General features: G+C 39.5%; 2 protein-coding genes across 5 annotated transcripts; both read right to left on the bottom strand.

Moving 5' to 3' along the window:
* Window positions 1-35,540: 35,540 nt before the first annotated feature.
* Window positions 35,541-41,419, bottom strand: LOC124555663 (gastrula zinc finger protein XlCGF52.1-like). Of its 4 annotated transcripts, none has more exons than XM_047129649.1 (2): window positions 41,290-41,419; window positions 35,541-37,820 (listed from the first exon to the last, which is right to left on the bottom strand). In XM_047129649.1, exon 2 carries the CDS (start codon window positions 37,691-37,693, stop codon window positions 36,758-36,760), a length of 936 nt encoding a protein of 311 aa, XP_046985605.1. In that variant the 5' UTR covers window positions 37,694-37,820; window positions 41,290-41,419; the 3' UTR covers window positions 35,541-36,757. The 4 variants fall into 4 exon arrangements, with proteins under 4 accessions (XP_046985605.1, XP_046985604.1, XP_046985606.1 ...); XM_047129648.1 differs by having other exon boundaries at window positions 39,147-41,413; XM_047129650.1 differs by having other exon boundaries at window positions 40,452-41,413.
* A 51,413-nt stretch (window positions 41,420-92,832) lies between these two features.
* Window positions 92,833-260,715, bottom strand: LOC124555112 (dual specificity mitogen-activated protein kinase kinase 7-like). Its single transcript, XM_047128915.1, has 11 exons — window positions 260,536-260,715; window positions 260,122-260,270; window positions 211,457-211,570; window positions 193,632-193,859; window positions 179,229-179,408; window positions 178,581-178,804; window positions 178,254-178,400; window positions 156,027-156,248; window positions 111,217-111,765; window positions 104,511-104,669; window positions 92,833-94,975 (listed from the first exon to the last, which is right to left on the bottom strand). Exons 1-10 carry the CDS (start codon window positions 260,684-260,686, stop codon window positions 104,516-104,518), a joined length of 2,118 nt encoding a protein of 705 aa, XP_046984871.1. The 5' UTR covers window positions 260,687-260,715; the 3' UTR covers window positions 92,833-94,975; window positions 104,511-104,515.
* Window positions 260,716-288,358: the final 27,643 nt, after the last annotated feature.

Below are 288,358 nucleotides of genomic sequence, written 5' to 3'. Positions count from 1 at the left end.
TGAAAATACTAACGTGTTGAATGGGTGTTGTGTGATGTCCTTAGGTTAGTTAGGTTTAAGTTGTTCTAAGTTCTAGGGGACTGATGATCATAGATGCTAAGTTCCATAGTGCTCAGAGCCATTTGAACCATTTTTTTTTTAATTTAATTTTTTTTTTTTAAATACCAAGCCAATAAGATTTGTTGTCAAGTCTCAGGGGGCTCTTATACCCTTTACCTAATGGATTTCTGGAGTTCAGAATATCAAAAATCCTATCAGTATTATACAAAAATTCTACTGTTGCTTCACTTCCTTTAATATTTGGATCAACAACCCTCCTCAAAAACCCTATACTATCTGCCACACTAGAACTCAAAGTCTGTGGAGCTAATGAAACATTCATTTTTCTATTTACATAACTTATATGTTGTCCTGATAGTTTGTTGGCAAATGTCATACCTTCTTCTTGTTGTACCTTGTTCAATTGCTCAATGAAATGCCATCTAATAATGCCAGTTGGAGACTCAATAGCAGATACTTCTGCTAGAGCATTTCTGGCAAACTTCATCATATGACATGTCCAACATACAATAAACATTGTAGCTCTTAAAATCACCCTTGGAAAAATTTAAAGTACAGCCAAGTGTACATAAAGTGCTTATATTTACCTTCCAAACCCTAATGCCAGAACTATGCAGCCTCTCTAAAGCAGATTTCATCAGTGTGGCCTGATTATTTGCCTGTACACCGTTGATAAAGAAATATGCAATCGGGCATATAAATTTGCCTTTAATAGAGACAAGCATGAAAACCAGAGCCTCAGATGCCTCTATTACCTCTTTTGACTGAGGCACTTCCCCACCAAACTCTAAAAAACCTGTGTATTGCTTAGTTCCTTGGTCCCAAACTACTTGCTTCCTAAGTGCCACACTGTCTACAATTAGACATGAATCGCTGAACTGGTCCCTTACGATTGGGTTCGAATCAACGTACTTAAAAACATCTTTTAAGAAGCCAGTTTCACAGTCGACACTTGCCACCCATTTGGAAATCAATGATTTATGGGTCAGAGGCATTAATTTTTGCAGGTATTCATATGCTGCTGGTGAATAAAAGTACACAGTCATTGCAAACATTTTCACATTTGTTGTGTATCTATTACCCTTTGACGAGAGAGAGTTGTCCACTAAATTGCACACTAATTCCACTTGTGTTCCTTTCTGATGATTGAAGAAGTTATGTAACTTCTCAGGAAGATGCCCCTTCTCCTTCAATGAACTTATGATGTCATCCATGGAAAACACTTTCTTCTCTCTTCTTCGAAGTTTTTCACGGACACACTTCACATTTCAGTTAACGTTTTAATTCGTGCACAATGTCTGAGAAAAAATTGCAAGTTTTGGTCGCCTTGTCTTCCATTTCTACTTTCGACTGTATACCACAATCAATTACTTGAGAACCAACTGCACTCTGAAATAAAGAAATAATTTCCTTATATATGATTGAAATAACTCAAGGCTTGATGAGAAAATATTATAAGAAAACTTTAGGGGTGTGAAAACATCCTTATACAAACGAATTCGACACAATTCGCAGCTTCTGCATTGGATAAATGGGACATGCTTTCCACGGAAGAATTCTCATTGACAAAATTCTCCACGCAATCAGTAGCTTCTGCAGAGGGCAAATCAAGCACGGATTCCAGGACAGAACGCTAAAAACAAAACTATGGAACTGTATTACAACATTGCTTAGACCTATGTAGCCCATTTGTGTCCGCACGAAATAAATTCACAAAAGTCAAAACCACACACATAGCAAGGAAATTAATTAGCTACCTCAAATGGAGAAGCATCGTTGTCACTCAAAATCCTAACATGTCGTCGTGGCTGTTTATTTGGTGGCATCAAATGTGTCGGAAAGTCAAAAATTGATGGCACTGCTTCGCGTCTGAGACGTTTCTTCCACGTTCCAGGGCTCACTACGTAATCATCTTGCCGGAAAAGGTTTCCGCAAAGAAAACTGCAAGACGTAGGTTTAAAATCTTTCCGCTTCACGGAAGTAATCCACTTCTTTAGTAGCTCTGGGTGCTTTAGAGGAAACCTGTTCAAAAACATCGAATTAGCAAACGCACTAAGTCTGTATTGTTGTCGTATTGTATCGGTAGTCCTATTACCTGTGAAATGGTAAGTCACTTTCCTTACTCCATCGCTTCGTACGCTTGAAAGCGGAACAAGAAATCACCATTTCGATAATCCTTAATTCCTTATACACCGTACAGACCGAAAGAAACTTCTTGCCAAATTCGAATATGGCGGGCAATACAGACGACAGTAATCAGCTGGTAGAGCCATCTATCGGTAGGTCCGGTAGTTGAGCATCCCTCATTTCGCTAGCTTTAGACGCCTGTGCTAACCCCGGCCAGCGATCACACACGGAAACAACCGCCTAACGCCAAAGCGCCATCTGAGTGAAAACTCAGCACTAAGATCGATACTGTCCTGGAAATAAGCGAGCACCGTAACAGTTATTATGCAAAACTTATTTATATACCGTGTTATTCCGCTAACTACGGACTTCTTCGATGAAAGAACGTAATTTTTAAGGGTCATCGATAGCTGATGAAACGAGAAATGTTGTGGGTTTTGGAGCAACATAAGCGCAGACATTACCCATTTATTTTGACCGAGGAAGTGCTTCTTAATAAGATACTGACCTTACTTTTCGTCAATTCCTCACTTAATAAACCACTGTTTCAGAATTCTCTCGCAATTGCGTCTGCAAAACATCTTAGTGAGGTGAGACTGTAAACTGCGCTGTGTTTTGGCAAAAGAAGGAAATTTTAACATGCTAACAAGAGAAATGTGTAGGTTTTACTCATAATTCGCCACTCGTGACACTCCTCTGAAAGTTACAAATGGTTAACAAGACAGGTGAATCCTTGCATTTTCGGCGGAATTCTTTTTAGATACTAACCATAGCAGATGTGACAGGTCTTTTTGAATGGTCACCATGCACGTGTGCAAGTGTGGGTGTGGAGAGGCCCCGCTTAATATTTACAAAAAAATGTAAATGAAGGCTTCAGTTTAGAATGGCAGTTCCCCTCCAGCGCTCAGCATTTCCGCTATAGCTCCCGCACCACTACCGCTCTTTCTAGGCGTGCCCTGGCAGCTGCGCATCTGCTGGCCATGCTATTCTGCGTGGACTATACTCCATTGTTTGATATGGGGCTTTTCTCCATTATTCGTAAATTTTTACTAACGAGATTTTCATGAAAAATTAATAGTATAAAAATAGATGAGTCACTATATTTTCTGTATGCTCCAACATCCATGTAAGTAAACTTATAATCAAAAATGGCTCTGAGCACTATGGGACTTAACAGATGTGGTCATCAGTCCCCCAAAACTTAGAACGACTTAAACCTAACTAACCTAAGTGTGGTGTCACCGCCAGACACCACACTTGCTAGGTGGTAGCTTTTAAATCGGCCGCGGTCCGATAGTATACGTCGGACCCGCGTGTCGCCACTGTCAGTGATCGCAGACCGAGCGCCACCACACGGCAGGTCTAGAGAGACGTACTAGCACTCGCCCCAGTTGTACAGCCGACTTTGCCTGAGATGGATTACTGACAATTACGCTCTCATTAGCCGAGACGATAGTTAGCATAGCCTTCAGCTAAGTCATTTGCTACGACCTAGCAAGGCGCCGTTATCCTTTGTTATATTGCTATTATACTTCTGTATCATCAAGAGCGATGTTCTACAAATGTGGATTAAAGTTAAGTATTCCAGAAGCTACGTACTTTTCTTTATAGCATTCATTAAGTATCCTGTTTCAGACCTCACGCCAGCCTGCGTGAGTTTAAGCGCGTGCTTTTCGGCTTCCTCTCATTGTGTCTAGGCTGTCTTGTCTAGACACAACACTAAGGACATCACACACATCCATGCCCGAGGCAGGATTCGAACCTGCGACCGTAGCAGTCGCGCGGTTCCGGACTGCGCGCCTAGAACCGCGAGACCACCGCGGCCGGCAAAACTTATAATCCGCAGCGTATAAAGCAAGTCAAACGACCGAAAAATATATTTATGATTATAGAAAATTACGTTTGTTATGAGAAAATAGGCGTAACATATTTCATGTCCATTTCGCTTGGCTGAACAGACGACTGACCGTCAGCCAGCTGACAAAATTGCCTGCTAAACATTGCGGCTGCCTAGTGCGTTATAGCCCAAACCGCTGAGGCTATTCGTCTATTTTTGTTTCATTTGTTGTGCTCTAAATCAAGAGAAGCTGTGCTCAATTTGAAGTATGGTTTCGACGCTGCAGTGCTTTACTAGGCATGGTGATGTGCCCTTGATTGCCTCCCACCTCTGAACAAACATATATACTGGGATCTACATTTGCACATGTACTCCAAAATATGGTGCAATTTAACTTGACATTATTGTCATTGTTATATGAAAGAAGCGACAAGAACAGGGAATTTTGTAGCCTGGAACTCAAGTCACTGAGCCACAAAGGCACGTTTCTGGACAAACCATTAACAAGTTATTTATCAATGGAACAAATACTGAAGGAAGTAATCAACGAAAATACCGCGGCATTGTATGTTGTTCGTTATTTAATTTACAGATAATTTGTTGGCGGATAAATTTGTTTCAATGATCTGTTTATTATAATAATTATCTAGCTACCTTAACTTTTTTGTTGATTTGTTAAGTTTTTTGTTAATTATGAACAAAGCTGACTGTTATATTCTGTCGCCACACTTCTCAACGTAAATCTTTTTAATTGGCTCTGTTCAGAATATGTCTAAATGTCAGTGAGATTTAGCAGCTGACTGAAAGCGAACTTTAATTCATCAGCTAAGGTTTCACGAAAATATGCAGTTCCACAACTGAAACAATGACCTCCGACAACATTCAATATTCGGTTATCACTTTAATTTTCGTTATACTGTGGTAACACTTGGTCAATCCCAGGTATACAGCACACATATTCTCCACAGAGAACATGGAAGATCGTCATCTGAAAAGAAATTCTAATTCTAAATGCATTTGATAACTTGCCAGGCCCATTAGTGCCGCTATGTTTGTCGAAGCTGTATAGACTCTAGAGGCTATGTTTCCTTATCCGTGTGGCAAGGGCACGCGGTTATTGTCTGTCACTCCATTAATGATCGCCCCATGATACCGAGTGAGCCAACTGACAGCTGAGCTTACGTATAGCAAATCGGCAACTTCCGCCAATGTTTGTGAAGTGTATTTGCGCTCTCTTGGAGACCATAGGCACGTGCAGACCGTGCGCTTGCGTGGCTTTACCTAACTCTACAGCACTACAGTAATCACGCATTGTTCATGTCAGGGCAGCGACACCATCTAGCAACCAGCCAGACAGCCTGTCAGCCAGCAAGTACCTTTCACTCGTTATATGTTTTTTTAAAGTTTAACAAGTACTGCAGTGCAACAGTTAATATACTATAGCTGCAAAGTTTTTATTGGAGAACGTGTTATTGGTGGGAGTTAGTACAACACAGTAATACCCAAATGTGAGATATATTGCAGAAGGTTTCTTTTTGCACATTTATGTTACGCATCTGCAACTTTTACTGGGGTCTGCCTATAGCTTTAATGATATACATATCAGTAGTGGCCACAGGCCAGTCCAAAGGCAAAGATCCCATTGTTCCACTCAGATGCCCTAGCTCCCCTTATGTAAACAAACGGCTCACTTGTGCTTATATTTTTTTATTTGAGACATAATCAATGGGCAATTATTGCCCTTATGATTTGTGTAATTTATACGCAAAATGGTGGTTGAGTGGGGGACTTGGGTTCATGTGTACCCTCGTGTCCAAACGCTTTTAGTGTAAAGTAATAACTTTCATTTTAATTATGGTAATTAATTACCCAAAAAATTGGCATCTTCTCGTTTGTGGTCCTATGGGACCTTCCCCAACATCGCCCCCACTGCTTCTTACCACCCTAAGCATCCTGAGAACAACATTTTTAATCTGTATGTCACTCGAGCACACCACCTCCATGAAGTGTCTTCAATTTCCAGCACAATAGTGCAGCCCAGTGCTATTTACTGATTTACATTTTTTAAAAAGAATATACTTTTAATGTGGAACTTAACACCACAGTGCACTAAAAAATACGCCCTAGCAAGAGCATTGTAATATAATGCTACTGCAACTAACATCACAATGCATAACCTGCAATCATGCGTAAAAAAATGCCAAAGTAACATCACTCTCATCCGACAAAATATGCTCTTGCTCCCCTTATATCACAGTAAGTAAAAGTGGAATAGGTTATCTGTCTACTTTAATTTTTCACACACTGACACTGTGCTCGACCAGTGGCATGTGGGTGAGTTACAGAGTTGCAGCAGCACACAGGTGTCTCCGAGAGTGAACTGCAGCTGCCAGCACATGCGGCAGACAGTGGTGGATCGGTGAGTGACAGGGGCACATGGCTGCAATCCAGGTGGAGGTGGTGGGGGCAGTGTGTGCTAGCCATTGTCCCTCCTCCTCCAAGATGGATGATAGAGTAAACACTCAGCCCTCACTGTAGGGATCCCCAAGGGGCTCACTGATCTTTGGTGAGTAGGTGCTTGGCTACTACGGGGCCCCAGCCTTTGCAGCACTGCCTCCTTTTCTGTGCTACAAACCTACAGTTCGACATCTCTTACCTTCTCGTTGGATGATCTTTTGTGCAGACCCCGCCTGGACTTCGTTCACGATTCTGGTCTTGTTTTCTACACTCGTGCTCATAAATTAAGGATAACTGCAGAATGTTGTGCCACACAACGTGACACTACACAAAACTGGCGCTAATAGCATAGGCTCATAGGGAACACAAACGACACAGATCTGTAAGTCCACGGTATTGGTAATAAGTTAAGAAAATCGCCCAGAAACACATTTGCTACAAAACACCATTGTTTCCTGCGCATGTACCCCGACATCAATATGGGATATGATCACCACACATACATACACAGGCCGCACAATGGGTTGGCATACTCTGGATCAGGTGGTCGAGCAGCTGCTGGGGTATAGTCTCCCATTGTTGCACCAGTGCCTGTCAGAGTTCCTGAAGTGTCCTAGGGGTTTGAAAACGTGCAGCGATATGTCGACTGAGAGCATCCCAGACGTGCTCGATGGGGTTTAGGTCCGGAGAACAGGCAGCCCACTCCATTCGCCTGATATCTTCTGTTTCAAGGTACTCCTCCACGATGGCAGCTCGGTGGGACAGTGCGTTATCATCCACCAGGGGGAAGGTGATACCCACTGCACCCCTGATGCAAAATGACGTCCTGATACACTTGACCTGTTACAGTTCCTCTGTCAAAGACATGCATGGGTCTACATGCACCAATCATAATCTCACCTCACACCATCAAACCACGACCTCCATACAGGTCCCTTTCAAGGACATTAAGGGGTTGGTATTTGGTTCCTGGTTCACGCCAGATGAGAACCCGGCGAGAATCACTGTTCAGACTATTCCTGGACTCGTCCGTGAACATAACCTGGAACCACTGTTCCAATGACCATGTACTGTGTTCTTGACACCAGGCTGTACAGGCTCTCCTGTGACCAGGGGTCTGTGGAATGCACCTTGCAGGTCTCCGGGCGAATAAACCGTGTCTGTTCAGTCTTATTTAGACTGTGTGTCTGGAGACAACTGTTCCAGTGGCTGCGGTAAGGTCTCGAGCAAGGCTACCTGCAGTACTCTGTGGCCGTCTGCGGGCACTGATGATGAGATATCGGTCTTCTTGTGGTGTTGTACACTGTGGACGTCCCGTGCTGTAGCGCCTGGACACGTTTCCTGTCTGCTGGAATCGTTGCCATAATCTTGAGATCACACTTTGTGGCACACAGAGGGCCCGTGTTTGGCCAGCCTCCAGTCGCCATAGTATTCTACCCCTCATAACGTCATCAATATGTGTTCTTTGAGCCATTTTCAACACACAGTCACCATTAGCACGTCTGAAAAAGTCTGCACACTTACTTGCTGCACCGTACTCTGACATGCACCAACACACCTCTGTGTATGTGGCCTGCTGCCAGCACCACCGTGTGACGACCGCAGGTCAAACGCACCGCATGGTCATACCCCGAGGTGATTTAAACCCGCAAACCGCGCACCAGAATGTTGTTTCACCACGTATCAGTATTAGCCTTAATTTATGAGCATGATTGTAGATTCAGTCCCGGTGCTATCTTCACCATCTTAACGATTACATGGTCCTCATTATTGGGTTTGACTTGCCATTTTTCCAAAATCTACAGAAGTTCATGTCGTGCAGGCAAGGCCACCCACTGCCACCTCTGTGCACTTACACCCTGGCACTGTTCCTTACTTTTGTCATAAGCCCAAAATCCAGCACAGTAGCCATCCTGTTATGGGGTGGTTGTAAAGTACCTGCACAGTGGTAGTCCCTGACCATACAGGAATCACACTGTTGGTGCCTGTGCTCCATTCTCTCCGTGTATGCCATAGAGTATTTGCCCACTATGACTGCGGCGTGGGGACTCCTGGCAATGACTTGCTGGCAAGGTAGCCATTGCTGTGGCTGGGTGGCACCCATGGTGAGAGCCCCCATTCAGAGTGGATGGCAACACAGTGGATAGTTCGCACTTTAAGTGACTTAAACTTTCTCCCACTGGTGGTTGCAGGGCCCCAGCAGTCTCTTCACATGGAAAGGCCTAGTATAATGCAACTGTATAATACAAATGCGTTCCCTTCCATGGCTACACTATGGGAGGAACGCAGGGCAAGACAACAAGGAGCAAAATCCTTCCCCCAATACCTGGTCTGTACCACGGACGCCTTTTTGGCAACAAAGCCTTTATTTTTTGTTGAAAACCTTGAGAACACATACAGGGAAACTGCAGCCATCTCTGAGACGAAGAGCAGTTCCCTCCTGATTAAAATGTCATCTCCTGCCCCACGCTGCTCTATTGGGGAAAGTTGGGTGGCATTTCCATGACTGTCATTCCCCACAAGAGTCTCAAGATCGTCCAAGGTGTCATAGTTCACTGTGATCTTCTTTTGCAATCTGACAATGAGCTGTGGGCCATCTTAGAGCGACAGGGTGTGTGCTTCATCCCTTGTGTCCTTAGGGGACCAAGGGAAAACAGTTTCTATCAAGGCCTTCATATTGGCCTTTAAGGGTGGTACGTTACCTGATAAGGTCAAGGTGATGGTCTACTGGTGTGACTTAAAACGCTATGTTACTACTGCTATGAGATGCTTCAGGTGTATGAAGTTCAGACATATGTCTTCCCGTTGCACTATCTGCAGGGATTGTGGACATCTTCTGCATTTGAATGTTCCTTGTGCCCTCTCCTCATCTGTGCAATCTGCAGCGAACTAAGCTCTCCCTGCTCACCAGATTGCTCCATTTTTATGTGCGAGAATAAAATCCAGGCTCACGTATCAAGAGGCCAGAAAAAAAGTATGAACATCTTAGTCTCATACAAATGACACAATCTTACGCTACAGCCGCAACATCACCACCTTGTCCGTCGATGGCATATTTTTTCTGATGGTGCTTTCTGTTGCGCCTCTTACAATGAGCCCTCAGAGCCGCCTGCAAATAGCTGCCCCCCATTGCCGAGGGCAACTGGAGGCTCAGAAGTCATAGAGACATCTGAAGAAGACGAAATATGACGTTAGTGCAACCTGGCGGTCGTCCTATGATGACGATGCTGGGGAGGCGAATGTGGTAGTGCATGAGCTGTCGCCACTTGCGGTCTTGCCAAGAGTCGTTCGTTAGCCACATGTGCAATTTGGATGAATGAGCAATATGGAAGATGTCCTCTAACGACAGGATTATCCAATTTCAACGCTGCCTTGCGAACCTCCAGGTCAGATGCCAGTTGAACCACCACATCGTGAATCAAGGAATCAGCGTAGGAAGCCTTACAACCTTGATTAGCGCAATAAAAATCACGTTTTTGACTAAGTCCTTGTAAGTCAGTGACCCCACAAGTAGAATGACTGTCCCAGCTGTTTATGATATTGATGAAACTCTAGCCTGGTGGCAACCACATGGTACCACTGGGAATAATAATTAGTCAGCAGAGCGCAGATCTCCTGAGAAAAGAGGGCAATAGGGTCAGACAGGTGCGCCAATTTCGGAGTAGAAAAAAGTTGTCCAGCGACGCCCAAGACAGAAAGAGCGACCGCTGCAGTGAGTCGTCTGTGACTTTAAACGCCGTGAAATGTTGCTTCAGTCGATGCAAATATGTGTCCCAGTCCTCCATAGCGTCATTGAAAGGAGGAAACGACGGAGGACAGGATGTGGTGTCGAGTGCAGGGGGCGCCGGTCCTTGGGGCGCAGCAGCTTCCTGCACACGAAGCGTGTCCACTAAGACCTGAAGTGGCTTTTGTAACAAGTCCTTCTGTATCTGCTGCTGGTGCATCAGCTGGTGCTGTTGCTGGAGCAGGCTAACCAATTTAGCTTCCATGCTAAGAAGCAACTTCCTTTTCCCTCGTCGCCAGTTGTTACATTCGCGAGTTGCCGGACACTGGTGCACCTGTCAGCGAACAGGCGAGAAATAATGCTGACGCAAGGCGAGAAGACCGCCTGCGGTCAGGACTCAAACCCACTCCGGCGAACCCTACACAAGAGTACGGCAATCTAACCCACAACAAAAAGTGCGATGATCCGTTGACACAGCGCTGTCAATAGATCAAGTACAACCACAATCCAAAACGAGACCAGCGGGAAGAACCAAAATCAAACTGAAGTCGTCTGCAAGTAGTCAGTAGTACGGTGGAGACTAAAAGCGAACGCTATCGGACAACGGACACGACTGACTGAGCGGTCTTTTTTTTTTTTTCTTTATTGTAAATTCATTCCTCATACGAGGCGGTCCGGTAGCGCCCTACATATGCCACTCTTCAGCCAATAGGTACAACGTTAGATACAATAAAAGACAAAGAATAGAAAAAAAATGCCTGGCAAAACATGATGATAAACGTAACATGATAAAAATGAAGCCATTCGTCTGAAGGCACTGGGCACACAAAGGAGGTCAACAGTTAAAACAAAGGTAGACATCCAGTTGGATACATGAACGTAGGACACTGATGAAAACACTGTTGCACAAAGCGAAGAAACACTGGCGCACAAAGCCACTGTGGTGATAATCATCAGCGAAACAGACACCAACACACTGATGAAGGGGGGGGGGGGGGGGCTGCCACTGGGTGTAGGGGAAAGGCAGGGGGGAAGGAGGCAGTGGGAGAAAGAAGGGAGGAGGAGGGGAGAGGGTAGGGGTTGGAAGCCCAGAGAGGGGGAGGGGAGGAAGAGGGATACAAGGGAGAGAGGAGGGGGGAGAAAAGAATGTGGGAAGAAGAGAGGGAGCCCAGGAGGAAAAAGGGGGAGAGGGAGGGGGGTTAGATCTGGTAGGAGGGGTAGATGGAGGGAACAAGGATATTATCAGGGAGAGGAAGTTGATGGAAGCCACCTGGAGCAAGGGTATGGAGAGTGTGAAGATGGAGAGCAGGCAGGATGGAAGAAGACAGATGCGGCAACAGGCCAGGATGGGTGAGAATTGGAGAAATAAGCAGGTGTGGAGGATAGAGCTTGCGGGAGGTGTAAACGATTCGTATCCATTCGAGGAAAAGGAGAAGGTGTGGAAAGGAATCAAGTCGTAAAAGATCCGTGCGGGGGATGGGAGGTGGATGCGATAGGCAAGGTGGAGTGCATGGCGTTTCAAGGATTTGGATGGACTTATAGTAGGTGGGAGGGGCAGAAACCCAGGTGGGATGGGCATAGCAGAGGATGGGGCAGATGAGGGATTTATAAGTGCAGAGGATAGTGGAGGGGTCCAAACCCCACGTTTGGCGAGAGAGGAGTTTAAGGAGACAGGTATGTGCCTTGGCTTGGACTGTCCAGAGATGGGGGGTCCAGGAAAGGTGGCGGTCGAGGGTGACACCAAGGTACTTGAGGGTAGGGTTGAGGTTAATGAGGTGGCCATATATGGTTAGATAAAAATCTAGGAGACAAAAGGTAGGGCTGGTGTTGCCTACGATGATTGCCTGATTCAGCGGTCGAGATGTGGTGGTATTTATCCAGACACGAGGGAGACTATTTGCCAGTGCATTCACGTGATGACATGGTGGCGCACTGACTAGGCGAGTGCAACACTGCGCCAACACTGCCCTCTACTGGCCATCGACATCAGTCAAAGTCATTCAAAAGTATTTTAGGATTTACTCTGAGTAAGCTTGTCTTTGGAATATGAAATAGTTTTTCGATCCGTTTTTCATCTGTGCAGCTATATAGAGTTCAGAGATTCAAAAATTTCAGAAGAGACACTGGGTTTGAGCACATAAGAGCTCATAATATTGCAGCACACTGTCAACTTTTGTATCACAAAAGTGTAAAGAGATGATTGAAGAAATTTCTCGCCATCTGCACCAACTGTAATTGTTGTAGCAATGTCTTACCCACAATTTAAAAACTAGTGGTTAATCTGCGTAGCTGTCGGTGACCAAGGGATGGTTACAAAAACGGCAGACATATAACAGCCAAAGAACTGTAAAAGAAATTGAGTCATGAATCTCAACTAATATAATGTAAAAAGATTTTTTTTTTTGGAAGTGATTTGAGAAGTGAAGTTAATGTGGAATTGCAATCAATTATTAGCCAAAACCTACAGTGGTTCTGATCATTTCTCAATACTTGACGACAAAGATTGGAAGTTGGAAGTCAAATATTGTTATGAAATAAAGATTAATTCAGGAGATACATTTAATGCACTGATATGCTTTTTCGTGTGTAGAACGTATTTTCTTTAGTTTCACAATGGCAGATATTCGAAAATCAGACAAAGATTCTGATACGTTTGACAAAAAACTAATTTAAAAGAAACAAAAAGTATATTCGTTTGAAAAATGACAAAGAATTGGAGTAGTAAATGGCACTGGAGTTTGAATTTATCTATTATTTGTCACACATTTTATTCGCAGATGACAAATAAGTGTTTTTGTGTAAGTGCATATTCGTGAATAACAAATATTATTCGAAACAATAAGAATAATAATTTATATCTGTATTCATCATTCACATAAATTTCGCCCAACTCTGGTGGTAAGTAAAGTGTGTTGTGTTGTGTCCTGCCTACTCATCAAGTATGGGGTGCCTAGGAAATCTGCTTTCTCGAATTGCTAGACAACAATTCAATCAAATCGTATTACTGAATTTTATTTACAGAAAATGAATGACAATACTTAACTCTAAGAAATACCGATGTGTCGTGAGCAAAGGGCGACAGAGAAACAAGAAATCTCTTCAGTATATACAACTTGTAACACAAGACAAGTAATACAGTGAATGCTTCTGTCCAGCTCGCTGGTCTTTACACTTCCCGTAGAACTCCTAGAACTCGCCGCCGCTGCTAGGCATCGCGGCGCTTATGTCATCTTCATGTTGAGGGCGCTGCCATTACATTGTCATCCTGGAGAGGGTTCGGTCAGTGTGCAATTGGCTGACATTGTCTCGCAGCCTTCTCTGCGCTAACATTCCCTCCTCGTGTACCAGCGCTTGACTTTATGCCGGAACACATCGAGCATGTGCATGTTGCAAATTCCCTATGTGCAAGTGAATTTAGGCACGAGAAACCTGTGTGGCTGTGAATAAGCGGTTGTGCCAGCCACGTGGCCTGTCGGCATGGTCCACATGCGCCTACGTTGTGTGAATGAGAGTGCGAATACGCTTGGCGAACGTTGGCAGAAGTTGCTGAAGATTACTTATTTTAAAGACAGTCGTGTAAGTGCATGTACAGCAGCCACGCAGTTGGCACATCCGTGTGAGGGCTTGTCTGCAGCCATGTGAGTTTCATAAGCTTGCACACACTTGCAGATAGGATGCGCATTTGCGCTTAGCTTTGTGCCTCACTTGGGCGAAATTTACGCGAATGATGAAAAACGCTTACAGATATAAATTATTACTTGTTATTCGTGAATAACAAATATTATTCGAAACATTATTCCCTTCCACAAATAAAAAGACTTATTCGTCATCTGTGAATAAAAAGTGTTAAGAATAATAGACAAACTTGAAATCCAATTGCACTTATTGCTCCAATTCTTTGTCATTTTTTAAACGAAAATGCTTTTCATTTCGTTTAAATTGGATTTCAGAACAGCTGCTTTTTTTTAAACGCTTCATCAGAAACTTAGATTTACGGAGATTTACCTAAGTGACACTAAAGAAAATAGTTCCACACATGCAATGCTCTCCTGAGTTCGTCGTTAATGGTGACTTTGATGTATGACTTTCAGCTGACGATTTTCTTCAGCAAAAACTGAAAAATCATCAGTTCCACTGCAGTTTCTAGCAAATAATTCTTTTTGATTCCACTTTAACTTCACTTCTCAAATCAAATACAAAATAAACTCGTCTTTTTAGGTGATAAAGTCATTCGAAACTCGTGACCCGATTTCTTTGACATTTCTTTGGCCCTTATACGTCTTACGTTTGCTGTAAGTCTTCCTTGACAATGGCTTCGTTTAAATGTGTGTAGAGCTTCTTGCTTTCCGCCTGTGAACATCTACTGCCCCCTGTAGAAACCAGCAGTAATCTCCCATCATGTTCGGACTAGAGCGGCCTTGGTATCTTGCTTCCATGGTGGAGATCTTCAGGTGGAATCTTTCACCATGCTCGTCATTCACAGTTCCCATATTTGACAGAAAGGAGGTGAGATGCGAATGCAAGAAACACATCTTTAGTGGCATTCGGCAACCGAGATGCTGGAAGGCTCCTAGCAAGTTGTCCACAGTTTCTGCGTAGTTGTCTGCTCTGTGGTTCCCAAAAAAGTTGTGCACGACAAGCACAAATGCTTCCTAACCAGCTAGTTCTCGTTCTGTGAGCTCCAACGTGAATTGTGGATCTGGTCCAACGAAGACTCACACTTTCAACTTTGCATCAGTTTTAGTCTTTCCAAACTTCCCGTTTAGGTACTGAAAAACGCAATTTGTTTTATCCATCGCTGCAACAGACCCTTCCATAAGACCCAGTTGGATATGGAGTGGGGATAAGTAAATCTTATTACGATCCACAAGAGGTACATGTTGAACGTTGTGCTGTCTGACTACATGTAAATTTCTGGGTGGCCAATTTTTCACTATGTAGTGATTCTCGTCATCACGACTATTTCATAGGCAAAGAAAGAACATGTACTTTGTATACCCATACTGCATTCGTAACAGAAGGGCTACAACCTTCAAGTCACCGTAAATGTTCCAATTATGCTCAGAGTACTTAATCAGCACGAAGAGAGTGTTCATTGTTTCATAGGTCTCCTTCATTCCCACAGCATGAGCAATTGAAATAGATAGTCTGGTTGCCATTGAGCCATATAATGCTCCATTCAGTGAATGAGAACTCTCCAGTACCATAGCCCATTGCCTGGGTATTGCCCCAGGGCAGACCGCATCTACAACCAAATGCTGAAACATCTCTCAGTGTATTGTCAGCATTACATCATTGCTCTCTTTAATCGGATATGGAATGAGGGTAAGATCCCATCTGAGTGGCGAGAAAGCGCGATAGTTCTGGTACTGAAACCAGGCAAAAACCCTGTCAAGATGGACAGTTATCGCCCAATCAACCTTACTCACATTTTCTGTAAGGCTGTTTTGGCTCCTCGAATCTCAGGGCCTTTCGGTTGCATCTCAGTAGGGTTTTCGCCAAGGCCGCTCCACTGCTGATTATTTGGTTCACCTAGAGTCCACCATCCGGACGGCCTTTGCACACTGTCAGCACCTGATCACTCTCTTTTTCGATCTACAGAAGGCTTATGACACATGGCGTCACCACATCCTTACTACGTTACTTGAGTGGGGTCTTTCTGGTGGCCATTAATGGTCTAACGGCGGCTGTAGGGTCTTTGGTGTCGCCTTCTTTCTTCTTTATATGTTCGGCGATTTTTGCGTCTATTATTGTTCCTCTAGTTTGGTTGTTGCTGGCTCAAATGGCTCTGAGCACTATGGGACTTAACATCTGTGGTCATCAGTCCCCTAGAACATAGAACTATTTAAACCTAACTAACCTAAGGACGTCACACACATCCATGCCCGAGGCAGGATTCGAACCTGCGACTGTAGCGGACACGCGGTTCCGGACTGAAGTGCCTAGAACCGCACGGCCACACTGGCCAGCGGTTGTTGCTGAGCATAGCCTACAGGGCCCCATACTAATGGCGCAGTCATGGGCTCTAACCCATGGTATTCAGTTTTCAGCTGCCAAGCATCATGTCATGCGCTTTTGTCGCCATCGTACTGCCCAGCCACACCCAGAACTTTACCTAGTCTATCAATTACTTCTTGTAGTTGAGACACACCACTTTCTGGGATTAGTCTTCGATTCCCAGCTGACATGGCCAACTTAAATGAAAGTGCTGGCGACACCTCAGTACCTCACTGGCACAGTAACAATAGCTGGGGTGCAGATCACTCTACGGCTTTGTGGTTCTAAGAAGCCGTGACTCAATCGTCTTGATTATGGGAGTCTTGCATACGTTTCAGCATCACCCTCAGCATTGCGGACACTGGACCCCATTCACCATTGTGGGGTCTGATTTGCGACAGGAGCCTTCCAAACTAGCCTTGTGAAGAGCCTACTAGTCGAGACTGGAATCCCTCCATTACCTATCAGGCAACAACATAGCTACTGAAATATGCTATAAACGTTCGTAGCTTCTATGAACATCCCAACCATTGTGTCTTTTTCCCTGGAATGGAGCTCCACCTCCCACAGCAGTGACCCAGAACTGGGTTTACAATTACTGCATGCCTCCATTGTCTCTGGTCAGAACTGCAACTTCCTCAACTGTCGCCTCTGATCAGGGAGACATTGAATCTGCCCAAATGGCTTGTGCCCCAACCTCAAATTTGCCTCCAAGTCTCGTTTGGTTGAAAAGATTCCATTGACCCGTATCTGGGCCCAGAAGTGGTACTCACCGATAGCTCAGCAGTCTATGGATAAACAGGCTTTGCATACACATATGTATAGTCGCAGAGTCTTTACTGCTGAATTGATGGCCATTAAATTAGCCCTTATCCATGTTCGTTCTTGCACTGGGAAGAGTATCCTAATCTGTAGTGTCTCCCTTAGCAGCCTTCAGGCTATAGAGGAGTGCTTCTCATCCACTGGTTGCAGCTATCCAGGATCTGGTCTCTGACCTCCATCAAGCTGGGCAGCCAGTCGTTTTCATGTGTACCCCTGGGCACCTTGGGATTCTGGGGAAATGAATAAGCTGACAGTTGGCCGAACTGGCCACCAAGATGCTGATTCTGGCAATGGGGGTTCCAGACTGGACCTTTGGTCGTTTGTATGTCATCAATTGTTGGAAGTGTGGAACTCAGATTGGTCTGTCCTGATCTCCCAAAACAGACTTAGGACAATCAATGAGACCACGACCACATGGCAGTCTTCCCTGTGTGTTTCTCACAGGGCATCCATCATCCTCTGTAGCCTCTGCATTGGCCACTTTTGGCTGACCCATGGCCACATTCTCAGACATGAAGACCGCCCTCACTGCTGATGTGGAGCCTACCTAACAGTGGCCCACTTACTCATAGACTGCCGTAATTTGGCTGCTTTGAGGTGGCATCTTAACCTTCCTGACACGCTACCTCTGGCACTAGCAGATGACACCAACTTGGTAGACCTTGTGTTACATTTTGCCTGCGATGATGGTTTCTGTTCATCCCTGTTGGGTAGGGCTTTTTGGCCTCATTGACCACCTGAGAGGTTGGTGGGGCACATCTCTGTCTCCCTCCCCCCCTCTTCCCCCAGGGTCCCATGGCAACCCTTGCTGGGTGGCCAGCTTGTCCTCTACCATTTCCACCTATTTATTCTCTTTACTCTTTTTCATTTCTTGGCTTTAATGTCTTGTCTTGCCTGATCTTTTAATAACTTATCTGTGCTGCCTTTTTTCCGGGCTTTGTTTTTTGTTGTATAAGTTACACCTAGGCTTTCAAGGATTTGCCTTTCGCCTCCTTCCTTTGACGACTACTCCTGGTTTACCACTTAATGGATGAAAGGACTGACCACCTCACATTTTAGCCCCTTTCACTCCAAACCAACCAGCCAATCAATCACTGTAGGATCTAAACTTTATTAAAAGACAGCGGAGACATGCAACTAGTTTAGCACAGTCAGTAGGTACTTGCAAACATAGAAAAGGGCGTTGCCTCCACCATCGCTAAAAAATCCCATTTTCCATTTGGTCCCTTTTTTACAATCTTAACATCGTAGTTTAATAGGTGGTGTACCATTAGCCTCGCAGTGCCCATCCAACTGAAAATACTTATCACAACATTCGTCATACTTGAAAATGAACTCATCACTCTGAAACACTGGCAATAGCTTGTGAAATTTGTGTGTAATATTACACAAAGCAGGTATCATTCTTTAGGAAACAGGCACAGATCCACAGGAATCAAATTATAGTACTTGTCCATACGTTTCTTACAAATTTCAAGAATCATGTTAGATACATTTGCAGATCTAAGCCATTTGCATATTAATATGCATCAACACTCTCCTTGTCGAATCCATAGTCTTCTGGCTGCACTATCATCATGTATTCTGGTATAATTTGTTCCGAAGTGTTTAGAATGGCTGGACTGAGAAAATTCCTCGAAAACACCAGTGTCCTACAATCTTCATTCTGCATTAGCAGCAACTTAACAGTTGACTGCAGTGTGTTGAATGATGTTTTGGTGCTGAGAACTTGCAATATACACCTGTTACCTGCATGTAAATTAATGAATAATACCACTACTCTCTTATTGTCGCATTTAGCGTCTAATTCCATGACTTTATTCAATGTATGTCATGTGATGTACTAACTGTGGCGCTCTCGGTATGGTTCTTATATACCTGAAACCAAAGATGATAAACATATAGTTTTTTCTTCTTTAATGTTTCATACACTGCTGCAAACAGCGGTTTAAAATGGCGGTATACGAGTTGAGTAAGAAGTCTAAAGCGAGAATAGGTTGAACCATGCATCACATCTCACCTTGATGCAGGCACCAAATAAGTATTAGTCATAGTGGAGTTAGTAAAAGAAAAAGAAACCAAAGAAAAAGAGGACTGTAACCACAGATTTATAGCCCCCAGGGACCCCACAGCTCTTTTGCGGGAGTTAGTAAAAGAAAAAGAAACCAAAGAAAAAAGAGGACTGTAACCACAGATTTATAGCCCCCAGGGACCCCACAGCTCTTTTGCGTGTGTTTGTGTTGTGCACATGGGGTCCCAGGCTATTGCAGCCCCTCTTATCTCCCAGGCTATATTTCCTTCCCCATATCCAATTATTCTAGTTGCTCCTCCTCTTTCCTCCCTGTTTCTCCCTCAGTGTTCCCCTTTACAACGACCCAGCTATTCCCTCTGTTCCACTATTACTTTACAGACTTCTCTCGTGTTTCGACTCTGCCATATTTTTCGGATTATTCTCATTGTCGTTGGGGTCTGACCCCTCTAAATTGTTTCCTTACTGTGAGCCATCTGTGGAACAACTCTCTTTCTAGCGTCTCTGGCATGCGTTCCTCTCCTCCGTCAAGCTACTGCACTATACTGGGCAAAATGAGATACGACACGATATTAGGAGGTATCCCATTTCTCTTGTCTCCTCAATGTATGTAGATGTAAAGTGCTCCACTTCTTATTTGGTAGTTGCTCGTCATTCTAACATGTGGTAATTTTTTCTTCTAGTACATGGACACTTTGGAAAACTTGAAGCACGCCATCAAGTTCAAATGACCAGGGATGTTGATGGACAGTATCTTTTAGTTAGAGTATAATGCCTGCCCACATGTTGCCAAGGTTGTTTAAGAGTAAGCTGTAGACATTTCGCTGTGAAGTCGTTACACATCTTCCTTATGGTCTCGATCTCTCCCCACCAATTTGCACATTTTTGGAGCCCTGAAGACAGGCACTTGTGGCTGTCCATTTGCTTTATACACATAGAGGAAGACTGTTTCAAACAAGCGAACATGCTTATCAGGGCGGTTAGAAAGTGACTTGCACCTCTGCTCCTCCATAATGCAGAATGGGCAAAACAAAACTTGCTCTGAAATATTTCGTGCACCTTAAGACAGGCAAACCAACTCACATTATACACATCTGGGGACGGGGTTGCTTAAGACACATGAAATATTTTAAGACCAAGTTTTGTTTTGGGCATCCTGTATAATACCAGCAGTATTGCGATCAACTGCCTTTTCTCTATCTCTAATCTGCTCCTTCCCATCCATCTTTTCTGCAAATTTCCAGTACCACTTACCATGTTTCCACCAACTAGGCGTGAATAGCAATTTTCTTTTCAGTTCTTACACCAGCTACTCCTGTTGTATAAGTTGTAATACCAACAAAAATGTGTTTACTCTCTTAGTGATGATGCCCCCATCCACTAACAAATTACTTACCACAGGTATCTCATCTTCCAATGCCGCTAGTATTTCTAACCGAAGAGTAACCTTCGAGTATAAAACTGCATTATACAGGGTGTCTGTTAAAAATCGTCAGGCTCATTTTCTCTGGTGTTTCAGCAGATATTTGAAACTTCAGTTTTGCACTGTATAGCTGGAAACAGTCTGCTGCTCGCGGTAGAGTTCTCGCTTCCCGAGCAAGGGGTCCCGGGTTCGATTCCCGGCGGGTCAGGGAATTTTCCTGCCTCGAGATGACTGGGTGTTGTTGTGTCGTCTTCATCATCATCATCATTCATCTCCATTACGGTCGGAGGAAGGCAATGGCAAACCACCTTCACTAGGACCTTGCCTAGTACGGCGGTGCGGGTCTCCTGCATTGTTCCCCTACGCTCCATCATGGAGTATGGGGCTTCATCATCATCATCATCATCATCATCATCATCAGCCTAAAAAAATAGTGTTCATCATGTCTTTCGTGCGACAGTGCGACGGAAGGCGTCGGTTTGTTTCCCTTAAAAACAAAATTATTTTTAAAGCTGAACTTTACATGCCTATTCGACAGAGCGATCTCAGATTAGTGTAGTATGATATTTTTTGTGAATATGTATTAACACGGACTGTGGAACACTAAGAACAACCAGTACTCCAGCAGCAACAGAAATGTCCTGACCCACGCTGACTGCTACCACCAAGCATGTAGAGGTACTGTGTCGCTATTTGTTTGGGCCAACTCCAACTACACAATGCAAGAAACGAAATTTCAGATATACTGAAATACCAGATACAATGCGTCTGGCGATTCTTTGGAGACATCTCATATACAATAAACAAAATCACTGCAGGATATTCATTAGAATCACAAACTCAGGGAGATTATACTAATACAAAGAAAATAAGAAATTTCCTTTGCATTACATTTAAACTACATGGTCCAATCACAATGTGACCACCATCTATGCTTGACGTCAACGTGCAATAACCACTCACAGACGGCATGTGGCAGCACTAGCAGTGAAGGGTATAGACGCATGTCTGAGGGATGCAGTAAACATTGCAGTCGTTATAACATAGGGAAAATAGCGATCTACCTGACGCCAAAAGGGCATGATCATTGACTTTATGGCCAAGTGTGGAAGCATTTCCGAAACAACTAAACTTGTAAACTGTTCGTGTGCCACTGTGGTTATATTATACCGTGCATGGCAAAGTGGAGTTGTCAAACACTGGGGCCGAGGAAACTGTGGTGCACCACAGGCCACAGACAACAGGTGAACGATGGCTGCGGAGGTGTGTACAGGTGAACAGATGTGCAACTGACTGATAAAATGAACCAAGGGACTACCAATGGAGTCTTCTCAATGACCATTGTGCTAGCATTGCTACGTAAGGGCCTCCGCAGCTGGCGTGTTCATACACCCGTGCCAGCTGCTGTTCATCCCCAATAACACAACTGAACGTCCATCAAGTGGCGATAGGTAGCCTTTTCAAATGAATGATGTTTTATGCTCCATCAGACATAGAGCCTTTGGCACACTGAAAGCAAACTCCCTGCAACAATTGTCGTAAGTATCCATGGCAGAGCAGGGAGCATTAGAGGAAAGGTGCCTAATATGAGACACACTTTTGTAAACCCATTTGAAAGACCTAAAAGTAAGTGCAATTGTATGTTTCATCATGGTAATAAGATCTTACATTATTTAATTTTATCATACAATTATCGTATTTGCAATAATAAATAATCTTTCAGAGTAGTTATTAAATCTTCACAAATAAGGCATTTCACAGAAATGAGATCAAGGTTTCCTAATATGAGACAGTAATAATATTTTGCTTTAATTATTTTATTACATAATAATGACTTATTAATACACAATTTTACATGTTCATTCATTTCTGTTATCCTTCACTCATTTCACACTACTTAGGTTTATACACTCCTGGAAATTGAAATAAGAACACCGTGAATTCATTGTCCCAGGAAGGGGAAACTTTATTGACACATTCCTGGGGTCAGATACATCACATGATCACACTGACAGAACCACAGGCACATAGACACAGGCAACAGAGCATGCACAATGTCGGCACTAGTACAGTGTATATCCACCTTTCGCAGCAATGCAGGCTGCTATTCTCCCATGGAGACGATCGTAGAGATGCTGGATGTAGTCCTGTGGAACGGCTTGCCATGCCATTTCCACCTGGCGCCTCAGTTGGACCAGCGTTCGTGCTGGACGTGCAGACCGCGTGAGACGACGCTTCATCCAGTCCCAAACATGCTCAATGGGGGACAGATCCGGAGATCTTGCTGGCCAGGGTAGTTGACTTACACCTTCTAGAGCACGTTGGGTGGCACGGGATACATGCGGACGTGCGTTGTCCTGTTGGAACAGCAAGTTCCCTTGCCGGTCTAGGAATGGTAGAATGATGGGTTCGATGACGGTTTGGATGTACCGTGCACTCTTCAGTGTCCCCTCGACGATCACCAGTGGTGTACGGCCAGTGTAGGAGATCGCTCCCCACACCATGATGCCGGGTGTTGGCCCTGTGTGCCTCGGTCGTATGCAGTCCTGATTGTGGCGCTCACCTGCACGGCGCCAAACACGCATACGACCATCATTGGCACCAAGGCAGAAGCGACTCTCATCGCTGAAGACGACATGTCTCCATTCGTCCCTCCATTCACGCCTGTCGCGACACCACTGGAGGCGGGCTGCACGATGTTGGGGTGTGAGCGGAAGACGGCCTAACGGTGTGCGGGACCGTAGCCCAGCTTCATGGAGACAGTTGCGAATGGTCCTCGCCGATACCCCAGGAGCAACAGTGTCCCTAATTTGCTGGGAAGTGGCGGTGCGGTCCCATACGGCACTGCGTAGGATCCTACGGTCTTGGCGTGCATCCGTGCGTCGCTGCGGTCCGATCCCAGGTCGACGGGCACGTGCACCTTCCGCCGACCACTGGCGACAACATCGATGTACTGTGGAGACCTCACGCCCCACGTGCTGAGCAATTCGGCGGTACGTCCACCCGGCCTCCAGCATGCCCACTTTACGCCCTCGCTCAAAGTCCGTCAACTGCACATACGGGTCACGTCCACACTGTCGCGGCATGCTACCAGTGTTAAAGACTGCGATGGAGCTCCGTATGCCACGGCAAACTGGCTGACACTGACGGCGGCGGTGCACAAATGCTGCGCAGCTAGCGCCATTCGACGGCCAACACCGCTGTTCCTGGTGTGTCCGCTGTGCCGTGCGTGTGATCATTGCTTGTACAGCCCTCTCGCAGTGTCCGGAGCAAGTATGGTGGGTCTGACACACCGGTGTCAATGTGTTCTTTTTTCCATTTCCAGGAGTGTATTTATGACATCCGGGGCAAACAAAATTGTCTTCTGTGACACTGCAATCTTCATGAGCCCAGCGATAACATTTCGTGCACTGTGCCCATTTCTCCCCGTGTTTGCTTTCAGAAAAACGCCCAGTACAGAACAGACACTCTGCGTCATCGCCATCACTGCTGTCTGAATCCCCACTGTCATCAAGATGGACATCGGATGCCGAGTTACTAGACGATTCTTCTGCTTTAGGTCTACGATTGGAAGATTTTCCTCTCTTGTCCTGAAGTAACTTTCTCGCTGTTTTCTTAGCTTCAGCCTCTGATTTCTTCTGTTTAGATTCTTGCAATTGCTTCACATAAGGAATTGAAGTTAGTAATGCAGCAGAGCACGAATGTGATGTTTGACCTATTTGACTAACTCCAGGTGGTTTTGCGATGTGTGGGAGAGGTCTGATGTCTGCCGGGCTGACAGCCTGACCATCACAGTCAGTAGTTTCATTTTCGTTTTTGGCATCTCTTTCTTGAAGAGCGTTAGCATGGTGATGAATTGAAAATTCATGTTCCCTAAAGGTGTTTCTGTTGCATGGGATGAGACCTGTTTTTCTGAAGGCATTCACAGATGCTTCCATTTTTGCTGTTCAGTTGTAAGCTGCCCCAAATAACTTGGCTATTAATAATGGGGTGATAACATGACCTGGGTTACTTGCCAACCACGTTTCTACCTATTGGGCATAGTAGGTTTTCAAAGGCCCCATAAATTGGACGTCAAGTGGCTGCATTTTATGCGTCGAGTGAGGTGGCAAACATACAATATGAACATTATTTTCACGTGCTTTATCTAACACATCGAGATTCTTTGTGTGGGAATAATGCCCATCAAGAATCAAAATGACAGGGTCATTTGAAGATGGCTTTACATGACTCACAAAATGATCAAACCACTGAGTAAAAATGTAAGTTTGTATCCAGCCACTTGGATGACAAGCTGCTATTGATCCTGCAGGTGTACCGTCCATCAAGCTGCAGAAAATATTCCAATTTCTGATCATAAGACTAGTCAAAATAATCCCTGTTTATGATAATTTAATCGAATTAAAATAAACGCAGTTGCCAAAATTTTACTACAATAAATGATGAAATATTGTTATCTCATGACAGTATTGCGTGAATTACATATAAAAATTCGTGAGAGAACGAGTTCCCCCAATATGCGATAGGTATCGTAATATGCGACAATGTCGCGTATTTGGATCCCCATACTATCGCATATTAGGAATTTCGCCATCTTACACAAAGAATCACGCACTTGCTAACAACGTTCGTTGGAAAATGAACCTAATTGTCAATAATTATAGGTAATACATTACAAATAACAACAATAAAAGAGTGCAGTAATGTCCACTCACCTTTAAGCTGAAATACTGTCTCAACACCGATGTCGCAAAAACTCCAAACACAAGAAATTTTGTATCAACCTCTACGTACTGTGTCCGGCTCAGCTATGGCGTCCTGCTCGCTGTGTTGTCGTCTGACACGCAATAGATGTGTTTAAGAAACTCTCCACCAGAGTGTAACCCCTAACATGAGCACAGTTGGGTTGTCTCATATCAGCGAATTATCGCATAATAGGCACCTCTCCTCTATGGTCCAGAGAATGTTTTTGTAGCATTCTATGGATGATCTCATCATTCTGGAAGCCACAATGGATCAATACAATCCTTGGAGACCAGTTCCATCCTTACATACAGTTTGTTTTTCCAAAGTACAATGGAATTTACCAGCAGGACAATGCATCGATTCACACAGCTTGCAGTGTATGCGCATGGTTCAAAGAGCAGCTTGATGAGTTAATCATAGTCCCCTGGTCACCAAACTCCCTGGATTTAAACCTAATCTAAAATCTGTGGAACATGTCAGTTGGACTGTTTGTGTCATGAATCCTCAAGTGAGAAACCTAGCACAGCTAGTCATGACACTGGAATTGGCATAGCTCCATATCGCTGTCACTACCTTCCATAACCTCACTGACACTCTTCCAGCACATCTCACAGCAGTCCACAGAGCAAAAGGCAGTTATTTAGGCTTTTGGTCACAATAATGAGACTGGACCGTGAATATATTCTTACAGGTGTACACTGTCTCAGAAATTTTCATTCTTTCACATGTCCTGAACCTATTTAAACCCCATTAATATGGTAAGCATTTGAATGAGCATGTCACTCATTGTTCATTCTGCAAAAGTGGGCTGCATCTACCACTTGCAAAATAGTGGTTCATCTCCACTCTTTCTTCTGGGATAAACCAATGTTATCATTGCTTATGTTTTTAACTACTATATCTTAAGACTGTGTAGAGAACATGCCAATGGGCACTGGAAATCTTTGACAGCATTGTTTTGGCAGAAACTAACCTATCCAGGAACATTGATTCCACAGTTTGCACATCGTACTGGTATTAGCTATGTCCATATACATTTTACATTGAATTTTGGTTAGGAAATAACTGAACATGCCAACAGGGTGCTTTAATGTCTAAAACGAGTTGCTCTGCATTGAGCTGCTAACAATGCAGCACAAATGTCAGGAATATGGTAAAAGGGTAGGAGAGTGGGAAGGGGGGGGACTTCAAAACTCACTTTGTTATTCACATCCCAAAGCTGTAGGCATTAAGTTACTGGTAAAACCTGTTGAAAAAAGCATGTAAACTCTTACCTACCCCCAATCAAACACCTGCAATGACATGGGATAAAATACCTCTAACATTGTCCTCAAGTGGCTCATCATGTGATAACCAATTTAGGCAAATAAAAGCAATCATATGACAGTATGATATAATTTTAATCAGCAGTTTCTTTGAACAAGGAGCAAGCATTTAGAAGTGCAGTGGCCTATCACTGCACAAAACTGATGGGATCCTGTTTCCAATAACTGCCACAGATACTGACAGCACCATAACACAAAAGAATTGCCACTACTTGCACTGTGAAGGAACTATTTGTTATGGCGTATTAGTGAACATTTTTACCTTAATAGTGGCCTTATATTGTGACAAGTTTCACTAAAATGAATCACCTCCGTGGCAGTGAACGAGCAGTTTAATACAGACACCACTGGAAGCTGAAGTGTCAGATTTCATGTACAGTCTCAAAGAAAACATACAACTACATTTTGAGCATCAGAAGGCACAACTGCACAATGAGTGGACTGAAAATGAGCCTTGCTTCAAAGGCAACCACCACTAACTCCACACATTTGGTAAGTACGTAAGTAAGTAGAACCAGTATCATTCTTTTGATATCAGATCTTTTAAATGACACTTTCAGCAGGTTGCAAACATACACTTCTTGTTCACTGCCACAGAGTTGAATAATACTTTATACAGCACAGGGACATAGTTCCTTGTTGTTGCAGAGTCCAATTTCTTTGTATGGACCATATGGCAAGAGCAATTACGTCCTCGAGTGTAGACACGGTTATAATTGATTCTGCAAGTGTTTACATACAACCTAAAAAGTTTTGTGCATTGTCTGCCCCTATCTATAGCCATAGCAGGCACTCCAATCTCTGCACTGTGGTTTGATTCTCTTGCCTTTTACACAGACTTCCATAATGTGTAAACGCAGTAGGAACAAAAGAAACCCTGTACTGGCATACGCCTTCACCATCACACCGGTCAGCACTATGAAACATTTTATAGCAGGTGCTGAACTAGGCATGCCTTTGACAAGATAAGGCCAAGACATACCCCAGGTTACGTGGCAATAACGCCCGCTGGGCATCGTGCATATAGGCCATCTCTCAATTGCAGTACGTCACTACGTGGCATCAGGACTCAGTTCGCATTGCACCTCAACATGTCACACTGTGCTCTAGTCTTCCACACTGATAGTCATCACCTCGCACCTTAGCTAGCTGTGAGGGAACGTTGGTCATTGTATATAGTTGTGACATGGACACGGACAAGATTCAAGAATTAGTATATGTTATTTGATTGCTGTTAACCACAGAACTTCAGATTGGACATCATTGAAGTTAAGAACTCAATTAGTTCCTTTAATTAAGTGTATTTTAAACACCTGTGCATTTTGTGTTGTTGTGAGAGGAAACCGGCCACCCACCTCATCTGCCCACCCTCTCCTCATCCAGCCAGGAAACACTAAAAATTACAGAAGGGCACAGCCACAAAAACCCAGTGTGAATAATTACACAAATATCTCATTGTACACAGAAAGTAAGTTGCTTTTTTTATCATCTTAATTAATGACTCAAACAAAACCTTCTATATTCCACTTTAAAAAAACAGCAGTTTATAAAATAAATCAACTATTAGTTTGCATTACTGTCTGACAAGGATTATGTTTAAAAACTGTTTAAACTTCCTTCAAAGCCTATCAACCAAAACTGGGGGTAAGAATTGCAGTTCATTGCGGAGTTATCTGACTAACGTTAACTTATAAAGCTGGCAGAAAACTATACAATAGCTGCATCATTACTTGATTGTGTTAAAACCTGAAGTAAACAAAAGAACATGCACCAAATTAAGCAACACAGAAAGACTAAGGCAAAAAGATAAAGCTGTCATCAGATTGAACACCATAGTGATTTATCAGGCATGGTTCTATCCAAGAAAGGTGTGCCCTTGCCTTCCTCAAACCTTTAAACTGTATTGGTCAGACCATTCATAAAGGGACCTACAGTTCAACATGGACTTCAAATCAAGCTGCAACTAGGAATTTTTCCACATCAACAGACATTGTCCCAGGTGAAAGAAATGATAAATGACAAAAGTCCTACGACTGGTTGGGGATCCTCAGACCTTTGGATTTTGTGGCCTGGCACTTAACCCCTGAGCCCCACATAACTACGTAAAAATGATATTATTATACAATTTGAGTTGGGGCACTTCTACAGACATCAGTTTTATACTCCATATTTCCAACAATGTAAACCAATTTATAGCATATAAGTCAATTTTCATGAGCTATTTGCAACATCAATGACTTCACATGGACCAATATGGTGACACTTTTACCAACTTTTGCTAAGGACACCTAACTGACAGACAGTATCTACAGTTTTTAGAAATAACTAAGATTGTTGTCCTAGTAACTCCAGGAAATACAGAGTACACATGACTGACTAGCAAATAAAACACAGGTGTTAAGCTACTACATTTCCATTACACATAACAAGACTGTCTGGACACCAGACTGAGTTTGCTAAGTGATTTATACCATAAATAGTACTGCAACAGAACTGACAGACCCAATCCAAGTTCCACTGGCACTTTGCACATGCTTAATCAAACTGGATGTCTAAAAATAGTCACTAAACAATGAACACCAAGATCTCTCTTTCCACTGACTACTGGTTCCTTTCATACAGACAGCATGTGTATTGATTGTGCACTGGATACAGTAAAAATTCAGCAGTCAGCTATCCCCATTTTTCTTCACAATGGTTTTCTCAATTCCAAATAACTGGTTGGTTCTTTGTGATAAGCCATAGCAAAACTTCCACACTTCTTACACATTACTAAACTGTCAAATACAAAAATTTTCACTTTTGTATTTTAATGTTGTGATTTTCTTCTAAAAAGACCTATGACATTTCAACTCGTCTAAAAACTTTTCAGGTCTCATTCACAATATCAAACAACTATACACAAGTGAAATGATGGAAAAGTAGGGAGTGTTTCACTGAGCACCTACATTGCCCATAATGAACATTTTTCACCATCTTCTGATCTCCAACATCCTGGAAGCAGGGACTCCTTTCATTACCCAAAGAGGATTCTGCCAAAGGATCTTCAGATTACAGACCCATTTGCATTCTACCAGAATTACCTAAACCTTTAGAATATGTAGTAAATCAGCTTAGTAGTTACTTAACCTCAACTAACCTTTTACATGAATACCAGTCAGGCTTCCAGAAAAAGCTCAGCACGACATCCACTCTAATTAAAGTGACTGATGAACTGACATAAGCTATGGACAGACAAGAGGCGACTTATGTGCTGCTTGGATTTCAGCAAAGCTTTCAACACTCGACTGACATTCTACTAACAAAATTTACAGGTCAATTTTTCTTCAAGCACTGTACAATGATTGCATTCATACCGTATGTCCCACCAAATGTGTGTAATAATCAGAACAAAAATTTCAAAATGGAGGGATGCAGTATCATCGGTCCCTCGGGGATCAATATCAAGTCCATTACTTTTCTCATCATATAAGAAATGACATGTGTGCTACTCTCTCCCACTGAAAATATCACTTATGTGAAGATGACCTTCAGTTATACATAAGTTCAAGTCCAACAAGCCTATACACAGCCATCCAGTATGTAAATATTAACATATTTGCCTGATCAGATTGGGCATAGAATACAAACTTGAAACAAAAGCCTTATTCATATAATCTACCCTACCCTTAATCCTAAATGCTATAGAAATAACTTCCTCTTCATTTTCTTTGTCTACAAAGACTTTGCAGGTAATTCTCAACCATCGTTTAAACTGAACACACAACAGCAATGTTTAACGTGCCAGAGTCACTTCATTCACTACAGCAACATAAAATAATATTTCCTCTTGAGCTTTAACAAACTCTGCTTATGGTAATTTTAGTCTTCAAAGACTTTCATATTAGAACTCTCACTAGCTGGAACTGGTGATGAATGCCTGTGTGCGATACATTTCTGACATTTGTTATTTTTACTAAATCACATCTGTACGATCTTAACATAACAGGAGAAATGTTCATTGCCAATAAAGTAAAATCCTCTCTATACTACTACATAACACAGCCAATTTCTGTATCAATAACACGACTTCAGAACAATCTTTCTCAAAAAATCAGAACAATTAAATTCTTTTCAAAACTCAAGAGACTGTTAATGGTACATTCACCACAACAGCTATTTCTTTGATATATTTGTGGACTGCTCACTCATCACACTTCCCTACCACTTTTCCCTTCACCTAAGAGTCCTCTATTGAAAGTCTAACAGTTCTTATCACTCTTTTCTGTGGAAAACTGTGCTAGTTTTGTTGATAGTCTAAGTAATTAAGCCTGGTTAGAAGATCTTTCACTATCAGGTACTAACAATGCTTTCTTTTCTGTATTCATGACAAATTTTGAAATGTGTTTTCTGACGAAAGTGAGCAGAGTCCATTCTAGGCTAATCACTAAATCTATTTCCTGGATTACATCAGGCATTAAGACCTCCTGTAGGATTATAAAAAGGCTCATTTCTAAAATGTAGGGCTTCACAGTTCACAGAATATGTAAAGACTAATCAGAAATATATGAACAGGTAATTGCAGAGGCCAAACTACTTGGCCTTTGTAGTGAAGGTGATGCAAAGGCTCAAGTCCAACATGTCAGCAGGTTTGGCTGAAGTATCTGTGTCACTTATAATCCATACTGCTTCACACATTGCAAAGTGTGTAATTTATCATTCACCAATGAAGTGCTCCTCCACATATTAAGACTGTTGGGCAATAAATTAAAATCTGTACGGGATATTCTAGAAAGTCAAACAGGGAAGATTTAGGGAAAGCAAGAAATTACACTTACAAAGGATGATAACACTAATATTGGTAAAAAAGACCCACCAAACTACATAAACGAATACCTTATAAATGCTTCACAAACACTTAAGTTTCACTAATCAGGATAAACTTAACTATCTTACACCTGCATACAGCAAGAGATTAGTTCCTACTAGTGAACATGAAGTAGTGAAGGTGATGCAAAGGCTCAAGTCCAACATGTCAGCAGGTTTGGCTGAAGTATCTGTGTCACTTATAATCCATACTGCTTCACACATTGCAAAGTGTGTAATTTATCATTCACCAATGAAGTGCTCCTCCACATATTAAAAATCTCAAGCGATACCTTTAATCCAATGGTGGTAATAGGCATATAGTAGAACATTATCACCTCTTTTCACCCCTCTCATCATTCTCTAAAGTAACAGATTAATAAAACAACAAATCACCAAGTACTTAAACCAACCACAATCTACTGAATAGTAACCAGTATAGCTTTTTAACATTCATGAATACAGAAAGAGGAATAATGGATTACACAGATAAAAATTAGAAACCTGGATAACAACAGTGCTGTAGGAGTTAATTTAGATCCTCCTAAAACTTCTGGCACGGTTAGTCACATTTTTTTGACAAGATGGAATCATTGGGGATAAAAGGTTCGATTTACATCTGTAAAATAGATCAGAGGTTGTGGAACTCATCAGTACACTCTAATCATACAATCAGATTAGTATCTGATAAAAGAAAAAGTCTTATCACAGGTTAATATGTCAGGCCCCCTTCTTACTTATTTAGATAAAGTACTTACACCTCATACTGCAGCTAAGATCACATTATTTGCAGTTGATAGTGTAATATTGAGCACATAAGAATTCCCTTTCCAAAGTGACTGATCAAGTCCTCAACTGCTTACATTCTTCGTCCAATGCCAATAGGCAGATCCTTAACGTGATGAAAACAAATTATATTCAATACGCAAAAGTGAATCGAAACCAAGGTCTCCAACTGGTACTGGGCAGAAAACTTTGCACAAAACTTTGAGGAGTGTATGTCGATCAACGCAAATTGGAAGACCATGTAACTATACTCTCCCAGAGACTCAGTTCTACAAGTTTTCTCTGAGAATTATTTATAAAGTTTGCTCCTCAGAAGGTGTTAGAATGGATTAATTTGGTTACTTCCAGTCTCTTGTAGATTATGGATTAGTTTTTTGGGAGGTAAAACTTATAGTCAACTAAAAGAAATTTTTACATTACAGAACAGAGCTACTCAAATAAGTTGCATGAACTTACTGGACCCTCCCTGAATATATACAAATGTGTGTTGATATGGTAGAGCTAAATTTGGAAACCTACAGTCCAATAGTGATTACCACAAATATAACATCCATAACTGTGGGTTCTTCTACGAAGAAAAACTTCTACTCCACGACATGTGAGCAACTTTGGTGTCATTCTTCCTAATGCTCTGCCACCACATATTAAGATGTTGGAGAAGAAAGAAGCAACTTTCATAGCAGTTAATAATCATTTTTTGTTGGGAAGTGTTTCTGCAAGATAAGTGAATATGTTAGCTTGCACTAATACTATGCCCTCACTTAGCCTGAGCACTTTTTAATCCTAATTGATATATCATTTATGCTGCATTTGTCTTTGAAAAAGAATGTTTCTGCTGTTAGTTTTCTGTTTTCCCTGCTTCATAGAGGGCATCCCCTGCAAGATCAGTTGTGATGGGTATAGTTTCAGCAGATGTTCAGGTGCTTGCATGTTATTCTCTTCAGCAGTATAATATAATGTACTCAAGTGTATTTTTCATAACTGTAATACAATGCAGTACCATGTCCAGCTATATTGTTTATCCATCTTTCGCACACACTAATATTTTTTCTTTATGCATTTATTTTACCTGGCAACATATCTCTGTAGACCAGGTATATGTGGTTATCTTTCCTCGTAATATACAAAGGTGGCTAAGCCAGTGAATGTATTGGACTAGCATTCGGGAGGAGCGGGATTTGCACCCAGGTCAGTCACCCCGACATGGGTTTTCCCAGCTTGCCAAGGCAAATGCTGCAATGGTCACACCCTACTTCCTGCCCTACCCTACTTTTGTTTATGTTTCATATATGCATTTATTATTTCTGTATTTATTACATGTCTGGTATTATACTTAGTGGTGCAAGGACAAATAAACAAATACAATTTCAGTCATATCTTTCACTATCCATTGCATTTCTCATAACATGGCCTCAAAGTGTTAAACTAAGCAATATTATTGATGTACTTAATGTCCATCATTGCCAATAATTATTATAGCACACATTATTTGTATCAGTGATTGTTCTCACAAAATCTATCAGAGGTACATGACTTAACTGGAAATATGCATAAAAATTAGTAATTTTTTAAAAAATTGTATGTGCTGTTCCTGGTCTGATGTAAGAGAGGACCCTAAAGCTCTTATGTGGTCAGGCTAAATAAGTTATGAATACCTGATAAACAGTGCATAAAAGATGAGTGTGCCTTTCAAGTAAAATCCAGGAAATTAAGGAATACTGGACACATCTTTCTGTAGTAGCAACACTATGTTAAGTTGTCTTTGAGAACTTCAGATACAAATGAAATCCAAGGATTAACCTGATGCCAAATAAATAATTATTAATTCCTATACACAGTAATGTCTTTATAGTGTGCATGATTCACCCAAGACACTCCACCTATTTTTCATAACCAATCAAAAATTTACAAGAATGGTTTTCATTTCACACTAATACAACAAGAGGTAAGTATTTTACAATCCATGCATTCCCTGACAAGATGTATTGATGTACTTTTGGTATTTAACTACACATAACAAGAAACACACCACGATTGCCACATCACTATTAACGCTTCAGTTTACCTCGAAGAAAGAAAAATCTGCGAACTGTATAGTTCCAGTTTCTTGCAAATATAACATCAGATTGTGTCTGAAGAGCAAGCAAAGTGAGCAATAATAGAGGTAAACACTGTATCACAGCTCACATGTAAATAGTGAAGTACGATTAAAAATGCTACTTACCACAAATACAAATGACCATTTCGTTAAACATTTATTAATAACCTGTCACAGATGCAGTACATGTGTTTGGCAACTAGTTTCAAATTAGCTGGCTCTTTTTTGAGGCTACACTGCACAAGTTTGATTCTGACTTGATAAGATGGCACATGTTTATTGCAACCATCATCTGTGAACATTTAATAAAGTATGTATTGCCATTTTGATGGTTGTTATTAACATGAGCCAAAACGAAATCATAATCAACCAGTGTCATAAAAGAAATTTAATTTCTTTACTGACTTCAGGCACTTAGTGCCCTTCTTCAGAAGTTTATACATATTCCATTATTTGTGTCAACAATAAGAGGCATACAGCAAAATACCATGGTCATGTGGCTCATAGTGCTTGTACAAAATGAAGGACATGACCATGGCATTTTATGCATATTATTGTTGACACTCCATGTGATAGGTACAGCCTTCTGCAGAAGGGCTCCAAGTGCCCAAAGCCAGTAAAGAAACTTAATTTTTTTTGTGCAGCTAGTTACTTCTTATTTCATTATATAGAACTACTGTTGTTGAGGGTGGATGAAACAACATCAGGCACTTTCAGAGCAGCCTCAGTAAGCCAGGCTTGAGAATGAACCAGCTAGTTCAAAACTAGTTGCCGAACTTACGTGCTCCAACTTTGACAAATTGTTAAACACTTCATGAAATATTTAAAATGTTGCTGCTCCTGTGTCAACAAAATGTTGAAATTGAAAAAAAATGACCAATTTGGTTTTACAGGAAACTTCTCATTTACAGAGGATATTTAAAATTACAATGTGGCAATGTCTAGCAATTTTTACACTGAAGCAAGGCTTGAGATTACTTTTTGCCTTACCTGTCAACATACCACTAAGCAAAGCTCTCTGGATAGTCCAGAGTTACTCAGTTATATGACGATTGATGAAACAGGATACAAACTTACTACATCACATTTCAATCTTTCCAAATGCCATTACTGTTTTCAGTGCCAAATAATACAGATGTCCTTTAAGCCACTGACCAACTACTAACATTGAATACCACAAGTAACAAATGCTTGAAGAAATAAAACATAAAACCACTAGCATGATTTTTCAAAGTAATTTTGTATACAGAGTAATAGAAGAAGATTAACTTTTTACAACAGATGTATTTCCCCTTTTGTGCGCAGCAAAAATGTCTGGTTTTTCACATTGTTACAAAAATTTCAACATTAATAGTCAGGAACAAAAATTCATTCAATACTACATCAGCCTCACTCAGAAATTCATTATCCTTTAAGCTTTTGCTTTCTTTCCTTCTTTCTTTCAGATAAGATTTTGTACAAGTGATTAAGTTCAAATCTTAGTGAAACAAAACACACACACAAAGTACTATCACTAACACAGTGCAAGGGCTGAAAGGGTAAGGAAAGGAGAGGAAAATAAAGGGGGTAAATTAGAGGGAAATGGTGATGTGTGCACGTGCAGAGGAAGATCATGTTAATCTTGTGAACATTTTGTTGTCAGTTGCTGGAAATGACTGAATTTTGTGCTGCACAAGTAACTACAAGCATTAAGAAATAATATTAAACAGGGAACTCAAAGTTATGAATTCGAAATACTATTACAGCTTGTGAATTTGGGACACCATTATCACTTTTCAGCCACCACCTATATAATATACAAATGCCAACAAAACCACCAAATTGTACTGTATGTTATGAGAAAACAGCCTGAGACATTGGAAAACAGCAGATAAAACTATCTGATGGCAACAAGAAAGTAAAGTATAAATCCTTAGGCTTCCCTGGCACTGTGGCTGCAAAAAAATTCCTCACACATGCAGCTGGAAAACAAAACATTCACATATCACAATGTCAATGGGGGGTTTCACAATATATAGATTTACTGCTTCCTAATAAACGCAGTATCAGGTAAAGATAAAGTAAGTCACACAACTAACATGAAGTTTTGGATTCACAAATATTCACCGTAGAAAAACATCTAACAGACATTTGACTTGTCACTTGCATTGATGCAAGTGTGCCGGCACATACAGAGTAAAGTGTTACATTTTTTGTGTGATGGTGTATATTTTGAATTCCACCACATGATTTCCAGTTAAGCACATCAGAAACATTGCTTACAGATGGATACCCATCTTTATTAACAACAGACACCCATAATAAATAACATGAAAATACATAATCATGTAACAGATATAAAATGTGTAAACAGCAACATGGAAAAGCATAATATACTAATTAACTACAACAGCAGAAGCTCACAATTGGGCTACTTAAGTTATTTTTGCTTGCACATAATTTACATTTTATTTTACGACATCATGTCCCCTTACAGGAAATTCAGTACATATGACTCTTTATGTGTTTTTTCATCTGGTCCTTTCTAATGAACGAACTTCCACAGTGGTCGCACGTAAAATTTTTTACACCAGCATGTATCTTCATATGGCGACTAAGTTGTGTGCTGGAATAATATCCTTTCTGGCAAAGGCGGCAAACATAAGGTCGTTCACCAGTATGGCCTCGCAAATGGATTTCTAAAGACTCCTTGCGTGCATAAGTCTTTTGACATTCATTGCAAGTGAAAATTTCATCCCTTGCATGGCTTCTAAAGTGCCTTGTTAGATGGTGACTCAGTGAAAATGATTTTCCACAAATTTTGCATGGGTACGGTTTGCTTCCTGCATGGGAGACAAGATGCCTTGCAAGTTCTGCACTCGAAGAGAGAGTTTTTTTACAGTAATCACATGCAAATTGAGCCTTTCCTGCATGCTGAGCCTCATGCCGCACTAGAGAACGCTTTGATGATAATGCTTTTCTACAAATCTTACAGGAAAATTTTTTAGATATCCTGTGCACCTTTTGATGCAATTTGAGTTGCTCTTTGAAGAAAAATTGTTTCGTACATTTCTTGCAAGAAAATTTTTTCTCTTCCTTATGAATATTTTCATGTCTTCTAAGCAGATTTTTCCGAGAAAAACACTTTTTGCATATAATGCATGAAAATGGCTTGTCTTTAATGTGTACAGCATGATGTTTACTTAAGTCACCTTTACAGTAAAAACTGCTGTTACAAATATCACAACGGAAATTCCTTTCTCTGTCATGATTGCTTTCATGAATAATTAGTAACTGCTCTAGAGGAAATGATCTGTCACATCGCTTACATGGAAAAATATTTTTAGCCCCATCACCAATGCCGCAGGATGATATATCTTCTGAAAAATTAATTATACGAGGATCCACATCAACCACTAAGGATTCAGATTCTTCCATGACCAGAGATCTTGTCTATTGCTACACTCACTTATCACAGTCACACTGTTTTACATTGATGTTTGATTTCAAACACTTCATTTCATAACAACCAATTTGTGGTAACCACAGTTCATAAACTACTTCCCTGAAAACACATTATCAAGATAAGCACAATGATCTAAATCAAAAGAAAAATACATTAACAGTAAAAGTGCAACATGTACATCCTATCAAAACAATAAAACATTTTTTCAGGGGATGCATCGAATTAGTGTTCTATTGGCATCATGATATTTGGTTAAAATGTATACACAACAGATCAGCACAGATATGGTTATTAGGCCTACATCCAGAATAGAAATTACTATACATAAATTAAGCAAAAAGATTGTTTACAAGCTAATCGTTCCTACAAAATGGTTTTCAGATAAAAATGAAATCTAAAGGAAAGATTCAGTCACTGTTTTACAAGCACCCTCTGACCTTGTGACTTAAAATATCACAAGGGGCTCAAGCATGGCATGACAATATTTATCTCACATTATCAATTAATGTAATAACTAACATAACCACATTACTGGCATGAAATCAGTACTTTGTTGGTCACAGGCAGTAGTAAGAGCCTCCATATTGTGTGCACAGTATCAAGACACTTTAGTTGTCAGTCACACCAATTTGTACTGTGTTCAAAACTTTCTGGACAACAATGACTGTTATGTGGGAGTTTAATCTAACATCAGTGGCAAGCACCCAAATCAGAAAATGTTACGGTCTTGCTCCAAAAAAGATTTGAACATTTTGGTCAGGAGTATCAGAAGCCAAATATTGTAACATGAGTAAGTGAAACAAACAAACTTCAGCTACTGCAATTCTGAGATACAGGTTTCAGTCTGTAAAAATTTTAACACTGCCAAACTTAAGCAATTCTCAGTACATGCATCCCACATCACAGAACATCCCCACAAACACTAATGAAAACAAGCAAAAAACCAACTACCACATTGAGCTTACGGCAAACTTGGGCTAATAGTATCATGCCAGAAACAATATGATTTGCAAAGTTACCATGCACCACCTGCAACTACTCTAAGCACTTTGTGCAGTGTGGTCATGAATTCCAGATTTTAATGCAAGAGTGGTGACAAAATTTACGTGCATGTAGAATCGGAGTACAAGAGTGACTGTACTATATGACCCAGTACTTAAGGTGCAGGATGGCTGGTCTGAATGGAAAACACACACACACACACACACACACACACACACACACACACACACACACACACTCTCTCTCTCTCTCTCTCTCTCTCTCTCTCTCTCTCTCTCTCTCTCTCTTGCCTTTGGTTCAAAATACTAATTTTGTGCCAGTAATGGGTGTTATTTTGGTATGAAGATTTGACTGGCTGTTTATCACTTAATCACTGGCAGTGAACACTATGTTCTAAAACATTTTTAAAATTAGGTAACTTACTGCAAATAACTTGGCAGAAATTCTTTAGCAGTGTTTGGCATTCTTTTCTTAAAATGAGCTTAAGATGAAATGTCACGTTTATTGCATATGCACCCAAAATCAAATACATCCATGTATTCAAAAACATCCAGAAAGTCTACTGTAGGGAACAACTACACATACTTTCTGCACCAATTATTTTCTGGTAGTCTCATTCAGCACAAAACATACTTGAAAAAGTTCTTTTTCCTCATTTATTTTGTGATCACATAACTATTTACTTCTAAAAAGCTTGATATCTAAAATAATGTAAATAGAATAAAAGACCAAGTACATACTAACAATGCAGAAAAAAACTCCAGTCAGACTACATGAAAAACACCAAGTTAACATTAACAGAAGGCAAAGTTTCAGAGTCAAGCCCATCTGATACAGTTTTAATCTGCCATAAAGCTTCAAGGCTTTACTATTATAGTAAAAAATTGCAAATACAATTGTAAACCTAAAAACATTATGTGAAAAGAGAGGCATGGGAAGTGGGAGGAGGGCGGGGCCTCTTATACATATTCATCATCTTCATCTCAAAAAAATTCTGATTACTCAGAGTAATGGAACGTCAATATAAGATTTGCTATTAATATTTTATGCATTTCACAAAAATAGTGGTGGAAACCAAACTTTTAGCATCTGAAGTTTATTAGTGTACCAGAGAATGTTATTGATGAAACTCTCAACCAAGTATTAATATTTGTACGCGTGTCTCAAACAGTATTTTATAAACTGGAATGCAGCCAATACAATGCTGCACCTCAGTGTATTAAACAAGATTATACGGTTTTACGACTAGGAATTTCATACTTCTGAACCGATTCATTAGGTTACATATCATTTACAATGAAAAATTACTGAAATACCTCATTTATAAAAATTATCAATGGCCATGTATTCAACTGAGTGAACATTAATTCTTTGCACAATAATGCTCAGATATAGCACCCATGAGGAAGATAACTATTCCATTCTCTGTGGCCACTTAAATGTTCATCACTCTAAAATTCTAACATTCACTGCATATTTGAGCAGAGTTTATTTCCCACCATTTGTTTCTTTCAGTTTCTAGTTGCCCTTTAGCTTGTGAAAAATATATTGCTTTAAGAATTGGTTTTCAGAGACATTTGGGATATTCTCTAGCCCCTTGCTTGCCATTTACACAGAGGCTTTTGGGATGATCGGCCTTAATGATCTCATGGATGTATACTCATCCAACCTGGACTGCATGTGTGAATGGACTGCGGGAAAAAGGCTATAATACACACAACAACTTACACTGATTTGCATCTTACAAGTTTAGATGTGTCCTTCACAGTCAACGTTTCCTAATGGCATATTAGCACTAATTTGTGTTACACTTTCATTAAGGCAGTTCCATCGCAATTCATGTAGGTGTAAACATTGTTGTCATTACGGACAGAACCACTTAAACACTTGATTTGACTGAAACGGGGCTAAACAGTCCTGCGACAGAAAAACAACAATACTCCTGTGCGTGCTGCTAGACGCTACTGACGTCACACTGGTCTTCCATCTATCGGCTGAATCGGGTTCTACAATATAAAATCTCTCGTGCGACGTCAGTTTCTCCCTTTCGCTTATTCTGTTCCGTTGTCAAAAATGACATCACTGTATTAAACAGCTCGTTTTTCTCACTGATTTCTTGTCGCGAGCTTTCGACATTGCACGAAAAGGATCAGAAGTTGTAAGTAGTAGCTATAGTCTTCTTCGACAGGGGTTTTTCGAGAACGCCTTATAATACTATCCTTAATGTGGCATTTCCGTAATCCATATATCGTATCCGCTGCCGCCGCCCTAACACATTTCGCAGTCATAGTAAAAAAAGAATGAGAGGTGGGGTTACATTACATTTGATTTACACCACCGATCATCGCAAAAGCTATAAAAACTGGCCAACAAGGTATTCATTACTAGGAACTCTCTGACACTTCATTTGAAACTCCTTCCCCACAGAAATGAAATCATGGTCGACTTATTATTTAAAAACACCGGGTAGTTTGCTATCATAATCCATTCCGCAATGATTTACGCCTAAAGTAAGTTTAACATTAGAACGTAAGAAAAAGAAGCCCAAGCTTACACGGTCACGAACCTAATTATGTTCGCTTGTATAGAGAACTGAAACGTGAAACAGTAGACAGCTGTTTCCAACAACTATGATTCGGTTGGTAACAGCACACAACACCCTCTTACATTACTACTACACTGGTGACTGACAAATAGAGGTGGCAAAAAATAACGTAACTGATAGAAATAACCGGTTACTGAGAAGTAACGGTTACTGCGATAACCGTTCCTCTGATTCTGGCAGTTATTTCAATAACTGTTTGGTGTCAACAGTGCCTCGCGCCATCTGTTGACCGAAGATCGTACTGCGCATTTAGAGGCGTTCTATAGACCATGGGAATAACTGTGAGACTGCGCGCCATCTGTTGATAAGAACTGTGTACTATTTCGTGGGCCTTCGTTACTTTTAGCATAAACAATTAAATAAAGTTAATGTCCGAGCCGTGGCTGATAGGAGCTGCAGTACAGGCATTAACAAGTGCGGTCGTTCCCTTAAGTCACCGCCTTACGTGTTAATTTAGCTTGGACGGGTAGTACAAGGAAAGTTACTAAGGAATTCGAGCGACTATGGAAATAACTGTCAGAGCCGGTATTCTCCTCTGGCAGTTATCGTTATTGGCTCGTAGTTCTAGTTCTCTGGTAGTTATCGGGCTACCACTACAGATAACCTGGAAGCTGGTAACGGAATAACTGTGTGTCTAGACGTTCCTGACTCGGTGACTCCAGTTAAAGGTCGTAGTTCCAGGTGATATTTCCAGAGAGGATAGCAACTGGAGCGAACAAATATTTTCGTACTGCTACGGAAATAGCCGCTGGCCATCACGAATGACAAATAACATGTCAGAAAGTATAACATAATACAGTGGAATATAATAATTATTATCCTCATCATTTGTCAGGAGATTGTCAAAATACGTGAATATATCACAGTAACTGCTAATATTTACAGAATTGGCACACTGACAGAATAAAACACAGTTACGTACTTTTAATAAATTTATCGTACACAGAATACCCGATCTTGACTGTTGCAACCAAGTGCTGTCAAAACTGAAATATAGCAGAATTTTTACCTAAGCTGGTCCATCAGTCTCTGTTACGATATTCATCTACAGAGTAGAAGGAGGGGTCACTGGAAGCGTCTGATTCCATCCGTCTGCTTCGACGTAAAGGTGTTGTGGTGTGTGAATGTCATTACGGCACGGTGTTTATGAGTTGGTTTTTTTGTGTGTGTGTGTGGGGGGCGGGGGGGGGGTGTCGATCTAGGTTGCAGTGCCGGAATTTGCTGGTGGTAATTAATTTTTTTTTTCTTTCTAGCTGTGATGTTTTGTGTATTTATGAAGTATTGAATGTGATTTAATTTATGTAGGGATGATTGATTTGTGGACTTTTGGGATTGTGGTTTTATTTTTCGCAGTTGTAGGTGTTGATCTTTTGGTATCAGTAGCTGTGGTGGACCTACATAGGTCACCGGATAATGACCGATTCCCATTTTCATAATTGTGTGTGTTGATGTTTTAGTATCGTCATCTGAGGTTGACCTATGTAGGTCAAGGGAAATGTCTGATTCCAATTTTCGTACTTTTAGTTGTGGGTATTGGTGTTTTGGTATGGTCACCTATAGTTGACCTATATTGTTCAAGGGAAGTGTCCGATTCCTGCAGATTTTTGTTGGTGTAGCAGAATGCTGTATTTTTTTTCATTTTGTTCTTCATTTTGTGTCTTGGGATCATGGTGTGTTTTTTTTACTAGCTTGTCCTCACCCTAAAACCCCCAACTTCCCGCAGTTGTCCCATTGGTTTGATTGTATTTTTGGTGGGAAATGTTATTGTATTATTTATATGTATCTTCGTGTTTGTTGCCATGTGTATGTAGTGACGTCATAGATACACTTAAAATAGACATTTCCGGCATATTGATGATGGGTGGAATCAGACACGTATGTATCAAATAGTCATTCAAACACACTGTAAACCGTGCCTTATCTGAAACCAAGTTTTTAATGGTTGCTGACTTGCTGGCAGCTTATTGAAAATGCATGTTCCTGAATATTGGACCCCTTTTGGACCAAGGTAAGTAATTTTAGGTCTTTATGTAGATTGCTGTTCCCATTTCTAGTACTGATATTATGTATTAAGCTATTGGTTGGAGATACTTGTAACAAATTTCATTAAGGAATAAATATACTAGGAAGCAGTGGTTAGAATACAAAGTTCCTTGAACAGGTTCCTACATGATGTTCCTGAATTGATACCACAAACGATTTTTATTACACGCTTTTACATGCGAAAAACTTTTGCTACGTTTGATGAGTTACCACAGAATATGTTCCCTTATGAAATAATAGAATGAAAAAATGTGGTATGCCCTCCCCAACTGAATTTATTATCGAGTTGTAGTCCCAGAAATGTAACACTGTCAACCTTTTCGATCTGCATGTCTTCATATGTTATAAACATGCTGTCGCTGGAGAAATCGAGCAGTTTGCAAATCTGACATAAAACTTGGATTAGCGTACTCACACTTTCCCCAATAGGACTAGCTTTTACAGCACAGGAGTAAACGAATCTGTCACATTACGTATATTTTTTGTTGTATTACAAGGCTGTACACTTTATTCTATTATGTGAGCAGCACAAGAAATTAAGCTTCGAATTTAACCTACAGTACTCAGTTTACATATTACTTCATACTTAAAAACGCACGTTGTTAACATTTTACTTAAACATTGCTTTGGCGAAGTTCCGCGTACTTTCTGTCGCAGCTGCGAAGATAATATTTCTAATTGCGACCGATAACCTACAAACATCGAATCTGAAACACTAATAATCGTTCTAACATCAACTAAAATGTACCCGGAGTTAATAAGCTGCGGTTATGACACGATTCATACGACATTCCTGCTATTTCACACTATTCGCAGTTATACTGATAACTAAACTGATGGATTCCAACTAAGTCGTTATTTAACTGTCGGAGTTATCGGTATTCGCTAGCGAAAAATAACTTGGCAGTTATTAATAACCGTTAACGATAACGGTTATCAAAGAATAACTGGAACTGTGATAACGGTTACTCCAGAATAACCGTTTGGCCCACCTCTACTGACAAATATTGCAAACCCGTCTGTTTTCGCATGGTTCTCTTTCATTCCCTACTGTCTCTGTCAAAAAGTCGATCTTTCACTAAATGGTACGCAAAAATGATATCGAGAATCGTTGGCTGCACTTTGCGAGTGGCTAAATTTGGGTAAGTGCAGACACCCTCCCAACACATTAAAAAATATTTGAACGTTTGTGGGCCTATCTAAAATTTACTCCAGCTCTTTATGTAGGAACTAATTTTTTAGGACTTCTTAAAGTTTACTTCTCCTGTCGGTGCGAGACCAGTAAGACGAAGCGTGCTGGTGAGTCAAATTTGATTAATTTGTCGTGGTCTTGTTAAAGGAACCATGTTGATATTTGCCTGGAGAAATTTGACAAAATCCAGATGGCCAGGGCGACGTCTGAACTCTACTAACCTCAGTTAGGAAACCAGTGTCCGTTAGCACTGACTGTCCAATAATTCTCTATGGTACGAAACTACTAAAACATCAGCTTCGTGTTGGTAATTGCGCACCTCCTTGGTTTACCAGATATAAACGTAACTGACTATTCGAATTTATGTTTATTCTATGGAAAGTCCCCTTTGGAAGAAGTAATGGAGCCAAAAAAATTACTCACTACATATTTCTATAGAAGTGTAAGAAACGGAAACGGCAACAACATTTTAGATGAATTAGGAATAACGCAAACGAATTTTCAGAATAACAGCTCCTTTTAATAACCTTGAATAACAGTTATGAGATGAAATCTGATAGTGCGTTTTACTGGAGAACAGAACAGTATAAGAAAAATTTAGCATACTCTGTATATATGGACGTGGATTGAGTTATATTGTGAGAATACTAAAAAAGCTACGTCTAATGTACTGTTATAACAGTTGCGTTTTTCTCGAAGAGAGCAATTATGCCACGCAATGTTGCCATTGCATAACATTTAAAGTCGCTAGCCAGTGTTAAAAATCTACTAGGTAAGTAAAATAAGGTTCACTAAAAATTCGTTAGATGCCGCTAAACTTTATTTAGAGCAAATATATTTTGGGGGTTAGAAATTATTTTCGGCTCTTGGGCATTGCCAGACGATAATGTAGGCTACTACAAGAGATTTTTTAATTATACTGTTTAGCTTTTATTCTAATGATATTTAACAAACTTTGTACGAAAGATTACAAATTATATTAATTTACAGATACATGGTACTGAAAGCATGTTATTATTTTAACAACAAAATTGTTTTTAACATATGCAGAGTTACAAAAACCTGAAAAAAATTACATTTGTGAACCATACCTTTAACTAAAACTGCAATTATTTGGGCCTCAGGCTCTCGATTTAAAAGAAAGAACATAAAAGTATCTTTTTGGCTATTAAAATTTTCTATTTGTTACTATACAAATGAGATCATTACTAAAATAAAATATGTACATTGTGACCTTTTAAACATGTTACATTCAAAGCCCAGATAATGCACGCTTATCTCCGATTTTTATTATAAGACCATTCCTGAAACTTCCAAAAGAATCGCCTGTTCCGTATATAAACGTCAGTCCCACTCAAACTATGTAAGGAACAGCCAACATTTGGCGATTTCACTGCTGGTCGCTTAGTAAAAGTTATTTACAAATATGAGTACACTGTTTGAACTTTTGATGTTACATGTCATGGTGTATATATTACACTTTGCTTTCACAGCAGAAAATATATTTACCTAAATTTCAAAATCATATAAGAAATTTCCAAGATTATCAACTACATTAACTAAAGAAGAAGTTGAAGCCTCTACAGTTTCTGCTGGTCTTCCTTTACCGACTTGATTAATTACTTCTTCTGGGAGATCATAAGTCGAGCAACATACGTTTTTAATATACAGTTGAGCTCAGATGAGAAGAAGAGAATATGCAGTTTGTTCAGAGTCTGTTCCAAAATTTCTCATAATATTCATTGAGCAAAACATCCTTCTTTCTTTAGCTTTAGAATATGATAAGAATAGAATGGCAATAACTAAATTACTTAAATCCTGGAAGATGTTTATTCTAATGGTATTAGTATATTTGGCTCCATTAGCCCAAAAGAAAATAGTGTCCCCATTTAGCGGCTTTCAATGAATCAAGTGAGTAGTTTGCCACTGCTGCAAGATTATGACAACTTTTTCTTCTGAGTATCCCATTTCCTTTACAAGATCAATTAATGAACTGTCTTTTGGATGCTTCAAAGTTTATTCCTCACTCATATACATCATTTTTTCTAAAGCTTTGTCACTGACTGGATGTGATTTTTGGATTTCTTCTCCTAACTTCACATAAAAATAAACACAGCTTTTTTCCTTCAATACAGAAATTATGATTTACGAGAAGTTTCTGCACATATGACTCAAAAAGATATCTGCAGTAGAGGACAAGATTGAGGTGGTCTCTAATTTTGAGATCTGTGTAGTCCTGGTCAGTTGCTGCTGCCATCGGCAACAGAATTATTTGGCAGAATGAACATAAAAAAGCCATTAAAGAACTTAACAGTTTTATAGGGTTTGCTTTTTCACTCTCGAAGATTTTGATTGTCTGCTGTACCTTACCAATAATAGTTTTCAGAAAGTAAATATAGATTCGATTCTGTTCATGTGAGTACGTATCACAAAGCATCTCTGCTGTGTAACATCGATCATTGGTAGTCATACAATGTAATTTTAGTTCATCCCACTTTGATAAAATTCTTGCCATAGCCAGGTCGGTAGAGAGTTACCATATGTCACATGCCTTCAGTGTTTTTAATGGTACATCTCTGCAATTTATTAGCTCAAAAATATTTTTGTGCTCAATTTGGCACTCTGACGAGTATTAGAACCAATTGTGGGTTTCCCTGGTAAGAAACTCTATTTTCGTGGCAAAGTAATTTCTTATACATGTGTTACTGCCACCTGTAATGAGTGACAGACACAAGATATCAAAATTAGGTGTGGAAGATTATGTTGCGTTTTCAGAATTGTATACACCTGGAACCAATCATGATCAACTTTGATTCCTTCAGGAACTGTTGTGCACAGCGACCATAAAATGTAAGGGAGGAGAAGCACACAGCAGTGAGTCCCAATGCCATTAGTTTTTGTTATACTTGCAAACATAGATATTGGCTATAAATAGCCATCTTCAGTGCATTTTCGTTACAACTCAACAGATTCGCAGCACAGTCTGTTGAGTCCTAACGAAAATGCACCAATATGGCTATTTATAGCCAGAAGCTAGATTTGCAAGTAAAATAAAAACTAATGGGATTGTGACTGACTACTGTGTGCCTCTCTTTCGTACTAATCATGATAGCTGCATGGTTGGTTCCTGTGCGATTAAATTTTGTGATTTAAGGTCATGAACTTTTAAACACTGTATCAGTGCTGATACCACCCTAACAACACCAGAACTCTCCGGCGACTGTAAAGGTAAAAACGCAGACACTCCTTTTTTCTTTTAAACTAAATTATCTTATGATGATCCCGAGATATTTCCTGATGCTTACATCTGTTGACTCATGTAATAATAAACTATATTTCTGATCACCTGTGTCACTTGGGAGTGCCTTTCTGAAATGAGCTTCTAGAATATAATTTATCAGCTCTGTGAATTTTCTTCTGTGTAATTGCATGTCGTTTGTCGATTTCGAATCGTTAAAGTATTTTTTACACACATCATTCAAGTGATCGATATTGGAAATTGATCCATTTCAGCAATGTACAAAGCTAATGTACACTCAGGTGTCGCACAAGAATTACGTGTTGTTACTGGTACTAGAGAAAATGTTGTTTTGAGAAGTTAGTTCATATTTTGCTCTATGATTTTTCGTTTCAAAATACTTCTTCAAATGTTAAGTTTTGGATACATTTCGGACTGACAATAGCTACAATAGGCTTTTGTTGAGTTATCTGGCATAGGCTTCAACCTATGCTTGAACTCCACACAGTTTTCCCACTCTTGTCTGTTACTCTGTCTGTAGATCTTTGTTTTAGGTGGCACTTCCATGATTTTTTTATAACTACATTAAATCCACGCAATAACTATCGTTACACAATCAAAACAGATAATTTGTAAACAACTGTAAGAACTAATTACACTGCAACACAATGACACAGCTAAAATCAATATAACTTTTCAAACATTCTAATGTATACAACTATGAGAACTAATGTCACTGCAACACATCGATATAGCGAAAATGAATATGACAATCCAAACAGTCCAGTTCCAATACATTATTTGTGTTCTCACTCATTGTTGAGCCATGAAGCTCCCACAGTTTCTCTGCAGGTTCTCTACTGTAGTGCCACCTAGCATATGACATGTGAAACGATTGTGCACTGTGTAAATGAAGAGCAGAAGCAAATTCAAAATAAAAATGCAGTCATATTTTTAACTCCTTATGGCACTATAAATTGCAGCAGTTGTCAAAAATGTAACTTTTTCTATTTCCAAAGAATGCTGATAGAAACGTGAATAATTATTATAGGGATTAAAAGAAATGCTCATTTCAGTGTACTTACACTTTTTAGGCTTGTGAGAAACTGTTTAACATTTCTGTTCATTCTTACTGTCATCAGAAATTTGATTCTTATGTCACATAAGACAGCATTATGCGAATATAACCTAAGAGTTAATTAACATCTCTAGCAGATACTGGAATGTAAAAGTGTTTTGCGGTACAGTACGCATGTTTTGAGGTTTTTTCCCATGGAGTAATTTTTTTTCCATCCCAAAAGGGTAATTAGGGACGTAAAGAACTGTTGATATTTACTAGGAATAGAAAATTAGTACAACACTACCATACATTAACTTCTGAAGGGATTTTATATTTCGAGAGGCCTTAATGTGCTCCAGAGCAGGACTCTAACTTCTTCTGCTTGTATTACAAAATTGAAGATAGACAGAGTATGAGTTAACTTTCTTTGTATCATGTGTGTTACTCTCTAAATCATCATATTAAACTCTGAACTATTTTAAGCTGGTGAATATTTCGTGTACTGAGATTAATAAATGGACTTAGTTTGACTACAATTTGGTTTGGGGATTTTGCTACCCTTCTTGTGATGCTCTCTACATAACTCTATCAAATTTCATAAGGGTATTTACTGTCTCTACTTTAATTGAATATCGTAGGACGTCTTCCTGTTTATTTGAGATGTCCCTTCTTATATAAACATTATTCAACACAATTTTCTGTTATCTACATCAATTACAGTTACAATAGAACTCTTGTTATTACATTATTCATTTAACTTTTATTGTATATTAAGTGTATTTTATTAACTCACAATTCTAGCGAATACATAGAATATTTGACTGCATGATCACAGCTACAGATAATTATCTGCAGCGAATTAGCTGTGGGGCATGAAGACAGACAAGCACAGCTCGACACAATGACTAACTCGAACTAGTCTTTGTAAACAGAGGTCTGCATAGCCCAAGTAACTAAAAATATGAGTAACCACGGGTAGAGATGCAGCAGGTTTACTTGTATTTGATGTTTTTAGAGCAACTACCCTAACAGTAACCGTTTGGAACTGTTGTATTATGTGCCCATGAACATTGTTGAACATAAGGTATTTGACTCTGAATCACAATACACTACACTCAAAGATAAATTCAGCTTTTGTGGACTTGATGGTATAGTTAATCATTGGATACTGCCATACTTAACCAAAAGAATGCACCTACTTTTACTTAATAATTCAACTAATACAAGCAGAGGTTATTTTTCTGACAGTGTAGAAATCACTTATGGGTTTCCACAAGGTTCAATCTTAGGCCCACTAATGTTTCCTATGAATGTAAATGACCTTCTGCCTAATATACAAAAGAGCAATTATTTCTTTTTGCAGGCAACACTAGTATTTAAATCAATCCAGACACATATGCAGCAATAGAAGAAATGATAAATAATATTCTTATAAGTACCGTTGAGTGATTTTCTGGAAATGGTCTTACTCTTAATTTAAAAAAAGTACAACATATTCAGTTCTGCACATCTAGAAATAGTACAGCAGTGGTGAATGTAATACATGGCATGTAAATCATAACTAGAATGAAAAATTCAAAAATTTTAAGTGTCCATAATGATGAGAATTGAACTGGAAAAACACATATATAGATACCTCAAATAAGTCAGTTCAGCCATATTTGCACGTCAAAGCATTGTAAATCTTGAGGAGACACAAATCAGTTAACATATTTTGCATATTTTTCAGTCAGAAACGAAATATAGAATTAATAATTTTCGGTTATAACTCATCATGAAGAAAGAAAATATTTATTGTTAAAAATGTCCTGCAAGAGTAATATGTTGTGGTCACTCGTGATCGTCTTGTAGACATCTGTTTAAAATTTTTAGGTATTTTAATTACTACTTGACAACACATCTACCCCCTTTTTAAGTTTGTCATCCGCCCCCATAACTGAGTGGTCAGCGTGACAGAATGTCAATCCTAATTGCCTGGGTTCGATTCCGGGCTGGGTTGGAGATTTTCTCCGCTCAGGGACTGGGTGTTGTGTTGTCCTAATCATCTTCATTTCATCCCCATCGACGCGCAAGTCGCCGAAGTGGCGTCAAATCGAAAAATTTGCACTGGGCGAATGGTCTACCCGATGGGAGGCCCTAGTCACACGACATTTACAGTTACATTAAGTTCGCCATAAATAAATCACTACAGCGCAACAGAGACAGTGATATACATAATTATGATTTGAGAAGAAAAAGTGGCATTCATTATTTTCAGAATGAAATTTTCACTCTGCAGCTGAGTGTGTGCTGATATGAAACGCCCTGGAAGATTAAAACTGTGTGCCGGCCCGAGACTCGAACTCGGGATTGTTGCCTTTTGTGGGCACATTCTCTACCAACTGAGCTATCCAAGCACGACTCACGACCCATCCTCACAGTTTTACTTCCACCAGTATCTCGTCTCCTACCTTCCAAACTTCATAGAAGCTCTCCTACGAAACTTGCAGAACTAGCACTTCTGGAAGAAAGGCTATTGCAGAGACATGGCTTTGCCACAGCCTGGGGGACGTTTCTAGAATTAAATTTTCACTCTGCAGTGGAGTGTGGGCTGGTATGCTTCTGTGAAGTTTGGAAGGTTGGAGACAAGGCACATTCATTATTTCAATTATGGTTGTCTTTAGCTGAAAAGGGTGCTCAGCACTTCTAACAAATTTTTTGTTACTTACCCATAGATATAAAACGTCAGACACACAGCAAAATCAACTTTAAAAGCAGACTGAAAAAATTGCTCCTAGACAACTCCTATTCCATAGAATAATTTCTATTTATATAGGTTGGTAAAGGTGTTGTGTGTGAATTACTAATTCACAGCTGCATTAACAAAATATATCTACATCTATATCTACATGACTATTCTACAATTCCCACTTACCTTCCTGGCAGAGGGGTCATCGAACCAACTTCAGACTATTTCTCTAGCGCTCCACTCTCGAATAGCTCTTGGGAAAATTGAATGCTAATCGTTCTCTACGAGCTCTGATTACTCTTATTTTATTATGATGATCATTGCTTCCTATGTAGCTTGGCGTCAATAAAATATTTTCGCATTCATGGGAGAAAGTTGGTGATGGAAATTTCGTGAAAAGATCTCGTCGCAGTGAAAAACGCCTCTGTTTTAATGATTGTCACCCGAACTCACTTATAATATCTGTGATACTCTCTCCCCTATATCGCGATAATACAAAACGAGCTGCCCCTTCTTTGGACGTTTCCAATGTCCTCCAGCAATTCTATCTTGTAAGGAACCCATAACACACAGCAATACTGTAGCTGAGGATGGACATGCTTAGTGTAGGCAGTCTCTTTTAGTAGACCTGTTTCAGTTCTGGTTTTAGTTGTTTGTAATCGTAATTCCTAGGCATTTAGTTGAATTGACAGCCTTTAGATTTGTGTGATTTATTGTGTAACCGAAATTTAACGGGTTTCTGTTAGTACACATGTGCATGACCTCACTCTTTTCCCTTTTTAGAGTCAACTGCCTCTATTTGTGCCACACAGATATTGTGTCTAAGTCCTTTTGCAATTGGTTTTGATGTTCTGATGGCTTTACTTGTTGGTTAATGACAGCACCATGTGCAAACAATCAAAGAGGGCTGCTCAGAGTGCCTCCTAAATCGTTTATATAGATTACGAGCAGCAGAGGGCCTATAAAACTTCCTTGAGGAACACCAGATATCATTTGTGTTTTGTGTAATAACTTTCTGTCGATTACTATGTACTGTGAGCGTTGTGACAGGAAGTCACTAGTCCTCTCACACAACTGAGATGATACTTCATAGACACGCAGTTTGATGGGAAGTCTCTTTGTCAGGAACGGTGTCATAAGCCGTCTGGAAATCTCGAAATATATAATCATACTGAAATCCCCTGTCGATAGCAGTCATTACCTCACGTGAATAAAGAGCTGGTTGTATTTCACAAGACAATATTTTCTAAATCCGTGCTGACAATGTGTTTCTTTAGGTAATTCATAATGTTTGGAGGCAGTATATGTTCCGTAATTCTACTGCAAATCAGCATCAGTGATAAGGGTCTGTAATTCATCAAATTATTCCTGTTTCCTTTTTTTATGCTATTAATGTGGTCTGCGCAACTTTCCTATCTTTAGGTAAGGATCTTTCATGGAGTGACCACTGTGTATGATTCCTGAGTATTTAGCTGTTACATCAGCACACTCTTAAAGGAACTTAACTGGTATACATTCTGTACTGGGGGACTTGCCTTTATTAAGTCATTTGAGTTGCTTCGTTACACTGAGGATATCTAATTCTAAGTTCATGTTGTAACATCTACTTTGTCTTCTTTGTTGAAGGAATTTCGGAAAACTGTGTTTAGTAACTCTGTTTTAGTGGCAATGTCATCAATAATATTACCGTTTGTATCACATTGCTATTGATTGTGTCTTGTAAATGCTCAACATGTAGCCATATTTACATGTGAATATGTAATATGAATGTAAAACGACTAGTTCCACATCATTACAAATAATCATATAAATGAAACATTGAAATAAAAAACTAATTAGCTAATGCCACTGAAACTTTTATGTATATCATTCATGTTTGCAGTGATGTGAGAATTAAGTTGGGTCAGCACTTGTGGTTCTTCCTTTGCAGAGGAAATTTCTTCTATTGTTTCATGTCCTCAATTTCTGTTTCTGTGTCACCTGTGAGTGTCTGTAAGAACTTTGGTAGCAGTTACAGCTTTTACATATGACCAGATTTTCTTCAGGTTTTATGTGGATTCTTTTGTTCTGATTCTGCAGCGGTACTCTTTGAAGGATTTGACACTCAAATGTGTTTCATTTGTAGTCCTATGCTTTGCTTTAGACCAACAGTGTAGCAGTCACTATTTGTTGTAGACGTATCTTTACAGAGACAGTGTTGCATGAAGAGCCCTTTCTCACTCATTGCCTATATGCCTTTATTGCCTTCTGCTTCGGTCTCCATACTCAATTTGATGTTGTATGAATGGATTTCCTATCCCCAAGGAAGTCATAGAGTTTGTTCCTTCCATGTAGACAAATGATGAATGTGCCGTCTTTATAATGGGAAAAGAAAGTGGATTTGATTCGAATGACTTCAGGGCTTCTTTGGTGAAGTGCTCCATATACAAATTCGATGAGTGGCGATGCGATTTTAATTCTGGAGCAGAGACTTAACATTGCTTCCACCCCTGTGTTCTCATCCTTCGTGGACATTGGCAGCGCAGTTGAATTGATGCTGGTGCGACTACTGCTGGAAACAGATGAAGAAGTTCGTCGTGAAACCTGCCATGCTCTGAGGAGAGATAAGCCTGTCAACTGGTGAACGAACAGGTTCTCTATGCGATATTACAGCAGTGTTCTGTTTCTAGCTAACGTAGTCTGAGGTTCCTTGCCTTCCAGAGTGCTCCATTGTGAATAGCGACTTTTCTGTGTGCTACTGTGTAGAATCAAAACTGCCGCTATGTCCCACAGATGTGTTAACAACTCCATCAATTTTTGTTACGCATGAGGAGATGCAGTTTTTGGACAAAGAAAACAAACATTGTCCCAAGCAGCATATTTCGGATGACATATAGGGGACGAATGAAGACATGGGCTCCTCCTGTTTGTTGTACAATATTTTCATTAACTATACGAGCATGAATGAAAGGAAAAAAATTTCCATGCGTTTTGCAGTGCAGGCCATTTGGCGCGAATCTACGAACCATATAAAGGATGGCTGCTTCTGCTTGGTGCCTCCGCTTAGTAAAGGATTTAACAAGAAAAAGAAGAGCGTCATACAGTATCTTAATGTACCAAGTGTGATGCGACGAGTGGGTGGAGTGGGTGTTCCAAATCCTCCAGTAGTTACAACAATAAATTTCTACAGTGACAGTGAAGATGAAGACCAGTCAGATACATACCATCCTTCCACATCTAACGACCCATGTTTACACCATCATCATCTAGTGAAATAAACAAAATCACGCAAAGTAAACTCAGAGATCTTGTTAGACAGTTGGACCTTCCGAAACATAAGGCTGAACTGTTGTTATCTCCTCGTGTAATGGACTGGAATCTTCTGGAAAATACAGCTCGAGAATGTTCTTTTCACCAGTGTCAAAACCCACTCGAAAGATTTTTCAACGCAACAAATGTAATAACATTCTGAACAAATTTTGAGAGTTTAATGCAAGAACTCAGTATCACTTATATAAACAGGACGATTGGAGGCTTTTCATAGATGGTTCCAAAATTGTTTTGATGGCTGTGCTATTACATAATGGCAACATACTTCTTCCCATCCTAGTGCCATATTCAGCCCTAAAACGGAAAGTTAAATCATGATGACAGATATTTTACACAGTATCGACAATAATAAGCATCAATGGCTCATATAATGAGGTGACAAAAGTAATGGATATGTCCTAATATCGTGTTGGACCTCTTTTGCTCGATGTAGCATGGAGTCAACAAGTCGTTGGAAGTCTCCTGCAGAAATATTGAGCCATGCTGGCTCTACAGCCATCCATAATTGCGGAAGTGCTGCTGGTGTAGGATTTCGTGCTTGAACTGACCTCTCAATAATGTCCCGTAAATGTTCTATGGGGTTCATGTTGGGCGATCTGGGTGACCATATCATTTGCTCAAATTTTCAATAACGTCCTTGAAACTAATTGTGAACAACTGTGGCCGAATGTCATGGCATGTTGCCATCCATAAAAACTCTATTGTTGTTTTGGAACCTGAAGTCCATGAATGGCTGCAAATGGTCTCCAAGTAACCAATAATAACCATTTCCAGTCAATGATGGGATCAGCTGGACCAGAGGACCCTGTCCATTCCATTCAAACACAGCTCATACCATTGTGGAGCCACCACTACCAGTGCCTTGTCGAGAACTTGGATCCATGGCTCTGTGGATTCTGTGCTACACTCGAACCCTACCATAAGCTCTTACCAACTGAAATTGTGACTCATCTGATCAAGCTATGGTTTTTCAGTCATCTATAGTCCAACCGATATGTCACCAGCACAGGAGAGGCACTGCAGGCAATGCCGTGCTGTTAGCAAAGGCACTCGTGTGAATCATCTGCTGCCATAGCCCATTAACATCACATTTTGCTGTAGTGTCCTACGGGATGCATTCGTCATATGCCCCACGTTGATTTCTGCTATTATTTAATGCAGTGTTGCTTGTCTTTTATCACTGACAACTCTACGCAAATGCAGTTGCTCTCTATCGTTAAGTGAAGGCAGTCGGCCACTGCTTTGTCTGTGGTGGGAGGTAATGCCCGAAATTTGGTATTCTCAGCACACTCTTGACCTGTGGATCTTGGAATATTAAGTTCCCTAATGATTTCCAAAATGGAATGTTCCATGCTCTAACTACTCTTCCATGTTCAAGGTCTGTGAATCCTCATCTTGTGGGTTTATGTTCATGTGACATAGCCTACCAAACATTTAAAAAGACTGGAGTCTATCTGACAAAATTGATGTGATATATTGCTTTGGCTCCCCTTAAATTGTACAAATAAATTAGATATTTTTGTCAATATTAAAAATAGTGAATAAAATATGAAAAAATATGTGTATCAGTATTTCAGTAAAGTAAAAACTTCAACACCTGGCCACAATGAAAAACTGTATTGCCTGGCAAGAAAAATGTCTCATGGGAGGCATTTGTAAATCCCAGTTGAGTTCTGTTACCACCACTACAGGTGAAGCTTGATATGTCATTTGCAAAAGTAGTTAATAAGATCAACAAATAAGCATTTGAATACTTGCATGGGGAAAATTCCCTGGATTGAGTGCTAAGACTGTCATGCAGGGAGTATTCATATCATTGGTCCACAAGTATGTAGGGTACATGGAGATCAGAAATTCGGGTGTTCATAAAGCTATGTCATTGTTCTTGGGCAGTAGGAGGGCTTTAAATTAAATTTAACTTGTAAATGACATGTATGTGCCTATGAAAACTGAAATGCAACATCTCAACATCTCACAATACATTTAATTCACTCTCATATCGATGTTTTCTCTGAAAGTTGTGTGGCATTTAGGGATGAACATGGTAATAGGTTTCACCAACAAATCTCTGGAATGGAACATCGATACAAAGAAAGATACAGTGCTTTAACGTTGGTATATTTCTGCTGGACTGTGCAGTAAGACTTGCATGTTCCCCCTAAGGGGTATGCAAGGAGAAAACGTTTGATATAAAGAAGGTAACTGTTAATATTGTGTCTTTGAATGAATTAAATTGATTGTAGCTATTCATGTACTTAGTCTAAAGTACTTTGATTTGTGAATAGCTTAGACGTATATTTCAGTGACATAGCCTATGAAACATTTAAAAAGACTGGAGCCTATCTGACAAAATTGATGTGATATATTGCTTTGGCTCCCCTTAAATTGTACAAATAAATTAGATATTTTTGTCAATATTAAAAATAGTGAATAAAATATTAAAAAATATGTGTATCAGTATTTCAGTAAAGTAAAAACTTCAACACCTTGCGTCTAAAAACCTAGAGCCATCTTTGTGATCAGAGTACCAAATTAACTCCAAAACTGTGTCAAATGTGTGGTAAGCAAATGTGTGTTGGGCGCTGCAATGCTTGTCTAATACAGATTTTTAATTGCTATTTTTCAACTTCAGCACACTCAAATCAACATGAATCAACATTTTGACCTTTGTAAAAAAAAATAAAGTTAAAATTTGTCATCTAGTGTTGCTTTCTGTTTATTGGAGAATACTATTAACAAACAGAGGGCAGCCCACTCTCGCCTAGAGATGCACATCTATTTGGAAATCGACTTGTTTCTTTTGTTACACATGACTGCAAGTTTGTTCTCTGGTCCCACCTAGAAGGAACAGGTACTTTTCATATTCTATTCCACATTTCTAATAATGACATTTAAACTCCATTCATCCCAGCATCAAATTGACTATAGAGATCGAAGCAGGAGGAAGACTACCATTCCTTGATGTTATGGTCAAGAGATAAGCTGATGACACCCTTGGCCATATTGCGTTTCAGGACCTGTACTAGCTCACAGACAACTGCCATCACATTGCACATTGTGCAGAGGAATGGGGTATTAAAAATGATAGTATACAGGACGCACACAATCTCAAATGCATAGATTCTTACCTGGGAACTGGAACACCTCGATTAGTTAAGTAATTAGTTCGTTAGTTACATAATCCATAGAAGATTTCAATGATTCTGTTATCGAAATGATGTGAAACGAGTTAGTTTACAGACATACATGATTCATGTTAACATCAATGAACACATTTTTTACTACTACTCATGCAACTACGCTTAAAAAGAAGTTTCTTCTGGCTACTAGCTTTTAAGTAGAAATTCATCAATGGTAGAGAAGGAGTTGTGCAGGAGAAATGATTTAAAGTTAGATCTGAAAGCTGCTCTTTGCTACCAATCAGGCATTTTATGTTATGGGAAAATGATCCAAAATTTATGTAGTAGCATATTAAACTCGTTTCTCACTGACATGTTTAGTGATGGATAATAAAGATGATTTTTCTGACATCACTGTTCTTCTCAAATTGTGATGGATTATTTGTGATAAATTTCATTAACAAATGTATGTATTATCACAGCTCCTTGAAGAGGTACCTACATGATGTCTGTGACTGAACACCACATTGTTCTTACTGCTGGCTTTTTGGCAATCAGTACTTTCCTTATAAGTGATGAGTTACACTCAGAAATTATTCTGTAATACATTATTGAGTGGAAATATGCAAAATATGTTTGGAGGTTGTCTCCTGTTTGAGGAGCTCAATAATATGTTTCTTCAAGTTCAAGTTTTCATCAATATGTTCACCCATAATTTTGGCGCATTGGACCCTATTGACTGACTGCTCATGTGCTACATCAATTGTTTGTACAACTCGTATTTGCTGTACAGAACTAAATATAGTGTTTTTTCTTCAAAATTTAGGGAGGGATCGTTTTGTCAGAACCACTTTATAATCCTTTGGAAAATATCATTTGGCATATCTTCTGTCGATTTTTCTCTAATGGGGTATATTATAACACTAGCATCATCTGCAAAAACTGTCAATTCTGCTTGCTGAATGTTAAGTGGAAGGTCATTCACACACATATAAAGAATAGGAGTGGACCCAAAATTGAACCCTCTGGGAGTTTCTTTGTGATTTCTGCCCAATCACTAAAATTTTCTAACCTTTTAGCATTCTCTGAATTCTTCAGCACAGGCCTTTGCATTCTTTTTATAAGTATGATTCAAACCAGCTGTGCAGAAAGCCATCAATTCTTTAAAACTTGAGTTTTTCTAAGGGAGTAACATGCTGTACACAATCAAACGCCTTGGAAAGATTACAAAAAAATAGCAAATGGCGATATTTTATTATTTGAGACTTGTATTATTTGCTGAGTGAATGTATAAGTAGCGTTTTCAGTCTAGCAACCCTTCAGGAATCCAGACTGTGGTATGCTAAGTAAATTGTTTCCATGTAAGTGTGAGACTCTCTTGAGTACAGAACCAAGGAAATCTCATCAACTGGGACTATGGCAATAATCTCAGCTGGACTTGGGAATGGAAGATTACAAGCACTCTGCCACCCTGCGCTACTGTATAACCTGTGGAGATGGCAGAAGTCATAAATAAAGGGGTAACCACTGCCTTTTAACTGTACATCAGCACACTGTTGGGAAAAAACAGGCATGTACTGGAAAGGCACCAAGTAGGAATTTTATTTTGCCTACCCAATACAACATGGGCATTATTGGGATGCGTCAAAGAAGGCCTAGGTTTACAGAAGGCTGGGGTATTTCAGATTCCATGCCTAAATGGCAAGACATACATTGGACAAACACTGCACACCATCAAAGATCAAAGCAGACAACACCAGTAACACACTCATCTAATGTATCCTAACAATTGATGGTTACAGAGCACTAGTTGTCTGAGACTTGTGTTTTGGAATATGAAAGTACCAGGATTTTGGCATGGAAATTCTGGGACAGTGTCACAGAGAAGCCATTGAAATATGTACCAGGGAAATCTCATCAGCTGAGACTATGGCGATAATCTCAGATGGACTTGGGAATCAGCACTACATCTAATTAAGAAGACAGTCAGGAAACACTATGTTCTGGTGGGCAGAGTGGAATGAGTAACTTCACCCACGCTTCTACAACTGGGGTGGCCTCCAGGGCAGTGCCTGTCACATATGCTGACGCAATCACCTCTGCAGCCATAGACACGTGCCCTCAGGTGCAGACTTTGTAGAGAATGGCTCATGGTGGGAGGGGATATACACTGGTGGTGTGGCTGCAGATGGTCGGTTTAGCAGTGCACCTGAGGATGGCAAAATGTTATATCGCCAAAATGTTGTGTCCATTGGACACTATCAACTGGCAGTACATCCTTGGTCTGTTTGATCAACAAATAAGCCGAGAGAAAATGAAGAACTAAAATATTTCCTGTTTAAATTTAGACCAAGTACTTTATACACTAATAACATCTGAATGAATCGAGGTAGGATATGGTTTGCTAAGCAGAAAACCTAGGAATTGTGTGAGATTACACTAATAAACTTTTTTTCAAGGAACCAAAATCGACATAAGGCAACAATCTGCACTCATAGTATGAGTAGTCATGATCATACAGTTATTGATAATGTACTTTCATTTACTTCAAATATTTGCAGACTGGGGAGAGAAACAAGTCATCACATTTAATATGAACAAAAATTGTCAAATTCGTTAAATTTAGATAAATAAACATTAATGAGCTACTACTTTGCATATAGGTACTCAGTACCAGTTATACATAAAAGAAAGAGAGCAGTCAATTACAGAAAGCTATAGCAGACCCCAGCATAGACACCTCAACATGAACAACTGGTAGAACTCTGACGAACATATGAAGTATGAAACTCGACTATTTGACCACAAAAACCACATACATATTAATGAAAAATCACATGCATTTTAGACAAACACTGATCATGCAAACACTTATGAAAAACTACAGGAGCTAACAAAATCGGCCCTGTCACAATATTCGGTCATGTGGTCACCAAAACCTGAAAATTATAGGAATGCAATGTACAATAAGTGACAGTTTCCTTGAGTGTCAATAGCTTGAATAGCATTGCTTACTGTATCAAGATCAAGTTTTGCATGGGTACTGTTCAATCTCGCCCAACTTTACAACAACATCACAATGAAGTGTTTCCTAAATATGACACTGATGCAACAGAGTTAGGAGGAGGCAACCTGAAATACTTACCTTCATCTCCAAATTTTGTAACTAACACATCGACACCTGGCTGAAAATGATTTACAAGTTCGTAGCGCCCCCTATCGGTAATGTTGGAATTCAGTATGGTGTTGTCCCACCCTTTGCCTTGATGACAGCTTCCACTCTCGCAGGCATACGTTCAATCAGATGCTGAAAGGTTTCGTGGGGAATGGCAGCCTATTCTTCCCAGAGTGCTGCACTGAGGAGAGTTATCGATCTCAGTCGGTGAGGCCTGGCATGAAGTCAGTGTTCGAAACACTCCAAAGGTGTTCTATAGGATTCAGGTCAGGACACTTGGCAGGCCAGTCCATTACAGCGATGTTATTGTCGTGTAACCACTCCACCATAGACCATGCATTATGAACAGGTGCTCAATCTTGTTGAAAAATGCAATCGCCCTCCACGAATTTCTCTTCAACAGTGGGAAGCAAGAAGGTGCTTTAAACATCAATAAAGACCTGTGCTGTGATAGTGCCAGGCAGAACAACAAGAGGTGCAAGTCCCCTCCATGAAAAACACTACCCCCCATAACACCACCGCCTCCGAATTTTACTTTTGGCACTACACACGCTGGCAATGATGTTCAGCGGGCATTCCCCATTTACCCTCCTTACACCAAGCGAGGCATAGTTTGGCATTTACCAACGTGATATGTGGCTTATGCGCAGCCGCTCGACCATGAAATCCAAGTTTTCTCACCTCCCACCTAACTGTCATAGTACTTGCAGTGGATCCTGATTTAGTTTGGAATTTCTGTGTGATGGTCTGGATAGATGTCTGCATATTACACATTACGACCCTCTTCAACTGTCGGCAGTCTCGGTCAGTCAACAGATGAGGTCGGTCTCTATGCTTTTGTGCTGAACGTATCCGTTCACGTTTCCACTTCACTATCACATCGGAAACAGTGGACCTGGGGATGTTTAAGAGTGTAGAAAACTCGCATACAAACGTATGACACAAGTGACACCCAATCAGCTGACCATGTTCAAAGTCCATGAGTTCCGCTGAGTGCCCCATTCTGCTCTCTCACGATGTCTTAATGACTACTGAGGTTGCTGAAGTGGAGTACCTGGCAGTAGATGGCAGCACAACGCAGCTAATATGAAAAACGTATGTTTTTGGGGGTGTCCGGATACTTTTGATCACATAGTGTGTGTCAATATATATATATATATATATATATATATATATATATATATATATATATATATATTTTGCTTGAAGCAATAAAATGCTATAATTTACTTTCTTTAGTATTGACTACTAGGTTTCATGGTATAGACTTGATTTAAGTACCTGAAATAATAAAAAAACTTTGTAGAAATTAAATGCTATAGTATACCTAGTTATCTTGTATCAGACTGTGCTGTACAAATCACTTTTCATAGATTAATAAAATCTAAATTAATAAAATCCACAACACACTACGAAAAGAAGATCCAAGTTTAATTTCCAGTCGACATCGAAGTCATTACAGGTGGAGCATAAGTGTGGAATATTTCAAGTATGTGGAAGAAAACTGGCTGTGCCGTTCCAATGGGCCATATAGAATTTGCTTGGTTTGTTTTAGAGAAATCACAAAAAACCTAAATCTGGATGGCCAGACGCAGCAGAACACACTATAACAACTTCTGGAACTACAATATAAAATGCTTAAAATGTGCCAAACCTAGTACGACTGACTAGTTGTTCAATCGTGAAGTAGCAAATTAGAAATGCAACACTTTCAGTTCTGATTTGGTTTGGTGCAATTATTTATAGCAACTTTAATACATTCTTGCTTGCTCTTTATTGTGCATGCAAAATAAGTTATTTTCTGTAGTTCATTTGCAGCCTATAGCATTCCATAACTGATATTAAGATTCAACTGTGTGAAAGACTTTGGAGGTGGCAAAGTGAAACACATACTCACAGCTGCCCGCAAAACTCAAAGGTCTCAAGTTCGAGTCTCGGTCTGGCACACAGTTTTAATCTGCCAGGAAGTTTCATATCAGCACACACTCCCCTGCAGAGTGAAAATCTCATTCTGGAAACATCCCCCAGGCTGTGGCTAAGCCATGTCTCCGCAATATCCTTTGTTTCAGGAGTGTTAGTCCTGCAAGGTTCGCAGGAGAGCTTCTGTAAAGTTTGGAAGGTAGTAGACGAGGTACTGGCGGAAGTGAAGCTGTGAGGACGGGTCCTGAGTCGTGCTTGAGTAGCTCAGTTGGTAGAGCACTTGCCCGCAAAAGGCAAAGGTCCCGAGCTCGGGTCTCGGTCCGGCACACAGTTTTAATCTGCCAGGAAGTTTCATGTCATATGTGATTCTGTACAAAAGTCTGATTTTCAAACTGGACAGTACGGGACACGTGTAAAATACAGGATTTGTAATTGGGAATAGATGGGGTGCTTTTATACTCAGTTTTTCCATGGCTTTCCTACATACCTTCATGTATGAGGCTGTTCAAAAGGTAAGGTGGCTCTTCAAATTGTGCGGGCAATGTACATTCGATTATCAATGTTTTTTTGTTATGTTGGTACACACGTACCTAACATATGTTCACAGTTTCAAGTGTGCAGCATACTTCGTTTGTTTTTGACATATTGAACGGTTAGACATGTTTTGATTATTATAAAAAGTGGAGCAAAGAAATTGCATCAAATTTTCCGTGAAAAATGGAATCAAGTGCTCTAAAACACTTGAAATGTTGACAGTGGCACACGGTGAGTCTGCTCTAGGTAAAAAAAAAATAAACGAGTGGTACGGTACAAGCTCTTCCAAGATGGCCGAGAAGATGCCATTGACGAACCTCGCTCTGGACGCCCCAGCACATCAGCAACACATGATAATGTCGAAGCTGTGAAGAAAATTGTTTTGGAAAATCGTCGAATTACCGTAAGAGAAGTTGCTGAGGCTTTTGGCATAAGGGTCGGCTCGTGTCGTGCACTTTTTTCGGATGTTTTTTTTGCATGAGACATGTGTCAGCGAAGTTCGTTCCAGAACTTCTCAGTTCTGATCAGAAGAACCGTCGCATGGGCATCACTCAGGAGCTCTTGAATGTCGTCAGTGATGATCCTGATTTGCTCAAAAGGTTCATAACTGACGACGAAACATGGGTTTACAGTTATGACGTCAAAACCAAAGCCCAGTCGTCCCAATGGAAGTATCCTGGAGAGTCAAGACCGAAAAAAGCACGCCAAGTTCGATCAATTGTCAATGTTTTTCTCACTATGTTTTTTTTCAATTACCGTGGCGTAGTGCATCATGAATTTTTTGTCTCAAGGTCGTACGGTCAATAAGGAGTATTAAATTGACATTATGCGCCGTTTACGAGAAGCAGTAAGCAACAAACGTCCTGAATTGTGGAAAAACAATTCATGGCTTTTGCTTTATGACAATGGACCTTCTCATTCATCGATGCTTGTGAGATTTTTTGGCAAAAAACCAATACGACAATCATGTCTCAGCTACCATATTCATCGAGTTTGGCCACCTGCGATTTTTCCTGTACACAAAACTAAAGAGATCTCTGAAAGGACGAATATTTCAACGATTGAGGAAATAAAAACTGCATCGCTGGAGGTACTCAAGGCTGTACCAAAAAGTGCTTATGAGAAGTTCTTCGAGGATTGGAAGAAGTGTTGGCACAAGTTTATTGTATCTCAGGGGGATTACTTTGAAGGGGACAGCATGAATATTGATGAATAAATAACTACTTTTTCATAAAAATATAAAGTTACCTTACTTTTTGAACACACCTCGTATATATCATAATAATTCATTCAACATTGCTACAACTTCTTGCTTCCCTAGTAGAAATCAATAACCAGCAACAAAACAGTTTCATATGGTAACAAATTTATCCTTATCATAGAATTAAAAAATCATAAGAAGACACCAATGTATAAAAACTTAAAAGACTTATCTTACATGAAAAAGAGAGGTAGTTGCCATATTCACAAATACCACATACATGGCTCTATGTAGTAGTAGCAGTAGTACTAGCTTTATTCATCTGTAGATCTCTTTTTACAAGGATATTGGACATGTCAAAGTATTTACAAGTTTAGATCAATTTAAAATATGGTAATTCGTATACACATATATTTACAGACTTCTAGTTAGCGGCAGTCATTAGATACACTCCTGGTATACAATACTCTTTTACAAACAACTTATTAAATATTGTAATGACATATTGTTCACTCATCTCTCTATCAGTCACTGCAAACACAATACACACATTGTTTTATAACACTTCGCTCAACACACACACACACACACACACACACACACATACACACATACATACACACTGGTGATCTCTGGGCCATTTTCTGTACCGCAACTTCCCATTTGTTATCCTGAAAAACTGAGCCAGCATCCCTCCATAATGAGTGAGATGTTGAGCTCAGAAAGAGGAAGAGGTGTTAGTATTGTGCCATGTATAGCTTGAGGGTAAGTATTCCTAGAAAGGAAAAAAAGAAGGAAAAAAACCAAGTGAAAGTATTATGTGAAATGTCAGATATTTTATGATCATTATTATTATTATTATTTATTTGTGTAACATTTTTGTCAAACCCCTACTCTGTTTTAGCTAAGTAATCCTTCGATGTATAAAATGTATTGCATAACAGGTACTTTTAAGCTGCCTTTTTAAATAAGTGTATTTTTCAAATTTCCTTAATCTCTTTTGGCAATTTATTGTACAGTTTTATTCCTTGGTAGAAAATGTTGTTTTGAGTTTTATGTTTATTTTTTATTGGTAAATGTAAATTGAGTCTCTCTCTTGTTGCATGGTCAGGAACAGAGCTGTTTTTTATGCAGTAATTACCAATGTTATTTTGATGTGTACAACTGACTTGTAAATGTATTCACATGGAGTAGTTAAAATTCCCAGTGTTCTGAACACATCTTTACAATGAGCTTGACTAGTATTTTTGGTTATTATTCTTATGGTTCTTTTCTGGAGTTTGAAAAATTGTGTTATATTTTGTGCATTTGTTCCCCAAAAAAGAATGCCATAGCTAAGAATTGAGTGTACATATGAATAATAGGATTCTAAGGGCATAACATGCTGGTGACATTCTGTTTGAAAGTACCTTTGTGTGTTCACACCATTTCAACTGAGAATCAGTATTTATTCATAGAAATTTTGCATTTGTTACACAGTCTATAGAGGTGCCATATACATTTAATTTAACATTGTCATTTTTCCCCTTCAAACTGAAATTTATGGCATTAGTTTTCTTTATGTTCAATGTCTCTTTATTACTTGTTGACCAATCATAAACTTCCTTGAGAGTTTCATTTGCTTTCTCAACAAGGAGCTCTCCTGTTTTCTCAGTGACTATAATATTGCTGTCATCAGTGAAGAGGATTTTTTCACCATGAGTAACACTACTGGGAAAGTCATTGATGTACATCAGGAACAGTATTGGTCCTAATGTGCTACCTTGTGGAACCCCTGTATTAATGTATTTTGGTTCTGATAAGTGTTTTCGAAATGTTTAGATCTGTTTGAAGTATGTGTTACCTCTACTCTTTGTACCCTATCTATCAGGTATGATCGTAACCAGTCATTAGCTACCCCTCTTATTCCTAATGCTTCTAATTTGTTTAATACAATCTTGTGGTCGACTGTATCAAACGCCTTAGAGAGACCCAAAAATATGCCTGTGACACACTCATCTTTATCAAGAGCATCAAATACAACTTTTGTTAATTCTACTATGGCTGACGCCGTATTTTTGGCACTTTGAAAACCAAACTGTGATTTGCTTAAAAGATTGTATTTATTCAGGTACTTCATTAATCTGTCTTTCATAATTGCTTCTGTTATTTTTCAGAATGCTGACAGCATGATTTCTCTTATCTTGTCTTCACAATCCTTCTATGAAAAGTATGTTGGTGGCAGTAGAATAATTCTGCAGTCAGCCATAAATACTGGTTCTTTAAATTTTCTCAATGGTTTTTAGTGAAAAGGAAGTCATCTTCCCTCCAGGAACTTCCATTTGAGTTCATAAAATCATCTATGTAATCCTCACATGTTGATCGAACTGACTGGTAACAAATATAGCAGCATGCCTCTGAATTGCCTCCCTCCCTGCCTAATATTTGTTATTACCCATGTAGGTTTCACCTTAAAAGTTCCCATCTCAGTCTGCAGTCCATGTCAAAATTCTTCTTTTTCTTGTGCCTTTATCCTGAATTATTGCAAGATTGGCTTGGTTATTAACAGATTTGGCACACTTAATTTAACAGGGGCTGAAGGCTCTTCCTGTTGCACACCTTCCCCACCCCCTCCCCTCACTGAAGATGGAATACATGTACCCCAACTGTCTGTGGGCAGTGTTATTCATATGAAAGTGAGAAAAAGTTTTCGAAACGTTTGTGAATCCTGTAACTGAGGTGAAACTTGGGCACCAGCTCAGTATTCACAGTATTCACATACTGAGATGTGGGAAACTGGCTAAAAATCATATCCAGACTGGCCAACACACTGACTGTTATTATTAATCAGCCAGGCGGATTTGATCTGGGGCTGGCACACTTGCCCATCCAAGAAGTGGCTATCAGGGCATCTAATCCACGTTTCTACAACTTTCATTCACACATTGCAAGCTAATCAATGTCAACTCTCACCAACAGTATCCTTGACCTACACATTGCCTCATCCAATCACCACTCCTAGCAGCTCCTGCTTCTCTTGAAACTCAACCACTTATTAGCCCCCAGCTCTGCACATTTTTCTTGGAAGTCAGCTGTAAACTAGGATGAACAGCATTACATCACTTGAGGAAACTTTGTATCATGGACATCTCAGAAGTGACATCGTTCACCAACTTTCCCCTCCCACAACCGCCATCCACAACACTTCTGCATCTCCTGCTCCTAGCAAACAAACCTGATCTGGTCTCTGTACTTCATCTCCCACATCCAGCACATTTTGCACCTTGGTCCAATTGCAGTTGTACTCATGTGTAAATCCCTAACAGTCCTAACCTCATTTTGAAACTCTTTTCTGATTTAATTCCCATCATATTTGGTTATGTTTCTCCTCAGACATTATTTATCACTATTTCTGTACGTTTTGAGTGACCTGCTCTTTCCTCTCTGCAACCTCTCTCAACTCATTCTGTTTCTGTCCCAAAGCTACGAGTACTGTCTTAAAATACAGGAAAGTTCTTGGTGGAATATAAATATTTTATGGAGTGAAAGTAACAACTCAGTTTGTGGCAGCTGGACCTTCTGAAAGTAAGTTATGGCCAGACCATGTGTTTCTTTGTGGAGTTTATGAAATTTATATGCTGCCTACTGCATTACTGAGGCTCAGTAAATTGTTGTGTGCAAATCCCATTTTATACACACCTATAGTCTGGTAATGTTACACTGTGTTAAGCTGCAAAACAAGGTAACTAAAGAAAATTTCAGTCGTTTAGGAGTAAATTTTATACATTATCAAACTCAAAATTTCTGTTAAAAATGAGAGATGGCTAACACTAGCAAAAAGTAACACCATAGACAGACAGAGATGACAAACAAGAAAAGAGATCTGTACTGACAAGTTCTAAGAATTGCTGCATCTACTGCATCTATGCTTCACCTTCTGTTTATGGTGTCATCAGATGGCAATACAGATGAGACACATTATCAATGAACTTCTCTTCTGACCATTTGTGTCAGGTTTCAAAATCAGAGCTGCTGTTTCTCTTGTGAGTAGCTCCCAATTGCATTCGTGGGGCTAAAAAGGACTCTGTTCCTCCCCTCCCACCAACAAAATATCATTGCCAATACTGTTGGTGAAACTGAGGTCCTCTCTGTGGCAGTAGGACACACAGTCCACTTTGACAGAGTAATACACTACTGTGTTATTTGGCAATATGTAGCATTGCCCTTTGAAATTCTACGCCAATCATCACACTAAATGATACTCCTGTTGTACTCTGTCATAAAAAATCATGTGACTTGTGCCATTATATTGCAATTTGATAATGTAGATTTAGCTTTGTGGCTGTGGGTCTACTGTAGGAAGATCTGTAGTTGTCCAGAATAAATATGTGTTCCACATTCACGAGCAGATTATTTGGTAGTGTTCTGCAAACTTCTTATTGTTACAGAATGTACTTCATAGCATCATCTGTCTTGTGTATGTGACTTATGTGGACATGTTAATTTGCTCTGTATCTTATGGTTTAAGCCCTGAATAGTCTGCAACTGATGCTCTAGTGGCTAGTGTTGCTACATCTTTAAATTCTGACCAGGCCAAATATTTTCTCTGCTGAGGGAGAGGGTGTTCCTGTTGTCCTAATCAATTCATCTCATTTTCATCGACATGAAAGTCATGGAAGTGGTGTCAAATGGCAAGACATACCAGGTGGCTGAAAACCACAGATGGTGTCTTCCAGCCAATAATGCCATACAACCATTTCATTTCAGTCCAAAATAAAAATACTAATACTAAAAAATGTTCCAAACTGGAAAAGCCATCATTACAGAGGAAACCACAATAAGATGAAAACTATGCGTGAAAATGTCAACTGGAAATCAATTTGTGACTCATGTTATTTTCAAATCTTAATTGTAATACAATTCAAAAACTAAAAAACAAAAAGTCAACAGGCATAGATGAAATACCAATGTGTGTACTGAAACAATACATAGGGATTATACAAGGCACCTTAACAAATATAATAAATGAATCCACATCAGGGACATTTCCAGAGAAGTTACAACAGGCAAGAGTTGTACCTTTCCTTAAGAAAGGTAATGCAGAAGACACAGAAAATTACTGGCCACCATAGTTGTGGAATGAGTCAGCACATGAAATTAATTTCAAAGAACTGGTAATAAAAATGCACAAATCCTAAGCAGATGACAAACAGTGAAAATATATATTAATCAACAATATAATAATAGAACTAGATTTTTTCCAGGAATTCCCCTACAGAATAGAAGGAGCGAGAATTACAGGTAAAACCTCTTTTCGAAGGATTATCCAAATTCAGATTGGATTTCTGCCTAGTATTAACTGAGTGAAAGCCACTAATTCTTGGGAATAAGCTTATTGTTAACAGCAAACAGTATCATATTGTTAACCGGAAACAGCAGTAAGGAAAATACATATTGACATGCCAGAGTCAGAATTCCCATCCTCCTGAACAGGGTCAACAAGAGATTCGAGAACTTACACCACATATTACTCGAACTGCCCATTTCTGGGCCCAAAATCCCCTCTGTGAGCAGGAAAAGTTACCCAAAAATATGTGCAAATGAAAATAAGGAAAGTAGACTAATTTTCACAAAGAGCAGTTGACCAGCGTTGCCTGGTGAAACGTTGTTGTGATGCCTCGTTGTAAGGAAGAGAAATGCGTACCATCACGTTTCCGACTTTGATAAAGGCCGGATTGTAGCCTATCGCGATTGCGGTTTATCGTATCGCGACATTGCTGCTCGCATTGATCGAAATCCAATGACTGTGAGCAGAATATGGAATCGGTGGGTTCAGGAGGGTAATACGGAACGCTGTGCTGGATCCCAATGGCCTCGTATCAGTAGCAGTCGAGATGACAGGCATCTTATCCGCATGGCTGTAACGGATCGTGCAGCCACGTCTCGATCACTGAGTCAACAGATGGCGACGTTTGCAAGACAACAACCATCTGCACGAACATTTCGACGACGTTTGCAGCAGCATGGACTATCAGCTCGGAGACCATGGCTACGGTTACCCTTGACACTGCATCACAGACAGGAGCGCCTGCGATGGTGTACTCAACGACGAACCTGGGTGCACAAATGGCAAAACGTCATTTTTTCGGATGAATCCAGGTTCTGTTTACAGCACCATAATGGTCGCATCCGTGTTTGGCGACATCGCGATGAACGCACATTGGAAGCGTGTATTCGTCATCGCCATATTGGCGTATCACCCGGCGTGATGGTATGGGATGCCACTGGTTACACGTCTCGGTCACCTCTTGTTCGCATTGACGGCACTTTGAATAGTGGACGTTACATTTCAGATGTGTTACAACCCGTAGCTCTACTATTCAGCCGATCCCTGCGAAACCCTACATTTCAGCAGGATAATGCACGACCGCATGTTGCAGGTCCTGTACGGGCCTTTCTGGATACAGAAAATGTTTGACTGCTGCCCTGGCCAGCACATTCTCCAGATATCTCACCAATTGAAAACGTCTGGTCAATGGTGGCCGAGCAACTGGCTCGTCACAATACGCCAGTCACTACTCTTGATGAACTGTGGTATCGTGTTGAAGCTGCATGGGCAGCTGCACCTGCACACGCCATCCAAGCTCTATTTGACTCAATGCTCAGGCGTATCAAGGCCGTTATTACGGCCATAGGTGGTTGTTCTGGGTACTGATTTCTCAGGATCTATGCACCCAAATTGCGTGAAAATGTGATCACATGTCAGTTATAGTATAATACATTTGTCCAATGAATACCCGTTTATCATCTGCGTTTCTTCTTGGTGTATTTTAATGGGCAGTAGTGTATCTATCTGAACACCTAGCAACTGGAATTGTTCAGGCTCGCTAATCATATGCTAATTCTTTGTAATCACAATCTCAGTTTTAGTTGAAATGTGTGTTATTAACTGTAAAAACTGAGTCTTATTATGATTTAGCATCAATTTATTTTCTACAAGCCATGAAGTTATGTCATGAATTGCACTATTTAATGCACTGCCTCTGTTGCACTCGATATCTATAATTACCAAGCTAGTGTAATCAGCAAACAGAAATATTTTAGAGTCATCTGTCGTATCAGAAGGCATATCATTTATGTATATATAAGAGACAGTCGTGGTTACAGCACTGACCCCTAAGGCCCTTCCCCCCCCCCCCCCCCCCCCACTTAACCACGCCTCGATTAGGTGCCACCTCGTAGCCATTCTCATTACTGTGGAGAATGACCCTTTACTATCTCTTCATAATGTATACAATGAATGAGTTGCAAGCTACGCAACTTATTTGCAGTAATATTTTGTTATCAACACAATCAAATACCTTAGTTAATTCAAAAAAGATACATAGTGTTCACAACTTTTTGTTTAATCCCTCCAGTGTCTTACAGAGAAAAGAGACTATAGCATTTTCAGTTGTTCAGCCTTTTCTGCAATCAAACTGTACATTTAACAGCAAATAATTTGAACTGAAATGATCAATTACCCTTATAAATACAGTCATTTCAGTAACTTTCACAGACACCAATGGCATAGAAATAGGTCTATAATTGACTAAGCTATCCTTGCCTCCTTTTTTATGACGCGGTTTCACTATTGAGTATTTAAATAGTTCGGGAAACACTATTCCTACAGGAAACATTACAAATGTGGCTAAGTATTAAGCTACCATATGCAGCACAGTGCTTTAGTATGCTGCCAAATACCCCATCTGGTCATCCTGATTTAGGTTTTTCATGATTTCCATAAACTGCTCCAGGCAAATGCCAGGATGGTTCCTTTGAACGGGCATGGCCAATTTTCTTCTACATCTAAACCTATCTACAAACTTCGCAAGCCACTGTACAGTGTGTTACAACTACTAGTCGTTTTCACTCATAAATGCCTCTGAGCACTATGGGACTTAACATCTGTGGTCATCAGTCCCCTAGAACTTAGAACTACTTAAACTTAACTAAGGACATCACACACATCCATGCCCGAGGCAGGATACAAACCTGCGACCATAGTGGTCATGCAGTTCCAGACTGAAGCGCCTAGAACCGCACGGCCACACCGGCTGGCTTCCACTTATATTCCACTGGCAAGCAGATAGGAGGAAAACGACTGTCTGTATGCCTCTGTAAGACCCTAATTTCTCATATTTTATCTTTGTGGTCCTTACACATAATGTGTGGTTCAAATAGCTCTGAGCACTATGGGACTTAACTTCTGAGGTCATCAGACCCCTAGAATTTAGAACTACTTAAACCTAACTAACCTAAGGACATCACACTCATTCATGCCTGAGGCAGAATTCGAACCTGCAACCGTAGCGGTCGCGCGGTTCCAGACTGTAGCGCCTAGAGCCGCTCGGTCACCCCGGCCGACCAAAATGTATGATGGCGGCAGTAGGATCATTCTGCTTTCAGCTTCAAATGAAGGTTCTCAAAATTTTCTCAGTAATGTTCCTCGAAAAGAACAGTGCCTTCCCTCCAGGGATCCCTATTTGAGTTCACGAAGCACTTCCATAATACTAGTGTGTTGCTTGAACCTACAGGTAAGAAACATAGTGGCCCATATTTGAATTGCTTCGGTGTCTTCCTTTTAATCTGATTTGATGCAGATGCCAAACAGTCTAGCGGTACTCAAGAATCGGTCAAACAAGTTTCCTATTTGCAGTCTCCTTCACAGATGGACCACACTTCCCCAAAATTCTCCCAGTAAACGGAAGTTCCCTATTACAAACCTTATATGCTCAATCAGTTTCATATAACTTTGCAACTTCATGCCCATATATTTAAACGATGTGACTGTGTCAAGCAGCACACTACTAAAAATGTACTCAAACATTACGGGTGTGTCTTTCCAAGTCCTCTGCATTACCTTACATTTTTCTACATTTAGAACTAGATGCCATTCATCACACCAACTAGAAGTTTTGTCTAAGTCATCTTGTATCCTCCTACAGCCACTTAACGACAACACCTTCCGCAACACCTCACCATCATCAGCAAACACTGCAGATTGCTGCCCACCCAGTATGCCAAATCATTTATATATATAGAAAATAATAGTGGTCCTATCTAGTCTATGATGAACCCCAGCCATCGAGGGCAACATAACTGGGTTCTCTTACTTAAGAAATCTTCAAGGCACACACATATCTAGGAAGCAGTTCCATATGCTTGTACCGGCAGTCTGCACTGAGGCACTGTGTCAAATGCTTTTCAGAAATCTAGAACTCTGATATCTGCCTGTTGCCCTTCGTCCATAGTTTTCAGTATATCATGTGAGAAAAGGACAAGCTAAGTTTTGCACAAGTGATGCTCTCTAAAACCGTGTTGATTCATGAATTTATGCTTTTCAGTCTCTAGCAGTGTCAGGCGCTGAGGCATTCCATTGGTGGTCTCAAAAAAAAAAAAAAAAAGAAAAAACTTGAAACCATCTAATTTATTACGGAATTTTGTCGATAATTCATATATTTCATAAGATATTACATCAAACAAATCGTATAGAGAAACAGAAATAAACACTTATTACAGCAGCGCCCTTATTATAACACTAAGAGTTTGGACAACGTGATAGCAAGTGTTTGTGTGTGTGTGTGTGTGTGTGTGTGTGTGTGTGTGTGTGTGAGAGAGAGAGAGAGAGAGGTTGCTTTAGCTATCTTTTTCACATGTCTGCATGAGATATAAACCGTAACACGAACTCTGAAAATCTCTCTCGCACACACAAATGCACATGCGTGCACACATATCAACTGCAAAATTCTTCACTCTTCACTGCGTATATTCGGTCACTTTTGCGTGGCAGTCGTAAGCAGGGTGTGTTTTGGTATATAGTTGCTTAAGATACCGATGGAGATCCGGCCTGAACTACCACATAACGACACGACCAACCTCAGCTGACAATTGCGCTCTAGCCGTTACCAAATGATTTATGTGCTCCGCTTTGCTTTGAGTTGTGTTTGCTGGTTGTTTTCTTTCCTGATTTTGAAATGAGTACTGAGAACAATCTTGTTCTGTCACAGGTTTCGAATGTAACCATCACAACACCAGATGGAATCAGCGATCCACATGTCTATTATTACATCGGGTCTGCCGTCCCAGGAGCAAAGAACACGGACGTAGGCTGCCAGCCCTGTGAGAGGGAGGCGTGACTTGTCCCCCCCCCCCCCCCCCATCCACTCTTCACCCCTCCAGAGTCAAAACTCCTCGTTTGTTTTTCGTTCGCGGCGGACTGCCAGAAAAGTGTCCGCTACATGAGTACCAGTACAAGAAATAATAGAGCATGTATAAATTATTCGAACCTGTCATCTGAATTTTGCGAAGCAAATTTAATCAAATTATCAACATTTAAAACTAAAAGCATCGTACTCACCAAAAGCAGCAACTCCGTGGCTTTGGGAAGACAGCTTCAAAACAATTAGTGGGAACGATATTGTAAATCGATCATTCCCTCCTCCTTGTTGGCAAATAAATCTGTCATCTCAAATTGAAATGTCAATTTTACACACGAATGGCTTTTCACAGGATAGCATCCCTAAGGCACTCAGTCATTCTTCTTTCAAGGTGTTTCGTAGGGACGTTTTAATTCTCTTGGGTATTGAAACGCACCGCTCAGCGTCTGGCGTCAGATAGGCGTCGCGATTAGCAGTTTCAAAAGTTTAACAGTTTCGTCGAATCACGAAGTTCATCCTCTAGAATCAGCGTAAGAAACGGGACTGCGTCAGCAACTGCTCTCAACTCAGGTCTAGCATAGAAGACTTGAAGCTCCCCCTTTAACTTTCTTTTTTCAAAAAATGTATATGTGTCTTTAATTTCAAGGTATTTGTTTGGAAAATCTGTGATCTGTCAAACTGATTTACGTCAAATAAATTGGCTGCAATGAGGTGTCCACAGAACCGAAAACGTTATTTTATTTCAGAGAGGACGTCATCGCACGCTTCTAAAGTAACTCTTTTTTTATTCCCATCAAGAATCCGTGGCTTCTTGGCAAGCATCGTTTCGTCATTTTCGAAATTAATCTCGTTAGGGATGGAGTCAAGCTCATCGCTGATGTCTTGCATTACCGATTCTGTTCTGGTTGTCTTGCGTTGCTGTTGTCGATTCGGTTATCTTCTTCTGCAGCTGATTAAAAAGTATGTCAGTATGAGGCACTTATAGAAAAATGATGGCCAGAAAATTAATTCGTTATCTTGCAGTCTTTGTTTGTATGAACCAGCTTTTTCATTAGTAGAAGATAATTTTATGCTATCACTTCGTTTCAGTGATTTCCGTAACTGTAATAAGATTTTTCCCTGTTTTCGAAAACATCTTTTACTACTCGCGAATGGTAATCCCATCTCGTCACACACTCGGGGAAAGCTTTTCTGAATAATGCTATGCAACACTTTTGACACCTGTGGCGAGTCGCATTCGGGAGAACGACGGTTCAATCCCGCGTCCGGCCATCCTGATTTAGGTTTTCCGTGATTTCCCTAAATCACTCCAGGCAAATGCCGGGATGGTTCCTCTGAAAGGGCGCGCCCGACTTCCTTCCCCATCCTTCCCTAATCCGATGAGACCGATGACCACGCTGTCTGGTCTCCTACCCCAACCAACCAACCCTGTGGCGAGTTAGAAATGAAAGAAGAACTAGCTGAAAGGTGTGCAAAAAAGATGCGGGCTTTGCGATTAACAGACGTTGCCGTAGACATAACGTTGAACTGATACGCATAACAATGGATGTAGTTTGCATTTTGATATTTGTCTTTAATTTATTTCTGAACCCCATTCGACTTGCCTCTGATAACGTTTGCACCATCGAGCTGTCAGTTTTGCTCGATCATCGCCGATTAATGGTTCAGTTTCTTTGAGAATACTCTTAGCTATAGCATGAGTATTCTGACTTTCTGGATTAACGAAGTTCCAAAATCTTTTAACAGGTTTTCCCTCAACAACATAACGCAAAACAATAAACAATTGAAATTCGCAAGACACATCTGTGCTTTCATTCCCGATTACTGCAACATAATCGGCACGTTTTATTTCTCTACGAACTTCATCATGGTACACTTCCAACGTACATTGCAGTAGTTAGTTCTGAACTGTCCTAGAAATGTCTTTGAACACTAACGCTTGAATGAGATGAATATGAAGATCTTCATACAGTTCCGCGCTGAACTGAATTAGCTCGCGAAAAACTCCCTTATTCTGAGAGGCTCAGATTCATCGTGGCCCCTGAGAGTCAGTTCCAAAGCACCACAGAACCGAATAGAGTTTACAATTAAATTCAGTATATACCTATTCTTTTCTACACATTTGTTGTGGCTGTCAGTTGCTTGTCTATATTGCGTTTTCTAATTTCTGCTAAATGTTGGTTTTGCCTAGAAATGAAAGACTAAGCACATTATTCATGTGTCGCTTTGACATTTCATGTAGTTTTATTTTAGACCACATATGCCCGATATCAGTTATTCCAGTCTTACATCGATGAACATCTCCCCCAAATAACACACAAGGAAAACAAAAAACAGCGTTGCTTTCTTCACAACCACAAATCCATTACTTCTTTTGGTAAATTTCTGGATTGAACTTACGGCACCGATTTTTTGTTTGCTGCTGCAGATTAAGATTCGTGAGTTCTGTCACTAAATGGTGTTTTTTAATAACTGATTTACTTTGATCATGTTTGCTATTTTCACAGTCAATTGAATTTTACCTTGCGGAAAACACTTTGCAGAGAGATATATATGGTCAATTACCTGACCTCGCAATAACAACAACGTGTTTGTATAGAACTGTCACACACGAACGTAACACGTATAAACAGAAATACTACACCTTGTTTGGAAAACAGATGCTCAACAGAAGGCGAATACGTTAGTTTTTTTGTTCTGTAGCAATGGCCCTGCTATTGTGAAATATAGCAATATTTAAGGGCAAAATTATATTCAAATCACATACAGATATTTATACCGATATTTAAGTGTATTATTTCTGCATTCGATTTACTTAAGCAGTACTTAGCGATTATGAATGCATTAGCATTAACTTGCAGAAAGATTGTAAAACTGGATTACAAGAAATCTGCGCCCCGATGTATTCTAACATGATCGCTAGATGGCAGATCGTGCTTCTATAGGTCCAACGAGTTAAAATTTCATAGAGTGGCTATAGGTCCGCCATGTCTGAAGCAAATTGAAGTTCTGGCCGCCATGTTTTCTTTAGTCAAGGCATTCGTCTGCTGTGTCCCGCCCCCTTGTAACTGCGTTTGACTTCTTGAAATAGCCCATACTAGCTTTATTTTTTCTAAAACAAGCAATAGACAGCAGTGATTTCAGTGTACACTGACAGCAAAAAGGGATGTTTTTGTCGAAATATGGCTAAACTTTTCGATGTAGATAACACTACAAGACAACTCAAATAAGTCTGTCCATCCACTATAACGTTACTTGTTGCCCATAAATTAATGCAATTAGAGCAGGTACCACCAGAATATTATGGTGAAACTTCTAAACATGCTGTGGTTAACTATTAGAAACAGTAACGGGCGCAGAAATGCGATATTTTTGTCGCTATTTCAAAGTAAACAGTCAAAGCCTCAAAAACCAGTACACTGTGAACGAGAATTTATTTGAAATATGTGTTACAAGTAATTAACACAAGCATAGTAATTCAATAACAAAGTCGAAGCGTTTTTGGGTGGGGTAATTTCACAAATTTTCGTAAGTAACTGTATGCCTTGGCAGAATAAAAGTGTAGGGTCAGGGCAAATTTCCTTATTTGCTGAGAATAATGGCATACTTTAGAACTGCACTGAAGTTCCAATAGCTCCTTCAACAAACCAACTACATGTTCACTGTTTAACATATCAGAAACTGAACTACATAGCCTTCTTCTCAAACCAGTAACTAAAGTCTGTAACTGCACTATTCTTCTTTTGTGTCGTACACTAAGTTGCTTCATTTGCTTTATCCACTTCTTTAGTCGCACATTCTCTGCTTGTACTCTGTTATATTGTGTTTTCAACTTCTTAGGGCTTGGTAGACAGTAATTGTGGTCAGCAGAAACAGATGTGGGTCCGACATGCACTGAAAGAATGTAGTTACATCATAAGTTTATAACAGTTACACCATAAGATTATAATAGAAAGTATGTAATTCAAAGTAATAAGAACACGGATTAAATTAAATTATTGACTTACTTTGTGCTAATGATGTCACTGGAATAGCACTATCTTGCAAATTGTCGAAAGATCGCTTTCTGGGTTGTGGTCGTAATACTTTATCTTGCTTTTGTAAATGTGGTGGAAAGTTAAAGATAGTAGGTACTGGTTTTGACAAAAGGCGCCTCTGGACATTTGTGTGGTACATATATTTCTCTTCAAAATGAGCTGAACAGAGGGAACTGGCTGTAGTAGGAAACCAGTTTTCTCGCTTCATATTTATAACCCATCTTTTTGTAATTTCCTTATCTTTTAAAGAAAATCTGTAATCAACGATAAATAAATTACTTCCTGCATTTGTCTTAAGCATAATTACAGTTCCAATGCAAATGACTCTTTAATAAACATTAAAAAACGTGTGTCGTATTTCAGTACTAATATACTTACTTATAATATGAAATATTTGTTGTTTTATCGCTGCGATTTGTGCAGTTGAACGCTGAACACACTGCAGGCATGTTGATTTTATATTTTGTAGCAAAAAAGTCTACTAGAGAAGTTAAATATTGCAGTAATATCACAACAGCTGACACACTTCCAACACAAACAACAGTAACGCTTTCCTAATGTTTTGACTAAGGAGAACATGGCGGCCGAGTTAGCGTTGGTTGCCGCTAGGAGCGCTGTAACTAGTATCTCAGCCACTCTATGAAATTTTAACTCGTTGTATAGGTCCTAGAGGGAGAGAGTGGCCAATTGTGATAGTGTCGCTGATTGGCTGAGAGCCGAGGACGCCATGTTTTTACCAAACTGACGATGACTTGGTACGAGTATAAATAGATACTGTGTGTGATTCTGTATTACTGCTTCTTTTCAACGCTTCGAACGCAAATTCCATTGTTGTATTAAGGTAGGTATTGAAGGACTTTTGCATATTCTCTGTCGGTTCTGTTTACGTAAATTACCTTACAGTCTCTGTTGGTCGGATCTATGACGATACTTTTAGAACTTCACAGCAATTTTAGAGGCAAAATTCTTATTTAAAGTGATTTACTGAGTGTCACTGATAATATTAATTACAAAATCATCAAGGACAGTCAAGAGGAATGCCTGGTTGCTCCGCTGTTGGGTGCAAAAACCGAAGTGAAGATGGATATATGATGCTCGTTTTTCCAAGAAATGCAGAAAGACGTAAACAGTGGGCAGTGAAAGTCAACCGAGAAGGTGGGAATCGTAAAGGCGACTTATGGAAACCAACAAATTATTCTTTTCTGTGTGAAGTAAGTAATTTTCTCCTGTGATGTGCCGTTAGTAAGGCCGAAGCATTAACATTTTGTTCTGTTGTAAGTACAAGGAACTCTTGCAGTCATGAGATGTCCCTATGTTACATGTGTTTCACTCATTAGTTGTCACTGTGAGAAAGCTCGTTTGGTTTCTTTGTGCATCGGACAATCAATTTCTTTCTATATGCTTATAATGCCTACAAAACAAAATTTTAAAAAATTACAGAACAACCTTTTTACTGATACATTCCGTCAATGAAAGACAAACTAAATGAGCACCGCAGTATCACTAATGTGGCCTTGTAGAATGGGTGAGCCCGTGCTCTAGTGGTAACTGTCTCGACTTCTAAACTTGCCGGGAAGGTAGCTCATCGTGTTCGGTCAGAGAGCTGTTTGGCCTCTGTAATAAAAAAAACTGAGTAGAAGGATTAACAAATGACTTTTAATGGAGATCATGTGACGTCCGCATGACCAAACCCAACGATCAACAATGGAAAAAAAAATCGTGAGTTCGAATCCTGCGCCAGCTAGTTTTTTTTAACGTTATTTTCTAGACTTTTAATGGTTCTTGAGTGACAATTCATGCTAGACGATGTGTTTTAACATGTATACGGAACACTAAGTGTACATACTTCCAACTGGCGACTCGCACTTGGCTCTGTAGTCTTGGCTATTTACATTCCCATAAATTATAATTATCATGTGGATATTCAGTTACCTATTTTGAATTACGTTCTGCTGTTTCAGTAGAGTACCGAAGAATTGATATTTTTCCGATTTTCTGTGGCACAGAGTTCCTCTAAAAGTGTATACAGATTGATGTGTTCTGCTAGCATAAGAAAATGTTATAAGATCGACACACACTTAAAATGCATTATGTGGGGACAGAAAGAGACAAGAGTTTACTAATTTCAGTGATGAATATCTGCACGGAGAAATCAGAAATAGCACCATCTAATCTGAGATACATTCAATGAAACTTCTTATTACTCAGTTGTCAATATTTTCAATGTTTATATAGCGGCATAAAATATAGCTGTTGAAATTCGGCAGACGTACACACTACTTCACGATACTTCCATTTGCTCACAAATTTATTAGGCCTATATAAACAAAGACGAATGGCATTTGTTTTAATCATGTACTGAGCATTATGCTAGATCTGCCTTGGTCTCATGCGTCAAACACATGCCTTATTTTACTCGTGAAGTGAATACCTTTCAATTGCACGTTCCGCACGCAATATGGTAAAAACATGGCGGCCATGGGCTGATTGGCCACTCTCTCTCTGTATAGGCTATCTACTATAGGTCCTGCACTTCATTGCTCTCTGGTGGAAGGAACTTAAAGCTCTGAGTCAGACTAGCTGTCGCTCCACCTAAGCCATAAGAAGCGTATAGGAACCAACGGCCATTCGAGGGTTGGATCCCCTCAGTTCCTAATTGAGGTCTCACACTACCTGGGCTACACTCAGGGTGTATCATCGACTTGGAAGAGCCCCAACCATTCCTGTCGTATTTTCGCCCGCCATCCGGTCCTCGCCGAAGCTGCTGCCCGGAGCTCGCAGCCGATTGGTCGCTGCCGCCTGGTGCTCGCCGCTGCTGCTGCCATCGCCTGGTCGCCGTCTCTTGGTGCTCGCTGCTGCTGCTGTTGCTGCTGCCGCCATCTCCCGGTGCTCGCCGCCGCCCAGTGCTCGTCGCTGCCCCCCGTTTTAGTTCCTTATGTACTTCAGCGACTCCTGTCACCCATGGGCACTCCCTGCGATCATGGACACCACCACTACCACCCTCATCTACACCTCCCCTTCACCTGCCTCCACTGTAACATTATGGAGTGCTTTCTCTGGGATTAAACCATCTGATCCACCTCCCCTACTCACGGTCTCCTCCCCTTCTATCTCCTCCTCATCAATTTATCCCCACCTGTATGTCACCCCTGCTCCTGCCCTCCCTCCCACTCCTGTCGCCCACCGAGATGACTTTCCGCCCTCCCCCCTGTAACTACCCCTGCTTCCCCCACCCGAGTAATTGCCCACTGTGCCACAGTCGCCACCACAGACCGCCCTACCCTTTTACCTGGTGCCACTACCTCACAATAGCGCCCTGCCTCCCACCACCTCTCCATCCATCCAGTCCCTCATTCCTCCTCCCAGGCCACACCTGCCAAAAAATCTTCCAAACGCCCCAGTGGGGACCTCTCCTCCAAAAAACCACTGCGTGCCACACTTCCCTCTGACCCTGCCATGGATACCACCCCACCTCCCTCCTCCCCACCCCTCTCCATGTATACCTTCGTCCTAGCCAACCCTGATCCAAAATTCCTCGATGTCCACACCCACACATCCCCAGTGCACCTATCACCCAACTTATCCCTTGCAGGGACTCTGTTCTCATCTATTCCCCCCATCACTCTTTCCATACTGATCTCCTCCGGTGCCTTCCTCACATCACCTTTGGCCCCAATGCGTCCCTCACCCCTTTCCTTACATCCTCCTCTCCTCGTCAGCCCCAAGCCCCTCGTCATCCACCAACCCTCACCACCGTGATCGCAAAACTCAGCCCTGTGGTCACAGAGGCTGAGGTGTTGGCGGATCTGAACGCCCAACCCTCCCTGGAAATCTGCTCGGCCTGCCGTATTTACAGCTCCTCTGGCCCTACCTTCCTCATCCGTATATTTACAGAGTCCACCTCCTCCATTGACCACCTCCTCACACAGGGAGCCGTGATTTTCCACCGCCGCCTACCTGTTGACCCGTCCCGTTCCCCTCCTCAATCCTACTGCTGCCAGCACTGTCTCCTGTACAATGACCAACTCACCCAAAACTGCAAGAACCCCCCCCACCTGCCCCCATTGTAAAGCCTCCCACTTCTTTAAACAGTGTCCCAACCTCACCTCTCCCCCTTCCTGCAACGAACCTCACCCCACCTATTCCTCCAAAAGCAAAACCAAACCCCCCTCCCACCAACCCTGAGCTCACTGTCCCCATTTGCCCCATCAACCCACCCATCCAACCCAACAATTCCCTCCGCCGTACCCCTACAGCAGAAGACATCATCTGGTTCTTCACCATCGTCCTGCAGAACATCCACCCCTTCCAACGCCCCCACACACTCCAGCAGATTTCCCTCGCCACCCGCTCTGTTTTCCACTTAAACACCTACGCCACCTTTTCCCACAACCAGGCCCACTTTACCTTCACCCACCTCGACACCCCCGTTTAAGCCCCTCTCTCCTTATCCCGCTTCCTTCCCACCTCTTACCTCCTGGTGCATCACCAGTATCGTCTACTCTACCTCAACATTCGCTCCCTCCCAGCCAACAAATACCTTTTCATGTATACTGTGGTGTCACCGCCAGACACCACACTTGCTAGGTGGTAGCCTTTAAATCGGCCGCGGTCCATTAGTATACGCCGGACCCGCGTGTCGCCACTGTCAGTGATAGCAGACCGAGCGCCACCACACGGCAGGTCTAGAGAGACGTCCTGGCACTCACCCCCGTTGTACAGCCGACGTTCATAGCAATGGTTCACTGACAAATACGCTCTCATTTGCCGAGACGATAGTTAGCATAGCCTTCAGCTACATTTGCTACGACCTAGCAAGGCGCCGTATTCAATTGATATTTATTATATGAAGCATGTATCATCAAGAGCGATGTTCTACAATTGTGGATTAAAGTTAAGTATTATATCAACTACGTACTTTATTTGCAATTCTCAAGATATTGTCCTGTTCCAGACCTCACACCAGTCAGCGTGTAATTAAACGCGTGCATTTCGGCCTCCTCTAGAAACTCAGTGTTGGCTCTTCTGCCAACACTACACATACCCTATCCCAGCAACAGGTTGACTCCTCCATCCTTAATGAAACTTTCCTCCAACCCCACCATGTTGTCCACACCTCCCCTATCTCCTTCACTGCACTGACAATCCCCTTCCCCTTGCCTGAGGTGGGGTCGCTATAGGCCACCTCAAGCATCTACCTGTCCGGCCACAACCCCTCCTCGCATTCGGGAGGACGACGGTTCAATCCCGTCTCCGGCCATCCTGATTTAGGTTTTCCGTGATTTCCCTAAATCGCTTCAGGCAAATGGCGGGATGGCTCCTTTGAAAGGGCACGGCCGATTTCCTTCCTCATCCTTCCCTTACCCGAGCTTGCGCTCCGTCTCTAATGACCTCGTTGTCGACGGGACGTTAAACACTAATCTCCTCCCCACAACCCCTCCTCAATGACCCAACTGAACACCTTCTCCTCAGCATATTTTTTCCCTCCCTGACCATCACCTGTGCCACTATCTGCATCCGCCCAGCAGCTCCTCTCCCCTTCAACTTCATTTCGCAACATTTCTCAACATCCACAGCCGTGACTCTGCCACCCTTCAGCGGTGGCAGCAGTTCCTTGCCACCCTCCATGGTGACCTTGCTCCTCTCCCACAGCACACCCGTCCTGAAAGTAACTAAACCCCCGATGTTATCCTCGCTTCCCCCAACCTCCTTGGTCGCATCGCTGTAGACGTCCTCGATCCCATTGGTAGTGACCATCTCCCTGTCCTTCTCACCATCTCTGCCCATTGCGCACCTGTAGCCACACGCCCAGCTGCCCCTCCAAAGTCTGTCTATGACTACCGCCGTGCCGACTGGGATGCCTACTGGGAATCCATTGCCTTACAGGTCGAAAACTACCCCCTCACCTTTCATCATCCTGCTGACATCACCCATGCCTCTTCCTTCCTTCAGAAGACAATCACTGACGCTGTGGAGGCTCATGTCCCTACCAAACTCATCCACCCTCGCCACCCTACGCTTCCTCTACAGGCCGTCCTTCTGCGTGAGTCCCGCAGGCTCTACCGCTCCTTCCTCCGCACGCGTGACCAGGATACACTCATCTGCCACCGGCAATTACAGCAACACATCTGGAACCTCCTTACAGCAAAGAAATGCTGGGACTGGCGCCAGACATGCACACGCCTCAACTCCACCCTCCCTGTCAACTCCTCCAAGTACTGGTCAGCCTTCCATCACCTTATTGGTAGCCATCCCACCCCGCATTACCCTATCCTGCATGACGATCGACCCTTTCCTGACAATCCCCATTTTGATTACTCCCTTTCCCCACTGTCCTTGACTGCCCTGACACCTCTGCCCCACCGCTTGCCCCTAGCTTCCAGTACTTGGATCAGTTACCCCCCTCAGACACCAACACTCCCATCACTGCACATGACATCACACTTGTCCTCTGCTCCAAATGCAACACCGCCCCTGGTCATGATGGTGTCACCTACCACCATCTCAAGGAATCCCCCGCATCCTTCCTGGCTGTCCTTGCTACCCTGTACAATGTCCTCCTCTCCACTGGATTTCACCCCGACCTGTGGAAGACTTCCCGTGTCCTGCTGTTCCCTAAACCCAACAAGCCCCCCTCTGATACCTCTTCCTATCATCCCATCTGCCTCACCTCCATGTTCAGTAAGGTCTTCGAGACCACCCTCTCTCACTGTATTCACCGCCACCTTAACCAGCACCACCTCCTTCCCCTTACCCAATGTGGCTTCTGGCCTTCCTTCTCTGCCGCCGACCAGCTCCTTAACCTTACCAATCTTCTTTCCCTCCAACTTAACTCCTGTCACTCCGCTATCTTTGTTTCCCTTGACCTCCAGAACACTTATGACTGTGTCTGGCATCCCAGGCTCCTCTTCAAACTCCAGACCTATGCGCTCCCCATCAACTTTGTCCGTCTCATTGCTTCCTTCCTCTCCCATCGTCCCTCCTATGTGACTATCCACAATTCCAACTCCCATACTTTCTATCCATCTGCCGGCGTGCCCCAAGGCTCCGTCCTTTCCCCTCTCCTCTATCTCCTGTACACTGCTGATATGTCCAAAGCTCCTCCGCCTGTTCATCTCCTCCAGTTTGCTGATGACACCGCCCTCCCAGCCCTATATTCTACCCTTCAATGGTCCCAACGTACCCTCTAAACCCACCTTGACCAATTCACCAGTTGGTGGTTCCTCCATATCAACCCCTCGAAGACCCAGGCGATCATCATAGGCCACACCACCCGCTCCTTCCATCTCCATGATTTCTACCTCACCATTTATGGCTGTCCTATCCACCTCACTCCTACCCTCAAATACCTTGGCCTCACCCTCGAGCTCCACCTCACCTGGACTCCCCATCTCCTTACCATCCAACACGAAGCTCACAATGGACTCTGCTTCCTGAAACTCCTGTCTGGCCGGACATGGGTTGGCATCCATCCACCATCCTTCACACCTACAAATCCTTGATCTGCCCCATCCTCTGTTATGTCAGCATGGCTTGGATTTCCGCCCCTCCCAGGTTCTATAAATCCCTCCAAATCCTCGAACGCCATGCGCTCCGCCTCGCCTTCTGCACCTGCCTTCAGTCCCCCATGTGCATCCTCTACGACCCCATCCCCTTCCCCCACCTTCTCGTTTTCCTTGAACACATCCGCACACTGTATATTGTCCACCGCATTGATCCCCCTCCCCCTCTGGTGTCTCCCTTCCTCTCCCCCCCCCCCCCCACCCCGTTGCTGCGCCTTTACCATTGTGTCCCATCCTCTTTCCATCTCCACACCCTCCACCAACGCAACTTCCACCATCTACCCCTCCCAGATGATGAGCTTCGCCTTGACATCTACCCTTCCTACCAACTCTAACCCCCATCTTCCTCCTGCCTCCTCCTCAGGGCTCCCTCTCCTCCTCCCTTCTCCTGAGCGGCTTTCCCCTCCTACTCCCCCTCCCTCTCTTGTGCACCCCTTCAGTGCCTCTGCACTCCCTCCTGCCTCGTCTTCCCTCATCATCTCCTGCCCTACCAGTCTCCTGCCTCTTGGTGTACCTGCTGATGCCCTCACTCTTTTCATCCCACCGCCTCCCCTGGTGCACCTTGCTCTCCCCTCCTTTCCATCCTCTTTGGCCTCTCCCTTGGCAGGTCCCACCTGGCAGTTTTGTTGCTCATCATGTGTGCTTCAGGTGGCTTTAAAGTGTGTTGTTCTGGAGTGTTTTTAATACTGTGGCCGACTTTTAACCTGTGCGTGTGCCTTCAGTGTCTTCTTTGTGTTTTAAGAATCGCCAACTGTGTTTTTTAACTTTATGTCGACTTTTTTAATTGTCCCCATTGAACATCTCCATGTCAGTGTATTTTTACCTGCATTATCTCCCCTTACTCTGTTTTATGTCCCCCTTTTTTATCGCCTTGTATATAACATTTTATTCTTGTATTAGCTGTCATGTCACTCAGCTGAAGAGCGGCGGATTGTGCCGCTGACAGCCCTCCCCTACCCATGTGGGGCAGGGGAATGAAATCACAATAAAGAGAGAAAAAAAAAAACAATGGCCGAGCCCTTCACACGGCACTTATGAGGGTACACAGTGCCAGTCTGCAATTGGCTACAAGCTTCAGGAAAACCGCGAGAGCACGCGCGGCAAAACTCGCCTCTTCAAATCCAAAAATACATACTCTGAAACAATGTTTTATGCACAGTTCACATAGATTTCTCTTCTTTCTTTTTTTATACAAGTGGTGCCACAGAACAGTGGCACCACCTCAGAAGCCGTCCCTGGTCTCTAGGAAGTTTATTATATTCGAACTCAGAATATATTCAAGTATTTTGTAACAAACTGATGTCAAGGATATTGGTCTGTAATTCTGTGGGTCCATTCTTTCACCCTTCTTATGTACAGGAGTTACCTGTACTTCTTTCCAGTCACTTGGGACTCTGCACTGGGCACCATCCCTGCAACAATCACAGCTCATGCTCTGCCTCTAGTGACCTCTCTGTTGAAAGGACCATAAACCCTAATCTTCCTTCCACCCTTTCTGCTAGACACCCCATCATATCCATCAGTGATTTAGTTATTGACTTAATCTCCCCCTTGTCAGTATCATGGAGGTGTATTTCAGGCAGCAGACTTGCAAAACCATTTTCTAAGAGAATTATATAAGTCCTTGCAGAAACTAAGTTTTTATTTAGTTCACCTACTATATTCAGAAAGTGATTGTAATATACTGTACATATATCTGACTTATCAGTAACAAAAACGTTTTTTCTATGTACTGACTTTATATCTTCCACCTTTTGCTGTTGGCCAGACACTTCCTTCACAACTGACCATAAAGTATTAATTTTTTTCTCAGGATTAACTATTCTACTCTCTTGCTACATGCTTTTCGCCCCCCCTTTTTTTTAAGTATGTATGTAGACAGAGAGAAAGAGTATGTGAACCTGTAGCTTAGTTATGGTGAATGCATATATGTAGTGACAGTGACAGTGTAGGAATTGGAAGATAAAATGGAAGTGCACATGATGGGACTGAAAATAAAAGAGAGAACTGATGATAAAAATGAGGAGTCACGAACACTGAAAAAATACTATTTAGAAGACATAGAGGTATCAAACAAGGCAAGAGGTCTATATGAACAAACAAACAGCTGGCTGAATAAAGGATGAACAATAAAAGGTTTTGCCACAATGGCTGATATTAAGAAAATGTTGGTGAAGTAAGAAAAATCATGACCCAATGGAGACTGCTTTGATGAACAATATGTCAATTGCTAGGCACAGCTGAGGACACAAAGTGAGGGACACCAAGAGACAAAATAGAACAGATAAAGATGAAGGAAGGAAGGGTATGGTTTGATGCCTCACCACAGAGAAGGTCCTTAAAGATGGAAATCAAACTTGAATGGATGAAAATAAGAAGACAAATTAACCAAACCATGGAATGGATCATCCCCACATTCCTCAAATGATTTAGGGAAACCACAGAATACATCAATTTTTGTGGCCAACCAAGGATTTGATCTCTGCTCCTTGAAAATGCAAATGTGGTGTTTTACCCAGTGTGCTATCTCGCGTATTGAGATAACAGGCAAAGGTGATAGTTAACCAACTATATAACAAAAATCCATAAAAAAAGTACTATGTTCATGGCAAGAAAGATAGGATGGTCCATACACACCCTCAGGAGGCACAAATCTCAGTACAGCCCACAGATATACATACAATCAATAAAGACAGTGTTTATAGCTCTCAGAAGCCCAGATTGTTTATTCAGAACACAAAAGGAAATAGTTAAAGTTGGAGAGGTGACCAGGTCATTCGGGGGCTATATTAAAGGGGCCCACTTTGTCTGAAGAGTAAAGGAGGCAAATAAAAAGCAAGGAACCTTTGAGTTTAATGTCCTATTGAAACAGCAAAATAAAAATGTTGGAATGGTGTCAGAGATAGTAGAAAAGAAGCCATACACTCTCTAACACCATTTCCTTCACATTTACTTTCTTTCCTCTCCAGTCATGTCATCTACACAAGAAGCAGCATACACGATTGCTGTTCTGCTCTCATAGACCCATGGCAACAAAATTACGGCTGTACGTACGAAATGTCATGTGGGCTGTGTTCTGGTACAGAATGAAGGCATTCTTGAAGCTTAGGTCTTATTGTGATCAGTGCTTTACTGTAGCCTCACTAGAAGCCTGTATAAGGAGAAAAATGCCCTGAGATTCATAGATTCATATAAAGACATCTACTTATTACACTGAAATGGACACCGCATGTAGAAACCACTGTTGACTAACAAACTGTAGCTTTCCCACATACTATTATTCGCTGGATTTACTCTTTAGCAGTTTCTTCTTAGTATGACGATTTCATGGATACGTTTCACATTTGATGATTATGTTTCGCCAATGATATTCCTGCTTTGGACAGTATATTTTACCGAGACCATTCCTTTACTGATAGTGCAATGATCAACATGAACAAATACATCAGGAAATCTCAAAAATACCACTTAAGAAAAATGAATAATGTTAATATGTCAGCATGCTATAATATTAAAGTTATTCACTGAGAAGTGTGTGTGAGCTTCAGTGTTGTGCGATGAAACAGAAAACATGCCAAATAATCATTAATTATAGATTTTATTGATGCATCTAGTTGGGGATAGAGATGTCAGTACCTTCCTGGTCACAATAAACGTCCAGAAACTGGTTGTATCAGTGACTGTATTTCACCTGTAATCCTAAGATGTTTGTCAACATTTCCTATTTAAGCAACAGGAGATAGTTAGTCTCAGTTAAGAATGCTCTTCACTGAAGGAAGTTTGGACTCAAGTGCCATGGGGCTCCGTCATTTGTCCATTTTTGTTCATCATTTCAATTAATATTTACATTACCAAGGAGGAGCTAATTCAGTGGTGTATTATGTAGATGACACAACACTGTTTAACATGTACCACAACACAATAGAATGGCATCAGCCAAGACAAGAAAAACTAGAACTATCAACGAATTAGTTTTCTTCTAATGAGCTTCTTTGTAATCCTGATGAAACACATGAACTAATTGTGCAGTTAACTAAAGCTGTAGAAAGTAAGTCAGTAAAATTGTTAGGCTTTCACACTGATTCCAAATTAAGCTAGGAGGAACATATTAGCCATGTATGCAAGAGAATAGTGAAAGTGTGCTATTTCATGTAGAAACTGACAGATGCAGTCACTAATGATTATCTGAAGATGGAATATTTTGGTCTGTTTCAATCACACATTTCCTGCCTGACATCTCTTTATCAAACTCAAGATACTGACTTTTATAAACCTACAAATCTATACCACTGCTTTATGTCAAAAGCAACTTAAAGTAGTTCAACGTCAGAGAGAATATACCCCTTCGCAACACTACAGAGACTGCAAAGACTGCAGACTCACACAAAATAACATGCTTAAAACTTTTCAGTAAACTTATAGCATTGACTTGGTCCTTGCTCTGTAATATTTTCAATGTTATGATTTATGACACATTACTGAAATACCCATTTTACAAGACAGCAGAGCTATTTGAAATAAACATCAAAACCAGGTTTCAGAGTGTTTCTAAAAGATGTGGAATTAAATTGTAAGAACTTATCTGTAAAACCTGTTATAATTTATATTAATACCTAAACCTATTCTGCTGTAAGTGGTCAATGGTGCACAAAGACTTGAACTAAATTGAACTGTAGAGTATATACTGGTTACTGGCTTGTTATTGCAACAAAACATGAAAACTGCACTACAGTATTTCTTTTCTGACAAGCATATACTTACAAGTCTATTGAAAATTATTTCAGTTGTTTAAAATGACTGGGCAAAAAATAATATTTGGTTATTCATTGTACTATTTGTCACATAACAATCAAGCGTATATCCAATGATTTAAAGGCTCTCAGTTGGTATAATCATACAAGGTTTCATCTCATTCTTTCCAGGAAAAAGATATGACAAAAACCAACATTAAATGTTAGGCTCATAATCTCTCTCTGACTTACTTTTTCCTCAATAAGTGAAGTCAGTTCCCCACTAATGCCAGTTCTATTACAGAAAGGAATATTGCTTAAAGCATACTGTATAACCTAATATGCACAGAGAAACAGAGACTTCATTCATTACAGAAGGATAAGTAATTATGGTTTTTACTGCAGCTCCCAGAGAATTCAAAAGTTACGCAGTCAGAAAATTTCTTTTAGTCACACTGTATTACTGGAGTTTAACCTCCTTAATTGATTCAAAACATTATAATGTCTTCACAGGAACCATCTCACAAGTTTTCTTTGAACAAATCTGGACACGTTACCAACCAGATTTTGAATAATTAATTGTATCAAGCAAGTCTTAGCCTTCATTGAACACAGATTATCAGATACTTCTCTCATGAGTATCATTAGAGTTAAATTACATTTTCAATCTATAAATATAATTCAACAATACAGCCTAAAGCTCTCATTGTCAAATAAATTTTCTTAGCTATGCTATTGTTCCACGGACCATGCACACTCAAAATTTTTTTTTTTTTTTTTTTTTTTTTTTTTTTTTTTTTTTTTTTTTTTTTTTTTTACTGTTAAGAACTGAAAAAAATAACAACCAAGTAATTTTTTACTTTAAATAGAAAAAGGTCATTTGTTAATTTATGTTCAAATTATAACTTCAAGAATGTACCAAGATTTGTGTAAATATTGCAGTATCTGAAATTGAGTGTTTTAGGTTTATTAAGCAGTTTGAAAAAACAATGTTTTAAAATTTCATCTACATGGGAGCAGTCCTCAAGCAAGTCAATAATGGATAAAAATAAATAATATGCCATAATGTCATATTATCAAGAAGACTGATCTAGTGAGAAATATTTACCAAAATTCTTGTTTTAAAAGTACAGTGACTTCACAGAGAATATCTTGTACAACTAGCTACCTTTAATTAATTCTGCCTTTAATCCAGTGAATTTTGGTATCTTAATTCCCCTCTCCCCAACATTCTGTCCTGCATGACAATGTTGCACGAAATGATTACCAGATATTTTTCAGCACAGTCAAATTATTTTAATGGGCAACTTACTGACTTTAAAATAATTTGCCATGTGTCCATAATCTCCATTAAGATCAAAGAAGATTAATATTACTGTTAATAATGCTACTCAAATATATGAGTGTATAATAAAACAGAAAAACCATGCAGTGTTGATAACCTCTAAACTTTTTACTGTAATTTTGTGGCTATAAAAATGCTATATCCAGATTCACAATTTTGAATGTTATTGTCAATATTTTTTACCAAATATCTGTTTTACATGGTTTTAATCATAAACACACATGTGTATTCCCGAAAATAAAAATGGTTGTCATAAGTATCACATTTTTCTATGTAGTCATGACATTTGCAAAAGCTATCACTGTGATGGCACCACGCAAAGAATATGCAAATAAATAAACAAACAAACAAACATGTTTCCTTATACAGTGGCTGAATCATTACCACAAAAATGGTTCAAATGGCTCTGAGCACTATGGGACTCAACTGCTGAGGTCATTAGTCCCCTAGAACTTAGAACTAGTTAAACCTAACTAACCTAAGGACATCACAAACATCCATGCCCGAGGCAGGATTCGAACCTGCGACCGTAGCGGTCTTGCGGTTCCAGACTGCAGCGCCTTTAACCGCACGGCCACTTCGGCCGGCATCATTACCACAGATATATAACTTGTGATAACAATGTTGAATGTGTGTCTTCAATGCAGGCAGTGTTGCTGACTGGTATGCACAGAATTTGATAAAGTTTACGGCCTTTTTCTATACTCTGTTCTGAGTCTCAGTTATTCTTTGCCACCCTGAGCAGCAAAACTTAGTGATTATGAAAAGAAAATTGCTGTTTCTCACTAAGAGAAGGCAATGTGGAACACAATGATGTAAAAGAGGAATTTAATGAAGCAATAGTTGATTCATGAATTAATTTGGATGTAACAACCAGAACAAAAGAATGTTTGTGAAGAAGAATGTTGAATGTCATTTTATAGTGCATGTATACAATTCCAAATGTAAGATTTTACTGGTTGTTCTACCACAAATATCACATTGGTTCCACTGATCTCTTAATAATAAAGAATACATCACAACAAGAATAAAACATGTAAGAGGGAAACTGTAAATGCCAATGACATTTATTTAAATATACCCTATTTTATTATTTTGTATTGTTATGTATTTCAAATTGAGATTTTAAAAAAATCATAAAATGTAAAACAAAATGCATTAATGCCACTCGGTCTCCCTGAGCTTATAACATGACATCATAATGTAGCACAAAGTTAATGATACAATTTTGGTATTTAGTTTCTTGGAGTAATGTTTCTTAGTATGCATGCTTTCGTAAGTTGTAATACCTGTAGTTCTAATAAAACAACACATAATTAATATCTTAGGACTGAATTCTTGCGACAATTTTGCAATTCATTTTCTTCCATCTCCTCAAGTTCTGTCAGCATATTTCATGTGTTGAATATAAAAATGCAAAAATTTAAGCACAGATAGTGTTAAACACACATTTCGTTATATTATCAACTGCAAAAACTCAATTTCGAATTTCAATACAAAATGTAAGAAACTCAAACACCACAAAAGAAAACAATTACTTCAAAAGAGTTATTAAAACATTTTGACGATATTTCAAAACACAATATACCAATTAAGCTTTACTTTTGGACATCTAAATGTGCCTTCTCTTATTTATGACTTGCAAAAACATTCTTTGTTCTGAAACATATTAATTGTACAGAATTTAAAGTTGGCCAAATTATTTTAAAAAATCCAAAATCTATTGTAACAGTGTACTGTATGAAATAAAATAAAAGGATTGCCATATCATCTTCCATTGCTACATGTTTTATGTCAGAACTGTTCAAGCATACTAGTCATGTGCATTAAACAGCAATAACATATTTTCTTTGGTACACAAATAATGAATCAGTATGCAGAATCTGCTGAAGCCTCTCATCAAAAATAGTTTTATAACATTTAGCAGGAGCAGCTCTGGCATACTCTCCTAAATAATCACTGGAGCTTTATGCACAGCCAAACACAATAGACAGTCTCGCCTTAATGTTTCTCTAACTATCATTTAAAATTGTTACATGAACAACTGCTTTCACTGAAGAGTTATAACAACTTTCAATAATCATTATAACAACTTGCAATAATCAATATAAACACATATAAAAGTCATTCCATGGTACACTCCAACAAATGTTCTTTACGCAGTTTACAGAAAGGGAAATTACTGGGCTAAGCAAACACATTAGCCAAGTGCACTATCCCATGGCAATTGGAACTCTAATCCAACTGCTTGATTGTACTGTCTTCAAGAAATGAATCTGAAACATAAACATAAGTCATAAATTAACTATGGGTAAAATTTTACTGAACTATTTACTTTAGTTAACATGCAATATATCACAAAATTTGCTTAATGACGAGCTGACTGTAATAAAAATAGGAGTTCACAGTAATATGAGGTAATGTGTTTGTACTTCTTTCAATATTCATTACTGCATTTCTAAAAAGAATTTTTTTCTTGTAGGGAAGTTGTACACAGAGTTGACAAAAGTTATGGGATACCTCCTAAGCTCATGTCCTACCGACTTTTGCCTGGTGTAGGGCAGCACCTCAACATGGCAGGGACACAACAAATCATTGGAAGCCCCTGCAGAAATACTGGGCCATGGTGCCTCTATAGCCATCCATAATTGGGAAAGTGTTGCCAGTGCAGGATTTTGTACACAAACTTACATCTCAATTATGTCCCATAAATGTTCAACGGGATTCATGTCAGATGATCTGGGTGGTGAAATTGTTGGTTCTTCAAACCAGTTGTGGACAATTGTAGCCTGGTAACATAAAAATTGGGAACATGGCTGCAGATGGTCTTGAAGTAACCAAACATAACCATTCAGTCAATGATGAGTTCCGTTGGACCAGAGCACCCAGTCCATTCCATGTAAACACAGCCCAAACCATTATGGAGCCACCACCAGCTTGCATGGTGCCTTGTTGACAACATGGGTCCATGGCTTCATGGAATCTGCAGTACAGTTGAATCCTATCATCAGCTCTTACCAACTGAAATTGGGACTCATCTGACCAGGCCATAATTTTCCAGTCATCTAGGTTCAACTGATATGGTCGTGAGTCCAGGAGAGCTGCTGCAGGTGACATCATGCTGTTAGCAAGGCTCCTATGTTAATCATTTGCTGTCATAGTCCATTAACGCCAAATTTTCTGCACTATCCTGCCAGGTATGTTCGTCATATGTCCCACATTGATTTGTGCAGTTATTACACACAGTATTGCTTGTTTGATAGCACTGACAACTCTACACAAACGCCACTGTCTCAGTCATTAAGTGAAGACCGTCAGCCACTGTGTTGTCTGTGGAGAGAGGTAATGCCTGAAATTTGATTTTCTCATTACACTCTTGACACTGTGGATCTCAGAATATTGAATTTGCAAATGTTTTCTGAAATGAAATGTCCCATGAGTCTAGCTCCAACTACCATTCTGCATTCAAGTCTGTCAATTCCCATCATGCAGCCACAATCATATAGGATGCATTTTCACATAAATCAGCTGAGTACAAATCACAGCTGCACCAATGCAGTGTCTTTTTATACCTTGTGTACAGGATACTACCATCATCTGTATATGTGCATATCACTATCCCATGACTTTTGTCAGCTCAGTGTAAATATCAGTTTTCTCTTTTAAATGACACTTGACACAAAGTTATTCTTATTTGCTAATGCATTTTCAAATAATTTTAAGGTCCATCTCGTTAATACATGCCAAGTTTTTTATTTCCATATTTACTTGAGATTGTATAATCAAAGCATCTAGCAATAAGGGAAAATTCACTTGAGAAGACTATAAAATTATGAGACAGAATTGCTGGCAAGTGTTTACACTTACCAGGCAAAATTTGTAGCACTGCTGACAGATAAATATAAAAGCAAACTAATACATCTACAGGTACATAAGTAGTCCACAAATTAATGTACAATCTACTATCTTTTTGAAGGAAGGAGAGAGGGGGGGAGGGAGAGGGAGAGGGAGAGAGAGAGAGAGAGAGAGAGAGAGAGAGAGAGAGAGAGAGAGAGAGAGAGAGAGAGAGAGAGGTTGGGCTATTTAAAAAGGAAGTGGAGGTCACTCAGACCCTAGGGTGAGAGGGAACTATTTGTTGTGAGGAGGGAGAAGTTAATTTCACATGAAGCTTACTGGAAAGTGAGGTGAAAATGATGTGTCACTCGATGCAATCATGAAAGTCAATAGCAGTTGATCCAGTAAGTCATGAGTGACAGAGCTAAATATTTGTGACAAGCAAGAATATAATTCATGATTTAAATAATTAATAACTCCACAAGTTACTATTTTTTCATGCTTAGCACAATGTGTTTTGAGAATTTATTTCCATTTTCAAGTGCCTTTGTTTACATAAATATTTTTCATTGTTTAAATCATGAATGACATATCTGCAGGATTTCCTAAAGCACCAATTATGATGAACAAAATTAAGAAAGAATATAATTGTCACTGTTGCTCATTTCACTCATAGCAATTTAAAATGTGCTCTTAGGTTCCTTCATAACCACAGCTCATAAATCGTGACATATTAAGAAATAAACAGCCAGATATTTGTGACAAACAAGAATATAAATATCACTGCCATCTATTTCACTAGCAGCAATTTCATCTTCCATTTAATTAGACTAAAGTCACAAAATAGAACAAACTTACTCCCGAGAGAGAGAGTTCTCTTAAATGTAAATAACATCAAATATTGCAGAACAGAATTCTATTGCACTAATAAGAAAGTCACAGAAACTTGAAGATATATACTTCTTTTGACTCTGTAACTCCACGTTTCTAACCACAACACCACAGTGAACATACATAACTTTTGACAATATTGTCTTTCATCTAGGATCTCCTGAAGTCTTTTACTGCCTATGTATCACTAATTGGTATTTAATTGTAACAAATCGTACCAATAGTGATGTATCTGCAATAAATCTTCAATGCGCCATTGCATATCTTCATAACACAAATACAAAAACAAGTAAACACAATGAAATCCAAGACGGTGTCACCAAAGTTCTTCACTTGTCAACTGCTGTTAAGTTTTGTGGTCACATGGTGGGACATGTCATTTTGATGTCACTTCACAACAGGCTTTCAGGTTTACTAACAAGTCCTGTTGAGGACATGTCGGTGACGGAGATGGAGGGGAAGGTGTTGGAGACAGTAGGAGGTCAAAGGTGTGTGTGTTTGTTTGTTTGTGTGTGTGTGTGTGTGTGTGTGTGTATGTGTGTGTGTGTGTGTGTAATGAAAAAATGGGAAAATGTGTTATATTTTTTCATTATTAATATTACTTTTTCATCATTCCTCCTTTCAGTTTTTTTACCTAGTTCTTAATTGCTCTATTTATTTCTCTTTTGCTAATCTATCAAACCTGTGTTTGGGGAAATGCATAACACAATGCTGTGTTGTGGCAAACGATTGCCTCAGACTGAGTTCTTTGTATGTGAAGACACGTATGACATGTGATGCTGTGATTGTGTTCCTTATTACCTAAAGGATGGTCACAGACTGAAACTGGGCATAATAAATAAGAAATACAAGACAGCACGTTGTTAAGCATTTCTCCAAATATACTCCTTTTAAAAATAAAGGACTGTATCATGAAGGAACTATCTGAATGGGACAAAAAGTGGTAGATGTAATATGCATATATAAACAAATTAATGATTGCAATTTCAGAAAAATTGAATGATTTATTCATGGGACAGAAATTCACAAACTGAGCATGTCAATAATGCGATGGTCCACCTCTGGCTCTTATGGAAGCAGTTATTTGGTTTGGCATTGATTAATAGAGTTGTTGGATCTCCTCCTGAGGGATATCATGTCAAATTCTGCCCAATTGGCATGTTTGAACCACAAAATCCAGAGCCAACTGGAAGGCCCTGCCCATATTGCTCTAAAAGTTCTCAATTGGGAAGAGATCCAGCGATCCTGCTGGCCTAGGTAGGGATTGGCAAGCATGAAGACAGGGAGTAGAGACTCTTGCCATGTGCAGATGGGCATTATCTCACTGAAATGTGAGTTCAGGATGACTATGAAGGACAAAAAAATGGAGTTTAGAATATTGTCATTGTACCACTGTGCTCTAAGGGTGTTGCAGATGACAACCAAAGGGACTCCAGTATGAAATGAAATGGCACCCCAGACCATCACTCCTGGCTATTGGGCCATACAGCGTGTGATGTTTCCAGACACGTCTTTGCTGGTCATCAGGGCTCAGTCCAAAGTGGGATTCATCACTGAAAACAAGTATACTTCAATCAATGAGATGCCAGACCAAAGACATGTCTGGAGGTGCCCCAGATAGTGGTGAGATACCAACCTCACTGTCGCCCACCATGGCACAATAGCATGGAGCGGTTGTCTGGGGTGCCATTTAATTTCATAGCAGGATCCCTTTGGCTGTCATCCATGGCACCGTTACAGTACAGTGGTATGTCAACAATATTCTATGGCTTGTTTTGTTGCCCTTCATAGCAAGCCATGCTGGACTTACATTTCAGCAAGATAATGCCTGGCTGCACACAGTGAGAATGTCTACTTCTTGACTTCGCGCCTGCCAAAACCACATTACAGGCAGGACCCTCCAACTAGCTCATGATTTTGATGCCCTAACATGTCAATTGGACAGAATTTGGCATGATATCCCTCATGAGGACATCCTACAACTCTTTCAATCAATGCCAAGCCAAATACCTGCTTGCATAAGGGCCAGAGGTGGAACACCATGTTATTGACTTGCTCCATTTGTGAAGCTCTTCCTCTTGAATAAATCATCCAATTTTTCTGAAATTGTAATCATTTGTTTGTCTGAACATGTACATCACATCTATCAATTTCCATTGCATTCAGATAATGCCTTCATGGAGCTTCTTCTTCTTTTTTTTTTTTTTTAAGTTTCAAATCTGTGTTTTCAGACTGAGGCTCAAATCCATTTCACAGACAGTACTTATCCTACTTAGTCAAATGTTCAACACAATTAATATTTAACCAAATGCAAAAACTTTCACACCATTAACAACCTGAGGCTCTGGAAAAGTAAGTGTCTTTGATATTTCTTCTATTCATGAAGTTTGGAATGTATGGAGAAAAGTAGTTGCAGGTTGAAGCTGGGAGATAGTCTGTGGGGCATGACTGAAGTATTCCATTTGAAAAGCAATGTCTGTGAAATTTAGGTGTAACGATTCAAGTCACAATATAGCTAAAGTTTTAATGGACGATTGTCGGTCAAATTTTAAATCTCACTTTAAAGTATAGGATGAACTTACATGATATAGCATTAACATTTTAAAAGTGGATTACTATTTGAAACAAAAGAGTAAATCAATAACTTGGATCAATTCTGACATGAACAACGCTCATCACTGTTGCGATAATCAAACATGCTGTATCAAGACTGTGAATAAAAACATATAGCCTGACTTCTTACTTGGCTTGTGTATTAGACATTCTACATCAGAGCTGACTGCAAGCGAGAATGGAAATCCTGATACACACAATGCGCTGAATGATTCTTTTGGACATATAGGGGTGAATGATTCTTTTGGATATATAGGGGAAAGCAGTAGCACTATTCTGATAAATCCTAGGAGCTACCTAGAATTTGAAGATAAGGTCAACAATGTCAGTCAAATGTGGGGAGAAAAAAGTGAAAATACTAACAATTTCAGTCAGTGCTATAAATGAATGCTATTCAACTGGATTGGTATTGCTAAATCAACAAAGCAATGATCCATGACAGGAATGGCAATAAATGTCACTCATAAAAGTCTAGAAATTTAGGTGATATACTCTATCATTCAAAATTATTTCAGGCAAATGTTATGGTCATGCTGGGTTCCACAAATGCTGATACTGTGAAAATTATAATACAATGATTCCACCACAGCTTAATTTCCCAAAACTAGTTTCAGCCTAAGGTCATTCAAATCGTATATGGAAAATTAACATATGCCATACAGATATTAACAACATGATCTCCATAATATGAAAGTACAGTACAGTAAAAGTATCTCTGCAGCTGTATTTGAGATTTTAGTGGCAGATCACACTGCAGCTCATGAATCTAGCAAGCCACCTCCAGGCAATATACTGTGGATGAATACCTGAAAGAAAATGTATACCATCACTAAACGTATTATGTCTAGAAGTAGTTCAATTGATTTTATTGTGCATTTGGGCATTAGCACACTTTTTGTAACAACAGATTGGCTGTACATGTATTTACTCTTGTAGGCCTAATATCTGATTTAACTTTGTGCTCTTATCTTTAACCTTTATTTGAAGCTCCTTTTTCTGTCAAATGGTAGTTATGTTATCTAGCTGACATTGTATCTGTTACTGTATTTATAGTATGTCTTACTTAAACTATGTACAATTTGCCATTGAAATGCCCTTGTATTTGTTGTAAGTTTAAATTGAAACCTGTACAATTTGACACGTTCCATATCCTTGTGATTGACTCACTAACTGGATCTATGGAACAAGAAATAAATAAATAAAATAAATAAATAAAAAATAAATAAATAAATAAATTCCATCTTGTGTCTGATGTGTTTGTACGTGCCAGACAAATATTAGTATTACAAGCACAGACAAACTCAAGGCTGGACTCAAAGGTTTAAAATATTATTGGTTTGAATTAACTCTATCCTGTCTAGTCCAGTATTGGCAGAGTGTTCAAATTTTCAGATGCAGAGAATACACATACATAAAGAATTTTATTATGAAGGTAAATACCATCAATAGTAAGATTGCTAGTTCAGTTAGCTATTTGCAGGTTCCGTGGATCATAACAGTGACCTCTCACTATGATATGGAATGAGTCAGTTGGCTAGAGGAATATGAGGGATGAAAAAGTCTTAGAAAACTCCAGTGAAATTCATAGTCAAATGTCCCTCTGATAAAAAGTCATTTGTAAGAAGAATGGTGTGAGATTTTTCAGCACTGAATAAGTAACTATTGAGTAGTTTGACAAAGAGCACACTGGGATAATTGTGAAGAAATTTGATATGGTAAGAAAGGATTTTAGGATTTAGCCTATCCTCAATGCACCTGAGGAATGGCGGAGAACCATATCCATGCGACTGGATAATCAAAGCATTAAAGTGTCACAAAAACTCACAAAGAGTCATACATTATCCTCCGATCAATCAGATGCCTTCTCCTAATTCTCTGCTGTTGTCACCTTCTAAGGGTAAACATAGAAACTGACATTACAGACCTGTCTCTCATACAGTTCTGAAACGATTGCAGCATTTCTCACTTACTGAATTCAAATTGGAACTGAATTGCTCAGACTTTCTACAATACATGAATGAATTATCACAGGCAAGATTTGCTGAATCTCATACCAGCATTTTCAATTATGAGTTGCATGTCACTGATTGTCACTTCCATATTTCAGTATATGCTGACTCCACCAACAAACAACAGTATTTACACTCTGACAGTTGACATGTAAAATTCTCCCTCCCCTGAAGGTTTGTGGAAAATATTTCTGTTCAGATACTGATTTTTTAAATTGAACACACAGCCATTCTCAACACTGCCTAAATTCATCCAATTACTTCTTTAGTCAGTTCTGGGCAGGTATCTTGTACATGTCAACCAATGTCACAGTTATCCATACTTCTTCACACTAACAAATAACTTTATCTTTTATCACACAATGCTTTCATGATATGGAATGCATCAGTGAACTTCTTTGCCAGAGCTATTATTGTTGTGAGTCCCTAAAATGATGATGAGTCCTCTATTCACTCCAGACCATCCAGTAAAGCATTTTCTTACTGTTACAACATCCTGAAATGTCTTTTAAGTTCCTTTCCAACCCATTTGCTTATCACCTGACCATGTGTTAAATATTCTTTTGATTTCCCTCTTCTCCCCTCCCCCATACAACACTTGTCCTATATACCCTACTACCTGTAGATAGTTCAGTCCCATCACTAATAAGACCTGCTTCCTCAAAGGGACCAGTGAGAAAAGCCATGTAATATATCATTTGACAAGCAAGTGTTGTTCAGATTTTAATGGTGGTAGCACAATTACTATGCCATCACTGAAAATTAATAATAGATAGTCCATACCAGTAAGATACAATACCTGCAACATAGTGAACATGGCCTTGGGAACTGCTTCATTGCCCAACTAATATGGATTTTTTTCTGCATTTGTCAGTAACTCAAAACTGCATGGATGGAAACTAACTTTGCAGAACCTACCTAGTTCTTATAACACACTGATGTCAAATTATGTTAACTGTACCTATCTTTGCCTAACTCTTTAATTCAGTGAGAAGTAACATTGGTTGAGACTCTTGACCTCATTCAGGAGAAGCAGTGTTCAAATCCCTATCCACCAAATTCAGTTTTAGGTTTTTCATGGCAAATGAAAAGACAGTTCCTTTAACCCTTTAACTGCTCTGGATATGTTAACGCGTGCGCCTTTGTACCTGTCCCTGTGTGCTCTGAACATGGTAATCTGATCATGTCTACACGTAGACACTTTCAGAGTACCAGGTAGATGGACTGGTGGCGCACGTGAACACATTCAGAGCACACAGGGACAGGTACAAAGGTGTGCGCGTTAACACGTCCAGAGAAGTTAAAGAGCGTATGGCCAATTTTATGTCCCATTCTTGTCCAGTCTGTCTTTATTACCTTGTCACTGATAGGATTCTCAATCGTAATCTTCCTGCCTTCTTTCATACTGTCCTTCTATCTCCTTTTCTCTTTATCATTTCCCATTTACTCATGCATTTATTTGCTTGAGTTCCTTTATTTTTTATGATTTGTGGCTTTTGTGCCTTTTCTTCCTTTGATCACTTCTCCTCCACTATTTGCACTGTTTGTCCCCATTTATGTCTCATCTCTGCTTTTATTGTCAATAATTTCTTCCCGTTTCAGTGGTTTATCAACTGCTGTCTCAGTAATGTCTAGCTTATCATGTTTTTAAATCATATCTATTCTTAGCTTTGCTTAATGGTTTTCTCTTTCCTCCTGATCTGCTGGCTTTCCCTTGACTCAGGATCTGATGTCCATTGTTGCTTTGGAAATAGAAATTTGTTCACAAAATAAATATAACTGCTGATTAGTTGGAACTATTTGGCATGGCATATTAGTGAACATCCACTTTTCAGTAATAACTTGCTGTCACGAGTTTCATCAAAATCAATCAGCTCAGTAACATAAGATGAGCAATTTAAAACATATTCTATGCATCAGTGGAAAGCAAACTGACAGATTCCTATACATCTAATGGAAAATAACTGCTGAAAGATTTTGAGCAGTGGAAGAAACAAATGCAGATGCATATGAACTCAAATAGGCTATGTTTAAAGAAAAGCACACTACATCCAAATATTTCATAAGTTCACATGTTTGCAACATTAGTTTAATTTCTTATTGTTAAACAATATACACAACAATTATGTTGGAGTGCAAGAAAACATACGTAGTAGCCTGTTAATCTACTACCACCGAGTTGATCAATGATGATGAAACCTGTCACAATGTAAAGATACAATTAAAGATCAAAAAATGGTCATGCATCAATAAAGCATTACATATAGATTCTTTTTAAGCAAGCGGTCTTTTCTTTTATGCCAAGGTTGTATACTTGATAGTTTGGGGTTAGTGATATATTTCCTTACAGATGTTTATATAATATCCTGTAAGCATATGCCCAAAAAAAGGTATTTCATTATTTATAAGCCCAATATAACTTCAGGCTCCAGGCTCGGTACTAATAACAGACTGAAATTATTACTTTTTCTACAGGTCCTCCAGTACTCGTCGTTGAGGTTCAGGGGTGTACTGGAAACGTGCTCGAAAATGCTCCACCCGCCTGTGTTGTGGAGATCCAGGAACTGATGTACTCTCTGACAATCTTCTAGGAGGTGGCTGAGGAGGTGATGGTGATATATACCTACAGAAATTCCCACACATTACTTCTCAACAATGTAGAACTAAGTGAATTAAAGCAATATTAAATATGAATAAAATGTTGGACGATGAAGTGCACATCGTGTGAGTCTTACCTTGGAGCACTGAACATTGACACTGTTAATATACTAGCAACAAAATAAAAGCAGTATGAGCAGGAAAACAGAGAAAATGAGGAGAAAGGTAGAGGAGCAGTGAGGAGGATGGGGGAAATAGACTGATGCTGGTCGCCTTATTAGACATAGTGTCATATGACTTTGAAAAATTATGAGTTCCATAAATTATTAAAGGTTTTGTAAAAACTAAATATGTAAAATGTAATTGGACAGACAGCAGCAGCACAACACACATATAAAAAAAAAAGGTTCTACTTATGCAAGCTTTTGGAGCCAGTGGCTCATTTTTCCAGCAGAATTGTTGAAGGGGAAGGAAGAGGGATGAAGGGAAAGGAACTGGAGAGCTTTAGGAAAATGGGTAGAGATCAGAAAAGTATCTAAAATGGAGTGAAGAAAGGAGCAGTTCCTGTGAAGAAATGCTGAGACGGAAGTAATTAACGTAAATTAAGACCACCTGGGAGGTGAGGGCCAAGGACGTAATATAGTACTAGTTCCCACCTGTGAAGTTCTGAGAAACTGGTGTCTCGGGGAAGAATCCAGATGGCGCATGTGGTGAAACAGGTACCAAGGTCATGACTGTCACAGGATATTGTGTGTTGTTGGTATACACCCTCTGCCTATACTCATTCATCCTAACTGACAACTTGGTAGTAGTCATGCCAATGCAGGAGGCCAAACAGTGTTTACATAACAGCTGGTATATGATGTGTTGTTTCAAAGGTGGCTCCCCCTTTGATATTACATGTTTTGCCAGTTACAGGGCTAGTATAGGTGGTGGTCGGAGGGTGCATAGAGCAAGTCTTGCAGCAGGTATGGTAACAGGGCTAGGATCCATATTGTAAGGAGATGGATGAAGAAGGAGCATAGGGTCTGACAAGGATATTACAGAGTTTGGGAGGGCGATGAAAAAATAGTCTAGGCGGGATGGGCAAAATCTCAGACAGAATGGATCTCTTTTTAGGGCATGAATTTAGGAAGTCATGGCCTTGTTGATGTAGATGATTAACACATTCTAGAGCAGGGAAATACTGAATATTAAAGATACCAACCATTTCCTAGATTGTCTGACATCCATGCCCATCCCACTCTCACCACACAGCTTGCTTGTCACCATTCATGCCACTTCCCTCTATACCAACATCCCCCATGTACATGGTCTGTCTGCTGCTGAACATTTCCTCAGTCAGTGCCTACCTGATTTCAAACCTATGACATACTTCCTTCTCACCTTAATCAACTTAATACTTACAACAACTAATTCACCTTTGAGGGACATACATACAAACAGATCAGGGGTACAGCCATGAGGAGTAGAATGGCCCTTCCTATGCCAACCTTTTCATGGATCGTATGGGAGGGGGGGCTTTCCTGGGATCCATACACCTTCAGCTCCTGGTTTGGTTTAGATACATTGATGACATCTTTGCCATATGGACTCATGGTGAGGCTGGGCTGTTAAATTTCCTGGAATCCCTAACTACCTTTTCCTAATTAAATTTCACATGGACCTAATCTGAATCCCATGCCACTTTCCTTGATGTTGATCTCATCCTCACCGTAGGCCAGCTACACACTTTTGTTTACATTAAACCTGCTAACAAACAACAGTACTTACATTTTGACAGTTGCTATCCTTTCCACGTCAAACGTCCCTCCTATACAGCCTTGGTATTCAAAGCAAACGTATTTGTTCGGATGCAGACTCTTTACAGCAATACACCATCATTCTCACCTCAGCCTTCACTGGATGTAATTACCCCACCAGCCTAATTCAAAAGCAGATATCCCAGGCCACCACATCCAATTTTGGTACTGCTGATCAAAGAACAACTTCGGGGCACACCACTTGTCACTCAGTATTATTCTGGTCTGGAATTTATTAATCAGATACTTTGACAAGGCCATGGCTTCCTAAAATCATACCTTGAAATGAGATCCATTCTGTCTGAGGTTTTGCCCACCACAACTAGAATGGCATTTCATCGCCCTCCCAATCTGCGCAATATCCTTGTCAGGTCCTATGCTCCTTCTGCACCCCTACCATATATCTCCTACCTCTGTGACCATCCCTGCTGCAAGACTTGATCTATGCACCCTCCTGCCACCACCTATACCAGTCCTGTAACCAATAAAACATATACAATCAAAGGGGGAGCCACCTTTGAAATGACACATCATATACCAGCTGTAATGTAAACACTGTTTGGCCGTTTACATTGGCATGACTACCACCAAGTTGTCAGTTAGCATGAATGGGCATAAGCAGAAGGTGTACACTGGCAACACACAACATCCTGTTGCAGAACATACTCTACAATATGACAGTCGTGACCTCAGTGCCTTTTTCACCACATGTGCCATCTGGATTCTACCCCCAGAGACCAGTTTCCCAGAACTCCGCAGGTGGGAACTATTGCAACAACATGTCCTTTGTGCTCACCACACACATGGCCTTAATCTATGTTAATTTCTTCCATCTCAGTATTTTTTCACAGTAACTACTTCTTCCTTCACTCTGTTTTAGTTTTCTACATCTTTCACCTTCTGACCTTTCTATTTTTCACTGTCCCCTCTTACTTGTGCACAATGTTCTAGCAGTACTCTCTATCTGGAATATTACCCTATTTTCCAATTTTAATCACTCAACTTTCCAAATTTTGTCTGGTGGAGTCCCCAACAATCAGTCTTTCCTTCTCATCCTGTCCAGTAAATCTCCCCTGACACATGGTTCTGGGTGACTTTTCCAAGCTCCATCCCTTTTCTTAAAGCTCTCCAGTTCCTTTTCCTACATCCCTCTTCCTTCCTCTTCAATCCTTCTGCCGGAAGACGGAGCCACAAGCTCCGAAGTCTTGCATAAGCAAAATCTTTTTTTATATGCGTGTTCTTCTGCCGCCTCCTGGTGAGTAAGTTTTTTACCTATCCAATTACGTTATATATGTATAAATTTTCAAAGATTTACAGAGTAACACAAAGAGTGCACCTGTGACATATTTGATCAAATCTGTCTAAATATGACAAATTCAGTGTCAGATGAGGAGGGTTATTTGCCTTGTAGCAAAAAATTAATTTACTAAGTGAACCAACAAACATTTACTATTAGTAAAAGAAAGTTAAGCCAATCTGTTCACCTATGTATTGCAATTTTTTCATTGCATGTCCTCAGTTTGTTGTTTTCTTTTTTCAGTTTTTGTTTGTTTGTTTTGGTTACTTGAATTTACCTAGCAGAAACCATAAGTGTTGTAAATCAATTCAATGTAAAAGCGAAATTCTATGTCACTATAATTCTATTGACATTGGACCATATGCATTAAAATAATTACATATTAATGCTGTACTTTTGTATTTTAATTGGTATTTTGCTATATTTTAGGTCTTTCTCATATCAGAAATGTGTCTATTTCCTTTTGTTAAAAAATAAAAGCATGTGCACAACAAGGACTTGAACTTAGAACCCTGTGTTTTACAAGTAACACACCACCAATTGAGCCATCATGTCTGTCTCTCAGTGCCACACAAAGCTTCACCCCGCTTTTCTTCTCTCTTTTCACATTACACGCTGATAATGTGAGAAATCTACTGCAGTGGGATATATACACTCAGGAAGGACTGCTCACTTGAGTCACAATGAGTGGACAATGTTCTGGGAGTTTGTAATACCTATGAAAATAATGATAAATGACTCCTGTGCTTTAGTTGACATCTTTTGGATTAATTTCCAACTAAGATAACTATCACAACTGATGACGGAAATCAGTGATTTATGTTTCTTTACAGATAATGACAGCAGCTCACAGTTTCAGGAGACAGGTTTACAAAGCTGGCTCAGAGTACAGTGATTAGTTACATTAAACACAAATGATTCAGCATTCTGAGTCTGCAAGAAATAATGTGATGGACAAATGCTACTCTTTGATTATCACATTTGTGTGAGAAATTTGTGAGTTTTGTTGCAAATTTATTTTATGTAAGTCCTCAAGCCATAGAATATAACAAAACTAAACTGCTCTAAACTCCGTGTGAACACGCCTTGGAAGGCCCACTGGCACCGACCGGCTGCTGTGTCACCCTCAGCCCACAGGCATCACTGGATGCGGATATGGAGGGGCATGTCGTCAGCACACCACTCCCCTAGCCATATGTCAGTTTACGAGACCAGAGCCACTACTTCTCAAACAAGTAGCTCCTCAGTTTGCCTCACAAGGGCTGAGTGCAACCCGCTTGCCAAAATGCTTGGCAGGCCAGATGGTCATCCATCCAAGTGCTAGTCTACTCGACAGCACTTAACTTCGGGGATCTGACGGGGAACCAGTGTTACCACTGTGGTAAGGCAATTGGCATAGTATAGAATATAACAAAGGTAGTCTCAAAATGCAATAGCAGTACTGTAAACCCAACACTGTTGCACGTGCCACATCTGAAGAGCTACGTTGCTATTTTAAATTAAAAACACTTAGGCACAAGGATTCATTTCTAAGGGCACTACTTGTGATGTATCAGCACTAACAAAAGTATTACTGAATGAAATTACAGCTTTATGTTCTTTTCAAATATGTAAACTATGGATCACTGTTGAGAGTCACTGACACATAAATGTGGTAGGCTAATTTAATAGCAGATAATATTCTCAAGTTAGTTGTTGTCTGACTTTCTGCTTGCAGATCCATTTACTGCTTTGAGCATAAAATGCCAGCATTCAGTATTAATGACTAAAGTTTAATTATCATTACAGGGAATAACTTCATGAAGAACTGCAGTGACTCTTCTACCCACCAAGAGTGACATCCGTGAAATGTAAATGCAGCTAATGAAAGCAAATGGACACTTCGACTATGACATATTTTTCAGGAATAATTCAAATAAGTGTCTTCTAAAGACAGTAGAGATATACACAATAAAACAATATACACTACTGCCCATTAAAATTGCTACACCACGAAGATGACGTGCTACAGAGACAAAATTTAACCGACAGAAAGAAGATGCTGTGATATGCAAATGATTAGCTTTTCAGAGCATTCACACAAGGTTGGTGCCGGTAGCGACACCAACAACGTGCTGACATGAGGAAAGTTCCCAACCGATTTCTCATACACAAACAGCAGTTGACCAGCGTTGCCTGGTGAAACGTTGTGATGCCTCGTGTAAGGAGGAGAAATGCATACCATCAAGTTTCCGATTTTGATAAAGGTCGGATTGTAGCCTATCGCAATTTCGGTTTATCGTATCGTGACATTGCTGCTCGCGTTGGTTGAGATCGAATGACTGTTAGCAGAATATGGAATCGGTGGGTTCAGGAGGGTAATGCGGAATGCCGTGTTGGATCCCAACGGCCTCGTATCACTAGCAGTCGAGATGACAGGCATTTTATCCTGATGGCTGTAACGGATCGTGCAGCCACGTCTCGGTCCCTGAGTCAACAGATTGGGACGTTTACAAGACAACAACCATCTGCACGAACAGTTCGATGACGTTTGCAGCAGCATGGACTGTCAGTTTGGAGACCATGGCTGTGGTTACCCTTGACGCTGCATCACAGACAGGAGCGCCTGCGATGGTGTACTCAACAACGAACCTGGGTGCACCAATGGCAAAACGTAATTTTTTTCGGATGAATTCAGGTTCTGTTTACAGCATCATGATGGTTGCATCTGTGTTTGGCGACATCGCGGTGAACACACATTGGAAGCATGTATTCGTCATCGCCGTACTGGCATATCACGTGGCGTGATGGTATGGGGTGCCACTGGTTACACATCTTGGTCACCTCTTGTTCGCATTGACGGCACTTTGAACAGTGGACGTTACATTTCAGAAGTGTTATGACCCGTGGCTCTACCCTTCATTCGATCCCTGCGAAACCCTACATTTCAGCAGGATAATGCACGACCGCATGTTGCAGGTCCTGTACAGGCCTTTCTGGATACAGAAAATGTTCGACTGCTGCCCTGGCCAGCACATGCTCCAGGTCTCTCACCAATTGAAAACGTGTGGTCAATGGTGACCGAGCAACTGGCTCGTCACAATACGCCAGTCACTACTCTTGATGAACTGTGGTATCGTGTTGAAGCTGCATGGGCAGCTGTGCCTGTAAAGCTGCATGGGCAGCTGTGCCTGTACACGCCATCCAAGCTCTGTTTGACTCAATGCCCAGGTGTATCAAGGCCGTTATTACAGCCAGAGGTGGTTGTTCTGGGTACTGATTTCTCACGATCTAAGCACCAAAACTGCGTGTAAATGTAATCACATGTCAGTTCTAGTATAATATATTGCCCAATGAATACCCGTTTATCATCTGCATTTCTTCTTGGTGTAGCAATTTTAATGGCCAGTTGCGTAATCAAACAAAGAATATCAGTACTAAAATGTCATTAAAAACTATTTTACTTTACCAATGGTATTTTGTGAGTGCCTTACCTTCTACAAAGAGAAGGTGAGCCTTCGGCAAAGCTTCTTCTTACTGGGGACACATCCAATAAGCCACGTCTTACTGTAAGTGGCGATGATCCCGCTGCACCTCCGTCTAAACTGTTTGCTGATATCCTACTCAACCGTGGTGGTGGCTCCGGGGACTGTCTGGCGGGAGAATACTGTCGAACAGAAGCTGCACCTGAACTTGGTGAAATGTTCCGAGAAAGTCTTGGTGGGGGCAAATTTCTTCGTGACTCACTACCTCCTAAGTGAAACTTCAAATATGACGCAAAACGTTTCTTCACAACCCCACTTGAGCCATTGGAATCGTCCAATTTCGAACTGTCATCTGCGGCTTCCATATTAAGTTGATGAGGTGCTAAGGCTGGCTGCATAGTGGGATAGCTATTCACCTGATGATGGTGATTTTGAAGAGGCATATGTTGTTGATAAAACCTTTGCAATGCCAAAGGGCTTGGTGAACAGTACTGCTGCTGAGGTGGTTCAGAAGGGAAACGTTTCCGACCAGGAACAGGTGATCCAAGAAAACCACTCCTGTTAACAGCAAAAATTAGAAAACTATAAATACAGCTTGCCACATAACGAAACATCTGCATGAAATATACCACACAAATGGCACTTTGTGTATTGTTGTAAATGCAGGAAAGACAGTTACTCTAATTTATAGTGACATTAATTGCTTGCCTAGAGCTCATGGTTTAGCTCACTTTTCCAAACAAAGGTTATAAAAATGGTGTAAAATGGACAATATGGTTATTAAAAGGAAAATAAATACGTATCAACACCAAACTGGACCAAACAATGCTTATCAGGTTTAATGGGTGTGAGCAATTGATAAGGCTAAGCTGACATACTGGTTCCTAACTGAGAATTATTATGTAATATTGCCTTGGAAATGAATTGTTGTTGAAATTAGTCACCATTCATGAAAGAAAACTCTCAGTAGAAAAATGGATTTAAAAGTGCACAAATAACTTGATCTAGAAAAATATCATTATGTTAAGTGGTAATCACAAGACTTGAGAAAAGTATCATTTTGTTAAATGCTAATCACATGACTTAATCAGTAAGAGTTAAATTTTTCTGATAGATGGAGAAGAGAAGAGGGGAAGGGCAGGATGTGAAGAAAGTGCAATGAGAGACAGAGGATATTAAATGATAAGAGGCACAATTGACAACTTTAGGGATGAATGTAACCATTCTAATTTACATGAGGCAAGCATATTCTACAAATTTCAATAACATTATTATTAATATAATCATGTAAAACTGAATTTATATACAAACTTAAAAAGCAAGCCAGATAGTCTCTGCCACAATGAAGAAAGCCACTGCTCTGCTATAAGCCATAAATCTGTCAACAGTCAGTAAATAAGTAGTCAGACTAATATTTGTTTGTAAGAGGATATTTTTAATGTCTGTTTTTGTTACCTTCACACAATACAGGATAATTATAGCTTGTAACATCTGGGCAGTCTGTTAGTGCCATATTCACAGTTATGAACATAAATTACACATTAGTAAAACAATTATTTACACTTATTTAGACTAATTTATTGTCTGTAAAGCACTATCTTCTACTCTGTTTTTGAACTGAAACCCCACTGGCTATCAAAAATAAAAACTAATTTCAGTCTTTTTCAGACAACAGCAACAGTTGTTACATAATTGGTGTCTACACATACATTCTGGGCATCTTTCAAGCACTGTCTGTAACAGTTATGAATACATAGCACCATACATTTACTGCAAGATGCGAAATTAGTGATTAAAAGAGGCACAATGCTAAGAAATTCCATGTTTGATAAAATTAAAATGAAGAGGTGCGTTTATATACAAGAAAAGAATAATGTCAAAACTCACTATATTCACAAATAGGTTGTTGGCCACCCTCAGAAGTGCACAACATAATAAGTTTATGGGAAAAATCATTGCTGGTGGTGAATGTATAAACTGCATAATGAACACTTCAACTTTAATGGATGGATGAAGAACAACATTTCCCCCTGACCACCAAGAAAATTTTAAGGAAAATACATTAATGTGTCTTAATGTCTAACACTGCTCATTCAAAACATAAAGTCTTAAATGAGTAACAATAAACTACGCACCAGAGAATGGAACACCCAATTTTTAGTAGCTGGAAAGGGACAATTAAACAAGAACTAACACACACACACACACACACACACACACACACACACACACATAAAAGAGACATTGCATCTTTAACTTTCAGATTTTTTACAGTTGTTTCTACCATAAGAAAAGGAAACAGAGGAAACTCAAGGAAAAGATGCCAAGTAGTTTGAGAGAAATAAAGGTTTCTCTGAGTCTCAAATCAGAAATGAAACGAAGTATTTGAGTGAATTTCTTTCTACTCAAAATTATACATCTTTCTCTTAATTTTCCCTATCTCCTGCTTATATCTTCACTCTGGGAAAAAAAAAAAAAACAACTTTCAAGAGCTAGAGATTCAGTGCCTGTTTTCTGTCCTTTTTCACTCACAGCCATGCTCAAGTCATTCCTCTTTCATCATTTACTATGCACATGTTTGGTCCAAAGTGAAATGCCTATGAAGTCTTTAATTGCAGTTCGACTATATAAAAGACTCATGTTATTCTATCTGCATCAATAACAATTTAAAATTCAAGATTTCTAGAATTACCTTCAGCTTCCTCGCAAGGAGCAAAATTGAATACTGCCACACCTGTTTATGCCTTGTTGAGCAAATAATGTGTCTGTTGCCACGAGTCAGCAAATAGGATGTAGATAATCCTAGAAACATTGTGTTTTAATTCACCAGTGATGCAGCTAAATTAGTGAGATTGTTTTAGATAGTTTATTGTGTGTCACAGCATGATATGGATTATTACCTTGATACATTTTATGAAGTTGTTTCAACCGAAAACAAAAACTAATAAAAATCTAAAATATTTTATCTAATCATGCCTCAATTAAAAATTATTACAAACAAAATATTCCTACAGTCTTTTTAACAAAGGTAGAAGTATTTGTGGTTTATCATAAAAGGTCATCTTCATTCTCTAGAGCAGCCTCAATGGGCAACACATTTTACATAAGTGTATGCATCAGGTCATGGCAGATATGACAATGGCATGACTACAAATTAGGAATCCAGCTCTCTATCAGTCAAAGTTTAGTTAACATAATCCTGAGTCTCGTGTGCAACAGGAGTGAAGGCTGTAATTGATGGATCAGGATTTATTATACTGATGTTTCTTCCATTCACCAAAAGTATGCAATATTTTCAGAGAAATAATATACAGTGCGCTACTTCTGGTATTTATGGAATCAAATTTTCAGTTCAAAGAACAAGTTATTAGCATTCTGACCACTTGCCATTGCTCCATACCAGCATGGAAAATATTACCTCAGGTCATTAAATTAAAATATTAGTTGTTTACTTTCTGTATTTTAATGATGTTGGGATTTAACAACTTTCCATACCTAATGTTGCAGAAACTGTACCACAAATTTTGATAAAGGCATCAAAATAAGTAAGATCAATCTGAGTTAGTTAGAAAATAATCTGTTTGACTCAAATTTAATTTCATGCTTATAATACCACATATGCAGCAACAGTGCTGAAAATGGGAAGTACAGAGGTTATATAGTTTAAAGATTATATGCTTCAGCAGCTCTCTAAAATACATCTGGAATTGCACATTACCTTCAATGAAGACTTTGTTAGAAAGACATGAGAATAATATGACTTTGAACATCATTTTCACCGTAAGTCACTTGTAATGGGTCCACAAAATAGTGGATTTTGGCTATAACACTATTAGCAGACTGGATGCTTGGAACACAAGGAACAGACTGATATTAATTACGGACCTCAAACTCTTCATATTAATACTACATGTGGTTTTATAATAAGTGATATGAATGAAGGGCAGAGTGAAAGATCATAAACATTAATATATGTCTATACTGCAGTGACAGAATGTCTTTCCCTTGTGGACCTAAGACATCAAAACAAATAAAAAGCTATATGACAATTTTCAAAAATTCTTAAGACCTTACATATTTTATTACTTGGTAGTGTAAACTTAAAACTGTAGCTTTATTATGAGGACTTCAGCTATGTATTGAGAGACTTTTCATTGCGATGAAAATGTTTGAATTGTGTGAAGCCTCCTCACTAATGGCATCAAATTTAAGTTTCTTCTCCTTGCTACGCACTCACTCAAATGAAAATACAGAAGTTGCTGGAATGTCATCAATCCACAGAACTGATATTTCTCAGTCAACCCACATTTCATGCATATATTCTTTCTTCTGCAAATATGTTATTATAAGATGTCCTAGGTGAATTAACTGTTGTGTATTAGGTCTCTTTTCATTTATATTTTCTATAGATCTTTCCTAATGGCATATCTTATAACTACGCTACCTGACAAAAAGTGAAGCACCGATAAGACTTCATCAGTTGTGAGTGTAGCTTCACACACATATGCACCATTAGCTGGTATGTAAATGATTTGGGTTGCAATTCTCTGTGACAGGTATAATAGCCACCAGACTGCATTAGTGTAGTTCATGTTTAGTGTTGTTACCTATCAGGCTTGATAGAGTATATAAGGGGCACGAACAGTGTCAGATGCTGAGTGGTCACTGAGAAGGACATGGATATGCTCTGTTCTTATGTGAGATGGTGTTATCATAGAGTTTGAAAGGGGCCTCATAGTGGATCTCCATTTGGGTGGCTGGTCAAATCATGCAATATCCAGATACGTGGAGCATTCGGATGTGACAGTGGCCCAGTGTTGGACTGCATGGTAACACAAGAGTACCCATCTCATTATCAAAGTTCCAGTCGAGCACATCTGATCACCACAATGCTGGATTGCTGTGTCGTGCACCGAGCACTCTGTAGCCCTTTCACATCTGTGCATGCCAACTGAGGACAAGTTATGAACTCCCTGCAACACTCGATATCATCTTGCACTATTAGTAGGAGACTAGCAGCAGCCGGGCTAGGCATGGCTGCTGTTAAAACCGCAGCACAAACATCTGCATTTGGACCAGTGCCATGACCAGTTCGTGCAGACTGCTGATTGGCACTGTACTGTGCTCAGCGCCGAATCGCGGTTCTATCCCAGATGACCGCAGTCTGTGTGTATAGTGGCGACCCGGAGAGTGGATCCATTATTCCAATGTTTTGGAGAGACACAGTAGTGTTACTCCTGGCATCATGGTGTGGGAAGCCGTGGTGTACAACTTCAGGTCAGGGCCGGCAGTAACTCCCCGAACCCTGACGGAACAACATTACGTCACGGATATCCCACGCCCTCACGTGTTACTTCTCATTCGACGGCATTGGGGTGCCATTTTTATACAGGACAGTGCTCATCCACATGTGGCATCTGTGTCTAAGAAATATCTGCATAATGCTGAAGTACTCTCATTGCTAGCAAGATCCCAAGATCTGTCTCCAGTAGACAGTGTGTGGGATCAGCTGGATGTCAACTCCATCCCAGGATATCAAGGACTAATTACAACAGTTGCAGGTCAGCTTGACTCAGGAGAAGATACAACAGATTTGTGACCCTTCCAATAGAGTCCGTGCAAGTATCGAGGCCAGAGAGGGTGCAACATCATAATAATAAGCGGGCTGATACTGCCCGGTTCTTTGTAAACTTAATTTTGTAACCATCAAAATAACATCATATAACTTTTCAACCCCTCAAAGTTTCATTTTGTTTCCTCCTCCCCCTCTGGGTACTTCATTTTTTTGTCAGGCAGTGTATATGACAATTAAGTAATACACATATTTTGTGGACTGCTTTACACTTTAATTGTGAAAGTTATGGTTATGTCTTTGAAAATAAATTGGATAATGTGATACATTTACACATACAACTGTTATGATTTAGACTGATGCACATTTATATCACCAAAATAACATCGTTTACTATCAAAACTTCTCATATGGCACCAAAACAATGTACTCATAGTTGTAAATTCTTTAGTTTATTAATTCCATGTCCCATAGACCATCCACATGATTCCTATCAGAGTGATTAGAATTAAGTATTGTACAAGACATAATTTGTTTATGTGCATAGCTTAAATTTATGAAACTTGAGCTTCTCCAGTGCATCAAATGTTGAAATGTCTTATGGAAATGCAGCTGGAGAGTATCCTTGAGAACAGCAGTCATTGAGGGCATTTCCTAGTTGTATTCCCGTAAGTTATTTGGAAATGCTTAAAAGCAATCATCTTTGTGTTCTACACTACTTATGCTACTAGTTTTTTAATTAAAAATTATATTTTCCTTACCAGATACTTTATAGGTGAACAGCCGGATGTCACTGTCCAAAGGCCACAGTATTTCAATAAGTGACAACATCACTATCATTATGTGGACTGATGAACTAACTACAATTGCTTGGGGGCTGGCATGGCATTTGTTTTCCTCCCACCCCTTCACCTTTCCAGAAAAAATAAAATTGATGCACTGGCCCCCAAGCAGTCAGTTCATCAGGAAACTTGATGATAGGAACATTGTCATTTGCCAAAATATTGTGCCCATTGGACACTGACATCCAACAGTTCATTCATGAAATATTTTGTCATGAAGAGTAAGAGCAGCTGGAGAATCCTGTTTTCCCTAGTTTGACTAAATATTTCATGTAAGTAACAGTTAGTTCCTTCAGTAAACCCTGCTGCCCTTATTGTGATACTGAGGTGTTAAGTTTTTCTAATGATCTTACAGCCATCAGAAAATTAATCTATAATCTATAAAACACTCAAATAAATTATTGGTAACTGTATACAAAACAACAATTAGTCTACATGCTTATGTTTCACAAATACGTTAAATTCCCTAATGCATGTTGCAAAAATTCATTCCCTATACTCCCAGGCACATCACACACTACAGTCTCAACAACTAACAAATTAAACAAATTCTTTATGAACAGTAATCATCATTTCTTTATTTAATACCAATTTCTACTATCAGTTAATTAATGGATTGTCTCTAATCCTTAAAATCTCTAGAATGAATATTTTGTTATGTAGTTGGTTGTGTGCTGGTGTGAAACTCACTGACCCATTTGTCGCACAGACTGCCACTCTCTCGTCATTTGCCATCAATGCTCTATCCAACTGAGATTTCCATACATGATTTACAACTAGACTCACAGCTTCTGTATGGCCAGTTCCATTAGCTTGAAACTTTGGAGTGAGGTACTGGTAAAACTGAAGCTCTGAAGGCAGGCTATGAGCACTGGCTGAACACCTCGATCAGTGAGAACAGGTAAGTGTCAGAGTTCAAGTCTTATTTCGGATATATAGTTTTAGGAAGTTACATAACACTATACATGCCAGAGCAGGTCGAAAGAAAATTGTGGAACCAAACCATAGGCTAAGTCATTCTGCTCAGTATCCTTTCCCTTTGGAGTGCTAGTCTACAGTGTATGCAAGAGAGCTTCAACAGGAGTTCATAAGTTGGAGATAGCTACAGTCATGACTGAACACAGGTTGTGAGACATGCCTGACCAGTTCATTCAATAAGAGGGTGGTGCCTGAAAGGCAAATGCCTGTGTTCTTGTACCAGTCTGGAACACAGTTTTCATGTGCCAGGAAGTGCCTAAAAACCTGATTCATGTGGAGACCACTTTTCTTTATATTATTAACATGTTAATGGAGAAACCTGGTGAAGTGTAAATAATTTATGGGGTGCACAATTTTTCTGTTTGGTGAGAACTTACTGTTACCCTTTAAATTATTTTTGTGAGCAACAAAATTTTTATATGGTTTTGGAAACAAAATTGCACTATCATCACATTTTTTTTAATTTGCTACTGGCAAGAATTTCTTTATATCTGTATTCCATTTGGAGTAGTACTCAAAGATTATTACACACAGTGAATATAAACTATAGGGAAAAATTTCATGTCGCTACTTCTGATAGGAGAAGAATAAAAGTTCATAAAAATGCACATTTAGAAGTGCAAATATTCCATGTAGATGACAATACTATAATTCTCTCACTTACATTGGTCTTTGTTTAAATTGACTGGAGTTAATGTAGTCAAATGTAGTTTTTACAATAGTGTCATATACCCCATCAGTAACAAGTTACTGTCAAGGAAATGAAAATGTTTGGAAGGCCAAATGTTAACCTCATGGAAATTAATATCCGAGTCATAAAATTTTGCTATAACTTTTGGATGATTGTCTGAAGTTGGGTTTCTTCATGGGAAAGGTGGAAACAGAGGGGGAGTGCTAAAATTTTTTACACTGAAACTAGACATAGAGATAGTATATGACATTGAGCACATCCACAATAGAAACTGTACCAGTATTGTGTAGGCAAAGAGATTGCATTGTGTATCCTATACATAAGCGTAGCTTGCATGAAAGTCACTACCAGTACTTTCTTGATCATCTGCAATACACATATGAATTACTGCGAATGGATTTTTATTATATGGAATTTTTGCTCCCTGGTTCATGAGAAAAAAGCAAAAATCATTCTGTGCATTTATTCACAAGAATGGGCTTGCTAACTTCCACAACTTTTATTTATAGACTACAACAAAATTGGATGCATTACCAATGGTATTGGTAGTGGTTTAGCGTCAGTGCTTTCTTTATGATGATTTGTCACCATCAGTATTTGGCAAGGTAATATTGGTGATCATCTTCTTGGACCAAGTGTTTTTCCACAATGCTGTAATGGATCCATGCTGCATCTTGAGTTTGAGCTGGTGCCACTGGCAGTACACAAAACTACATGGCTGACGCATGATGAAGCTGCAGCATTCTTTAATGTTATTTGGTAACATTTTGGCAAAAATCTTCCCTTAAACAAGGATAGAACAGAAAGTCTCTACTTATGACACACCAAAGAGCTAGGCTTCAATATATATGTGTTTTACAAGTTGGACGCACCTAAAAAGTTTCGTATAGACTCCACCACTTCCTCATATGCAAGTAAATAGATGTGTCAATGCAGTTTGTGATTTTACAACTGTCATTTTTAGAGTTTTTATGTCCACTTGTTCCAAGAGAAAAATAATTATGATCAGTGATAGTTTTTATATAAAATAATTACACTACAATAAAGATTTTTTCAGTTAAATAACTTGTGGATACCTGTCAATATTCTACAAAAAGTAGCACTCTTTGTTGTCTTCTAATAAAACTTAATCATATTCCATACTTATTTAAAAGTAAAATAATCACAATAAGACAACAAGCAATGTGACCATAAAATAGAATTTAAGTTATGTGAAAGTAACAAACATTTTTGTTCACACAGCATGATAAAATATTTATTATACACAAAGAGTGCCTGAAATTTTTTGAACTCCTTGCAAACACAAGTCTCAACAAACAACATTAGAATGAGATGCTAGCACTGAGAAATTATTTCCTTCTTCAAAAAACATTTAAAGTAGTAGTAACTACTTAACAAATCTCATTCATTCAAATCACACTACGCCCTGACACTAAAGCAAGGATACCATGAGAGTGTCAAGATTACTCAAAACTTCTTCAACATGTAGATGTGCAAAATGGCATAAAGGAACTATTGTGTTTGGATGCACCAAAGACCACATCATGAATGAAGTTACCCTATTTGTTGGTTTATCGGTGTGGACTGTCCATTGTGCCTAGACGGAATGGTTTTGCTGTAACACAGCATAAGAACAGTGGCCATAAACACATACTAACGAACATTGATGGGAGAAGGTGTCACGCCATATCGATGACAATCATTTTCATACCAAGAGGCACTGCTACTGTCAGTAAATTCAGATCCCTCTACATCAGTTTCTGAGCTAACACCGGACAGAACTGTGTGCAATGGACATTTGGAGTCGGATATCTCATAAAAGATTGTTTCTGACAGCAGCACATAGAATCACCACACATCTTCGGTGGGCCAAAGAATATGGATACTAGAAAGTAGCTGACTGGAGGTTAGAAATGTGTTCCAATGAGTTATGATTTTGCCTCTTTTCAAATGATGTGAGGAGCCAAATGCACCAACTGCCCAATCAGGCATTAAATCTGCAGTATGTGGAGAGCGACGTTCCAGCCAGAGTTCATTATGTGTGTTTTTCATATCATGAAGTGGATCCTGTCATTCAGGTTACTATGAATATGAACCAGAATGTTTATTTTAATAGTCTCAGTGACCACTTGTTGCACCTTCTTCTACACACTGAGGTGACAAAAGTCATATCGGACCACCTTCTGTCCGGCGTAGTGCAGCAACTCAATGTGGCATGGACTCAACAAGTTGTGAGAAGTTGCCTACAGAAATATCAAGCCATGCTGCCTGTAGAGCCGTACATAATTGTGAAAGTGTTGGCAGTGCAGGATTTTGTGCACAAACCGACTTCTCGATTATGTCCTATATATGTTTGATGGGATTCATCTCAGGCAATCTGGGTGGCCAAATCATTCCCTCAAATTGTCCAAACTGTCCTTCAAATCAATCGCAAACAGTTGTGGCCCAGTGACATGGTGCGTTGTTATCCATAAGAATTCCATTGTTGTTTGGGAACATGAAGTCCATGAAAGGCTGCAAATGGTCTCTGAGTAGCCAAACATAACCATTTCCAGTCAATGATCGGTTCAGTTGCACAAGACGACCCAGTCCATTCCACATTAACACAGCCCACACCATTATTGAGCCACTAACAGCCTGTACAGTGCCTTGTTGACAACATGAGTCCATGGCTTTGTGCAATCTGCACCGCACCTGAACCCTCCCATTAGCTCTTACCAACTGTAATCTAGGCTCATCTGATGTTGCCACGGTTTTCCAGTCCTCTAGGGTTCAACTGATATGGTCATGAGTGCAGGAGAGAAGCTGCAGGTGATGTGCTGACCGCCAAGGCACTGATGTTGGTTGTCTGCTGCCATAGACATTTAACACCAAATTTTGCTGCACTGTCCTATTGGGTAGGTTCATTGTACATCCCACACTGATTTCTGTGGTTCTCGATTGCAATATTGCTTGTCTGTTAGCACTGAAAACTCATATGCAAACGCCGCTGCTCTCAGTTGTTTAAGTAAAGGCCATCAACCACTGTGTTGTCTGTGGTGAGAGGTAATGTCTGAAATTTGGTATTCTTGGCACACTCTTGACACAGCAGATCTCAGAATATTGAATTTTCTACCAATTTCCGAAATGGAATGTCCCATGTGTCTAGCTCCAACTACCATTCCATGTTCAAAGTTGATCAATTCCCATCATGCGGCCATAATCACGTCAGAAACATTTTCACATGAATCACCTGAGTACAAATGACAGCACCGCCAATGCACTGCCCTTTTATATCTTATGCGAGGGATACTGATACCATCTGTAGATGTGCATATCGCTGTCACATGACTTTTGTCACCTCAGTGTATATTCATGATGAGTCTGCTGTGAATACTCCCATCTTCCAAGATGACAACAGCGATGTTGACAGGGCTGCACAAATACGTTTCTGGTTTGAAGATGACTTAGGTACTGCACCTCAGCTGGCCTTTTAAACCATCATATTTCTATCCCAAGAAAACATTTGAGACTATTTGGAATAGCAAATGAAAAACAGTTATCAACATTGTCACAATTTGGTAGCTTTCTGGGATCTGATCATCACTGTGTGGTTTCAGCCATACGTGAAGAAACTTGTGGACACTCTTCCTGATCAAATTGAGGCCACTTTCAAGGCTAGAGATGGTGTTGCATGGTACTGAACACATGTCTCCTGGGGGTGACTAGTTTCTTTTCAGTTTGATCATTTGTCTCTTTTGATTTTATTGGTTGTTTTCAAAATAATTTTATTATCTGTTGATAAGCGACATTAAAAAAACTCCCATATTGCGTGAAACATTATTTCATTGAGTGCCTGCAAGAAAAATTTCTGTGCTATGGTTGGGAGAAACAACACGTGACTTCCAATGAAAATAAACTGTCATGCTAAATTGAAATTCTAAATATCCATTCATTTGGGAGAATTGTGTAAGACTATATAAGATACAGGGGAATGAAAATGTGAAGCAGCATTATGTGCACATAAGCATCAGTAAGAAAGAGTAACTGTTGCTTATTAGTTTTGACATCAAAAAATACAGTAAAAGCAATATACACTAACAGCAAGGGAGAGATAGGGAAAGCTGTAAAATAGATTACTATTTTCACTGAGATGGGTGAGAACATTATAACAGAATGTAAAAGTGAAGTATCTTCAACAATTACTCTTCAAATATGGGTGTGATAGCAAAGAGAGGGAAAACAGATAATACATTAAAGAAGCTACAATGAATATTTTATGACAAATGAAAATTTATCCTACAATACATGAAAAAATAAAAACACTTAATGATATAAGTCCATATGGAACCAACAATACTTCCAATAAAACACTAAAATAATATTACTGTACAACAAATAACGTCCTTAATCTCAACAGTCAAGCAGGATTAATACAAATTATAAGAATGAACAATCTAAAATGAAACAAAAAAGATAAAGTATCTATTTAAATGTGCCAACACATTGATATATATAACAGAAGCTGAAAGATTCATTAGTTTCTCATTGCAAAAACAGAACTTTTGAAGGATATGACAGAGAAGCCAATCAGGACTTCAAATGAAGAGGGATAATATGAGGTCTGTTCAAAAAATTCTGAAACATTCATTATTTAGCTCCAATGGTGTGTTGGAGCAAAATGTGATTGGCATCCTTGCACATGCCTGTGTTTGTTATTTAACTGCCGGAATTTTTATTGTTGTATGTCTGTTAGTTCTTTTTCAGTGCTGTATTGAGCAAAACATTGTGTCACACTCTATGTGAATTTTGAGATGGCAGAGTTAGCAGAGCAATGTGTCTCCATTAAATTTGTGTGAAACTCAACCTTTACATAGGCACACCAAATGATGCAGGAAGCCTACAGTGATGAGTGCTTAAGCCGTACTTGGTGTTACAAATGGTTCACATGATTTAAAAATGGCTGGACGGAAGTTAAAGATAACCCTCATTCAAGAAGCCCTTTGATGTCAATCGACAATGCTCATGTCAGGAACACCAACGAAATTGTTCATGCGACTCAAAGACTAACTTTCTGGGAGATTGCAGAAGAATGTAACATTTCAGTTGGGTCATGTCATGAAACCCTAACACAGCATCTTCGAATGCATCATGTTGCCACCAAGTTCATCCCATAGCTCATGTGTCAAGACCAGAAAGACCTTCGCCTCGCAAGCTGCGAAGACCTTTTGGATCGCGCAAATGAGAACGAGATGTACCTTAAGAGGATCATAAATGGTCGTGAAATGTGTTTCTATGGTTATGGTGTTGAGACACAGGTTCAATCTTCACAATGGCCTGGGATAGGTTCTTCAAGAACAAAAAAAGCTCATCAGGTCTGTTCAAATGTCAAAGCCATGCTGATAGTTTTCTTTGACTTTGAAGGATTAGTTCTTCATGAATTTGTGCCACAGTGACAAACTGTTAATTGACGGTATTATCAGGACGTGTTGCAAAATGAGAAGGAAACGGCCTGAAATGTGGCAAGACAATTCATGGCTCTTGCATCATGATAACGTATCTACACATTCATCCTAGATGATGCGTGACTATTGCACAAAAAATGAAATCACTGCTGTGCCTCATCCTCTGTATTCTCTAGGCCGGGTCTGTGCAGACTTTTTTGAATTTCCAAACTTGAAAATTCCATTGAAAGGATGAAGATTTGCTATGATAGACGAGATCAGAGAAAATTTGCAGACAGCGCTTCAAATGATCCAACAAGAAGCATACCAAGACTGCTTCCAGAATTGGAAAAGGTGTTGGGAGAGATGTATAAATTGTGGCGAAGAGTATTTTGGAGGAGACCATTCACAATAAGTAAAAGGTAAGTGTAGAAAAATTTTGTGGACGAAGTTCTGGAATTTTTTGAACTGACCTGGTACAACAGGTTATAATGAGATGGAAGCAACTAACAGTGCAGTAACAAATCACAGATAAAGGATAATACAACAGGGCAGAATGAGATAGAAGCAACTAACAATGTAGTCACAAATCACATATAAAGGATAGGCAAACTAGAAACAGTCGTACGGATGGGATAACAGACAGAAACCAAAGAAAGGAAAAAAATTAACAGATTTTGGAGAAGTATAAAAAGAACAGAGGATTTGTTGATTTCAAAATTGTTTGTATCAGTTTTGGGCTGGTTGCGGTGATAGGAAAAATTCATCAAGTATTTTTTCCTGAAAATCATACTACTTTCATTGTCATCAGCCTCTATACAGCCATCTACATATTGTCAGCTCAATATTCCATTACCTATTACACCAGCTAAAAAATAACAACAAGTAAAGTCCTTTTCATAAGGTACACTCCATTCCCCACAGCCTCGACACTCATTTAATGTGTCTCTGGTGTATATTCTCTGCTGAACTAGATAACTAGACTCATTTCTTACAATCACTCCACCACCCATTCTCACAAGCAGTTATGTGTCATTTTATCCCTCTACAAAGCTGATAGATTATTTCAGGAAACAAAAACAGTGCATTTATCAAAAAGTATTATCCTGGTCTGGAATTCCAAAACAAGTTCACTATTAGAATGACTGATTTCTTGTCATGCCCAGAATTGATCCACATCCTACCCAATCTTGTCCTCATGCCTCACCTCACTCCCCTACCAAACATTCTTTTCCAACTCATATCCTACCCAAATTGTACATAGTCTTTTGATTGATATTCACCACTGAATCACTTATCTTCTGTATCCTTCTAGCACATCCTGCTTACATACACTAGTCAACATCATATTGTTAAAGGGAGAGACAAATGGAGAAAACCAATGTTGAAGTGCAATTAATCTGAGATTTTTATATTAGCATGATGATCATTAAGCTGTCAGTAATAATTAATGAACACAACAGTAGCAGGAATTCTTGTTTCTACCTCACCCTATTGGTAAACGTTAAGGTTCTTTCACTGGGCACCAATATCTCAGAACTATGGAGGCCAGAATTATTTGTTGTGCAGCATGTGCTTGATACCTAACATACATCCAACCTCAAATTTCAACTAATATCTGCTACTACTGTCTATTTCTTAGTAACTCAACTCTGAATGTTGCATATTTTGGGAACCTATTATTAATATTATGACTGTAGTGAGATTACAAATAAATGAAACGGAATAGGGTAACAATGCTAGTACTCTGAATCTGAGTGTTGTTGCTCTGGAAGTACTTCACAGCACATTGCTCTCACACAGAGCAAGAAGCGCTACTCCTCTTGTGTGACTTGAAATGCTTATGGGCACTTCATAAGGGAAAAAAATATATATTGATTTTGTAAGATATAATGTGCTGGGAAGGACATGCCACTTGGGATAGCAGAGGTCTTTATTACACTAAGCAAAAATGCTTAAAACAAATAATAGAACTGGCAAACAGTGATTCACAATAATAAAAAAAGAATGGAATGTGTTTAGTAGTAAGTGAATTGTTATTTGGAGAGAACATTAAAGAGGAAAATTGTAAGGTAAACTTAAGTCAAAGGAACATAACAGAAGAAGAGAAGAACTGAAAGGTGGATGTTAAGACTAGATGACACCATAATGTTTAATTGAGTCAGCTACTTAGCAGATGAAACAGCAAGTTGATGAAATGTAACATAATCATGATGTAGGACACAATGGCCCATAGAATAAAACTTGTAGAATATAAAACAGTCTTTCATACACTTTTTCTTCCTTTTATTTTATGACTGGTTTCAAACTACATGAAAATCATCATGCATGTCTGCCATTCTAAACCATTATATGAAACAAAAAGTTTTTTAGCTATGATAGGCACTGTCAAAAGGTGCAAAAACATAATAAAACTATGATAATCCAACACAATCATGTTTGATGCTGTTTGTATAGACTATTAGAATGACATACATATCAAGATAATGATCGTATAGATAGAAACTGGTCATAAAACAAAAGGATTGTGATCAAATATCATTTTCCATCAAAAACGTTCAAAACAACATGTACATACCAAAACTAATATTCATGAATAGTGACTCTATCAGCAAGCATCATTTCCAAAATGCAAGAACAGCATCATGATAACTCAAAAAAATTTTCTTGAGAAGAAGGAAAACAGTAAGGGTTTAACATCCCATCTATGGTGATGTAATTAGAAACAGAGCACACACTCATTTTGGGGAAGGAAATCAGTAGTGTCTTTTTCAATGGAACCATTCCTGCAATTTCCTCAGTCAATTTAGGGAAACCAATGAAAATCTAAATCCAAATAGCCTATGAGTGCATTAACCTTCAGTGCTTCTGAATATGAATCGAGTGTCTTAACTGCTGCACAACTTGCTCGGACTGGTTCCGTTCAGGTGCTATGTGATTTGTTGTGTGGAATGTCATCCTGTTGCTAGCACATTCACAGCCTTGTTGCTGTAAGAATATCCCTGAAGTATTCTGAACACTGAGTCTATAGAAATTGCTGATACCATACTCTGTTAAGTTTCTAAAAATTGTATCTCAGAAATCATTCAGAAGGAAGCATATGTCCAGTTGATGTTCTCCAATCAGAATGATTTGTTACATCATGTCTTAATGTAGGACTGTTCCCTTCTGAAATGCTCTGTATAGAAAATTAAGGATATTTATACAAGTATTTTGTATGTATATTTACATTATGCACACAATTTGTCAAGCAGTTGTAATTTCTACTGGTTTTACATCATTTTTACTGCCTCTTAACACATATAATTCAGTGAGTATGCCTGCCATTGTTGTTTCAGCTGCATAGTCCTCAACTTTCTGCAAAGCTCTTGACATCATTTTAATTACTTATATTATATTTGTGAATTCTGCACAGGTTTTGAAGTTGTTAATCACAAACTTCACAAGGAAGTAAATATATGGTAAGGCTATTGTTTCACACATGCACAGAATTATTGCTTTTTGCTATGCAACTTAAGAAAATTATTGCTTCTTTCTTATCAATAATTCTCAAGCTTAAGATTTCAGTATAGTATTTCTTAAAAGTATGATTTAATCGATAGAGCTGGAACTGAGGGTATAATTTTTTAAAGTAGCAAATTAGCTTTGCCATACAAAAGTGACTCAGCTGTATACAGAAGATGAGGCTAGGCACATCACCATAAGCCCAACACATTGTTACATGCATCTTTTTGGTCATGGAAGCAATTAAAATACTATAATATTTTTTTAGTTATCAGAGTACGAAGGAAGTGTGCAGTATTTGTAAAATCAAACAACACAAAAATCAGGACAAGAAATGTCTGTTTCACATAAAAACAACAAGCAAATTAATGGGTGTGAAATGCTTGTGATAGAAGGTTGATTTCAATAAATTTATTTATTTCTTTTAAGGTTCACACATTCATTAGAGATATAGTAGAATATCAGTTAATAGCCAATCAATACACTAAATAGTTAATTAAACATGTTCCTACAAGAAAAACAATTGTACAAAAACAGTACAAGCAAGGAAAATAAACTGAGATATTAGGCGGTGAAATGTCAAACAACGAACCTATTACAAGGGGAGCAGAAATTAATAGATACAAACAAGAGACAGGACAGAGAGATAGATAGAGAGAGAGAGAGAGAGAGAGAGGAGAGAGAGAGAGAGAAAGAACCACCGTGTCAGACAGAGGGGGCAGAAAATGACACATTGGCCATAGGCTAAAAGTAATTGGATAAAGGAAAGATCACTGGTTCTGATAGATTATCTATTACACTCTACATTAATTGCAGAACAGAAATGATCAATTTTCTTGTAGCTCTTGAGTGACAGTGGATAGAACAGATTGTCCCATATGACTGGAAAAAAAGCATAGTTCATTTTCCCAACTAGTTAAATAGATGCCTGTAAATAATTCTAATTACTTTTTTAATAAAATTTGTTAACTTACTGTATTCTATCCCTAGAGTTTGCAAGTTTACGGCAGAAGTAGCTGAATCTAAACGTTTCAGAAGATCTACTACATAGTTTCAATAGATTAAACTTTCATCAATACTGACACTGAAGAAAATAGAACTCTCAATTTTGCTTTTTTATTTATTGTTGGCACTGTTCATTGGCTGGAGATGCAGCATTTTTGACAGTAATAAAATGGAAGTTCTGTGTTTCCTTAAAAAGTTTAAGGCTAGTCTATCCGTGAAAAGCAGTTAATAATTTTCACACAATCATACTGTTTTCTCTGTTGCTGCTTTTACACTCATCTTGACAGCAGCACTTGTATCATATACAAAATGGACCAATCCTACTTCCTGATTAAATAAAATTGTATATCATTAATACAGATCAAGAACAGGTGTGAGCTCATGATTAAACCAGCAGAATGCTCTTTGTAATCTCTCCCCTTACAGATGATGTACTGTTCCTCTGTAAATTATTTGACTAGGTTATTGTTACTTTCTGTACACTGTTTTTAAATTGAGAATAAACTAAGCACATTCTGTACCACATTTATGACAAAAAACATAGATCCTTTACTAGAATTTTAGGACATACAATGAAATGTCTCTGGTAAGCCACAGGTCATAAACAGTGATATTTGATCATTTATAAATTTTCTTACATGCCCAGTGCATACATAACAAGCTGTATGAGTCTAGTGGCTATTTTGAAATTCAAACTTCAACTGGCTGATCCAACTCCATTATTGTACAGGCAGCTGACAACTCTTGAGTACATTAACGTCTCATAAATTTTAGAAATTCAAATGACAAACTAGCCAATGGTTCTTGACTTCCATAGAGTAACCCTTTGTGTAAATACCACCAAATTTATTCACACGATTTAGATTGCTGTTCTATCATGGTTCTCGGTTGATGCAATGCTTTCAATTTTCAGAAAGCCTTATATACAACATGTGCTGCAATTTAGTGAACAATATGTGTCGTGAGTGACAGAACCTCAATGGTGTGGCTGTCAGCAAAAATAGTAAAATCAAGCACACCACATGGAAGTGTTGCAGGTCTGTGACACATTAAACACACTAAGGTGACAAAAATCATGGGATAGCGATATTCACATACACAGATGGCAGTTGTATCACATACACAAGATATAAATGGGCAGTGCACTAGCAGAGTTGTCATTGGTAATCAGGCGATTCATGTGAAATGGTATCCGATATGATGATGGTCACATGAAGGGAATTAACAAAGTTTGAATGTGGAATGGTAGTTGGAGCTAAACGTGTGGGACATTCCATTTTGAAAATCATTAGAGAATTCAATATTGTGAGACCCACTGTCAAAAGTGTGCTGAGAATATCAAATTTCAGGCATTACATCTCACCGAGGACAACATAGCGACCAATGGCCTTCACTTACGGCCGAGAGCAGTGGAGTTTGCATCAGTGCTAACAGGAGAGCGACACTGTATGAAATAACCACAGAAATCAATGTGGAATGTAAGACAAATGTATCCATTAGGACTGCGTGTCTAAATCAGTGTTAATGGGCTATCGCAGCAGACAACTGACGTGAGTGCCTTCGCTAGCAGCACGACATCGCCTGCATCATCTCTTCTGGGTTCATGACCTATTATTTGGACTCTAGATGACTAGAAAACTGTGGCTTGGTCAGATAAGTCCCAATTTCAGTTGGTAAGAGATGATGGTAGGGTTCAAGTGTAGTGCAGACTCCAAGGAGCCGTGGATCCCAGTTGTCAACAAGGCACTGTGCAAGATGGTGGTGGCTCCATAATGGTATGGGCTGTGTTTAAATAGAACAGACTGGGTCCTCTGGTCCAACTGAACCAATCACTGACTGGAAATGGTTATGTTTGGTTACTTGGAGACCATTTGCAGCCACTTATGGACTTCAGGTTCTGAAACAACAATGGAGTTTTTATGGATGGAAATATGCCATGGCAGTTGCTCACAATTGGTTTGAAGGACATTCCGGACAATTTGAGCGAATGATTTGGTCACCCAGATCACTCGACAGGAATCTCACTCAACATTTATGGGACATTATTGAGATGTCAGTTCAAGCATAAAATCCTGCACCAGCAACACTTCCACAATTATGGATGGCTACAGAGGCAGTATGGCTCAATATTTCTGTAGGAGCTTCCAACGACTTGTCGAGTCCATTCTATGTCGTGTTGCTGCACTACGCTGGGTGACAGGAGGTCCGACACTATATTAGGAGGTACCTCATGACTTTCATCACCTCCGTGTATATAAATGGCCTAATAGGTCATGTTGGCATTAGTAAAAAACTATTTTAAATGTGGGACTTGCAAATTGCCAACACAGCGATCACTTCAAACATCATCTGCTGACTGTTGGGCAGATGATGTTTCAAGTGATAACTGTATCAAGCAGAAATCTATAGATACCAACCTTTGAATGCTAGTCCAGGACTAAGGTCAGGGAGCCTGAAGTGGTATAATATATCGCCAAAACTGGTAGCCCAATGAAACAACAGTTTGGAAATAAGAAGGCTGAAAGCTGCTTGATTTGACATTTGAAGTGTGTTAGATGTGACAGAGGAGGTTTCATGAACACATATAAACACATCCCAGCAGCAGCCACATGTTTATTTAATCAAAATAAGACTGTCATATTTTTGTTCAACAGACTGTGGTGGCAGACCATGGAAAAAATGTATTATTGGACTAGGATAACAAAGAATATAGGAGCCATGTTCTCTCAAAAGAATTATCCTTGCAATCACTTTAACTTGTTTATAAAAATGATGAAAGACCTGAATCTGGAAGGCTGGAGGGTGTTTTGAGACCCACTCCTCCTGAATGCAAGTTCAATGCCTTAGCACCTTGGAACAAATGTGTTGTCCATAAAGCAAGATTGCATTTAGAGTTCTGAGAACATACATTTCAATAGCAGTAAAGGAAAATACTGTACCTCCACATATTTATCACATACTGACAATGATGATCAAATTAGATAAATTTGGACTCAAACAAGGGTTTCATGGGAGGTGTTCAACACATGCAAGACTAAATATGTGGATATAAAAGGGAAAATAATGATCATTCTTCAAAAGGGAAATGAACCTCTATACTATAAATGCTGCAAAGAATAAAAAATTTCTAAACACCTGTACACAATTTTAATAATATGTTTATGATTTGGACTTATTAAGAAATAAACTATAAGAACTGCCAAAAAGTATTTGTTGCATTTCAAAACTATACAAAATGTTTTCAGTCTTTTCATATTTGTGAAGGGAAGTCCTCCATCAATTCAAATAATGCATCCATTTTTCGTTTTGAGAATGACAAAACCTACAATTTTCTCTTCTGATTAAGCAATGTGAACAGCATAGTTTAATAGTACAAAAATAGTTCCTTTAATTGTGCCATTGCTGAATTTGTAGGTTATTGGTTACATGCTGCAGGAACTGAAAAACCAATTAGTCACCCAGTAGATACACATCAGAAGTAATTTCTACCTTCTAGTTTTTATGGGCAGCATACTCTCTTTCTTCATGTAGCATTATTTTTAAAGTTTGCGTCATAAAATCTAAATGATATAAAAATTAAATACTGTACTTCCGTACATATGCAGTCTTACAGTGGGGGAAACCAGTAAGAGGTGCGAAATTAACAGGAGTTGTGAATAAATTTTATGTAGTGGAAGATGTTTGATACTTGGAGAAGCCAAGACCTGTTTATATAAAGACACAATGTGTTTTCTAAATGGTGGCCCGAACAAGGTAGTATCTCAAATTTATACCACATACAGTGAACATTTAGTTGAGCTATTCTAGCGCTAAGGAAATTAATATGTCATCCTGACGATAACATAAAAGATTTACTTGGAACGACATAGACATGAACAGGGTTGGACAGATACAGATAATCAGCACAGTTTAGGTCAGCGTAGAAGATGAATCTGGGGTCATTCATCATCAAATATTTGTAGTAACTATTGGAAAAGCTAGTTCTCTTTTAGGACTGCATGCACTAACAGGTGCCCATTCTTTAAGAAATATACTCTTTGACAGAAGTGGCCATTCGTGCCAAATATGCTGACATGTTTACACTACAGAAATATTTTAGTTCTATGCACAAAGTCTTCTATGTATGGTGAATGGTAGTCTTTATTCATTACACTGTAAGTTGAGTATGTTGATGATATGTATGTAAATTGTGCAAGATTCACATAGTCAGTGGTAGCCAAGTTAAGCACAAACATTTCTAACATGGACATTCACACGCATACGCGCGCACGCACACACACACACACACACACACACACACACACACACATAAAGCTTTCCAAAGGCAATTGTGTAAATAGAATAGAAAACAAAAAATGCAAAAACTGAATCAATTATTGAAAAGTGAGTATAAAACATACAATTCAGAGTCATTTGCACATAAAAATTTATTAATGACCAGTTTCAGATGACAAGCATCCATTATCAAGTTTCAAAAAGTGATGAAGTGGTGACCACATTACTGTTTTATTATATTTTAATGTTTTCATGACAGTAGGCAAATGATCAACTATTTTTGGAACTTTTAACTGATAGTTTCCTGTGTCATAGTCACTTTCAGCAATTTATATAAATGGCCTCTCATCATATATTCAAGGAACTGAAATAATTTCTTTACTGGCAATCTTACTTGTGTATATATTTCAAAATTTTAAAATGGTGCATGAAATGTTCTTCGAGACTGATGGACGAGTCACTGCAATTACAGTGTTACTAAAATTAAAGGAAAGAGAACACATTCAACACTGTACTGTACAGAACTTTGCATCCTTGTTAACAAACCTGTTTGGAGGTAAACCAGTATACGAAAGTGAGCATAACTTTTCTGTGGCGGGTGTGGGAGTGACCACTGGTATGAAGTACAAAATAAGTAAAATAAAGTAAATAAAAAACATGTTCCTGTCTAAACATTAATGAGTTATAGTAGAGCACTCAGGAAGGGCTCTACAATGATGAAGGAAGCATACTGAAAAGAAACATATAAGAAGAATATGTGATGTCCTTCTGCCTGGATTGCCAAGCACATTAAAGCACCAGCTTCTGCCCTGCAGATTAACAACAAGAGCTGGTGTGCTGGCTGGCCTGGATGTGGTTTCCGGGCAGTTTTCCACATCCATCAAGGCAAATACTTAGATGATTCTCATGTCCAGCTTTGGTTACATGATTTGTAAACACTTTGAAAAATGTTAGCACATTTGGTCACACGATGTTCATTAGAGGTAGACAGGAGGGGTACACAGAGTCCCTACTCCCCAGGGTGAACAGCCAGTAGTGGCTTTAAAATGCCTTTGGGAGTGGCTATCCCATTGTATAATACCATACAGGTATATTTGGTCAGCTGTGTAACTGTAGATGGACCATACAAGCCCCGATCCGGCACTGGCTGCATACGGTGCAATGGAATGGATGTGACGTCCACTTCAGAGCCTCTTGTAGGCAGACTTAGCAAGTAGGTTAAAGTCTCACATTATTCCTTTATTAATTTTGTTATAGGCAATCAGTCTCTCTTTGGAACAGTTAGCAACATTCATAATATAACAATGGAATGGAAAATGACTTACATTATATCTTCTTCTTCTACTTCCTGAAATGTTTCTGGTTATGCAGGTAGTTCACAGAGCCTCTTCCAACCTTCTCTTTTCTCCCAGAGTCTATCGTTTAGCATCGTCTTCCATTGCACTTCTCTTCAGTTCACATCATCCTCCACCTGACCTAAATCTTGTTCGTAGTCTTCCAATTTGTCTTCGTCTAGATTCTGTTCATTCTAGGGCTTTCTGGTCCCATTCTTCTAATATGGTCGAGCCATTTAAACCTATTACTCTCCATAGTGTGTTTTAGGGGCTTGATCTAGAGGATGTTTCATATTGTATCATTCCTTATCCTGTCCCTTGTCATCTGACCCAGGATCCCTGATAGAGAGCACGTCTGCTGCTTGTATTCTGCTCAGATCTTTCTTTGTCCAAGTCCAGCATTCTGAACCACAGGCCAAAACTGGCAGATAATATGACCTGTATATAATGATCTTTGCTTTGGTAGGTATTTTCCTATATCTAATTATGTCCAATACACAATAATAAAATTTTGACCAGTTTTTTGTTCTCTCTGAAATTTCATCCTTGATGTTTCCTTTCTTGATTAATTTACTTCCATAGGTATTTGAAAGCTTCTAGTTCTTTAATAATTTTTCGATTGCAACTTACATCCTTCATTTTTTTTATTTTCCCTGTTGATTTTCACTACTGCACTTTTTGTTAAGTTTTTTCTATTTCTCCTCATTACTCTGCTCGGTATTTAGTTGTACTTCCAATTTCTTCCCAAATCTTCACATTGTCTACATATGCTATGATTTTCATATCATTTGTTGTTGGTGCCGGCCGAAGTGGCCGAGCAGTTCTAGGTGCTACAGTCTGGAGCCGTGCGACCGCTACCGTCGCAGGTTCGAATCCTGCCTCGGGCATGGATGTGTGTGATGTCCTTAGGTTAGTTAGGTTTAAGTAGTCCTAAGTTCTAGGGACTGATGACCTCAGATGTTAAGTCCCATAGTGCACAGAGCCATTTGAACCATTTTTGTTGTTGTTGGTACTTGGCAAACTTTCCTTAGTATGTTGTCCATGACTGTATTTAGACACACTGGTGAGAGCGTACATCGTTGCCAAACCCCTCGGACTGCCATAAGCCATTCTGATTTGCTGCCATCTACTGTAACACAATTCAGGCATTTTTGTACACATTTTTGATTCTCAGTTGCATTCCTTTTGACAATCCTAGTCTTTTCAGACCTAGCCATATCTCTTCCCTTCTAAGTGTGTCATAACCATTTTTTATATCCATGAATGTAACTATGATGCCTTTCCCAAATTTCATTTTTTTTTCTACAACCAGTCTGGCTGTAAATATGGCAGCTATGGTTGAACTTCTTATTTAAAATCCTTGTTCTTCTCTTAATTGTGGTTCTATCTCAATCCTTATTTTCTCTAAAATTATCTTTTCATCAATCTGTATTCCGTCTCTATAGGTAATCCTATCCTTCATGCCATTGCCAATCTCCCAAATTATTATGACAAAGGAAATAGTCACAGAAATATTTGATCACTTGGCTGTTGACATGAAACTGCTAAATATTTCTTCCTGACAATAACTATAATCCTATAAAGCATTTCTTAACATGTGACACAGACAAACACATACAGATATAATTTTATTGGTTAGATAAGCCTAAATACAACTACATAATGGTTAGTAAGTAGCAACATAAGCTCTGGAAATATGTTTTTCATGTTGTAACATGCTGTCACATTACACATCATAACTGTCATGCTTTGAATGTATGAACTCCAATGACCTACTTGTTGACAGGATGTTAAACACCTTGAATATATGAAAAAGCATCCATCTAAAATTTTCTCACTTTTCAAGCCACAACACATTGGAGAAATTCAAGCTTTTGAACATGATCATCATTATCTCTACTATCAGGAGATGTCTGGATTGATGAGTGCTTGTCATATAATGGTCTGGCTTTCTATCATTCATGCTACATCACCTTGGGGGAGGGGAGGGGGGATGGTTTATGGGCACAAATGCAGGAAACTGACAATGGGTGAAGTACCCTTTCCCAATGGGATTTGGGAGTGGAAGGAGAATGAATACAGCACACAACACCACATCTCCCCATTAATCTAAAGTGTAATTTTTGCCCTTTGGGGATGTCCTGTGTCTGGTGCCCTTCCCCAGGTTCCACTAAAATATAGATTCTGTGTCTATTAAATATTCAGGTGAACATAAAAATTTTTGCTGCTTCTTTCACTGTGGAATTAAAGCAAGATGATTCAAGGAATAGGATTTAGACATATTCAAAGTTGATCTTATACGCACTAACCATTGAGTTCTCAAAGATTCTGAACGTGATTTTCCATTTATTTTCAGTGTGCCACTTGGACACTGTGCAGATTGTACAACCTACACAATTTTTGCAGCATTCACACAGCACACTGTATACATGAGCTACTCTCAAACCAAAGTAGTATTTCATTTCATGCACAATTTCTTTAGTTTGCAGCAGTTGTCAGATCCTGGCCAATGCTGCCCAAATGATGACTTCCATCTACACTACCGGCCATTAAAATTGCTACACCAAGAAGAAATGCAGATGATAAACGGGTATTCATTGGACAAATATATTAAACTAGAACTGACATGTGATTACATTTTCACGCAATTTGGATGCATAGATCCTGAGAAATCAGTACCCAGAACAACCACCTCTGGCTGTAATAATGGCCTTGATAGCCTGGGCATTGAGTCAAAGAGAGCTTGGATGACGTGTACAGGTACAGCTGCACATGGCAGCTTCAACATGATACCACAGTTCAGCAAGAGTAGTGACTAGCATATTGTGACGAGCCAGTTGCTCGGTCACCATTGACCACATGTTTTCAATTGGTGAGAGATCTGGAGAATGTGGTGGCCAGGGCAGCAGTTGAACATTTTCTGTATCCAGAAAGGCCCGTACAGGACCTGCAACATGAGGTCGTGCATTATCCTGCTGAAATGTAGGGTTTTGCAGGGATCGAACGGAAGGTAGAGCCACGGGTCGTAACAAATCTGAAATGTAACGTCCACTGTTCAAAGTGCCGTCAATGCGAACAAGAGGTGACCGAGATGTGTAACCAATGGCACCCCATACCATCACGCCGGGTGATACGCCAGTATGATGACGACGAATACACGCTTCCAATGTGTGTTCACCGCGATGTTGCCAAACACGGATCCGGCCATCATGATGCTGTAAACAGAACCTGGATTCATCTGAAAAAATGACATTTTGCAACTCGTGCACCCAGGTTCATCATTGAGTACACCTTCGCAGGCGCTCCTGTCTGTGATACAGCGTCAAGGGTAACCGCAGCCATGGTCTCTGAGCTGATAGTCCATGCTCCTGCAAACGTCATCAAACTGTTCGTGCAGATGGTTGTTGTCTTGCAAACGTCCCCATCTGCTGACTCAGGGATCGAGATGTGGCTGCATGATCCGTTACAGCCATCATGATAAGATGCCTGTCATCTCAACTGCTAGTGATACGAGGCCGTTGGGATCCAGCACGGTGTTCCGCATTACCCTCCTGAACCCACCGATTCCATATTCTGCTAACAGTCATTGGATCTCAACCAACACGAGCAGCAATGTCGTGATGCGATAAAACGCAATCGCGATAGGCTACAATCCGACCTTTATCAAAGTTGGAAACGTGATGGTACACATTTCTCCTCCTTACACGAGGCATCACAACAACATTTCACCAGGCAAGGCCGGTCAACTGCTGTTTGTGTATGAGAAATTGGTTGGAAACTTTCCTCATGTCAGCACATTGTAGGTGTTGCCACCGGTGCCAACCTTGTGTGAATTCTCTGAAAAGCTAATCATTTACATATCACAGCATCTTCTTCCTGTCAGTTAAATTTCGTGTCTGTTGCACGTCATCTTCGTGGTGTAGCAATTTTAATGGCCAGTAGTGTATGTTAAACTAGACTGCCAATGAGCCCAGCAGTCTGCCATCTCCTGATAAAGATGTTATTGATCTTTGATATCTCAAGTTTTTACTTTAAATGTGATACTGCAGGAACACCAAGAAAATATTATACAAATTTGTATATGTGAGAATTTTCTCTGCGAGGTAAAATTACAATAAACCCACAGAATTCCATCTCTTGCATGTTTCCCTGGACGGACCACTGACCTGAAAACCAAACTGTTGAAAAAGAAATAAAGAGAGAGAGAGTTTTCAATTTCATCTACAAAAAGTATTTGAGCATTTACGAGCCAGCAACTTTTCACCCTTCCTCTTTATCTCTGTTTTCAGCTATGCTCATGTGCTTTCATTTATCTTTACTGGACAAGCTATTTACTCAATGACAGCTTATCACCTACTCATTGACAGTGAACCTGCTATACATGTGGCAATGCTCTCACTTCAAACTCAATACTAACTTCAATAAACTTTCAGCCTAGTGTTATGTTGGAAGTCAAGTTTGACTGATAGTAAATGTATTTGTATGGGTATGTTTTTATGTAGAATAAAACCGAAGAAACTGCACAAAGGTGGGAATTTTAGGAGATGGGACCTGGATAAACTGAAAGAACCAGAGGTTGCAGAGAGTTTCAGAGAGAGCATTAGGGAATGATTGACAAGAACGGGGGAAAGAAATACAGTAGAAGAAGAATGGGTAGCTTTGAGAGATGAAATAGTGAACCCAGCAGAGGATCAAGTAGGTAAAAAGACGAGGGCTGGTAGACATCCTTGGGTAACAGAAGAAATACTGAATTTAATTGATGAAAGGAGAAAATATAAAAATGCAGTAAATGAAGCACGTAAAATGGAATACAAACGTTTCAAAAATGAGATCAACAGGAAGTGCAAAATGACTTGGCAGGGATGGCTAGAGAACAAACGTAAGGATGTAGAGGCATATGTCACTGGGGTACGATAGATATTACCTGCAGAAAAATTAAAGAGACCTTTGGAGAAAGGAGAACCACTTGCATGAAAATCAAGAGTTCAGATGGAAAACCAGTTCCAAGCAAAGAAGGGAAAGCAGAAAAGTGGAAGGAGTATATAGAGGGTCTATACAAGGGCGATGTACTTGAGGAAAATATGGAAATGGAAGAGGACCTAGATGAAGATGAAATGGGAGATATGATACTGCGTGAAGAGTTTGACAGAGCACTGAAAGACCTAAGTCAAAACAAGGCCCCAGGAGTAGGCAACATTCCATTAGAACTACTGGTAGCCTTGGGAGAGCCAGCCCTGACAAAACTCTATCATCTGGTGAGCAAGATATATGAAACAGGTGAAATACCCTCAGACTTCAAGAAGAATATAACAATTCCAATCCAAAAGAGAGCAGGTGTTGATGGGTGTGAAAATTACTGAACTATCAGTGTAATAAGTCACGGCTGCAAAATACTAACGCAAATTCTTTACAGGTGAATGGAAAAACTGGTAGAAGCCGACCTTGGGGAGGATCTGCTTGGATTCCATAGACATGTTGGAACACGTGAGGCAATACTGACCCTACGACTTATCTTAGAAAATAGATTAAGGAAAGGCACACCTACATTTCTAGCATTTGTAGACTTAGAGAAAGCTTTTGACAACGTTGACTGGAATACTCTCTTTCAAATTCTGAGGGTGGCAGGAGTCAAATACAGAGAGCGCAAGGATATTTACAATTTGTTCAGGAACCAGATGGCAGTTATGACTTGAGGGGCATGAAAGGGAAGCAGGGGTAGCGAAGGGAGTGAGACAGGGTTGTAGCCTATCCCCGATGTTATTCAGTCCGTATATTGAGCAAGCAGTAAAGGAAAAAGGAGAAAAATTTGGAGTAGGAATTAAAATTCATGGAGAAGAAATAAAAATTTTGAGGTTTGCCAATGACATTGTAATTCTGTCTGAGACAGCAAAGGACCTGGAAGAGCAGTTGAACGGAATGGACAGTGTCTTGAAAGGAGGATATAAGATGAACATCAACAAAAGCAAAACGAGGATAATGGAATGTAGTCGAATTAAATCGGGTGATGCTGAGGGAATTAGATTAGGAAATGAGACTTTTGAGGTAGTAAATGAGTTTTGCTATTTGGGGATCAAAATAACTGATGATGGTCGATGTAGAGAGGGTATAAAATGTAGACTGGCAATGGCAAGGAAAGCGTTTCTGAAGAAGAGAAATTTGTTAACATCAAGTATAGATTTAACAGTCAGGAAGTCGTTTCTGAAAGTATTTGTGTGGAGTGTAGCCAAGTATGGAAGTGAAACATGGATGATAAATAGTTTAGACAAGAAGAGAATAGAAGCTTTCGAAATGTGGTGCTACAGAAGATGCTGAAGATCAGATGGGTAGATCACGTAACTAATGAGGAGGTACTGAATAGAATTGGGGAGAAGAGAAATTTGCGACACAATTTGACTAGAAGAAGGGATCGGTTGGTAGGACACGTTCTGAGGCATCAAGGCATCACCAACTCAATATTGGAGGGCAGTGTGGAGAGTAAAAATCGTAGAGGGGGACCAAGAGATGAATACACTAAGCAGATTCAGAAGGATGTAGGTTGCAGTAGGTACTGGGAGGAGATGCTTGCAGAGGATAGAGTAGCATGGAGAGCAGCATCAAACCAGTCACTAGACTGAAGACTACAAAAACATGTGATTTACATACAAGCTACTTTTATTGTATCATTGAGCATTCATTACCCTTTCTTGCAAACTGAATTCCTCCATGTTTCTCATAAGTATTAGTAGGAAATGAGGCTATTCATTAATTTTCTAAGGGAAAAAATTTGATTCCTTTAGGGGAGAAAAAAAAAACTGAATGCTTGATGCTCACTTATTGAATAGTGAATAAAATGTTTAAAACGTATATGGTATCAACAGATCGCAAATGATAAACTTGGTACGCCAGAAAAAAATTAATATTGTAATACAGTAACTAAGCTCAAATTGCATAATTACTGGTCTCTGAGATACTTCCTCTAGTTATCATATGAAGATGCAGTTTTGCTTTCCGTACAAACAACCCACTGCACGTGAATGGATATGTAAAATTAGAATTTAAGTTCTTCAGATAACTATTTTGTTAGTACAATCAGACTGGTACTACTGTCACATACACATGATCACTGAAGTGGCTGCAGTCAGCATCTTATTATGCTCAGTGGATCAGGTATCAGGTCACATTTTTGCACCCAGTAGGCAGTCTTCCACTATGCCTGTTTTTTACAATTTACAAAAGCTAAAAAATGAGGAAAGAGAAAATTAAATTAATTTGTTTGAAGATTACTACACGGGAAAGTGAAAATTCTTCAATCCTGGACAACATAATGAATGTTCATCTTTGCCTAAATGTTTTTTTGTCAAAACAAAGAATATCTAAATGAGAAATATCCTGTTCTCCTTCATGACCAGAAGATCAACATTCACTGTTTGATATCTGCAAGTCATTCTAAATATACCTCTTCAGAATCAGAAGAAATTTAAGACGACACGCAGGAAACACTGCTAACGGATAGTGTGTAGATAAATGCCAATTTAAATCCAATGTACCACAATTGCAATTAATGAAATTTGGCTTATATAATAATTTGCATACTGAGGCCACTGTTTCGGAAGATTTTCAAGTTCTCCTTCGGCTGTTTAATACAATTCAATATCAAAGTAATTGGTAGTTAATGCAACAGAATGTATGCAAGAAAGAGACAACATAACTATCATAAAATATCTCTGAGAATATTTATGATTTTTGTAGTTACTCTGTTGATGGTTTAATACTCTTTTTGGATTTAACTCTTCTCCTCTTTTACACAACAAACTGATATATACAAAAGTGGCCTGTCATGTGACATATGTTTATTTCCCGTGCAAAAAGGATTGGTTCATTTCATTAGCAGAAAATGGGACTACTGAAGTGTCACTAAGAACTGAGAACAGGACCTCAAGGTGGTGATATACTTCCACAATTTTTGGAGTTTCATATTAATTACTTAGCAACCAAATTAGAGATTTCCAACTTTGAAGATGGTACTATCATGTTGCCTATACAAATCGAATACTGTGACAACATAGATTTTGGCCATAAGTAAGTCATTTAGTTTCCAAAATTCTGGAAGCTTGCAGCTTCATTGTGTCAATAGTGTACTCTAAATGCTCTCCCTCTTATACTGTCACCTACAGAATTAACAGATTTGCATAGATTAGCTCAAATTGTGACAGTGGATGGACAAGTCACGATTCATAACTTCAATGATACATGGCAGAAACAGGCTCTTGGAGCTCTCAAGTGATATATGGACACATTTGGAGCTAAAATGCACACAGATTTCTGCCTACAGTACCCTGCGTGAGACCTGTATGTTCAGAAAATGTGCACCATCTACCACTCTTCCATTGTTTTTCAACTGGTTCTGCAGTCTCATGTGTAGGTACTCAGTGCAGGCTTGGGTTCATAAAGTTTGATTACGTTAAGACAGAACGTGATTTATAGATATGCTGTCAACCATATTGTTTATTTTCCACGATACTGCAATAATATTAGTGAAGTTATACGTTTTCCCACAGTATAAGTTTTATTTTACTTTCCCTATGCCTCGCACAGGTTTAACTTTTGCTTGTAAGTCTGTGTATATCATTAACTTCAAATTTATATTTTAGAAAAATATTCTTGTTCTATCTCCACCACATAGAACATAAATGTAAAATACGGTAGGAAAAGATGACAGAAGTGTATCTCACTGAAATGTTCCATCTTTTCAATAACATCACTAGGCTGGAAACAAGACTTTTATATTAGTTTGATATGCCAAAAAAGACTCTGAGATCAGTGTGCCTCATTGTGTGGCAGAAAAACATACACAAGAACATGTTCTTTCTGTCAAAATGTTGAAATGATTTAACAAAAAAAGTACTAGCTCTTCCAAGTGGAAATGTGTACTTATGACAGAAGAATAATAATTTTAAAAAATGGTTATAGGGAGAGAAGCAAACTGTCCAGTCATTATAAATATGTAATGTGGTACTTTGGATGCTCATTGCTTAGAATCATAATGATCCGTTATTGTAATATTTAAAATGTTATTTCAGAAATTATACATTTTCTTTAAATGATAAAAGTTTATATGTGTAGAGCTATGCTGAAAACACCCTGTGGCATATAAAATGTATAAAGTAATTGGATATAGAAAAAAATCTACTTGCTAAGCAGGAGCAGGAGAACACACACATAAAGGTATTAAAGTCTGCAAGCTTTCAGAGGCAGTGGCTCCTTCTACGGGCAGAAGGGTTTAAGGGAAGGAAAAGGGCTGATGGAAAAGGACTGGTGAGATTTATGAAATGGGCAGAGTTTGGGAAAGTCGCCTAGAGCCCCAGTTCAGGATGACTTACCTGATGGGACGAGAAGGAAAGACCGATTGTTGGGGACTGTACCAGATGAGATCTGAAAACCTGAGAGCTTTCAAATTTCATCCATCGCAGTCCTCAATAATCAGTCTTTCTCTCTCATCTCATCTGGTAAGTCTCCCCTGACCTGACTTCCAGTCAACTTTTTCAAATTGTACCTCTTTTCCTAAACATCACCAGTCCTTTTCCCCACCACTCTTCCTTCCCCTTCAGCCCTTCTGCCAGAAGAAATATCCACTGGCTCCGAAAGCTTGCAAACTTTAATATTTTTATATGTGTGTTCTACTGCCATTGCACACTGAGTAAATTTTTTGTCTATCCGATTACATTATATTTTATAATGTTTATCATTTTTGTTGAAGTATATGATGTGTACCAACAAGGTGTACTCTACTGTAGAATCAAATGTATACTGACTCAAAGGTTAATGTCACAAACAACTGTCACTACATGCATGAACTACGAGAAAGCATCTGTCTGCAAGTACAAACTGGCCAACCAACATACCTGCCAGGTTACAAACAATCCTAACCTTAACTTGGTCATCAATAATGATAGTAATATTAAAATCCATGCAAATCATGCGTTTTATACAGCCTCCAATATAATTACGTGGATAAGTGTCCAAATATCAAACTGTATGTGAATGTATAACCAAAAAGCAGAACTAGGTAATACAGTTAACTTTACACCCAAATCATTCCACATTCAGGAATTCATAAGTGTGTTAGGAGAACTTTAATACCATTAGAACATTAAAATGTCTGCTTTTTGGTCAGAAATGAAAAATTTCTACCAGGATAGTTTATAACAGAGCAAAGCAGAAAAAAAGAAAAAAATACAAAGAAAGAAATTTATAAAAAATTTAATTACAACAAAATTATACAACATAAATACAACACAACAAAAAATTTCAAGTTTATATTCACATACATTTCACATTGTTGATATTGTGAAAGGCAGCAATATATTTAGGGTGAATTACGTACTGCACAAATATGGAAAGTATATGTCTTTCATATCTGTAAATCTTGAAGATTAGTACAATAATAAGAAACATTCTGAGGTTAAATTAATGCAGTCACAAGAGGTGTCACAGTACAGTGATAATTCAGAACACAAGCAGAGAGGCCAATTTTAAAAAGTGGGTAGTATTAAAATCACAACTATACAGTGAGAAACAGAAATAAAATTTTTTAAAATTAGTTAAAGGTGTGCCAAACAGGTTACTGATGTGAGAAAGAGAAGAGATGTGAAAAGCAAAAATTATGAGCGTATTAATTTAACCTTTACTTCACAGCTATATGCCAAACCAGGAGTCAAAAAAACAGATTCTTAGCTTTGGTTGCCTGTTCTCTAACAACCCTAAGCTTCCTACATACAACTCACAGCACAGTACATTAGTAAACTATCACAACATTTCACTACTGGTTTCAGAACAGTTCTCTTGCAAAACATGCAAAGAAAAGTTATGAGAGACTAACATATTTAACAGTAGCATGGTGCATATCTAAAAGCTCATAAACCAAAGCCAGAAATCCACTCTTTTGATCCTAAGACCAGCATATAAGTTTAGTCTATCATGAAAGACAAAATATAAAAGACAATCTGCTGCTAAGTGAAAGCCATTTCAATCAAAGAGTTAATTGTTATGTTTCACAGAATAATTGAATCACAATTCAAGTTTTAAATTTACAAAAATAAACAAGCTTGGCCACTAAAAATATTTTAGCAACACACAGTAGTCTTTTTAAAGAATGAAATAAACAGAAACAATCATTCATTAACAGAGGAACAACAGCACCGCTTCTAATGGGCAGTATGTGGGAACTATTAACAAAATGTAAAATTTATAAACCACGGTACTAAAGCATCTGATGCAATTTATGTTATACAGCTTTGATGTTCTCATAAATACTTTTATCATGCAGTTTGAACTTATCTACGAATTCATTCCTTTCTCTCTCTTCCACTTTTAGTGACTGGAGAAGGGACTGAGGGAAAAGGGCGTAGGATTATGATTTTATGTTGAGTTATGATGAGTCAGTAACTAAAAGTGAATAAATATGGCTTTCAAACATACAAATACAAAACAAAATCAATGTTATGTAACAATAATTTAGAAATTTAAAAAAAATAAAAAAAATAAATATAGCTGATAATTTTTGGCATGCAAGATCCACGTTCTAAAACAAGTCATATCTTACAAATGTTGCAATACATTCCACAAAATAATTATTTAGTGAGAAAATCTGAATCCCTATTTGTACATATTACCATCTTCTTCGTGTAAGTTTCTAACAAAAAATGTGACAAAAAACTGCACAAAATACAAGTTGTTGTTTGTGACAGATCAGAAAGAAGTTTTCTATTTAGATCGCTCACAGTGGCTATGAATGCATGACTACTCATGCACAATCAATCTTGACATATGGAAATCATTTCTATCTGTTGGAAAAGATCAACATAAAATGGCACTGGCAATATCACTAAATGTGGAACCGCACATTTTCTACATTAGAAACACAATTATAAAGATCTTTAAATATGTATGATAGTTTGTTACAGTCTTTGATTAGGTGTAGCTCACAGGCACCTAAAAACAGTATTCATCATTTTAAATACAAAACCAAGTTTCAAAGTATCAGTCATCACAGTCAATGTGAAACACTGATGGGAAAATTCAGCACAAGGAAAACATACACATAGAATATAATTTCTTTCTATGCAGGTCTGTTCCATTTTAAAATTTTTGTCATAAGTTAGGTAGTTCCCAAAAAATAAGAGATATCACCTATAAACATCAGTACCATGTCAGTCATAAAATACTACAGTGCTAATATATCCAATTCACGTTCATTTCCCTCTGTATTCTAACATTTACTTACTGTAAGAAAGTTTAACTCATTGCAGTGTAAGAAAGTTTATGGTGCCCACATACTTCCCAGTAATAGTACATTACAAAAATATAAAAACAGGCTAACAAGTACAGCTACTATCGAGACAAATATTTTAGAGTGTCTTATGATGGTCACACTCACTGCGAACGAGTTCCTCCTCAATTCTGAAATGTTAACACAGGCAACAAATTATTACAAATAAATGTGATTCTATGGGAGTAATAAAACTAAGGATACATTACAATACATAGAAATATACTGCAATAGTTTCATAAAGTGATTTCATATTAACAACAGAGTTGATAAGAAAGCTGAACAATCTTTGGCTGAAATATCATAATGATGTTAAAACTGGTGACTAATAGTCACTAGCAATCACATTCAGTGTCATTAATATAAACCCCACTAATCTCTGTTGGAGGTCACCTGTTCATATCATACGAACTGCAAATATTAAGTCAAATCAGAAAAATTATATGAAAAACTGAATAAAAGGAAGACTATATTTTGGACACAAATAAAGAAGTGCAGAATGCAGTCACTGCGTAATAGGATTTTTTGAGAACTAGTCAGTATTTTAACACTGTCCAGTACTTTGTCTAGTTCAATTGAAAGTAAGCCACTTAGAGCATAATACATGTCAATAAGATATTACAATTACAATAATTAGATTTATGTAGGTACTGAGATACACTTATTTCAACACCTAGATTCAAGCAACAATGCTTGAATTATGGAGATACAATCAACTATATACTTTTCCACTGTCAATTTTTATAGAGTTTTAAAGACATGGAATGCGTGCACCTTGATGTTATCAGTTGGCCATGACTAGCTCAAAAGTGTAACCTACCTTCTGTGTAACCAGTGATAACTGTGATAAAATATTTCACATTCCCTCCGTAATGCTATTCCTTGGGCTTACACATGGACTCCATTTTGAATGAATAGATTAATCTCCAACTGCATCTGCTCCACCCTACTACTTTCCCCAGACAAATGTCTTGCCAGACTTAGTGTGTGTTATCTATTCCACTGTTAGTTACCTCCCTGTATCTCATATACTTATTTATAAAAAATAAACTGTTGTGCTACTACACATCATTAGCATCTAGAAGCTCAGATCTTTAGTTGTACAAATTTGACCTGTATATGGCTCATAATGAGGTTTAGAAAAGAATTAATTAGCCAGCCAGTCATCCTATGACCTTCTCCACCACAAATGAATAGATGGCATTATGTTAAAACACATCCCTTAAAGGAAAAAGAAACATATATATGCCTGCTCTCTTGCTACATACACAAATTCATGGTAGAAGTATGTTAAACAACCACACAAAATCACCAGTGAAAACAACCATATAGCAAACAGTTCAAATAATTGATCTTCCAGGATGCATTCATTTTAAGACTAACCAGGCAATTCTGACATATGGTAAGTTGTAGTATGGGGGCAGGTGTGTGGAAGAAATTCAAGAGAATATGTAAGAAGCAGAGCGACCAATAATATAATTGCAGTGTACAAGAGCAAGAGGAAAACTGCAAGGAAGGAAGTAAAATAAACTTTTCTACCCAAATGTAATATCCTGTTGACAATAAACCAATAAGGAAAAAAATGGAGGGAAAATTAAGGGTGATGTGGTCATTAAAGATGAAGCACAAGACTGATCTGGACAAGGGGGTGAAGGAAACAGATCATGACCTCTATGTCTTAGTTGTAAGACACCACTCTAGCATTCACATTAAGTAATTTAGGGGAACTATGAAAACCAAAATTTAGATGACAGATGGAGATTGGAATCTGCTACACCCAAGTATGAGTACACTGACTTAACCGCAGTACCATCTCAGTCGGGCAAGTTTGTTAAAATCTGAACATAAGCACAGTATTTTACCACAATAAGGCAAGGTACTGGCATTGCCTTACTTGCAGCAACCAAAGCAACACTTGCCTTAAATGAGTTAGGAAAACAATGGCATACCTGCTTTAGACTGGCTTGAACTGGGATTAGATCATGGCTCAATTTTAATAGTGATCAACATTTTAATGCCACTATTAGTGAACAAATCATAAATTTAAATTCCAAAAGTGCGACTACAACAATAAGGATAACTATTCAAAGATTGAAATTGCATTCTACCATTCATAACTAGCAGGTTCCATATAAATTCCAGATTTTACTGTTGCATTTACTCATGATATGCAGTTCTTTCATGTTTCCTGTTCTCAAAGCACTGTGAATGACAATTACCTATCAGCAAAATTGTCAGATAATTCATACAAAATGGTTTTATCATACATGCAATATTGCCTATGGCTATAATCAATGAACTTTATTGCTGAAGAAATTTTGCACAATATAAGTAGTAGTCAAATGAAAATGAGCCATGTTGGAAAAAAGTAAGTAAACTGTATCTTATTTCACAAGTGATCACCAGAAACGTTAATAATTATTCCACCACCGTCAGACATGAAGGTCAATGCCTTCATGGAAAATGTTTGTAGTTGTCTAGAGGAGGAATCGTGGTTGTAACCAGGTGTGCACCTCTTCATCCAAAGCAAATCAGTGGCCACAAACATCTTTCCCCGGGGTTCCAAAAATAAGGAAATTACTTGGGGAGGGACCAGGACTGTATGGAGGATGTGTAAGGACTTCCCAGCAAAACTTCTGAAGTGTACCGTATTTACTCGAATCTAAGCCGCACTTTTTTTCTGGTTTTTGTAATCCAAAAAACCGCCTGCGGCTTAGAATCGAGTGCAAAGTAATCGGAAGTTCCGAAAAATGTTGGTAGGTGCCGCCACAACTAACTTCTGTTGTCGAATATATGTAGCGCTACGCAGGCATGCTTTGCGGGCACAAAGATAAATACTGGCACCAAAACCTCTGCGTCAGTAAATAAATTTTTAAAAAAAGTGGAAGACGAGCTTTTTTTCTCCGCCCCGAGTTTCGACCACTGCATTTTCATACATTATCCAACGAAGTAAATACAAATTCTGTATTGTTCATCTTCGAATGTAACAGCATTTCAATCCACTACGAAAATCCGACTGGCAAGACTGTTTGGGATGTTTGTCAATATGGGCAACTCTGCGTTCTGAATTTTTTCCTACCTGTGAGAAAAGATGGTTGCTAATAGGAACTGTTATGAATTGTGAATCACATTCAGTATTCTCTTCACTATAAGAATGATACGAATATAAACATTTTGCAATGTATTCTTTCGTGTTTGCTGCTATCACATTTAAATCCTGTCCGCCTAATAAACTATGAAACTAGTGAGACAACAGCAAACGTGGAAGAATATACATATCATGTCATGTTTATATTCGTATTATTCTTATGCCTAATAGTGATACAGTCAGAAATGAAGCACGGCAATTCACTAGATTTTTAAATCTAAGATGACTAATTTCTGTGCAGCATGTAATGTACTAAAGAGGCATCTGCAAAGATTTTCCAACGGAAATTTTTTTTCGCTAAACTCTCGTTCAGAACATCTTCTATCATACGCAGTCTATTATTTGGTTCTTGTTGATCATTATGAAAGAAAGCAGTGTAAGTAACAACAAATTGCAGTCTCTTGCCATTGTTTCGCTAATGAGACAATTCCTCTCTCTCTCTCTCTCTCTCCCCCCTCCTCTCTCCTTTTTTTTAAGCGGCGGTAGCTTGCACAAAAGTAAGCCATGCCATGAGCGGCGACGGGTCATAAAGACTTATTACCAGACTGCGACAAACAATGCATGACACAGTACAGTAATGCATTTTCACCGAGTGACGTAAACACCTATAACAAAGAGAATGGCACTTATCAAATCAAAGAAAAATAAGCAATCAATTCAAACCAGACGAAGTACGTGAAAAAGGAATGGTACCCGTATAAATACGGACGGCGTGCCTGACGCATAGCAATGGCTACTTGGTAAAGCTTAACTGCTAAGCTTACGACTCGAACCAAACTACCGTAGCTGTATCGTCATTCATTCGACCTAAATCGTGTCTCATATTAGAATGGACCAACTTTGTTTCGATTTGGAGGTGCGGCCTAAAACTTTTCTCTCCCCTTGAATTTCTAGTCTCAAATTTCAGGTGCGGCTTAGATTCGGGAAAATTTTTTTCCTTGATTTCGAGTCTCATTTTTCAGGTGCGGGTTGGATTCGAGTGCGGCTTAGAGATTCGAGTAAATACGGTACTCAGAACAACCTTGGCGACATTTTGAAATAATAAACAGTTTACTTACTGTTGTTCCATCTGTGTTGTTTTCATTTGACAGCCCCTTATAGTAACATGTCCCATTAAGTAAAGCTAGTAACGAAAAATGGGATTTTTCATATGGTTCTAATATAAAACGAATGAGTGACTTGATGCGAATGAAAAGCAGATAAGAGAATATGGAGCTTCGTTTAGAGAAGGTTATACCAACAACAACAACAACAGTAATACTAGTATACTGTTATTACAAATAAATATAAGTTAATTCTAATGTCTTACTGGCAACGTGCTCATTGCAGATGTAGTACTAGTCCAATAAGACAAGGATGAGAGAAGGATTTGTGTAGGCATTCACCTGAACTGATTTAGTGAAACCACAGAAAAGCTACATCAGGATAGCCAAAAGGCAATTTGACCAGTGTTCCTCCCAAATAAAGGAGCCCTGTGGTTTATTCAATGTGTCACCTAGCTCAAAACAATATATTTTTCATCAGTGAGCTTAATAATATACCATATAGTTTACAACCAACTTTTACTTCTACACAGAACAGTAAATAATCATTGTTGGTACCAGTAGTTAGTTTTGTGGAAATATTAATTCATTAAAATTAAAACTATTCAATGCACCACAAGAGCTCTGAAACAAAGTTATCAGACCCATGAAGAGTGAAAATAATACATGAATACTCTTTTTCTTACACATGTATTTTCACCACCTACTAAATTAAAGAGCCAGTCTGGACAATTCAGTATAGTGACAATACATCTACCTTATACTGTGACAATGTGCAACAGGACATGCAGAAACAAAAAAGACCAGTCAGTCAATATAATTATATAAGTAGGGTCTCCTAACTACAATAGCTGTTATCATGATATGCAGTATTTAATGACAATTCTCAATTTAGACTGTAAGACATTTCATTTTAATGACCTAATTGATCACAAATCTGAAATTACTTTATCATGTGATTCAAAGAAGAGGGAACATGGAGGAACTGTAATATATCATAAATGCAACTGCAAGACTTTAAATAATAGCCATTCAAAAATGAAATATTCAATATGTGTTTTTAGCAAATATATGATCATTCTCTTGGTAAGCACTGTGTTTATCTTAGTTGCCATACATTTTTCCATGTCCCTTGTAGCATTCAGTAATCAGAGTAGAATAACATAGGATAAAACGCAAAAGGTGTAAAGAACTACTAACTTATAAATCATAGTTTTTGAAATGATCAACATAAAAAGATAAATCCTATTAATAAGTTCCTGCATTTGGTTGTATTACAAAATATCCAAAGTAACAATAGATTAGGAAGTGCTTTTCAAGCAGCTTTCGACAAATCATAGTATAGTTATAAAGGGGATAGGGTTTTTTGGGAAAACATATGCACAATCATAATGGGGCCCAATGGAAACCATGATACTCAAGTTCTATGTAAAAGACATGAAAACCAGGTAGTTGTGGAAGGCAAGGGCACAGAGGCAACTTTTCATCACTAACCTTTTTTCATGTTCGTAGTGAATCTATAGAAAATACAATTACCAAATTCAATTGACAAATTGATTGATAATCTTTACTCTCTTCATCAAGTCCACAAATAGCTTCTGGTTACCAGCCAGTGCAGAATTACAATCACTTTTGTACTGAAGCTCTCTTCATCCAGACCAATTACTCTGCAGTGCTACATATTCCTTAAATTCAATTTCCCCTGCTCTTTCTTCTTCCCTGACACTAGAAAGAGCATTACTTCCATAACATTAGAGTGTTAAAAACTGTAACACTGTACAAAAAAGTATATGCATGAACACAGAGCACCTGTACCCAATAGATAGCTGGTCAGATTCTCTGCTGAATATGTGGCAGAGATTGTCACCAGACTTCTAGTAGCTATTTATTGCAAATTACTTTAGCAGTGGTGTGTTTTGCACAATTAGATAATGCCCAGTAACTCCAATTTTCAAGAGTGGCACTCTCAGAATTAACATTGTTTTTGGAAGCAATAGTCTTGGAACATACAGCTCAATCAATTTATTAATTGGGTACAGAAAGTGACAAATACTCACTGTGAGAGAATGTTATATGTCTTGCAGTTTAGAAAGCTCCTAATACAACTGCAAATTAGCAATTTATATAAACAATGCACTTGTACAATATCCAAACAGACAAGAGTGAGAACTACATATCAGATAGAATTTCACGTGTAGTTCTGGATGGAAGCTCATCACTGATGCAAGCATAACATCAGGCATGGTAATGGAAAAGGGCCAGGAAAACTCACAGGAACCATGATGTGTTTGCTGGCAACTGCACAAAACCATCAAAAAGTCAGAAGCCAGCCAGAAGTGCTTCTTTTCTCACAGCACTGGGAGTCAGAAATAACCACAATTAAAATGCAAAGTGCAAGTGATTATTTGCATCTTTCTACATGATATAAGGTTTCATACTTGCTCACACTGTTTTACTTAGCTTCTTTCCATGCTATAGAATCTTAATATTCAAGAACTCTAAAAATATCAGAACTGTTAGAAATCAACAATGTTGTTATCGTTGCACATGCTTAAATTCTTAGGTGTCTTCGTTGCTATATCTAACTTGACATAGCTGACAGTACAACACAGAAAGGCAGCCATCATGGACTTTTCACCCAACAAATTGTAAATTTCTAGATTTCCATCTATTGCTCTGCCCCGTTTGATACAGACTTCTGTAACTGATACTTTTGTTTCCCCTTTCTTTTATGCACACTCCACGCATTTCCCAAAATTCTACTCTGGACACTCATTTGCAGTGAACTTTAGTTTGTCTTCTTCCATGAGCCCACAATGTTTATTTGTGCATTTTCAAAACAAAAATATATTTTTTTCTGAGCATCGCTTTAAAGTTATCATTAGTGACATCAATATACAATGCTTGCTGAAGTATTCATCAGCAATCTGCAATGGTATGTAACCTTCATCACTAATTAAATATTTATATTATTTGTGAATGAAAGTATGTGAGCTTGCATCCTCTCAGCAACTGTACCTGTCTGCAAAGCACATACCACCATTACAGTTTGCTGCATATAAGAAGTTCCATATTTTGCTCCTTTCTGAAAGGATATTAAGAAACCATTATGCACAGCAGACTTTAGTGCTGCTAAACAACTGTGTGCAGCAGGCCTTATTGTGGTAAGAGAACTAATAACCACAGCAAGTTTACAAAAATCAGTCAGTTACAACAGTCATAATGACAACTGTGCATACACTAACCAAGTAAGGATACACTTCATGTTTACTCCATTTAAATAAGTTGGTATTAGAATTATACTGTAAGAAATCTTATTGAACAAGACAGTTTTCAGAAATTAACTGAAAATCATACTGTGTTCATTCTAGAAAGCCTTAGAAAGAAGAATAAGAACTTTTAGTTCTTTTCTGAAGGAGGAAACAGGGATAAGTTAGGTAAAATTTGAAAGGAGGAGCAGGTCATTAAGACACCACACTGAGAACCACCGGCCCGCCAACCATTCAGTCTCCTAGAAATTTTATAATTTTCCCCAAGAGAATTTTGCTTTTGATACAAACAAGAAGACACAATATAATAAAATTGTTGTCCTATGGAGATAATATGACAAGTCGATAACGCCATCTCTGCAACAGACAATTATCTGTATCACCTGACCAGTTAACTGTCTGGACATTTTTTCAGTCTTCTCAAAAATCAGACTGTCATGGCATTACAATACCTTAAATGTAACTGGTATTCACAACAAAGACAGATGGAACAAACTTGGGGGCAAAACAGTGGCAAGAGGAAAATAACATCAAAAGACAAGCATAGGAAATGAAAGTGAAACAAGTAAGAGAACAAGATTATTCCTACTTGACAGTTCTTCAGGTTTTTAAAATCCGCTACCATCATCGTACTGACTTTGTAATGGACACAATGAAACAAAATTCAGTTTTGCATTTATGTCAAAATCTAAACTTATGATTTGTAACATTAAGAACACAAGACATTACCAGTATCTGTTTAGTACTCATTACTAGTCAAACGTAAAATGTTAAACAACACAGACGTTACCAGGGTCTGTTTAGTACTCACTACTGTTCAAATGTAAAATATTAAAGTCTTATTACATGCCAAATGGTTTCCACTCATAATCCAACACTGACTTTTTCCAACACAGGTAATTCATTTATTACCAGTCTAACTTAAAGCTGCTTGAAAAATAATCATGAGCTATAAGTTTGAATATCTTAACTCCATGCTTGTAAAAATATCTACAGTGTTGCACATTAACATGATCTCTCACTAAATACTAAAAAATAAATACCAAACACAAAATTGTAAACAGACACTTAAAAAAGAAGTTTCTTTTACAGCACACTTTGTCCACATTTGAACTATGAAAAACCTGCATCCATTCTATAAGATGTCTTCCATTTTGCAGCTGCTGTGCTTCACATGCATTTTAGTAACTGTGTATATAAATACATGCATACATGCTTGGGAGTGTGTGTCTCACTCCACCCCCATTCCCAAAAAAACACATGGTCAAACTAGAAAATGTGCATACAAATACTGTAAAGACCTATATACTTATATATATGGCAAAACATTTAGGAGTGAATACAAATAACTCAAGTAGGGAGTGAAGCAGAACAACAAATAGTGCCACTGAAGCACAAATGACTACAACTAACAGCGTAAGTCCCTACCCGACAACTCTGTTCTCATCCCACTCTGTATCACTTGGTGTCTTCCAGAATCCCTGTGCACCATTATCCGTTGTATCACAGCCCAGTCTTGAATTTGCATCTGATAGCCTGTGTACAGTACTACCATTGGGTTGCTTTACAGTCTCTGATAATGACCTATGATGTGCATGATGCAATGGAGGGTGGCGGCGGGCCGATGGTGACGGTGGTGGTGGCGTGAATCTGCAAAAACAAAGGCTCTTACTCTGAGTGTAGAAGCAAAATGAGGTTAAATCTCAACAGAGGTAAGCAAACATTCAGTTGAACACTTAAATAATGATGGTAAATTTTTTACAGCAAAATCAGTTGCTTTGACACCACTTTATGCATTTCAGTGCGTTCAGTCATCATCAGAATCTATGGTACATTGAAAATCACAATTTCCAGGTCTCATTTAACCACTGTGACAGAATTTTTGGATTCTTGAACAGTTATTTACATGAGGTTCACAAATTAACACTGTGCACTGCTTTGACAGCTGTAAAGCCATTGGCACACAGACTGTGCATTTGAAAATTAACGTTGAGCATGCCGAGTTCAACATGCTGCTGAATGCTCAGAAACGATGTGACTTGTGTATATGGTATGTGTGTCTCAAAATGGTATATGCAATCACAGCATACTCAAGCAGCAGGTGTCAGCTGTTCTGGATAGCAAAACAAACAGTTTTTTTTTTTTAAGAAAATGGACAAGTGTAAAAGTCCTACATCAGCTCTACTAAAATGCACATTTCCTACTTTTTCCATGTGCTGGTCATGTTGTTCTGTCTATAGTGTACACAAATAAAAACTTAAATATCCATGAACATGTTACAAGGCAAAAAGGAAAGATTCATATACAGTCAATAAGGGCAAAAATTCCATTACAGATAGGGTAATACAAATTTACAACAGTGTTCCACATACGATGAAAATTATTTCATCATTTGCACTTTTTGGTAAAACCCTAAGACCATTCTTATATGATCACTGTTTCCATTCAGCAGCAGAACCTTAAGAAAAATTGAAATACAAGATTAAATAAGAAAGTGCAAAATCTCTTTCTGCAAGTAGTACAAGCTCCCTTCTAGATACAGTCAATCAAACACACACTACTGAGAGAGAGAGCGCCCTTATATTTACGTAGAATGTTATAGAATATACTTGTATTAGATTAAAAAGAAAGTCTCAGAACCTATTTGAAAACATGAAGGCACGTAAAAAAAAAATTGATGTAATGAGATGTGAACCTGCTACCCATCACACATCACTTTGTAACTCTCTATCTCTATTCACTACACTACATGGAACGTCCATAACGTGTGACCTTGTCTTGTATGTTGCTAACTTCTGAAGGCTTTAATCGCATGTATGTTACTAACTGACACTTAATTACAACAAATCGTACCACAAAAAATGAGTTTTTGATGGATTTTAAGTGCACCTTTGCCACTGAAACAGTATACTTCCATAAAACGCAAGTCACAATTCAAAAATTATTTAACTATCAATATCGTGTTTCCCATCATCTTATCACAACAAATCCCACCAATAAATAATTGGTTTTCGACAGACCAGTTTTCTGGTGCTTTGAATCAACATATATTCATAGGAAAAAAGTTATAATATAAAATCGACCCAATATGGGCTTCAACTGAGAGCCAATATGGCATCTCCAGACTCTTTACTAAAACGAGATGGCATGCTTGTGACATATGTGGCATTCTTCCACCTCACTGGACTATGTTCAAACGCACATTCAGAACATCTCTCATGCTTCATATTCCTCTACACCATGACTTAAAAACTCGCAAATTTTGAGTGTGAGTACCCATACTTCCTCATGCACTTTCTTGCAATCAGATTCAAGGTCGCATTAGTGGGTACGGAGGTGAAATACAAGCACACTTTCAGCATTCAATTTGCATCAACCGTTTACCTTATAAAATAATACAGTCAATTGTAACAGTGCTCTCATCTGGTTAACAGTCAAGTCGTCATTGCGTAACTCCAACCGTGCCTTCGCAGTTTAACTCTCAATGGAAGGAAATGTATCTGTTTATTGAAAATTATGGTTCTCTGTAAGAGATCTGGTGATGAAGAAAAATCAACTGAGTCTGCTTCTCGAGTAAGTTACAAAGTTGCTTTGCTTTTAGTAAAACCCCTGTGCCCTTCATGGATGGCGATTTAATAAGAGAATGTGTGGCAGTTGCTTCAGAATGTCTATCTCAAGTAGATCAATTTCAGATGGTGCCATTATCTAACATGACCATCATGTGTCACATACATGACATGGCAGATGACACCCAGAGCCAGCTTGCACATATTTTGTAAGGATTTTGTGCCATATTCTGCAGCTCTGGACGAAAGTGTTGATATCACGGGCACACCCCAGCTTGCCATTTTTATTAAAATTGTTAATAGGGACCCTGAGGTGTGAGAGGAGCTCCTTGATGTGGTAGTCACAATTGGAAGTAACATTTTAAGCTGTATTATAGAAAATATAGGATTGTTGTAAAATTCTTTGGTTTCTGTGTCAACACATGATGTGCCAGCAAGGACAGGAAAGAAATCAAGGTTTGTTATGCTGATGAAGGAGAAAATGCAAAAGCTTTCTGTTTCAAATGAAATCACAGGTGTTCACTGTATAATATGCCAAGAGAACTTATGTGCAAAGAGTATTACTCTAAAAAAATGGGATGAGTGTTGTTGTTCATAAAACCAGTTATATAAGGAGGCATGTGTGGTGTCACCGCCAGACACCACACTTGCTAGGTGGTAGCTTTAAATCGGCCGCGGTCCATTAGTACATGTCGGACCCGCGTGTCGCCACTGTGTGATCGCAGACCGAGCGCCACCACAAGGCAGGTCTCGAGATACGGACTAGCACTCGCCCCAGTTGTACGGACGACGTAGCTAGCGATGCACACTGACGAAGCCTCGCTCATTTGCAGAGCAGATAGTTAGAATAGCCTTCAGCTAAGTCAATGGCTACGACCTAGCAGGGTGCCATTAGTAACATTGCATGTATCTAAAGAGTCTCACTTATATCGTCAATAGCGATGTACCAAGGATGGATTAAAGTTAAGTATTACAGAAGCTACGTACTTTTCTTTATAGCATTCATTACGTATCCTGTTACAGACCTATCTCTTGCCTGCGTCAACTAAACGCGTGCCTTTCGGCTTCCTCTCATTGTGTCTACGCTGTCTTGTCTAGACACAACAGCATGGACTACAACAAAGGAAATTTAGAAACTGTCTTGAGGATTTTAAAAGCTAGTATGGTAGCCTGCCTTATTGCAGTGAAGTCCACTGGCTTAGTCATGGCAAATTATTAAATCAGTTTTTTTGTCTCTATTACATGAGATAAATATTTTTGTGGAAATAAATAACATGTTTGTTCCTGAACTGAAAGAGCCATTATGGAAAAGTGATCTCATCTTCTTAGCAAATAGAACTAGCTGTCTAATGCTTCGAACATTTCACTACAGGGTAAGGATCTGGTGATTATTCATTTCAAAGACTGAATAGAAGCTTTTAAAATGGAAATACAGAAATCTAGATCATTATCCAAAATTATTGTATATGCAAGATGCTCTTGGTAAAAAAGACTTTCAACACTATTCACATATTTTAGTTTCTCTTAAGGAAGAATTTGAGCAACATTTTCAAAATCTGATGGCATTTGAAAGTGATTTTCATCTGTTCTCCTCAGCATTTTCAGCGAGTATTGAAGAAATTCATCCTGAACTACAACTAGAAATTATTTACCTGCAGTGTGACAGAGAACACAAATACAAATTCCAGAACAAGAAAAACATTTTGGAGCCTTCCCTCAGGATAGATTGCCTTGTTTCCACAAACTGACAGCTACAATAATATCAATTATTAATTCCATGTATGTTTGTGAACAACTGCTCTGTAAAGAAAAGTAATAAGATGCCTCTGAGAAACTTGCTGTATGATTGTAATCTAAACTGCATGCTGCATCTGCAATGCAATTACTCCAAATTCAGAAGCAATTGTTAAGAGGGAAAAGTGCAAGAGAACCAAGAATCCTACACATTAACAACTTAATTTTTGTATAATACCTCACAAATTACATTAAGAAAAGTAGAGAAGTATACATTAATAAAATTTTGTAACATGTGTACATTTTTGTTTATTTGTTCCATTTGTGGTAATAATATAAAGTGACTGATGAACATGCAATGGCAGCTGTTCTGTCCCCCACTCGGCTCCCCCCTCTCCGTCATGTGCCGGTAGTGGGGGTACCGTGCTATATGCTCATGCCCTGCAGCTCACAGCTTGGTCCATGAGCATGTTCGTTGTGAAGCCCTGCTCTACACATTTGGAAAGACTACCCTACGTGCTTTTCCATTGTACAACGTCAGAAACTCGGCACGCTCAGTGTTGACTTTCAAATGCATTGTCGATGTGCGGACAGCTTTGGATAACAAGAACTTCGTTTTAGTGGATTTTGGTACCTCATAGCAATATAAACCACAGGCATTAGAGAATGAAAATGAAAAAAAAGCAAATACATTTTTATGTAATAGTTCAGCATATGGCCACTGATTTAGTCACATACTGTGTACCATAAATCTCAACATGAAGGAGAATCTTCAGGAAAGTAAAATGAGCCAGATGATACATTAACTCAAGGGAAGCAGCCACTGCAGACAACTTTTCTGTATAGTATACTAACAACCAATTACTTCTAGTGCTAGCCTACCGATATCTAATCATAGGAATTATTTCTAGAGTACATGTAATGCAGCTATCAGCAGCTGTCTATATACTGATAAAGTTAAAATCTTTAATATAAACAATAGTGTTAACCGGAATCTACACATTCAAGTCAAAATATCCAGATAAGTTATAGGAGTACCTAATAAGGTACTCTCTTACTATAGTTCTGAATATTTCGGGATTTCCAGATTCTTGCTTAATTTATGCGATCAATGTGCTATTAAAGACTATTGCACTAAGTTCAACACCTGCAGTATTGTGGTGGTGAATTTCACAGTTCATCAAAAATTAAGGCTTATTATTGCTCAAAATACAGTTACGGAGTAAATAACATAGAGCATGATTGTAATAATTCTATGGTCTACTAACGCCCTTGTCCAAGATGTTCAGTTATCAGCTTTACATAATATCCATACTGTACACTTCAGCAGAATAAATACTTTTTTGAGATTAGCTGCACCTCATAAGAAGATTATGCCATACGCCAGTACTGGGTGAATGAACACAAGGTATGGCAGAAATCCTGTCTGCAGGGTAACATAATAAGAGATACAGTGAAGCCCCACTTTTACACTTACCAAGGGACTTCAGAAAAATGGCGTAAAATGCGGGAAAATGTAAAATGTGGGAAATAATGTTTTAATCTGTAAAAGTTACATGTAGGATACCCCTTTCATTTTTGTACTATATGTACATAAAACGTATCAAAACATTCGTCAGGAACTTGTTTATTATCTGACAAATCTTTATTTTCTAATAAGAAGTGCTGATGTAACTGGAACTGATAACTGTTTGGGAAGTAGAAACATTTGAGTCAATTACATACATCATAATCAATGTTTTTCAAAAGCCCGCAGCTGTAATTCATTACTTAAATAATGGAATACTGGACCAGTTATGTATTTTTTCATGCTTAGCATGATGCGTTTCAAGAATTTTTTCTCGTTGTCAAGTGCAAACATTTACCTAAGCATTTTTTGTGGTGTTTGCAAATATGTTGTTCTACGTCTCTTGGACTGTTGTCATCTTTTTGAGGTTATCAGGCAGTGTGTCTCCTCAATTATGTAGAAAACCATACACACGTAAACTATCACTCACACTGTTTGTTTGTGTACCATCACAAAAAATCCATACATAAATAGTGTACTTGACAGCGAGAATAAATTCTTGAAACACACTTTGCTCAACATGAAAAAATATGTAACCAGTGTTGTATCTAAAACAAAAATATTTGAGCAATGCAAAGTGAGTGAAGGTGTCAAGTAGCACTACAAGTGCCCAAATGATGAAGCACACTAAATATGCTTCTACAAAGGTGTCATGACGATCACAGCAATCATAAAATTGTGCATATGCTGTAGAGACAGTTTGATAATGGTTGTGATCGGTCACGATATCTTTATTCGAATGAACCTAGTTACTCCCATCAGCCACCACACCGAGTAGAGCCTGGCAGCAGCAGGAGGCATGGCATGAATGGTTCCAAATTTTACCCATTTACTGGTTCAGACCCACTGAGTAGAGCACCCTAGTGTCAAGAAACTTAACCATGTAACGTTTGTAAACACTACTTGACAGCCAACACCATGCCAGCATCATTTTACATCAGGTTTTTCTCCATGAACATTTTTTTCATAAAGCATAACTGTGAAATAATGATAAATATATTGACACTAAATTGGGTGTGAATTGACATTGTAGACATTGGAAATTTGAAGGAAGCAATAAAAATGTTGTATACAATGGGAAAACATTAATTCTGGCAATGTAAAAGTGGGGTTACACTGTATTTTCACATACAGGCAGAACTGAGCTTTTTGGACAACTTATCGACTTTTTTGTGCAACCTCAACTTGTCATCTATTTGGACACCCAGGAATTTCACATGTAGAGTTTCATTTAATATCTACCTGTTGATCTTTACTTATGGTACTTATTAGTCACTCCCTGTGAATTTTAAAATTTTTGCAATGAACTGGGTTTTGAAGAAATCTTGGGCTTTCAGCTGGTCATTTACAACTATACTCCATATTTCAACTAGGCACTTGTCAGTCATCCTCAGGTGAGCCATTGAACAATGACGAAGGTGTTCATCAAATTGCAACATATAGTGTGCTGCGAGTAATCTGTGCATGCGTGAATATCATGTTGACAGGCAGACCATACTACCCAGCAGCTGTCATCAGTACCCACTGTTGCCTCCGACTTGAGTAAATCATAGAGATGATAGAATTCCACATGTTATCCAACTGATAGCTGCTGTTGTGGTTCATCAGATTTTTTGCCATCCATATTTTCATAGTTTCTTTAATAATGAACTGATGGTGTCATCATGGGTAGTCCTCTGCCTCCTCTGGCAGCCACCTTTTTTTATGAAGCGCTTTGAGCGGAGAGCACTTATACCAGCAGCCCTTAAACCAACTGCATTTTGGAGGTATGTGGATGATACTTTTGTACGGTGCCCTCATGGTGAGGATAAATTGATACAGTTTTTACATCACCTCAACAGCATTCACAAGAATGTCTGGTTCACTATGGAATTATAGAAAGATGGTTACTGCCTTTCCTGCATGTTTTACTTAATCAGAATACTGATGGCTCTCTGGGGCATTCAGTTTATCTTAAGCCCACTCATACCAACTTATATTTACAATCACTGAGTTATCACCATCCATTGCAAACGACAATTTGCTTAAAACACTTGTACACAGGGCTCACACAGCCTTTGCACAGATAGTTTGCCTAAAGAGCTTGTCCAGCTAAAGACAGCGTTCAGGGAAAATGTATATTCCATCTGGCAGATTAACAGGGTGCTATTAGCTACAACCAAGAACCAGGAAGTGGATCGAGAGGAGAGCACACCAACACAATCTCTAGCTATCCCTCTCTTGGCTGGCAATATTTCATTTAAAATAGCAAGAATCCTTTGAAATTTCCAAGTGCAAGTGTTTTTCCACCCACCAAAGATATCCGAGCTCCTGGGATCAGTGAAGGACAATTTTTTTCTCTCGAAGGCTCAAATTTATGAAATACCCTGCCAGTATTGTGCGGCTTATATAGGCCAGACCATGCACACTGTGAAACAAAGTTGCACCAAACATCAACACTGCACTCACCTGTTGCAACCAATCAAGTCTACTTTTGCCGACATTGCATCTGCACCGGGAATACAACGGAGTATCACAAAACAATACTTATGGTCACAGCAACATCTATTTTGGATTTCAATGTTAAAGAATCCTTGGAAGTTTGCACAGTGAAAAATCTGATGAACTGTGATAGTGATTACCAGCTGTATATTGCTTGGAACCCTATCATCTGCATATTTTGCTCAAACTGAAGATGACAGAGGGCACTGGTGGCAGCAGTAAGTGGCAACACAGAGGACAGCTGAGCTCTGCAGTTCCACCAGTGAGGTCTTTGCCGCCGGGTAGTATGGTCAGTCTGTCAACATTATGTTGATTCATGTGTGGAATATTCACAGCATGCTATATACTGCAGAACACAGGACAACTTTGCCAGCCTTTGATGGCAGGAGCACGGCTGAAATATCATGAATGTCGTTGACTACGACCTGCTGCAAGTCCAAAACTTCTTCAAATAAGTAATTTGTTTTTTTGTTTGGAATTGCATAATATGAACAAGGTTAAAAGTTGGTCTGTTCCTGCACATGGGGCGAGTTACAGGAGGGGACAACAGTAATCGTGTGTGCTCCATTGTGAAAGACCACCACATGGCCGAGGTGATGCAGTTTGGCAACTCATGTCTGCTGACAAACACCTATGTCGTGTAACTTGAAAGATACAGCTTATAAATCTGCAAACAATTGCATTAACAGGTTATGTATGTAACACCAATAATTCGACAAATATAGGTGTTCTAAGTCAATATTTTTTCATTAGAGTATCGAAAAAAGAAAAAAAAAAAGAGTCGTATAAACAAAGGATCAACCAAAGTAACAACATGCTGGCTGATGGAAATCTCATAAGACAAAAAAGGGGTAAAAAACGTGTTGTAGCAACAAATGTCACTTACTTAAATACTGAATATGTAAAATAAAGGAAAGTGGTCATGTTGAAATTACGTCAGTCCTATGATGACCTGTTCAGCAATATTGTCACAGAAAAAGCTGAGCAGCACAGTCACCGTGGTGTAGTGGTTATGATACTAGACTGTCGCATGGAGGGTCATGAGTTCAAAACTCACCTGAACTGTAAAATTTTAATTTCTACATTAGGTTCGCGTACATTCTAGAAGTATCCAGAAACATCAAGAATCACTGCACTGGAATGTTCTGTAAATGTATATCTACCGTATGTGTTCTGGCCAGAGGCAGTTGGCTCTGTGCTCTTGTATGTGCAAGTGCTGAATAAACCTTCGTTAAGTGAAGTTAGTGTTTGTCATTCATTTAACTACACCTTCTTCTACATGACATTGTTCTGTTTGAGATGCTAGGCACTGGAACTTGTGATAGCGCACATTATCGACAACACAGTGGCTCCCATCAGGCCACGACACAGCCGCCGTTTATGTGGCGAGAAACCCGAGTTTGAGTCATATTCAACGGATCGCAATCTATCGGAGACAGAAAAAAAAGAGGATGTTGCGATGACAGCAACTGTGTGCCACCATATGAGACATCCTTCCGGGTTCTCTGGTGTCTATGGCCAAGATCCAACCAAGTGGCTGAAGGTATATGAGTGTATAGCCAAATTTAACAAATGGGATGACACCGTATGTTTGGCTAGCGTATTTTTCAACTTGGAGCACACTGCCAAGCAATGGTATGAGAACAACGAGGAGAAGTTCATAAGCTGGGAAGTATTCCAGGCAGAACTGCGCAAGTATTTCGGTGACACACAACGACAGAAGTGCAAGGCTGAAGATAAATTAAAGTGCAGGGCACAGCGTCCAGGAGAAACTACAGCATCCTACATTCAAGACGTCTTGGAGCTGTGGACAACAGTGGATCCTAGAACGAAGGAGGAAGACCAGGTTGCACATCTCATGAAGGGTGTTGCTGAGGATGTGTATCAAGCCCCACTCCTGAAGGAGGTTTCGACAGCAGACGACTTCATGAAATGGTGCCAGTATATCGAGACAATGCACCAAAAGGAATTACACACATGAAGTTTGAACGGCTTCAAACGTCGTATCGATGTCTGTGATGGAGGAAGGAACTGATTTCACAAGTGTTCTTCATCAGATAGTGAGAGAGGAAGTTCAGAAGGCACTTGGATTGCACGGCGAGCAGAAAACCGAGACGCTTTAAGAGGTCATAAGGAAGGAAGTGGAACCGACATTGAACCCAATCTCTTGTCCTTCATTTCTCTTTAAAACGGTGAAAAAGTTGAGACACAGGTGAAGTTACGTTCCTACAATGCTGCATGAGGAACCTGTTTGGGCACCAAGGAAGACTGACATCTGGAGGACCCAGGATAACCAACCAGTATGTTTCCACTGGGGACAACTGGGACATGTGGTGTGCTATTGTCGTGAAAGGTGGCAGACATTTGATGACGCCCGCGCCAGAAGACAGCAGATCAATCTTAGCCAACACCAACTCCGGGACAATGAAGATGAACAAGAAGATTTGGGTGCAGGACAACGTAGGTCATTATCGCCGCAAAGGGTGCAACCTTCCTTGGAGGTGAGGCCGCCAAAGAGAAAAATCCTCCGTCAGCAATCACTACAAAATTGATAGGAAACTACGGCGATATCCTCATGGATGGCTGACCAGCCCAAGGTCTTGTGGACTTTGGAGCATCATATTCAGTCATTTCGGAGAAGTACCGTGACCGGTTGCAGAAAACCGTATTTATCAACAACAAAACATCTCTGCTGAAGGTTGCTAATGAGAAATATGTAAAACCCACAGGAAGATGTGTCATTCATGTCGGTATAAGTGGCCATACACAGCCCTTAGAATTCATCGTCTTACAAAAGTGTAGTCATGACGTCATTCTCGGATGGGACTTTTTGAAAGCTTCTCAGGCAATTATAGATTGTGGTCGCTCAAAGATTATGCTAGATGAGATGAGATACTGTGGACAGGAAGATGCGCATCTGAGTGTGTGGAGACTGTGTGTGCTGGATGAAGTGATCATTCCTGCAGTCAGCGCTAGAAAGGTGACTGCCACGTGTCATGCCATGCATCAACCCATGGATCTTGTAGTGGAAGGTAAGAGAAGCATACCACTGAAGAATAACTTGGTCATCCCAGCCTCTATTGTCTCACTTAAGAATGGATTCGGCAAACTGTGGATAGTTAACTGTTGCCGAGAACCGCAGATCCTTCCAAGATGCATGTGCGTAGCAAACGCTGAGCTGTTAATTGCAAAACAGCTGAGCATCATAGAAACCTCCCATACCGAGTCTGTGGGCAAAATTGGCCCTACCACTACGAGACAAGATCTTCTAGCTCGACTATCACCAGATCTTACTAAGGAACAACAGAAGAAGCTACTTGCCATTCTTCAAGAATTCTCTGAATGCTTCAATCCACAGGTGAAGAGCAAATTAGACAAATCGACGGTGAAGCACCAGATTAGCACTGGAGACCATCAACGAATAAGTCAGAGAGCTTACCATGTATCAGCAACGGAATGTTGAATAATTTGTGACAAGGTAGAGAAAATGATGAAGAATGACATCATTCAGCCTTCGCAGAGCCCATTGTCATCACCAGTGGTTCTCGCCAGGAAGAAGGATGGCAGTTGGCTCTCTTGTGTGGATTACAGGAAGCTTAATAAGATAACTAAAATGGATGTTTACCCCCTTCCACGAATTGACGATACACTAGATTGTCTGAAGGGGGGCTAAGTTTTTCTCAATCATGGACATGTACTCGGGATACTGGCAAATCGAAGTAGATGAGGCTGATCGTGAGAAAACCGCATTCATCACCCCTGAGGGCCTGTATGAGTTTAAGGTAATGCTGTTTGGTTTGTGTAATGTACCAGCACCTTTTGAACAGATGACAGATAATCTTCTGAGTCACCTGAAGTCGACAATGGGTCCTTGTTATTTAGATGACATTATAGTATTCTCAGAGACATTTGATGAACACGTAAAAAGACTGAGGGCCGTTCTTAAGTATCTTCAACAAGGCGGACTGAAACTTAATCCAAAAAGTGTCTCTTTGGAGCAACAGAAATCAACATACTTGGACGCCTTGCGTCAAACGAAGGTGTGCGGCCAGACCCAGAGAAGGTGAGATCTATAACATAATTTCCTATTCCTAAAAGTATTAGAGATGTGAGAAGCTTCCTTGGATTATGTTCTTATTAACATCGTTTTATGAAAGACTTTTGTATCAAAGCCAGACCACTTCAAGAGTTGTTAAAAGCCAATGCTAAATTTATATGGAGTGGTGCTCAACAAGATTCTTTGATGTGCTGCGAAAAAGCTCTGACGACTGACACTGTACTTGGTCTGTATGAGAGAGCACCTACAGAACTACACACAGATGCCAGTGGGTATGAGATCAGTGCTGTTCTGGTGCAAATTTCAGATGGAAAAGAGAAGGTTATAGCCTATGCTTCTAGGACACTTACAAAAGCCGACAGAAACTACTCAACTACAGAAAGAGAATGTCTTGTTGTGATCTGAGCCATGTGCAAATTCTGACAGTATCTCTATGGAAGGCCATTCACAGTTGTTACAAACCATCATTCACTTTTTTGTTGACAGGTCTTAAGGTTCCAACAGGACGACTCGCCAGGTGAGCAGTACATCTTCAAGAGAATGACATTACTATAGTGTGCAAAAGTGGAAGAAAACACCAAGATGCTGACTGTCTCTCAAGAAGCCCTGTGCAAGACCATCAAGACTTTAATGAATACAGTGACTGTCTCGCTGCACTCCAGGATCTCTCTGCTGAGCAGAAGAAGGACGCCAAGATATCTCAAATTATGCTTGCCTAAAATTGGTCAGAGGATAAGAAAGGGCAATTTAAGGTAGTTAATGGATTACTTTGCAAGAAAAACTTTGATCCATTTGGAAAGAGGTGGCTACTAGCGATTCCTAAACACAGAAATTCTATGACACACCTGAGGTCGGACGTTTAGGAATTATTAAGACATACGATAGAATCAGCAAGAGATTTTTCTGGCCATGTTTATTTAGGAGTGTCCGTCACTATGTGTCGCACTGTCAAGAGTGCCAGAGGAGAAAGGCAGTTCCTCAGAAACCACCTGGCCAACTCATACCAATTCCACCAGCCGAAACGCCTTTCCAGCGTGTTGGGACTGACCTCCTCGGACGATTTCCAACGTCTGCTAGTGGCAATAGATGGATTATTGTTTGCACTGGTTATCTGACACACTATGCCGTTACAAAAGCTGTAAAAACAGCCGAAGCATTCGAGGTAGCCAAATACATCGTGGAAGACATTGTATTAGAACACGGTGCCCCAACGTCGTTAATTATGGACGAGGGAATCTTGTGACAGAGATAAACCGTCGGTGCAACATTACTCATCACATGACGACTGACTACCATCCGCAAACTAACGGGCTTAATGAATGCCTTAATAAGACCTTGCCTGACATGCTATCAATGTTCATCAATGTTGAGCAGAGCACCTGGGATGAGGTGTACTTTTCGTGAGGTTTGCCTACAACACAACCAAACAAGACACCACACGATTTATGCAGTTTTTCCTGGAGCATGGGCGTGAGGTGACTACGACGATGGACACTGTGTTTCCATTACATCCTGATGACGTGGACAATCACTACATCAGCAAAGTGTTAACCAGAGCTGAGGAAACTCGGCAGTTAACTCAACTACACACACTGCAGGCTCAAGAAAACGAGCCACCACCCTGTTGTCCACCAGCCTAGTGACCTCGTCTGGATCTTCACTCCTGCTCGGAAGGTTGGTCTCTCTGAGAAGCTCCTCAGGCACTACTTTGGACCTTACAAGGTTGTAAAACAGTTGTCTGATGTTACCTATGAAGTTGAAGTTGAAGATTTCGACCCTGACACAAGACGCTGAAAGATCAGATATGGTCCACTTCCTTTGAATGAAGCCCTATAAGGATCCTGCAACCCAGGGTAAATTCGTAGCTCCAGCGACAGGCAACAAGCGGAAAGGTGACAAAGAGTGTAGCAGCAAAGGAAGTTCTAAGATCACAACCAGGGCGAACACCAGTCATCGGAAGTCTGAGTATGCAGGACTGATGACTCGTTCCCGGACTGGGAGGATGTAGCACCGAGATACTGTTCTCTTAAGGAGGGAGCAATGTCGCAGAAGAAGCTGAGTAGCACAGTCACCGTGGTGTAGTGGTTATGATACTAGACTGTTGCATGGAGGGTTATGAGTTCAAAACTCAACTGAACTGTAAAATTTTAATTTCGGTATTCGGTTTGAGTACATTCTAGAAGTATCCACAAACGTCAAGAATCATTGTACTGGAATGTTCTGTAACTGTATATATAGCGTGTGTGTTCTGGCTGGATGCAGTTTGCTCCGTGTTCTTGTATGTGCGAGTGCTGAATAAATGTTCGCTAAGTGAAGTTAGTGTTCGTCATTCATCTACTTACACCCTCTTCTACGTGACATTATTATTTAAAAATTAAATTTTGTTCTCCTCCTGCATCTTTCTGAAGTAGTGAAACCTTGGGAGTACTTGCAGAGATGTTTTCCCTCCTCCTTTATTCTGTTTACTGTGAGGCTAGAATAGCTGGTAGTTCCTTTAACCCTCTCAAGTACAATTTTTAATGAGATTTTTTGCTTCCTTGTTCATCTTTTCTGATAAAAAAATGAAGGGCACTGCATATAATCAGATGTGCCTGATTATTGAGAATATTCCATGCACCTATTGTGCTTGAATATTGTGATGCCATGCTATTTAGTAAAGAGACCGCAACTAGAATGCTTAAAGTGCCCAAGTCATAACAATGGGGGTGACTTGCCCACTGCTCAGGACAAAAACGCATTTCTGCACGAGAAGCACATTATCTTGCGTAAGCTCCACCTACACATAAATTTAGTTTTACATCTGTGGTAACATTTGTCAATATGATCCCTCTGTTTCCTTGAAGTAAGAAAGGCGGTGCAATATCCAGTCAAAACTATTCTGAAAGTAACAGCACTCAGCCTCTGATCAAGATCACAAATAGGGACCAAGCGGATGAGGCAATGCAACTGTTGAGACAGTGACCTCCTATTCAGGAAGATGAGTTCTGCCTTGTCTGGACATCTCAATTTAAGTTTTCTGTGGTGTTACTAAATCATTTCAGGCAAATACAGTGATGGTTCTTTCTGCAAGGCCATGGAAGATCGCCTGTCCCACCCTCATAACAATATACTTATATATTCTACTTCCGTATATTTCAGTTATTTATTTTCATTGTATTAATGCAGCAGCTTGTGTAGCCAGTGTGAGGATAGTTTCAGGTAACCAATGATAGTTAGAAATTACAGTTTGCCTTTAGTGCTGAAACTGAACTACTTCTGTCTTCAGCTTGTTCGTAGAGGTTAGCTTTAATTGCCGTGAACAAAGTGATCACGATTTTAGTTCTGCTGTAGACTGTTGATCACTGCTTTCTCAGATACATTGCACATTATGAGGTTGTGGCCAGCTTAGGACACGAGTTTACATTCAGGGCTACAAACACATCTCCTGCGCAGTTCAGTCATTGGTCACATAAAATTAACTGTCAGCATCTTGCATTCCCGACATACCTCAAGGCGACTACTTCCAACACTGCTCCACACTATCCATTAAACCATTTGTGAAGTTACTTGCTGTGGTTATGTGTTACCTATAATTGAGCGATAGCCGGCGGCCAATGTGGCAACACTCTAGCAGCAAGTGACAGACATCAACTGTGAAGTAATTTTAAATGGACTACAGTGATAATTCTCGGACATACTAGCCTCCAGTAATGCAAACTGACACATCAACTAAGGAATACTGTTGGTAATAAATAATGAGTATTTTCTTCCATGACCAATCCGAGGAAGACCATTACTGTGAAGGACATAAAATTTGGAACAGGCTAACGAAGTTCTGTGACAAGAAACACAATCTTCGCTTTACATAAACCCCACGTACCCTCACCAGTACACGCTAAATGTGTGAATATAGCTTTATAAGCAGTAAGAACACTGGGGTGGGCAGTACATGTGGAGTGCATGGCTGGTCAATTTACAGCAAAAACTTTAAAAATGGGAAGTCCCAAAGGAACACATTCCATTTGCTACCCACGAAGTAATGTATGGATAAAGTGAAATAAAGTATCTACAACTGCTGAGGACTGAAGTTAATTGTAAGGAGGAAGATCAAAAACAGAGTAACCGGAGTTAGGCAATCAGGATGGCACACAACCTTCATGGTCAACAAATGCTGACAAACACAAGAAGTAATCTGATGGTGCTGAATGAAGATGATTTGATAACAGGGATAACTTTGCATCTACAGTGGTTTTACCGGTCCACGGAAAATTTGTGCACTCTTTATGGACTGAATTCAAGGTATTCCTATATGCAGACATTATTCATTTCCGTAACCCATAGAAAATCATTCAGTATGACCCCTTATTTAGTAACTGTGGCTGTTGAAAATGTTTATGTGTAGCATTTTGATGATTTTGTTAAAATACTTTGGATATACAAGACCCACAAACGCCTCAAAATATTAGGATCAAGGCTGGTGACCTTCAGTTATGTATTTACTTCCTAAATCATACAAAAAATATTTAAAATCAATATAGATATTTCTTGATACTGGAATGAAAAACCTTTATTTAGAGAATGTTCATCCAATCATAACACTGTGTCAAGCTGCTGATGGAACACAGTAATAGTTAACACTCTCCTGCACAACGTCTGACACATAACAGTATCTTTGTAATTATGGTGTGGGTAGTAAAGTAAAAGAAGTCTTGGATGATGATTTACCAATGATAAACTTGCACAAAAAGTAATCTTAAACCAGAAATAATTGCTATCACTGGTCAACTAAAAACTACAGAATCCTCACACCATTGATAATTCCAATACAATTATATCAAAATATGAGACAAAGATTAGAGTTTAAAGAGACTTCAACACTGATGTTGTTACAAATACAGAAATAGTTCACCTGGGGAAATATGGGGGAACCAATCAGCATCCATCCAGACATTCACATGAAGTAACTAACTAAAACCACATAAAATGTAAGATGCCAGATCTGGAAAATGAATCCTATATATTAATTACTGTACAAACTCCTTCAGTCATTAAAAACAATTTGATATCCCTTGATTCAACTTTTAATACCTTGTAACACACAATTTTTATGTCCATCCACTTTGGATTTTGAGTGGGGCAGGAATTTTACAGTCATCTCAGTCTGACGTGACAGAGGACCTGAGCCCCTGGTAGAAGGGCTGTCGCTTTTAGCAACAGCCAGGTTCTCCGTCCTAATCCACATGAAGTAGGATGTCGGGGATTCACAATTCTTGATGAATGTTGTAGTTACACTCTGCTACACTCTCATAAGAGAAATACTCTTAAGTGGGAAATAATAATGAGAGAATTGCTGCCAGGAGGCAATGTATTACTCTTTCCAAGATAAAGGAAACAGCCTGTGGAAATGTTCACATTTAAGGAAAAAGTTAAAATGCCTCAGTCTTAAATAATTTTGGGAGCTGCTTAGAGCTCACAAATCTGGGCTTTATTCAGGCAGCTCTCTTGGTTATAAGGGGGGCAAGTACTGGATCATCAGGGGTGGAAGTGAGGTTCCAAAGAGCTACATGTTCTGAAGTCACAAGACAGTGATCAACAACGTTATTCTTCCAGTATGAAAACCTTATAACAACTTGCAGATGTTCTCACTTGAATTTCTACCCCTTTTTTACTCGGCTTTGGTTTCTGTATACAACTGCTGATGTGTGGTGCATGCACCCATGACTGGTGGAGGCCTAGTATTAGATTATGGTGCCATCAGCTAACTGTAGGTGATACTGATGGAAGAGATGCAATTGGTGAGATACAAGTAAACAATATAAATTGTACTTGTTTCAGTGAAACCTTGAAGTGTTTTCATTTTGGTGTGACTTGAGACCTGAAGTTTTAACATATTTCATCTCTGAGGAAATTTCTGCAGAAAGACTAGTGGAAGCAAACTGTACAAATTTGACCAGAAAAAGTTAATTTTTTTAATTTTTTTTTTTAATATGGCATAATACTACTGGGAAACTGTGAGTGTACTAGAAATTATTACAAGATAACTGTCCATCTTCAACAAAAAATAATTTGAGTGATCATCTGTTTCTACTATCACAGTCAGTCACCTGATCAAAAAGATCATTGCAAAAAAACAGTTGGGCTCAAAGCTTAGGACTATATGACTAAGTACTGACAACTGCAGTGACAAATGAATATTTGTGTTGGACTGAGATTCAAACCCGGATTTCTCGCTTATCATGAGCAACTGCCCTACCCATTAGGCTATCTGAGCACATCTCCAGGCCCTATTCAACCTTAAATTGTCACTAATGTTTCCACCTCTGATTTCCAAACACAACTACTACCTGTGGATTTCTCATTGGCTATATGGAAATCGTAAAGGGAAACATTTGTGACAATGAAAGTATGGGTATGATTATTTGTGTTCAGGCAGCCTATTGGTTAAGGCGAACACTCAAATAGGAATCTGAGTTTGACTCCCATTCTGGTGCAAATTTTCAGCTGTAATTACACATTCATTTATCAAGTGTAGTGGATATCTGAATGGTTTGCACTCACATTGTTTCATGTCACTGACTTCATTTCCATGAATCCATTCACTTCATTTCAGTGTGTTTAATTAATTTCACTAAGTGTTTAGTAATAAGCTTTGGAATAGATGGAACTTGCAATGGAATTTTTAACTGAAGATTATTCTGTGAGAGTGGAAACTCGTAATTGTTTATCCTGTAATAAATTCAGGTGTAACTCCTTTTTTGAGTTCCTTCATGTATTATTCTAATGAGAAAATAGCAACCTTTATGTCTAATACCTTTTCAAAACTTCTTACTCCAGGCATTGAGTAACAGTTATTATTCACATATGCCAACTTGTTCTTGAGTGCTGAAGCTCCCTAGTAGTAAATCTGTAGAAGTTAGAAGACTTTGGATCACTGGTATTTTATGCATATCCATAGATACCTTAGCAGTCAAACAATAATGTCTGAAATACCACTGTAGTAGCCATAATTGAATTCAATGTTTTATGTGGCTCGTGTGTGATCGGGCTCTATGCTATACTGAGTGACAAAGTAGTCCCCAGTCTATCATGGACACTATCTTTGACTCCCCTCAGAAAAGAAAGTACTCAGTCCACATTGAGGATACACGCTCAGTGTGAAGCACAAAGTAAAGATAAGGTGCCTGCACTGTGTGCAGGTGTTGGAGTTGCTCACACCACACAAGTTCTCTCTTTGCTTCCTGCATCCCCTTCCAGAAGAGGTCAAGGAAGGTTTAGCAACAGAAATTGTCAAAACATTTTCTTTAATTCTGGTAATATATTCAATGTCATGCAAGCTTCAGTTTATGAAACAATTGCTTATTTGTCTGAGTAGGAGACAAAGGAAATTTTGCAAGGTTGTATTTATTTTGGTAAAAAACAGTATAAACAGGTGATGGTAAAGTAGAAACAATGTAACTAATACACAATGTAAGCAGCTGCAACATTCATAATGGTAGACAAAAATGTTCTTCATTTTTTTCCAACTCAATGGATTTGCACACACATTCCAAGAACTAGTTAATGTGCTCAGTATGGGGTGTGACCACCTCTGGCAGTAATACAGGCCTGATAATGATGGGGTATGCAGTGAATGATGTCATCCATGCAATAACACCCTTTCTTCCTGGAGAGCTGCTCGCAGTCTTGGAGAGTGGTTGGTTGATGCTGATATGGTGCAAGTGATCTCCCTAGTGCATCCCAGACATGCTCTATGGGATTCAAACCAGGAGAGCCAGCAGGCCACAGCATGCATGCAATATCTTCCCTTTCCAAGAAAACATCAACCACTCGTGCTCTATGAGGTTGAGCATTATCATCCATCAATACAAAGTCTGGGCCCACAGCACCTCACAAAAACTGCAAATGAGGTCCCAAGATCTCATCACAACACCTGGCAGCAGTTACACCTTGCCTATACACCCATATAATTGCATGAAGAGCAGTTCAAGTGGTAAATGTAATCTCTGCCCACATCATTATGGATCCTCCTCGATATCAGTCTCTTTCCACAATGTTTGGGACCTGAAATCATGTTCCACATTCCCTCTGGATGTGAATCAACCAAGAATCACTCTCCAGACTAAATCAGGACTTGTATGTGAAAACAAGATTGGCCCACTGTTTGACTGTCCAAGTGGCATGTTGATGACCCCACTCTAGATGTTCCCTTATGTGAAGACACGTCAGAGGTAGACATACAGCAAGCAGGTCTCTGACAATAAAGGTCACTCTGCCAAAGCCTTTTGCACACTGTTTGCTTTGATACAGCACTTCCAGTGGATGCTGCAGGCTCACATGACAATTGCCGTGCAGTACTAAACCAATACTGTCTTGCCCTTACAACCAAATAACGGTCCTCTCTACTGAAGTCCTAGTCTTCAGGATACAGTTTTGGTCTATATATACACTGTCAGGACATCTGAGAAACAACAGAACAATTCACACTAAACCATCAGGCCACGTCAGTTTGCGACTGTCCTGTTTTCTTTCTTTCTCCGGCCCTCTACTGCAAAGAGTCCGGTAGGCACCTTCTCTGTGCCATACTGCACTGTCTGTGACTGTGTACACAGCAGTTGAGGATGTGGGGCTAACTGGCAAACACTGCCTCATTTCAGAGGTGCCCTGATGTACTCACTGGCATGATTCTCTGTTGACTGGAATGCCATCTTCCGTGCAGAACACAATCATATAGACACCTGGTTGACAGTTTGTATGATTACATTGTGTATTAGACACAGGAGAGGGAGATAGCAGTTTGTTGCTTTTATTTTGGGCACCAGTGTAGTTTGGGAATGTGTTTCAAGATTTTTTTTTTCCTTGTGTATTGGTCACTTGATTGGTTTAACTTACCCTCTACAAGGTACTGTGAAAATATTCCATGATCCTTAGATATTTGAAGTATTTATTGGTGTTAAATTTAGCTCTACTGTCTGTGAAAATTATTTTTATTTTATTTAACAGATAGAACTTGGTGAATGAAAGGAATTTTCCACGTCACTCAACACTGCTACAGTTCAATGATGAATTTGCAGATATAGAGTGCTGTGGAAGTGTTTTTATGTCATAATATGTCAACACCATGTCATGTCTTCACCAGTTGCTTTCCAAACATGACAGAAAGTACCCGATGATGAGAAGATTTGTAATCAAAATATTGTGTCATAAAGAAAATGCTACCAGGCTGTATACTTGGGAAGTCATTGGCACAATGTTCAATAAATGTGTTAAATTCACAATGAAAATTTCATTTATTATGAATCACATTACAGCCTATTCTAGCTGTATATCAACAGATGGTGTGAATCAATTGTGACAAGAAACTATACATGAATATAAGAACACGCAACTCTTCATTTTTTTTGTGATAGTTTAACTTACATGTCTAAAGATTTTATTATCGGATAATGGGTACTTCTTCACAGCCTATAAGATCATTACTGCTATATTTTGTGATAAACAGCTAGTATAAAAAACTAACTTTAACATGAAAAAGAGCTGAAAACTACAGGATGAGCACAAAGTCTTGCCCTGATTATAACAATTTATAACAGAATAACCGTTTGACATAATAAGTTACATTTGATGCCGTTACATAAGTTAGCGTTCCTAGTTTTTTTAAAGACTACTTACATTAATAAACCTCAATGTGTGCTCCCTTGGTAGCTCAGAGAATGTTGAGGCGGTAGTCCAGTTTCCGCCAGATGTCATCAGCAACTGGTGTGACGAAGACTCTGTCCTTGATACAGCCCCAGAAAAAAAAGTCAAACGGCGTAATGTCTGGAGAGCGGGGTGGCCAGGGTGTTGGACCATTCCTTCCAATCCACCAATCCGGACATTACTCCCCTCTCCAGGCATTATGCCCCTTGACTTTTTTTCCTGGGGCTATATCAAGGACAGAGTCTTCGTCACACCAGTTGCTGACGTTGACGAACTGACGGCTAGGATACAAGCTGCTGTGGACACTGTCACAGAACACATGTTATGAAACACCTGGCGGGAACTGGAATACCGCCTCGACATTCTCCGAGCTACCAAGGGAGCACACATTGAGGTTTACTAATGTAAGTGGTCTTAAAAAAAAATTGTAACACTAACCTATGTAATGGCATCAAATGTAAATTATTATGTCAAACGGTTATTCTGTAATAAATTGTTATAATCAGGGCAAGACTTTGTGCTCACTCTGTATATTTTAAGTTACAATACAAAGATAATGTTCTAAGAAAAATTACCTTCTAACTGGAGAATTAGAACTGCACTGTTGCATTGCTAATGCAAACCAAGCAGCTACATTTACTTGAGCAACCTCGTATTTTTTCAGGAAAGGATGTTCCAACAATTTCTTATACTTCGGTCTGTTTTTATAATTTTTCGTTAAGCTGAAAAAATTTAAATGTGCTGTGAGTACACCTATGTCCTGCAAAATTTGTTTACATACACTCTCTAATGACTTTCCAAGAAGCAGCAATTTTTTGTCTGACATTATAGAAAACAAGCCACTTATCATAAATTCTCTAGTTTTTGACAGAAAAGTAAATAAAATTTGATAATAGACTTACCAGCTTTTAACAAACTCACGAAATTCTTCACTGAAGGCTTTGTCTACAGGAAGAGATGGTGGTTCATCCTGTAATACTTTTGAAAGTACTTCAAAATCATTTTTACAGTCTCTGTAAGGAAATGTTCCAGTCGCTAATTCCACGAGTGTTATTCCTAAACTCCACACATCTGCTCGAATATCATAATCTGGCTTTGTGGGATCTGGTGGATCTATCCGTTCAGGCTGAAAGGACGTTACAAGTGATTAAAAAGCATCTACTTAGTACCCATGCAACTTGATACAATGTTTATTTCTGTAAGATATGGTTTGAAATTATATCATGGGAGTAACATAAAACAACTCCACTAAGCAGATTAAATAATATAGTAGTAAGTAACACTATTTAAGATAAAAGGATCTTTTCAATAATATGATAAAAAACCTCAATGTTATGAATTAAGGAGGTATCATTGTTCAAAAATCTGATGATAGAACAGAGGCAAGTCCATCTAAGTCGTTAATAATGTCATTTAGTCACTTATTAATAAACAAGTGAAGTATTACACTATAATATATTTGTTAATAGTTCTTATACCATCCTCAACAAAAAGAGTCAGTAATAAATGAAATATACTGCCATACTATACAAAATAAGCAAGACACATACTGCCATATATGCAGCACAGCCCGCACTTCTTGTTTTAGCCTTAGAGTCAACTAAGCGTCCAGATATTCCAAAATCACAGAGTTTAACATTTCCTTTCTCATCCAGCAATATGTTGGAAGGTTTGACATCACGGTGAATAACACCATGTGTCTCTTTCAGGTAGTGTAGTGCCTTGACTGTCTGTAAAAAAGAAATTATTACATTAACATAACAAAAGAATTTCTTATTTAATAAAGCAAGATCTATAATGTAACAGGATATATTTTTCCTTAATTAACACCTATTAATGTGAGCCTACTTTCAATATTACAAATTGCTTAATTTTTAAAACTAAAAATTCGATGGAAAATGGTTACAAAATATAGACAATTCAGAAGAGGAGGAATAAAGTATCCACTCACTGTATAGTTAAGGCTTGGAGCAGTTGACAAGAACATAAATGACACTGAAATTGTAACTAAGCTTTTGGGCAATGTCTGTCTTCAGACTGAACAAAACACACACATATACATGCATAGTTACATTTTCCTAGCTGGCTACATTGTCCTGACATAGCAGACTGACTAGGATGAAGAGCTGAGTCAGTGGAGTGGGTGAAGGGGCAAGGTGAAGGGAGGTAAAGAGGGAAGGGAGGCTGATGGCAGTGAGAAGCAGCAAGAGAATGGGATAGGAATGTGGTACCAGTGAGCTAGCCATGATGCAGGCAAGGGAAGTTAGTTTGAGTTGAAGGGGTAGGGAGGTGATGAGAGGGGACAGAGGGGTGGGGAGTAAGGAGGAGGGCACAGAGAGAAGTGGGAAACATGGTGAGAGGGATGGAGGAGGGTGTGGAACTAGGAAGGAAGGAAGGGGGATTAAATTTAAACATAACCATTGACAAACAATATTACTAGTGATGATGTGGGACAGGGGCTAACTAAGATTGAAGCAAAGAGGATTGCAGGATGAGCTGATATGTTGTAAGGACAAGGACAGTTCCCATCTATGTAATTCACAGATGCTGATATTTGAGGAGGGAGCGGTGTTGTGTCCAGATAAAGCAGCCATTGTAGTCTGGCATGTCGTGCAGAAGGATGTATCTCTGCTTCCCGTGCTTCTGTACATTACCAAGATTTGTGAAGTGTGAAATCACTAAGCAACTACAGAAATACCGATATAAAAGGCACGCCTTTGATAGTGATATTTTTCATTTGTTTTTTTATCTGTAACTCATAACGTACTGTGTATTCCAATAGTAAATAATTTTTTGATTACATTGTATGTTCTATAAGTTGTGGAGTATAGGTGTAGAATCAGTAAGTAAATGAATAAAAACATAATATTACGCTTTTACAGTAACAATGGATGTAGAACTTTCGAAAAGACAAAGGTTCACTGTAAGTAACTATCTTGTTGTAAACAAGGAAACAAAATCAATATCAATAACGCAAGAATCTGTTTTGAACATATGTACACTTATTGCAAATGGGACTTAAAACTGAATTGTTGGATCTGCTTGACTAGTAAAATGGTATGGCCACGTGAAAAAACACTGGAATGGAAATAGATCTGAAGCTGCAGGCTCTAGTAGCACACAAGATAGTCTTGTGAGCCTACCCTTTCAACCAAAGCTCATGAAATTAAGAGTCTGAAACAGTGGGCTGGGAAGACTATAAATACTTTAGTGGAAGACATAATTGCTTCTATGATAAAAGTCGAAACATACATGTTAGCTTTCAAAAAGTCAATAACTTTTGTCAAGAAAAAATAATGTACAAGGGTTGGAACTTCAATAGTGGCAACTATTTATTCACAACTGATACAAAAGAGTTACATGTTTGCACCTGTTACTGTCCTTCAAAGTAGTCACCAGTGTTGTGTACAATCCATTGCCAGTGATGTGGAATGTGTAGTATACCATTAGCAGAGCCTGTTCTGTTGATGGTGTGAATGGAGTGGTCTACTGCCTGTCGAATCTCTGAAACAGTTCTGAAGCAAATGTCGTTCCTTCATCTTCGGAATCAAATCAAAGTCACAAGGACTTAAAGTCCGGGGAGTATAGTGGGTGGTACAGTACTTCCCAGTCCCATCGAGAGAACAGAGCAGCCACAGCTTGTGCTGTATGCACCTGTGCATTGTCAAGCAAAACGATGGGTGGGTTATGCAGGAAGTGTCACCGCTTCTTTCGCAAAGCTGGTCGTAGGTGATGCTCCAAAAGCAAGGAGTAATACGACTTAAGTCCTTGTGACTTTGATTTGATTCTGAAGATGAAGGAACCATTCGCTTCAGAACTGTTCCAGAGATTTGACAGGTAGTAGACCGCTCCATTTGCACCATCAACAGAACAGGCTCTGCTAATGGTATACTACGCCTTCCACATCGCTAGCAACGTGTTCTACAGTGCTGGTGACTACTTTGCAGGACAGTAACAGGTGCAAACATGTAACTCTTTTGTATCAGTTGTGAATAAATAGTTGCCACTATTTGAGTTCCAGCCCTCATGTAAGTACAGCTGTGAAGGCTACACTGTCTCCGAGAATCAAACCCTACTTTAATGTCTGATAGAAAATAAAGTGTACAGTGTAACTCAAAGGTCATAGCAAATACTTTTACTCTAAGACTGGTGTCTCTCAAAGCATATGCTGGTCAGAAGAATATTTTTAGTTTTTATCTGCTGTTTAACGTTCTAGAAATGAAGATTAAGCAATCAGGAACTTTGAGTACTGTATTAAATGAAAGCCAAGTCATATTTTTTTCCAGTTTGAGGCAATGGCGGTCGTAAGTTTGGATAGAATGAACATTATAAGTTAAGATTCATCCAGCTATGTAATATACTGAGAGTAGAAAACACTGAGCACATAATCATGGTTCACAGTGATTTCTGAAGTTGAGTCACCAGTGTACTACCATCCTGAAGACATAATGACAAGCAATTTATTGCAACATAAATTGAAGACGCTGGCTTCATGTTGCAAGTATTACATGTGACATGGAAGAAAAGCTTTGGAAGCGGAGAAATGAGACAGGGTGCCCGTAACACTAACATATTTTTCAAAACCTGTGAAAAACAGCAGAAAACTCTTGTATTATTTTTTCACATTTGCTTAAATTGTCAGGGAATCATTTTCTTCTTGATCTCGCTTGACATACCCTGGTCACAAAGAATATAACAGAAGATCATCTTCAACGCCAGAAATTTTTTTCATCACATACATTCACTTACTGTATATCGTTCACTAGGAATGTGAGAAAAATAAGTATTTTTATTTCTGTGTTTTTCAGTTAAAGCAGTAAGTGATATTTTGCAGCTGAAAACTACATAACACTTCCAGGAGAAACTTAGTTAAGAAGCATAGTGAGTGGTAAATCATTCTGTGATACTGTAGGTGAAGAAGAATTGCTTTTAGATACAGACAACATACCTCTGATGTGCTTCAGCAAAGAGGGACTTAAAAAAAAACCTCTCATTCAAGTTCAGAATCTTTGACATTTGTTTGGCAAATAGCAGGTAAATATAAAGTACTTTTCTCAAGTTTCAAAGGTGAATAAATTACACTGATTCATCATTTAGATTTTTCTACAATATCAGAGCTACATATTATTTCCATTTTTTTGTTTCGTCAAATACTTCCTACTGTAATGGAAATCTTAGCAGCTCTTATAAATCTAAAATTTTCTGAAGTGGGCAAGAAAATCATTGAGCTATATTTCAGAAAAAGAACTTTTATCCACATAATGTATTTAGATAAATGAACTAAGAGAGATACAATGAAGAGAGCTTTCCCAAAAAGAAATTTGCTCTTATGTTAATTTTAACAATGTTAAGTTAAAATTTCTGCATCACCTTTATATAAAAGTCTGGAGATCATACTCATTTTATTCACTGTATATGCCTAATGCAACGGAGACTGTCTCACTCATGAAATCAAGAAAGCTTGATTGGTGGGATAATGAATGTGATACAGTAATACACTAACACAGACTATTTGTCAGAAATGGAATTGACAGAAAAATTAAGCTAACAGAGCTAATTTCCTAAAACCATCTGGCCTGTGAAGCGTACATCAGGTACAGGCTGAGCAAGACCTCCAGAAAAATAACACACGTACGAGGTGCGACTGGAAAGTTTTAAGAATGGGCTTGAAATTGTACAATGGTGGTACTTACATGCTACTGTGGTGCATCTCTGTCAAAATAGTCCCCTTCTGACTGAACACACCAACTCCAACGGTGTTTCCACTTTTGGAAACATTCCTGGAAATTTTTTCCCTGAAGTGTGTTAAGGACACTCCCGTATTTTCCTGGATCTCTTCAATCGAGTCAAATCGCTTCCCTTTCAGTGAAAATTTCAGTTTACAAAACAGGTAGAAGTCCGCAGAGGCCAAATCAGGGGAATATGGTGGTTGTGGAAACACAGGAATTTTGAATTTGCCTTTCCACAATGCAGACACTTTCTTCTGCATCTTTTCACACAAATGCTCAAGGACACATTTGTAGTATTCCTGGTTCATTGTCTGTCCTCCAGGGGTAAATTCATGATGCACAATACCGGTAGAATCGAAAAAAATCATCAACATTGTCTTCACCTTCGACCGACTTTGCCATGCTTTTTTCGGTCGTGGGGAAGCTGCAAAGACTGCATTTTGGTTTCAGGATATACCCATTATTCGTCACCTGTAATTACCCTATTTAACAAATCTGGGTCATTTTTAGTCTGATTCATCAGTTCTTGGCACACTTCAAGTCGGTATTGTCTCTGGCCACTTGACAACACTTTTGGAATGAATTTTGCGGACATTCAACGCATGTTCAGATCTTCAGTTAAAATTGACTGAACTGCATAGAAACTTAAATTAAGTTCACCAGCCATCTCCCTAATTGTAATTCTATGATCAGAGCACACTAAGTCATGAACTTTCGCATTTTCATTTGTTTTTGAGGTGGAAGGACGGCCGGACTGTGGTTCATCTTCAAATGATTTGCGGCCACTTTTAAATCTGTTGAACCAGACAAAAACATTTGACTGGCTCATACAATTATCTCCAAAAGCTGTTTTTAATAGTTCGTAAGTCTTAGAAGCTGATTTCCCGGTTTTAAAACAAAATTTCAGACAAACTTGTTGCTCCGTTTTTACGTCAATTTTCATGCAGACAGAATCCAGCAACAAGCCCTAACAGACCCACACTCAACCAGCTGCCACAACGAACTGGATAAAAGAAATGCAGTTTCCTGTCAAAGGGTGTTCAAGGACAAGGCAATGACTCACTTCCCACCCTCCATGTACCTGCCCACCAAACCAGTAAGCAGTAGTGGATCCATTCTTAAAACTTTCCAATCACACCTTGTAACATCTATAAAACCTAAACACAATCTGAACAATCAAAACACTCCAAATCACATTTCAAAGAATCCAAAGGAAAACTAGCACACAGTGACAAAAATAATTGCCAGGTTCTAGGAAGTTATTTTGTATGTCGGCTCAACTGAAAGGCTCCATAGATTGCATTCATTTATGAAAACAATCTAAACATCCATCCCGATTCCTCCACCAATAAAGAAAGAAATGAGGAAGATCATCCACGCACTGAAGGACAACAGGGTATAGGGTGATGATCTGATAACTGCTGAACTGCAGTGGCCGGCAGGGGATAAGGCAATCAATAAACTTGTAGCAACTATTCAAGAGATTTGGGAAAGTGATAAGCTTCTAAGTGGCTGGACCTCTACTGTAATTAGTAAGAAAGTAGACAGAACATATGTGAACAACAACTGAGGCATCTATCTCCTACTAAGTACTTACATGATCCTCTCAAAAGCTCTACAGAATATGGTGGTACAACAAATTGATCAAATGGTTCAAATGGCTCTGAGCACTATGGGACTCAACTGCTGAGGTCATTAGTCCCCGAGAACTTAGAACTAATTAAACCTAACTAACCTAAGGACATCACAAACATCCATGCCCGAGGCAGGATTCGAACCTGCGACCGTAGCGGTCTTGCGGTTCCAGACTGCAGCGCCTTGAACCGCACGGCCACTTCGGCCGGCAAACAACAAATTGATCCACAATTTGCGGAATACAATGGGGGTTTCAGGAAGGGGCACTCACGCTGAGCAGATTATGAATCTAACATCCATCCTTTCATATCTTAGGAACACGGAATTTGTGGTGATGTATGCCTCAATTGATTGAACCACCCTATTCAAATCCTTGAAGAGTTTAGCTTAGATAACACAACAAAAGCGTATCTACAGCAAACCTTGACCAACAACACTTCCAAAGTGTAGCTGCACGAAGAAATTTCTGTCTTTAAAATCAGGACAGGAATGAGGTATGGAGATGGATTGTCACCTACACTCTTCAACTGTGTTTTAGAAAGAGGCATCCAATACTGGTGGACAGATATGAGCAATTCAGGAGTAGAAATTGGGGTGAGCCTAGGCTACAGGTATATGAATTTTACAATCAACAGTTTAGTCTATGCTGATGATCTAGTGATTTTTTTTTAGACTCCATAGATATGGCAACAAAACAACCAACTGAAGAAACAGGCAGCTTCAAATTTCCTTTGAGAAGACGCACCGCATGGCAAACATAAAATCAGCACCAAGAGAATTGGAGATCAGACAAGGGAACATTAAGCAATCAGGAAAGTTTAAATACGTAGGTGAATGGATAGTGACTAAACTATCAGAGAAATTAAGTTTCATGTTACACATTAAGAAAGTGGAAATAGGCTACCAGTTAACTAAAGGAACCTATAATAAGGGATTGATATCCTTAAGTGCCAAAATCAGACACTACTGCAATGTTATTTGTCCAGTGGCTCTTACAATGCACATGAAAGTTCTAATGGAGAAATCAAAGGCCAAAGAAAGAAAGATTCTGAGAAAAATCCTGTGTCCTAACAAGGAAAAAGAACCCCAAACTATATAACCACATGGAGATGATAAGTAACACCTTTTGGAAAAGGATTGTCTTTTATGGCCATGTGACATTAATGAGCCCAAGGACATTAACATACTTTTAAGACAAGAAAACCAAAGGGGCATGGTTCACATAAGTTGGAAAAGATCTACAACAACTGTCAATTTCTCCTAAAGATATCCAGGAGTGTGATTTGCTTAAGGAAAAACTATGAACACACAAAAGTTTCCACAAAACACTGAATCCGAAGAGAGGGAAGGTGTGGACCTAAGAGAGAAAAGAACAACAACCAAAACAAATGCAGCAGCATTGGGCAGCAGTGAAAGGTCAGAAAAAGATACAGTTGAATTGACATGGTCCCTACTTGGCCTAGCCAAAGAAAGATGCAAATTGTAAAATATGTGCTTGTACCATAAACACGAATGACAAACAGCTTCGTTTGCACAGTGCATACATTGTCGTCATTGCTATTATTACTTAATGTTTTACTTTCAGCTATGTCACACATTAATTCTTTAAAATAATGCTAGATTTGACAGTGTGAACTCTAAACCACATAAGAGAAAAACACATGGAAAACTATACTTTCTGTTAGTGCTCGGTGCCAGAATGGCTTGGACAATTCTGGTTGTCTGGTGATGTAAACATATCACTGAACAATGGTGGTGCAAAAGCCTGGCATACTCTAACATCCTATTCTAAGTTCCTTGCACAATGAGCTCAACAACATGTTCTGCTACTGGATGGTCAATTTTGCTCTTGGCCACAGTTTGCAAGTGACCATTCATTCAGCTGGACAACTGTTTGGTGGTCATACCGCCATAGAAGGCTGTGCAGAATTTAAAGCAGATTTGGTAGATGACATAATGTGACCAAGCATGTGTACATATATCTTTCTTGTTTTTCTAAGTTGATTCTGAAAATGGGCATTGTCCAAAGGCTTAATTATTTCAATCTTGTTTATGTGGGTGTTGACTCCTCAACTATATGATAAGCAATTCCTTTACTCCTTCCATGATTTGTATTCCACCCACGGCTTTCCAGTACCAAAATTTACCACCGCATTCATGTGTGGGACCATTAAGACCACATCACAAACTGATGAGCATTCACAGTTGTTTCTTGAAGTATTGTCAACGTGACCTTGCTGTGCTTGTACTACGAAAAATCGAAAGCAAAAGTCATTACTTTTTCTGAGGGCATACAGACGTACTGTACAGTTAAATAATGGTGGTATCCTCTTGGGTAAAATTACTCAGGAGGATCAGTTACATGATAATGCACCCTCCTGGGTAACATATTCCAGAAGAAAATAGTCCTCGATTTGGATTACTGAGGAAGACGTTATCATGATAAACAAAACAGTCTACAGATTGGAGTGTGGAATGTTAGATCCCTTATTTGGGTAGGTAGGTTACAGAATTAAAAAAAGGAAACGGATAGGTTGAAGGTCTGATACAGTGGTAATTAGTGAAGTTTGGTGGCAGGTTGAACCACACTTCTGGTAAGGTGAGTACAGGGTGATATATACAAAATCAAATAGACGTAATGCAGGAGTAGGTCTAATAATGATTTAAAAAATAGGAATGCAGGTTATTTACTATGAGTGGCATAGTGAACATATTATTGTAGCGAAGACAACATCCACCACAGCAGTACATTTTTACATTCCACCTAGCTCAGCAGATGATGAAAAGATTGAAATATAGTATGATGAGATAAAAGAAATTGTTCCAGTTGTTAAGGGAAAGGAAAATTAAACTGAGATGGGGGACTGCAGTTTAATACTAGAAAAAGGAAGAGAAGGAAAAATAATAGGAGAATATGGACTGGGGAAAATGAATGAAAGAGGAAGCCACCTGATAAGAGTTTTGCACACAGCATAATTTAATGACCATAACACTTGATTTAAAAATCATGAAAGTAGGTTGTATACATGGAAAAGACCTGAAGACACTGGAAGCTTTCAGATCAATGATATAATGGTAAATCAGAGAATTCCGAACCAGTTTTTAAACTGTAAGACATTTCTAGGAGCAGATGTGGACTCTGACCACAATTTATTGATTAATGAACTGTAGACTAAAACTGAAGAATTTTGAAAATGGTAGGACATTAAGGGCCTGGATAAGCTGAAAGAACCAGGGATTGTTGAGAGTTTCAAAGAGAGTATTAGGCAGTGATTGACTGAAACATGGGAAAGGAATACAGCAAATACAAATGGGTAGCTTTGGGAGATGAAATAGTGAAGGCAGCAGAGGATCAAATAGGTACAAAGACAAGGCCTAGTGAAATCCTTGAGTATCATAGGAGATACTGAGTAATTTATGAAAGGAGAAAATATTAAAATGCATCAAATGAAGCAGACGAAAAGGAATACAAACGTCTACAAAATGAGACTGATAGGAAGTACAAAATGGCTATGCAGGACTGGCTAGAGGACAAATGTAAGTCAATAGAAGCATGTATAACTAAGAAAAAGATAGATACTAATGACAGGAAAATTAAAGAGGCCTCTTGAGAAAAAAGAAGCAGCTATATGAACATCAAGAGCCTACGTGTAAAACTAGTACTAAGCAAAGAATGGAAAGCTGAAAGGTTGAAGGAATGTATAGAGAAATGGGAAATGAAACTGAAGGAAATATTACAGACAAGGAAGAGGAAGTAGATGAAACAGGAGATACGACATTAATGGAAGAATATGCCAGAGCACTGGAAAGCCTAAGCAGAAACAAGGCCCATGGAGTCACTAATGTTCCCTCAAAACTACTGATACGCTTGGGAAAGCCAGTCAAGACAATACTATTCCACCTAGTGCACAAGATACATGAGACAGGAAAAACACCCCCAGACTTCAAGGAGAAAGTAATAATTCTAGTCCCCCCCCCCCCCCCAAAAAAAAAAAAAAAAAAAAAAAAAAAAAAAAAAAAAAAAAAAAAATCAAGTACTGAAAAATGTGAATATTACCAAACTATAATTTTAATAAGTCATGGTTGCAAAATACTGGAACAAATTACTTACAGAAGACTGCAAAAACTGATAGAAGCTAGCCTTTGGTAAGATCAGTTTGGGTTCCAGAGAAATGTTGGAAAACCTACGACTACCTTAGAAGATAGGTTAAAGAAAGACAAACCTATATTTATCAATTTTAAACCTACATTTATAGCTTTTGTACACATAGAGAAATCTTTTCAAAATGTTGACTGGAATACACCTTTCAAAATTCTGAAGCTAGTAGGTGTAAAATATAGCAGGCGAAAGGTTATAGGGTATTTGGGAGAGGGGTAAAATTATGCATGGATCAAAAGTATGCATCATGTCTTCAGGTCCCTAAAGCAGAAGTTCACCATTCGTCCACGAGGCAGCGTATATATTATCATGTCCTCAGTTCTATTCTGGATGCTTACAGCTGGAGAAAATTCAGTAAGTCACTTTTGTATGTTTTTGATGTAAAATTTATATAGGTTTGACTGAATGTTATGTGAATCTAAATGTATTTAAAAATCAGATAAACTCTTAACTCTGTACCCTTACTAGCAGCTATAAGCTTTCAATATCCTCTTACAACACCATGACTTTAGATGTGTATGTAACCTGTAGATTGCTGAAAAAGAAAATAGCAAAATGGGGTAAACATATGTAGGTCTAATGGGGGAGAAGTTCACAGGGCATACTTTTACCACATAATCTGTGCTTTGACTTATATAGCCCCTCGTAGTGTATTCAAACAATTTTTGTTGGTGTTTATTACCTTAGATACCTCATTATTCACCTTAGAGAACTTAAATTAATTGTTCTTTTCTGTAGCTTTTCTTTCATTGCCTAGTGGTTTTTTCAAACATACCTTCTTTTAAAACACCATTTGAATATAATCATGTCTTCCACAGTGGCATTTGTTTTCTAGAAACCAAACACGAACATCAACTCGACAGTCATTAACAGTCTTGCTCATTAATAGTCTTGCTCTACCACCAACCTTCTGGCCTTATTGAAAACAAGAGCTCAGTATGGCAAGCATCCAAAGCTACCAGGTTTTCAGAGATTGCCTTATACACACATCTTAAAACTAGAAAAGGTAGTGAGCATTTCAGCTGATTCACCTTTTTTTATTTTTTTTTTATTGGAGGAAGGACAAGCAATAGCGCAACAGTCAATAAACGTTTTTTTCAGCCTTAGTGTCCGATCAATACGAGATTTAGTTTTTGAATTCGTCAAAAAACACTGTGTTCCTAATTTGTTTTTCCATGTATTTATTTGCAATCTTTTTTCAGTAGGGGATACAAATAAGCAATTCTTACATTTGGCCCAGGCCTGCATCTTCTGCACCACACAGTACGGGGTAAATTACACATAACTATTTTTAGGAAAAATTTTATTACTCCTTTAACAATAATCAGAATTAATCCTTTAACAATAATCAGACGACAATGAAACTTCTACAAAATGTTACCAAGATGTCGAACTTGGTGTTGGATGTGTAACTGATATAATATTACTGCAAGTTTAAAAAATATATATTTAGTACAATAAAAAATGTGTACTTTTACCCCCAGTTACTAACTTGTAAAGAAACAAGATGGCAGTTTTAAGAGTCGAAGGGTATGACAGGGAAGCAGTGGTTGAAAAGGGAGTGAGACAGGGGTGTAGCCTATCCCCAATGTTATTAATTCTGTAAATTGAGCAAGCAGTAAAACAAACCAAATAAAAATTTGGAGAAGGAATTAAAGTTCAGAGGGAAGGAATTAAAGTTCAGAGGGAAGAAATAAAAATTCTGAGGTTTGCTGATGACATTGTAATTATGCCAGAAACAGCAAGTGACTTGAAAGAGCAGTTGAATTGAATAATTTAAATATACAGAAATCTTTTCTGAAGACATTTGTCTGGAGCTGCACTAATGCAGGAAGAGTACACAGTTACAGAACTTCTCGCACATATTTCTGTGTGATCAATGGATAAGAAACCATGCACAATAGTAACCCCAGTCATGGGACTAGCTGTTCTGGCAGTGTTTCTAAAACTACTCAGGACCTCTCCATACTCATTTCCTCTGGTCATCTGCTTGTAATAAACCCAGTCACTTTTCACAAGTTAACAGGTGAAGCCATGAGGGTTGGTCAAAAAGACCTCATTCTGTTAGATAAAATGATACCGTACTTGGCAACAAAACACTGCAAACCTATGACACAGCAAGTCTTTCAATGCTGAACTGCAACAATTTTAGACTTGTCAATGTTTAATGAATTACAATATAACCTACAGGGAGCTTTGAAACTTTGCTGCTGCTTGAACATTCCATAACCACAATTTTCTAACGTTTATTCAACTAAACTGAGTATCAGCAGCAGCAGCAAACTGACATTCACCTATGGACAATGGCCTTCTCTTTACTTTTCTCTGCACAGAAGTCTTCAGTTACAGATCTCTGTGTTGTTCCTCCATGTTTCTAATGTTAACTACACAATTTCCATTAAGTTGTTGCCCTGTCCTTTCTTATGTTTATGAAACCAGCAGTTTTCTTATCTCTTTGAATCCAGCAGAGAACATCTGTGGTCTACCTACCACCCACTCACATGGCTACATTTCCTGTTCACCTCCATTTAATTTTCACTTGTCATAATTATGTCTGCCAGATCAGTCTGCTTCTTGATCCGTTTGTTTGTTTTCCTATCTCCTTGTAATTCCAAATATGCTTGTCTCCAATGCACACTGTACAACCCTCATTTCTTAATTAAAAGTCTATATTTCACTGCCATATGTCAAAACCGGTAATATATACTGACTGTAAACTTTTTATTTCAGAAAAATTGGAAGTTTTGAATGCATTCTTTTATGCAGAATACAGCCTTTGTTACGATAGTTGTATGCACCAAGTTGAAAGTGTGTGTCGCACCAAAATATCAACCTGGAGGAGTACAGGTATGAGCCAATAACAACCTAAAACCTTTAATCTGTCCATGAAACATGCTGGGCTGGAGTAATTCACAGTGCACTTGGCTGAGAAAGGCAAGGTTTGAATCCCAGTTGGACACAAAATTCTAACTTGACACATGAATCATAAGAATTTTAGTTTTTCAACACCAGTTTACTTTACCAAAACAAAACCAAGCCACTTTTACCTTCCTGTTTACTTCATTTCCTGTCAACCCAATAAGATGTCTTCAGCTGCCCTAAATACAAATTCTCATAAACAGTTTCTATGACTTCACTGTCATTTTTGTACAGTTTCCTTTTCAGCTTTTAACTGTACATTATCTGAGTATTACATTTATATTTAGACTCCACAAGCCATAAACAAGCTCTATTAATTTGTTCTAATAATCATACTACAAGTAAACAGAACAATTTCATCAGCAAAACAATGGAAATTGTGATTTGTTCCATTACTATGAATTCTCTCTAAGTTTTCCTTCTAGAGGAAACAAAAACTTCCTCCAGAACTGCTGAGAATAGCTTCTGTGTATGATATTTTCTTTTCCATCTCCCTATTCAATTATGAATTTCTTGCTATTTTGATGAGTCTAATGGGATCTGCACAATTCACATATACCAAGCACTGATGTAAGCAGAAGCAATTCCACGTTTCTAAAAGGCTGGTGGTACACATTTTGCTGAAATCGAGATAATAGCTTTAACAATCTCTATGAACCACAGGCTAGGCGTTAATTCATATTCAACACTCCATTTCACTGTAACAAAACTGAGCACAGCTAAGACATTATGTTTGGCCAGTCACTGATACTACACTCGGACACAGTCTTCTATTAATTTAAGAAATAAAGGAACATTTGCTACAACATGATTATAAGTTCACCTGAAAATATGACCAAAAACAGTTAGCAGCAAGAGCAACAAACTTTGTCGTGAAGGTGTAGTTACCTATTAGAGATGCTAAAATCTTTTCTGGCATGTAATATCACATTACAAAATCCTTTCAAAACAAAATTAAATCGCTGTACAACAATGTGCTTGGGTAGTGTAAATTATTGAACACTCACTCCTCCAAAATCACAACTGATACTTATTAATTAATAGGCTTCCAACAGCCTTGGACTACCACTGCAAGAAAGTGCCTTTTCATTTGGAGATCATAAATGCTGCACAATATCACATTTTGAAATAATAATAATAATAAATAAATAAATAAAAACAGGTAAACTGCCAATAGTTTCTATTTTCAACACAGGCAAGTAATTTTCAAACATTTTCAACTACACAAAGTTTATGTTCTCATTCCTTCCAGATATTGGCAAGGAAACAGAACCCATATAGTAGGCTTGGCAGTGATATCAGAGGCAGTTCTGAGAAATTGAAGTAACTGGCTGCCTCCCCTCCATTACTTTCATGTAAACCACTATGTTAAGTGTGCACTGATATAAATAAAGGCAACTAAAAACAAATTACACCAAGTATCCAAAACTGCAAAATGGCCAAACAGAAAATTTACTTAGAGATAATGACAGCATCTACAAATAAGAAGTAAAGTTTAAAATTATACTCACTGCACATGTAACTTTTCCCAAAATGTCTTCTGGTATAGCTTCGTGAAGCCTTTTCAAAAGTTTATCAAAACATGTTGCCATAAGTTCCATATATATCCACACATCAGATTCAGTAATGTAGCATCCCAAGCATTGGACAATAAATGGACAATCATGAGATTTTAATACAACATCCAAATCCATTATTATTCGTTTATTTTCTTCACTATTGCCTGATCTTCTCATTTGCTGCAATTTGAAAGAAAAGAGCATAGCACACATTCAGAAATACCAAAATCCTCGTTTTCACACATGTTTAATTATATAAAACAAGTTACGCCATCAACAATCAAATGGCTGGGTTTATGAGATTCAAATACTCCACTCATTTCAAATTATGTAAGTGACAGAAAAGGAAATAGCTCTAAAGCAATTAGAAACTGAGGAATTCTTACAGTTTTCTTCGCTGTTTGATCTACGAAAAATATGCAACTGACCTAACAACTGATATAAGCACATAATTATCAAACCCAAAATTATCTGCTGATCCTCTTCAGCCAACATACAGTTTCTCTAAAATACCAATGCTCTACATCAAACCTTTTCCTTTAGAAGTTACTTTTACAGTGCAGAAAGTGTTTCATTTCAATAAAAGCCTCCAAAATTAATTCCACCAACAGAGCAAAATGGGAAAAAATTCCTTTTTAAGACAATAGGTTTAATCAGATGATGAGAGATCTGAAAAAAAAGCGTGAATTCTATCATTAAACAGATAGCTGTCGTATGTGTTACATATTTACAAAAAGACTTTGGAAGAAGGCAGTTCAAATTCCTGTGCAGCCAACACATTTAGGTTTTTCTGTGGTTTCCCAAAATCCCTTAGGGCAAATACAAGGATGGTTCCCTCGAAAAGGATACTCCCAATTTCCTTAGCCATCCTTCCTCAACCCAAGCTTGTGAGCCATCTCTAGTGACTTCGTCATCAACAGAACATTAAAACCTAATATTCCTTCCTGCATCCAAACCCAAGAAAATAATGGAAATGGTTTCGATCCACTGATAGGAAACAAAGATGAAGAATTTCAGTTTTTCACTTGTTTGGGCATTGTATCCCTAGTTCCTGCACAATTACCTAAAGCAGTTTTTCGTAGCTGAACAGAGGCATAGAAAATACTTCAATGTAACCGGTGAAGAAATGGTTCACGTAAATCAAAAGTACAAGTTGTAGGTCAAGATAAAACACACTGCTCAAAAGAATTAGGGGAACATGACTTCGGATGTCTGCCATATTCCACTACGCAATAATTGAGTTATGTTATCAAATTATACCTTTATCTTTGACAAATTAAGTACACAACAAATCACATTACTCTCTCGATCATTTGCACAAAAAGAAAATGTCCAACATATGTCAAAAACAATGTGGAACCAAGTAATCATTCTGTCATTATGGGCACTTTTCATTGGAATTTGAAAGCTTCAGTAACAAAGAGCAGCCTGAAGGATTCCCTTAGAAGAATTTTCCTGCAACTCTAGCAACAAATTTCTTAGCTGATCCAATTGGTGCACACGTTATGGCCAAAGCCCAAAAACCAGCCAGATCGGGAATTGGCCACTCATATCACACTTTGACCGAAAGGATTGACCAAAGTCCAGCTACTTGAAAGAATCTCATATACCCAACTTTGTCCAGCCATTCCACGAATTGGTCAGAGACTCGTGGGCAAAATGCAATGTGACTGCACACATGTCGTGAAATCCCCTGGCTAAATCGGACAGCGTTCTGTGATGAGGCAACAATGAGCAGTAGCCAGTACTTTTCTCACTTTCAGTGTTAACTGTGTCGTGCACGTGGTAGATGCTGGTTTTTGGAAAAGGTCCTACGTCTGCACCTTGTTTTTCTTCCTGACAAATTGGATTAATTGTGAGTACTTTTATGTTTCCTGGTATTTGTGCATCTTTCAGATTTGGTAAGGAATCGTCGGTTACTTACGTGAGCAACTTTTTTGTCGGTCTCTTTTTCCACCCCTCCCCCCCCCCCCCCCCCCCCATCTTCGCCCACTTAAGGCTTGTCTTTCAATTATTACATTTTTTCTGTGAAAGCAGACAAGGAAATGACAACTGCATTATTTTAAGGTTCATTATAATGAGTTTAATTAAATTGATTGCTTTGACAGCTGCCAAATATCTCTGTATGATCACAGTTTTTTGAAAATAATTTCTGCAAATAAGTAAATACAAATGCTCCCAGAAGCATTCTTGCAGTTGTCATGATTGATGAATGCTCTGTCTATTAACTGGGAACAGAACATGGTGTTCTCAAGCAACTATACTACAGAAATGAGTTCTCTGTTCTGCACAAGATATTGCTCATGCTGGAATCTGTGGCCAAAGAAGAAAAATAATTATGAACCACATCATCTTTACAGTCACTGAACAGTGGCCAAGCATACAACCAATGCAACCGATCTACTAAATGTGCCACAAATTGCTGCAAATGCAGAAATAACAAAATATTGTATAATTCCAAATGTCATAAAAGTTTAACTTGTTGTAGTAAGTGAATACCAGTTGTTTGAAAAAGAGTTATAAATTGAATAGATTGTATAAAGTTTATATTTTTTATACGCGAGATTGATAAAATAAATAGACTGCATACAGCTTGAAATTATACATATTCATCCACTCTTTATTTATCTTCCGATTCTGTCCAATCTGTCTACGCCACTTCGCAAACTGGCTGGCCAGATCCCAGACTCAAGAAAAGGTCTGACATTGGCCGGTCAACTTACAATGATGGTGGCCATTTCCTGACTTACACAACTTCAAATTGTTCAAACAAATCTGCTTTGCTTCTTTCTTTGGAGTTTGGGTGATTGGTCCCAGCAACTTCACAAACTGGCTGGCCGAATCCCGAAACCAGGAAAAGATTGGACATTGGCCGGCCCGGCCACTTCACAACTTCGCTGGCCAGTTTCCACTTTGGCTGATTTTGGGCTTTGGTTGTAACATTGTTAATAACGCCAAATAATGTGAGTATTGCATAAAATCAGACTCCTGCACATTTTCAGTGCGGTAAGGTGATTACTGCGTGCAAGTGTAGCATACTGCTTTCTGTTTGATGATGCATGGCTACAGTAGCCTAAGAATTATCTTGTGCAAATCCATGTACATACAATTATCTGTTAAATGAAAATAGACTGCTAGGCCAGAACATTATGATCATTGCACACCATGAGATTCCATGCCACCTAGTGGCATTACACACACATTGCACAGTGAGGAAAGTAGATAAGTGGAGCAAAGACTAACCAGGAATCATTAAAATGACTATACAGGCCACAAATGGGAAAATCCACTGACATAAGTGATTATTATAGCATGGCACCTGGGAACAAGAATCTTGGAAATGATTATGTTGGTCACCAGTTTGCGTTCTACTGTTTTGAGCATGTACAGAAAGTGGTCAGAGGGAGCTGAAACCATGAGTAGACAACAAGATCTCACATGCCAGCACTGCATCTCAAAATATGAAATCCACTACTTTAAGTTCAAACATGACCCAAATCTCCTTTATTTCTCCTCCCAGAATACTGCAAAGTTTGAGTCATTTAAGTTTTCTAACTTTCTCTAATATTAAAATGTGTACATAACGAACCAGTTTCCTTTATGAGCATTCTGCAGCAAGGAAAGAGCATTCTGCAGCAAGGAAAGTCCTGTGGCCCAGCTGATTTGCTGATCACTTGGGAAAGCCAAGTCTGCTTTTGCAAGCTCTATTATTTCTATTCCGTCTATGCTTGGATCATAGTACCAATGTGACTGACAGCTAATTGTTTACAAAAGAGCTACCATATCAACAGCCAATGAGAGAGGAAGCTCGGATGTGCCTTCTGTAGTGTTCACTGTTGGCATATCACTCTGCGACAATTACCGACACTAACGTAACTGTTGCGATTCAGTTACATTATGTACAGATTTTTTTTTCTTTTAATAAAATGCAAAAGAATTTCTGCTCCTATTAGTGAAAGTGAGTAGAAAAGGCAAACTCAGTACTGCAGGTTGAAAGGAAGTATACAAAGGAATTCAGTACTGAATTGAGCAACTTTTGCTGCTGCGGCCATGCTGGGCATGCACGTAATGGCAAACTAAAAACATTGTACCTTCTGTGTCTAACTGGTGATCACTTTGTTTTTCTGACCCGTGTATTTATTGCATAGCATTGATCATAATTTGCACTCAGTTATTGACAACGTTCAGTAAACTGTTCAGACTTTAACATATATTTTTCTCATTTTATCTTTTATATATTTTTCTACAATGATGAAGCTACACTAATGAATGGTTCACTCTATTTATGTATGAGCCATAAAAAATTACAAAAAGTGGAAACATCCGAAAATTATCACACTTACAGCTTTCTTTCTATCCAATGGAAAGTTCACACCACCATTTCTATGGACTAAGAACAAATTCGGAGAAAAATGGTAGTAAGGTATGCTCGTTGTTAACAGTGTCCACTCTCATACATTCACTTTTATAATATCTCACTGTATATATCTCTGCTTCAACAACATGTTGCAAATAACCCAGCATTTGGATAAACAGCTGTGGAAGACAACTTCTACCTGTTAAAAGTAAGAGTTTCAGCTAAAAAAAAAAAAAAAAAAAAAAAAAAAAAAAAAAAAAAAAAAATGCAGTGTTCATGAAGGCTACAAATCAAGTGCGCTGTAGCTGGATTTGATATCTTCCTACCTTCTTTCACTATTACTATCTTCACACAAAAGTTTGGGAAACTAGTCAGTGCTATCAATTAATTTCCTCGAATAGCTACAATCTTATCCTAGTTTTGGATTAATCAATTTAAGACTATTCTCTAGACTGATTAGAACACCATGTGAGCTCAAAACATTAGAGAGAAACCTCTGAGCCAGTTACTCTAGCAGTATAACCTGAATGAAGAGACCACCACTTACCTGTAAAACTAAATGCTGTATGGTAGACTAGCCCACAAAAAGTACAGATGTCACTTAGCTAAATTATAAAACTCTCATTCTTTTTCAGAACAGGATGCTTACTGACTCTAATAAGTGTACATCTGTGTGTTCAAGCTTTCTGCTATGATGAAAGGAGTTTTTTGAAGATCCTGTCAAACAGTTACCTTTCTGTTCTATGTGGCTACATGCCACTCACAAGGGAACCTCCCCATCGCACCCCCCTCAGATTTAGTTATAAGTTGGCACAGTGGATAGGCCTTGAAAAACTGAACACAGATCAATCGAGAAAACAGGAAGAAGTTGTGTGGAACTATGAAAAAAATAAGCAAAATATACAAACTGAGTAGTCCATGTGCAAGATAGGCAACATCACAGGAGTCTGAGACTTCAGAAGCGCGGTGGTTCCTTGGATAGCGTGAGCAACTGCGGAGTGAGAGGGCTTTGTTTCAAGTCTACCCTCGAGTGAAAAATTTTTCTTTCTTTATTTTCACAAAGTTATGATCCGTCTGTTCGTTCATTGACGTCTCTGTTCACTGTAATAAGTTTAGTGTCTGTGTTTGGCGACCGCACAGCAAAACCGTGCGATTCGTAGACAAAAGGGCATGCCTCTCCAATGGGAACCAAAAACATTTGATCGCAAGTTCATAGGTCAACCGATTCCTCCACGGGAAAACACGTCGGATATATTCTATATGACACTGGTGGCAGCATGTGCGTCATATGACAGGAATATGTTGTCGACCCAACTAACTTGTCCACTTGGCGAATGGGTAGAAAGATTATTCTACCTTGCCTGATTTAGGTTTTCTTGTGGATGTGAGAGTCACTCCCAAAAAAGTGATGAAAACATAAAGAGTTTGTCACATAAACTGCAACAAATGAATGCAACAGTTTCACAGTCGCACAGTTTTCCATGTGTCTGTCAAAACATATGTTTTTAACGTTTTCAAATTTTTCCATGCATACACCGTCAAATCCTGCATTTGTCCAAGCAAATCTGAACATGTCCTGGAATTTTGGAGAGCGAAGTTGATTATGTGTGAGTGCCTGAACTTTGATAATTGTCTGAAAATAAAAAATTTTCACTCGAGGGAAGATTTGAACCAAGGACCTCTCGTACCGCAGGTGCTCATGCTAACCATGAGACCACGGCGCTCCTGGGCTCACAATTTTCTGTTATTTGGCTAAGTTGCACATGGACTACTCAGTTTGTATATTTTGCTTATTTTTTTCATAGTTCTACACAACTTCTTCCTGTTTTCTTGATTGATCTGTGTTCAGTTTTTCAAGGCCTATCCACTGTGCCAACTTATAACTAAATCTGAGGGGGGGTGTGATGGGGAGGTTCCCTTGTCAGTAGTCATCTTATGGGTGGGAGGTTATTCATCTCAACCATTGTTAATGGCGATGATGATTTTTCAACTTGGGCACTCAACAGTGGTGTTATCTGCAGTCTTCATAAAGTATTTTGAGATGAATGTGTTAAAATACCTATATTTCAGACTCTAAAAGGTAAAATCCCTTGTTAAAATCTAATTCATCCTCTCCCAGTCTCATTCACATTTGGCCACACATCAACACATAAGCAGGAACGACATATATTGGTATTAATTTCACAGGACCCTGTTAATATACTACAAAATTAAGAGTGGTATTAAAAATATTTAGACACAATGTTATTGGTCACTGACCACTTGTCAAAATAAAGGATAAGTCAGAAATACTAAGAACTTAAAATGACACCTGAAACATTTGAAGGGAACCACAGAAAATCTAAATTTGAATACCCAGATGGGGATTTGAACCACATTCCTCTCAAATGCAATCATGCACTACAAGATCTTTCCTAATCAGCTAGTAATAGAAATATTACTGTTATTGCTGTGAAATTTATGGTCCTTCTCTGTTTCGAGAGGGAGGAAGGGCAACACTGCCCCCTCCTTGAGAGGGAAAGCTTTTTAAAAAAAAACAACCAACCAAAACAACCCACTCACAAGCTCCGTGGAGGCTCAAGCGACACTGACCAGCCATTGTGCCATCCTCTGCCTTGCTGTATGATGAGGATGAGAGTGGGACATGTAGTAAGCACACCACTCATTCAGCCGTTTTGCTGACTTTCCGGACTGTGGAGTTGGTACTACTCTATCACGTGGCTCCTTAATTGGCATCACAAGGCTGAGTGCAGGCTGTACCAGTTTTTCCACCAAGGAAAAAATCCTTGGCATCTCCAGGAATTGAAACTGGGTCCTCTGCATGGCAGTCATCCACGCTGCCCACTCATCTACGGAGGTGGACTAAAGTTCTCATGAGCCAGATTTAATTAAAAACAGACATAAATTATTTCTTTGTACATTCCATGTACTGCAGCATGCAGTATAAGATTTGCTAATGTCCAGGTGCAGTGTCTCAAGCATAAGATAGTATGTAACACAGCTCCACATACAGAAAGGAAAATTGTGTTCTGTTAGAAAATAAAGAAAAGGCAAATGCACTCCTCAGCACGGTTGAAACAGCAGTCCATACAAGTACCTTCAGTCAACATGTACCAACAAGGAGTTGTGACACATAAACAACAAAAGTTGGTAGGCGTGTTTGTTTATCTGAAAGGAGATGTCTATTCAAATTTCACGCCAGTCGTATCAGAGTGGCACTAGTAGCGCCACTATGAGGATGCAAAAATAGGTTCACTTCAAATACAGGCTGTAACCATCTTGATCATTAGTTACCTTTGAGACTGGATGCAGTGAGTTGATGTTAGTCAAGAATTCCTTTTAGGTGACAAATATGCCATTATCGACACCTCACTTAATTTGGAGGCAATCATGTAATAGGTCTATGAGAAGCTGGATAATCCCTCTCTTGTGCTGCAGAAAAACTTGGTGGGAATGTAGCCACAGAACAGAATGCCTCTGGTGCATCATACTGCATCTGCAGTAGGAATCTAAGCAGCAGTTGGCACCACAGCGACACAACAAATTGTTACAAATTGGTTACTTCAATGACAGCTCTGTGCCAGATGCCCTGTAGCGTACATTCCACCGACCTCAAACCACTGCCATTTGCGACTTCACTGGTGTCACCTACACATGGAGTTATGGTCTGGGATACAATTTTGTGTGACAGCAGGAGCACTCTCACAGTTACCCCCATGCACCCAGACTGCAAATTTGTGGGTCAATCTGTTGATTTTACCTGTTACGCTGTCATTCATTAACAGCATTCCAGGAAGTGTCTTTCAACTGGCTAATGTTCGCTCACATACTGATGTTGTAACCCAACGTGCTCTACAGATTGTCAATGTGTTGGTTTAGCCTGCTCAATCACCAGATCTGTCTCCATCTACAGATTGTCAATGTGTTGCTTTAGCCTGCTCAATCACCAGATCTGTCTCCATCCACCACATATCAGACGACAACTCCAATGAAACTTCCTGGCAGATTAAAACTGTGTGCCTGACCGAGACTCGAACTCGGGACCTATGCCTTTCGCGGGCAAGTGCTCTACCATCTGAGCTACTGAAGCACGACTCACACCTGGTACTCACAGCTTTACTTCTGCCAGTACCTCGTCTCCTACCTTCCAAACTTTATAGCGCGGGAGAGCTAGAGAGCGGGAGAGCGGGAGAGCAGTACCAGATGATGCTCTAATACTCCACTCTATTATAACACAGTGCAGAAACATATGAACTCACAATGTGCTGTGTAAGTGTGGACATAGGCATGATGAAATTAGCAACATCAATCAGCAATGGAACAGCTAAATCCCATTGCTCAGAACTGTCTGTGTAAACCACTGTTATTACGGTGCTCGATTAAAATACGAAGGAATGTATGCTGATAAACAAAGTTTGTTGTATTGAACTTGTTGCACACAAGTAAATTAAAACTTATCTTGAATCTCATCATCAGACAAGATGGCTATTTGCTCCAACACTGTGGGAAAATCTTACTTATCTTCTATGCTGTTCTCTATTACAAGCTATTTCATCCAGATCCTAATGGCTTTGCAGGTCATGGCTGGGGAATTAGGAATGATGATGGATGCTGGAGACTGACTGGCTTAGTTCTAAAGACGTATTGTACAATCAGAAGATGCCATCGAATAGTACATGGTGGTTCACTGGTGGTGGCACAAACGATACGGATACAAGCCCCAGTTGCCAGTCCCACACAGTGTACTGCATCCAACGTCTTTAAGTAGGAACATCAAGCCCAAATATAAATAGTACAGCCACAGTCTAACAAAACCATATATGAAAAAATAAAATTTACTATGGTGGTGGAGAAAGATGGTTGCTTGCTGTTTTTGACATCTTGGTGCGACATAAGAGTGATGGCACAATTGGGCATTCAGTGTTTCGATTTTAAAGAACTTGATCCACCAAGCCCATACCATCTCAGATACCGATAGCCTGTAAACAGAACTGGAACACATATAAATTGTGTTCTTGAACAACAGATATTAATCTCGTCCAGTACAAAGAATACTACAGACGTACAAACAACAGAACAAGGAAGAGGATGAGGCCTTCAATCGACTGCCTGTCTACCATGTATTGGGAACGTTTCATCTAAAATGGGCAGAATATTAACAAGAGATACAGTTAAAGTAATGTTTCGACCTCTTTTCAAAATATTAGTGCTTCTAGGATCCACTCAAGATGACTTATGAGTTGCGCAAAGCAGGTGTTTGCAGGATTTCGTGTGAATGTGGCAAATCTTATATAGGACAACCGATGCACATTGTGCAAGATTTCATTATAGTGGCATACTCACCTCCTCCAAGCAAATAAGTCCACTATCGCTGAACACTCTATTTCCACTGGTCATTTGATGAAATATAATGAAACAGAAATTGTGGCCCACGTTTCACACTTTTGGAGTTCAATCATCAGTGGAAATAAGACTGTCTGGATCCCTTATGAATCAAGACAGCAGTTTTCCATTAAATTCCAAGATACGATTATAGAAAAACTTCGTTCTGTATATAATCGGTATTGTCCTGCGGTCTTACCATGTGATGACAATTGTTTTGATATCAAAGAAGTGAGGTTTCATGACAGTGGGCACGCAGAACTACACACAGACAAACAGCGGAAACGCATGTGCTCAAGCAACATGTGCATAACGCCAACTAGGACACCACATGTGTGCTGGGGGATCTTAAATAGGGGAGCTCAGTGTACTGCTCATCAGTATTCTCCTGAAGATGGACACAACACTCTGTGCTGAAATATTTTACTAGCATGTTACAAATGTCCGGCAGCTCACCCAAAATTTTATACAACAATCTGTATGTCAGAAAAGTTTAAAATTTCACACAGTGTTTCATCTGTTGAAATTTTAAAACACCTGCTTTTGTGACCAATTGAAAAGCTATTGTTGCAAGAGAGAAGCGTCAGCCAATAACAAAATCATCAGCAAATAAAGAAATCTTCACTGGAGTCTTCACTATGTCAGTTACGCTGTTTATAGCAATAGCAAAGAGGGTGACACTTAAAATGCTTCCTTGGGGGACATCATTGTATTGTATAAAACTCTTTGACTGCAAGTCTCCAACAAAGTAATGGACTGACCACTCTGTAAGGGAGTGCTTTAATAAAAGTAGCAACCTTCCACGGAAGCCCAGTTGTGAAGCTAGCTAAGTATCAAACAATATCTCTATACAGCTATCTGCACAGGAAACATTCCTGTAGAGCTGCTCCAGGAGGGTCAGGTTGTCTAGGGTAGAATGATACTTTTTGAATCCACAATGGTAGTAGTTGCCAAGTTTCTTCCTCTCTAAAACCCAAACTAGACAGCAGTTTATCATCCACTCAAGGGTCTTTCCTATGCAATTGGTGAAGGTAACACTACAGTAACTGCTTGTGGACATACTGTACTATCCTTCCTTTGTTCTGGAGGGTATTAGTATGGATTCTCACCATAAGCCTGAGAACAATCCCTGTGATCACATGCAGTTGAAAAGATCTAGGAGGACTGATGAAGGAAAAGCTCAAACTGAGCAAGGATCTGAAGGGAAACCAACAGCATTATTTTCAAAGGAATAATCCCAGAATTTATCTTAACTGGTTTAAGGAAGCCTAAGAAAAATTAAATCTGATGGACAGGCAATGGTTTGACCCCAGTTCCTCCCAAATGTGAGTCCAGTGCCTTAATCTCTGTGCTATATCTATCGATACCTGAGCTACATCCTGTTGGCTAACACACAATGTGTGAAAGGTAATAATTGTTTATGGCTGCAGTTACTCTTTGATGTTCTATCCCTGTGATTCTGAATATCTTCCATTGCTTGAAAGCAAATCCAGTCATCAAGTACAATCTGGAACAGTATGCAGACTTTTTTATCTCATATTATGTCTGATCAGATTCTGTCCTAGCAATGGTTTACCCCAACACAGATTTTAAAATCACACTGCTGAGATATTGCCTCACCTTTTCTCTTACTGAAGTGAACACTAATGACTCCTGAAGCTTGGATATTTGAAAAATGCCCATTTTATCTATCAGCTTCGTATTTATAATAATAATAATAATAATAATAATAATTATTATTATTATTATTATTATTATTAATAAGAGTGATTCTACTCCAAACTGTCAACATTATCTCCAAGATCTACCATGATATCATGGCTAATGCTGTTTTGATCAGTGAATTCCCCCTTCCTCCATTAAATCTAATGATACCAGCAACATGGACGATAAATAGTTTAGACAAGAAGAGAATAGAAGCTTTCGAAATGTGGTGCTACAGAAGAATGCTGAAGATTAGATGGGTAGATCACACAACTAATGAGGAGGTATTGAATAAGATTGGGGAGAAGAGAAATTTGTAGCACAACTTGACTAGAAGAAGGGATCGGTTGGTAGGACATGTTCTGAGGCATCAAGGGATCACCAATTTAGTATTGGAGGGCAGTGTGGAGGGTAAAAATCATAGAGGGAGACCAAGAGATGAATACACGTAGTTACTGGGAGATGAAGAAGCTTGCACAGGATAGAGTAGAATGGAGAGCTGCATCAAACCAGTCTCAGGACTGAAGACCACCACCACCACCACAACAACAACAACAACAACAACCAGCAACTAATTTGACATATACGGGATGAGAAGATGGTGTAAACTAATGTATGCACCTCTTGTGCATTTATACCCATCTATGTTTGAGTTATTTGTCTGTAGCCATTTACATTGATCACACTATCAATATAAACCTGTTCAGGCAATTACAGCATCACCTGGCACAGAATGACTGCTAGTCAGACATATGCACAGTGCACGTAGTATAAGTAAGCGTGTAGAATGAGGAAGGCAAGCGATCTATCTGAGTTTGACAGAAGGCAGATTGTGATGGCCCGGAGGCTTGGTGTGAGCATTTTGGAAACTGCATGATTTTTTGGGTGTTCAAGGAATGCTGCAGTGAGTGTCTCCAACACGTGGTAAAACCAAGGTGAAACCACATCGATGATGTGGGGTTGGGCGGCCACTCCTCATCACAGATGTCGGATGTTGTAGGCTGGGTAGACTTGTATAACAGCACAGGCAGCAAACTGTGGTGGAACTAACATCAGACTTTAATGCTGGGCAGAGTAGAAGTGTGTGTGAGCACACAGTGCGCCAAACACTCCTAATGATGGGCCTCCACAGCAGACGATCCATGCATGTGCCAATGTTACCATCACAACATTGGCAATGACGACTGAAATGGGCACGTGACCATTGGTACTGGACATTGGGACAGTGGCAGGGCATTGCACAATCTGATGCATCCTGATACCTTCTTCATCATGCCAATGGGAGGGCAAGAATCTGTCATCTTCCACAGGAACAGCTTCTTCAAACCTGTAGTTTGGGATGGAGACAAGCTGGCAGCAGCTCTATTATGCTCTGGGGAACATTCATGTGGGCATCCATGGGTCTAGCGGAGCTCATACAGCAAGGCACCATGACGACCAAGGAGTATCATACGCTGGTTGCAGGCCATATACACATCTTTACGATGATCTAGTTTCCTGATGGCAGTGGCATTTTTTCAACAAGATAATGCACAATGTCACAAGGCCTTGGGTGTGATGGAGTTGTTCCAGGAACACAGTTGCGAGTTCCAATAGATTTGCTGGTCCCCCCAACTCACAAGATCTTAATCCAGTCCAATACACCTGGGATAAGATTGAATGTGGTGTCAGAGCTCGTCGGCCCCCTCCAAAGAATTTATGAGAATTCGATGACTTGTGTATGCAGATGTGGTGCCAACTCCCTATAGTGACCTACCAAGGCCTCACTGCTTCCATGCCACGACGCATCGCCGATGTTTGGGGTTTAAGGGCGCTCAACTACTGAGGTCATTAGCGATCGCCGATGTTATCTGTGCCAAAGGGACATACCGACTTTTAGGCAGATAGTCATATAGTCATAATGTTCTGGCTGATCAGTGTATATGTGATAAGAAGTACCAACACAAAACACAAAGTGTAAATTTTAACCTTATTTACATGCCCATTCCTGTCTTTCAAAAAAAGAATATTTCCGATTTTACTGTTTTCGCACATGGAAAATAAAATGTCAACATGCATTTAGTAATACATACACAGACTACTATTTCAAGCACTATAGAGGAAATTCAGTTCTTTGAATCATCTCCATTTTATAAAGGACCTGACGTCTGAACTTTGCATGAGTTTCTTTGCTGATACAAGCAAACTGCTGGCTACGAAGATACCAACAAAAAAAAAAGCATATGTTGTCTGTGTGTGCAATGTGAACAACGCCCAGTTAAAGAGGGAAGAAAGGAAGACTAATGTCCCTTTGACAACTAAGTCATTTAAGAGTGCACACAAGTTCATATTGAAGGATAGGGAAGGTAACTGGTAGTATCTTCTTCAAAAAAACCATCTACACATTCACTTTAAGTGACTTAGGGAAGTCATAGAAACCCTAAATCTGGATGGACAGACGAGGATTGAAGCAACACTTCTCCTGAATTCCAATCCATGCATTAACCACTGCACCACCTTGCTTGGTGCCAGACAAAGAAAAGTATAACATGAAATAATATCTTCTCACTCATTTGGCAGTATAAGAGGAACTACTAAACAGAATAGAGAAAATAACTGATTTCTGCACAATGAAATATTTTGTCATGGATTAATCATAATTACACTGCAAAAGTTACTGAAAATCAATTTTTTGAATTAGCAACAAGAAGTAACTTCATGATTCTGGGATATTGCACAGCCTTCCAAATTAACTTACAGGTTTCATAAGCATGTATTTGTAACCATATTAAAATAAAAATACTTTGAAAATTTGTAGTATATATCTAAAGCCAAGAGACAATGATGATCCACTCAAGTAAACAGTGTACCAACGAAAGTCACTGACATACTGACTTACAAACAGAAGAAATAGTAGGATATAAAAATAATGAACTAATACTTGATACACAAATGAAAGTAAGATATTGGAGAAAAATGTTTAAAATGGGGCTTGTTACACTTTACAGTGCATATCATCCATACTTGAAGAATAACTTAGAAATGATTCAAAATTACTCTGTCAATGCAGTGAATTTTACGGATCTACGGCAAAACTTCTCTGAACAAAAGGTTTCTCCCACCACTGCAGTCGAGTCACATCGACAGAGTTTTAGATGGTGTTTTTGTTTAGAAAATATAAATGGACTGATCAATTCATACAGTATAATGTTATTTTCTTGAAATGATGAAGAGTATAAAAAAAATAAAAAATAAAATAAATAAATAAAAAAAATGAAAAGCCAATGCATGTTGTACTTGCTAAGTTAAAATCTGTTTTGCAATGCAGGTGTCTCGTTTCAAGTGTTCAAGTGCTAGGCTGGCACAAGAGTTTACTTGTCACATACAGCAAATAATATCATTTCCAATTGTGTACTTAAATCATAATTCAAACCACACTACCTACGCATCATAGCTCTCCATTACAAAAGAGACTTGAATGATGACAGAATACCATCAGGAAATCAGTAATTCATTCAAGTGTGTTTCAATAAATCAAACATGAAACTGGGGCTATACCTTTAGAAAGAAGTATCGTAGCAATCAGTTTTACTGGAGGATTGTTGACTGCATAACTTTCAACTGGAGCATACTACTAACTGACCCTATATTTCATCCTTCAATTTGCTGTAGAAGCTACCAACAGCTACATGAATACAGATACTGATGCCTAACTTCTGGAATGCAAATGCCACTTTACGAGAATATATGAAAGAGACTGAGTTGCTACTGCATTATCTTACTTGTATTTCACAGTATATACCATATTTACTCGAATCTAAGCCGCACCTGAAAAATGAGACTCGAAATCAAGGAAAAAAAAACTTTTCCGAATCTAAGCCGCACCTGAAGTTTGAGACTCAAAATTCAAGCGGAGAGAAAAGTTTTAGGCCACACCTCCGAATTGAAACAAAGTTGGTCCATTGTAATATGAGACACAATTTAGGTCAAATAAATGACGACACAGCTACAGTCGTTTGGTTCGAGTCGTAAGCTTAGCAGTTAAGCTTTGCTATGCATCAGGCGCTCCACCCGTATATATACGGGTACCCATCCTTTTTCACGTGCTTCATCTGGTTTGAATTGATTGCTTATTTTTCTTTGATCTGATAAGTGGCGTTCTCTTTGTTATAGGTGTTTACGTCACTCTAAGCTGAAAATGCATTACTGTAGTGTGTCACGCTTTGTTCGTCGCATTCTGATAATGAGTGTTTACGGCCTGTCGCCGCTTGCGGCGTGGGTTGCTTTTGTGCGCGCTACCACCACTTACAATTTAAAAAAAAGAAGAGAGAGGAATCGTCTCATTAGCGAAACAATGGCAAGAGACTGCTATTTGTTGTTACTTACACCGCTGCTTTCTTTGATAATGATCAACAAGAACCAAATAATAGGCTCCGTATGATGGAAGATGTTCTGAACGAGAGTTTACCGAAAACTTTTCTCCGTTTGAAAATCTTTGCAGACGCCTCTTTAGTACATTATATTCTGCACAGAAATTAGAGTCATCTTAGATTTAAAAATCTAGTCAATTTCCGTGCTTCAATTCTGACTGTATCACTATTAGGCATAAGAATAATATGAATATGAACATGACATGATATGTATATTCTTCCGCGTTTGCTGTTGTCTCACTCTAGTTTCGTAATTTATTGGGCAGACAGGATTTAAATGAGATAGCAGCAAACACAAAAGAATACATGGCAAAATGTTTATATTCGTATTATTCTTATGGTGAAGAGAATACTGCGTGTGATTCACAATTCATAAAAGTTCCTATTAGCAACCATCTCTTCTCACAGGTAGGAAAAAATTCAGAACATAGAGTTGGCCATATTGACAAACATCCCAGTCTTGCCAGTCGGATTTTCATAGTACATATTTACGTCGTTGGATAATGTACGAAAATGAATTGGTCGAAACTCGGGGCGGAGAAAAAAGCTCATCTTCCACCCCCTTTTTTTTTTTTTTTTTTTTTTTTACTCACGCAGAGGTTTTGGCGCCAGTATTTATCTTTATGTCTGCAAAGCATTCCTGTGTAGCACTACATACATTCGATGGCAGAAGTTAGTTGTAGCGGCACCTACCAACATTTTTCAGAACTTCCACTTACTTTGCACTCGATTCTAAGCTGCAGACGGTTTTTTGGATTACAAAAACCGGAAAAAAAGTGCGGCTTAGATTCGAGTAAATACGGTATGTGCTATGGTAAACAGGAAAAATCAAATGAAATACAACTACTTCTCAAATACCTTACTATAACCTTGCAGTCTTGCTGTGTTTCAACCTTGACATTTTGCCAAACCATGTTGCTATGAGCACTTACATACAAATTAATTCACTATGGGCCATGAAATGAAAGTTTCTAATTTTTCCTCCGTTTGTTGTTACTGTGAAAAATATCTCTTAAATTCAACAATAACATTATATTTAGAGGCACTACTGGCCTATCCACATTTAACTCTCATTTCCTCTATCCGTGTGTTACAGGGTATGTGACTGGATTGAACGCACACAAAAAAGCAAAGTTCCACATGTGGCCCAGACAGGCCAATTGGAAGTGACAGAGAACCATGTCATCCACTACCAATGGCATCATTTGATTGTGGTATGAGGGGAGGGGGGATGGAGTTAGCACACCACTCTCCTAGTTGTTGGCTTCCTGCACCTTGGAGCTGCAACTTCTCATTCAAGTAGCTCATCAACTGACATCATGAGGCTGAGTGCGCTCCGTTTCAGTTGCCCTACTAAGGAAAAATCCCTGGCAGTAACAGGAATCGAACTTGGGTCCTCTGTATAGAAATCAGTGACGCAGATCCGATAGCTACAGAGACAGGCACAGCTATTTTATAGATTAACTTAATTTCCAAAAGCAGCTCCTCAGCAAATAAAAATCATGGTATCCACTGTATATAATCTTAAACAACAATATTCCTCAAAGTAGCCTCGCTTATAGCTATGGACCACCAAGACATCTTGACTAAACAGTTAAATAAACATAAATATATTCTTATATTTAAAAACAAAGATGATGTGACTTACCATACGAAAGCACTGGCAGGTCGATAGAAACACAAACAGACACATACATACACACAAAATTCAAGCTTTCGCAACAAACTGTTGCCTCATCAGGAAAGAGGGAAGGAGAGGGAAAGACGAAAGGAAGTGGGTTTTAAGGGAGAGGGTAAGGAGTCATTCCAATCCCGGGAGCGGAAAGACTTACCTTAGGGGGAAAAAAGGAAGGGTATACACTCGCACACACACATATCCATATTCTTAGGTATTGTGATGTTAAACAGATCGCTTGTAAACATACCTTTACTGCTATGACTGTTTGGCTTGGTTTATGAAGCATTTTCACAACATGTCCATACGTTCCATTACCAAGTTCACCCAGGTGTTCAAGGTCTTTCAGATCAGTTTCATACCTCTGTGAAAACACAAATGAAATCAACAAACTGTCATTATTACAGTATTGTGTTTTATGTAACATAAGTAAGTAAAAATAATCAAACAGTTCATTTAAATCATGAGCTGTTCCCAATTTATGACGGACCACTGCAGCCTTTTACATTATTATTATTATTATTATTATTATTATTATTACTACTACTACTACTACTACTACTACTAATAATAATAATAATAATAACAACAACAACAAATGAAATGGATGCACCTGTTATGTTATTAGACACTAAAATCGCCAGTGACCAGGCTACATTAAAAAAAAAATCTGAATGTGCACCAGCCTTCTCATCACCAGTTTAAACAGGACACTATCCTCATTTTACATTGTTGTTGGAACATTAAAATTAAAACACTCCTTAAAAATGGATTACTGACATATGATCACCAGAGGATCAAAAACAAATGAGTAAAACACTTTTCATTATAGGAAATGCTCAGATAGATCATGGGTACTTTATCCCATTTCACCAACCTGAAAGGGGACTGCGAAGACCAAAGGATTTCACAAACTCCATCTTGGTAACCACTGCAAACTCTTCCTACCTTTTACACATGACCTCCTGAATTAACTGTGACATGACAGCCAGCAATAGTTACTTAATTATTACAGAGTAAGTTGATTCAGCAGTGGACTTATATTTGGGTGGATGGAAGTTAAAAGTCCCTGCACAGTCATCCAGATTTAGGTTTACCACAATCTCTCTAAATCACTTTTTGTGAATGATTGGATTGTTCCTTTGAAAGGACATGGACTATATCCTTCCACAATCCAAGCTTGTGCTTCATTTCTAATTATCTCATTGCTGGGTTGTCAAACCTTAATCTTCCTTTCCTTGACATTATTATTCACACCTACATTTACATTTACATATATGTTCTGCAAGTCAGTGTATAGTGAATGGCAGAAGGTACTCTGTACCAATATTATCCATCTTCTCTCTCATTCCAGTCACTCTGTGAGCAAGGAAAAAATGAATGTCTACATGCCTGTATCCGAACCTTAATTTTTTATCTTATTCTTATGATCTCTCTAGGCAAGATACACAATGGCGACAAAACAACTGCCACAGGTTCTCTAAATCCACCCAGCAAGGTTTCATGAGAAGTGTTTCATCTTTCTTCCAAGGATTCCCATTTCTGTTTACTGAGCATATTTGTTCCACATTCGCATGGGCTACACCAGCCTACTACAAACTTAGCAACTCTGATCTCCCCCCCCCCCCCCCCACACACTTTATTTTGACATACTTGCTTGAGAGGGACTCTAAACGCAGGAACAATACTCAAACTGGCTGCACTAGCATCTTATATGATTTTCCTCAATCCTTCCAACAAATCTAAGTCTTCCATTTGTCTTCCGTAATATCAAGTTTATATGATCTCCCATCTCGTGTCAATTCTTCTTCTTCATCATCTTTGTGTTCCTCTTCCTCGTCTTGTTACTGAAACATTTTTGCTTATGCAGGTCGTTCATGCTTCTTAGTATATTGAGAACATTAGAGGTCTCACTACACCTCTATGTAGAACATCTGATGTTACTTTCGCTTCTGTAGAATATTTGCCATCCTGTATAACATACTAGATTCTATTAAATAAATATTCATTGATTCAACACATATTTGCAAGGATAATCCATATTACTTTACTGATGATGAGAACATCTTAGAATTTTATCACATATTTTTTTGTAGGATCTGACTAAAAATTATTATAGGCTTCCCCACATGGTCCTTTTTCCAGATGTAGAATTGCTATCATTTTTTCTCTGTCACTTTCAATGCAGTATATTTTGTAGCAAGAATGTAGTAGTGTCTGTAGTTTATAACATCCTTCAGCTTCAAGCACATCTGTTCTGTGTTTATCAGATCTGAACTAAATATTCTCACTTCATAGTGATTGTCTATCAGTTCGACCAAACACACACAACCTTCCCTTTCTGTCTTGATGACATTCTTGCTTTTGGTGACCATTGTACTTCCTTATTCAATTGTATCCATCATAGGTTTCCTAATTTACTACCTCACTTTACTTGTTTCACAAAATTCTGATTCGTCTTGGTAGCCAATGCATGTCCTTCCCACTTGTTTGTAACTGGGTGGAATGTGCTCAGAGAACTTAAATAGCCATGCTGATCATTAGCTATGTCTCACAGCCATAGATACCGCGTAGAGTTAATTTCTATAGATTTTAATTGAATTTTGGCTGTATATACTGTGTATAGACTGAGGTAAAGTTAATCACCTGGTGGGGAGCTCCCTGCTTTTACTGATCAGTGTAAGCAATGTTGAAACTGTCAAGCTGCTCAAGTATCAAAACTTGAGTATTTTCATTTCTAAAATGTGTTGTAGCTAAAACTATTGTGTGCTGCCTAAGACGATAAAATGGTGTTTTCTCCTACCCTAGTGTAAAAAATTAATAATTGCCATTTATTTATGAAATGTAGCTTTCTACATGAATCCAAAAGAATGACACTGTTTGGAGTTGATCACTGAAAATTCTTTGCATAGGAGGAATAGCAGTGCTATAATATGCGCGTATCTGGGGGCACAGAGTACTTTTTTTTTCTTTTCTTTTTTTTTTTTTTTTTCAAATGGCTCTGAGCACTATGGGACTTAACTTCTGAGGTCATCAGGCCCCTATAACTTAGAACTACTTAAACCTAACTAACCTAAGGACATCACACACATCCATGCCCGAGGCAGGATTTGAACCTGCGACCATAGCGGTCGCGTGGTTCCAGACTGTGGCGCCTACAACCGCTCGGCCACCCTGGCCAGCACATTTTGTGTGCTTGTTACAGTTGCTACCTAGATTTAAGTGATAATAGAGACTGGAAGAAAAGTCGGTTCTAAATGTACTAATGACGAGCCTAATTCACTCATGGTGAACTGCAGATATCTCCAAGTATGACTGAATGTGTCAAGATACCTCAGTAGATAACCTAACATCCATACTTTCAGATATGATCACACACTGTGTATATACAACTGGAATCTGCTGTATATATTTTATGGTTTATGAATTTTAAAATGTTGAGTGCTTTAAGGAACCATTCCTTCCAGTACCTCAGATATGAAAAGTAAGAAGTTTGAAATAAAAAATCAGGTTCTGAAACCTCACAGAAACTTAAAAATCATAACAATATCACATCTCAAAGCGCCAGAGAGTTGAAAACAAAATGTGATCAGTTAAAAAGAACACACACAAATTTATCAGTCAACAACTTAAAATTAGTTTCCTCTGTCCACTCCTCCATTTCATATTCACCAACTGTAACTGAGATGACGCTGCATGCAAGAAGAGAAAGAAATAGACAAATTGTTCTCAAATAAGGAACACTGAACAGGAGCTGAGCATAGGGGACATTTACAGCCACCTTCGTTCCAAGCCCGTATTACTACTATCAATATTAAGCTATCAGTCACAATTTCAAAAATTGGCCAAGTGCTACTAGAACTTGTGCTTTGAGGGTTGATTTCATCTACAGATAGTTCATCTATATCAGAAATTGAGAATCTTGACAAGTTTTGCCTGTTACTGCTATTGATACAGGCAAGATATTGGACCTGGGAATTCCACGAATTTCAAGAACATCTTAATTTTAAGTTTAAATTCTTTGTGTAACTGCACATTGGCTATTGTAATTCCTGAGAAAATGGGGTCTTAACAGACTGACAGGCAGACAGATAACAAATGACAAAAAATTCCATGTGATATAATTACAAATTAACAATTTTCAGATTATTCTTTTACTTGTACTGTAAAACCTTGCTTCTCGCTAAATTTCATGATTTCATTGGGAAGTGCCCTGACCATATGTTTTGATTGCAATCAAAAAACATAATTCCAGCTTATTACATCAACATAAACAGCCATTGGTTAAGAATTTTCAACTGTCAGCAGATATTTTAACTCCATCCAATTTTAAGTCAGTCAATGTGAAATGTCAGCTATCTTTATTGCATCAAAATATTCGAGGACTGAGAAATAAAATTAATGAATTAACTATCTGCATAGATGAATTAGAGTCTTCAAACCCAGCTGACATAATCTGCCTCTCTGAACATCATGTGACCACTGGTATAGAACTTTTAAATGTTACAGGGTTTAGGTTAGCATCTCACTATTGTAGATCAGAAATGGAGAAAGGAGGAGTTGCCACATTCATCAGGAACTGTCATAAATTTAAGAACATAGACATTCATAAATTTTGCCTAGAACAGCATATGGAAGCATGTGCAACAGAATTAGATTTTCACAAAAAATCTTTCATAATATTAAGTGTATATCGAGCACCTGCAGGTAACTTTAATCTGTTTGTAAACCACCTTGAAGCTGTACTGGCCCATTTAACAACCAAAAACAAAGAAATAGTGGTTGCTGGTGATTTCAATGTAGATTTCCTTAAAGACTCTCCCAATAAGAACCTATTTGAGTTAGTAACACTATCATTCAACTTAATTCCCACAGTAAAGTTCCCCACTAGGATAACCACTTGCTCACAAACAGCCATTGATAATATCTTTATAGAAAAGTCAAATGAACAAAATTGTATTACAAAACCAATAGTCAATGGCCTCTCAGACCATGACATGCAGTTCCTTCTGTTAAATGTTAATACTGAACAGGATATAAAATCTGTTAAATCTGAGCTCAAGAGGGTAATCAGTAAGCCAAAAATTGATTATTTTAGGACACTCCTCAGAGACATTCACTGGACTGATGTTTACAGTGCTCATGGCATGAATGAAAAATATAACATTTTTGCTAATAAAGTGCTTACCTTATTTGAACACTGCTTTCCCCCAAAACTTACCAAGGTTAGAGCAAAGTCTACAAAGAAGCCATGGATTACTCGAGGAATAGGGGTATCTTGTAAAACAAAAAGAAAACTGTATCTGTCAATCCGAAACATTTCCAATGTTGATGCTATAGCACATTATAAGAAATACTGCAAAATATTAAAGACTGTAATACGGATGTCAAAGCAAATATATTACAAGGAAAAGATAGTCATATCAGATAACAAAATAAAGACAATATGGGATATAGTGAAGGAGGAGACCGGTAGAACCAGACATGAAGAGGAACAAATAGCATTAAGAGTAAATGATGCATTGGTGACAGATGTGTATAGTGTTGCAGAACTTTTTAACAAACATTTTATAACTGTTACTGAAAAGATGGGGTTGTCAGGTTCGGTAGATGCTGCTATGGATTACCTTAGACCAGACATTTCAAGTAACTTCCATAATATGAATTTGACCCTCACTACCCCAACAGAAATAATGTCCATCATAAAATCTTTAAAATCAAAAACATCTAGTGGGTATGATGAAATATCAACAAAGTTAATTAAAGAATGTGATTCTGAGCTAAGTAACATATTAAGCTATCTGTGTAACCAGTCGTTTATCAGTGGAATATTTCCCGAATGGCTGAAATATGCTGAAGTTAAGCCACTGTTTAAGAAGGGAGATAAAGAAATAGCATCAAATTTCCGTCCAATTTCACTGTTGCCAGCATTCTCAAAAATTTTCGAAAAAGTAATGTACAGTCGTCTTTATAACCATCTTATCTCAAATAACATACTGTCAAAGTCACAGTTTGGATTTCTAAAAGGTTCTGATATTGAGAAGGCTATCTACACTTACAGTGAAAATGTACTTAATTCATTAGACAAAAAATTGCAGGCAACTGGTATATTTTGTGATCTGTCAAAGGCATTTGACTGTGTAAATCACAATATCCTTTTAAGTAAACTAGAATATTATAGTGTAACAGGAAATGCTGCAAAATGGTTCAAATCTTATATCTCTGGCAGGAAACAAAGGGTGTTATTAGGAAAGAGACATGTATCAAGCTATCAGGCATCATCCAACTGGGAACTAATTACATGTGGGGTCCCACAAGGTTCCATTTTGGGGCCCTTACTTTTTCTTGTGTATATCAATGACCTTTCATCAGTAACATTACCAGATGCCAAGTTTGTTTTGTTTGCTGATGATACAAACATTGCAATAAATAGCAAATCAAGTGTAGTCTTAGAAAGATCAGCCAATAAAATATTTGTAGACATTAATCACTGGTTCCTAGCCAATTCTTTGTCACTAAACTTTGAAAAAACACACTACATGCAGTTCAGAACTTGTAAGGGGTGTCCCAAGAGTATATGTCTAACATATGATGACAAGAAGATAGAAGAAGTGGACGGTGTTAAATTCTTGGGATTACAGCTTGATAATAAATTCAACTGGGAGGAGCACACCACAGAACTGCTGAAGCGTCTTAACAAATCTCTGTTTGCAATGCGAATTTTGTCAGACATAGGGGATATAAAAATGAAAAAGCTGGCATACTATGCTTACTTTCATTCCATAATGTCATATGGGATTATTTTCTGGGGTAATTCATCAAGCCAAGCAAAAGTTTTCCGGGCACAAAAACGTGCAGTAAGAATTATATGTGGTGTGAACTCAAGAACATCCTGCAGAAGCCTGTTTAGGGAACTAGGGATACTAACTACAGCTTCCCAATATATTTATTCCTTAATGAAATTTGTCATTAAAAATATATCACTTTTTCAAACCAACAGCTCAATTCATGGAATCAATACTAGAAATAAGAATAATCTTCACAAGGATTTAAAGTCACTTAGTCTTGTACAAAAAGGTGTGCATTATTCAGGAACACACATTTTCAATAACTTGCCAGCAGCCATAAAAAGCTTAACAACCAATGAAATTCAGTTTAAGAGAAGCCTAAAGGATTTATTGGTGGCCAACTCCTTCTACTCCATTGATGAATTTCTGAGGAAAACCAACTGATTTGTATATAAGTACAACATAACTTCTGCACAATTTCAGTGCAGTAATGTGTTCACTGAAAATTTGTGTGTGTGTGTGTGTGTGTAAGTATAATCTAACTTCTGCACCATTTCAGTGCAGTAATGTGTTCATTGTAAATAAGTATTACAGTAGTTGTATTACATGTTTCTTACCTTATAAATAAATATAAAACTTTTTTATTTTAAATTCAGTGCAATAGTATTTGTAAAATGACTCTTAGTGTTCATTAAAAAATGACGATCAGTCCACTTGGGACCTGTGGAATGGTACATTAGCTTATTTGTTTTAGTTTAAATATTTGTCATGTATTGTTGTTTTTCTGACATGTTCCACATCCTGGAGGACCTCCTCACTACGGATCAATTGGAATGAAAGTAAATCTAATCTAATCTAATCTAATCTTAGAAGCTTGTTTTTTACACTCCAAAGGGACCATAGACCTTAGTATGTGACATAAATTTCGACTTGCAATTCGTGATATTCTCTGTTACCATTTATAGGATCACTTTGTTGCTCATCTGTCTGTCTGTCTGTCTGTACGTCTTCTTTTCTCAGGAACAGGTAGACATATCAGATACGGATGGTTCCTTGGCACCAGCATTCCTTTAAAGCTACAAATTGGGAGCTATATCAAATGCATAAGTCATTAGTATAGAGCAAGGAGTTAACCACTGGTACAACAGAGGTCACTAGCCTGAAGACAGCTTAATAAGTCACTACATATCAACGCCCAGTTCAGGAACATCTGTTTAATATAATATGGGCTCTATTAATGGATATCACCTCCACCATAAAAACACTATGTTTCAAGCAACAAATGATGTTCCCGGTTTGCGAGAGATGTAAAAATATATACCGTGATATGTGTGGTTTTAGAGCCAAGAGTGTAAATGATGGTAGCACCCCGACACTCCTGAAGAAGTGAGAGTGACAGATGTCAACAGGTCATGAGAATAACTGAAACTTTAGGCCCTTGAAAAAGATTGGTCCTAATTTATGGTTTTGGTATTAACAAAGCAGGGTGCATGGGATTACGCAGATAGCACATTCTAAGGGGTTGCAGTAGACAGAGGTCCCAGCAACTACAAAAACGCATCCACAGTGCAAGTATGAAGGGTCACGCCTCTCCGCCCCCTCACCCACAGAGGAAAATAGAATTTGATAAATCAAGTGATTAGGAAAATGTCTTATTATTATTATTATTATTAAGCATTACAATCCATGAAGGCTTTTTGCTGCAGAATGGACAATGTTGAACCACTTTGCTCTGTCTTTACAAGTAATTTGCCACTGTCTGTCATGTCCTAGTTTTCTGAGATCGTCTTGAATATTGTCCAAGTATCTCATGCGTGGGCGTCCAAGAGGTCGTCTTCCGGTGGGAATCTCTTCAGTTTTGTTCTTAGTTGTAGTAAAATGTCCCAAAACTGAGGTAGTTGCTCGTGTGATACTTTCTTTCAGAGCGTTCCAGGCTTGATTAGTATCATCATTGTTAATTTTACTTTCCACTTCAGGTTTGTGTGTTTCTAATTCTCTAATGTACTGGTTGAGAATGTTTGGGTTTTTCAGTTTCATTGTATTAAACCTAGGAACACCATTTAATTTAGACCATTTATGTCTTGAGAGTGAGATCTTGAACTTGGCTTTTACAAGAAAGTGATCCGAATCACAGTCTGCTCCCCTTTGACTTCTGATATCATGTATGCATTTATGATGTTGTTTTTCGATTAATACATGATCAATTTGATTTTTTGTGATGCCATCTCTTGAAGCCCATGTTTGTTTATGTATATCTTTATGTGCAAAATATGTACTTTTGATCAACATGTTTTTGGAAGTGGCAAAGCTAATAAGTTTTGTTCCGTTTTCATTACTCTGCTGATGTAGACTATGAGGTCCAATTGTAGGTTTATAATGATTTTCATGTCCTAACTTGGCATTGAAATCTCCTAGAATTATTTTAATTGAATTTTTCGAGAATGTATCATATACCTGTTCCAATTTGTTGTAAAATTCTTCTTTAATATTGTCCTCTTTATCCTCTGTTGGAGCATGGCAATTTATAACATTTAAAGTCTTATATTTGCATTGAATCGTAATGTGAGATATCCTTTCATTCACTGCCTCAAATTTCCTAATAAAAGGTAACAATTTGTTGTTTATTATAAATCCTGTCCCTAGTGCATGTATTTGTGTATCATTTCGAAAATGTCTTATGGTGATAGAAAAAGTGAGGACAGTAGGTACCATTGCAACTGTAGTGGTAAGATGCCCACTTCAGTGAGGAGACTCATGGTACTAATCCAGAATGTGCCAGTGGTCAGTCTTACTCCGTGATGATGTACTGGGTACAATAATTCCAAAGCCAAAGATGCTGCTGTGCCATAAACCCTTCACTATAGTACAATCGAGACAAGACCATGGCCAAGTAAATACAAAGTTGAGTCACACAATCCACAGCCTAAGCAGGAAGGAAGCAGAGGGTCTCAAGCTTTCATATTCCACAAATCTCCAGTTAATGAATATGGGGTAGCCATTTCAGCTTTTTATCAAACAGGAAGCCCAAAAATTGTGGCTGTGCAACAATGTCCAAATGCTGAATATCCACGTAGTGTTCTGTCTCAAGACAAACTGTGGTATGATGAAAGAAATGTATGACTTGCAATTTTTCAGGAGAAAATTAGCCCTTCAGATGGGTCCTTGGAGTTGGTGCTAAACATTGGGAACTATACTGAACGCAAAAGTCATTGAAATACAGCATGGGGATAACCACAGGTAAAACAGTTGTCACTAGCCTGTTGAGGGTGATAAGAAAGAGTTCAACACTCAGTATGGAGTTCTGAGAAATGCCATTCTCTTGGGCCATGGGGAGCTGAACAACATACCGGCTCTTACCCAAAGCAATCTCTGGATAAGAATTGATGAATAAGAATTGTCAAGGAGCTTCAAAAGCCCCTGTCATGGAGGGTAAGTAAAATGTGATGGGTTCAAGTGGTGTAATATCCATTATGCAGGCAAAAAAGATATCAATGAAATGGTGTCACCTACAAAAAGCGTATCAACTGCAATTTGCTACATAACCAGAGAGTCCGTTGTGGTTGTCCTTCCAGGAAACCACACTGACAGGGGAACAAAAGACAGTGATTTGAGACACCAGCATAATCATCCAGCTACTACCCTTTCAAGCAGCTTGCAGAGTGCGCTGGGTGAGGCTAATGGGTCAGTAGCTTCCGCTGGATGTTGGCTCTTTGCCCGGTTTAAGGAGTGGGATGACGACATTATCCCTCCGTCACACAGTGAAAACGCATTCTAGCCAAATAAGTTTGAAGTCTTTTAGTAGACAGAGTCTGTGAATCACATTCAGATGTTGGGTAATATGATTATGAATCAAATCATGGCCTGGGGCCATATCATGAGACGAATCAAGAGCCTGAAGGAGTTTCCAGTCAGTGAAAGTTTCATAATATAAAGCAGGGTTTTTTTTTTTTTTTTGGGGGGGGGGGGGGAGTAAAATATAAGGTGATATCTTCGGCTTATCTTTTGTGTGTTCCAAAAAGGTGTGTTTAAGAAGAGGACACTGGAAAGGTCTCAAAAGGTGATCAACAAGACCTGACACATAAGTAGGAATACCATTCCCAAGGAGAGATGTCAGGATCCCAGCATCCATTCTTAATACATTTAACTGGGTAGTGAGGCATTGTATATGGCTGCTTAAAAGTGATGATGATGGGCTGTGAAGCAGGTCGCAAGCGATCTGACAGTCCTGAACAGCTGTTGCAATGCCTTTGGTCTGCCATGGTATCAACAGCTGGTGGAGGGGGCCTGTGGAAAGGGGCGTTAGCAATTCCAGTGACATGAGTGAACATGTCAGAGACATCTCTGATAACCTCATCAACACAATATGGCGGAGAGAGTATGAAGGTGACAACACAGGTATAGCACTGGCAGTTGGTCCTTCAGAGAGGCCAGCATGGCAACTGGTCTGTTTGGCAGTAATAAGGAAAGCGATCACTGTCACAAAGATCATCATTTAGTACAACAGCAGCAAAGCCACGAGACTGAGAGATAAGGTCATAAAGTTAGTAGCAGAAAAGGTGCCATGGGTAGCACTAAAGTAAGTAACGGTACCATCATTGAGGGTCAAGATCACAAAGGAGCTAGTCAATCAGAAGGCACCTACTGAAATCCCAAGGAAGGAAATGGTGGTGGGGTGGGGGGGGGGGGGGGGGGGGGGGGGGGAGGCAGCTGGGTGCTGAGGAGTTGTCAGATTAGGGTGGCCATCTCAAGTTATGTAAGTGCCCTGCCAGGGGATAAATAAATGCTGAAATGGTGATCGCTGGGACCACACACATTCACATTGCTATTGTTTCCAATGGAGTGGAATCCACTCACGAGTAACGCCTCTAGGAACCCACATACACACCCATCCAGAAGCCAGTACAGACCCAACAGAAGGCACAGTAACCTCGAGTGGTTGGAGAATAGTCATTAGTGAAATGTGTTTCTTGGAGAGCAACACAGATCACAGAAGGGGAGGACATTAGTTTTTGTAGTTCTGGCAGGTGAAACTGAAATCCATTGCAGTTCGACTGAATTATCACTATCACTTAAAGGGCATCCTGATAAGGTGTGAGGGGTCACATACGCGAGGATCACTTGTGGCGGTAGAACAACATCAATGAACACACATTCCAAGATGCATGGGATGATCTGACGCCTCTGGAATTGCTTTCTCTCAAGATGTCTTCTTTTTCTCCTTACCTATTTTAGAGCATCAGGACTCTTGTGTGGGCTTAGCCAATGTGGGGATAGGACTTGTAGAGGAGCAGGACAAATGTGGGATCTGCAGTCCACAGTTTCTTCAGCAAGTGGCTGGTGTCAGGTCGTTGGTATGTAGATTTCCAGAGAAGAAGGTTCCCTAAAGGGAGCCCAGTCACCAGTGCATACCAGAGTATCCTGCTTCTACAGCCAGATGCAGGGAGTTGAGGTTCCCAAAAATGGTGCTGCAGGAACTACAAGAGGGGACAACCTACCTCCCACAGAGGGTAATTTACTTGCGTGATTACCAGTGTTCAGTGTTGAGGGAATGGAGGGGGTAAAATACTCGAGGTATTGCCAATGACCTGGCCATAGAAATGGCAAAATTCAACATAACTGGGATGAGATACAAGCAATTGTACTTTTTCTAAACTTCAAAACTTGAGAGGTGATATGAGACCTTAATTTCCTGGATTTTATGTTCTATAATTAGGATAGCACACTTCGAGGATCAGGGAGGATGACTGTCTCTGCAATTAACACAGAGCAGTGGTTGCTCATATAGCGAGTTTTCCTGAAGTGGCCCATCACAGTCTCCACAAACTGAGTTGTTCACAGAACATGGAGACATATGACTGAAACAATGACATTTACAGCACCACATGGTGAATGAGAACTACAGCTTTACAACACAATCGTAGACCATTATTTTAATTATTTCAGGAAGTGAATTGCCTTCAAAAGCAAGGATGAATGCTCTTTTGTCAGTAAATGATGTATGAAGTGAAACACTCACTTCTATAATTTTCCGTGTAATTCCTCACCCACTAACATGCTAAAGTTACATCGTTAGCCTTACACAAATTAAAAAGAGCCATCATATTTATTCAGGGCAACTGTTTACTGTCACAAGAACTTAATTTATTAACATTGTTTGTTTTGTTTTGTTTTAGGGTGCAAAAACAACGAGGGTCATACGCGCCCATGTCAGAACCGTACAACACGAAGTTATTAACATTGAGTTTTAACTTTTCTCTCAGTTTAAGAAACATATTAGACAACGTTTGCATTTCCATAAAAAAACCTTAAAGAATAATTTAGTACTTTTTGCAAACATACAGAAATTTATGAATGTTCACTAATTTCTCAGCTCGTTTCTTTCCCAAATTCCAACAAGCCCAAATGTGGAGAAGATTCTCTCAATGGATACAGTACTGGCATGGCAATAAATGAGGCTTTTCACAAAAGTAATAAGTCCTGTTGGTAAGTTTCTTTATTCTGCTGTTTTCAGCTCCATTATCTTCTGCTATTTGTTTGGATGGAACTGTATTACAACTGCACCAGAAAACATATTGTTGGAAAAATATTCAGAATCAATAATCCTACAAGACGTAACACTTGCACTCCACTCTGAATACATCTGTATGAATCGGTTTTCTGTAGTTTCTTCTTGTTCAGCAGTTAATCTTCTCCCTAAAATATTGGTTCTAACATATTGGCACTCCTTTTGTTTGGTAATATGTTCTTATTGGGCTCCATAGTTTCACAGCTTGTGCAATACTTGTGCTGTCTGCTTGAAGACGATTCACAACTCTACAAATCTCTGACAGTTACGGGAAAAGACAAGTGGCATTTTTACAAATTATAACATTATCCAAGATTTTGCTAATGTTACCATGAACTTCTTCAGAGTGCTCTGTTACAATTTCTACATACTTAGAATAAATGAGTTTAAGAATAGGTTAGCATTTTGAATAAATTAATCATAATTGTTAATAAGAAAAAACCAATAAAAACATAAAAAGCCAATTCAACCCAGTGGATTGCTTTTTAAGAAAATACCCAAGTCTTTCTCGACCCTGGCAGTTTCTGCAGCTCACTTTATTTTGCTTCGCCCGCAGGTCTTTCTCAGTCTGTTTGTATGCCTCACCAGTATAGCATGTATATGGATTCTGTGCCTATCACAAATATTATGTTTACAGGCCTAATGTTATCAGGTGCCACCACGGACCATTACCACTGCCTGTAGAAAGATTTCCAGAGAAGAAGGTTCCCTAAAGGGAGCCCAGTGCACACCAGAGAATCCTGCTTCTACAGCAATGACGACAGCACTGTTATCACAGATTAGCTCATGTCTGCAGGTCTCACGGTCACTGAGAGCCCAAAGGTATCCCTCCACTGCAGTGTACTTAAGTCATGGTGCAACCTCCAGCAGACAGTTGCAATTGCAGCTCCATTCCAGGCCACTTACACTGGCTGCCTATGGCATCTCATCCGCTGGAGCTCTTATCAAGTCTGCATCACACAGCATCATTCCAATACACCACCCAGCAGCTGCCATAAATCATAAGGGCAACTCAGTGCAACTGTATATGGTGTTATGGCAGGTTATCGAACCAATGTTTATTTGGATTTTGCTCTGTACGTAACTTTCATCATGGACAATCATTTCTGTTATTACTGTCTCATGAGAGACTTTACTATCTTCAGTGATGCTACAATAAATGTGCTTTGTAAGATTATATGTGGACTCTTCATTCTTCATCTTGCTGTCCACTGTCATCCTACCGGGTCTCACTTGAAATCTGGATATGCTACACTGAACATCAATCTTTTTTACACTATGGATAGGCTATGATACATCAGAACACAGCTACAGAGTTGGTATCGCCTTCAGCTGTTGCTTCCCAGTTATCGTAATCTGTGCAGACTTATTTGTGGCTCCATAAACAAGTAATGGTTCGGTATTCTTTTGTATTGTGTGCTACAATTCAGTTGCTGATGAGGATTTTTGTTGTTGCATGTTTTCTGCAATGCTGAATTAGTGCTTTTTGAGGTCACCCCTCTTTCTCCAATTTCAGACAGTGTCCCTCACAACTGGTAACTGCAGACCCAGCTTCCATGTGCACCACTTCAGGCACTTTGAGCTTTGTGTGTGCGCTATGGTCTGCCTTTCTTGATCAACCCAAATGATCTCTTGTGGTGTAAAAGTTTATTTGACACTACAGTGGTGAAGCCATAGTCACAGCACATAATTTTTTTCTTTAAAAATAAAGGGTTACATTACCAGTTTCAACAAACCACATCATCATTTTCAAAAATGATGACGTAGTTTGTTGAAACCGGTAATGCAACCCACTCTTTTTAAAGAAAAAATTTTATACTGTGACTATGGCTTCACTATTGTAGTGTCAAATAAACTTTTAAATTATATTTCAGTCACACTTCTTATTACAATCAAGTCAGAATATAGGATCTCTTGTGGCATTTATCATCGACAAAGATCAACACCGACATGCTCTTCTCATCGTCTGGTCTGGTACTTCGGCCTACCGCCTTCTTCTGTCCCTTTATCCTGGAGTAGAACTTTCTCCCCTCTCTTACATCCTCTAGCAGGACCAGCTCACTGCTCATAACGCAGCCCCCCACCATCTCTCGGGCTTCGGGACCTCTTTACTCTTCTGGGGACATCATCTCTGTTGTCTCAAGACTACCAAATGCCTTTGTTACAGGTTCCACTGCCTGCTGTCACAGGCTCTTTTGTGGCTGGATCTACTGACACCCGGTGTCATGTGGGGCTCCTGCAGATACACTGTTCTCTCCTCTGCCCCCGGCATGTTTCGACGAGTTCGGCACTGCTGGCAACGTCCTCTCTAAAATCGACACCTGTGTGGCCTCCATCCCTAAAAATGCCAGCCCTTCCGTGCCTGTTTTCCTTATTCTGGCTTCCAGTTCTCCTTCTGTCCTTGTTTGCAGCTTCTCACTTCTTTCTCCACTCTGAGCCCTTTGGTTCCGAGTGTGTCTGCACCCCCAAGTGTGTTTCCACATGCCTCAACAGGTCACTGGGCTCCGTTGTGTCCAAATTTGCCAACAGCCGGTTTCCTCTGCCTGCTCCTCACACCTTGTACCTTCCACACCTTTCTGTGATGCCTTCCTTATGACCTGATTGTATTGCTCTTACAAGCACCCGCTGTTCCACACCCCTTCCCTCGCTGCCTGCTGACCTGTTTCTCCTCCAGCTCTCATCTCTGCTCTTCCGTGCTCCTTCACACATTTCGCGAACTGCACCTGCCTTCATGAACTGCACCTGCCTCCACCACCACACCCACCACCACTGGCTCACTGGGACTGCCCCTGCTGCAGACAGCACTCCTGTTGCCATTGGTCCAGCCAGCACTGCCACTGTCAGCACCAACACCTGCCCAGTAAACACTGATGCAGCACCTCTCACCGCCAGCCCAGTTGCAACTGACCCGCTCATTCATGCCACTGCAGTTTTCGCTGCCACAGAAGCTGGCCCTGTGGTCAGTCTTCATGCCCCATCACGTACCAAAGTGCGCTCCTGCACACTGGCCTGCAACTCCATGCATTCTGACATATCTTCCTGAGCACGAGCCACTAGGGTTTTCACTATTTACCATGCGTTCCCTGGTTTCCATGCCGCACCTCACATTCTGTGTACAGTGTGCCTTCTTTAGGTTCCCACCCTGTGGTGCCCTGGCTTCACTGCCCTCCCATTACCCCTGGCTGGCTGCGAGCTGTCTAGCCCAGAGCTTTTGGTACGGCCTTTGTGGAAGTTTCATCACATGCCCTCTCCTAGATGGACTGACTGTTCTAATTCTAGACGGGGAATTAAATTCTACTCCCCTTAGCACGCGGCTACACGGGTATCAGGAGTTGTGTGGCGTGGACTGGGCGGTTTTTTAGGTTAGATGGCCTCGGGCAAGTACAGAAAGGGCAACAGCCTCAAAGGGTGCGGGGCAAAGTCAGGACATGCGGGGACCAAGCAGCAACCGGTATTGTAATTGTAAACTGTTGAAGCTGCATTGGTAAAGTACCGGAACTTCAAGCGCTGATAGAAAGCACCGAAGCTGAAATCGTTATAGGTACAGAAAGCTGGCTTCTGCCGAAATTTTTACAAAGGCACAGACGGTGATAAGAAAGGATAGAGTGCATGCAACTGGTGGTGGCGTGTTTGTCGCTGTTAGTAGTAGTTTATCCTGTAGTGAAGTAGAAGTGGATAGTTCCTGTGAATTATTATGGGTGGAGGTTACACTCAACAACCGAGCTAGGTTAATAATTGGCTCCTTTTACTGACCTCCCGACTCTGCAGCATTAGTGGCAGAACAACTGAGAGAAAATCTGGAATACATTTCACATAAATTTCCTCATCATGTTACAGTCTTAGGTGGAGATTTCAATTTATCAGATATAGACTGGGACACTCAGATGTTTAGGACGGGTGGTAGGGACAGAGCATCGAGTGACATTATACTGAGTGCACTATCCGAAAATTACCTTGAGCAATTAAACAGAGAACCGACTTGTGGAGATAACATCTTGGACCTACTGATAACAAACAGACCCGAATTTTTCGACTCTGTAAGCGCAGAACAGGGAATCAGTGATCATAAAGACATTGCAGCATCCCTGAATATGGAAGTAAAAAGGAATATAAAAAAAGGGAGGAAGGTTTATCTGTTTAGCAAGAGTAAAAGGAGGCAAATTTCAGACTGCCTAACAGGTCAAAACAAAAATTTCTGTTCTGACACTGACAATGTTGAGTGTTTATGGAAAAAGTTCAAGGCAATTGTAAAATGCGTTTTAGACAGGTACGTGCCGAGTAAAACTGTGTGGGACGGGAAAAACCCACCGTGGTTCAAAAACAAAGTTAGGAAACTACTGTGAAAGCAAAGAGAGCTCCACTGCAAGTTTAAACGCAGCCAAAACCCCACAGTCAAACAGAAGCTGAACGATGTCAAAGCTAGCGTAAGGAGGGCTATGCGTGAAGCGTTCAGTGAATTTGAAAGTAAAATTCTATGTACTGACTTGACAGGAAATCCTAGGAAGTTCTGGTCTTATGTTAAATCAGTAAGTGGATCGAAACAGCATATCCAGACACTCCGGGATGATGATGGCATTGAAACAGAGGATGACACGTGTAAAGCTGAAATACTAAACACCTTTTTCCAAAGCTGTTTCACAGAGGAAGACCGCACTGCAGTTCCTTCTCTAAATCCTCGTACAAACGAAAAAATGGCCGACATCGAAATAAGTGTCCAAGGAATAGAAAAGCAATTGGAATCACTCAACAGAGGAAAGTCCACTGGACCTGATGGGATACCAATTCGATTCTACACAGAGTACGTGAAAGATCTTGCCCCCCTTCTAACAGCCACGTACCGCGAGTCTCTAGAGGAATGGAAGGTTCCAAATGATTGGAAAAGAGCACAGTTAGTCCCAGTTTTCAAGAATGGTCATCGAGCAGATGCGCAAAACTATAGGCCTATATCTCTGACATCAATCTGTTGTAGAATTTTAGAACATGTTTTTTGCTCGCGTATCATTTCATTTCTGGAAACCCAGAATCTACTCAGTAGGAATCAACATGGATTCCAGAAACAGCAATCGTGTGAGACCCAACTTGCTTTATTTGTTCATGAAACCCAGAAAATATTAGATAAAGGCTCCCAGGTAGATGCCATTTTCCTTGACTTCCGGAAGGCGTTCGATACAGTTCCGCACTGTTGCCTGATAAACAAAGTAAGAGCCTACAGAATATCAGACCAGCTGTGTGGTTGGATTGAAACGTTTTTAGCAAACAGAACACAGCATGTTGTTCTCAATGGAGAGACACCTACAGACATCAAATTAGCCTCTGGCGTGCCACAGGGGAGTGTTATGGGACCATTGCTTTTCACAATATATATAAATGACCTAGTAGATAGTGTCGGAAGTTCCATGCTGTAGTATACAGAGAAGTTGCAGCATTAGAAAATTGCAGCGAAATGCAGGAAGATCTGCAACGGATAGGCAATTGGTGCAGGGAGTGGCAACTGACCCTTAACATAGACAAATGTAATGTATTGCGAAAACATAGAAAGAAGGATCCTTTATTGTATGATTATATGATAGAGGAACAAACACTGGTAGCAGTTACTTCTGTAAAATATCTGAGAGTATGCGTACGGAACAATTTGAAGTGGAATGATCATATAAAATTAATTGTTGGTAAGGCGAGTACCAGGTTGAGATTCATTGGGAGAGTCCTTAGGAAATGTAGTCCATCAACAAAGGAGGTGGCTTAAAAAACACTCGTTCGACCTATACTTGAGTATTGCTCATTAGTGTGGGATCCATACCAGGTCAGGTTGACAGAAGAGATAGAGAAGATCCAAAGAAGAGCGGCGCGTTTCGTCACAGGATTATTTGGTAAGCGTGATAGCGTTACGGAGATGTTTAGCAAACTCAATTGGCAGACTCTGCAAGAGAGGCGCTCTGCATCGTGGTGTAGCTTGCTGTCCAGGTTTCGAGAGGGTGCGTTTCTGGATGAGGTATCGAATATATTGCTTCCCCCTACTTATACCTCCCAAGGAGATCACGAATGTAAAATTACTCGGCAGTCGTTCTTCCTGCGAACCATACGCAACTGGAACAGGAAAGGGAGGTAATGACAGTGGCACGTAAAGTGCCCTCCGCCACACACCGTTGGGTGGCTTGCGGAGTATAAATGTAGATGTAGATGTAGAATGTGATTTCAGTGCCTTAATAAATGCCAACATTGCTCTGTGAAATTTCATTTGGAGGGCTATCCACGTGGTCTCTGTGTTTTGATTGGTTGAGTGTTCATTAGTGATCCATACAGTTTCTTCAGCAACACAACAAGGTTTTCACTGCCCATACAAAATTTTTATGAAATAAATGTGGTTAAAATGATAAAATCTTATGTCTCAAATAGATAAATGGAGTCCAGTCACCAATAAAAGCTGAAATATTTTAACAGACTTTTCTCAATGGCATCTGAAACAAAACACACATCCTCACTTCAGTCTGCTTTTGTTCTCTTGTGGAACTACACAATATGTTAAACTGTGGCATATAAGTCATACACCACCAGTGTTAATGGACAGTGCTAAATTCATAAACTGATCAGAGGAATCTTGGTATGCTGGAGTAATCAATGTGAAGCATGTCACAGCTGGACAGCTGGTTTCATTGACAACAGCTAATTGCACCTCATCAGCAGCAACTTTCAATCTCACAAGTGACTCTTTGACCCACAAGCTAGATGGCACCCTTCAGAGGAATTGCACATTGTGTCACAATCCATTCCCTGCAGGTGTCCTTAATAGGTAGGACTGCTTGTTCACTTTCCAAAATTCTTACATACCAAGGGAATTAGCACAATGACACATACTTCTTCTATACATTTTGACAGCCCTGTATATTTTGCATCATATTCTGTGTTGGGCACATTAACTGTAGCTCCTTTAAGGGACTGGGAAGCTCAGAGCACATGAGAAATTTCTTCACTTGATGATGCATCATATTCTCCAGTGCCTTCAGGGCTGCACACAAGTCAGCACTAAACAAGAGTAAAGGTGTTAACAAGTTGAAAACTGCAGACATAGTATGGGGAGACAGCTAAACAGCCAATGGCATCCCCTTACTTTGAGTTATTAGCATACACTAGGATAAAATTGCTCACCAGCCCCCATCTCAGGTGACTCGTGTTTGCTAACCATGAACTAAGCCACTGAAGGCTGGCCTCCTAGACATGCTCACTATTTTTGCACAACCCAGAAGGCATGTGTAGATTATGGAATGCTGTAGGTGAAGTGAGCAATACTCTCCAGCCCCTTGGTCATGTAGCACCACGGTTCCACCTGACAAAGTTAACAGCTCTTGTGATCGACTCAGCAAAATGCCTTCATAAGGAGGGTATTGCAAGAACACATATTCAGTAAGCTTATAGTGCGCCACCCAGGGCCTCTGAAAGGAGGAGCTGCTAAACACTAAGGCACTGGCAGGGCTACTGACATGACAGAAAAGCTGGGGCAAATGACGTAATGGTTGCCGACAGATTAAGCCATGCACTTCCTGTCTGTTATGAGGAGGCCAGGAGCACTGCCATTTCAGAAATGCTAGCTGGCCAGCATTGCACATTAGCTGCCTATTTCATACAGGCATTAGACAGTCATCACCAGCTACTTGTTCTGAGGGGAGATCCACAATGATTGAATCGAGATGAGCCAACAAGCTGCTATGGCCAATGTCTGTCATCAACAACCGCAGGCCACTGCCTGTGCTAAGTCTGGTTGCTGTACTTGGCCCCTTTCCACTGGTATGTCAACCGCTGGGTGACTGGTGAAGGCATCTAGTTGCCCAGAATCACTTCCTGAGCAGGCAACTACTGTTGCTGTTCAACACACTGTGTGGGTACACATCACCACAGTCATCTATGCTAGAGGCTGTGATTTGACTTTGCCTGCCCGGTGTGCTTCATGGAGAGCAGTGTAAACAGGTCAGCTGTCATGGTCACCTTTGCTGTCCACTGCTGTCTGCCACCCACCACCCTGTGACAGCACTTCTGCTACTGTGGTGACCATACATTTCCGTCTGCTGCTGACTTCGCCTGAGAGAACATGCCACATGCTGTCTGTACGATGGGCCACTGCTTGCACCAGTGTGCTCCACCAGCCGAGGCGAGCCTATGTCACAGAGGGCACTGGCTGCCCTCTGGCACAGACTTCTGTGCTGAACTTGTTATGAAATAAAGGGACCAGTACTTTTTCCACGCTAGATCACTGCCTGACACTACATTGCTGCAGCCACACCCTGGGTGGTGAGCAGCAGGTGTCTGATCATGCTCCACAGAACATGAGGCAACCACCAGAGAGGTTTCTGTATGTTCAAAAGGAAGTTTTAGATGAACAATAAAGCCAAACATTATCATAATCTAACAGGAAATAGGCTGGTGTAGACTGTGTCAATCAGATTTACAGCTACTAACCATTCACAAGAAAAACAATGAAGTAGTGGAGAAAACTTTTATTTCGCATTTTCCTAATGTTTGCTGTAAATAGTTTTGTTTTGTACAAAGATGTCTCAAAACAAACGTTATCTCTAGTAGAATTTATAAAAAAAAAGTAAACATTGTCTTAGTAACTGCAGTAGGAGATATTTTATCATTGAAACCAACACCAACCTTTAGCCTATATAGAAATTTTAGTTGCCATTTTCCAGAAAAGGTAAAACCCACTGCCAAAAAAGTAAATGCGACATGCTACTGTAAAGTTTCCTCTGATAAAGGAAAAAAAGAGACTGACAAGTGGATAAGGAAAGAAAGCAGATGGTGGTACAAAGACTACAATGTTGGACATTGTGTATCACAATGTTTTCATACTACCGTTTGGAAGTAAATTATGTGTAAATTACACGTAATCAATTTTTGTCATAAAATTTGAAATAAATATGCCCTTGTGAAATTATAATTTCTTTTGTTTATTTCTACTTTAAAACTTTGAGAGCAGATATAAAACTTTTTCCAGTGGGAAGTTTTTTTTACATTTTTACATAGCTGATACACCAGTAGGCCTGGCCTATTGATGCAAACATACATATAAGCAAGCATATTTCCCAATCTATAAAGTATTGGGTTTAAAATGCTACTAGATATGTGCCACTAAGATGCATGACTAATGTGTAATTATTCTTTAAATTTGTTAGAAAATCACCAGTTCAACTATGCATGCTACAATTTTACTCATGTGTGTGGGACCCATACCAAATAGGACTAACAGGAGATATTGAATATGCATAGAGAAGGGCAATACAAATGATCATCGGTTTGTTTCACTCTTAAGAGACTGTTACAGAGATCCTGCAGAAACAGAGCTAGCAGATGTTTCAAGATAGAGGCAAACTATCCTGTGGAAGCCTACTTAGAAAGATTCTAGAACCAACTGTAAGTGATGCATCGCCGAATATATTAGAACCCCCTACAAATCGCTCTCACAGGGAACGCAAAGATAAGATTAGGTTAATTACAGCATGCACAGAGGCATTTAAGCAATCATTCTTCTGGCACTCAACACATGAATGGGAGGGGAGAAAGTCCTAATAACTGGTACAATGGGACGTACCCTTTGTCATGCACTTCACAGCAGTTTGCAGAGTATTGATGTAGATGAAGAAATAGAGAAAAACCAAGAATAAGTCTGCAAGTAACAGAGAGTACTCTATGGTATTGGCCCCTGGCCCCTTGCATAGCTAGCATTTATTGTGAATCTCTTGCCCAGTGAAAAGTCTTAAGCAACTGTAAAAAAATGCAAGAAGGGTGAAAGAATGGACCCACAAAATTACAGACCAATATCCTTAATATTGGTTTGTTGCAGAATCCTTGAACATATTCTGAATTTGAATACAATAAATTTCCTTAAGACAGAAAAGCTTCTGCCCAATAATCAGCATGGGTGAAGTGCAACAGGTAGATTCAATATTGCTGGATTTTCAGAAAGTATTTGACACAGTGACCCCATAGCAGAATGTAAACAAAGGTCTAAGAATACAGATTAGGTTCAGAGATATGCGAGTGGCTTGAAGACTTTATGTAATAGAATCCAATCCAGTGTCCTCAATGGCAATTGTTCATCATAGACAAGGGTATCGTCAAGAGTGTCCCAGGGAACTGTGATAGGACTGCTCTTATTCTCTCTATAGATAAACGATCTAACAGGCAGGGTGAACAGCAATCTGTGACTGTTTGCTGATGATGCATGGGAAGGTGTCATCATTGAGTGACTGTAGGAGGATGCAAGATGACTTAGACAAAATTTCTAGTTGGTGTGATGAATGACAGCTTCCTCTAAATTTAAAAAAATGTTAGTTAATGTAGTGGGGCAGAAAAAACAATACTAGAATTTTCAAATACAGCATTGGTAAATGAGCTGTTTGACTCAGTCATGTCCATAAAATGTCTGGGCTTAATGTTGCATAGTGTTATGAAATGATGGAACGATCACGTAAGGGCAGTAGCAGGGAAAGCAATTAGTCGACTCTGGTTTACTGGGAAAATTTTAGGAAAGTGTAGCTCATTTATAAAGGAGACCACATATAGAACAATAGTGCTACACATACTTGAGTACTGCTCAAGTGTTTGGGATTGCCACCAAGTCAGATTAAACAAAGACACTGAAGAAATTCAGATATACACCGCTGGTTTGTTCCCGGCAGGTTCCTCCAATGTGCGAATATTACAAAGATGCTTCGTGAACTCAAATGGAAATTCCTGGAGGGAAGACAGCATTCTTTTCATGAAACACTGCTAAGAAAATTCAGAAAGAAGCTGAAAACACAGCAATTCTATTGCCATTAATGCACATTTTGCATAAGGAGCACAAAGATAAGAGAAATTGGGACTCGAACAGAGGGTTACAGACAGTCATTTTTCCATCATTCTCTTTGCAAGTCGAATAAGAAAGGAAATAATTAGTAGTGGTACAAGGTACCCTCCACCATGCAGCATACAATGACTTGCAGAGTACATTTGTAGGTGCAGATAAAAACTGATTATATCAGAAGGTCCAAGAGCATGTTCAATGATGCTATTGTACATAGGAAAGTCATAATGTTAGGAAATTACAGTGACTGTTAAAAGACCTTCACAGTTCAGACTCTGATGCAGACATTGCTAACCGACTGCAACATTAACACAGATATATCTCACTGCATAATGAAAGAATCATTACTGTTTAGTCACATGATTGATAATCAACCTCCTGAAACAGTCACAATAATACAAAATTTCTAGGAGTATGAATATGATGCTAAAATAGATACTTGATCTCATATGGAGGCATTCTGGCATTTGTTCTTCCCATGCACCATTTGCGAATGGAAATGGAACATGAAATGTAAGAGGATGACAATGGTATTCTTAAGTACCCTCTGCTAAACACTGTAAGGTGGCTTGTGTGAACATAAATACCAAAATCCTTCATGCAAGGAACTGTTGTCATTACAACAAGAAAACAAATCAAATACAATACAAGATGGACAACAGAAATGATACACAGAGCTAACTACCCTACATAATTTACACGCACCTGTAAAAGAAATCTTGAATACGTAGTTCTAATATAATGACCGAGCTTGATGATTGCCTCTTCCACTGAAAACATCACGTAAACCAGAAACAATGATCACGCAAGACCCAATTTGCATTACTCCCAAATGAAATATTTTCCTAAAAATTGTATATAGAGGTAACCTGGTTGATCAGTGTTGTTATTTGAATTTCAAAATGCTTTCGACTCAATACTGCATGAATGCCTGCTACAGGAAATACATTTGTAATAAATTTCTGACCAGATTTGTGACAGAACTGAGGCCTACATGACATGCAAAATAAAGTATGTTTCCTAGGTGTGGCTCATGGAAATATAATGGGACCACTCTTGTTAACAATCCATATTAACGAATTTCTTGATAACATTAGTTCCAATCTTTTTACAGGCGATACGATTATACAGAGCAATTTAGAGTAATTAATTTCACAAAATACAGAGATTTAGTTGTTAAAAGTAAAAACCACAGTTTGACCAGGACTAATGACTTACAACTGCACTAAATCTGTTATACTGGTATCTGAGAGTAACCATGTGTGTACAGATAAAACTGAGTAATGACACACATTTAGTAGTGGGTAAAGAAAACAGCAGTCATTGATTCATTGATGGGACACCGGAAACTGTGATTTGTTGATAAGTGAAATGACGATCATTAGAGCTAAAGCACTAACTAGGATAAGCCAAGGACAGAGACATGAGTGGGCCATGACCATGTTTAATAAATCAACACTGCATTAAAATCAAAACACTTTGAATCTAAATCTGCCTGTCCAGATAAAAATTTGAGCCCTACTCGTCACAAATATGAGATCTGCTCATTAGCTACTGAGCCACCTTGCTCACTGTGTACACACAGAAACGCCACATGAATTGTTAAAAATTTATGAGACTAGTAAGAATGTGTAAAAGAAATGCATACTACTCCCCGAGGGATAACAGAGACGATGATACATTAAACTTGGCTCGTACAGAGGCACATAAGAAGGCATTCTTCTCATGGTCCATCTGTGAACAGAACGGAAATAAACTTTAACAAATGAGGCAACAAAAACAAGTCTTCTGATATGCCCTTGCTGAGATTTACAAAGAACAGATTTAGATGACACTGCAGATGCAACAATGTATGGCAACCAGTGATGAATACTGAAAACAACTTCTGCCAAGCTTTAATTATTGTCTGCTAGAATCTCTTTCCTTATTGGTAACAGCTGTTCCATTCAAGATTACCTGTTCTTTTGCTTTCTCTACACTTGCAACCTGCTGCTTGCATAAGTAATTTTTTTTTAAAAAAATGCTCCTTTCATCTGTTTCTTTTTTCTAAGAATCTAAACTAGTTTTTTTTTTTACTGGTATACCACATAATTCTTAAATAAATTCTTATAATCTAGATTAGAGCTGTTGGGCCAGATGTCCGGCCATCGTATAACGCGGATATTCGTCCGAAGATTGCCACGGAGCATGTTGTAACGTGTAGGTCTGAGCAACCACACAGAGCTCAGATGCCGACAATTGAGTATTGTCATTTATAAGTGAACTGAGTGAATGACTGGCTCTTTGATTTGCTGCACATTGCAACCACTTTTACCTGTTGTCATTTGACATCATTGCCAAAAATAATTTGTTAATTGCAAGATAAACTATGAGAAGTGCCATTGGTAAAGAAAAAAGGCCTCTTTGGGAATATTTTGGTATAAACAGTGACAATAGCAAGTTTTATGTTTGTTTGTTGTGCTGTGGAGAAGAGGAAAAAGCAGGTATGTGAACTGCTTTATTACACTGATCAACAAGGTGTTTGACCATAGATGATTAATATTGTTAAACAGGCGCCTGTTTACTGCATACTCTGTTCAATTAAACTTCTTTGGGATGCACAGATGTTTTTGTGAAATTTTAGAAAGCATTCTGTAATTGGAGCAAAGCAGTGATTGGTACAAAATGCTAAAAAACGCGATCGAGACAGGCTTTATTTGATTTTTAGTTTTTGTGAAACATAGTTATAAAAAGCATTTAAACTACTAGAAAATACCTAAACTACCTTACACCCAATGAAATAATATAATTTTTTTGTCTAATGGGTATCTCAGCTGTGAAAAATCACTTGAAAATTAAACATCCAGATTACTTCCAAGTTATTAATAAAATTCCAAGTTATTAATAAAGGTACAGCCATTGCCGTACGTTCATCTTCAAAATCTAGAGAAAAGCAATTGATTATGTCAGGGCAGTTTGAAAAGAAATTGCTTTGGGACGCAAACAATGTAAAAGCCAAAAAATATCATTATTTAATAGCAGAAATGGACCACATTCATGAGACTCCTAGAGCAAGCTTTACTCCAGTTTAAAATACTAAGCATTACAAAGGTTTACCAACCAATTGTTCCTGACACCCATGACAGAAATTGTGAAAAAATCAAACGAAATATTTCAGATGCTTTCACGATTTCTGTGACTTATTATGTATTAACATGTTTGCACAACAATGCCAACTTCCAAAGTTTCACAGGTTGTCTCATGAATTCTAGCTGGAACACAGCGACCTTGATACGATGCCTCTTCTTGGTTCTCACACTGGAGAAAATATGGCAAAGGAGCTTGAAGGTATAGCTTTAAGCGGCAGGGATGATAGCCACTGGTAGACATCTTGTAATGCACTTCAATCATTGAGCTCAGCTCAAGAAAAACTATTGGTAATTAAAATGGAGCTGAATTTACCTGAGCATCGCCTGGTGCAAGATATGAGCAGGAGTTGGAATTCCACCTTTTATATTGTAGAGTGTCTACTGAAATGAAAACAAGCTGTTTTGCTGTAAATGACTGATCATGTCACACTTACTAATTTGACATCTCATCAATGGAGTTTGATGGAGCAGTGGGTTAAGCATCCGAAATGATCTAAAGAAATAACAAAAATAAGTTCTGATATCTCTTGCATATTTGAAGTAATACCACATGTTGCAGCATTAAATAAGTGTAGACATAAGAATGCGTAAAAGGATGAAGTTATGAATGAGACTTGGAACCAGCAGAGGAGAGCAATGTTGAAACCAGGTCACTGCCAAGTTGGTCACAGCCAGTGAGGGAATTGCAAGGTCAGTGGCTTCGCAATGCTTCTGTGATGACAGACCATACTAGCCACCAACATGTGACACATCCTGCAGCAGTATTGTTGCTCAATTACAACAGCTGAGGGTTGCAGGTATATTGCAGACAATTCAACATAACACACTAAACCAATGTAAACAGCAGAGAGCAGTAAGGAGAAGCAGTACATTTAAACATGACCAAACCAGCTTGTCACCGTTTGGCCAGCTGGGCAGTATGTGACGCACAGTCTGTGTCAATCGGAATGTCACTACTACAACTTTGCCATCACTGGATCATGAAGTAGTAACCTCGGCCTGTATGCCCAGCCCAAGCAGCCAACACTGCACTGGCCACCCACCCCTGCTCTTCAGCAATCATCCAGACTTCGACTCTGGAAAACACCATCACTATGCCAGACAAGATATGGTGGTCACCCATGACTACAATGTGTCTGCATCCTGCCATCTCAGCTCATCTCATGCTGGAAACACAAGCACAGCACTCTGTCTCCCAGTCAGTGCGTGCACTCTGCTCATTGTACGTCATCACCTGCTGCTACAATGCCAGAGTATTACGTGAACAAGGAAATCACCGCTATCACTGTACTAGCTGGATAGAATCATCAAACACTTGCTCATGTTTGGGGAGGAATCCAGTTAAATGATTGAATAAAGGACTGACTACATGTCCACCACTGGTCTGTCTACCACTTCCTCAAATGTCTCTCCTGTCCTGCAAATCACCTGCAGACCATACCACGGCCACAAGAAGACTTGAACCCATCCTAACAAACTAGGACTATTCATGTTTAATCTGGTTTTCCCACAGCTACACCAGATCTGCTACATTTTGGTGTCAAATGAAGATGATTCTACATTCACCTGCTATATTTGGTGTCATGATTGAGATGGTGGGAGGCTGATAGATCATTGATGACTAAGCAGATACATGGCATGCTGATGGCAGTAGACTGCTAGCAGTGATACAACAGGGACGGCAAGTTATGTAAGTAGCAGCACAAACCTTTTTATGTTCACTCTTAGGTTTTCCTACATCCTTAGTTGGGCCTGTTCCTACTTTTTACGATGACATGGGGGCTTGATACCATTGCAGTATTCGATAAGGAACTATGGACTGAACTGCTAATTCCAGTAATATGTACCCATTGCAATTCACCAGGGCACTCAACCCCATGCACTGAGACACACCCCATAGTATGTCAGGTTTGCTATAACAGAGGACATTATGCCAGCCTGTGCAGTGAGCGTGCCTGACCGAGATGTGGAAAAACTTGGATACCCGGAGAACTTCAGTAATTTCATAAAGATAAACCACAAGATGGGGTTTTTGCTGTAAATAAGGAATTGTATAGAGTAAATGTTTTAGGAAGATAAAGGATGACAAGAGTAACACGGATATCAATAATTATAGATAATATAGGATTTAGATCATGGCTATACCAGGAATATTAGGAGATGTAATCTGGATAATGTGAAGTCCAGGGAAAATAGTTAACGTGTACTACTTAGTTTGTCAAGGCAGGTTTAAGCCCTGGTACAGTGCCAATGGTTTAAAACTAGAATATAGGGCTGCAGTTGTATTGTTTGGTTAGGATTTACTGTCTTCATATCAAGCATAATTGTCTCAAAGCAGCCAAAGTGCTGAGATACAACACATGCGAGATGTGTCACTGGCTGTGATGTCATTACTTAAACAGCTTCAGGTCCCTCGAGAAGCAATAGTCATGATAGCAGTAAATCCATCATCAATAGCCGACCAAGTGAAAGAAGTGACACAGTGGGAGAATTTATCAGATGTTGGAAAGGATATGGAAATACAGGAATTAAAAGGGATTTTTAATTGTATGACACAGGTGGGGCTGTTATAGAGCCCTTGGTCAGGGAAAGTTGAGGACAGCACGGCTGAAACTGCTCACTACATAAATCTCTCGGAATGAGAGGAATTAATTAAGATTTTAGTACAGGGTGGAGAGGAAGAAAGTTCTGATAGATTCCCAAGTCATGATATCTTGAAACTGCAACTAAAGCAAGATTATCATGCATCTCCTACTGTAGTACATATACTTTTCTGAATTGCTAAGCTATAAGAATATGGAGCAAAAGGATAATGCATAAACTGCAGAGTTCATGCAGGCCAGCATTGCTAAGCAATAGGGCTGAGCATGATCCAGTCTGTTTGCATAGGTTAGTCCAGTTCCTCCAAGGTTAAGATAGAATGTAGGTCACAGTACATGTATTCTCTTTGTTAGTTGATAATTACAAGTTGTAAGATATTAGCGTAAACTTGTAGATAGCTTTCAGTACTAACTAGGTCATAGTGATAAAGTAACAGTGTAGATTAATGAAAAGGAAAGTGTACAGGTCAAGAAGAGCCTGCTTATTTTAAATGTAGGTGCCGAATAGCATGTCATATTCTTTGTGTACATGTGAGGTATGACTTAACATTATATTTGAGACTTATATTTGAGTTGAGTTGAGAGCCAAGTTAATGATTGTGTATGGTGCCACAATCAAAGGGCAACAACTCAAATATAAGACTTAACATTATATTTCAGACTTATATTTGAGTTGTTGCCCTTTGATTGTGGCACCATACACAATCATTAACCTGGCTCCAGGGAGGTAGGGTGCCCTTCCCTATTCCTCCACTGGGGTAATTCCTGCCTGGCGCGTCCACGTCGCGGGGGTGGACATCCTACACTTCAGTAGGCCGGAGTGCTAGGATGGCTGAGTTCAGGCAGGGACCCAATCCCGTGGGGTATAACACGGAACCCATGCCCAGGGTTACAGGTGAAGACCTTAATGGCAGCGACGGCGGAGAAGGAAGACTTCGGGACGGCGTAGCTGGCAGAGGAGGCAACGCCTCTTTCTGGGGATTAAATGAGAAGGGAGCCACTGCCTTGTGGTGGAGGAGAAACTCCAAAGGCTAAGGGAGACAACCCCAACAGAAAATCCTTCCTTGCGTTAGGCCTAGCAAGCCAGTAGGAAAGTCTTCATATATTGCTTTCAAAACACAGACGAGCCTCGGAACGAACCACTCAGGATTTGACCCCACTGCTTCTTCAAGTACTGGTGCAAATGATGGGAGACCTGATGATATTCATCAGTACAAGAAGATGAAACCAACTGGACTAAAAAACAACCTAAATATTGGCACCCTTAATATATTAACCGTCAATGGAAAAATGGAGGAAATGACAGATTTATTAACAGAGAGGAAGTTGGATATATTGGGATTAAGCGAAACAAAGTGGAAGGGAAAAGGTGAGAAGAATTTGAGAGGAGGAGGAAAACTGTACTGGAGTGGGAATAACAGGTATGGAAGAAATGGTGTGGCAGTGATGGTGAATAAGAATGTACAAAGCTGTATTGAAAATGTAAGATATATATCAGACAGGGTCATAATCTTAAACCTGAGATTCCAAAAAGAAACACTAAAAGTAATCCAGATTTATGCACCTCAAGTGGAATGTAGGGAAGAAGAGAAGATGGACTTTGAAAATGTGTTAGAAAACCATATAGAGAGTGCTAATATAGTGATGGGAGATTTTAATGCACAGGTAGGCAAAGACAGAAAGGGATTTGAGCAAGTATTGGGATGTTTTGGATATGGAGGCAGAAATGAAGAAGGGGAAAGACTCCTGGATTTGTGCCAGAGGAATGGAATGAAAATAGCAAACAGCTGGTTTATGAAGAGAGAAAGTCGTGTTATCACCAGATACAGTTGGGATGGAAGAACGAAGAGTGTAATTGATTATATTGTAGTAGATAGGGAATGGGGAGAGAAAGTAACAAATGTGAAGGTAATTCCAAGTGTGAGTGCAGATGGAGACCATAGATTACTGGTAGGACAATGGAAAATGAATCAGTGTGTGAAAAATAGAAAACAGAAGAAAGTGATGAGGATACGGGATTGGAAATTGAAGGAGAGTGAATGTGCTGAGAAGTACAGAGAATTAATAACACAAAAATTTCCAGGAGAAGTTTTCTGTGATGTAGAACAAGAATTGAGTTTATTCAAAGACGCTTTAGTCGAAGCAGCACAAAAAGTATGTGGCAGAACATCTGGAAAGGAAAAAATAAGACAGACAAGTTGGTGGGATGATACCACAATCCAAGCAGTTAGAAGAAAAAATGGAGCATGGAGAAAATGGTGGAAAACTAAAAATGACGAAGACCGTAAAAGATATATAGAGGAAAAGAAGAAGTGCATAGAAATAGTGGAAACAGCAAAGAAAAAGGCATGGGAAGAGTTTACAAAAAAAACTTGAAGAAGATGTGAAGAGCAATAAGAAAATGTTCTATAAAATGATGAAAAATAAAAGGAAGGCTTCTGAAGTACCAGTAAAGATGGAAACAGAGGACGGTACCATTATTGAAGATCCAGGGAATATAAAAGATCTCTGGAAAGAACATTTTAAGAAGCTGTTAAACGCTGAGGAGCAGGTACATGAGGAAACAACAAATAATGAAGAAATTCAGAGAAGTTGGGAAGCAGAAATAGGACAAATTACACGGGAAGAAATGGAAAAAGCTGTGAAGAAGATGAATGGGGGGAAAGCCCCAGGACCTGATGAAGTATCAGTGGACATGATAAGAGCAGCAGGTCCAGTGGGAATGCAGTGGCTGTATAGAGCACTATCAAGCATGTGGAGAAATAGTAAAATACCTGACGACTGGAGAACAGGAGACATTGTTTCCATCTTCAAGAAAGGCAATAAAAGACTTAGTAAAAACTACAGAGGAATAACCCTCATGAGTCATACAGCCAAGATTTTTGAAAGAATTTTACTAAATAGAATAGGTGAGAAGATAGAAAAGGAGCTGAGTGAAGAACAGCACGGGTTTAGGAAAGAAAGGAGAACAATCGACCTGATATTTTCTATCCGTCAACTGATGGAAAAAAGTTGGGAGTATAACAAAAGGGTGATAATGGTTTTTATACACATAGAAAAGGCATATGACTCAGTTGACAGGGAAAGACTCTGGGACGAACTGAAGAAGATAGATATAGAAGATGGATACATTAATGTTATAAAGACAATGTACAGAGGCCACAATTGTAGAATTAGAACACCATTGGGGAACTCTGAATACTTCGAAATAAGACAAGGACTTAAGCAAGGAAGTATTCTATCTCCTGCGCTTTTTAATGTTGTGATGGAGGGAATGAATAGGGCAGTTAAAGATATAGTAAAAGAAAAAGACAAAAAGATGATTTTTGCAGATGATATGGTAATATGGGGTGATAAAGAGGTAGATGTACAGTTACAGCTTGATGCGTGGAAGGAAATAATGACAAGATATGGATTAAAAATAAATAAAGATAAGAGTGAAGTAATGGAAGGGAGAAAGGAGTCAACAGAAATATTACCTTGAATGGAGAACCCCTCAAAGTGATAGAAAGTTTCACTTATTTAGGGAGTGAAATATCTAGGGATGGAAGAATAACTAATGAAATTAATAGGAGGTTACAGAAGGGAAGCAATTTCTACCAAACAATAAAACATCTGATTTGGAATAATGAAGTTTCAGAAAGAGCAAAACTCCTTACGTATAAGAATTATTACATCTCTATTGTCACCTATGGTGGAGAAACATGGTCAATGACAGAAAGGGACTGGAGCAGACTGCAAGCAGGGGAAATGAAATTTCTCAGAGCAGTTAAGGAAAAACAAGAATGGACAGAGTAAGGAATGTAGAGATTAGAAAGGACCTCAAACAAAAAAGTATGAGAGAAGAAATTGAAAGAAAGAGATTAAGATGGTATGGGCATGTTAAGAGTATGCATGGGCAGAGACTCCCCAAAATTATGGAAGAACTAAAGATGGATGGGAAAAGACCTAGAGGGCGCCCAAGAACACGGTGGAAAAAGGGAGTGAGAATGTCTTGAAAGGAGAGGTGTGACCTGGCAGCAAGTGGAGGAAGAAAAGTGGTGGGAGGACCGAGCCAAATGGAGAGGACTCGTCAGCACCCAGACCCGGCAGTAGCTGGAGCGGGATTCGGATATAGATAGATAGATAGATTTGAGTTGTTAAAGGAATGTGATTTAAGTAATAGGCAAATGTGGGAAAAACAAATTTAGCATGCAAAAAAATAAATAGGTTACAATGTTTTCCTGATTCTCCATTATCCTACCACAAGATGAAATGATGTAGCTGCTACCAGAACTAAAAGTGGCCCGAAGTAAAAAAAAATGTGCAGATGAGGTCATACGGACTCAGTGGTTGAGAGAAAAATATAAATAGCACAAAGGAAAATGTTGTACTGTGAGTGGAAATGTGAAATGTAAATGAACCACTGTTCTTACATCAGTAAAGTTCAAGGCCAAATTTTATTCGTGAAGGAGAGAAATGTGTAGGGATAAAGATATGAATGAGATTTGGAACCAGCAGCAGAGAGCAAGTCGAAACCAGACCACTGTCAAGTCAGCTGCAGCTAGCAAGAGGATTGTGCGATCAGTGATTTTACAACACTTCTCTGATGACACACTATACTTTCTGCCAATGCTGGACACAGCCTGCAGCACTATTGAAGGCATTTATGACAGCTGGAGGTCACAGAAACAGTCTAGATCATTCGGCAGGACACATTAAGCAATGTAAACAGTAGAACTCAGCAGGGAGAAGCAGTATCTAACCACGGCCGAACCAGCTTGTCATTGTTTGGCTAGCTGTGATGCCCAGTCTGTGTCAATTGGAGCGTCACTGTAACTCTGCCTCCACTGGATCATGAACCAATGACCTCTGCCTCCCTGTCCAGCCTGGGTAGCCAACACCACAACATCATGGCAGCTGCCCATTCTCTCCCTTCAGCATTGGTACAGACCTCGACTCCAGGCAATGCCATCACGATGTCAGAGAAGTCGTGGTGCCCACCCATGACCACAGTATGGCCATGACCTTGCATCTCAGCTCACCTCCATACTGGAGACGTCAGCGTAATGCTCTGCCAGTCAGCGCGTGCACTCTGCTCGCCATACATCATTGCCTGCAGCTACAATGGCGGACTATTACATGAAGAAGGAAACACACCACAATCACTGCACTAATTGGATGTAATAATCAATTCACTAAGGAGTCAAGTTGAATTATGATAAGGACTGTGTATATGTCTACCACCAGTCTGTGTGCCACACCCCCCCCCCTCCCGAACCATCTATATGCCATACCATGGCCATCTGGACAACTTAGAACTGCTCATGTTAAATTCCAGTTTTCCCACAGCTACACCAGGCCTGCTATATTTTGGCACCCCATGGGGACGATTTGGTTTCTACCTACTTTAGATATGACAGCACCAAGAGCCCCTGACTCACCACACGACATCCTTGTTGAAAGTTGAATTAGACATTTGTTTCAGCACCCTGAATTAAGGTTCAATTTACTTGACTGCAACCTTTCTATACCCCAGATTCAAGACAAATATTCTCTCTCTCTCTCTCTCTCTCTCTCTCTCTCTCTCTCTCTCTCTCTCTCTCTCTGTGTGTGTGTGTGTGTGTGTGTGTGTGTGTGTGTGTGTGTGTGTGCCGAATACTGACCTGCTATCCAGTATCCCGCTGTACAGTAAAATTAGGTTTGATAGTTGCTGGATATTCATTTCATTTATAATCTAGATTTCTGTCTTCTTACCCTGTCATGAGATCCTATAATTCTGTTTACTCTTCCATTTTATTTATTTTTACTCTGCACCATAGGAGTCTATATGATCACTCTTAATTCAAAAGTGGTTTAAGACCATCAATCTTGTACAATTTCTTCGTTATTTGAAAATTTTAGTAGACTATATTTTATACTAATTTGGTCCTTGTGACATTTTTTTCATATACTTTCTTCTGGAAGAAAGTGGTAAGGAAAATATATTATTCTATTCAACATATTTTACATTCTGACATCATACCAAAATTGGCACTGGAGGACCTTTTTTTAGTTTTTGTGATACTTTCACATTAACAACTACCATTACCATCTTGTAGTGGGATTTGCTGTCATTTATAAGGTTCTCTAACACTTTATAGAGGTCTTCCACTTCTTATCAGACAGTATGATGGTGTAGGGACTCCAAACACTATTATAGAATATCTTTTGTTGATCTCTAAAACAAGTATAGCTATTCCGCCTGAGATAACATCTATATCTGTAATACTCTTTTAAATGCTCATATTTACAATAAAGCCTGTACCTGAATTTCCCTCTCTCTCTGTTCCTCTGTAATTAAACACATGAACTGCTTTTAATTCAGTATGGTATTTGTTTTTCCGCCCTACTACTGATAACCCTACTAGATCCCATTTTATCTTCTTTTACTCCTCTTCCAACCTCACTACCCTATTCTGCAATTTACTGCCCATAAAAAAATAGTGGAAACAATATTTTTAAGGTTAATGTTGTCTCTTAAGCCCAGCTTCATGCAGAGCTAATGAAGTGTGGGTGTAGAAGTAATGGGGTGTGCCTAATACCTATAGCCAATGTATGAGGTCCCACAGTTCATTAAAACCAATGATTCTTTACCTGGGTTGGAATAATAGATCTATCAGCCCCCCTCCCCCAAGAAAACAACTGCTGTGAGAGATCAAAAAATTTAGTAATCATCCCTCACTCAGGTTTCATGTAGACATGAGCTATGTGACTGTTGTCATGTGGAGCACTGCATGGATTTACTTATAAATGGCAAGGTATATGGTCAGAAAATCCAAAAGGAGAAAAACATGCAGGAACAGTCAAGTTTCAAATCCTAACGAAGCTACTGTAATTCCAAATGCGCACAGTGTGTTATGTATGTGAGACCAAGCGAATTCTTTCAACAAGGCCACAATCCCTTGCACCCCCCCTTTGAATCCCTTGCTTGGACTTTGCTCCCTAATCCCTAATGAACAAGCCACCAGAGATGTGATCTCTCTCTCTCTCTCTCTCTCTCTCTCTCTCTCTCTCTCTCTCTTTCTTTTCTCTAAAGCTATGAAGGACACTATATGTTACTCAGCTCAACAACACAAATAACTTGAAACACATATTCTCTTTCAATTTTCTTATAGTTTACAATCCTTATATCCTATAATTCACACTTCCTTATAATTTGTGCCAAAACAGGTCTCTAATAAACTAATGATAGTAAATTAATCTGTTTAATGGAGGGTAACGCTATAATAATGAAGCTCTGATGCTATATAAGGTGGTGGTTTTTTATTCTCTTAAACACAGAACAAAAGCTTGACCAGTGGGAAGATAGTTTCAGGTACCTTATGAGAGATGGGGAAAAGAAGCCATGTCCCATCCAGAATGTAAAGAACATTTCACCATACCAAGATATTATTATTATTATAAGATTAATAATAATAATAGGAAATAGGAAAAAGTCCAACAGTGCCAGGTTCGGAAATTGGAGGACTTTATTCAAAGATACCCCACCAGAATTTCTCACGCAGAAAGGCTTGTGTCTGCTGGGCAGTATGCAGATGTGTACTGTCATGCAACAGAACAATTCTTATTGAGTGCTGGCCTCTCCAGCTGTTATGGATAGCCCAATGAAGATGTTCAGGAGTAGCACAGTATACATCATTACTGACTGTTGTGTTGCGGGGCAAGAAATAGACGAGTAGCTCCTTCACTGTCCCAGAATACAGAAGCTGTCAGTTTTTGGGTTGATGCAGTTTTTTTGAACTTGTTTGGCATCTGTGGCAACCGAGGATGACACCACTTGATAGCCTGTCACTTCATTGTGGTCACTGAACGTGTTCCACCTCTTTCATAACACTCCAAGAATGCTAATGCAGCACTCATTCTCGCACCCTTCTGGCCATCCGAGAGTACGCATGGGACCCATCATGCACAGCTTTTGTGGTATCTTATGTGCTGAGGGACAATTTCATGAACAATTGAACAAGACACTTCCTGACATTGTCCATGCATAGTACTACTTGTGAATCATCGATTCTCTTGAATGATAGCTTTTCATGTGTTGACGGAAGGTCGCCCCGATCTCTGTTCATCATAAACATGTCCTCCCGTTCTTAAAAATTATGCATCACTTTTGGACAGTGGCTGCATTCATTACACCTCTGCCATAAATGGTAACAAGAGTGTCGTCAACATCACAAGTTCTAACATTTTTTCCTGCAGAAAACCAATAACACCTTATACCTCACATTCGGCATGATTCACAATCAGCACAGCCATGGTCACAGCTATCTCTGCACTTACCATGCGATAAGATCCGACTTAAAACTACATGTGATAACTGTCCACGTAACACTGAACACCAGAAACCAAAAAGCGGCTGCCACAAGACAGGTGTGCATGCAAGTGATCTTTACTTTCTGGATGGACCTCATATTTCAAGTAACAAAACTGAAAACATTACATGTTCTTCACAGGTTATTCATGGTTTCCTTGAATTTCCACTGCCACTGCTTAAGGCCGGTATTACACTATCAAATTTCTTTGTCAAAGATGTGATCAAATATTCCGTCAAATATGTTTGAGAAAGATCTTTGACGTAGCGCTAGAAGGGGTATTACACTGTCATCAAATTTTTCGTCAAAGTTCAAGATGGCTGACAACAACTTGTTATTAACCGCAGCAGTTTCCCGTACCGCAACTGCATTGTGTGCACATGCGGAAAAGAAGTGGGGGAAAAAAAGGAACCATACATACGAGTTTGACAGTCTTAAATTCCTGGGATTACAACTTGATAATAAATTCAGTTGGGAGGAGCACACCACAGAACTGCAGAAATGCCTTAACAAATCTGTATTTGCAATTCGAGTATTAGCAGACATAGGCAACATAAAAATGAAAAAGCTTGCATACTTTGCCTACTTTCATTCCATAATGTCATATGGTATAATATTTTGGGGTAACTCTTCAAGTCAAACAAAAGTTTTCAGAGTCCAAAAGCATGTAATACGTATTATTTGCGGAGTAAATACACAGACGTCCTGCAGAAACCTCTTCAAAGAACTGGGCATACTAACTACTGCCTCTCAGTATATTTACTCCTTAAAGAAATTTGTCCTAAATAATATATCTCTTTTTCCAACAAACAACTCATTTCATACATACAATACTAGGAACAAAAATGATCCGCACAAGGACTTTAAAGCACTTACTTCAGTTCAAAAAGGGGTCCACTAGTCACGAACACTCATCTTCAATAGTTTGCCAGCAAACATAAAAAATTTAACTTCCTGGCAGATTAAAACTGTGTGCCCGACCGAGACTCGAACTCGGGACCTTTGCCTTTCGCGGGCAAGTGCTCTACCATCTGAGCTACCGAAGCACGACTCACGCCCGGTACTCACAGCTTTACTTCTGCCAGTACCTCGTCTCCTACCTTCCAAACTTTACAGAAGCTCTCCTGCGAAACATGCACAACTAGCACTCCTGAAAGAAAGGATATTGCGGAGACATGGCTTAGCCACAGCCTGGGGGATGTTTCCAGAATGAGATTTTCACTCTGCAGCGGAGTGTGCGCTGATATGAAACTTCCTGGCAGATTAAAACTGTGTGCCCGACCGAGACTCGAACTCGGGACCTTTGCCTTTCGCGGGCAAGTGCTCTACCATCTGAGCTACCGAAGCACGACTCACGCCCGGTACTCACAGCTTTACTTCTGCCAGTACCTCGTCTCCTACCTTCCAAACTTTACAGACGCTCTCCTGCGAAACATGCAGAACTAGCACTCCTGAAAGAAAGGATATTGCGGAGACATGGCTTAGCCACAGCCTGGGGGATGTTTCCAGAATGAGATTTTCACTCTGCAGCGGAGTGTGCGCTGATATGAAACTTCCTGGCAGATTAAAACTGTGTGCCCGACCGAGACTCGAACTCGGGACCTTTGCCTTTCGCGGGCAAGTGCTCTACCATCTGAGCTACCGAAGCACGACTCACGCCCGGTACTCACAGCTTTACTTCTGCCAGTACCTCGTCTCCTACCTTCCAAACTTTACAGAAGCTCTCCTGCGAAACATGCAGAACTAGCACTCCTGAAAGAAAGGATATTGCGGAGACATGGCTTAGCCACAGCCTGGGGGATGTTTCCAGAATGAGATTTTCACTCTGCAGCGGAGTGTGCGCTGATATGAAACTTCCTGGCAGATTAAAACTGTGTGCCCGACCGAGACTCGAACTCGGGACCTTTGCCTTTCGCGGGCAAGTGCTCTACCATCTGAGCTACCGAAGCACGACTCACGCCCGGTACTCACAGCTTTACTTCTGCCAGTACCTCGTCTCCTACCTTCCAAACTTTACAGAAGCTCTCCTGCGAAACATGCACAACTAGCACTCCTGAAAGAAAGGATATTGCGGAGACATGGCTTAGCCACAGCCTGGGGGATGTTTCCAGAATGAGATTTTCACTCTGCAGCGGAGTGTGCGCTGATATGAAACTTCCTGGCAGATTAAAACTGTGTGCCCGACCGAGACTCGAACTCGGGACCTTTGCCTTTCGCGGGCAAGTGCTCTACCATCTGAGCTACCGAAGCACGACTCACGCCCGGTACTCACAGCTTTACTTCTGCCAGTACCTCGTCTCCTACCTTCCAAACTTTACAGAAGCTCTCCTGCGAAACATGCAGAACTAGCACTCCTGAAAGAAAGGATATTGCGGAGACATGGCTTAGCCACAGCCTGGGGGATGTTTCCAGAATGAGATTTTCACTCTGCAGCGGAGTGTGCGCTGATATGAAACTTCCTGGCAGATTAAAACTGTGTGCCCGACCGAGACTCGAACTCGGGACCTTTGCCTTTCGCGGGCAAGTGCTCTACCATCTGAGCTACCGAAGCACGACTCACGCCCGGTACTCACAGCTTTACTTCTGCCAGTACCTCGTCTCCTACCTTCCAAACTTTACAGAAGCTCTCCTGCAAAACATGCACAACTAGCACTCCTGAAAGAAAGGATATTGCGGAGACATGGCTTAGCCACAGCCTGGGGGATGTTTCCAGAATGAGATTTTCACTCTGCAGCGGAGTGTGCGCTGATATGAAACTTCCTGGCAGATTAAAACTGTGTGCCTGACCGAGACTCGAACTCGGGACCTTTGCCTTTCGCGGGCAAGTGCTCTACCATCTGAGCTACCGAAGCACGACTCGCGCCCGGTACTCACAGCTTTACTTCTGCCAGTACCTCGTCTCCTACCTTCCAAACTTTACAGAAGCTCTCCTGCGAAACATGCAGAACTAGCACTCCTGAAAGAAAGGATATTGCGGAGACATGGCTTAGCCACAGCCTGGGGGATGTTTCCAGAATGAGATTTTCACTCTGCGGCGGAGTGTGGGCTGATATAAAACTTCCTGGCAGATTAAAACTGTGTGCCCGACCGAGACTCGAACTCGGGACCTTTGCCTTTCGCGGGCAAGTGCTCTACCATCTGAGCTACCGAAGCACGACTCACGCCCGGTACTCACAGCTTTACTTCTGCCAGTACCTCGTCTCCTACCTTCCAAACTTTACAGAAGCTCTCCTGCGAAACATGCAGAACTAGCACTCCTGAAAGAAAGGATATTGCGGAGACATGGCTTAGCCACAGCCTGGGGGATGTTTCCAGAATGAGATTTTCACTATGCAGCGGAGTGTGCGCTGATATGAAACTTCCTGGCAGATTAAAACTGTGTGCCTGACCGAGACTCGAACTCGGGACCTTTGCCTTTCGCGGGCAAGTGCTCTACCATCTGAGCTACCGAAGCACGACTCACGCCCGGTACTCACAGCTTTACTTCTGCCAGTACCTCGTCTCCTACCTTCCAAACTTTACAGAAGCTCTCCTGCGAAACATGCAGAACTAGCACTCCTGAAAGAAAGGATATTGCGGAGACATGGCTTAGCCACAGCCTGGGGGATGTTTCCAGAATGAGATTTTCACTCTGCGGCGGAGTGTGCGCTGATATAAAAGTTCCTGGCAGATTAAAACTGTGTGCCCGACCGAGACTCGAACTCGGGACCTTTGCCTTTCGCGGGCAAGTGCTCTACCATCTGAGCTACCGAAGCACGACTCACGCCCGGTACTCACAGCTTTACTTCTGCCAGTACCTCGTCTCCTACCTTCCAAACTTTACAGAAGCTCTCCTGCGAAACATGCACAACTAGCACTCCTGAAAGAAAGGATATTGCGGAGACATGGCTTAGCCACAGCCTGGGGGATGTTTCCAGAATGAAATTTTCACTATGCAGCGGAGTGTGCGCTGATATGAAACTTCCTGGGAGATTAAAACTGTGTGCCCGACCGAGACTCGAACTCGGGACCTTTGCCTTTCGCGGGCAAGTGCTCTACCATCTGAGCTACCGAAGCACGACTCACGCCCGGTACTCACAGCTTTACTTCTGCTCAGATGGTAGAGCACTTTCTTTCAGGAGTGCTAGTTCTGCATGTTTCGCAGGAGAGCTTCTGTAAAGTTTGGAAGGTAGGAGACGAGGTACTGGCAGAAGTAAAGCTGTGAGTACCAGGCGTGAGTCGTGCTTCGGTAGCTCAGATGGTAGAGCACTTGCCCGCGAAAGGCAAAGGTCCCGAGTTCGAGTCTCGGTCGGGCACACAGTTTTAATCTGCCAGGAAGTTTCATATCAGCGCACACTCCGCTGCAGAGTGAAAATCTCATTCTATAAAAAATTTAGTTACAAATAAAGATCAGTTTAAAAGGAGCCTGAAAGACTTACTAGTGGCCAACTCCTACTCCACTGACAAAATTTTTAATAGAAACAAATGATGTATTGTATTTATTCATACTATTAGTATTGTTATTTCAGCTTAAAAAAATTGACATGTTCCACATCCACGAGGATCTCCTCGGCATGGATCTATGGAACGAAAAACTAATCTAATCTGGGTGAAGCCGTGGATTTTACGACGACACGATAAAAGCATTCAACAAAACTTGTTACATGAGCTTACAGTGGAAGACATCAAGTCGTACATCAATTACTTAAGAATGGATGGGCGTACATTTCTGTATGTGCTCAGTGAAGCGTATCCTCATATCACAAAGCACAATATTCACTTAAGAACTGCTACATCTTCAGAAGACAGGCTCACTGTAACACTCCGATTCCTTGCTACAGGAGAGGGTTATGTTAGGTTAGGTTAGTTCAGGTCAAGTCTCCAATCTTCTTAATCGATTGTTGTATTCAGGGTGCCTAACTTTGTAAAGTGCCTCATCAGCTTTATACGGTAAAGTAGCAACTTGTCTTTTCCTACATTGTTAACTAAGACATTGCTGCTAGAGCCTGACTTACACTTTGTCGGCAACCCTTTTGAGGTCATCCAGCATCTAAGACAGGTTTCCGTGGCCATGCACTGCGAATTTTGACTGATACCCAATATGCTCAGTCAGGTTCATGTTAGCAGATAGCATAAGCCATTCCATTTGGTTGATTCCTGCTTCCTGGAGAAAGGTACTCGTGAGGTGCACATGGAGTGCTTGTGCATTATCATCTTGAAAGTCAAAATCACTGTCAAAATGCTGACTGGGGGAGAATAGTTTGGAGGATCCTGGCCTAATAGTGTACAGCCCTGCTATACCAAAGGGCCTGCATGTCTAAGATGTGCATTGATGCCTGGTCACCTATACATTCTTCTAAGGTGATTGTCAGGCACAATACAGATCCCACACAGATTGATGAATGGAGCCCAGTGCCACTGGTGTTACATTCCACAGGTTGCTTTGACCACCATCACCACACACAAAGTGCTAGAGAGTTCGAATGGTCATTCATAATGAGCATTTAGATGCCACACTGCTTGAGGGGAGAAGGCTAGGTCAATACAACACTCCCAGTAGCCTCCAAAAAGCAACACACAGTCCTTAGGGTACCTATGAACTACAATCTGTTGGTAACTTGCGTCAGAGGAGTTGCCTGGAGCGACCACTATGAGAAAGATCCCAGATATTTGATGTCTCATGATGGCAACTGAATGTTTAAATCGTGTCGTCATAATGTACAGCAATTTCACAGGGAACTTCACACACTGACAACACCTCTTGCAATAATATGGGTCTGTGGTCAAAGCTTGAAATGACCCTTCAAGATAAAGACAGACTCAACAGTGCACACGGGCTACAGTGTCCCATCTGTGATTAGAGAAGTAGCATGCTCTACTGAACTTGCTGGTTTACTTTCATCTTCATTACAAAGGCGACTGTACACAGCAACTCACTGTCATATTGAGAAAGAGGTTTCTCATCAAAAACCATAAATTATGCAAGTCGTAAAGCTAATGAAAAACTTTTTCAGTAGTTTATACTGATAATCCCTTAACAGGTACTAATATGATTACTTAAAAATGAAATAATTGTACTTTAACTGTAACAAAAATGTAATTGAAAGTTTATTTTTTCATTTCAATAGTTAACTTTGTCATGACACAGTAGAACAGAAAAGAAAACCCCAACAAAGATTCAATATTTCCACAGTAGTTGGAGGATAAATTTCAAAGGTACATGTCATAGACTACTATTATGAGTAGCAGATGTCTACGCTCAATATAACTGGTCTACTGTTTCTCAGTGTTTTGTCAGTAGTATTACAGTGGTCGAATTTCATCTATCAGCAACACTGAATTCTGTCCATTACTGTTGTCAAAGTAGTTAATTGTCAAAAACATTAAAAAGATAAAGTCTGACAGATAGGTCATATTAATGATTTTATACAGTTTCAACACTCATTTCATTTGTAGTTGTGTGTGTGTGTGTGTGTGTGTGTTTTAAAAAGATATAAATGACAGGATAATAAGAGACTTATATTACCTTATAGTTGGCATTTTGAGTAAAATTTTCTGCAGAGGTGCTAATGAGAAATGATTTGTCAACAGCCTGTCATCACCTTGTAAACTTCAGAGTCTGTTTGACAATTCAGTCTACCAGTATGTTTTTGTTGTTCTTCCATCATGCCTTCAAAAGACTAGGCATGTTAACTTTTTCCTCCTTGTACATATATAAAACTATACCATATGCACAAAAAGATAGTGCAGAGTGGACCGCAAATGCTAGTGTACACACCTACAACACACGGAGAAAGAATGACATACAAAGCATACCCCACCAACTGGCAATGATGAAAAATGACCCCACAGCACTCACATATCAAATTACTAAGAAGACTGGCTGCAAAACTGGGTGACAACGTACATGATACTAAGTTTTCAAAGAACCTAAAAGACTATATGGTGGAAAAGGAATTTGACAGTGTTGATGAAGGCTGCTCACATTAAATTTGTAAATATTGTTAATTACAATCAATTATGTTAGAATAGTTAGGAATATGTCATAATGAAGATTTTTGTATTTTTGACATGTCCTATATTACATGCACATTCACTGTACACAATGTAATCCTGCAGGATCAAGCAAAATTCAATTCAATTTAATTAGTCCAGCCTCTTGGTTTACTAACACTTGTGTTATTTGTAGTTAATTTTCAACTTGAACATACTAGTAGTAACAACAAGCCGTGGTATGAAGAACTTGAAAATCACACTAACATAATGGAATTAGGCTACAGTGAGTGAATGTATGGATGTTTAAAAGTCTCTACATAATATACAAATATATCTACACAATGTACATGTGTTATATCTTCAAGCAACTAAAAACTGCATTGATAGAAGAAAAAATTTCAGCCACCCAGAAGAAAACTATGATGGAAAGCATGTTTCATTATTATATTTTATTCAGGCCGCTGAACAAAATAAACTGTTTGTTTCCTAAAAGGCGGCATCTCTTTGGGCTGAAGGATGTTTCGAGGTCTTTCATCAACACAGGAACATAAACATTTTAACAATAGTTGTTGCTTGTTTTCTCTCAGATATTTCTCAGGTAATATACCACTGAACGTTTGCTCAATAAAACAGAAAATTTTATCATTAAGGAAAGGCAACCAATTGCCTGTCAATGGAGGTAGAATTGAAATTTCCATCATTGCAGCTTCACTGTAAGTTTCCAGTTGTTTGGAGACAGATATAGCAGGGTACACCAAACTACTATTTCAGACACACATATTTTTACTTTCTTTTGGGGGGGGGGGGGGGGTTATTGTATGATAGTATCCCCCCACCCTTCTCTATCATCATCTCATATTTTAAAGTGGGTTAAAGAACACTGTAACAGATTTATCTGTAGGGGGATCTGATGTCAACACTTACTAGAAGGTACAGATACTAGCTTCGAGAAGCAACCAACAGATGACATCATCATCATCAACACTAAACCAAGAGTAAAACAAAAACTGAGAAATTAATGAGACCTCCTTGGAATTACAGGTTATGAGTGGAGATTTTCTTCTTAGACCTATATAGATCTTGTAAACAGCATCATCCAGTTCATTGCCTCTCTCCCCTACACCACACGGCCTAAGCCACCACCCACAATAACTAAACAACATATTATATACAACACACACAAATGACAAATACTGCAACTGACACATACAAACAAAAGTATCAGAGGCATCTCCTTAATATATAGACCCACATTTCAAAGACTAAACCAACAGCTCGCATTATTCACTAGTCTCTGTGCCTCTTGCTTACTTCACACACCTATCACCGCATGTACTTCATGGAATAAATTCAAAGACTACCAGTACAATTTATATTTGATTTGTATAAGATGGTTATGGAGTTACTAACAACCTACAGTGGAATATTGCACAATAAATGTGCAATGTAACACATAAAGGTTGCCTCAGACATTTCGAGGGCCTTATGTTCAGAGGTTTTTAACAACTGCTACTACACTGTACATAATGACCTACGGAAAGAATACCTAATCTGACTTTCCCACTGATTATTACATTTAAAGAAGCATACAAGCAAATGTTCTTTGAATGTAGCATCCGTTAACAGAATGTAAACAAGAACAAGAATTACTACCCTGTACTTCTTCCTACAAAAGGCATGCAATAATTTGTGGAGTACACACAAAGATAAATAGTCCAAGTGTGCAGAGAAAGAATCTTAACAGAATAATATTTCATTGATGACAAGGTCATTAGAGACATAGCACAAGCAGACACAACAAAAATGTGGAGGGCGGTAGGAAGCTGATCGGGCCCTTTTCAATGAAACCATTTAGCAATTAACTTTAAACAATGTAGGAAAACCACAGCAACCATAATACAGATGGCAGGACAAGGACTTGAAACTGGCTCAGGCCGAATGTGAGTTCAGTGGCATAACCACTCAACCACATCACTTCGTCACATGACATGTGGAATGTGGCCACAGCAGTTTGAATCAATGATACATCAACAGCTTACTGTGTGAGAGACTTGGTTCCTCTCAAATGAGAAATGTCTTGTCACGTACAATAAGAATTATGAGATAGTAATGTTAATTTCAGTGCTAATGGGTACAGCAGGCATTTACATACCCCTGTAGAAGAGAGATTTACAATTTTCATCCTCCGGTTCATTACTGGCCCTAACACTGTTTCTATGACAAGTAAGAAAGCAGAGTTTTTACAACTGGAATCAAATGAAGACATACTCTGCTATACCTAAAAAATAGAAAACCGACTCGAATGTTGTAATAGAGCTATTCTCAAGAGTCAATTTCTCTTTCAAAAATATGCCACAGACCTACATTCCTGGTCAGTAAACTTTAAAACTACTTTTTACCATTTGAAACTGGTAGTACTCAATACAAGTAAAAAGGCACTTCAATCAACTGAAAACCATAGTTTCATTATCTCAATAACATTTTTTATCCCTTGTGCTGTTTGGTCCAACAACAGAAAATGCTACTCGGCTAATATACATTGGCTCAGTTGAACACTGTCATTGTTCTTGCTATGATATAATCTCTTGAAATGGTAACTACAGCCGAGGAGGTGTGTCATAACCCGTCATTGAGCACTCTAAAACCACAAAATAAATAAACAAACGAAATTAACAACAATGACTCACCATATAAATTTGCAAGAATTTTAAACACAATATGGAAGCACAGTAGGATCTTCACACATATGAAAAAGTAGCAGAAATGATTGTTTCCATAAGTGTGAAATATTCTTTCAAAACAATTTTAATAACTCTGATGGGGAAATTACAAATGTTTCCTGGTTCCAAAAGGTTTACACATAAAGGCCAATCTCCAGTGAAAATCTAAACTAATGACAGTACAACACAAACACTTTCAGTTCATTGTTTACTGATAAGTGACAATAGGCTAGTTGGTTTCACTTCTATGTAACACCACAATGTGATGAGTCCTCTAAAATTGCCCTGACTATCAACTTTCCTTTTGTTAGACTTGACTATAAAACACAGTAGAAACAAACAGACCATACTAATTCAGAAGACTATTTCATATGTTCCAATAAAACTTGTTCTTTGTAGATTGACAACATCTCCATTCACCATAATGCTTGGTCATAAGTATTAATATTTTCCCACCGAGATAATTTAAACGTAAACAATTACATGACAACGCTTGTGTTGCTCAATGCAGAGTCTGAATTGAACAGAAAACAAAATTTTACACACCCATGAATTGGTGTGTCATATTTATTCTCAAAACACACAACAGGGAACGAAATTTGTCAAACTACCGTAGTGTAACACAACAGCACACAAATGACTGGTGCTGCATAGTACCTGTCAATGACAGTATAAGTTTACCTACTCATCAATAACAGTACAGTGCACACAAAAATTGTACGAGTTCACAACAGAATCCTTTAGTTAGAGCTTCAGTTTAGTGAGTAACAATGCTGCAAACCTTTTTTAAATGTGACAGTATACAAAACTGTACATTAAAACGTGCCATAAATACCAAATCAAATACTCATGAAGCACAACATGAAAATAAAAACAGTTCATATTCTGTTGTCACGACGTAAACAGCATAAATAGAATAAAACAACATTATAAACTCGCTAAGAGTAGTCATTCACAGAAGAAACTAACCTTGCCGTTGATGTTTAGAATGCCGTTCATTTTCATAATTTCCTTTAATTTATTGTCGATTTCTTGATTCTGATTCCTCTGCTGTGCCATATATCCAACAGGGAGGTCAAGTTTTCCTCTTGGTCTTGCAGGTGCTGTCACCTCGCCCACTATATAAACACGACAGAATTAAACACAAAACACACACATACGTAGCACTGGCACACAGTAAATAAACAGCGGTCACCGATCACCGTGGTAATTCCATCTCACAATAATACTGGGTGTAACTCATGTAACGTAAAACGACACGTGAGGGTTTTGTAACAAATGGTACCCTTCATGAAAATAGTGACGACGCCTGACTCTTATTCACTAAACAACAATGATTTTTGGCATAAGAATGCAAATTTTCTTTCGGGAGGCCTGACTTACATGCTCGAGGTCTACGTACTGATCCTTGCCTCGGACTCTCCGTCACGTTCCCCAAGTCAGCAGGCATTTTGTCTCTATTTCTCGCTTCGTTTTCTGCTTTCAACCTAGCCTGTAAATCTAATATTCTATTTTCTAATGGTGTATTAGACATCTTGATCAAAACAACTGGCAACTATCAGTGATGACATACTATCGACTAACAATCGATATAATTTCTTAATTGCATATCGATATATTCAATGGACGATAATCGACTGCGTTCGACGTAAGTCACAGCAAAAGCGTTACTAGTGGTACAAGATACTCATTGTAACTACAGCATAACTAATTTAACAAACAAATATTATCAGTCTGTGATACTTTGTCAGTTTTGAGAACTGTGTTAGCGTATAAATATAGTTTGATCGTATCACGACGTAATTAAAAATATAATGATCACTGAAGCACGATATTAAAACTTTGCACGGGTGCAGGTATTAGTTTTAGACTGCCGTTTACGTAAATGCAAGAATCATACCACAATATCGTCTCAGATTCTCAATGTAGGGAAATATGTCTTTAAATTTAGAAATACATAGTGTTACATGAATATATTTGGTGCCAAATGAAGAGGCTTAAACTTTCTGGATAGTTTCACTACCGTAGCTACGCGGCCCAACAAACTTACTTAGTGACCAGACGTCCCGATTTGACCGGGTCAGTTCTGGTTTTTGGAGTCCTGTCCCCCCTGTCCCGACCGGGTTTAGCCGGGACGCCCAATTGTTCCGGTTTTAACAAATCAAATCCAAGTCTAGGTCATGGGATGTTTCAAATCGTAACTTCTCACATTTTTTTGCATTGTAAAGGTGTTTTACACTTTATTTCCTTATCATATCCCAAACTTAATATACCACACACATTATAGAATGCGGTTACACGACTTGTCTGCTGACGCGTTCCAGTCCGAGACCCTCAATAATATTTGCGCTGAAGTTGGTATTACTGAGCTGGATTTCCCTACCTGTAGCCCTTTCGTGATTGTTTTGTTGGCGTAAGTATTGTATAACCAGCTTCGCAATGCACAAACGTCAGGGCGTTTTCAGTTCCGAACTTCAAGAGAGGTAAGTAACGTACCGTATTCATAATTCAGTGTCATAAACAGTGTGGTAACTCTGTTTTTAATTAACCCTCAACTACTATGGATCGTCTCTCAGAGCGCAACAAATCTTTTCTGTTGTAGGTTCTTCCTATTGGACATGATGCGTGGATGCCAGAACTCTTGACTATTACTGCACTTTTTTCTTTTTAACCGGAACGACGCAAACAGAGGGGTGTTACAAGCTTAAAGTGCGTTTGTGTGTGTGTCAGTGGCATCATTAACTTCCAAACGAAAGGTCCGATTTTAATGCAGTTTTTTTTTTTTTTTTTGTTTGACAGTTGGTTTAATCGGAATGGTTCTTAACTATCTTCCATGAAAGTTTGTACAGCAATTCAGTTTTCATGAGCTAAATTTTGAGTAAAAAAGTTATACGGTAGCTCCCCTGATAATACGCTATATAATACGATTCATAAGAGCAACATCACGTTACGTAGTGCCAGATTGTAGAGCTTAACACGGTGCCTGCCAACTACGATTTATCTTGTACGAACGATCTGGCCACTGGCGCCAAATGCGAATTAACTCTCAGGAAACGAATTTCTGCATAAAGTCAGATATGAAAATATTAGTAGCAAGTACGTGTGATTTGCAGGTTTTGGGCGTCAGGAACAGGTATAGTAAGTCATCTGGACGTGGTGAAACAGAATTTTTATTTTCTCACTTGGATCATAGTAAGAGAAAAGTGCACACAAAATTTCATACAAATATTTTAGTGTCAGCTACCGCCACCACCGCTAGTTCTTCTCCTGCCTTTGTACATTGATGCCAACAGTTGCGAGGATACAATCTTTGGCACAGAGGAGATACATTACGGAAACCGTACTGCATTGCCCCTTCTCCCTCACAGCCCGCGCAGGTGAACTTTTAAAAAGTGATTTGGCAGTACAGGGACTGTTAGTTTCATATACATCACTGGTAATTAGCAAAGAATATGAAATTAAATTCAACTTGTTATTTTAACATCTCTTTGCCGTGCAACTATAGTGGAAAAATTGTTAGATTAATCATGTTGACAACAATGAGAAAATGAGCACAGCTGGCACGATGCTGCCAAGACCCAAACAGCACTTATAGAAGGCAAAAAGCTCAAATTTTCGTATGCCTGATAGTGAAGCAAATTAAAACACTTTCAAATGGCTCTGAGCACTATGGGACTTAACAGCTGTGGTCATCAGTCCCCTAGAACTTAGAACTACTTTAACCTAACTAACCTAAGGACATCACACACATCCATGCCCGAGGCAGGATTCGAACCTGCGACCGTAGCAGTCGCATGGTTCCGGACTGCGCGCCTATAACCGCGAGACCACCACGGCCGGCTAAAACACTTTCTAAAGTCTAAACAGTATACAATGTCTTTCAAGCGTCAACTTTCAACAGTAAAATGATAATTACAGTTTCACAGTTATATTACCTCAGCTGTCCTCTATTAGTGGGAAGTATGTAGTTGTTCACTTTTAACTATGAACTCCAAATTCGGTTCAAAAGATGTTATCTTTATCCTTACAACTGGATCAACTTCCAATCGGCTTATACAGGTCTATTTATTTCTTCAGGAACACCAGTGTTGAAAACCCTGATTCACACTTATATATCGAATCTTAAGGCATTAGAAATTTCATCGCTTGTTCTGCTAAAGCAGGATCTCTTAACGGCAAGATATCCGAAAATCTGTCACATGACAGTACGGTTAACGAACCAACATTGGAATCTGACAAATTAAAGAATTCTAAGTTGACTAAAAATAGGTTCTTTATCCATGTTCGGTTGCTGTTGGCTGAAGGAAAATATTATTTCAGATTAGTATCCACTGTCCAGTCCCAGAAAATGCTCCTTGATAAGAGTTGCTGTGTTGTGCCGGAATGAACCTATGTTGTACTCTCTTTGAAATTCTCTTTGCTTCATGAGCTTCAGTGTTAGGCCAAACGCAGGACGATCATCACTAAAGTAATATCGTAATGACGCGCAATTTCATTGTTTACCAGAATGAGTACAACTTCTATGTACCATACAACTGTCATATGATTGCCTTTAGGAACTAAGTTTTTTAACTAACCTACTATTACTATAATGTGATTATTAAATAACGTACATAATTATAAACTGTTGATTACGACAAGGAGATATTTGTGCTACCCGGTATTTTATTTTCATGTCCTGGTGCCGGGTCGCGACCCTTCAGTTGGGGAACGCTGTCTTAAACCATTCTTCACAAATTGGACAAAAGACCACGAGATAACTGGTGAAAGGCGATTAACAGTAGGGTCATTTAATAAGTACACTGACATACACAACTCGATCTGAAAAATGTACTTTCCCCTTCTGCTCCATTTTTTTAAATTGTAAGACGATATTATTGTGCATCTGAGCTGAACTTTCCACTCTTTACGCCAATTAGGGTGTAATTCGCACTCCATTTTCTCGTCAGTAACTGTTTTTTAGAAATTTCGGAGACAGATGGACTACAACCGAGAAGATGAATCAAACTGTATGAACCGTTTAACCTGGATTCTGGGAGTAGTTCATTGATTTTGGCCATGGCTGTCAACGTGTTAAAAAGATCTAAATTAAAGTCTTCGAGAATGTATGTTTATCTTATACGACGGATCAACAATGATAATTTCTGTCTTTTGAAGTTACTCGTTTCTGCACTTACAAAGCAGAAAAAAAACACGAAATCATAAGCATGTATATTCTCCAGAACAACTGTTTTACATAAAAAAATAAATTAATAAAAAGGCGGTCTGATAGACACCTACGTAGCAATTGTGTTGCTGTAGACATCCATAGATAGTAGACGGGTTAAATCGAATTTAAGCGAACAAACCTTCAAAAACTGTCATTTATTTACTTTTAACACAGGTATCCATTCATAATAAAAAGAGGGAGAACAGACCACGATGTCCATTGCACGAAATTTGGAGGAGAGTTTTCTGTTTCTCGTGGAAGGAAGTACTACATACAGTGTCACTTGAAAATGCCAACCACAAGTCATCAGATACCAGTGCCGCATCTTTGACTTCTTTTGGCAAGTTCTTCCAAGCAACCATGAACTTAAACGAACTGCACCGGAAGGCGCCAATTGCCACAAGAGAACCATAGCTTTCGTTCAAGTGACTGTATGTCTAAACTCATCCAGAAGTGCTTCGAGTCTAAGTACGCTTGTGGCCATACAAAATGCGAAGCCATTGCTGTTAACGTGCTTGCTCCACATAGACGTGATGAACTGCAGCGAGAAATGTGCGAAGTGAAGTGCATTATTATTATTTCTGATGCATCTAATCATGGAAACACAAAGCTTTTCCCTGTACTTGTCCGATATTTCTTGCGTCTTGAATGCATATGTGTGAAAATTCTCCAGTTCAAAGAGCAGCCTGGTGAAACTGCAGATATTGTTGGAAACTATGTTTCACAGAATATAATTTGAATGCTAAGGTTGTAGCATTCTGCGGGGATAATACCAACATAAACTTTGGTGGATGGTCTTGAAGATGGACAAACAATATTTTCCACAAATTAATTGGTCGTGACATCATTGCAGTGCAGTGTAGGATGTGCAGTGCACATAATTCATAATGCTATAAAGACAGCTGCAGATTGTTTACCAGTCGATCTAGAGTGTGTCATTCAGAAGATTTATTATTACTTCAACATATATTGTGTGCGTGTAGAAAGCCTAAAAGAATTTTGAATATTTTTAGACATAGACATAGACATTTAGACACTAGTACCAGATGGTTGGCCTTGATGCCAGCCATTGAGAGAGTTTTACAGCTCTATGGACAACTAAAACCATGTTTTTTTTAGCTAACAAAAATGCCCAATAGTACTAAGGACATTTTTTGAAAGCCCATGCTCCGAAGTCCTCCTTGTGTTTTTACATAATCAAGCGTCAACCTTTCATGCAGCAGTATTCAAGGTAGAAGGCCAGTATGTTACATATGCAGAGGTTGTAGAAGCATTTCACGATTTAAAAGTGAATATGACAGAAAAACGAAAAACCAAATTCGTGCCACATGTTATAAGAAGTGCTTTAAGCAAACTTGAATCTGAGGGGGGGGGGGGGGGGGGGGGGGCATAAACTTTATTAAGTGCTCTGAAACCATTTGTGAATTCTATGATAGCAGTACACAATACATTGAGTTGTAGATGGATCATTTCATGCCTTTTCGGACTTCAAATGGGTTCATTTAAACCATGTACCTACATGCACTGAGGTCCAAAAGTGCCATGAATCTCTCATAAACGTATTGCCAAACTGTAATATCAATGACAATTAATTATTTTAATATGGTCTTTATGTGCAGCAGTGTGTCACCCCTCAGAAGATAGACCAATGGAACGTAGAAAAAACTAACACAGATATGCGTTAGGTACAGATGTTTTAGCACTTCACATCGAAAAAAATTGCTTATGAGAATATTTCAAGGATTGTGCAATTTGCGATGTGTCTTCCACGTACAAATGTAGCAGTTGAGTGTGTCTTTTCTTTGATGACTAAAATATGGACATCTGAGAAAACCCAAATGAAAATAGAGACTTTGAAATCAATTCTGACAGCTAAAATTAATCTTAAATACAGTTGTTTGGAATTCTATGATTTTCTAAACTTAAAAGAAAGCAAACATTTGTTAAATTAATTTCATTCATCACAAAAATGCATGAGCAGCTGAATTTTTAAAAGTTGTATATAGTTATCTAAGCAAATGTTTTATTAACTTTTAAAATTTTGGTGCATTGTTATCATACAGTAACTGTGATTGTGCCTTATGTTTTATATTACATGTGCTATATTGTCATTTGATGCCTGTTACTTATTTCAGTGTAAACTTTAATAAAGTATAACAGTTATAGAACACTGTTATATTCTGATTAGTGAGTAGTTACTGTATAAAACTCTTCCCCAAGGACGTCCATATCATAGTTCACGGGGGGGAGGGGGGCCTTCTTTGTCATATATATATACCAACTTTTTAATAAATTTCTTGAACCAAGTTCATGCAACTGCAGACTGCTGCATTTTTTCTTTTCGCTGAAGTCTGGTGGGTGGGGGCACGGCCTTCCTTGTCCTCCCCCGCCTGTAGGGGCATCCATGTTAGTCCTAACTTCAGCTTCCAAAAATATGGTCACTTTACACTACTGTATTCGAATACATTAATACAGATACCCTGTCTTGGAAGTAAGTGAACATTAATCTCATAGATACATGAAGTTCATACAAAATGTCGAATACATTAGCAATAGTTTACTTTAGCTTTACAAACAAGATACATTTTTGTCTGTGGAAAAATAGCTACAGGCTGATCATTTATACAAACAGATTTTCTGTTTTATTGGTATCTACAATGAAATTTGACAAACGTAACCCAACAACATTTGTACTATCTATTCAAAAAAAATCATCTATGCAGTAGAAGATGTCAAGTAGAAATTATTTTAATTGGGTATTAAAACTTTCATTATCTCCCAGCACCTTTAATTATGAAGGGAGATGGTCAGATACTTTTAAGGCTCTACATTTTGCTCTGTTTTGTGCAAGAAAAAGATTAAATTTAGCATGATAGAGGCTATATTTGTTCCTAGTGTTATATGTACTGATGAATGCTATATTATTTGCAAACTGTGCCTGATTTTTCACTAAAAATCTTCATAAGGGCGTAAATGTGCTGAATGTCAGTTTTTAATATGCCTACTTCTTTTAAACAGCTGCGTATATGAAGTCAGAGGATGTACACCAGATGTTATCCACACAACACGCTTTTGGGAAATAAATTTTTTGTCTCTCTGTGTGCAATTGCGCTAAAAAATTATTCCATATGATATCAACAAACAGAACAATATAATGCTGTCATCGCCAAAAGCAGCAATTACGTGTAGAGCAAATGTACTTGAACTCATTCATATGTGATTTCCAGTTCAAGTTCTCATGAATATACACACCTAGGAATATGGAACAGTTACGTTTATATATTTACTTTCTTCCACACTGTATTGTTGTGATATATATTGATTTATATATGATGTAATGAACCGCGATTTTTCTAAATTAACTGATAGACAATTTACCGAGAGCCAGTTAATAACACGTTCTAATATTTTCTATATTGCTCCTTCTGTTGTTGCTGCTCTGTTGGCTTTGATTATGAAGCTTGCGTCATCAAAAAAGAACGTCATTTCTGCTTTATTTGTTCAAGACGGAATGTCCTTTATATACTATTCCTCCAAAAAGTTCAGAGAGTAATTTCATTCATGGGGTATAAGCGAATCCAGCTTAATAATTATGGTGCCCTCTTGCATTATCAAATGTAAACAACAGAACTACATTAGACTAATTAGTTGTGAGCATAAAGCGTTAGATAGTGGACATGCAGCTGTTGTGTGGCATTGTTGTTGTGTCACCAATCGCAGTGGAGCAATATCTCTAAATCTCAAGTGTTCAAGCGTTTTCCAAAATGTTTGAAAGAAGAGAAAAGTGTGTGCGAAGTTTGTCCCGCACACTTTGACTCTCAAAGGAAAACAACAGTGCCTGCCACTGCTTTGATGAAATGCAAAATGCCCACAATTCTCTTCTGGAAACAAAATCATCACTGGTGATGAGACATCACATTGTTCACACGAACCAGCCACAAAACTACAAAGTGTAGAAATTCACATGAAGGGACGACACCTTAACGATATAACCGACATTCAAGCCAATGTGACGTACAAGCTGAATAATATACCCAAGACGGTTTTTTATGACAGTTTCATATGGTTGCATGAACGTTCTGTGCGTTGAACTCAACAGGGGTGGTGTGTGTGTGGGGGGGGGGGGGGTTGGTTTGGGTGTGCTTCACACATCAAAAAAAGTTGTGCATCACCCTGGTTCCCAGAGCTCATGAAGATAGATGTTGACTGTGGATATTGTATCACAGACACAGTCCCTTTGACTGTTCAGAGCATACATGTAAACAACCACGCATGAGTAGCGCCTATTAGACAGAGAGTGTATGACAGCTGATCATTTCCAGTCATTCCACCAGGAAGGAGGTACACAGACAGGAACCGTCTGTGACATGCCTCGCTCAGGCCGCCCAAGGGCTACTATTAATACTGCAGTGGATGATCGCTACCTACGGATTATAGCTCGAAGGAACCCTGACAGCAACACCACCATGTGGGATAATGCTTTTCATGCAGCCACAGGACTCCATGTTACGACTCAAACTGTGCACAATATGCTGTATGATGCGCAACTTCACTACCAACGTCCATGGCGAGGTCCATCTTTGAAACCACAACACTTCGCAGCACAGTACAGATGGGCCCAACAACATGTCGAATGGATTACTAAGGATTGGCGCTTCAGTCTGGAAGCGCGCGACCGCTTCGGTCGCAGGCTCGAATCCTGCCTCAGGCATGGATGTGCATGATGTCCTTAGGTTAGTTAGGTTTAAGTAGTTCTAAGTTCTAGGGGACTGATGACCTCAGATGTTAAGTCCCATAGTGCTCAGAACCATCTAAACCATTTTTGAACCATACAATCGTCAGAGACGTGTTTGGAGAAAGCCCAGTCAGGTTGAACGTCTTAGACACATTGTCCAGCGAGTGCAGCAAGGAGCAGTTTCCCTGCTGTTTTGGGGGGCATTATGTGGGGCCAACGTACGCCGCTGGTGGCCATGGAAGGCGCCATAACGGCTGGACGATACGTGAATGCCATACTCCGGCCGATAGTGCAACTGTATCAGCAGCATATTGGCGAGGCATTCGTGGTCATGGACGACAATTCGAGCCTCCATCATACACATCTTGTGAATGACTTCCTTCAGGATAACGACATCTTAGATTGTTTGCAGGTAATGCTGTCATTTAGCGTCTTGTAAAGTCATCAGATGACCAAACAAATTGCAAAATGATTTAGATAAGATATCTGTATGGTGCGGAAAGTGGCAATTGACCCTGAATAAAGAATTTTTTCACATGAGTACTAAAAGAAATCCGCTAAATTTCGATTACGCAATAAATCACACAAATCTTAAGGCTGTAAATTCAACTAAATAATCAGGGATTACAACTAAAAATAACCTAAACTGGAACGATCACATAGATAATTTTGTGGGTAGAGCAAACGAAAGACTGCAATTCATTGGCAGAACACTTAGAAGGTGGAACAGGTCTACTAAGGAGACTGCTTACACCACGCTTGTCCACCCTATTCTGGAGTACTACTGTGCAGTGTGGGATCCGCATCAGGTGGGACTGACGGATGACATCGAAAAAGTTCAAAGGATTGATCGTTTTGTGCTATCGTGAAATAGAGGAGTAGTGCCACAGACATGATATGTGAATTGGAGTGGCAATCATTAAAACAAAGGCGTTTTCCGGTGCGACGGGATCTTCTCATGAAATTTCAATCACCAGTTTTCTCCTCCAATTGCGAAAACATTCCGTTGGCACCCACCTACATAGGGAGAAATGATTATCACGATAAAATAAGAGAAATCAGGGCTCGCACAGAAAAATCTAAGTGCTCGTTTTTCCCGCACACCGTTCGAGTGTAGAACGGTAGAGAGAACTTGAAGGTGGTTCATTGAACCCTCTGCGAGGCACTTTATTGTTAGTAACAGAGTAATCACGTAGATGTAGATGTAGACAACATGCAATGTGTGGTTTTCATGAGCAACAAAAAGGGCAGAAATGATGTTTATATTGATCTCTATTCCAATTTTTTGTATGGGTTCCGGAGCTCTTGGAACCAAGGTGATCCAAAACTTTTTTTTATTTGTATGTGTAGAACATGTGGAGCGTTAAAACCACCATCTTAACTTTTCTCTGTTTTTTAATAATACAGTCTCGAAACGTTTTGACTGACAGAGTGTATTGCAAGACTGGAAGTGGTCCTAGAACTGAACCCTATGGGACGCCAATGGCAAATTGTCCCCACTCAAAACAATATTTGTCATGAGAGTTTATGACTATATCATATCAGTTTAACATGAAGTGATTCACTTATTCATTTTATTTCAAAATCCTTAAGCTTTGCACTTCTTCAAATGTATCTTGTGGTTTGTACAATGAAAGATAGACAGATCGCTAAAAAGTCCCACTATGTAAAATATTGCTGTATTTTACTACACAGTCAATAGAATATTAGCTGACATTTTAAGTGGTGAAGTATTCTTTGATACCACAGTTCACCACAGTACTACTCGGATAAACCATGTACTATGAAACTAAAATGATAAAGACAATTAATTATAGTAGTTTACACTTTTACTAAGCTGACTATTTTCGTCGAAAGTGACGTCAATTATACTCTGCCCCTCAAAAATACATGAAAGTTGTAGAAAGGAAACTAGCTATGTATGGCTATAATATGAAAAGCTTTAAAAATAAATTAGCTGAAGAGAGCTGGGATACAGACAAAATACCAATATTTTCAAGAAGCAATGTAGCACAGGCCACAAATCTGCATGAGCAGATATTTAGTTATGTTAACAAGCAGCGTACTTTGTGTCTGAAGAGGTGTATGAAGATCAAGTATGCAAAATAGTTAACCTTTTAACGAAAAAATTCTTCGTGAGATGGGATGTTATATCAAGTGTTGTAGTTAGGAATGTGTATGAGAAATAGTAACCTCTCATCTACCTCATCAATCGCAGCATTAGAGAGAACATGTATCCAAGGTGCTTAAAAATAGGTATAGTCAAACTGATCCATAAAAATGGAAAGAACAAAGAAAGTTCAAACTACCAACAAATTGCAGACAGCATGGCCTTCCATGGTTAAAAACAAAAATAGAAAGAGAGAGGGCGAGAGCTATTTACTATAAACGATATGTTGAAGATATTTTATTGCTGTAAGAGGGTGACAGTAATGAGGTCAACACATTGTTACCATTATGCAAGTTAACAACAGACTTATTAACCATTTTCAGAAAACCTACGTGTACAGACCTTATCTCCAATACCAGTTCCTGCCATCCCCCATGATATGAAAGAGCCCCTTTTTTTTAAACCAATGATTGACTATCTCCACTGTTTATCCTAAGCTAAAATTGAAATATTCTATATTTAGTATTGTGAAGTAACTTGCAATAGCCAACAGTATTTCTGCAAATGACATTATGTGCTCATACAAATGGCTAAGAAAATAAAATCTTACATATTAGGCACACACACACTCACCCAGAAAACAGAGGTATTTGAAGAACAGACGAAGACCGTTTCTAAAGTATTTCGTGCTAATATGTTCCAGCAAACAGAGAAATGTTTTAGAAAATCTTAAGTTTTATGTAGTCTGAAAGTTAACAATACACTAAAATTTCAGGTAAAACATTAGTTGAAGTTCATCTGATAAATTAGATGGCTCCAGGGTATAAAGAATCGATTGTACTTGGCATTATATCGGCCAAAACAGCTGCTCTTTTAATGTGAGATTTAAGGAACATTTGCAAACATATAATAAGACTGGGTTATGGCTGTTTTTAGCCAATATCGGCACTGAGAATAGTATAAACGTACTCCATAGAGCGACAGAGGACTGTGTTCTCGGTTTGCTGGAGATGCATAACTCTGGTTCGGCGTGGGACGGCGGCAGGGTGGATGGACTGCTGTGGCCTGTTGTGGGGTAGTGGACCACTGAGGGCTACGGTGGGACGAAGCCTCTCCGACGTTTATAGGCCCCCCGGTTTAATACACACAATACACACTCAGTTTCTGCCCTCTACAGTTCCCTCTAGTACCATGGAAGTCATTCCCTGATGTCCTATCATCCTGTCCCTCCTTCTTGACAGTGTTTTCCACACATTCCTTTCCTCTCCGATTCTGCGCAGAACCTCCCCATTCCGTACCTTATCAGTCCACCTAAATTTCAACATTCGTCTTGTTTCGTCTCGCCTCGAATTCTTCTGTTCCAATTTCCCCACAGTCCATGTTTCACTTCACGCAATGCTGTGCTCCAAAGGTACATTCTCAGAAATTTCTTCCACAAATTTTACATTGTAGAACGCTTTTTCCTGGTCGACAAATCCTGTGAACATATCCTGATTTTTCCTTAGTTTTGCTTCCATTATCAACCGCAACGTCAGAATTGCCTCTCTGGCGCATTTACCTTTACTAAAGCTAAGCTGATCGTAATCTAACGAATCCTCACGTTTCTTTTCCATTCTTCTGTATATTATGTTTGTCAGCAAATTGGATGCATGAGTTGTTAAGCTGATTGTGCAATAATTCTCGCACTTGTCAGCTGTTGCAGTCTTCGAAATTGTGTGGATGATATTTTTCCGAAAGTCAGATGGTATGTCACCAGACTCATACATTCTACACACCAACGTGAATAGTCGTTCTGATGGAATGTTATCTATCCCTTCTGTCTTATTTTATCTTAAGTCCCCCAAGGCTCTATTAAATTCTGATTGTAATACTGAATCTCCCATGTCTTCTAGATCGACTCCTGTTTCTTCTTCTATCACATCAGACAAATCTTCCTCCACATAGAGACCTTCAATGTACTCTTTGCACCTATCTTTGCATTTTAATTTCACCGAAGATTGTTTTCACTTTCCTATACGCTGAGTCAGTCCTTCCGGCAGTCTCACTTCTTTTTCGATGTCCTCTCATTTTTCATGCAGCCATTCCGTCTTAGCTTCCCTGCACTTCCTATTTATTTCATTCCTCAGGGACTTATATTTCCATATTCCTGAATTTCCCTAAACATTTTTTGACTTCCTCCTTCCATCGATCAACTGAAGTATTTCTTCTGTTACTCACGGTTTCTTCGGTGTTACCTTCTTTGTAGCTGTTTTTCTTTCCACCTTCTGTGATTGTCCTTCTTGTGCTGTTTTTTCGGAGAACAGAATGTGTACTGCACTGCAGTGATTGGTTGAGGACGAGAACATCGGGGAGGGGGGGGGGGGGGGCGGGAAGGAAGGAGAGGACAGCTTTTTTTTTTTTTTTTTTTTTTTTAAAAAAAATAGCTAAATGGAGGGGATGACTTGCTTCTTAACAGTCGTGGAGTACAGTCGCGAGAGCTTTCCGTTTCTACAGAGAGAGCAGTTAGTTGTAAAGATGTCCGGACGCACGTGAAACTTTATATTTTCGCGGACGTGAGACAATCACCGGCGGACGTGGGGTCATCTCCCACAGTACGACACTTTGGCAGTGTCCGCACCCCGACAGTGTCTCGTCTTTCATCGGCTTTATCCGTAACGGTCCGCAGCTTCGACAAATTCAGAAGCCTATCAATCGTTTTCATGACCATCTTTTTTCATAGCAGCCTTGTACTTGCTGTCGTCACTCCCAGTGTCCATTGCATGCTTAATTATATCTTGACGCGAGATACCAGTCAGTGGAACGATACAGTTGCGTGTGGTTGCCCAGATTGTCATTCCGTCCACTCACAGTAGCCAGTCTCATTTAAACGTAAATTCTAGTTAGGTTTCCCAGGTCTATTGCCAACCAACCTGTGTTCGTGTTAATGAAACGTTAAACAGTTCAAGTTTCTGTTTATATGTTTGTTCCCTCTTGACCTTGATATTATTTAATAAATCTCTTTGTGATAGCGTAGGTACTCGTTATCAATTTTTCAACGACGCCCATTCTCATTCCCTACGATGTCATTTATTTTGTTGTGGGTTTGAAGTAATTAAATTAATTTTATGTCTAATTTCCAACTCAGGGTATACACACAGGGGTGACTGTTTACTGTCAGATTTCCTTGCGCTATCGATAAATGTGGAACCTCTTGGGTGTAGTGGTTACGAAAAACATGGCTCTGAGCGCTAATGGGACTTAACATCTGAGGTCGTCAGTCCCCTAGAACTTAGAACTGCTTAAACCTAACTAACCTAAGGACATCACACACATCCATGCCCGAGGCAGGATTCGAACCTGCGACCGCAGCGGTCGCGCGGTTCCCGACTGAAGCGCCTAGAACCGCTCGGCCACTCCGGCCGGCTGTAGTGGTTACGCCCTTTTAGTCGTTTGGCAGACGGAGAACTGCCGCCACCATAGGCTAGCTTGCAAAGACACAAGCAAGACAGTACAGATTTCTTCAATATTAGGTCCCAGCATTTTTTCTTTCTAATCTTGCTACAGCTTTACACGGCGTGCCTTTCTTTATGCGAAAGAATCTATTACCTCATCAAAATTCGTCAAATGTTTTGCTACATGAAAAATCAAAATGTTGTTGTCTAATATCGAAAAAGCTGTTAGTACGAATAGTACCCAAGACCGGTGTACTTTCTCGATTTGATTACGTCTATTTTGTAACTGTCTGCTAGACAAAACGAAATAGGCTTTTCTAATATTGCAGCAACTGTAACACACGGCAAATACGAGACTGTTTTGGTACAAATGATCATTTTCATCCATCTCATTTACATTAATAACTCGGCAGAATATAATTCACGAACTACCATTATCATGAAATCGATAAGTAGTAGTAGTAGTAGTAATAGCAGCACGAAATTTTTATATAAATTTGGAATCGTTATATTCCTCCATATTTGTGTGATGTCCCTGTTTCTTCTCCTTTCTCGTTCTAACAAACAATCTTAATATTACTAATTCTGTAACTCATCCTGCCGTTGTCAAAACTTATTTTCTGTGAACTTCACTAAACCTACCAGAATCACCAGTTTAGTTATCCTACCTTCATTCAGTGGTTAGGCGTCATTACATGTTCGTACAACGCGTTTTCCTCACTATTCTGTGAATAGAACTTAAGCGGCTACTAACCGAGGACTGTGTGACTGGCCCTTAGTTGTAGTTGTTGTTGTTGTTGTTATGGTCTTCAGTCCTGAGACTGGTTTGATGCAGCTCTCCATGCTACTCTGTCCTGTGCAAGCTTCTTCATCTCCCAGTACCTACTGCAGCCTACATCCTTCTGAATCTGCTTAGTGTATTCATCTCTTGGTCTCCCTCTACGATTTTTACCCTCCACGCTGCCCTCCAGTACCAAATTGGTGATACCTTGATGCCTTAGAACATGTCCTACCAACCGATCCCTTCTTATAGTCAAGTTGTGCCCAATTCTATTCAGTACCTCCTCATTAGTTATGTGATCTACCCATCTAATCTTCAGCATTCTTCTGTAGCACCACATTTCGAAAACTTCTATTTTCTTCTTGTCTAAACTATTTATCGTCCATGTTTCACTTCCATACATGGCTACACTCCATACAAATACTTTCAGAAACGACTTCCTGACACTTAAATCTATACTCGATGTTAACAAATTTCTCTTATTCAGAAACGCTTTCCTTCCCATTGCCAGTCTACATTTTATATCCTCTCTACTTTCACCATCATCAGTTATTTTGCTCCCCAAATAGCAAAACTCCTTTACTACTTTAAGTGCCTCATTTCCTAATCTAATTCCCTCAGCATCACCCGATTTAATTCTACTACATTCCATTATCCTCGTTTTGCTTTTGTTGGTGTTTATCTTATATCCTCCTTTCAAGAGACTTTCCATTCCGCTCAACTGCTCTTCCAAGTCCTTTGCTGTCTCTGACAGAATTACAATGTCATCGGCGAACCTCAAAGTTTTTATTTCTTCTCCCTGGATTTTAATACCTACTCCAAATTTTTCTTTTGTTTCCTTTACTGCTTGCTCAATATACAGATTGAATAACATCGGGGAGAGGCTACAACCCTGTCTCACTCCCTTCCCAACCACTGCTTCCCTTTCATCTCCCTCGACTCTTGTAACTGCCATCTGGTTTCTGTACAAATTGTAAATAGCCTTTCGCTCCCCTTCCACCTTGAGAATTTGAGAGTATTCCAGTCAACATTGTCAAAAGCTTTCTCTAAGACTACAAATGCTAGAAACGTAGGTTTGCCTTTCCTTAATCTTTCTTCTAAGATAAGTCGTAAGGTCAGTATTGCCTCACGTGTTCCAACATTTCTACAGAATCCAAACTGATGTTCCCCGAGGTCGGATTCTACCAGTTTCTCCATTCGTCTGTAAATAATTCGCGTTAGTATTTTGCAGCTGTGACTTATTAAACTGATACTTCGGTAGTTTTCACATTTGTCAACACCTGCTTTTTTTGGGATTGGAATTACTATATTCTTCTTGAAGTCTGAGGATACTTCGCCTGTCTCATACATCTTGCTCACCAGATGGCAGAGTTTTATCAGGACTGGCTCTCCCAAGGCCGTCAGTAGTTCTAATGGAATGTTGTCTACTCCCGGGGCCTTGTTTCGACTCAGGTCTTTCAGTGCTCTGTCAAACTCTTCACGCAGTATCATATCTCCCATTTCATCTTCATCTGCCTCCTTTTCCAATTCCATAATATTGTCCTCAAGAACATCGCCCCTGTATAGACCCTCTATATACTCCTTCCACCTTTCTGCTTCCCCTTCTTTGCTTGGAACTGGGTTTCCATCTGAGCTCTTGATATTCATGGAAGTGGATCTCTTTTCTCTAAAGGTCTCTTTAATTTTCCTGTATGCAGTATCTATCTTACCCCTCGTGAGATAAACCTCTACATCCTTACATTTGTCCTCTAGCCATCCCTGCTTAGCGATTTTGCACTTTCTGTCGATCTCATTTTTGAGACGTTTGTATTCCTTTTTGCCTGCTTCATTCACTGCAATTTTATGTTTTCTTCTTTCATCAATTAAATTCAATATTTCTTCTGTTACCCAAGGATTTCTACTAGCCCTCGTCTTTTTACCTACTTGATCCTCTGCTGCCTTCACTATTTCATTCCTCAAAGCTACCCATTCTTCTTCTACTGTATTTCTTTCCCCCATTCCTGTCAATTGTTCCCTTATGCTCTCCCTGAAACTCTGTACAACCTCTGGTTCTTTCAGTTTATCCAGGTCACATCTCCTTAAATTCCCACGTTTTTGCAGTTTCTTCAGTTTTAATCTACAGTTCATAACCAATAGATTGTGGTCAGAGTCCACATCTGCCCCTAGAAATGTCTAACAATTTAAAATCTGGTTCCTAATTCTCTGTCTTACCATTATATAATCTATCTGAAACTTTTTAGTATCTCCAGGACTCTTCCATGTATACAACCTTCTTTCATGATTCTTGAACCAAGTGTTAGCTATGATTAAGTTATGCTCTGTGCAAAATTCTACCAGACGGCTTCCTCTTTCATTTCTTAGCTCCAATCCATATTTACCTACTACGTTTCCTTCTCTTCCTTTTCTACTGTCGAATTCCAGTCACCCATGACTATTAAATTTTCATCTCCCTTCACTACTTGAATATTTTTTTTTATCTCATCATACATTTCATCAATTTCTTCATCATCTCCAGAGCTAGTTGGCATATAAACTTGTACCACTGTAGAAGGCGTCTATCTTGGTCACAATAATGCGTTCACTATGCTGTTTGTAGTAGCTTACCCGCACTCCTATTTTTTATTCATTATTAAACCTACTCCTGCATTACCCCTATTTGATTTTGTATTTATAACCCTGTATTCACCTGACCAGAAGTCTTGTTCCTCCTGCCACCAAACTTCACTAATTCCCACTATATCTAACTTTAACCTATCCATTTTCCTTTTTAAATTTTCTAACCTACCTGCCCGATTAAGAGATCTGTCATTCCACGCTCCGATCCGTAGAACGCCAGTTTTCTTTCTCTTGATAACGACGTCGTCTTGAGTAGTCCCCGCCTGGAGATCCGAATGGGGGACTATTTTACCTCCGGAATATTTTACTCAATAGGACGCCATCATCATTTAATCATACAGTAAAGCTGCATGCCCTCGGGAAAAATTATGGCTGTAGTTTCCCCTTGCTTTCAGGCGTTCGCAGTACCACAACATCAAGGCCGTTTTGGTTAGTGTTACAGGGCCAGATCAGTCAATCATCCAGATTGTTGCCCCTGCAACTACTGAAAGGCTGCTGCCCCTCTTCAGGAACCACACGTTTGTCTGGTCTCTCAACAGATACCCCTCCGTTGTGGTTGCACCTACGGTACTATCTGTATCACTGAGGCACGCAAGCCTCCCCACCAACGACAAGGTCCATGGTTCATGGGGGAAGGTGGCCCTTAGTAGTGTAGCGATTTGGCAAAAATTTTCTGTCAAAATATCATTTTCTTGGATACACCGAGAAGATAATGTGTAATCTTTCTTACCTGTTATTCCTGTTAGTCGATTATTTCCACTCTGGTAGTCTGAAGCTATGGAATTCGCTAATAATTGTACCAATTATACCAACGCTTATCATTTGCACAACCAATCAACCACATAAACAAACAGCGATTGGCATTCACTCGTTCAGGTTTATTTGGCTCAGCTTTGGCTAAGCCCCGTCCCCTTTTGTCTGCGGGAAAGTTTTTTTACTTATGGATGCTACAGGGATTTCCCTGACAGAGACTTGACGTACATCATGCAGGTATTCAAAAATAAACTTGAAATTTGTTGAAAAATGTTCAAAAACCGACATGGATGCGTTTCAAAATGATATGAATAATCAACAGAACTACATGCGCTGGATACTAGGCTCTTTGTGAAACAAGGTTTTCTTTCTTCAAGGATATGAATTTGGTGCCCCCTGAAATTGCTGCCCGGGGCAGATACTCTGGTTTGCACTCCCCCCCCTCCATATATCTGCGATTGCCGTGGTAACATGTTCTTCGTTGGGTAACAGGCGGAGCAGCTGACATCTTGTAGCAGATTCAGCAAACTAAAGCGTCAGCACACTATTTTTCTACTCGCTATGATGCTAGAGACAGCAGTTTCAGTCACAGGACAGTCACGGTGACGTACACCTGTCACTCACTCACTGCTCCATTACCGTGACAATATGGAGCCTCTGGTCGTACATTATTGTTGTCCAAACCATTCTGAAGTAACACCAGTCTCATAATGACACACAGTATAAGTACTGCGATGTTTGTAGGCGACACGGTTGCCATAGATTGCACCTACTGCCCCCTCACGGTAGAAATGTGGACTGTTTCAGCTATGATTACGTTACAAACAAACCAGTGTGTTAATATCATATTTCTGGATCACAACGTTCAGTATTATAGTTCCATTAATATGCAACATTTATTTTGACCATTGTATGTATTATTGCTGACCATTGCATCATGTTATGATTGATGTCTTATCCCTTAGGAACTGCATTTCCCAAGTGAACAAGTCTCCATGTCACGGCGCTGTAATCCCATCTATTACACCTGTTTGAAGAGCATGGTGATGTACTTCAGTAGATATCTTAACTTTTCAGACTCTCCAGACACTACGCTGATCAAACATTTCTGCTACCATATTTCACTTAGTGTCAGCCAAGCGCCGACAAACCACGTATAACTTCCAGTCTTAACCCTTTCGTGGTTAAAACTTTATTTTAGGCATCCACTGACGGAAAAAAATCCCAGCCCTATGAAGGAGTTGTGCGACATAGAAGAAAGTTAGTAGGCACGTTTCTACATCTGAAAGATGACGTCTGTTAAAGTTTCGCGCTAGTAGCGTAAGAGTGGCGCTATTAGCAGCAATATGAGGATAGAAATCACGGTTACTTTAACTTTATGCTATAACGGTAATGAGCGTTAGTTTACCTTTGAGATTGAACGTGGCGAGTTGATATTAGTCAAGAATTCCTTTAAGGCGACAAAGACGCCGTTATCTAGAACTCACTGAGCTTGAACGAGACCATGTAATAGGTGCATTTGTACAACGGTACCCTGTCTGGAGGAATCGGAACATCTCAAATAAGACCAAACTCCGACTTTTCAACAGCAATGTGAAGGCTGTTCTGTTGTATGGTTGCGAAACTTGGAAGGTGACTAACCACATCAAAAACCAGTTCCAAGTTTTTATCAGCCGCTGTCTCCGGCATATTTTAAATGTGAGATGGTCAGATATAATGACAAATGAAGAGCTTTGGAAGGAAACAAATCAGCAACCAATCAATATACAAATCAAAAAAAGAAAAAGGAATCTAATTGGGCATAAATTGAGGAAACCAGATGGAGCTGTTGAAAGGATGTTACTGGATTGGAACCCTCAAGGAGTTAGAAAACGTGGTCGTCCCAAACAGACGTGGAAAAGGACGATCGAGAGAGAAGCTGCAGAGGATGGGAAAACCTGGAATGAAGTGAAGAGACTAGCTAGAAATCGTATCAGGTGGAGGAATTTCGTCACGGCCCTATGTTCCAGAGGGAACGACAGGAACTAAGAAGAAGAAATGTAATAGGGCTACGAGAAGCTAATTGTTCCTTCTGCGATATTGCAGAAAGACGTGGCAGGAATTTAGCCACTGTACATGACAGCTGGCAGCGGTGGTCACGAGAATGTACTGTCCCAAGAAGACCGGGCTCTGGATGATCACGTGGCACTACAGCCCACTGTGGTCGTCAGATGGCTCTGGTGCATCGTACTGCATTTGCAGCAGCAATCTGAGTGGTTGTTGGCACCAGAGTGAGGCAACAAACTGTTAAAAATCGGATACTTCAATGACAGCTCCGAGCCAGACGCCCTGTAGCGTGCATTCCACCGACCCCAAACCACCGCCAATTTCGACTTCATGTTGTTAAGCGAAAGCTCATTAGAGGGAAGGGTAAAGGTCTTTTGCGTTTACTGATGAAAGCTGGTTCTGATTCGGTGCCAGTGATGGCCATGTGTTGGTTGGAAGGAGGCGAGCTGAGGGCCTGCAACTAACCAGTCTGCGTGCTAGACACATTGGACGTACACCTGGAGTTATGCTCAGGAGCACTCACGTGGTTATCCCACGCACCCTGACTGCAAATTCATACGTAAATCTCGTGATTCGACCTGTTGAGCTACCATTTATGAGCAGCATTTCAGGGGGTGTTTCCCAATAGGATAACGCACATGTTGTAACCGCGACCGGAACGGTCGTGGGGGTTGCCGAGAATGAAGCGCGGCGGGACCAAACGGGAGGGGCCAACGAACAAACAAACGAACGGGAAAGGGTGGACACAAACAACGACGGACGACCGAGCAAGACCTTACGACGACAAAAAGTAAGAAGCAACGGGGTCACAAGCGACAATCAAACGAATCCACAACGTCCAGCCCTAAATGGAAACAAAGTACGGTAAACACGCTGTTTGTAGCCGAGATGTCGAAAGACTCACATGAATATCAGACTGCTTAGCTGAGCGAGAGGCAGGCGCTTATCCACTACTGACCATTAAAATTGCTACACCACGAAGATGGCGTGCTACAGACGCGAAATTTAACCGACAGGAAGAAGATGCTGTGATATGCAAATGATTAGCTTTTCAGAGCATTCACACAAGGTTGGCGCCGGTGGCGACACCTACAACGTGCTGACATGAGGAAAGTTTCCAACCGATTTCTCATACACAAACAGCAGTTGACCGGCGTTGCCTAGTGAAACGTTGTTGTGATGCCTCGTGTAAGGAGGAGAAATGCGTACCATCACGTTTCCGACTTTGATAAAGGTCGGATTGTAGCCTATCGCGATTGCGGTTTATCGTATCGCGACACTGCTGCTTGCGTTGGTCGCGATCCAATGACTGTTAGCAGGATATGGAATCGGTGGGTTCAGGAGGGTAATATGGAACGCCGTGCTGGATCCCAACGGCCTCGTATCACTAGCAGTCGAGATGACAGGCATCTTATCCGCATGGCTGTAACGGATCGTGCAGCCACGTCTCGATCCCTGAGTCAACAGATGGGGGCATTTGCAAGACAATAACCATCTGCACGAACAGTTCGACGACGTTTGCAGCAGCATGGACTATCAGCTCGGAGACCATGGCTGCGGTTACCCTTGACACTGCATCACAGACAGGAGCGCCTGCGATGGTGTACTCAACGACGATCGTTGAGGCACGCAAGCCTCCCCACCATCGGCAAGGTCCATGGTTCATGGGGGGAGGAGAAGAGCTTAGTATGAACTGTTTACAAAAAACAAATGTGCGAGAAAGTCACTGCATCCGCATTTATGCGTGTGTGTGAATTCCTAAGGGACCAAACTGCTGAGATCATCGGTCCTTAGACTTACGCACTACTTAAACTGACTTATGCTAAGAACAACACACACACACCCATGCCCGAGGGAGGACTCGAACCTCCGGCGGGAGGGGCCGCGCAATCCGTGACATGGTGCCTTAAACCACGCGTCCACTCCGTGCGGCGCTGCATTTATGATCATGATATACGGAGACCTATGACTCAAACCCTCAGTGATATAATACTCCACAATTCTCTCTTCCTCTTAATCCTAATCACACCTGACACATTTTCCCATTACGCTATACACTAGTTCCGACAGTTATCTTAGGTAGATTTTTTGCTATCATGCCCATTGGATTTTAGAGACCTGGAGCAGTATAATGATGATGTCATGACCAATGACCCATCTCGCATCCGTGGTATCTAACAACTTTCTTTTACTGCTTTGAGGCAGTATTCCACGATGAAAAAAAAAAAAAAACTGTGGTGAGCGTACTGTAAGACTTTCAGTACACACACCATCAGATTATTTGACTTGTCGCTCTATCGAAGTAGGCGAGTGTCAGCAATATGTCTCGTGGGCTTATCGTGGCGTGTTTATCTTCTGCCGTTAGGTCAGACGATAGAAATGCCACTTGCACACTTAGAGTAGCAGATTGACGGTGACCAACTTTAAACAGAACTTGATTAATTTTCAGACACATTTATTAAAATACTAACAAGCATAAAAATTACTTAACTTGGTTCTGGATGCTATTTACAAATGAAAATCTGAAGATCCTTTGGTATTGGTACGTTAATATTATTCTCACATATATCTCTAATACTTGACAAAAGTGTCTATACATTTACCTTCATGGCTATGTACATGAATATGGTAATCTTATTAGGCGCAGACTGAAACTTGACTATAGACTGGTACAGACAAATGTAGAACTCGTACAGACTGGTACAGACAGACTGGTGCAGACAAATGCAGACTGGATAATCAGAGGTCTGTACACTCGTTATAATACCTCGCGCGATCATGTATCACTGCGCGAGTGTGATCCGCGAGGAGAAAAGGTTCTATGTTAGCAGCAATCTCATTGGCTGCGTTACATATTAACACGCGGATCGGCGAAAGCAGAATTTGGTCCGTCTCTAAGACAGTGCCATCTCGTAGTGCGGAGACGGACGAGCGCTGCGCCTGCGCTGTTGTGCTTAGCGAGGCGCACTCTAGTGGGAAAGTTGGGTACGCGCTGACTACGCGGACCTATGTACACAACAAAAACCAAATCATTAGACACTGTTGGAGCCCTATGTTTTACTTTGCCAGTGCTACACCACGGTTCACAACTAGCTCAATAGAAAACAGAACAAGCAGAATGAGTGGGGTAGAAAACCAGAAAGGAAGCGAAAGGCTTCACACACAACTCAGGCACTCTGTAGATGTCAAGCCACACATCCATAAGCGTAGATACTTGGACAGCTATTAAATTCGAAATTCACATGCAAACACAGTTTACAACAAACTATTCCTAAAATTGCCTACTATATACATTGGCCTAAACTTCTCTGGTACCCACAGCTCTCCTCGTTCCTACTAGGCACTCATCCTACACTGCCTTCCATAACGCTCCTTTTTACCTGCATACCCAGCGCACCACGTTATGTGATTCGGTACATGGGTCCACATGACCTGGTAGATTATGCTGTGTACACACAATTGGTGTCACTAGTCTCATCCATTCTGGCCCATTCCCACGTATCACAGCGGAATCTATACCTGACATAATAAAAAATAGGGCAGCAGGAGGAGGACAAACCCAGGAGCAACAATACAAGGATCTCACAGCAGTTATGAAATGGACATGCTGCCACTCAGTTGCGTTTCTCTTTGCTGCTACGAGGGTAGTTCCAAAAGTAAAGTCTCCTGTTTTATTATAAGTACATAGACCTGTTTATTTCTACAATGGTTTACATCAGTCTACAGCTTGAACATTTAACTATTTTTCGACATAATCAGCATTTCTGTCGATGCATTTTTGTAGACGCTGTGGCAGTTTTTGTATGCCCATGTCATACCAGCTCGCCGCCACGCTGTTCAAAAAGTTATGAACCTCTTCTTTCACCTCATCGTCGGATATGAATCGCTATCCGGCCAAATGTTCTTTTAAGCTAAGGAACGGGTGATAGTCACTGGGAGCCAAGTCAGGACTATAGGGTGGATGAGTGATTATGTTCCACTGAAACTGTTGCGGGAGAGCAACGGTTTGCCGAGCGATTTGTGAGTGAGCGTTGTCATGGAGAATGTGTACGCCCTTGCTCAACATTCCTCTTCTCCGGTTCTGAATTGCCCGTTTCAGTTTTTTCAGAGTCTCACAGTACCTGTCAGCGTTAATTGTGGTCCCAGCGATTCAGCTCCGACGACGAGGTGAAAGAAGAGGTTCATAACTTTCTGAACAGCATGGCGGCGAGCTGGTATGACATGGGCATACAAAAACTGCCACAGTGTCTACAAAAGTGCATCGATAGAAATGGTGATTATGTCGAAAAATAGCTAAATGTTCAAGCTGTAAACTGATGTAAACCATTGTAGAAATAAACAGGTCTATGTACTTATAAAAAATAGGAGACCTTACTTTCGGGATTACCCTCGTACAAACATCGAACGGCCACTGCAGTCTCCAGCAGTATTTGTGACACCTCTTGTAGAGGGTATGAGTGTCCAGTGGTGGAGGATGGTGTATCAGGTTCAGTCAGAAACCACTTGAAAGTAGAAGACTTCCTTTATTAATTTATTACAAGCTCAACACCTCTGCCATGGCCCAACCTATATCGACTCTTCTCCAGAGGTGAAGTAGGTCTATTTGTACTCATTGAAAATGCTTGCCTGATGTGCTAATCGAACCCAGACCTGAAGTATACATAACTAAAATCAGTCCAGCAAACCACCAACTTACTGAGAGCATTGGTTCAGTATCGTGTATTAAAGAAGGATTCTCCATACCGAAAGAGAATTCTGGTTCCCTAGAGGTTGATTACAACCTGCTCGAAACATTCATTTCTTGTTCGACCACACTGATATTCACTAGCTGCCTTGACTAACCAGTGTGTGCTTTTGATATGATTTTGTAAACAGTGAATTAAAATCACGTAACAGCCAGCTGCACGAACTAGTTACATGGCAGAATTCGGAGATTTCTGCAGGAAGTGTTTATTCTGTCCTGATGTATGTCTTTGTTGTCGGCTCACAAATATGGCACAATGTAAACACGAAGGTCAGTTCTCGAGCACACTCTCATCTTCTACATCTACATGGTTACTCTGAAATTCACACTTAGGTTTTTAAACTGCATTTCGTCTCGTGTAATTGCTTAGGCAAGTGGGTAGTAATATTTTCTCATGCAGCATCTTATATGAAGAATATTGATGTATATAAACCACAAAGGCAACTACATTTATCAAGCGTCGTTATTTGCTTGTGGTTCTAAATTGTTCTTGCCGTGACTTACGGAATGTTGCAAATTTAAATATTATGAGGACTGTAGTTTAAGCGTTAGAAAATGGAGGGTGAGATGGGGAAAAAAGTTTAATATTTGTGACATTTTGTTCTATTTGGATTTAGCAGATGGTTTCAGGTAGTGGAGGCAGCTGGAAAAATTTGTGCCGTGTATGGGACAAGTGTGTAGCAGAAATCACGTCAAAAAATTGTTTCCTCATTTCAAGTAGAATTGGTTAAACGTTAATTACTCGCCACATTCAAAAAGACCAACGGGCTATGATGAATAACGTTCTTACGGTTCACAAGGACAACTTCATTTTTCAACGAGGCGGGGCACCCCGTCGTGTAGTCGTCAAGTACGTGAGTATCTAAGTGAAACTGTTGGATTGGTCGTCAAACAGCCGGCCTTAGCACTTCTCAGCTGAACTCCACGGTCATCGGACTTGACATCCTGTGACTTCTTTCTGTGGGGTTTCATAAGGACAACGTTTATGCACCAACACTACCGCAGACTCTAGAAGATTTGAAGAACTGGATCCCTACTGCCATAACATCAGTGACGATGGACATACTTATTCGAGTATGGTAGGAATTCGAGTATCGATAGGATATTGCTCGTGTCGCTGGTGGAGGACATGTTGACCATCTGTAATCTAAACCTGAGAGTTTCGCAAATATGTGTCCAAAGTCTCATAGTTGTATGTCTTACAGTACAGTAACCATATGAATTCGAAATACATATGTTCTTTTTCAAACACTCTGTATTTTCATTTGCAAACCGGAGAAGAAGGCAGTCAGTTCGTTTGAGATGTGGTTTTACAGAAGACTGGTGAAAATTAAGTGTATGATTAGATAAGAAATGTGGAGATTCGCTGCACAAACCACGACGAAAGGAATACGTGGAAAACATTAATTAATACCGGGTGCCAGAACAAGTGTTAAGACAGCAGCAAAAAACGTCCATGATACTAGAGAGAGCAGCAGATGCCAAAAGCTATAGGTGAAGATAGATATTGAAATACATACATTATGACGTTTAGTGCAAATGGAGGGGTTGACACAGGAGAGGAATTCTTGACGAGTTGCATTAAATCATTCAGAAGAATGGAAAGAAAAAAAAAAAACAAAAAGGAAAAAGAAACCACAAAGTGGTTTTGATGCAGTTTTGTACCCTAATCCAACATTTGCATTATCGCTTCACTATTACTGCAGCCTGCATGCACTTGGACCTTCCTACCATATTCAAACCTTGGTCTTTCGTAACTGTTCTTACTCCCCCCCCCGTTCCCATACATACACACATCCATCCACTAACAAACCACGATTCTTTGTTCTTTGATGCCTCAGTTGTGAAATAAATTTCTTTCCTTCCCCTCCTCATTATCCGATCTACCCTTCTAATCTTCAGCATTCTTTTCAAGCACTACTTTCAAAAGGTTCTATTTTCTTCTTGAGTGAACTGTTTATAGCTCACGTTTCTCTTTCGTTCAGTGTTACACTCCAGGCAAATGCCTTCCAAAAAGACTTTCCAACATTTAAATTTTTATTGCAAGAAAAGTAGTTTCCCCTTTACAGAAATGTATTTCTTGCTATTGCACCCCGCTTTTTCTATTCTTTCTACTTTGACAATCTTCCCTTATTTTGCTGCCTAAATAACAAAACTCAACAACTACTTTTATGTCCCATTTCCTAATCCAGTTATCTCACTATCACCTGGTTTCATTCGATTACATTTCACTGTACATTCCGTTCAACTTCTCCTCTAAGAAGGAACCCCTTGAGTACGAGGTCGTAAAAGGCCAATGATGTTTATGGCATTCAGCGCCCCATGTATTGTTTACCATGTAACAATAATATTGGTTGCTAATGGCAACAGGGGATGGGACTGGGGGTATCCAATGGTAAGCGCAGCATGAGGCTAGGGTGCATAGTTGAAGTGGTTAGTCGACGAGTAACTCACAACAGTGCAATAGTGCTAGTGGTGCTGATACAGAGTAGAGCAATGGCAACGATAAACAACGCAAACAAATGGTTCAAATGGCTCTGAGCACTATGGGACTTAACATCTGAGGTCATCAGTCCCCTAGAACTTAGAGCTACTTAAACCTAACTAACCGCCGGCCGAAGTGGCCGTGCGGTTAAAGGCGCTGCAGTCTGGAACCGCAAGACCGCTACGGTCGCAGGTTCGAATCCTGCCTCGGGCATGGATGTTTGTGATGTCCTTAGGTTAGTTAGGTTTAACTAGTTCTAAGTTCTAGGGGACTAATGACCTCAGCAGTTGAGTCCC

Source organism: Schistocerca americana, chromosome X, assembly GCF_021461395.2.
Source record: "Schistocerca americana isolate TAMUIC-IGC-003095 chromosome X, iqSchAmer2.1, whole genome shotgun sequence".
Classification (NCBI taxonomy): domain Eukaryota; kingdom Metazoa; phylum Arthropoda; class Insecta; order Orthoptera; family Acrididae; genus Schistocerca; species Schistocerca americana.
This window is presented reverse-complemented; position numbering and strand designations above follow the sequence as displayed.

Coding starts and splice junctions, on each gene's coding strand:
- LOC124555663 (XM_047129649.1), bottom strand. CDS start 37,693: ATGGAAGAATCTGAATCCTTAGTGGTTGATGTGGATCCTCGTATAATT.
- LOC124555112 (XM_047128915.1), bottom strand. CDS start 260,686: ATGTCTAATACACCATTAGAAAATAGAATATTAGATTTACAGGCTAGG. Junction 260,271..260,535: donor AGTACGTAGACCTCGAGCAT/GTAAGTCAGGCC, acceptor GTGTTTATATAG/TGGGCGAGGTGACAGCACCT. Junction 178,401..178,580: donor CGTGAGTTTGTTAAAAGCTG/GTAAGTCTATTA, acceptor AAATTTTTTCAG/CTTAACGAAAAATTATAAAA.